Source organism: Motacilla alba, chromosome 1 (assembly GCF_015832195.1).
Source record: "Motacilla alba alba isolate MOTALB_02 chromosome 1, Motacilla_alba_V1.0_pri, whole genome shotgun sequence".
Taxonomy (NCBI): domain Eukaryota; kingdom Metazoa; phylum Chordata; class Aves; order Passeriformes; family Motacillidae; genus Motacilla; species Motacilla alba.
Window position 1 is genome coordinate 43183963 of NC_052016.1, and position 288358 is coordinate 43472320.

The 288358-nt window shown below is 42.9% G+C and overlaps 5 protein-coding genes across 9 annotated transcripts in view; 3 read left to right on the forward strand and 2 right to left on the reverse strand.

Annotated features, from left to right (window-relative positions):
• RAB30 (RAB30, member RAS oncogene family) overlaps positions 1 to 626 on the forward strand; it is a 52496-nt gene extending 51870 nt beyond the window's left edge. The window contains exon 5 of the mRNA XM_038131177.1: positions 1 to 626. This exon is cut by the window's left edge and continues 518 nt beyond it. The gene's annotated coding sequence lies outside the window, so the exon portion shown is untranslated.
• An 11297-nt stretch (positions 627 to 11923) lies between these two features.
• DDIAS (DNA damage induced apoptosis suppressor) lies at positions 11924 to 21505 on the reverse strand. Of its 3 annotated transcripts, none has more exons than XM_038153058.1 (6): positions 21375 to 21505; positions 21157 to 21268; positions 19091 to 19219; positions 18175 to 18336; positions 16475 to 16592; positions 11924 to 14692 (listed from the first exon to the last, which is right to left on the reverse strand). In XM_038153058.1, the coding sequence occupies exons 3-6, from the start codon at positions 19201 to 19203 to the stop codon at positions 12203 to 12205; spliced, it is 2883 nt and encodes a 960-aa protein (XP_038008986.1). In that variant the 5' UTR covers positions 19204 to 19219; positions 21157 to 21268; positions 21375 to 21505; the 3' UTR covers positions 11924 to 12202. The 3 variants fall into 3 exon arrangements, with proteins under 3 accessions (XP_038008986.1, XP_038009002.1, XP_038008992.1); XM_038153074.1 differs by having other exon boundaries at positions 19091 to 19233; XM_038153064.1 differs by having other exon boundaries at positions 21078 to 21268.
• A 294-nt stretch (positions 21506 to 21799) lies between these two features.
• LOC119706134 (prolylcarboxypeptidase) lies at positions 21800 to 51637 on the forward strand. Its single transcript, XM_038149366.1, has 9 exons — positions 21800 to 22048; positions 37615 to 37755; positions 38863 to 38964; positions 39295 to 39476; positions 40153 to 40310; positions 40912 to 41084; positions 42588 to 42752; positions 43906 to 44093; positions 48444 to 51637. Exons 1-9 carry the CDS (start codon positions 21923 to 21925, stop codon positions 48646 to 48648), a joined length of 1440 nt encoding a protein of 479 aa, XP_038005294.1. The 5' UTR covers positions 21800 to 21922; the 3' UTR covers positions 48649 to 51637.
• Positions 51638 to 84567: 32930 nt separating this feature from the next.
• ME3 (malic enzyme 3) lies at positions 84568 to 203655 on the reverse strand. Its single transcript, XM_038132538.1, has 14 exons — positions 203251 to 203655; positions 138204 to 138337; positions 136727 to 136876; positions 119678 to 119753; positions 115815 to 115976; positions 112803 to 112906; positions 101324 to 101433; positions 90085 to 90182; positions 88751 to 88864; positions 87985 to 88090; positions 87273 to 87415; positions 86182 to 86355; positions 85649 to 85747; positions 84568 to 84839 (listed from the first exon to the last, which is right to left on the reverse strand). Exons 1-14 carry the CDS (start codon positions 203443 to 203445, stop codon positions 84678 to 84680), a joined length of 1827 nt encoding a protein of 608 aa, XP_037988466.1. The 5' UTR covers positions 203446 to 203655; the 3' UTR covers positions 84568 to 84677.
• A 45429-nt stretch (positions 203656 to 249084) lies between these two features.
• PRSS23 (serine protease 23) lies at positions 249085 to 257344 on the forward strand. Of its 3 annotated transcripts, none has more exons than XM_038150882.1 (2): positions 249085 to 249286; positions 254170 to 257344. In XM_038150882.1, exon 2 carries the CDS (start codon positions 254183 to 254185, stop codon positions 255299 to 255301), a length of 1119 nt encoding a protein of 372 aa, XP_038006810.1. In that variant the 5' UTR covers positions 249085 to 249286; positions 254170 to 254182; the 3' UTR covers positions 255302 to 257344. The 3 variants fall into 3 exon arrangements, with proteins under 3 accessions (XP_038006810.1, XP_038006819.1, XP_038006828.1); XM_038150891.1 differs by lacking the exon at positions 249085 to 249286 and adding an exon at positions 249522 to 249724; XM_038150900.1 differs by lacking the exon at positions 249085 to 249286 and adding an exon at positions 253905 to 254037.
• Positions 257345 to 288358: the final 31014 nt, after the last annotated feature.

Below are 288358 nucleotides of genomic sequence, written 5' to 3' on the forward strand. Positions count from 1 at the left end.
AACATGAGCTGTTTTGTTTCCTTCTGTTGGAGAGTAGACCAGCCTTTCTTGAAGATACTGAAGAGATCAAAATCTCTCTTACAGATCAATGTGTTTGATCCTTTTTAAAGTAAAACAAAGTAAGGAGAAACGCAACAATGAACACTGACTTTGGACTACCCTGGCAATCTTCTGGGCTGTCAGCGGGCGAGCTTGTAGGATGTGTACATAACATCTGCCCCTGTGTCTTCTTGGAGGACTCTGGTGTTTGAAATAGTGTTGTGTCTCTCATCTACAGGCACTTTCATGAACGTGGAATAAACAAAAATGTTACAAATAGCAGCGTTTTCAAGATTGAAGAAGACATGGATACGGCTCAGTCGCTCCCTTTGGTGCTAGCAGTTCAGCAAATATTCCATAGGCCAAATGTAGTCTTATCACATTACTGTCTTCTGAATGTGTAACTTAGACTGGTTAGGAAAAAACACTAATAAGCACTGTTCATAAAAATAAAAAAATCTCATTACCTCTTTTTCTAGGCCTGAACATAGTATGAGAGGACTGTGTGCTTCTTTGATATCCAACAAAGGATGAAAAGACTTTCCAAAAATAAAAATAAATAAATAAATTAACCATTCCTCCTCTAATTAGTCATGTCCTGATGTAAAAAATTAGCCTTGGGAAAGATGATTGGTGGACTTGGTGGAAGGGCACCAGACACGACCAAAGTCTTGTGCGTGCATGGATGGCGTACAAGGGTTCAAAGGAAGCACAGTCTGAAGTGGCAGTCTGCAATGTGTGCAGCTGGAAAACAAAGCCTGTAGGTACAGCTCTCATTGGAAGGCAGGAGTACAGATTTGTGGAGGGTTTGTTTGATGGTTAAGTGGAAGTAGCAATGGGTTGCAAATGGTGTCCTTCCATGCTGCTCCATCCCAGCTCTCACCTTGTGGAACTGCTCTCAAAGGTGCTCTTGAAGGTCTCTTCTTGGTATCTGGTCTCTCTGTAAGGGTAGCTTTTAGGTTCAGGGCTGTAGAGTCATTTTATTTACCTGATGCTTTGCACCCTTAACCCTTAATCCCAAACTCTGGTACACGTAACTGTTTAGGCAACTTCTTCCTACAGAAGCTCTGAAGTGGAAGCACCCTGGAGTTTGTGATGTTACTCCACCTCTAGTGCCATACAATGCATTGCAAATTTACATGTCGGCATGGAAGCGAAATCAGGAGATAGTGAATGCGCACATAAACAATTACATTTAGGAGTTTGAGTTCAGTTTAGCTAATCTGGATAAATCTCTCCTGGCGATTACCTGGCTGTGATATGCTGCAATTTAGAGTTAATCAATTTAATATTATTTGGCTTTTACTGAAGATTATAACAGAGCTTTTGTATTGATATAAAAAGCTGCCAGTAAGTACTTGTTAAAAAATAGCAATTTAAAAAATGAGGCATTTTGAAATGCTTTTTTTGTTTCTTGGAAAGATTTTTTTTTGGCTGTATCATGTTGTGCCTTTGATATGTAACAGTAAGTTGATTCTGTGTCAGAGAGGGGGGATTGGTTTGTCATATGGCCATTTTTAATATTTTCTTGCTATTTTTGGGTCATTTTTATGACTAGTGGTAAAAGGAAGATGTAGAAGTTGTGGTATGAAGCTTGTTTGTCATTTAGGTAACATTTAGCAAGGAGCTTCTGTAAGTGTGAGATGTTGGGGGACACGTCATCTACTGCTCTGCTCTGGTCCATTTCAGCCTCTGCTCATGTTGTAATCCGGAGGATTTGGAAATGTGTGGGACTTGGTGGCTTCTGCTGTAACTGGACCATGTGATCTGTGCTGAAGAGCAGTATCTTTTTTCTTGAGCATTCCCCAAATCACCGAATGCAGCTTCATTTGAGCTTGTGAAGAGCGGCCAACTCCAGGACAGCTGATTCTGCACAGCTCTTAGGTAGTTCTTTAGAGCTGGGCTCAGGGTATTCCATGGCAGGTAAAACTCAAGTTAAAAATCAATACCATGTGCATTTAATTTGTAGTAGGTCTTAGTCCCTGAAGCTGGACCTGTCAGCATATAATTGGTAACAAATAGGGCAGGGCTCTTTGATCAGCTTAATCAAGGAGGAAGGAGACTGCCCAATAAAATACCCATGGGTTACTCAGCCTGGTATCCAGAAAGATCAAAGCTGGGCAGGTACTCTTCATCCCTGCCGAGTAGCACTATAAATGCATTTTAAAGTGCTCCTTGCATCACTTCTGGAGCTGGAACACAACTGAACAAACTGAGCTGGTCAAATAGCAGAAACTGCTAACTTTGTTTTCTTGGATATTTACTTTGTGATTTCTAGAAGCCTGAATCTTCTCCCAGTGCTTTCCTAAGCTGTAGGTGACTATTTTGGAGGCTAGCTGTCTACTAGCAACCTCAAAGCACTGGTTCTTTTTATTGCTAGTGAATCTTTGTGTAAGGACTCCATCTCCAGACAGTGGTGTGCTTTTGTGGTGGGGTGGAATGCTGCGGTTGGGCTGATGTTCAAGTAAATGACCTGATTCTCCAGTCAAATTTGAACTGATTCCTTTCAGTGTTTATTCTATGTAGACTTAAAAAGTTGAAAGGAAACAATGGTGGTATGTGCAATGCTTTTTACGCAGTCATAAACCAAAGCTGTAGTTTGAGACTCGCCTCTCTCTCTGCTGTTTGCAGACACACCTCTTGTTGAAGAGGTGGTGTTTTACTGTAGTAACTCCTTTCCTGGAGTTACTTTTGTACACCTCTGAATATCTCTGTAGTGCATACAGCCAAACTTTCCTTGTAGCACTGAGGGCTTCTCTTCTCTTCTGCAGTCTGACCCACTGCTGGAGGCTTCCCAACCGGAAAAGGAACTTTATCAACTGCAGAATCTTGAAAAATAAAAAAATCCCAATTGTGTGATGATCAGCTCTCCAACTAAACACCTTGCTAGATTTTTGAGAGAACTGTCACTAAAAGCCTTATGATGCTTGCTGAATAAAGTATCCAAAACCCATGCAGAATTGATATAATGGGGCCAAATTCGACTGGGAACGTTCTCTACTATCACAAGAGCCAAGCTTTTAGTGTGGTTGCTGGATTTGAATGGGTTTTGAGGGTGATATATTCACAGCCATGGAGTAACCTTATTTCTGGCTGAATGTAAATTTTTGTAGTAGTCCTGTAATGAGACCCCTTTGTGACATTTTTAGCACAATGATTATGTCCAAGCAGAAGCCAATACTGTACAATCAACAGCTGTTTGCTTAATCTAGCAAGCCTGTTAGCAGAGATTAATAGAAGCATCTCTGAAAATGGGATGGTCTAAACTCTTGATTTCCAGTGGGAGCCACTGATTCAGTCAGACTGATCTTGAGTAAACCACCAAACATTCAGTGCTTCAGATGGCTGGGTATGAAGTACTTGCTGTGAAGTTTTGCATTGTGTGTAGACACAGAGTTTGCTGAGACAAGCCATGACTCCCTTCTATCCATATTTGCATTCCCCCATGAAAATGCTAGGGAACAAAAAACCCAAATTAAAAAAAACCCTTCAGGTTAAAGAAATAAGACGGAAAAAGTGAAATTATGATCTCTGTAAAGAAAGGGCATGCTGGGTGCCTCTTCCTACCTCGAACCCTGAAGTTTGACCTCCAGGTAAGCTGTTTGAACATGCAGTGAGATACGTGTTTGTGCTGAATTCTAAATGGCTCTATGATCATTGTTTAATGAAAACCACATGTGACAAATTTTCAGGCAAGATACTTTGTTCTTTGCTATAGAACACATGAAACAGCCCCTAAAATCTGTCAGCCTGCTGGTGCTGCTTGTGTTTTTTTTGAGATTGCTGTGTTAGTAACAGTTGGATCCCACTAGTCTAGGTTGAGCAGTTAATGGCTATCGAATTCCTTCAGCATCAGACTGGGGCTGACACAGGAGACAGTGATTTGAAAAGAGGAAAAGTCGAAGTTAGTGATGCAGAAGCACGGTGGGTGCACACAAGTGGGACAAGAGGCTTTCCAGAGTTTTTGCTGACAAGGGATGCAATTAGAGGCAAATCCACTGGGTTTTGCTTTGTTTGTTATCCCTAAGGACTGCTGTTTGTTCAGCTGCTTTTCCACTTGTCTTCTCTTTTCAGTATGAAGGACTGTCTGTAAATCAGTCTGAAATGTTGAGCTGGCATGATTCCTGCAGTCAGAAACTGAATTCAATTGGAAAATAGGTGAAATTCTCCAGCTATTGAAACAGGCTGAGCAAACATGTAGGATATGCTGCCCTTTGGGAACCTGTGGTGCCCTTGGGGTCAGATATGGCTGGGGACACCGTCACAGAAACCCTTTCCCAGCTGTGGGGCAGAAATAAATGCTACAATCATTTCTGCAATGGAAAGATGACTCTGGAGTAGAAAATGCGAGTAAAGAGATGGCTCCACATGCTCATTTCTCTATCCCATCCTCTTTTAAAATTGCATCTATAGATTCAGTTTTGATTGCTCTGGGCTTTCATAAAGGTTTGCTTTGAAATTTAGTCTGAGATTCTGCATTGCTCACTTTTAGTGTCAAAGCACCAAATATCCTTCTGTGATTGGCTCCTATGAACTCTACTAACAAAGTCCTTTTTTGAGTCAATTCAGTTAGAAAAAGGTGTTTCTAGAGGATATTTTGTGAATTCCTAGTGAGCAAGTATGGAAACTCTCCATCCTTTTCTAAATGTCTCTGTACATAAGGGCTCACCAGAAAACCCTCTGGAGCCAAAGGAAATACTCCAATCCATTCTGGTAGTGAAAATCCTGTCAAATCAACATATTTTCTTCCTCTTTTTATAAACTATGTCCTCTCAGCAAATTTTGGGTTTGACATCACCCAGTTCTATCCTCTTGTTGCTGTGGGTAATAATTGTTGTAGCTGCTGTTCGAGGATCAGCATTTTGAAGGACAGTCTTGTCTTATGATGATGATGAATGGTGGTGAAACAATAGCTTGATTTCTTATAAGCATGAAGAGCATCCTAAGCAGAGCAGCCTCAACTGGAACTGGTGATGTCTTTGAAATGCAATCATCCACTTGAGCTGTAGCTAAATGTACCATTAAATGTTACTGACCTCACATCTGCCTCAGTTTAGGATTTGTCTTGGCTGGGAAAGCAGACAGCAGGGTAATCATGCTGACCATGATGCAGGGCTCCCAAAGCAGCAGCTGCCTTGCTCTGACTTACCCTTCTAATCACCACCTCACTCACCTGACCCGAAGTTGCCTTTGCTGTACTGAACCATATCCAGCTGGGATAGATCACCAGCTGTTGTCACTCACAGATGCCATCACAACCTTTCCCCTCATGTCAAAGAGCTGTAACTTAAACCAGAAGTAAAAACTATGCCATGTGAGTTACAGGTGTGTGTTTCTTTCCCAGTGGGAGCCACATATCCAGAAAAAAATCCTCATCTATAAAGCTTGCTCCTTCAAATACAGTTAATGGGATAACTGGGGAAAGATAACTCAGAGCAGAAAATGAGGTGGCAATGAGTGTAATACAGGCTGTAAATGTTGTCTGTGAAAAATTAAACTGGTTTTAAGACCACAGCCAGGATCAACAGCTCAGCTTCTCTGTCTGGATGAACGGGAACTGAGTTTACAAGACTCAGAGATTGTCTCTGTCTTCACCTTAATAACTTGCAATTAGGACTTGGTGGATGTGACCACATTTTTTGAACAAGTTATCCTTTTCCAGTAAGCCCAGAAGATAATTTTACCTCTGGTTACTGCTACAATATTACTCAAAAACAGATGCCAGTTTTACATTTGCACCTTTGCTTTTTCCACTTATGCTTATCTTAGGATAACATTCTCAAGGACATGCATGCTTGTGAGTACACAGTGGTGGTGTCCCTGGTGAGCATTTTCTGTAGGCCTGGTCCTCAGGCAAAAAATGACATGGCCAAAACCTCTGTCAGTCATGGTTTTAGCTGTGCACGGTTCCCTGGGGCAGAGGGGATGTTAAAAGTATTCTTATGCTTTCATGGACAGCAGTCGAGGGCTCTGGAGTGTCTGGTGTCACACGAATGCAAACCTCGCCACTTCTCAAAGCTTGATTCCTCAAGCACCCCTCATTAATGAATCTGCTCTTCTCTAATTACTGCTCATGCCTCAAGCACTGTGGGAGGGATGGTCTGATTGCATGAAACACTAGATCTGACTCCTGCTTTAGTTAGAAAGAAGAGCAGCAGAGACTCATTTTCTGTGCCACCTCAAGCTTCTTACTACGGACATAAAGTTAATAATTCAATAAGCCCCTTCCAGCCAGAACACCCTGTAAGGAATACTTCCCATCTTACAGGACCAATAAAAGAGATTCAGACATTCAGAATTCATGGGAGTTTGGTGCAAATGAGTCGCTCTCTAGTGAGTAGGTGGGTGCTGCTCTCCATCCAGTGAGACTTGGGGAGGGGGGTGTGGAGGAGGAGCTGTCGCTGGGGAGGGAGGGTGCTGTGAATGTCTCCGGAGGGCTGGGGTTGCATAATTGCCAGAGAGCTTTAGTAAGTGCAGTCTCCCAACAGCTGAGCCTTTACAGAAGGGCAAGCAGAGGACAGGGAATGCCAGTTTTACATTTTAATAGAGGGGGAATAACATACTTGGTCTATGGTGGGGAGAGCTGCTGTGGTTTCAGGCACTGCCATTGCCTCAGCTCCTACAGGCTGTTGGGAAGAAAGGGTTACCACTCATCCCCACACACAGCCAGCACTGAAGGGGGGAAAACTAACTTCTGAAGCCAACATTTTAGTGGAGAAAAGGCCCTCTAATGAGAGTATGGAGCAAGCCCAGAGCTTGTTACTATGCTGATGGGGAGTGACAAGTATATCTCTGGATATTAGGGAAGTAGTTTAAAATATGCCATAGTTTTTAGCATAATAAGATGCACTGCAGATATGTCACATCCATTTTATTCTCCACAGCTGTTTACAAAAGGGAAAAAAACCCCAAAACCCTGAGATTGGAGCAGCTGTAGTCACTCAGCTGTCAATATAGGACAAGGCTCTTTTTGCTCTTTTATTTCCATTTCACTCTGTTCTGCTGCACATATTTGGCTGTTCTGTGAATTTGCAGATCATGAGATTTTTTTCAAACTGCTTTTGATCTATACAGAAAGACTCACCCCGTTCTCATTTGAATTCATTAATACTTTGAGTAGGCATTTTAATTTTATGTTTACTGGCTTGTTTCCCTTTGTAATGTTATCTAACTGACAAGTTTGTCATGCTCGGCATTACCTTTAGACTTTTGAATCTAAAACATTTCCTCTTTCCTGAAAGCTATGATAATTTTCAGAGATGCTACAAAGGCATCTTCATTTCCTCAGGAGAAAACCTGAATTACCCTCAGCTTTGATTACTATCAAATCAACATTGAAACACAATTTCTTTTACAGCATGCACAAAGTATATTTTACACCATCAACTATAGTTTGAATTGTAGTTTAAAAATCTGCTTAAGCACTAACAGCAGCATTTTGTTTGTGAGTTCCATGCCAGAGAAGTCCCAGCATTAAAGGAATTTTTTGTGTTGGAGTTTTTTCCCACAAAGGTCTGCTGTCTTTTCCCCAACAATTGTGAATTTAGCACAATGTACAGAATTTTAGCAAGACCCCTCATTCCTAAACATTTGGCCCAAAGGATGAGGAGAGGATGTGGTTTTTGTTGATCAAGCACAACCATTTCAGTGGAGAAAATGCACTACAGCTGGTCAGACAATTGATCTTGTTGGTGGGGTGCTGGTTTTGGGGAGGGTATAGGTGTTAGCAAATCACCAAATTGTGAATCATTCAGTGTCAGAAACATTTGGCTTGTCTCTTCTTTAAGTTCTTGTGGTCAAGTGTGGTACAGTGGGCTTGAGAAAGGAATGTGTTTTGGATGACCAGGATGATGAATGTATGATGCTTCACATTTATCTGTAATGTCCTTTTTATACTTAGAAATTGCTTACATGTGTATCTGTATGTAAATAAATGTTTAATCCTTTCCACTTGGGGTCTAAAGTGTTGGATTTGTTTGGTTTTTGATTTGGACTGCAAAGCAAAGTTGCCTTAAATACAAAACATTCAACTGACATGATTTGACATTAGACCAGCAAATGAACGGCTACTGAGGATTTTCTGCTTGTGCTGAGCATACTGAGGCTCTTGCAGCACTGAGACCTCACAAGAAGAGCAGATGTAGAGCTGCTGCCCATGGGAGCAAGGTCCCTCTGCAGCAGAAGAGAAAAAAAAAAACCTCAAAGTAGGAGAAATTATAGATTTGAAATGGCAAAGAAATGCCGGCATCAGGCACTAGAGGGTGGCCTTTGACAGAGGCACCATCCACCCACTGACCTTGTAAACCTGTGGCAGGTTAAACTCTTGTTCATGCAAGATGCTGGATTTGTGTAGGATACATGCCGGATGATGGTTGGATGCTTTGGTTGTCTTTTATTCTTTGACCTAGTCATTTTTTCGTTTTTTAATGCCATTCTTTCTGTTCAGCCTTCAACTTGTTTTCATCCTATTGAACTCCACTGGAGTTGCCCAGTGACCTGCCTTCCTCAAGGCCTAAAATCCTTTTGGACAAGATCTCCCATTTTAAGCCTTTTGTCTTTTGATAAATACATTTCAGTTCATACTCTGACTTCTTCTGGGGCTCAGGTTTCCTCCCCTGTGCTCTGCCCCACATCAAAGATGACTCCTGCTAACACACTGAGAAACAAGCTGTGAAGCTTGAAGACACCATGTGTCTTTTATTGCTGCTTCCGCTGACCTTGAAGCTCCTTCCTTGGTAAATGTCTGACATGAGGGCTGGACCATCTGCTCCTCCTTCCCCAGGAAGCTGGCAATTTGAGTCAGTGAGAACAGGGAGGTATTTGGATAGGGAAAAGTCCCTGTATGCTGCTAGGTAGGTACGAGGCAAAGGGAGGGGAAGGAAACATCCTTCAGATGCTCAGACGTCTTGGGAAGTGAATATTTATGAAAGAAAGGAGGGCTGGAGGGTAGGCTGGAGAAAACAGACCAAACTCTTCCTGGGGAAAGGTAAGTGGCATGGGAAGAGTGGCAGCTCTTCCTTCCAAGGAGCATGTAACCAGTGGGATGTGCAACCTTCTTTTTGTTCAGCAGGTGTAGCAGCAAGGGTACAGCCTGTGCCAGGCTTTGCTGAGGGTGAAAGGAATGGGAGCACACAAAGGCCCCCTGCAAAAAGGGAACAAGCTGCCCAGGGGAAGACATGCAAGGCTGACTGACTACAGGAGAGAAAGCAAGAGAGCTTTTTCTGCCTCTCTTCCGTCCTCTCATGGTCAAAGTCTCCCTGCCGAGCATGTGGGGAGCTCTGCCCAGAAGGTGTCATCTTGCTGACAGGGGCCTGTCACACAACAATACTTTTTGCTCTCACTCTGTGTGCCGTCCTCTTGCACAAAGCACAGGAGATCTGAGTGCCCTGCTTTAATTTCAATGGTATGGCACAGACAGTCCTGTCTAATTTAAAATCTAGTCTTGATTTATGGATTTCTATGCATAGGGAATCAATCACAAACCCAGTGTGCATTTTTGGGAGTTTTATTACCCTCAGAATTAAACATGCTGAGCTTTAGTCTTTTTGTACAAGCTTATAATTATAATCACATCAGCCTGCACCAAAGCTATCACTTACCCTAGTATGTCAATGAATTGTCTGCTGAAAAAAAAATCACTCATGCTGGACTAAACATTTCATGTCAAGATGCTGTCAGGTATATGAAGTAGAAGCTCTAGCAGTGTTTCATAGCCAGCTGCATCAAGTCTCTGGTGTCTCACTTGGATCAGCTCTAATTCCTGGTGACAGAGTGGGTATCTGTCCAGTTCATTACAAGGGAGCGCTTAAAAAGCCAATGATAACTGCAGTACCCTATTATGTGCTGTAGTAGAAAAAAATTGGGTTTCAAGTGTTATTATATCTTAAAACCTTTTCTGTACCTTTTCTGTATTGCCTTCCCTATGCTCAGTGATTTGGGTATGAGTAATGCTGTCTTTCACTTCAATTCTTCTACATAAGCTATACACGCAGATTTATTTCCAGGCAGGCAACATTTCTTACTCCTTTTCCACTTGCCCCAAGGGTTCATCAAGCTGGATTTTATTTGCAATACATAAAATCTTTTCAATAGGCACAGCACTTGGTAAATGCAGGCAAGAGTCCAGGCCTTTTCACTTGGCCTCACCTTGGAGCCCTGCCCTACCCTGACTGAAGCAGCCCTGGTGTGGTTTTGGAGCGCTGATTTGCTAGGCTAAAGCTCAGTTGGACAACTCAGCAGCAGCTTGCAAAGCCCTTGTAACTTCTGCTGGCTGTGCCAGGAGGCCTTGCATAGGCAGCTCTGCGTCCTTTAGAGCAGAGCCCGGCCATGTTCTGCTGTCACTGCTACCGCGCTTAGCAAGCAACTACACTCACAGGTTACCTTGGTCACAGAACCACAGAACGGTTTTGGGTTGGAAGGGATGCTAAAAATCCTGTTCCAATCCCCCTGCCATGGGCAGGGACACCTTCCACCAGACTGGGTTGCTCAGAGCCACATCCAACCTGGCCTTGAACACTTTCAGGGATGGGGCATCCACAACTTCTCTGGGCAACCTGTGCCAGTGCCTCACCACCCTCACGGTGAAGAATTTTTTCTTTGTGTCTAACCTAAATTTCCCCTTGGTCAGTTTAAAAACATTATCAGCTTATCAATTAAACATTGTTAGAAATTGTGATGTCTAATTCTGCTCTTTTTCTCTCTTTGCTGTAACAAGATGTTCCTTTTTCTTCTGTTTATGTCTAGGGTTCAGGGACTGCAGAGCTCTAGGCTTGGACCTGTCAGAAGAAATCTTGCACCTCTTTCCACTGCCATCTGCTGTTGCAGGATCCTTACATACCAGAGGAACTTCTGTGGTGTGCTTGAGATTCTTGCTGGGGACAGCAAGAAGAGATAAGGTCTTTCAGTGATCTTCAGAGCTGTGCTCCATGTCCTTTCAATGCCAGGCAAGTCTTTGAACCTGTGCCTAGATTTCAACTGTAAATAAGGAGGGAAAAAAATAACCAAACCAACAATGCTGACTTGAGAAAGCTTTGTAGAAGGAATTTACCTGTGCAGACCTGCTGCATAACCATGTGTAACTTTTTCTTGGGTCAGCCTACAGGAATGCCTGCAGCTTCAGCACATCTGCACCCTTGGCAGGAGAGGCTGTATCTCATTTAAAAAACTCCACTGAACAAAGATGGAGGCTTAAGTAGATGCTGTAGAAATTATATGAGGCCTCAAACATAGGAAGATAAAAACATCTGCCTTGCACCTGAGAAGGAACCAAGTAACCCCTCCCTGACACCAGTCACAATGTGAATGGTTCACATTCATTTTATACCTCAAAAGAAAAAGTCATAGCAAGTTCTTTTAGGTCTGTTTCTAGTTCTACAAGTGTGGTGCATCCCCTTCACCCCCTTGGGCCACAGTAGGAACTTAAAACACTCACTCAATCCAAAATGTCAGCATTTTCAGGCTGCTTAGATCCTGTGTCACCAGATTCCCACATCCTTCTACAGGACCTGACTTACAAGCAGCAGATCCAAGAATTGTCTGTTCAATGATCCTAAATGCAGCTGGTTTGGATGTGGGATACAGTAAACCTTAAAACAAGGAGAGGGAAGACGCTGTCAGGAATCTGCCACTAGCAGTTGTTAACTTGAAAAAGCCTGTAGGAAAACTGGGAGCTGCTACTAAGCTCTCAGGATGCCCCCCTCCACCCAACTCAAGGCTGTCACAGGATCCCAATGGGCTATACAAGATACAAGGCACCATCAAATCTTCGATGAAAACTTGGCCCTTCTCCCAAGAGTCACCAGGCAAGAATCTGGAGTGGATATGGATTCCAGTGCTGCTCATGTGATGAAAAGACAGCAGTGAACATTAAAACACTTCACCTACATGTACTTTATGAAGTGATATCTATTCAATACTCAACATTTACAAAAGTGTTTATTGCACATCCTCATTAATTTTCAAGAAAATATAGTAACTACAAATTCTGATTTCCCTCATCTCTATGGTACAAAGGTCTGAAAATAAACCTAACTCCTCTTTGCAAGACATATGCTGACAGGTGTAGAAACAATTTAACTTTAAAATAGCTCTTTTCTTCCACCAGATCCTTTCCAAAAGTTAAAAAAAAATAATTAAAAGAACACAGTATAGAAATGTATCCTTCCTAGTATTTTGGCTTCTTAGAAAAAGGGGTCCGTGCTTGGAAGAACAGCTCAGGGGACCAGACAGTTGGCCTTTCCAACACAACCCCTGAATAATTTCCACCTGATTGGTGATTCTCACCTTCTGAAGGGGAACAAGTTTTAAGGACAGGGTCATTTAAAAACAGGGTCTTGGTGACACTTGCGAATAAAGGAGTTGTTAGAATCCTGGCTCTGTCCCCAGGGCTTATTCTCTCATTTTGGATGAGATTTTCATCATTTTCATTGCTCCTTCTCCTTTCAGAAATAGGGTTCCTGCCAGTGTGCCCACAAGGAGATTGCAAGTCAGCAGCCCAGCTAACTGCTTTCAAATTTAAAGAGGCAGTTGGTTTCAGCCCTTTGCTTGAAGATGGAGGGATCCACTCCTCCAAGGTGGCAGGCAGTTGGCTGCTCAGGAACTTCTGGGAAGCAGAGCTACCACTTTCTTTGTCTTTCCTGTTCCTTGGTCTCTCACGTTTCAATAACTTGCCAGTAAGCTGCTGCAGCAGAGTGTTCTGAAAGGAAGACCTGGACCGCTTGCCTTTGGAATGGATTTTAGTGGGATTTTTAGGGGTGAAGAGGGTGACCATAGAGCTTCTTTCCCCAACAGGCCATAGTTTCTGCAGAGGTTTTGTCATAGGAGTTGACTGTGAATAAGGAACGAAGTCCTGAGCACAAACTGAACTGCATTCTGAATCCCAAAAGGAGTAAGTAACAGGTGTACTGTGCTTGCTAAAAGCACGAGGGGACCTGGGTAGGGATGAGCTCAGTTTTGAACTGTTACAAGGAACACCTCCAGGAGAAAGCACCGATTCAGCTGCGACCTCCTCTGTCAGAGTATCTTCCTGTATTAAAGAACTACATGATTTATTTAAGAATTCCACAGGTTTTGCTACATCTCTTACACTTGCATCAAAGAGATCAGCAGAAGCATTGTAGCTGCCTTCAGGGAAGATGTTGTTCCACTGCAGCTCTTTCCTACTAACACTTCTGAAGGTATTATCTGACAGTTCTGTCAATGGTTTTAATTCTCTTTTATATATACTTCTTGCATTGCTGGGAGTTGGTGGATCAGCGACCTGGGCCCCTGTGAGTGTAAGATCTGTCTTTTGGCTTGGTGTAGAATAGTTTTCTTTATTTTCACAAGCTAAACAGCTTTCACATGCAGAATGCACACAGGTGGCTGTCTTGCTCTTTTTCGAACAGGAGGTTTCTCCATGCAGCCTAATAAAAGACCAAGATGAATTTGCAGGGTCATTATTTGCTTCTTTGGACCGCACACATCTGCTCTGAGAAACAGAAGGCTCTGGTGTAACTGGCAGGGACACTCCACCTTCCTTGAGGGTTGAAGATAAATCACTAAGGGAAGACTCATATTGTGAGATATCACTCGGAGGGTTTGCATTTGACTGAAGACAAGCAAACACTGTGGTCTCCCAACTGTCATTCCCTGCTGGTGGCATGAGCCTCCCTGAGACACTGGCTGCAGGCAAATCACCTACAGATTGCCTGGAATATGATTTGTTAAGATTTACACCCAACTTGCTGCTCTCAAGATGGACAAGTTTGCCTGCATCAAAGCTGGGTGATGTTACAGCACTCCTGCCATCCTCTATTCTGGCTAACAATTCATTTAGGCTTTCTGAGAATGGGAGCTCTTCCCAAAGCATAGAGTCCATCTGAGACACTCCAGCTACATTTACGTGATTAGGAGCTGAGGCATCTCTCTTGCAAACAAGGGCCTTGTGGGATTTTTCTCTGTAACAATGATTTCTACTATTAGTTTTTGGGTAATTGTTTTTTACCTCAGATTCCAAGGGATGTTGTAACAACTTGGAACTGTTTCCATATGAACATTTGGTGTTTGAAGAGGAAACCCTCTCCGATTTATCAGTTGCAGAGATACCATCAGTCCGACTAAGCTGTGAACTCGATTCATTATGCTTCTCTTTATCCCCTTCCTTCACAGAAGGGATCAGAAACTGTGAGTCCCAAAGAGTTTGATTGTTTAGGCTTACACTGCCCAATTCTGCAGAGACAGGCTTCTCCTCTTGTTCATGCTGTTCACTCACCAGCTTTCCCACTTCCAGAGTGGGAAAGTCTTCCGCTGTTACCCAAGCAACAGATGAAGTCAGACTTAAGGATTGCTGCCAGCACCCTAAAAAACTTTCCCTGCCACTAGACTGAACAAAACAGGAGCTCCTGCTCAGGCTAGACAAGCTGCTGAGCTCACTGAGAGGTTCATCTATGGGAGCTGATGACGCATCAGGTAAATATGAGCTGTTCTTACAGCTCCTGAATTTTGCCAACTGCAGGAGACGATCTAAGTAGCTGATAACAGTAAAGCCAGGAACAGCAGCATTCGGCGGGAAGATCTGGCACGCCACAAGGTTTTTTGTACTTCTATTAATTCTGGAACACTTCTGCAAGATGCTGCTGGCAGCAGAATGCCCTCCATGTTCCCTTGCACAAACCTGGGTGGGGGGAAAGAAAACAAAAATCAATCAACTTAGAGAAAAAAATATTAACACATGTCTTTGAAGTCAGGCGTAAGTTTAGATCTCCCTTCTTGTCAGGATCTGCAGGAGACAGAATACAAAACAGTCTGTCACACAAGGTCCTCCCTGGGAAATAAACCCTGGCAAGGGCTGTAAAGGGCACCAGAGTGAGAGGTTCTTTGCTTGTTGCAATTACAGAGTTTTGGAGCTGGAAAAACAACCAAGAACTCTGAGAAAGGACTTCACAGAAAATTTCTTCCTCCCTTTAGGGCACTGAATGCTTCCGGGCCTCCTCTAGTGCAGTTCAGTGTGAATGGCTGGCAGCCTAAGGCCAGTGCTTTGCTTTTATCTAGGAGGCACTGGGCAGCACTTGAAACAAAGCACTCTGGTAGCAGACACTTGACTTGGCAGCTCAGCTGCCAAAGCCAGCGTGGTACTTTCTGTGCACTGCATCCATGAAAGGGAAATAAGCTTCGGCCTTTATCTGCTCAGATTTTTTTAGAGAGCAGTGTTTCAAAGGAGCTTCAACTGCAATTCTTTATAAAACCTGCTTCTCTCTACACTGAAATTACAGGCGAAAAAATTACATTAAACAGAGAGGGAATTTGCTCACATTTTAAGAAGTGGATAAACCCTTTCTCATCTACCCCTCAAGGTCTGGCAAAGCTAAGAGAGGCCAAAAAGCAGAAATAGTTATCTCCCACAACGCTCCTCCTCCCTGAGTCTGTGCACGGTTTGAGGCTGAAGGCTGTTAGCCAAGGACAACGCCCTCATAGGTAAGCCTTTAAAAAGTATGTTATGCTAATTCTGAGTAATATCTGGGACATATACACAGCTGAACACAACTACACAGAAATGTCTAAAGCCAAGGGCTGAACAAAGTCTTTGACTGTGTGTTCAGCTCTTGCGTGTGCAGGAGCAGCCCCAAGGCTGGTGATATCTAGGATTAGTTATATTTGTCAAGGCATCAGGCCCAGAGACCTGGTCAAGGGTTCCAGGTAAGTAAAGTTAATCCATTAAGTCCTCCAACTTCCATTACTTAAGATGCTGTCCACCAGGAAAAATCTCAGTTCAGATACAACCTGTGGGAGAGGCAAAACACCTGCCAGGTAGGATTTAGTTCAGAGATTTCATAATATAAATGACTCACATAAGCACCACTTGGAAAGAACCTTGAAGACTGTTTGTATAGAAATCTTGCTAAGAACTAATATTTCAAAGTGTGTTAAACACACAAAAGAGCCACCAATGCAGATGTTGAACAGCTGTACTTTAACAACATTTTGAAAATGCTCTTAAATCCAGAAATATTAAAATGCTACAAGGGGATGTGCTTCTCCTTACATTTTAGACTGGAAAGGAGAATACACGGGCATGGGAAAGGTAGGACAGTGCTTGGAAAGAGAGTCTGTTTCTTGCTCCAACTGTACATGATTTTTACAGGCTCCAAGCTGTTACTGATATGCACAGGAGCTGGCATTGCTCAGGCTCTCCAAAAAGCACCCTGACAAGCTGTTAAGCTGACTGCTGCCATTCAACATGATTTTTGGATGTGACTCATTCAAAAAAAAAAAAAAAAAACCCACCAAAAAAAACCCCAAACCATAGAAGTCTTGGGGAACAGAAGCAGAATCCTTCTCATGTCCTAGCCTTACATTTTCTCAAAAAGAAGTTGTACATGAAGCTTTGATAAGTCTGTCTATACCCCTAACTGGCTACAGAAACTCACTGAAAGGCCATAATGTGGATTAAATTTACCTTTACTCCAAATATAAACCTTTTTCCAATGAAACAGGTTTCCACTGCTTGAACTAACACTCTTGCAGTTGACTCTGTGCTTGTTTCTCCTGACAGCTGATTGAAGTCTTGAATATACCTGGAATAAAAACACACAAAAGTATTGGACTAACAGAGGAAGAAGCCTGACACAGCATTTTAGCTGTAGTATAGTGCTAATGAGGACACATGTTACTAAAAAGATTTTGTGCTAGCTTCAACTAAACTTAGAATGAAAACAGGAAAACCATGAACCTATAAATTAAATTCTTTAGTTCACTTAACTTGTTAGTGAGATAAAATAAACAAAACAACCACTGTGAACAAGTTCAATACACACACAACTTTCAGGCGTTCCCCACGTGGTCATGATTTCTCTGCCAACACAGTGACCCTGGGCCCCTCAGTTTAGGAGAGATGTTGAGATGCTTGAGCGTGTCCAAAGGAGAGCAACGAGGCTGGAGAAGGGCTTGGAACACAAGCCGTATGAAGAATGACTGAGGGAGCTGGGAGTGTTTAGCCTGGAGAAAAGGAGACTCAGAGGTGACCTTATCACTCTCTTCAACTTCCTGAAGGGTGGCTGTGGTGAGCTGGGGGTCAGTCTCTTTCTCTGGGCAACAACAGACAGAACAAGAGGACACAGTCTCAAGCTGCACCAAGGGAGGTACAGGCTAGAATTAAGGAGGAAGTTTTTCACAGAAAGAGTGGTCAAATACTGGAATCATCTGCCCAGGGAGGTGGTGGAGTCACCATCCCTGGATATGTTTAAAAAAAGACTGGATGTGGCACTTGGTGCCATGATCTAGTTGAGGTGTTAGAACATGGGCTGGACTCAATGATCTTAAAGGTCTCTTCCAACCTAGAAATTCTGTGATTCTGTGATTTTGTGACTGTACAATGCTGGTCAAGATGCTGCTACTCCTTACATATCCTTCCTGCCCAGCCTTCACAGCACGGCAGTATCCATGTAAGACATGGAGATAACTGCTTTTCACAGCTGACTGCAGCACAGCATTGTAGGGCAGCATGCCTGTCACAAGCATGTTATTAATGCTGCCAATATGCCATTAACAAACAATTCATCTTTGAGCCAAGGCATTGAGAAAATAACAGACTAGAGAAAGAAGCAGGGAATCTATCTGAATATCCCATCCTGGCTGTTCCACACTTCAGAAAATCTGAAGCCTATAATGCGGGTGGTCAGGCTCTGAGGACTAACAGACTTTCTTAGAAATCCCTTATTTCTTCAGGAAAATTTGGTCATACTGCCAAATAGCCACAAGGTACATTCAAACTGTTAGAAAAGAAAACCCACAGGCTCCACCTGGAAAAGCCAACTTACTTGAACAAAGGAAATTCAATCATCTCAAAAAAAGGAGAAAGGACGTAAGGAAGAAGCCAAACCAACCAAGGAGTGAGGCTCACTTAACAGGTAGTAGCAGCCTTCAATAGACAACTGGAGGATTTCTTCTACTACCTAGAAGTAATCCATCTCAAACCATCAAGATTTCAGGAAGAAACAAACTTCCACACTTTCTCAAGGTGATGGGTACCAAGGAAATATTGGAAGGGAGCACTTTAGCAGTTACTTCCCACTCATCTTCCCACCATTTAGGCTCACTGCAGTTTTTTTAGGCTGAATAAATAGCAGCAGCTATATGGTCAGACAATCTATTCCTTACCTCTGCAGATTCTCTGCGGTGACCCCAAAGAATGGATCTAAGCAACTTCCAAAAACAGTGATGTCAAACAAATCATTAGTGTCAGCAATCTTTAAGGACAATCTATATCTGTAGCTTGCATCTTTAGCTTCACCTGTGCAGCCACATTTTAGACAGTTGAACCTAACAAGAGACAGTAAAAGGATAAAAAAGATTTAATAGATGAACTTCTGTAAATCACTGCTGAGGTAAGCATTTATCTGCAGCTGTAAACATTACTACTATAATGTATCAAATATTCCATTAAAAATGGTAAGATTTTTTTTTCTTATTCTTTACTTCTTGGGGCATTAATCTTAACCAAAGGCTCAGAGCAAGATGTGTGTACTATGAGAGAGTGCCTCTGATTTCTTTTACTGATTTATTAAATGCTAGCCTGTTGTGAAATTGAAGGGACAGTGGGTTTTTACTGTTGGGGTGCAATTTTGAATTCCCTGTGCTCATTTTTTTCACATTTCATTCGGGTTTGGGATTTTTCTTCCTACAGCTTGAATATAAATACATAGGTTTAAAAAAATAATCAAGAAACAGCACTGTTATTTTGTACTTCAGCATTTGAAACAACAGATATCCTTGTTTTATAAAGTCAGCTCCTTCCATTTAGCGCTGACATTCATTGATTTACTGTTCTTCTGTGTGTCAGAGATTTCACCCACCACTGCAATTAAAAAAGAAAGCTCATCCCTTTCTGGACATGCACTCAGTGAAGAGTCACACAGGACTACCAGGTGCACCACACATGCAGAATGAGACAAAAAAACATAAAATCAGGATTTGATCTGGAGGGGCTGGATTTTCACCACTTTGTTTAGTGTTCAGCTAACAGACACCCTCAAGTTAATGGAAATCAGTACATGATCCCCAAAACAGGACATACCTCCTGGAATCCAGTATCAGCCTAGAAAAGCAGTTTTGACAGGCAGGATAGATGAAGCAGGAATTCTGGATGGAAATCACAGAGGCAGCCAAGAGTCCCTGCACACTATTCATGTGCTCACAGCATCACCTGAAACGAGTAAGCTGAAATGGTTAAAAAAGTTCTCATGAGGTGTCAATTTTAACTGCTTTCAGTTGGGTTATTTTAACATTTTGAACAGCAGCCTTCAGGAAAGATGATCTCTCTTTGAAAACAGAAATTCTAATAATTAACTCTTAAAAAATAAAATTAGAAAAAGGATAAAGTTAAGCAATATGAAGGAACAGTTCATGGCATTTGCACGCCATTGCACACAGATTCTGCAAATTCTCACTTGCATTTAGGGATCTTTATCATAATTATCCTTGGGCACAGCCCTGCAGTAAATAGCTTTCTAATTATTTCTCTTAATTTAGACTGAGGTCACAACACGGGGTTAAAAAGTGAAATGATTCTGCACTTGTAATTCCACAAATGTTTCAACACCAATGACTTTGAGAGATTACTCAGAAAATCTTGAAAAAGGCTACAACAGCAAATATCGTTCCTATATCATGCTCTTTGAGCTTAAAGGGCAGCTCCTAGTCAACAGAGGCTGTACAGATTTGACAAATAAATGATGAACTAAACATTTAAATAAACAGGAATTAATTTATTTTTATTCAGTATTATTTTCCTGCAGATTTCTTTTGGCTTTATTATACTACACTGCCCAAACCATCAGGTTTTAGGAAACTTCCTCTATTTTAGACGGGTAACTTTTTTTCTCAGCAGATGTTAGAAAAATGTAGACAACAATCACAGAATCCTGGAATGGTTTGGGTTGGAAGGGACCTTAAACATCACCTAGTTCCAGCCCCATTGCCATGGGCAGGGACACCTTCCACTGGACCAAGTCACTTGGAGCCTCATCCAATACCTCAAATCACAGAGCTCCAACTTAAATGGCCAAAACGTTCTCTACTGCTGAATCAAGTAACTCCTTAAAAGTCTGTATGTGCAAAAGCTCTTTTATCACAGCTGTAGCTAAATATAAATCTCTCTTTGATATAAACTGCAGAATAGGAAGGGAATTCCACATCTTCATCCCAAAACTCTCTTGAGAGGCAAAATACCAAAAAGATAGAAGAGACTCAAGAATGGCTTTTACAGAATAGAAAAAAAATCCCACATTCTCTAATCAACAATTATGTTTTGTTCATGTTTTGCCACCAAAAAGTTAAACTTACAGGCTGTTCCTTTGCCCTTTGGAACACCTTTCTCAGCATGCTGGTAAGAACAAGTTCTGCAACACTGAGTACTAGAAAAATGGGAGTGACTAAACTCATGGCCTCTGAGTAGTTCAGATGCAAAAAAAACCAAACAAACCAAGAATCCCAATATTCCCTACATCTGTAAAACAGAGGTAGGGAAAGGGAAAAGCTGTAATAGGAGGCCAAAAAATCATCTCTTCAGAACATGCATATTAACAGAACTAATTTGACTCAGTATATTGAATGGTGAATGCCTCCAACTCTTACCAAAAGGGAACTATTTTGTTTTAGTAACACAGACTTTGCTTTAGTACAAGATAACAGTAAAAAGTACATGGAAAATACATCAATATATAGAAAAGGAGAAATAAAGTTAAGTCTGATTTTTTTATTGCCCAAAGAGGTGGGCTTGGAGAAACTAGCAGGTGCTTCATTCCCACCTGTTTTCAACTCAGAACTTCAGAAACAAAGTTTACATAGCGATTGTTGCCCGCACTTTTACAAGACATTAAAAAACACACAACAAAACAAAAAAAAACCACAAACGCACACCCCAGAAAAGAGAGAACACGGCAAGTATTAAACTGAAACACGGGAGATAAAGCACAGCGGGGAAGCGCTCACACAGGTTCTGCCAAGAGCAAACAGATCAAGATCCCCACTTCCATTTCCCTTCGGAATACAGAACTCACTACCTGGACGCAGACCGAAAGAGGTCGGCACGAATAAATCTGTCTTACTTGAACTTTTTGTAACAAACCGAATAACCCAAACCTCAGCGCCCGGCCGGGGAATCACAGAGCACTCCTGCTCTCTCCGCCTTCCAGCGGCGCGGCTGCCAGCGCGGTTCCTGGTGCCCTCTGGCGATCCCGCTGCCTCGCTCTCCCTAAGGAAAATCAAAGCACGGGTCGTTAACACATCTCGCTCCCGTTTGCACCCCTGAGCACCCCACCCCGAGGCCGACAGCAAGCGCCGGGTCGGGTTGGACTCACGCTGGGGCGGGCTGCGCTCGGAGCCGCCGGGCCGGGCCGGTTCGCGGCAGCAGCAGCGGGGTCCCGGCCGCGCGGGCGGCCCCGCGCCTGAGGGCAGAGCGGAAGGGCGGAAGTGCGGCTGCCGAGGGCCGCCACGGGGGCGGGACGAGGCGGCGCTCAGCCAATCGCGACGCGCTCCGAGGGGACGGCGGCCCCTCTCGCCCAATCACAAAGCGAGAACGTCGGCCGCGCCCCCGCACGGCGCGGAGCGGCGAGACGGGAGGGTCACGTGCTTCGGGGCAGCCAATCGCTGCCTCCCCGCTGGAGGCCGCGCGGCCGAAACGCCTATGGAAGCCGCCTCGGCCAACCGCGAAGGCGCGCGCGAGCTAACGGCCGGCCGGCAGCCAATCGGAAGGCGACGCTGGTTTGGGCCCCGCCCCTGCACGTGTAGGTTGGCCCCGCCCCCAGGGCGCGCGGGGCAGCCCCGGGCGGGGGAGCCGGTCCCGTATAAAGCGGCGGGGCCGAGCCCGCTGCTGCTTCTCCTGCTGCCGCCCCTGCCGCCCCCCGCGATGCTGCGGCTCCTCCTGCTCCTGCCGCTCCTCGCCGCCGCCGGCGCCCTGCCCACCCCGCTCCGCCGCCGCCGGAGCGCCTCGCTGCCCGTCGGCCCCTACGTGAGGCGCTACCTGAGCCAGCAGGTGGGAGCCGGCTGAGGTGGGGGGGAGCTTCCTTGTGGAGCTGGGGGGAGCGTTCCCTGCCATTAGCCGCACTCGAGCCGCAGGCGGGACGCGAATGTTCGCAGGCTTTTAAAAAAGCACGGCATGCCGGTTCTCCTCGGTCAGACGGTCCGAGCCGGGAGTGTTGCGGTTAAGCGCAGCGCTGGAAGTGCCGGGAGGGGGGTTCTGCTCCCTTCTGTCTCCCTGTTCCCGCACACGCCGCGCCCGTGTCAGCAGCGAGGGGCTGCGCTCCGCGGCTGCACACAGATCGTGCCTGCTAGCAGCAGTTGCGTGGGGATCTTTTTTTTGGTTTGTTTAATCACAAAATGGTTTGGGTTGGGAGGGACCGTAAAGGTCCGTCTAATTCCGCTTTCCCCTCAGCCATGGGCAGGGACGCTTTCCCCTGGATGGTGATATCAATTTAGTTTTTACTTTTTTTTTTCTTTTATACGTTCTCTGTATTTTTCGGACATGTATTTGTAGCTCTGTAGCCTGTTGTATTAGTGGCTAGTTTTCCCGGTAATTTTCCATGGTCTTTCCCTAGGCAAAAAGACAAAACAAATTCCAGAGCTCCCAGCCCCAGGGGGCACAAGGCCCCTCTCCTATCTTGGTTCTCTCTGGGAACCAAGGCTGAGAATAGCTCTTGGAGATAGGTTTCATGGACAAAGTACAGCTAGTACCAAAGGGGAGGCCTGCAGAGAAGGGGCTTGACCGAGGGGGAATTGTGTTGCCGCTTGTCCTCCTAACTGGTGCTTTTTATCAATTATACTGATTTCTGAAACCCTATAAAAATGTACTCACCCCTGTGGGGCTGGGCTTTTGCAGACATCTTTCCATAACTGCCTCTGAAAGCCTTCAATAAAGATCCACTGTTATGTTACCTCCTTAGTAAAATTGTCTCGAGTTTCATTTCCAAAAATGGAACATGGATTTAGATTTCTGATTCAGATTTTCATGGATTCAGATTTCTGTTACTAACTTGAGCTTTGCCATCCTGTCTTCTCCAGCAACTCCTTGGTGAAATCCATGGCATGTGGATAGAATAGAGGGCTCTGCAGTGTCTTTAAGTGCTGGTGTTGTTTTGTTGAATCAGGCTTGAAACTCGCCTTGTTCATAGGTTTTCATAAAAACACTCAACAGTTCCTTGGGTGTGTTGAGCAGTGTCTGCCGTGTCCCCTGTTCTGTACCTAGGTTTTGCAGGGGAGGCAATGGTTCTTTTTACTGGGAGGCATAGTAAGGGAGAAGGACGTTTTCCTAGTCCTAGTACTCTCTTGGTTTGTTCAGAATCAGGCTTGTAGCATGCATCTGAATTTCATGCCCCAGTCTGCATAGGGAGTGGTGGTAAGAAGAAGGTGTTTTATTTAGAATAGAAAAATAAGAATAGAATAGTTTAGGTTGAATAGAATTATGAGGGTTGTTGATTTGACTGCTTTTCTGGGAAGCCTGTTCCAATGCTTGATAACTGTGTCAGTGAAATTTTTTTTTTTAATATCCTATCTAAATGTCTCTTGGTGCAACTTACAGCTGGGCATCTTTGATGATATGTGGATTGAATATCTCCCGTTTCAGCTTTGTACGGGTGAAGTTATGGTGAAGTGAGCAAAATGGGAAGATTACACTGACAGAGAGAGTAGATGTAAAAAGACAAATAACCTTTTTAAGATTATACTGAATAGCTATGGAATAATTTTAGGATCAAGGTCCCTGTCATTTGAGGTGGAAGATAGATTTGGAATTATTTTAGTGAGAAATCCATCCACTGAGATTACAATCTTCTGCAGATAGTGTTAATGGTTTGGGAATGCTCCTGTTCCAGGGATCTCCCTGCATAAATAATGGAATTCCCATGTCTTGACAGCATCTCTGCCTCATGTTCGCTCAGGTAATGATTTGAGATTTGTGTCCCTGCATTAACTCCTCTAACAGCCCTGGAGCTTGTATTGTGAGCATACTGCAGATAGCTTCTGCAGTGTGTGGCCAGTGTTGGCCAGGATATCACTCGTGCAGCAGTGGTGTAATTAACCCTAATTGTTGTGGCACGCCGGTTGTTGCACATTGCTATCATAGTATCAGTGATACTAATTCTGTGCTGTGCTCTGAGCCACCCTTTGTCACCATCTGTTACACTTCTGTCCTCATCTCCTCCCAGGGCCGTGGTGTCACCTGGCTGTTCTCCTCAGCTCTGGCACTGACAGCCCGGCTGCCAGCAGAGCAGCAGAGCTGCAGCCTGGTTGAGACCTGTGGATTTTGGGACGTAGATAGGTATTGAGAGATGGGAGGGAAGAGTCACAGTAACAACCTGTTGTAAATGTCAATGCCACATCTTGTTCACCCTTCTGTCTCTTCCTCTCACGCTTCAATCAAGCACGAATGTTGGCTGAGAGTGGCTGCTGCAGGAAAGAGGGAGCCCATTCACCAGCCTGGAAATCCTTCCTTTCCTTGTCCTAATATTGTTGAACAGAGTGTGAGAGGTGTGTTCATCAAAGATTTGAATTCTGCTGCATGGCCCCTGAAAGATACAAGGGTAGCATGAGAGATCTAATCACACGGAGAGCACAGTGCTATTGGTCGCACAGTGTGTAGAACTGATAGCATGCAGCCCTGATAAAACATGCATTCAGTGCTGTTGTCTGGGAGTTTGTAATTGCAATATTATTCTGAAGTGCAACATAAAAGCTATGACTAACATGTTAAATAAATAAGGTGCGGTGATAGTTTGCCACCTCTCAGGATTGTTGAAGTTTAATTATTTACATTCTATTTCTTATGACATGAATTACCTGCTTGTGTTCCTTGCTGCCATGTCTTTCTTCTTAGTTAAGGTTCCTGTTTTGATTATTTTTTCTCTCTTTGGTGATTTTCATCACAAATTGAAATAATTTATCTGAAAGCATTCAATATAAAAAAATATTTCATAATATGGCAAAATACTGTGCTGTCACAAAGGAAATGGTTTTGTACCTATTAATATTAAAAATACCTTCAAATAGAGTCTTTAAATACTTAATACTTCTGCAGAAGAAAACATTGATAGTATAAATAGATTCCTTGCATGATTTGTTGCCTAAAAAGTTACTTCTTGATTACTGTGAATAATTTATTACTGCTGCACATTGGAACCTCTGGGCATGACAGTCTATAGATGTGTAACATTGTTTGAGGGTCTAGTGTCAACTTTTACTGTAAATCAATGACATTTAAGTCTGTTTTCATAAAAATGGGGAAATAACAGGGTCAGAGTTAAGCTCAATGCTCATTGCATTAAACTTCCTCCTGTTTACCAGTTTAAGTGTCAGACATCTGTGATGACGGGGCTAAAGTCTAGAATATTGAGAAATCAGTCAAGCAGTGCCTGTGTCAGTGTGACTAGCATCTTATCTTATTTGCTGACCTGTGTGTGTATTTAATAACTTTTATTATTTTGTCTTGGAGGTGTGATATTCTTTTCTTTTCCTCTCCCTTCAAAAGTAACTGATGTCTTCCAGCCCTCTACTCCTATGTATGAGTGAAATTACCCCAGTAAAAAGGTACCTCATGCAGACCTAGAAGAGGAGATGGCCCTTGAAGGAGAAACTCTGTCATCAGCCACATCTTTAACAAATTTTGTGTGTTTAGGGGATGATTATCTCCTTTATAGCTTTTCTGATGTATTAATGTGACTTTTATAGGCAAGTCTGTGGTAATTTGTTTGGCCTGCTAAGTAGTTGGTTGTGATTTGTGTCTTAAATTAATCCATCCAAAATGGAACTTTACAGAGAGAATGATGTGTAGAATGTACAGAGCTCTATCAGGATCACCACTGTTGGGATGGCTTCTGTGTAAGCAGCTGTCTGTGACCAGAGTTCAAATTCATTGGAATGACTTGGTGAGGCATCCAAGATCCATCTAGTTCTCTTTACCCAAGCAGAAATAACCTTACAGCATATTGAGGAGGGTCTGGAGTCAGTCAGTTCTGACCCTTGGGGAGCCTTGTCTTGTACCTTTGTGTCTCTGTCTTTCGCACACATGCCAGTGTTACAAAAACCACAGCCAGAGGACTTGTGGTGCTTTATATGCAGCACTGCTGAGGGCATGATGCCTTAAAATTGCTGATATTTGAAGGCTTCTCAGTAATAAACTTATCTTAGGAAGGAGAGTATACGTGGTGTCTCTTCACTCAATTTGATAATTGATGGCTATGTGAGACTGTGCTGAGGAACCCTTCACCTCAATCACAGTTTGTGAACTGCTATGAATTTGTCTCAGAACTAATGTAACAAGTACAGATTAATTTTTGTTCAGCAACTTACTGAGCCTGGCCCTTCAATCAGATTGTATTTTGAACTAATACATGTGAGTTGTGTCACCTCTTCTGAAAGGAGGATTCTGATTACATTTCATAACTTCCTAGGTTTCACACCGATGTCAGTATCTCGTAATAAATTCACATGCAAGTAAGCCTTTGTGCTCTGAAATGCATCCACACTTCATATTGTGTGTCCATAAAAGGAAGATGTGTTGGAGTTTCAAAGTGATGAAGTTTAAAAAGTAATGCAATTTGATCCTTTCTGCCTTTATCAGGGGTCTTTAATACCTTGTTTTTTTATTACAGACAGAAATTCTGAAGTATAGCAAATAAAAGCCCTGATTAAAAATGTGACTATTAGAATGGATATAAATGTTTTTTAAACCTAATGAAGTAGTTTTCAATCATAGGCCTAAAACTTGCTTAGGAAGACACTGAGATGGGTTGAGGTTATAATTTTTAATTGTGGTTAGCATCTTATTGTGACTCAGGTTGGTGTCTCAGAATAGTAACAGATGTCGGGAATGGTTAAGATGGGTTTGTTTTTCATGCCTGGCACCATAATACAATAGCACTTTTGGCTTCTGGTGAAGGAAAAAACAAAGTGCTTTTTACAGAGCCCCTTGGTACCAATTAAAAGTTATGCCGGTGTTTAGAGAAGAAGTGATGCTGATGTTTGTCTCTGAGGTGAATTACTTGGACTATGTGTTTTACTCATCAAGTAGTACAGGAGTACTTGGCAGCTCTTACTCTGTGATTTCATAGCATGATTTAAAATGGGAACTGTAAGCTATAAACCAGGAACAATAGCTCTTACTCAGTGGACAGGAAAACGGGGAAGTACTTGTTAAAGCTTGTCAGTGAAATTTTATTTTTATGCACTACTTATCTGTGGGGTCACAATGCAGACATCAGCTTCTCAAATTAATCAGGAAACAATTTCCTCACAACCTGCAGCCTCTTCCTTCAAGTGAGCAGTTAATACTAGTGACTCAAAAAACATCAAGGATCACTACTCCCTCACTGAAAATGAGCATATCTCACTAGCTTTAATCGTTAAAAGCTGTAATAGGCCACGGAATGATTTCTGATAGACTGTCTAGATTAAAGAAGGTCAAAAGAACAAAACAGTAAGCAGAACTGCATATGGCTGAAGTAGCAAGCCGTTCCCAAGCCAGATGTGCATGAGAACTCCTGTTACTTCCATTGAATTTGGCTTGTACCATGAGATTCTACAAGTTGAAGCAGAGTCTTAGAGCAGATTTTTTTTTTTTTGTGGGGAGATATGGAGGAAAATGAAGTTCAAAATGAAATTTTATGCTAATGAGTTCTGTATCTATTTCTTCCTCTGACTTTGAGGAGATCAAGACCAGCATAAGAAGTTGTTATACATCATGCAGATAATTTGTAGCATTTTGCCAAGTTGGTGAGAGACTAGAAGTCAAACTTGATTATTTGATTTTAAGCTTTCAAAAACCAAATACCTTAATTTATTTCATACATCCTGTAATATTTAGATTTTATATCTAAAGCAGTGAGGCTTATAAGAAGTTTAGTGGGGGTAAACCAGGATGTACTGGGCCATCTTACTAATATTCACAAAATGGTTAATTTTTTTGTTTTCCAAGCATGTCAATTCAGAGACTTTACATACACAGAAGAGTGGGAATTGCATTTCTTTTAAGCACAGTCAGTAGATACCTGTTGCCTGTGGTGTAATGGGATAATTTTCTTTTTTTATTTTAAATTTCTAGTGTCTGTCTCATGCTTTTGTTCTGCTCTAGCATGCATGTTGTATGTTCTGATATTTGGTGTTGTTACAGTGCTGCTGTCAGGTGTGCTGTGTGTGGCTGTTGTTCTCCAAACACACACAGTGAGCAAAGAACAAAACTTCTGATCCTTGTGGGCTGTTGTTTCTAACTTTAAATTGACGTAACAGCTTTTTCCATTATTCACATCTACGGCCAAGATACAGAGCTTATGTGCAAGTTCACCCTTGCACAAAGTGGTTATGTGAAGCTGGAAAAATTGCTTGTAGAGTGAAATTTGAGATGTGTCTCTTTCCTGTAGAGGAGATGGCTCACTGAAAAGCCTACCTGCATGGGATACCATGAAGCCATGATACTGTGTGATGTCTTTTCCCTCTGATTACCAGTATGGACGCATTTGGTGGTGCAGGGAGCCACAGATGGTATTTCCCTGAATGCTGCTGGCTTCCCCATCATTCTGTCTACCAACATCTTGCAGCCCTGCAAGCAGAAGTTGTTCCTTGGTGTCGCAAGCTTGCCAAAGTATCAGTTGCTGCGTGGTATTTTTGCTATTGCATCAGGGCTGTAGAAATAATTGCTGCTTTCCTGCTTTGTTTTGTGAAATCTTCTCTCCCCCCACCTCAGTGCTGATCAGAATTGGTGGCTACTAAATGTGTGATCCACAGTGGCACGTGTGAAACGCTTAGCCTTTTAATGCTGATAAATTGCCATCCCTATGCTGAGCTTTTGTCATTTAGTCTGTGCTCTGCCTAATTAGAAGATTATCTGGATAGATGACAGAACAGTTTTCCTGTATGCTGTCATTGTTTATCTCTACTTCCTTGGATCCTCTTTTCTAGGATTAGCAATAGAAAATATAATACAAATAATAGTGGTTGAACTACGTTTGGGAGAATGATAAAGCAAATTTATTTGTAGTTGTGAAAACCTGGGAAATAAAACAATTGCAACCTGGATTAAACCTTTTAAAAATGTTTAGCAAAGTAGACAGTTCTAGATCTTTTTGAGATAGAAGAAAGCTTTTGAGATTTAAAACAGCTCTTTGGGTAGAGCTGTTTTAAATATTTAATTTGACTAAATAAAAATATTATCTTGGATCTGAAATGCTTTTATTCCCTGTGTCTTTATACAGAAAAAGAAAAATTGAGGAAGTCTTTCAAATGAGAACCATGTTCATCAGAAAAGATGAAACTTTACAAATTCTTTTGCCTGAACAATCAGTCCTACACAGAACTTTAGGTCACTTCTAAAAAACCTGGAATGCTTTTATGCTGCTTAATCTGTGACATATTGACATTTCACATCCAATTTTTTCCTCTCCTCTGAAGTTAATCCTCTAAATGTGATGGATTTATAATTCAATCTAGAAGGCACATGGAAAAAATTAGTGGCCTTTGCCTGTTAGGGGTCTGAGAGACCTTGCACAAGGGTAACTTCGCTCTTGCTGTAGTGTTCTTGGTGTATTGCCTCTTTGTGCTTTTTTCAGCCTTGAGAAATCACACCTTGTGAAGTAGGGCTCTGAGCTGGTTGTTCCCCATGCTTTGCCCCATCCCTTGTCCTGTGGAAGAATTTCACCAGGAAAATAATACCCTGAATGAAAGTATCACGTTTGGGGTGTTTACTGCCATAGTAGTTAGTTGCTGAGTTATGTAGCTGGTGGAGTCTGAGTAGCACAAGCTTCCTCATTGCTCTGAAAAGAAGCAGGTGGCAAGGGAATGGAGACTGGTTAAGGAATGACAGCAGTAAAGCTCACTGAAAAGATTCCTGCCTTGGTCACCCATTCTCCCCCTTGTGCTGGAGCTTTGTGGCTCTCAAGTCTGAGACAGAAAATTTTGAGAGTGCCTGTGGCACTTCTCCTTCCAAATGGAGGCGTTTTAACAGAGAATAGCGTCTTCACTGTGTCTGCTGGAGGATTTTAAAGCCTAAATGTGTTTATGGACTTCATTTTTACATGGTAAGCAGAATCTGGAGGTTCAATTGCAGCACAAAACTATTAATGGTTTGTGGAAGTTGAAATCAATTTGTTTGTGTTCTCATTAGCTGGTTGGGCTTCCGACATAAAAATAACCTTTCATCATGTACTGTTTGTTTCTAACAAGGGCTGACCTGAGTACCCTGGTGCCTTCCTACAGCATATCCTGTAGCTGTTTAAATTTTCTTTGGTCTTTTCAAGTGCCTGTCCAAACTGTGTGACTCAGGGCAGGGGTAGAGTTCCTGTCTGAAGTTTTCCTTTTTCATGTCTTTTAATCACTGAAGAGATAAATCAATGCTAAAAATCAGACTTCCTTAAACAGCATCACAAGAGCAGGTGCTGTGATTTCTGCATCATAAGAGAAGCTTCAGAAAGATACATGAAGTGTAGAATCATAAACACATTTAGGCTGGAAAAGACGTTTAAGATCATCAAGTCCATTTGTAATGTAACACTGGCAGGTTTATCACTAACCCATGTGCATTATAAAAGGCCAGTGTATTCTCAAGGACACAGTTGCAGTGATAGATTCTTTCTATTACAAGGATTTGATCCTAACCCTACATTTGCTCTGGGGGCATGCTTGGCTGGAAGCTCTTTATAGTCAAGGAAAACTTGGTACAGTTGCCCTAAACTATCTCAGTAGTTGAATAGAAATTGAAAACTATAAATAGTCGAAAAGCATGTCTATAGTTATCCGCATGATTTGGTAAATGTGATGGATTAACAAATAAAATTAAATCTGGTGAGAAAAACCTCTGAATTATGGAACTTGTGGAAAATAACAGTGACAGTCTTGGCTTGGATGAGCATACTCTTTCCTGGGTGGAAAACTGGCTGGATGGCTAAGCCCAGAGAGTGGTGGTGAGTGGGGTTAAATCCGGCTGCTGGTCTTTTCGAGGGCAGGAAGGCCCAGCAGAGGGATCTGGACAGGCTGAATCCATTGTCTGAAGCCATTTGTATGAGGTTCAACAAGGCAAAGTGCTCAGTCCTGCCCTTGGGTCACAACAACCCCAGGCAGTGCTACTGGCTTAGGGAAGAATGGCTGGAAAGCTGCCCAGGGTAAAAGGATCTGGCAGTGCTGGTCAGCAGCAGCTGAACATGAACCAGCAGTGCCCAGGTGGCCAAGAAGGCCAGTAGCATCCTGGCCTGGATCAGCAATGGTGTGGTAGCAGGACCAGGGCAGTGATTGTCCCCTGTACTCAGCACTGGTGAGGCCTTTCTTCAAATCCTGTGCTCAGTTCTGGGCCCCTCACTGCAAGAAGGACATTGAGGGGCTGGAGGGTGTGCAGAGAAGGGCAGCGGAGCTGGGGAAGGGTCTGGAGCACAAGTCTGATGAGGAGTGGCCAAGGGAGCTGGGGGTGTTTAGTCTGGAGAGAGGGAGGCTGAGGGGAGACCTTAATGTTCTCTACACTTTGTGAAGGAAGATTGTAGGGAGGTGGGTTTCTGTCTCTTAAGTAACAAGTAATAGAATGAGAAGAAATTGCCTCAAGTTACAACAGGGGAGGTTTAGACTGGATAGCAGGAAATCTTCACTGAAAGGCTTGTCAGGCACTGCAACAGGCCCAAGGAAGTGGTGGAATTGCCATCTGTGGACGTGTTCAAAAGATGTGTGGTTGTGGTTCTTGGGGATGTGGTTTTGGGGTCAGCTTGTCAGTGCTGGGTTAATGCTTGGACTCAGTCTTAAAGGTGTTGTTCCAGCCTAAGCAGTTCTGTTACTCTAACCTATGATCTCTTATATTTTTGATATTATTTATGTGTGAGACTTTCCAGTTAGTGGGTTACACAGCCTGATGTAAAAAGGTGCAGTTAACATCTCCCTGCTCTTCCACAAAGCACCAAATGATTATGCATTTCAACAGAGGGGTGCAAGTTCTTCAGTCTCTGCTGTTCCTTGCACAACTATCAGCCTCGAAAGCAAGGAAACACCTCGTTCCTTGCATTTAAAATTAAAAATATGAAACAAAGCTAAGCTTGATTTTTTTTTTTTTGTCTTTTTTTCCCCTCCCTTTCCTGCACTGAGCAGGGACAGATAGAGAATCTTAGCAGGTATTGGTGGGATGAAACTTCAGTCCTGGCCGGCTCAACAAAATCTGCCCCCCCCCCCCCCCCTCCTCCTTTGTTATACAGACATGACAAGAAAGTCCCTGCCCTCATGAACTTCAAATTTGAATAGAGGAAGCAAAGGTTATAAGAGGAAATAAAACTAATAGGGCCAGCTGACTGAACTGGAGTCCCCCACAGCCCATCAGGAGTAAAAGCAGGAATAGAAATACATCAGTGAAATCCCAAGGAGGCTAAGGTCTACACTGCTGTTCACACAGGAGGATATCCTCAGGCTATCCTGTATCTTCCTGTCCTCAGGAAATAATTCAGACAGGATGAGCCCTCAAAACAGCTCCATGGACATGTGGAGAGTAAAGCACAACTTAAAATCCCCTGGCTTCTCACCAGTAAAACAACTGGCTTGATTTCACATGGAATATCTAATTTGTGAAAACAAAGCTATCACATAGAGGATTGAAATTCAAGACATCACAGAAAACCTTTCAGACACTCACAACCTTGCCAGAAACCCAAAAGCATAAAATCAAGAGGTGCTGATTTACCACGTCAAATGGTATTAGATGTTTTTGGTTAAAAACTGCCCTGTGAATTATAGTCTTTTTTGGTAAAGGCTTGGCTTTGCTGCTCTGTCTCTGTAGTCACTGATGACCTTAAGGTGCTGCTGAGAAGGAAGTGGGTTTTAGCCCACATGTCCTGTTTTGTCTTTGTCCTCTACTCATTGCCTGAGTTCCTGAATACTTCCAGAAGTACATTAAGCAGACTAACATCTGTACAATAACTAACATCTGTTGAGCCTTTTTTGTCTCCTCCCCAGGGGACATGTGTGGCAGAGTGGCTTGTTTTATTTTAAATTGACTTTTAAAATAGCATAAAAGCACATTGCAAAAACCACCTTGAGAGTAAATACTCTCAAGTAATCTTTGAGAGGTTAACAAAAGCACATGGTACATGTGCACTTAGAAGATGAAGATACAGGAAGGTGCTATATAGTTCAAACAGAAGGCACCAGGGTGGGGTTTGGCCATTCCTCCCAGTGTGAGTTTGTTCAGTGAACCAGCCTGGGGAAGGTGCCTCACCCTGAGCTGATCAGCTGCACTTCTCTGTAGAAAGTATCTCTGAGCTGAAGGATTAAAGTTGCTGACTTGAGCCTTCAGTCTGGTGCTCTCATCATCCTCATGGGCTCAATGCCTTGTGCTGCCCACTGACATTTGTCCTCAGCTCAGGGAGTGCAGTTCTCAGCAGCCCTTCCTTGGGTAGTGCCTACGGTCTTCCATCAGAGCTGCCTGCCTTGCAAGCCATCTGCTGTATGTTTGCTTTTATTTTCCCCAAATGCTCTGTGAGTCTTTGGACTCGAAGGTGTGCAGGAAAATACGAGGCTTTCTTAATCGAGCAGTGTTCACAAAGATTTTTGTATGTGGAACTGAAATGTTAGCGTTCACTTTGCCATTCTGCCTGCCTCAGCTCACAAGAATTTCTCTTAAAAACTTATTAATAACTTGTGAGTTTCAGTGCTGCTTTTTCTAATTTGATTCTTCCTCTTATTAGTATCAGAATGACTGTTCTTGTTCATACTTTCATCTGTAAAACATTTCTGTTGCATCACTGATGATGACTGCATTGTTATTTTTTTATCGAACTTGCCAGATAGTCCTGTTTACAGAAGTTTAGAACTTTGGGCTGAGTAACTGGTTTGCATTAATTCTAGAGTAGTTTAGTTTTAGAAGTGAACTATGCCATCATCTCTTCGAACCTCCCACACAAAGCAGGGCCAATTCAAAAATTGTTTAGGATTGCTCAGGACCTTGTACTTACTACTGACATCCTGGACTGAGTTGCAATTATGAAAATTTTAATTGGAAAAACCCCAGAGGATATCTGCTGGTATACCATTACCATTGTTTTAACCAACAGTTAAGGTATTTTAAATGTGTACTAAAAATCTGTATTTTTTTTCCTTTTTTGCTGTTGTGGTCTGTTTGTAAAAGTCATTGCTTTTATCTTACTTCATTTGTGTAAGAGTGGGGAAAAAACCTTTCTGGTTCAACTTTTTAATGACATCTGCTTAAGGAAAAAAAGCTATACAAACGCCTGGTTAATTTGAGTACTACAGTAGGCATTGCACAGTTGCTGGGGTTTATTACCCATTTGCATGCCTGTTCTATAAAGAATGGTGAGTGAGATAAAGCAGTTGTTTGAGACCCAGCAGCCCCCGTGCACACTCCTGCTGCACACTTTGGCTACACACCAGCTCCATCTGCTGTTCCTCAACTGCAGCTTTCCCTGTGTGTCCAAACCTTTCACCCACAATTTTATATTGATCCTTGGGCTTCTTCCCTCTGGCTTGAAAAATTTTAACAAAGTTTTTACTCTTGTGAGAAGATACTCCTTGGGATACCTCCACACCGTGTTTTGATGTTCTGGATTTAGAATTTCTTTGAATTTCTTGGCAATAGCCAGCATTCATGGTACTTTCTTTTCTGACTGCCTTACAAACATTAGGTTTTGTTTTGGACTTTTTTTTTTTTACTCATGTTGTATGTCTTACCCTGCAGAGACAAGCTACTACAAGATATGAAGCCCCATCATTTAGAAGTAAAGGAGTTTCTCCTCTTCAGCTGAGTAATAGCTACTTGTGGTTTTTTGGTTTTGTTTTTTTTTGGTGTTTTTTTTTTCTTTTTTTTTTTTTTTTTCTGGGGAAGTGTGGATTTGTGTTTGTTCTGTCTGGGATCTTACATGTGTCCATGGTTGGATGTGCTGTGGGTATGATGAACAGAGGCAATCTAGCTGTTGTGGGAATATCAAATTTCTACAGATTGAGGAAGGAATAGGAAAGAATAACATGGCTGATGGCAGTGAGGGAGTGTACAGCATGTCAGAGTCAAAACAGAGGATCATGACTCTTTGATCAACATGGTTACTAAAACCACCAAAAGAAAACTTAAATTCTTGTATTTTTCTCCCTCTTGGTTTTGAAAGACAGACTCACTAGAACATTGTGATTTTGCGGTTTGTTTTGGGGAAGTAGATTTGCAGATCACATCAGAGGAAAACTCCAGTAAATCACATCTCTAAAGAAGACTAGCCATAATTTGGGAAAAGATGTGCATGTTGGAGTATCACTCTGCTAATTTTCTAGCTCTTGTGAAATAGGAACAGTAATATGGGCTTTAGAATCTGTTCTGCACAATACCCCATTGGATAAGCTCTGCCTGGTATCAAAAAATTTTCTCTCTTTACTGTTGTTTTTTTTTTTTTTAATTTGCTTGGGGGTCTTTTGGTTTTTGCTTTGTTTTTCCCTCTGCATTCTTTTTTGTCTGTTGTATGTCAAGTTGCCTGCACTGGTATATATCTTTGTAGTTAGGAAAGTTGAATACTTTTTGGGTCCTCTAGCTGGCTCTCTGGCTTCAGGCAGGAAGGATGCAGAATCAAGTTCTAAATCGAAATATTTAATTTTAGATTATTCCATAAAAGGTAAGCAGGACACATGGGCCTGTTTTTCCTATCTCTGGCAAGCAGCCTAACAAGAAATTTTAAATAGAGAAAAGAATTTCTCCCATTTACAAACAAACATGGAACAAAAGTTAGTTGTAACTTTCTAACAGTGTTGGAGTTTATCAAACTATACAGTGACTTTTTAGATGTGCCTTAGCTGATTGTTCTCTTTAATTGTCCCAAGGTCTTATGACCAGAGACTTTTTCAGTTGCTGACCTTGTTCTGCCTTTCTGCATTTAATCACTTTTAATAGGTGAAACTAAAATTAATAGCTGTGCAGGTGAGTTGTCAGTGTGAAACAAGCCCAGCGTGTGTTGTCAGTACTGAAGTTCAGTGGAAGAGCCCTTAAACATGCACATGATATTGCATCACCATGTACCTGTGAGTAAGGAGCAAATGGCCTCCTTGAGGAAAACAGTGAAAACATATAAAATAGTTTTATTTGGGTCTGGCAGCAGTCACTGAAGTCACTTACTGAAGGCCAAGACTTTGTCTCTCATCTGTCCACACTGTGCACAGACCTCCATCTGCTCCTGCTGTTGTAGCAGTGAGCTGCAGCACACACATCATCCCACTTGAGTCCAAGAGTGAGTAACCTTCGAGGGAGTTCAGAAAAAACATTTTGCAGGAGACTACATCTGAAATAAGTTCCTGTGCTCTGTTTGACCCAAAGCAAATATAAGTACCTGGTGTGGAGTAGTTGGATCCTGCAGGTCAAGTGTTAGGCTTTTCTGAGCTGCCTAAAGGAATCTGCCTAGTGGGTATGTTACTGTGATAACAGCAAGTGCTTGGATTTGGGTGCAATCTGCTGCTCTTCAACTTTAACTTGCTGGTGTTGCCAAAACAGGGAATGTGAAAGTTTGTTTCCTGTAGCAGCTGAGAGGTGTGGCAGAGTTTGGGTGTGAAGGCAGACGGATGGGTGAGCAGAGATCCTCAAGCCAGCAGATGTCAGGCTGTTACCACCAGCAGGAACCATGACAGGAAAAGGTGGATTGATGCGCTGATAAAAGTCAAAATTGGAAAGCTACAGGTCATCTTCAGCTGATGAATAAAAATAGTGAAGAATTGTGAATACATGGTAATTAAGTATGATAGGTCTTCTGGAGTAATTCTGTGGTGTGGTTTGGTTAGATTTTTTTTTTTTTTTATTTCATAGTAAAAGCCTGTATGGGTATTCCAGAATAAGGTTATGCCTATGCAGAGAGTTACTTGTAAAAGCAATTTACTTGTAAAAGCACAGCTTTCCAGTGTGGATGAATTCTAGGGGAAGGGTCAAGGTGGATGGTGAATACAAAGCAGTATTTTTCCAGTAAAAGCTGGAAAAAATGACCTTAGGAATTGAATTTCTAATGAGAGAATAAATGTAACACTGTGGAGTTTGAGTTAAAGGGTATGATGTATATAGGCTGGCAATATGTAGAACAGTGGTGAACAATAAAAACCCATTTTCTAACAAGACTCTGTTTAAATTTAATTCTTATACCAGAAGGAGGAGAGAAAGAAGAGGTGAGATTTTTGTTTGGTTTAGTTTTGGAGTTCTTTTTTGTTTAATTTGCTGGATTTTTTTAATAACTAGGCTAGTAAGGTTTGCCTGAGACTCAAAACATCCTGTGATGACTCTTTTTACTTATTGATAAGTTTTATTGCATGAGGTACTTTGTGACTTCTCTGCAGATTTGTCTGACTTCCTAAATATATTTAGAGTATCTGTTAAGTAGGATGCTATAAAAGGGGCATCGATTTTTTTTTCTTAATGCCTGAAGATAGCATTTCTCCTTCAGTACATACATCTGTAATTTTGACTATATTTTTTCACAAAGCAGAAATAATTAGATTAATTAGGAATATAAATTAATTTAATTACATTTTTTAAAAAATCTGTTAAGTAACTGTCAGCACTCCCAATAGGCTCCAGGATCAGTTCCAGCTTTCTGAACATGTTGCTGGTGCTTGTTCTTACAGATTGATCACTTTGGATTTGATGAAAATCGTACATTCCAGCAGCGGTACCTTGTAGCAGATCAGTACTGGAAGAAGGACAATGGACCAATACTGTTTTATACAGGCAATGAAGGAGACATCGAGTGGTTCTGCAACAACACGGTAGGTGGGAAACAGTAGGATTACTGTCCTGCCTGCCAGTAATGGCATCCTGAAAAAGGGATGAGGAGCAAGAAGACAGGTCGAAGGTCATTGAAGGATAAGTTTGTAATGATTGCTGTGATTGTTTTAGGGGGAAGAGGAAGCTGAACAAAAGCACAGAAAAAGTTTAAGGCGGTCTTATTTGAAGCCCAAACAAATAAAGGAATACACTTCTATTAAATTCCTGGAGCAGTGAAGAAAATTTCTAGAGGAAACACCATAGTTGCCCTCAGCTAACAGTTCAGAATTTTGGACCAAATGATACTTGTCCTAGTATTTTAGATTCCCCAAGTAAAATGGAAGGTTTTCATGTTTGCATTTTTGTTTCTCTATTAAGAAAAATATGAAGGGAGCTGGAAATCAGAGCCAGATAATTTTTGTTCTCTGCAGTACCTGTGGAAGTTCTTACATCCCTGACTGATACAAATGCAGAATGGAGTGTGTGGGTATTTTTCAGCCATTTCAAAACAAGGTCCAGTAACACGACAGGACATGGCATGTGCTGAGCTTAAAGCTACCAAGGACTGCTTGCATGCTTTGTTCTGCTAGCCAATGATCTCTGTCTGCTTCTTCTCATAGCTGGTGGTAACAAACTCTTACCAACAAGTAATGACAAGGTGTACTTATTTACTAGTTGAAAATGACTGTAATTGCAATGCTCTAGATTATTGTTTATTGCCAAACAAGTTTTGTGTTTTCTGTAATGTAGTCCTAGGTCAAATGCATGCTTTTCTCCTGTAGCCTTTTTTATTTCCTGTGTGTTAAGCTTGTGCCATAGGAATTCTTAAAAGTTAAACTTCCTGTGTGTAGTCACAAAACAAGGATACTTAATATTTCACAGCATTGAACTATACGTGCTGTCTTTGTATATATCAGCTTCCCTGGGTTGGTATCTGTTTTGTGTGTTTTCTTACTTAAAACCTTAAAACCAAATTGTAGTCTGTCTTCTTAGTGGCATTTTGATAGTGATGTCTTTCTAGTCAAAGAGTTGGAATACACTAGACTGAAGCGAGAGACTTATAAACAAGTTGAATCAATTATTTTCAGTGTCTGTTTTCCTCCCACCAGGGTTTTATGTGGGATGTGGCTGAGGATCTCAATGCCATGTTGGTATTTGCTGAACATAGATATTATGGAGAATCTTTGCCCTTTGGGAATGAGTCTTTCAGCGTAAGTGTCATCTTTTATCCTAATTAATGTATTCCATACAAACATAATTCTGCATATTTTAATTCTTGCCAGGGCATTGAGTGTTAACTTCAGTAATATATAACTCTTTTGTAACTATCAATTCTAGAGTTAAGAAATAAAACCAAACTAGAAGGGTTTTTTTAGTGCTTCATGTGTCACCTGCAAAGAATATTTCATTTGTTCTCAGGTACAGATTTAGATTTGTGAGTTTAGCTGTAGACCTGATTTTAACTCTAGCTGCTGTGGGGAATAGAAAGGCTGTTGCCTGAAATCACTCAAGCTGTCCATAACCTGCCTTCTTTCTCTCAGGATTCCAAGCATCTCAATTACCTGACATCAGAACAAGCTCTGGCAGACTTTGCAGTACTTGTTGAGTACTTAAAGACGACCATTGCAGGAGCCAAGCACAGTCCAGTCATAGCTATTGGAGGGTCTTATGGAGGAATGCTTGCAGCCTGGTTTAGGATGAAGTATCCCCATGTGGTGGTTGGGTGAGTGTGTTCCTCCTGCTTAAAGAGTGCAGGCATTTGTTCCTTCTCTGCTATAAATATTACTGCTCTGGGAGAAATACCATAATTCAAGCTGGCGTGAATTTTTCAGTGCTGGGAGAAGGATTCAAGTTACTTGAATTTGGGAGGAGGTGCTGTTTGCTTGACAGAGGCAACTGTTGGTCAGCAGGTACTGGATGGTGTATTTTGTCAGAGTTATCTGTTAGATTTGTGAAAACAACATGTGAACACTGACTTGGCACCTACTTTTTTAGGGTCTCCAGACTTTAGGCAGGTCTTTAATCTCTTCAATACCCTAGTTACCCTCTTGGAAACAATCTAGAGAGTATATTTTCATGGACTGGGCCTCTCTTCATTTGAGTTCACACAATGCCTAGTGAGAAAGACCTAATTGATAGATGAGAATGAAAAACAATAAAGTAACTAAGTCTGAATTTCTACCTTTTGTTTGATGATATTGTTGTACCAGTGTCCAAGACTTACATCCCTCAGCAGCCTTTTGCATACAGACCTGTGGAATAATTTTGCAGCGTTATGGTTAGTTCACCTAGAGCTCAGTGTCCAAGCTGAATTTTAAATGCTGCCTAGATAGTGGCTGTTGGGAGGGTATGGAATTCCATTTTGCAGGGGTTCAGGATCTTTTTCTGTCCCTTTGCAGAGCTCTGGCAGCCTCTGCCCCAATCTGGCAGTTTGGTGATTTGGTTCCATGTGGCACATTTTTCAGCATAGTGACCGATGATTTCAAAAAGAGTGGCAAGGGCTGCTCAGAGAGCATCCGGAATTCCTGGAATGCTATTAACCACCTTTCCTCAACAGGTAAGACCTCACCAGTGCTTTTTCAAAGAATAGTAAAGATCAGGAGTGAGTTACGACTTTCACATGTGTATATATTGGGTTTTTGAAACTCTGCTGCTAGTATTGAAAACTTCAATCTAGCACTACTTTTAAATGCCTGTGTTGTTGTGTCACAAACTTCTTTCAGGCCTGGTGGGGATGTAGAATCCAGGTCCAAACATTCCTAAGGTCAGATAAGGACAGACTTAAAATCAGAACCTCAAGGTTAATATTCCTTCTGACAAAATAGGCCAGATAGTCATTACTATAAAAAAAGTACTTTGCCAGCTGAGGTATTGAGGAAAAGAAAATTACTGCAGTCACTGTGAACTCAGTGACAGGGATTCAGCTGGGCTTGAGGATCTTTTCTAACCTAAGTGATTCTGTGGTTATACAACTACCTGAAAAGAGGTTATAGTGAGGTGCTGACTAAAATTTGATGTGCTGTGCTTGTATATGTATGGAATAATTTCACTAAATTAGTTAGGCTAAGTGAAAATTTTTTTTAGTAGCAGCACAACTGACATATGTGTTAATGGTACAATACATTAAATATTGTTTTATTCATTTATTTTTATTAAAGATGCAGGTTTGCAGTGGCTTTCCAACGCATTTCATTTGTGCAGCCCCTTAAAAACTCCTCAGGATGCTGCTGTATTGAAAAATTGGCTGAGTGAAACATGGGTAAACTTGGCTATGGTGAATTATCCCTATAAGGCTGACTTCTTGCAGCCTCTGCCAGCTTGGCCTATACAGGTAATTTAGGATAAATATCTTGTAGAATTGACTATTTGATTTAATTAATTCTCTCCTCCTCTCCTAACTTGCACCTTTTCCTTTGTTTTCTTGGCTCCATAGAAGCAATGTGCTGAGAAAAGACAACCAAGATAGTATCTTGTGCATATCTCAGTTTGTTGCCTAACTGCCCCTTGTAGGTCTAACAGGTTCTATCAACAGCCCAGGAGAAAAAAAAAAGTGCCAGGGGTGACTGAGAAGCCTCAGCTGTCCTGCAGAGCTGTTCTTGAGTAGCAGAAATGCTGTACAAAAAGCACATGCAGATAGAGTTCCTGACGTGAGACTTAGCTGACAGAGCTTGCAACTGAACAAGTTTTGAGCCTATGACCTTTTTGATGTGGGAAAACTAGTGAGAGAGAAAATGTGGATCTCCACAAATATGTTCACCTTGAAAATTATTTCTGCTTATAAGCCTAACCCAGAAAAGGCCACTACCCATCTGGACAATACTAATGTATGAAATCTGATTTATATAAGCTGTTAAGTGTAGTTATGATATTTTATGAAAATCCTTTTGCCAGGATTTTCTTCTCCTGAGAAGCTGAGGGGCCTCAGGAATAAAATGTAAACAATGACTATCTGCTGTTGTGGAATGTTATAGGTGCTTCCTTGTTTGGTCTATGTTAAATGTTTCTACTTAATAACCAATCAAGGATGCAGCTAACTCAGACTCTCTGGTCAGTCACAAGACTTTGTTATAGATTCTATTTTATTCCTGTCTTGCTTTCTGATAATTCCTTTCTCTGCTCTTTTAGTGTAATTTTAGTTTAACATTTTTAATATAATATATATCATAATATAATAAACCAACCTTCTGAAACATGGAGTCAGGATTTCTCATCTCACATCCTTATCCTGGCTACCCTGAATGCCTCAGTTTAAGATACTGAATTTTCTGAAACAGTAGCTCTATTAGGACTCTTAAGAGCAAGAAAGGGGGAGGGAAATGTGGAATAGATGATCTTGGAGGTCTTTTCCAATGTTAATGAGTGGCTGGATATATACATATGTATGTCTGTATGTGTGTTGTTTAATCTGTTCTCTCTTGTGGGCTACCTACATCAAATTGCAAAGAACCCTAATCGATACCTGGAGCTTCTCTGTTAGATATGTGTAGGTCCTGTCTTTAATTACAGAAGTACTAAATACTATTTATTAAATATAATCTATTTAAAATTATGGGAAATGGATGGAAAAATTTGGCAAATGAAACATTAAAGCGGCGCTGTTGGGTTTTTAAAATTTTTTTTTTAGTCAGGAAATACAAAGTTACAGGTTCCTCATAGTAGCATGCTCTGCACATATATGATACTGCATTTTGTGATAATCAGGATATATAACTTCATAGACACTTCCTGGAAGTGGTCTGATTGTACTTGGAAAATAAATTAATATCCTACCAGGTGCCATGTATAAATATTTAATTCCTATAGATTGAGATGACTTCTTATCTCTTCATTGCAGGAAGTCTGCAAGTTCTTGAAGGATCCCAGTCTCTCTGACAAATTGTTGCTGCAGAATGTTTTCCAGGCAGTAAATTTATATTACAATTATACAGGAGAGGCCTCATGCTTAGATGTGTCGCAGACTGCAACGAAGAGTCTGGGTGAAATGGGTTGGTACTACCAGGTATGCTCACTAATCTTTATAAATTGCAAGTCAGTGGTGGTTTTTTGACCTAGAGCTGATGAGAATTGTCGTTTAGCTGTCAATATATTGTGCCAGAAGTATTGATGTGTACTGATGACAAGCATAGTCACAAACCAAGTGTGTTTGTAGTGGAGAAGGCAAGGCAGAAAAGAGAAGCAGCTTTCCCAGGAGGTTTAGATTGTATCTTCATTATCTAGCTACTTGTTGAGTTTCAGGTGTTCATATAGACTGGAAAATGATGTACAGCAGACTATTGTAAGTTGTGTAGGGCAGTCAGTTGTATGAGGTCTAACAAGGCAAAGTGGTGGGTCCTGCACTTGGGTCACAACAACCCAGGCAGGGCTAGAGGCTGAGGGCAGAGTGGCTGTGAAGCTGCCTGGTGGAAAAGGACCTGGGGGTTCTGGTCAACAGCAGCTGAGCATGAGCCAGCATGTGCCAAGAAGGCCAATGGCATCCTGGCCTGGATCAGCAACGGTGCGGCCAGCTGGACCAGGGCAGTGACTGTCCCCTGTACTCAGCACTGGTGAGGCCTCTCCTCAAATCCTGTGCTCAGTTATGGGCCCCTCACTGCAAGAAGGACATTGAGGGGCTGGAGCGTGCCCAGAGAAGGGCAGTGGAGCTGGGGAAGGGTCTGGAGCACAAGTCTGGTGAGGAGTGCCTGAGGGAACTGAGGTGTTTAGCCTGGAGAAAAGGAGGAGGCTGAGGGGAGACCTTAATGTTCTCTACAACTTTGTGAAAGAAGATTGTAGGGAGGTAGGTTTCTGTCTCTTAAGTAACAAGCAATAGAATGGGAAGAAGTGGACTGAAGCTGTACCAGGGGAGATGTAGATTGAGTATTAGGAAAAATGTCAAGCCCTGAAACAGGCTACAAAAGGAAACGGTGGAGTCACCATCCTGGTGTTTTTTAAAAGATACTGTGCACTTAGGTACATGGTTTAGAGGTGGACTCAGCACTTCTGGTTTATGGTTGAATTCAGTCTTACAAGGTATTTTCCAACCTAAATGATTGTGTAGTAGTTATGTAGTAATTACTGATCAAATGGTCTTTGAGCCTGCTTTTTTTAAATACTGCATTAACAGCTATTGGATGTTCTCCTCAGAATATATTTTATTGACCTGCCCTTTCTTTCAGGCTTGCACTGAGATGGTGATGCCCTTGTGCACAGATGGTGTCCATGACATGTTTGAGCCTCAGAAGTGGGACTTTGATGCACTTTCAGAAGAGTGTTTCAGGATGTGGGGAGTGAGGCCTCGCCTCTCTTGGATTCTTTCTATGTTTGGAGGAAAAAACATCAGTTCACACAGCAACATCATCTTCAGGTAAGCCTTGTTTCAACTGATGGTGTAGAGTCTTCCACCAGTTTGGGTTTCCAGTGTAGAGAATCTGCTCCAAATAGCAAAGGGATCTGTCTCCAGCTGAATAAATGATGGGTATGCTTTGTGTTGCTGTTGAGAGTAAAATGGTCAGTCTGCAGTGGCCAAAGAAGCCAACTGTTCTGTTACCGCTTGTGCGACTCTAAAAGAAGAATCTGGGCTAGGATTTTGCCAAACATCATCTTTCCATGTGGATTCCTTCTTACCTTGTGGCCAAATTCCAGGTTTCCTATACCAGTAAATTCCTATTTTTGTGAACCCAAAGCACTGTCGCTTACAGACAAAAGGGAAATCTAAATGAGTTCTAGCTATAACACAATCTTGATCACCAAAATTACTGCTCTGAGTGATAGCCTTGTGAAGGGGCTGGCATGGCATTCCTTTTTCCCTTTGGTACAGAAAAGAGAGGGAAGTAACTTTGGGGGTTTTTCTATTACTGCCAACAGCTTTTTCTTTTAGTGGCATTTAGGCAAGTTTCAACAAACTTGTGTAAGATCCAAATACAAAGATGTTTCTGTTTTAGGAAGGAATACTGGTAATACAACAAAAGTTTGTCTGAAACACCTTTGTATATGGACAAAAAGTGAAAGAAATGTTTGTCTGGCACAAAAAACTAGTCCATGCTGCTTGCTCTCTATTCAGCCTTCACTTCCCTGACTTTTAAGATGAAACTCTGCTGTCTTTAAAGGGAGGTTCATGTGGTTTTATTTATGCTGTCAGGTGATCCAGGTGAGTATTGTCTATCCATCAGGTTCTGGTGCAGGAGGGAGGTGTTCCACAAACCCTTTGAGACCTCAAGAGTCCTGACTTGCTGTACCCATTGCCCACTGTGGGAAGCTCCCGGATATGTATTCCTCTGGTTAAAATTTTGCAAGGCCTTTTTATGAAACACCTTGACACTTCTACAAACCAAGCTCAGAATTAGTCTTTTGGATGTGGTAGATAGGGATGCATTTTAAAAGTAGAAAGTTCTCACTTGAATTGAGGGTTATTTTCTGGATCACAGCTGTTACTGTCGGTCTGTTTGGCTGCAAAGGCCTTTTGCTTTCCTCTTGCTTGCCTCTTGCTGTTTCTGTCCCAGCAGGATATCTACTCTGGAGGGAGAAATCCCACCCTGTTTTGGAAAACTTTTTAATAAAAAAAATTTGTTGGTTTTACTTAGTTTCTGCATAGTGTTGCTTATTTCCAAGGCTGCACAGCCCTGTACAGTAGAAATCTGCTTTGTAAGCAATAGACAAGCAAACAAATCTAAGTAAGTGTTTAAGAATTTATGCCAGCTGAAGGAGCTGGAAATGAGAAAAGCCTGAAAGCAACCAAATGAATGTTAAAGTAGTGCTGTACACACAAAGCTTTTGGATCTCAAGCTGGGATGTTTCTCTTCAAACAAATACATTGTCAACACTGTACATTTTATATAAGAGCCTTTTATCCTCCAACACTGCAGAGTGCTTTACAAAAAACATCTCAGTGTTTACCAGGGGATGTGGCTCCCTGTGGGGTGAAAGGGACTGTGTTTCAAGTGACAGGCAACTTGCACAACAGTGTAGAGCAGGAAGGGAAAAGTACTCCATCTAAAAAGACCCGCTGTAGGGTGGATTTATCCAGACGCAGTGGGATTTGGCCAGGATGCTTAAACTGGTGCTGCTGCTTCTCCCTCTGTGGGCAGTACATCACTCTGCACAGTCATACTGTTGTTAGTACTGCGTGGGATTAATGCAGGGAATTCCACTGCCATTCTGGTACCTTCCTGGAGTAACACAGTGTGCAAGTGGTTACTTAGGCTGTGGGCAGATGGTACTTGCCTGTTCTAGGCAGGACACCTTTATTAAGACTAGTCTGAGGAAATTGGGGGTTTCAGAACACTGTTTCCTCTTTCCCTTCTAGCAATTTCCCCTCCTCTTGTGGGAACATGCTGTGTACTTGGTGTGGAAATGTTGCACAGCGGTAGGAAGTGACATTTTAACACTGTTTATACATGTGGTGGCAGAGAGCTTGTAGCAGTTGTGGTGTCTCATCATCTGTGTACTGTGGTAGTCAAAATCAGCCTAGGTTATATCAGACAGTGTGAAATTGGGTGTGCACAGTCTAAAAATGGGATTTTTCAGTCTCAGTGAATCACACCTAAGTTGTAGGCTTTTGAGTCAGGGCACCCACATACTCAGTCCTGCACTGGCACGGGAGAGGCAGAAAGTGAAGGCTCTGTTTTAAGAGATTCTGGTGCTCTGTGCAGAAGGGAGAATTGCTAGCACTCAAGGAAGGAATGGAGGCAGACAAGAGAAGGCAGAACAATGTGTTCTGAAGGCATTGTTCTTGAAAACAATGTGTTCAGAACAATGTGTGATGAAGAGAAAAGGTTAGAGAAAAAAGTTAACAGGAAACATGACAATTGTGGAGGGTGGTGGTTATATTAAAAAAGAATGCACAGACAGTGCTGCTACAATTGTGTAAAACTTCTGGGCAGGACAGGAGAGCTGAAGAGAATATAGGAAAGGGAACTGTGCTGTGGGATAGGCAGAACCTTATGGATGCTGTCAAGGAAGTATATTAATTGAAAACAGGACTAGCATGCTGATTTTTGCGCTGTTTTTTTTCCTGAAGTCCTGCTTGCCTGGCCACTGCTAGAAAGAAACGGCTGACTTCTTCTTTATCTTCTTTTGCTTCTTTGGTTTATACTGGGAAATTCCTGTCTTGTGAGATGGGCAAATGAGTACTTACATGCATGCTTAGTTTTAACACCTAAATAATTGATTCCAGTTGGAATGATCTTAATCTGCAACAACTGAAAAGATTTATGATTTTGTGGTGAGCCCTTCATCCCCCTCCTTTCAAGTTTCACTTCCCAAGCTGCGTCAGTGCCTCTGGTGCCATCCTTTGGAAGGAGATGCAGAGGATGCAGCCAGAAGCTCACAGAAAAGCCTGTGGCATGCTTAGCTTCCACATGACTGGGACCAAAAGATCCAAGTTCATGTGCATCATGAGTCTCTCAGCAACTCATTCCCCTGTTGCCAAGGTGCTCTGCTGATTCAGGTGACCTTTTAAATCCAATGCTTTTGGCTTATTGGGCAGCTCTCAGTGCTTTTTGTTTTGCAGATACAAAGTGTTTCTCTTGTCCTAAGTCATATTTAGAATAACTGGAAGAAAGAACTACAGAGACTCAAGAGACTTAGTTGTTTTGGGTTTTTTTCAGTGGTGAAACAAGTAAAATATTAGTTTAGACCCCAGGTTTTTTACTTCTAGTTATTTATAAAAAAGCTTTTTAAAAAAGTATTTATTTTACTGTTATTTTCTGGTGCTACCATTGTGGTATTTTTCTAGCTGCATATCTCTGTGTCAAGGATGCTTTAATTTCTTAGCTTCTTCTAGAAATTCACCCTCTCATACCACAGCCCATCTCTGAAATTTCCTTTTGTGGGCAGGTCCAGTGTTTTAAGTGAGAAACAGATCTAGGTTTGTGTAGCTCCACAAGTATATGGATGTTGCTTTCTTTGTGCAGAAAGATGGGCCATGTGTGGGAAGGTTATTACAGTAAAGGAAAATAAGATATAGTAGGGGTTATTGGTTCAAGTCCAAAGCTAGGAATGAGAGATGGAAAGCTGTCTCCCAGCTGAGCCATTGGCCTGCTCTATGGACTATTATTTGGAGCCATATCTATAGAGTAAGGAATTTTTAAAATTGATCTAGGATGAGGGAGGAGGAGGAGTAAATGGTATTAAGTTGTCCTGTCACAGAGGAAGAGTCAGTTTAGACAGTTTTTTAAGGGATATAATCTTCATTTTCATATGGTTGTTATTAAAGTCAGTGCACTAACAAACCATCCAAGCATTTCTTTGCAAAACCAGGTTGGCACTCAGCTGAGACAGCAAAAGGTAGAACTTCCTAAAAATTCAGCTCTAAAGGGTCCAGTGAGTAATTTGTTTATGGCAGACGGTGAAGAAGGAAAATGAAGTGCTTTAGTTTAGGAGTTTGGGCATGTTTTGGTAGAGGGAAACTTGAGACTTTAATGGCAATTACAGGTGGCAGCAGATTTCTCTTCAGAGGCTTTTGCACTTTTATAGGTTATTATCTGAATTAGCAGATAATTAATGAAAGGTGTTGCCTTGCTTAAGCTGCTGATAGCTCCATACCTTTGTCAAAAAGTTGCTTCTTAGCAGAGGGGTGGGCACAAAACATTGAGATAGGGCTGACCTCTGTTTCTGTTGCTGCACATGCAAAATTAGTAGAACGGTTGATGTGAGTTGCAGCCTTGCTGCTGACTGCTGTGCACATGTACCCTAATGAAATAGTCTTTCCTTACAGCAATGGTGGCCTGGATCCGTGGTCTGCAGGTGGGGTGACCCAGAACATCACCAATTCCCTCGTGGCAGTTGTGATCCCGGATGGGGCCCATCACCTGGACCTACGCAGCCGGAACCCTTTGGACCCCAAGTCTGTGCAGCAAGCTCGAGCCATGGAGATCTGCCTCATGAAGGAGTGGATTGAAAAGGCCAGGCACAGCCACTGAAGTGGTACTGCAACAACTGTGGCCATTTCATCTCTCTTGGCTTTGCTGGGAGTAGGGCCAGGCCTTGCGATACGGTCATTGGAGCATTTCCCTCCTGCTTCCTCACCTGCACCGCAGTGGTCACCATGGCTCGTGTCCATGAGAGAGGCAGGCAGCAGATGGATGGAGAGCATTCTCAGATGATAAACTCCAGTCAGAGTGCATGGATTGAGCTACCTGCTCTGGTTTGCTTTCCTCTTCTGCTCTTCTGAAATGCTGTACTTTACTGCACAGTAATGGGTTCTTGTTCTAGGCTTGTTGCTCTTCTCCTCGCTGCGCTGAGTGATTGTTCCAACTGCTGGTGTATCCAACAGTGGATTACATGGGAGTGCTGTTGGTAGTGAAACTCTTGCTGCCTCCAGTGTGACTGAATTTCAGACATCCTCTGCTGGTGGACATAATGAGGGAACAGAAATCACATCTTACTGTAATGTTTGGTGGAGATGTAGGGAAGGCCTGGGGAAAGTGGCTGTGCTGTTTGTAGGGAAACTAAACCCTTACCCAGCCCTTACCCTTTGGATTCAGTGTTGGAAAAGAAGTAAATGTACAACTTTTTTTTTCTACCTAGTTTTCCAGCAGCTTATTCATCAGTGGATTTTTGTACTCTGTGCTGTACTGAATGGTCAGGGCTGGGCCCAGACTCACTCTGCTGATAACTGGCTGAGCATGCAGAATCTGCATCAAGATTTTACTTCTTCTTTTGCTGTGAGTTCTAATTCTGAGCTATGTCACTATCTGTGCTGATGGTTACCAAAGAAAACTGAGTATATTTTGTGTGTGTATCCCTCACAAATTCTTAGCTTTTTAAAATCAGGAAGCTTTTGAAGCTATTCTCTCGAAGAGAAAATGTGACACTTGTGCTGGCTACATCTTATGAAGTGATAAATAATTGGGGCTGTGCCTTGTGTGGGTTCTTCCCTCCCCTTCATTCTGTGTATTGTTCAAATTCTGCATGATCTGTTTGCTGATGGCTCTTCAATAAAAGCCTTTAAAAAAATTGTTTGCTGGACAAACTATTGAAAACACAGAATGCAGCTATTCCCTTGGATCAGCCTAAAGCCTGATGCTGAGCTCACCAAGCCAGGTGCACTGGGCTTTCTGTAAGGCTTCCAAAGCAGACAAACTGCCCTGATTCATGAGACAGCATATTTGACATTAATAAATGGCTGGGGCAGTCCCCTTGTTTTCCAGCTTTGGCTTCATTCACACTGCAGCCCTTCTTCAGAAAGGATTCTTTGCAGTTTAAAGGACAACTGCATTTTAGAATGACTCAGGCAAGTCTTCATGTCCCCAGACTCTTATAATTCCATCTCTGTTAAAAAGTTTTCTCAGCTTTGGTGGTATGCCTGACAGTTGAGTATATTCCTAAGATCCCAGGTGGCCCTTTCTGTTTCCAGTCTCCTCCAGTCCTCTGGGAACAAAGAGAGCCCAACACTGAATTTTTATCTTTTCAAACACTCCTGTGTATCTTCTTTCCAGTAGATTATCTTTTTCCTCATCTAGTGTTAAACATGGCATTTATGTTCAGACTCTGCAGTCTGAACATTCCTGTGCTTTTGAGCAAGGTAATTTAGAGACTCCAGAGAACAAGGCCAGGGCTTAAGGATGAGCTGTGTGGGATTTGCCTGAAACCTATTGACTAAAAGCTGTTGGTGTTCCCCTTTTCCAATAGTTCCAGTTTTTGCTGTAAATATATTCCAGACTCTCACTCATGGACTTTAGAATCCTTATTTAGAAACATAGAAACATTTAGAATCCTTGGATAGAAACATATCCTTGATTGTTTTGAAACAAAAGGTATTGGGTTTTGATCAGTTATGTTACAGGAAAGTTTTTAGAAATACTGTTGTATTTTCTTACACGTTAATTGATGTGTGGTAATGTCCTGGTTTACTGCGGGGTGAGGATTGAGACCTGTAAGACTTAGTATAAATTTGGGGATCAGAAATTATTTGCTTGAGCAAACAAGATCCTGGTCCAATTGCTCCCACTAGTCCTCTGATTGTCCAGGGTGCTACCCCAAGTGAAAATTTTGGGATAAGCATTTCCATGTTGTATGGATAAAGATGTGAACAGCCCAAATTAACAGCTACTCCATATTATTAGTCAGCTTGTGTCTCCTCTTTCTCTCCTGCTAGTGAACTTACTGTCTCAGGAAACAGCTGCTGCTTTGTTGTATGGAAAACACTTTTTAGTTTCAAGCAGCATAAGTAATTTAAAGTTTCATTCCTCTTTCTCTTTTCACTCCTTTCATAAGCAAAAAAAAGTTACCTTCAACAACATTTAGGACCATATGCATTTTTTCAGTTTTAAGTTTTGTGAAATGACACTTAAATTTTTTTTTCAGAGGTGTTTTGTTTGTGTTTTTTGTTTGTTGGGGGGGGATGTTAATACTCTTTAATGTTCCATACAGGTTCTGTCTGTGAGACCGATTCAAGTGCACTTTGGATCAGGTTCTTATTGGTTGGACCAGTTTATGAATTATGTGACTTGTTTTTATGGAATTTTTAATTGATTTTACTTTTTTCCCATCAAGCTGAGTAGGTCTTATTTATCTCAGACATTCATCTCAGATAGGTCTCATTATCTCAAACATTCAGACTTCATTTTAAAATCCATATACACATTTTGAATGCTACCAAGGGACAGCCCTGTGGTTTGGCTACCTTATCTAACTGTTAGCTCTCCTGTGTGCTTCATACAGGTGAGAATGAGTTGGGCCATAACAAATAAATGGTTGATGGATCTTTCCAGGCATATGATGATGGGCCATACTTCCTCTCAGGATTATGTAAGTCTTTGGCTTGTGTCAGAAATTACTGGAATTTAAGACTTTGTGTTTCCCACTCACTGGGAAAAATGCAGAAGGAAAAAGAATTAATGTTTTCCCCAAAGCATGAATCTTGGTGTTGAGCCTGCAGTTTGTATCAATAAAAATGCATTGGAATAATGATGAGTTTCTGGAACTGGATTTTGTTTTGCAGGGACATCAATTTTTATCCTTTGGCAGATTCCAAGTTCTGCAAGTGACATTGTCTGGTTTTTGCTTGACTCTTGAGAAGCTGGGGGAGGGCTGGTTACAGGAATCCTTGAGTCACGCACATGGCAGTCAGGCTGACAGATGGTGAGTCTGCACCCCTTTGGGAGTTTCTCATTTCGGAGCTTTGGCTGTGGTGAGGAGCAGGTGTATGAGCTGGTTGTTCTCTGTAGGTGACCACACTTAATGCAGTCAAGCTACCTATTATGGGAAAAGTCCTTTTTCCTTTTGAAAGCTTTCCCAGGCAAACACACACTTCTCACCTGTCCATACTGAGGAAGGTTGTGAGGACAGATCTATAATGTCCCCTGACCTGACTAGAGGAGGTTTTAACCAAATAGTTAACAGGGCAGAGCTAAGGCTGCAGGCTCTTGGGAAGGAGCTAAATAGGTTCTGCAACTCATTTTGTTTGTAGGATAATTTTAATTTTGAAGATGATCAAATATTTCATCATCAAAAGAGTATATAGAAACTCCCTCCTGGAGCATGGATTCTAAATCACAGGAAAAGTGAGAAGTTTTGTCTCCCATGCTGTCTGCCCACCAAGGATGTTGCAAAAATGTCATTATGCTTTAAATAAAGGGTTTTCTTTTTCTACCTCTGCTCTTAAAGGGGGTATTTAGCTGTTGTGAATTGAATCTCTAAGGAATAATGAGTGACCTTAAGAGCTTTATGTAGGTTAAAGACAGCACATAGACTCTTAGATATTTTAGCTCCTTGCAGGACTAATGGAATCATTATGCCTTTCTGGCAGTCAGGAGGACACTATGAAACCTCTAAACATGGGATGAAAGAATACAGAGGCGATTGTATCCTCCAAGCCTTCATTTCTAGCTGTCCCCTGTTGATTCAGAACATCATTGTTATGCCATAACTGGCATCCTACTCAGTGTTTCTACTGTAGCCTCTAGGTTTTGGGGTTTTTTTTTTAATAATCTAACCTCTCTGTGTGGTTTTAAACCAAAGCCTTGGTCTCACAAAGACTACTCCAAATCTGTCTTTTTTTAAGACTGTCCCTGTCAAGAAACCTAAAATGGTTTGTTTTGGCACTGCAGAAAATGTGCAGTGAAGCAATGGCAAAAAATATGAACTGAAGATATCTGCAGTAAATTAACAGTGCTTAAGTACTTTTAAATTTCCCTTCTATTGTTAAAAAAAAAAATCCAGATTTATCTATAAAGATGCTGGCATTGGAGTTTCCACTGGTATGAGTAAACTTGTGCTCCTGTGTTGTTTGCATTCTTTGATTTCCCAGTACAGCCCCCAGCAGGAACATAAGCCTTTCTTGTTTTACTCCCCAGCCCAGCTTTATTTTACCAGCAAATCTGAAACCATTTCATGCACATGCCTTAAGGCAGTGTCCATCTCTGTATCTGTTCAATACAAGCCAATGAAGAAATTGCTTTACGGCAGAGTTAGACTGCTGACAGCTGATTGTGCTCCTACCCTGAACCCTGCTGAGGTGGGAACTGCTCTGTCCTTGCTGCACCCCCTGTGGGGATCCCTGGGGTGTGATGCAGAGACAGCAATGCCCTCGGCACCCACACCAGGGAAGAGTGAGGATGTGCTCCTTCAGCACGGAGCACCCCACAGCTGTGCTCTGCAAGGCAGGAATCCGCTCAGCCTCAGCTGTCTCTGGGCTTGCAGTTGGGTTTTGGGTGCCGGATATTCAGCAGAGGGAAATCAGCTGTGGGGGTGCTTTGGGTGTAACCTGTGGGCTCTCCCTGTGTAACAATGTTCTCTCCAAAGTCCTCAGTGCTGTACCCAAGTGCTTCCTGCCTGTGGAACCAGGGCTCCCCAGGGCGGGTGGGGGCTGCCCAGCTCTCAGGGGCTTTTCCCTCCGCTGGTGATTTGAAAAATCTTTTGGTTCCATCCCCCAGTTCAGAAAGTAGGGGCAGTGAAACACTGAGACCAGGAATAGCAAATCCCTTCCGTTTGTCTTGTTGTTTTCTAATGTATGCGACCTCTCTGGGTGGTTTAAGCGGTTTAGGTACTTTCTATAAAAGGGATCTTTTAATGACAAAACTAATGTGATTATCTTACCAAGTGTGAGAGGCGTATTCAAGGTTTAAAGAAAATCTGTTAGAATAGCTGAATGTATCTGCTTAATCCTTTCTCTAATGTGGGTGGACAATGCTCTGGGAAGCAATTGGTCTTTCTTTCTTAGAGTAAATGCCTGGTCTCCAGAGGTAGGAACTTGTTTGCAGCTTTTTATACCCTTATGCTTCACCTTCTAGAGAATACAAAGGCACAGGAGAGAGGCAGAGAGCTTTGAGAGGCCAAGTTTTACCTCAAATAGCTGGGGGTGTAACCAATACAGGGCCAATTCCGGCAGGCAGCTGAGCACTCTTTGACTGCCACCTGAATGGAGGGTCCTCCTTTTATGCCCTCCTGCAAAACCACACTCCCTGCAACATGGAATACAAGAATGCATTCTCCTTTCTGAGTGTGTGGTGAAGTCATCTGCACTTACTTGGATGATAAGTAACAGTGTGGGTTTGTGCCTTGGATGAGCAGCCCTACCCATGCAGATCCAGGGCTTTAGACCCTAAGGTCCAATTTTCCATATGAACCCCTTGGAAAGGTTTGCACCTTCTGACAAGTTTTTGCGGAGTGGTGCCTGAGCAGGGGAGGGAGGACAGCACCAAAGGGTGATGCTGTGGGATGCAGCTACAGCTGGACCTTGTCTGGCACCAGCCTGGAGGTGTTCAGCTTCTCTGCTGTTCAAAGGCCTGTGCTTGTGATTCTTTGGTTTCCCCATGTCCGTCTGAAGGCACAGGTTTTAGAAACATTAGGAAATCTTGTTGGGAATAGTTAGCAACATAGGTAGAACCCTCCATGTTGCTGAAGCATTTAACAAAGCAAGTAGTGGCTCTGGGACTCTTTAGCAAATGGATTTGGCTTTACAGCAGAGACAAACACGTTGCATTTTCTAATTTGTTTTCTGAGCATCCTCAAAACAGCACATCAGGAGGAAAAGGATGTTGAGCTATTGCCTCTCCCAGTTGGAATGAACCATAATCTCCTCTCACTACCCAGTAGAGCAACACAGGGAAAGGAGGTACACATCAGTGTGTCTTCCTCATGAAGACAGACACTCAGCTGTACTTCTGTATCTCATCTACCTGCCTTGACTGTGGACTTGGTGCTGCGTTCTCTGTTGTGGAGGGAGAGACAGTGTTCAAGAACTTAGTGCACCACATAAAAAGCCATACAGTCCCAGATTGTATCAAACTGAATATTCTGAAGGAGGGAAAAGCATTCTGCACCACTGCTATGAGTCCTTCCTTCCCAAAGGGACAGGATTTTGTGCTCGGTCTCACTGAATGCCGTGAAGTTCTTGTCTCCTTCTTTCAGCACATGTATGAATGGCCACCCTTCCTTCAATTCTTCCCTCTGACTTGGTGTCATCTGCAAGGCTAAGACATTCCAAAGAACTTGAAATCTGAGAACAGCATAGCTTCTTCATTGTCTTTCTTGTAGAAGATATGCTTGAACTAGTTTTGAGAACACTTTTTCTCTAAAACTTCAGCAGCACTGAAAGGCTGACCACCTTCCTGCTGTCTGCATCCCTACATCAATCCTGTATGGATTCTCAGCTGAGATCTGACCAGCTGCCAGGACTAGGGAGGAAAAGCTTTGGCTGCTCTGAGCCTTAGAAGTGATGTTCAGTCCTCACAGCCTCCGTGCTGCAATGAAACGGGGCCCAGTCATTTCTGAGAGGGACTGTGAGACAGCTTTGACAGTTTATTGCTGTCCACACAACTGGGATGAGGAAGAGGAGCAGTCTGGGCTGCCTCCATACAAGGGTAAGAAATTTCTTTTGGAGAGTGGTTCATAGGGTCAAACAAGTCTGAGAGGGCTGTGTATGGGATCACCAGTGTTTCATCACAGGTGTTATGTAACTATTTTGTAAGTAGGAAATCTGCACTAGAATAAGATCAGTCAGGTCCAGACTGTTTTTCTTCAGAAGGAATTATAAACGTTTTAATGTGTATCTCTGTCCAAATCTGCTCAGCATTCCCTGGGAATCTATCCAGTACATCTGGGCAGATGCTGAGGAGTCATCAGGAGTGATGGTAGGCATAGCTCAGTGTGTCACTATTTCCAGGACTGGCTTCCCAGAGCTCTGCTTCCACACCTGCATACCTGCATCAGTCTGATACAAAGCAACCCCACTTTCTGCAGTGTCTAATGTCTCTTGGTGTTCCTCCAAGCACCTCACAGATCCACCAGCTGTGCTCAACTCCTTGGCTGAGGCAGGCTCTGGTGATGTGAGCCCCATTCCTTCGGTCTAAGGGGAGGACAGCATGCTCCCCCCACATATGGGACACGTATCCATGTGTGAGCACACAGATGAGGCCAGTGCTTGCTAGGAAAAAGAGACTAATAAATGTCAGGGCAGCAGGAGGTGAGTGCAATCAACTGTGAGAGCCTGAGTTATAGCGGTAACCTGCTGAATTCCTGGGTCACAAGTAATTTACAGAACAACCCCAATGTCATTCAATAATTACTCCGACAGCCCGGGCCCCGGGGGGGCGCAGCCTCCCGCTGCGGGTGTTATTAATACCATCAACAAGCAGCAGGATGTTGGTGTGAAGAAAAGAGCCACAACACAAGCGTGTGAACCTAAGGAACAAATGGAAAATGGTATTAGTAGGATATTGTACCAGACTCTAGAAACTGATCTGTCTTGTCCTAGCAAGTCATTCAGCAAAATATGAATGTGTCCCCTGTGGCAGTGGAAAGGGCTGATGGCAGTTTGCAACAGAAGGGGAGGAAGATCGGTGTGTCCGTGCTGCTCGTTTCTATCGTCCAGCCTCTGCGATAGTCCCCATGGAGACTGAACAGGAGCGGGGGGAGGAGGTGGTTTCCAAGCGCCCCAGAATAATTTAAATTAATATCCAGTGAACAATGTAAACCTTCCCTTTGACGTGGCGTGGGAATAGGCAGTCACAGCACTCGGACTGGGTCAGCCGAAAGGGAAGGTAATGCCACAGCCCGGGATTTGATCAGCAGAGTAAGCATGGGTCTCGACCTCTGCTGCCTAAGTTCCTCCCTTCCCTTCCTACCCCCCATCCTCCAGAACGTCGAGAAATGGCAGCAGAAATACCTTTTGGTGAACGGAGAATTTCTGGATAGAAAGGATGTATAGGAAACCTGCAAGTGGGTGTAGAGGGCAGTGCCTTCTGCAATGTGTGTGGACCCTGGCATGTGGGTGCCAGGAGATGCAAGTGCCAGCAGGGTGGTGTTGGCACAGCTGTGCTTTTAAATAATTTCACAGCACCACTTTGGGTTTTCTGAACTTTTCTGTCCCACTCAAAGTTCTGTGTGCTCTAAAGGTGACTGCAAATGCACAATAAGGAATTATGTGGGCAAAGCCTGAAGGGAATCAAGGCTGAGGTAACCCTGAGTTGTTTCTCGGCTGGGAAATGACAGCAGAGGGCTACTTGCTACTTTGCTTTGATCTGGTACACATGGCAAATAAACAGAGCCCTCCTGGTTCTGATCTTTCCTCATGCAGAGGAGCAAACAGTTTGTTTAAACATGAGGGCAAGTGATTCTCCAGGGCTTTTAGAGCATCCGAGCTGTTCCTGGCTGTTATGTCAGGGATAAAACAGCAGACATTGGCCTACAGCAGAAAATCCTTAGCCCTGGGGCTGTTCCTGTAACTCAGTGATGGAGCTGGGCTGTTACCTCACACCCTGCCTGAGGTGGTGGATCCATGTCCTTGCTTGATCCACCCACCACGTGTGTGTGGAATAGGCCACCACCACTGACCAGAAGTGACCATCATGCCTGAGGTGCCCTGCTCTGCACAGAGCCCTCCTGGAGCATCTCCAGCCACAGGGTCAGGCTGTTGCAGGAGCAGTAGCATCAGCTCTTAGAGTTGCGGTATGAGATGAACTCAGCGGTCCTTTTTGCCACTTAAAAGTGCAAAATTAGTAAATCTCCACAAAATTTTGTGGCAAGCAGAAGCTGGCTATGTGGAGCTGCTCAGTGGTAGGCGGTATCATGGACTAGTGCACTGGTAAGTGCACTAGAAACTGATCTGTCTTTCTTGTCTACGACCACTGGGCAACTCCACATGAACTAGGGCAAGTTCATCCTCCACTGGGCACGCCTGGCATGTGAGGAGTGAACACGGCCAATTCACTGCTTTTTCATAGGTTGGATGGAATCCAGATGTCTGTGTAACTAAATCAAAATTAAGCAGAGGTCTAGCAGCTGATAAATGTTCATGTGGCAAGGAGAAGTGCTCAGGAGCCTGCAAAACCACCAGGCTTGGAGAGAATCCCGGCAGGTAGGCATTTTATGACTTGGGCAATGCAGGAAGGGACAACCCTCTAACTGTGTGGATGCTTCATTCCTAGAAATGTTCAAGGTTGGGCTGGGTGGGGCTTTGAGCCATCTAGAGAAAGATGCCCCTATCCATGGCAAGGGGAATGGCCTAGATGATCTTTAAATCTAAGGAAATGTGGTGATGGGATTTCTGGTGGGGAACTGGGGGAAAGTAGGATAGATGAGTGTGTCCTACACCCATGGTGAGCAGTCACAACCTGAGGTTTAAGAAGCAGCTCAGCCATACAAATTGTTCCACTGGCCACAAATGACTTCTTTCTGTGATCTTTTTCAATTCTACAATATTTCAGTAGAGATCAGCACTCTTTTTCAGTTCTCAGTTCTGCTTTGCTTTTGTGCTGCCAGTGCCTATCAGGCAGACAGGAGGTCTGCAGAGCACTGCAGGCATTGATGACAGGAGGTATGGGGGCATTCTGATATTAATTTTAGACTCTGGGCCCTTTCTTTTGTTCACAGTTCAGCAATACATTGCTGGTGACCTCCCCTCCATCTAACCTCTCTCCTTGACTTTTCCTACACAGCACTGCCAGAAGTGACTGCAATTTTGTGCCTGTGCTGCTTCTTTTGATGAGACCCAGGAAAAAGGGGTGAGAGATATGTTACTGTGATGTTATCACTGCTACTGCCTAAGAACAGGATTACCAAAATTCTTCTATTTCCTCTGTTTCCCCTTTTGTGCTCATGCACGGATGTTGCTACTGATATTCCCTGAATTCCCCTGAAAAATAAAGAGTGTTTTATCCGTATTCCCCAAGTGCCCAATACAAATGCAAATCAGCTCTGGGCCACTGGTTTGTTGTTAGGTTTTTTTTTTTGGTTGGTTTTTTTTTTCTCTGTCTGGCCAGCACTGCTTGGCAGGTCTTTTCTCACTTTTTTCTTTTCCTCCCTTTCCTTTAGCTGGTGTGTCCGAAGCGAGGTCCCCAGGAGGGTCAGAGACTTGCTTCATTCCCACACCTCTGCCCTCCTCTTCCTCCTCCTCCTGTTGCCCAACTTGTGTCTTCATTAACCCTTTGTGCAGAAAGATCTGAAGGGCTAAAAATAAACAAGAACTCACTCAAATTACCTAAAATAATAGTCAGATGGGCCACACTGCTTCCAGATGAGAACAGCTGTTATGTTCCTGGTTTGTTGCTGCTCTGCACAGCTCATCCCTTGGACAAAACTGAGTAGGAAATCACAGCTCTGGGGACCCAAGATCAGAGGGAGGAAGGACTCTGAACTTTCCCATCACGTTAAATAAGTCAGGATTTTTAGGTAATAAACTACCTAAATGAGTGACTGCTATATCCCACAAGTGGGATTTGAAAAGGGGAGATTTAAACTAGCAAGGCTGGTGAGAGTAACCAGTGCTCTAAACACCTTGGGCCAAAGCAAGTGCCTACTCACTTAGAAAATGCATGTACAATTTTTTAAAAAGGACAAATAGTAGACTAGGCTGCCAGGTTAAAGCTATGCCTGCCCTTTCTTCTTCTGCAGTTGGCACATTTCATTATGTGCCCAATTTCAGTCTGATGCTGACTCTCTGTGTCCTCAGCATCTCTTGCCTATTTTAAAATAAATTGCTTTTAATTGTATTTAAAGCTACAGCTGAACATACTTACAGGTTATGTTTGATATGTACAGGATTACTACTGGGAGAAATGAAAAATGAGACACCAGCATCAAAATTCAGCTCTAACAATCCAGCCAAAGGCAGCCTGTAGGTACCGTGATCCTGAGCTGAGCATCACTACCAGGAGCAGCCATAGACTTGGTCAGGATCCTTGCCTTCCCCCCATGGGTTTCAGATCAACCAAGCACTTAAATACACACTGACTAGTGGTGCATGAGCAGCTCCTGCCTACCAAAATGTTCTTGCAATAGACCTAGCATTTGGGACACCCTTAAACCCCAGCAAAGGGCTGGTGAAGCCTGGGTGAGGCTGAGGGATGCGGCTTCCTTCTGTGCTTGAGTCCACAAAGGGGCTCAAGATCCCACAAATCTGCTCAGCCTGTGGCTTCATGTTCTAATGTTGGGGCCCATGGAGACCAGGAGCTATCTGCTGGGGGTGAAAAAATTTGTGTTGGAAACATGTGGGAACCAATATGGCCCCCTGCATCCCTTCATTGCTATTTCCCATTTCCCAGGTGCTGACACCAAGCAGTTTGTTCTGCCCTCAATGCTGCAGCTGAGCTTGTTCCTAAAAAAAAAAAAACCCTCAGAGGGAAAAAAATAATTTGTGTGGGTTTCCTTCTTCCCTTTTCATCTCTTTCCTGCTGCTATTCATTTAGCATGAAATAACCCTCCAAATCAATCCGGAAGAGATAATTTGCAACTGTTGCTGTTTTCCCATTGCTAATTGCTGGTTTGAAATCCCATTCAAATCGCCCTGAATACACAGTCCAATGTTCCTAAGCTAAGTGCCTACCAGGTATTTTTCCCGATGGGCTTTTATTTCCTTGCAAAAACCCCCACAAACAAGCAGTCCTGGATCACTGGTTGGATTTAATGGGACAATAGCATCTCCATAGTACATCTTGTTTCCGAAGCAGAGCAGTGTTTTGGCAGGAACCGACCTCTGCTGAGTTTCACAGGCCTGGCGGCATGTTTTGGTACTGGCAGAGCCAGAAATGAAGCAGTTAATTGCCCTACTGGGAAGGAGGAAATTTCTTGTAAAAATCCAGAATCTGGTTGAACAATGTGGCCTTTTATTTTTCAGCCTTGGAATCAAGCCTGGCTGCCCTTGTAAACAAAGAAAGGAAAGAATCACTGAACCAACCCAACACATAAAAACTGACCACGTCTGTCTTTGAAGTTCCCTTTATGTTGTTTGGAAAACTTGGGATTATAGAGATTTTTTCTTTCTTTTTTTCTCTTCCTTTTCCTTCTTCTTCTTTTTTCTTTTTTTTCCCTTAGAAAAAGAGGGATGGAAGTTAAGGGAAACTTTTTCTTAAACAGAGCAGAAGTCATTAATTAAGTATCCCATTCATCCCCGAGGCACCGGCTCATCAATCAGATTTCTTATTAGCATTCTGATGACCCGCCTGACCCCCTGTCTCTGCACTGTCTGCATGACGACACCGAGGAGCAGACCACACACCGAACGGAGGAGAAGGATTATTCCACACTTTTCCTTGCTCTGGGACGGGGGCACCGGGCTGGGAAGAGGAACGATGATGGGCGTTGTTGTTTTGGGTTGAGGCGAGTCAGTAAGTGGCTCCTGGAGAAACAGCCTTGAGAGCCTGGGAGGGTGACTCAGGAGTGTCTGCTGTGTGTACCGGGCTGCTTCGGGGCTGGGACCTATGGCTTGGTGCTATTACGGGGTGTCTCTGCTCCCACCATAGTCACAGGGGGCTTAAATCCAGCAGGAAAAACAGGATTTTAGCACAGTAACCACTGTGGTCTTACTCTCAGGTAACCCCTGTCAGGAAATGATTGGGTCTTGAAAATGGGCTGGTGGCTTTGGGTTCCATCAGTATGCTGTGTCCTCAAGGTCGGTAAGGGTCCCACATTACCAGTCCTCCAGCCTTTCTCCTTCCAAGTTATCCTAATTACAAGCACTTATCTGATTAAATCTTTACACAGCTGCTTTTGGTCAAGGTTTTATGTTAAAAAAAAAGAGGGCAGTGACAGCAGCAAGCTGGGAGGTGGGGACATCTTGAGAGAAACTGCAACTGCAGCAGCCCCTTGCTTAGAATGGGAATTTACACGTGCACACACATGCTGAGAGCATGCAGCCAAGGGTTGAAAGAGTGTTCGTTCAGATTAGGTATAAGAAAAAATTCTTTGCAATGAGGGTATAGAGACACAGGTTGCCCAGAGAGGAGGGCAACTTGTTACCAAGAGTTGGCTGAGATTGCTAAATGAGATTTGTTTTGCCAAGTGTTCGTAAAATAAAGCATTTTGACTCTTTAAGCTGGGGTTGCTGTTTTCCTATTTCTTTATTATTTTCTCTTTTTAAAAAGCAAAAGTAAAGTGATGTGTGTGGTGGATGGACAAAAGGAAAACAGGGAAATGTGAATAAAATTCCAAACTTTCTATAGTTGTCTTGAACCTGACCAAGTGTCACATATTCTCCTTCAAGTCTCACAACCCTGGAGAGTTAGCACCACCGATCATCTCTGGCCTTAGGCAATATTCCCTGAGTCATGCTAAAACTGGTAGGGATTAGACACCTTTAGGAATCTGAGCCTCAAGATTTAGCCTAACAAGAAAAGTTCCTGTGGGCAGCAAATTGCATCTTCTCTCCAGCTAAAACCCCCGTGTATGAAACATCCTTGTCTTTGGGGCTCATCCTCAAGGCAGAGGGTTGCTGTGACAGCTAAAGGGAACACGAAGGTCCTTCCTGGAGATACAAAGATGTACATCAGTCTTTGCTGGTCGAGGAGGAAATGGAGAGCATGGAAGTGAGAGTGGGCAGCAGTTTCATCTGTCATCTTAAGCACTAAAGCAGCACTGGGAGCCAATACCTGAACCCAGGGCTTCACAACCCATGCAGGAGTCTTTGGCACAAAGCTACAGGAACTCTTCACTTTGCTGTCACAAGGGATCCTCAATTATTGGACACCAGTGTGAGGGGTCAAGTCAAATTCTTCTGCACTGTGTTCTGAAATTAGCATTTTGTTGTGGTTTAACTCCAGCCAGCAGCTCAGCCCCACACAGCCACGCAGTCATTCCCCCCACCCCCGCAGCAGCACAGGGAAGAGAATGGGAAGGGTAGACGTGAGAAATGATGACAGTTTAATAGGTGAAGATAAAGCTGTACACACAAGTAGAGCAAAATAAGGAATTTATTCCCCACGTCCTATGGGCAGGCAGGTATTCAACCATCCCCAGAGGAAAGCAAGTAATGGTGACTTTGAAATGTCTTCTTAGACATCAGTCTGAACAACCCAGGCAGCCTCTGTGGCCTCAACTTTGACAAATATTATAGAGGTATAACCATCCCCTCCTTGGCAAGCAGCTGTAAACCAGGGCCAGCAGGATCAGCTGGGGCAAGGATAAGGGCAAGTCAGATATCAGACTATCAGTCAAAGTAGCTGGAAACTGGTTCCCTGGGCTAGCAACACAGACGTATCTTCCGTGTGCTCAGAAAGGGATCTGTGTATCCCAGACTCTTTAGAAAAGGCTATATTTTTTTCTTGGTGGTGGGAAGAGTGCCTTGACAGACAGCTCTTAATGATGGTGCCTGACCCAGGGCATCCTCCCAAAGCTGCTTCTGCTCTCAGAGCCCTAAAGACTGATACCCCATTGGGTTATTGCTGGACTTCTCTACACAGCCCTTCATGTCATGGAGAAAATCATGGATGGTGGGCATCATTTTGAGGCTCATCTCCACACCTCCATCAAGTGATTGAGTGTACTGGTGTGTATTCTGCAAATGGGAAACACAAAAAGGAATTAAACCCATCACTTCCTGAAATGTTAAGGGGGTGGTTTAGATATTGACAATTAAGTCTAGCTTTCATAGCCCTTGTTAACCTAAGCAGTGCTTGATCTAATTCCTCCCTGAAGTGTCAGGTGGGGAGAGACATCTATGTGGAAGATCAAAGAATACACAGAATTGTGAGGAAGAAGGCTCAAACCTCTCTCTGGTGCAGCAAACAAGGAGATGAATTCAGCTGGGTACCAGTTTGGTGGCTGCTGTTCTCCTGCTGGACCATCTCACACAGCAGTCAGGTATTGTTTGCAAAGATGGCATACATTAAATTCCATGAAAAGAAAATTAAACTGGATCTCTAGTGCCAGCAGCTCCTCTTATCATTCTGTAGCCTGTTCACATTCCCTGGCAGATAATTGCCATGACTAACATTTATCTGACACAGCCAATTTTGCCCCTAAAATCTGTTTTCTGACCTTAGCTGACTATTCACAAACATGACAGCTCCCCTCACAATAGCATAAATGCTAACAAAGCTCTCCTAGAAAATATATCAGTTTTGTGGACACTACAAAATCAAAATAATATGTAATGAATGCCAGAGAGCTGGATGGAGGGGCTGAGTGCCAGTTACTTCTCTGTCTCAGTGGTAGTTTCCTTCATCTGATTTGTTTATTCTGCTGTTGTCTGTTGTATCTTCAGACACAGGGAGACTTTGTGCAGTTAGATGGCCATGGTGGAGAATGAGCTGCCTGCCTTACTCTTCATGCCAACTTGACTTCTGGGCTTCCTTCCTCTGTGATTGTCTGTATTTCCAAGAGGTCTATAAAGTAGGAAAAGCTGGTACAAGGGTTTGGCAATGCAGTGACGGGCTCTGGGGGTTCAATCACGGTTCAGGTGTACCTGTCATGATTGAAAAAGGACAGGATTATCTTTTAGCAGCAATTTGGGCTGTTCACCATGGGGATGTGTGTGATGCTGGCCACAGATAGTGGTGGGAGCTGGGGTTGACACAGATAAAAAGGAAGGACCACAAGAGATGTGCACAGGTCTGTCTGTGGCTTATTAGCAGACTTCTAATCTAACAAGATTCTGCTGCTGTGACCCATTCCCTCTGAAACTGGCCCAAGTTTCCATAGATCTCCACTCAAGTCATGTGCATTATAAACCCCCAGTTTGTCCTCTGGGACACAGACTGGGCAGGATCTCAAGGAGCCCTTGCTGGATAGATATGGGAACATTTCATCCACAATGATTTTTTTAACCACCTGATAGTTAAGTTGTTTTTCTCAAGAACAAAATTCTTCAAGTGAATCCGCCCACCCCTTCCAAAATTCTGTTAACAGTCCATCTGCCCTCTTTCTCCTTCTGATTCTTCTTCCATGAAGCCCATACCATCCCATGAACCAAAATCATGCTTCTAAGGAAAACCACCTTTAAACAGGGCATCTAGGCCATGAGTTAATTCTGCAGTGGTCCACACATAGTCCCCAGCTGAAGATCAGAGATGAAGGCTCCAGACTGCAGAGATGGCTCAAAGATGGTATCTTGCACAAAAAATATCACCAGATGTATTCAAAACAGATATACATAACTTCCTCGGGTGAAATTGAGTGCACTGTGCTTGTATTTCCATATCTCCATGTCTGGTTGTTTGTGAGGATGATGGGCTCAGAACTGGCTTGGCAAAAGTGCCATTGGCAAAAGTGCCCACCCTGTCTGTGTCTGAGGATGTAGTCTGAATCCTCTCATCCCTCAGGGTTTCCCAGTGGATTCTATTCTTCCTCCTTGTGATGCCACTAGAAGACTAAATTTTGTCGATATTGGTGAGTCTGCCCATCCAAGCTGAATGACAGCTCCATATTCCCTTTCAGATCCTTCTTAAAAGTCCTTTTCATAGGCCCACAAGAAATAATTAAAAGTTGTTTGGAAGATAATGCCTTTCCTCACTTTCATTTTCCTGAGCATCCAGTCATATGAACAAGGCTTACTATATCTAGCAACTATTTGTTGTAGTGTCTGTACATTCTTGGCATTATGGCTAATTATGGTTTATTTTATTTATATTATGGATATTTATTTATATTATGGATATTTTTGTATATTAGTAAACTTTTTAAACCTAAAAATGGGAGTAGGAGGGATTAGATGACTTGGAGATTTTGGAGAGAGATGCTCTGTGTTTTTCCCCTTTCCAGCTTTGTTCCCAGTCCAGTTTAAACCTGCAATGAACAAAAGTAGTTACTGGATGGCAGTGTCCCCCTCAAAAAAGGAGAGTGGTGGCCTCTGAATTTCTAAAAACTATTTTTAGGACATTTTGGGCAACTGCCCGCACTGGTTTGACGCTTGTAGCTCCAATGGATGTTTGGACAAGTTGGCAGGTGCCCTGAGTTCTTCAGATCTGGCTGAGATTAGTTTGATTAGGTTGATAATGGGGCCCTTGTCATGGTCAGCAGGAAAACAGGGTCAGCAGCATCACTGAGATATGGCAGGGAAGTTACTCTGGAGCTGCCTGCTTCTCCCCATGAATAAGAGATTAGGGGTGAGATCATGGAGGGTCCTCTTTTACAGCCACAATCAATGGCTTCTGAGTATGCCTTGTTTGGTTGTCATTTGGCAATCTGGTGGGCAGGGTCTTGTGGTCCTTCTCCAGGTCCTTGCTGAGCTGGAGGATGGCTGTGGTGATGGCTGTGCCCATTCAGCCTGGCACAGCTGGGCTCCTCTTGTGGCTCCACACAGAGGGGATGACAAGAAACCCTTGTGCAGCTCACCCGAGGGAGGGTGTGAAGCAAAGAAACCCTCCATCCTCCAGCTGGGAACCCCTGAGACTGCAGGAAAGGAGACGAGAGCATGGGCAAAGCTTGAATCTGGTGATGGAGGCCCAAGCCATGGAGGATGGTGCTGCCAGGCCCCACCGCACACGGACCCCACAGCCCCCATCACGCCTGGCGGTCGGGACACGCTAAGCAGGAGCAGCACGTTCCCACCGCCGGGCGCGCCGCGATATGACAGCGTGCCAAAGGATCTTTAGGAGCTGAAGGGGGGGAATATCCTGGCATAGAATTTAAAATGTGCTCTAACCTTTTCTGCAAACTGAAAGCAAGAAAAATGCTCATAAAACTAGTCTTTGTGCACAGAAAGAAGTCCGTTTTTATACTGTTGCTAAGTTCCTTATTGTTTTCTGGCTGTTTTTTGTGTTTCTGTGGCAGCCTTTTCTGTGGGCCTCTTTCAGTGACTTAGCTATATTGGCCTGCAGATAATTAGATCAGTGCTATCATTTTCACTGTCCTTTTTCCTCTGGAGCTATTTGCATGATAATGGCAGTTTGTGCGACTCTCTCCCTCCGTCTCCCTCTCTCTTTTAACCAGACACCATTTCTAAACATGAAATAATTCAGGGAACAATCTGTGAGCGGCTCTGTTAAGAAAAGACTGAAACATCTGGTTAAGAAAACATTTCTGGTAACCAAGAATCCAATATTTATGTCAGCTATAGCTTTAAAAAAGAGGCCTTTTCTTAACAGCATTTTTAGTCTATATTTTAGTCTATATACACTACTGGCTGTATGCAAAGCTTCTAACCACAGTATACTCCCACTCCGGGCATATATGTCTTTATTATATGTTAATCTAGACAATTTATAGGCGAATAAAATATTAGAATCTAAACTCCTAATGAAACCGAAGACAGGTACCATTTGAAAAGCAGCTTTGCCCCACAAACTGGTTCTGACTCCTCTTGCTGTGAGCAAAGCCTTTCATCCCGCAAGATATGCCCAAATCCAGGCAGGAGAGCAAACCCATTGAAACCCAGAGCTTGGCCTGGCTGACTGACACTGGTGTTGTGGTGATTTAGGGTCTGGGGCTTCCCATGGGAGAACATATTGTGGCCACATACCGTGGGCCAAGGAAGCCCTTTGTGCAGGAGCAGAATCTCCTGCCGTGCCCAGGTCCTGCAAACCAGTGGCCATCTCAGCCTCCAGGCTGTGCTGCACCACTGAGAAGATTATCTTTGCTGTAAGAAAGGGATCTTGGGACCAATTCCTGCTCCTGATGAGATTAAACTCCCTGCAGACATACCTCGGCAAGGGAGAAAAATAAATAGTGAAAAAAAAAATAGAAAGTTAATAAAATTGATCCTGGTATCTGAAGACCATGAAATTAATTTGGGATTTTGATCTCCCTGTGGCAGCTCAGACAAGGAACATCAGCTGTCCTACACCTGCTAATTTTTCACATGGATCTTCATGTCACCCTGGCAAAAGTGTATTTCTGGTCTGGCTTCAGATCTTGGAGGGCCCCTCAGAGCAGCTCAGTGCTGCAGTGGATGGGTGGCAAGGCTGGGAATAGAAAATCATATTTGCCTGCTGAGCTAAGCTTATTAAAGATGATTTGAAATTTCCTAATAGGCAACTTTTCATAGGCAAAACTGGACGCAGTTTCGATAGCTTTCTAAGTTAAAAGTAAAACAAATAAAATCTCCACCGTTGATTTTCTTTTTATGAGAAAAATATTCTTGCAGAGAAATGGGGTTTAACCAGTTTTCATTTATGTGAATTAATTAACTAATTATTTTCATTTAAATACTGGAACATGTTGCTGAGCAGTATTTTTACAGATGAACTTGTGCTGCAAATATCTCATAACAATTGTAATACACCAGAAAAAGCTTCCCTGTGGGTAAATATCTGTAAGGATTAGGCTCTCTCGTTGTCTGCCATGGGGTCACACAGAATCACAGAATGGTTTGGGTTGGAAAGGACCTTAAAAGTCTAATTCCAAACCCCTCCCATGGGAAGGGACACCTTCCACTAGACCAGATTGCTCAGAGCCTCATACAACCTGGTTTGGAACACTTCCAGGGTTGGGACACCCACAGCCTCTCTGGGCAATCTATTCCAGAGCCTCACAGTACTTCTTCCTTACATCTAATCTAAACCTATCTTCTTTCAGTCTAAAGCCATTCCCTCTCGTCCATGCACTTGTGAAAAGCCCCTGTCTGTCTCTCTTGTCACCTCTTTAGGTACTGGAAGGTACTTGAAGATTTCCCCAGAGCCTTCTCCTCTCCCAGCTGATCCATCAGCTGAGCTGCACCACGTTTGTCTGAGAGACATCAAGGAGTAGGAAAAGTTGTGATAACACTGCTGTGGTCAGAGGTACCTGAAAATCACCTTCAGCTCAGAGAGAAGTCACCTCCAAGTCAGCCTGGCTGAAGCATCATTTGAGAGCTGCCCAGGGTGGCAGAGAGTGCTGATCCCAGGCCACGGGAGAGCTGGAAGGACAAGCAGAGTTGAGCTCTCAGCTACATGGAGCAAATCATACGAAGGTTTTGACATGGGGTTTCCTGGCTCAAGAAAATTGATTATTTACAAACAGAGGGCAGGGACAGGGAGTGGCTTAACCAGAGTCATGAGAATGGCAGACGCCCAGCAATTGTGAATGTTACATCCACCGAGCAGAGTTATTAATCACCTAATGAAATTCAGTGGAAATGGCTTCACTGGGAGTGGGACCGGGTCCTTACTTCACAAAAATCTTGAAAGAGAAGGCTTCTTTTGAAACAGTGTTGCCAAGCAGTGTGTGACCATGATCACACCCCAGAGAGCACCTGGCCCTCCCGTGCTCTCCCCTGTGCTGTGGATGGTGCATGGCCAGGCCTCTGAGGGACACCGAACACCCGTGGCATCAGTGGCCACTCGGAGATACGTGAAGACTCTTTTGCAGCATTTTAAGATCCTCATTCGTTGCATCAGGTAAAGTTTGAGGAGCTCCTGTCCTCCCCAAAGCCACACAGCCCCTTCTCAAGGCCATGTAGCACCTCCTCAAAGCCTGTCAGGGACCAGGAGATCAAACAAGCTGGCTCCTGCCAAGCAAAAAAAAAACATTAGAGGTTAGGTAGTCTGCAGCAAACAGGACAGTGCTTGGCATTACTTGCTGCCTGATAGCATTTCACATTTCTTCCAAGCAGTGACCTGCACTACTAGAGAAATAAAGGAAGGAATTCGATCTTAGCTCCTGCACATTTACCTTCAGAAATGTCTCTGAGTGAAGATAAAACCCTGAAAATTTAAAGGAATACACAAGAACTGAGGACAAAGAGAAAAGAAAAAAAATTCTCAATAGTATGAAAACTGGTTTATTTTCTAATTAATTTTATGTATTTGTAAATGTTTCCTCATAGAATATTTCCACCAGTAGCCAAGTGCCAGATTATGAGCAGGACTTAATGAAAAACAAAATTACAATTTCAACCCCCAAAACTCTTTCCTGAAGATGCCAGTAGTGTTTTTTGCATAGCTCTTGCAGTGGTGAGTCATCAGCACAAGAGGTGGCTTATCAACTTATTAAATGCACTATTTTTTTGACAGACAAGTTCATGATTTTGCAATTCTTGTGGGATTTTGATCTACTCCAGGTAATTTAAAATCTGACTTTGAATATTTATAGACAATTTAGGTGGAAGATTGACATATTTCAGGTAATTTCAGCATTCTTCCTGAATGCTCCATGTTTTCAGAGTATGAAAAATATTAAACCCACTGAAGGTAGCTTCAGTGAAGAGCTCAAAGCCTGCTGCCATCACCTTATATATTATATACAAGATTTGAATAAAAACCACAACAGTATGAAGAAGATGAGGTTTTCTTCAATCAGCAAGTTTACGTAATGAAAAAATAGCTACAATGTGAAATGTGAAAGCAACACTAAGTTTCTTAAGCTGCTGCTGAGGTTTCTTTTCAGATGAGCTGCCCCAGGAATTAGATTTGGACATGGTCCCTTGCCCATTGCATGGTTCTTCTGATCTTCTTGTCCTTAAGCTTCCAGTCTACCTTCACACAGATAGATTCTCTTCCCAATATTTCATATATAAAGTACAGAACACAGGTGAGGAAAAGGATTTAAAACTGTCCAGATGAAGGAGAGTGAGATGGCTGTGATGAAGAGCTGATTCACTGCTCCAGGTTTACACTGGAGTAACCTCACTGAAATAAGGGATTTCACTCCTCCAAAACCAAGAGTTGGGTCACGCTCAGCTGAATGACAGACTTCTGTATTCATTCAGAAGATTAAATGGAGTCTCCCATGTGTGCTTGTTTTTCAGCTGAGTCCTGCACACCTGACATGGGCAAAACAACCACTGCACTATGAGCAACGTGATGACAGAACTGGGCACTAAAGGACTGGACTGCATAGCACCGCAGAATTTCAGAAAATACTGACAAACTGGAAATAAAGTGTCTCCCTCATGACTTTATGAACTGTCTTCTAGTGGAAACTTTGCCTATATAAAGTTGATGGGATGAGTGATCTACATATAAATATTAAATTCACGTTAAGGGGACTAAATTTGGCTTAAGTGGAATATGCCTTTCATCCCTCCTGATTTTATTGAGTATTTTATTGCAATTCTTTCTTTATTAGTGGGAAAGCAAATCAGTGTGTTTTAAAATTGTTCCCACTGTTGTGAGTATAAACTTCCTGAAGATTTTAGCCTGTTTGCAAGAGATTGAGTAAAATAAAGATTTTTTTTTTTTAGGTCAACATTTTCTTCTGGCAGACTGAGCCTGAAGTGCACTTTATTTCCCTTTAATTTAACAGCTCCAGCAGCTTTTCCAGTTAAATCGACTGTTCATTATTGAGCCCATTTATGAAGGGCTGTGCAGTGCAGTTTAATGAATCCCTGGCACAAAGCTCCCTTTCAGTGTAGGGAAAGAATAGCAGCCTATTTAGGTCCTGTAGGGCTGTATGTCAAAGGCTGCCTATAATACTTGTCAGGGGAGGGCAGAAATTCCCACTGATATAAGAATGTGCAAGAAATCAACTTTCACAACCAACTCGCCGATTAAGACGCGATCAGGAAATGAGTCTGTAGGTTGGGAGCGGTGGCACCTGTTTGGGCAGCCAGATTTTCCCATAACTCGATAACCATATGGGCCATACAACCAGGAAGGGGAAAAAAAAAAAAAAAGAGCCCTCCCTCTCCTGTTGCAGAGAGTTTCTTACTTTCACGCTGCCTCCCTGATGCCATGATGAAAGGAAAATGGGTGTTGTGAATTGTGAGAGCTGGGCTCAGGGCTGGATTTGGTTTGCCTTCCCTAGGAGAGGGTTTTGCTAGTGATTATAAAATCACGGAACAGTTTGGGTTGGAAGGGAGTGCAAAGATCACCTGGTTCCAACCTCCCTGCAGTGAGCAGGGACATCTCCAACAAGACCAGCTTGCTCAAAGCCTCATCCAGCCTGGCCTTGAACATTTCCAGGGATGGGCAATCACCCACCTCTCTGGGCAACTCACACCAGTGTTTCACAACTCTCATCATAAGACATTTCTTCCTTATATCAGCCTGAATGTATTTCCTTTTAGTGATGAGGCACAGCGTGAGATGTTTCCTTCAGGCTGAATCCCAGTGAGATCCTGCCCTGGCATGGCAGAGGATTTGCCCTGGGACACTTGGACACTGAGGTGGGCTGCTCCATGAGCTTCAGGAGGGCAGACAGAGCTTCTGCAACTGGCTCCAGTGAGGAGCTGCTCCACAGAAGTGCTGGCACTGTAATGCAGCCCTCGACTGTGCAAGGCTTCCTCGCTTGTGGAAACTGCTCCTTCTGTCCAGCCTGGTCTGCAAGGATAACAAACTGTTCTTGTGAAGGGCTCAATCGTGTGGCCATGAGCTCAATCTGTGGCCAGAGCAAAGCATCAGTGATTGGGGCATGCTCCTACTCCCTTTGATTCTCAGCGTGACTGTGCCCTGGTTTTCTAAAAAAGCCAAGCTGGATGCCAAGGGCATTACTCTCAGAAGCCTTGGTTCAACCCCCAGAGGTGGTTGAGATGCCGCTCCCTATAACAAGCAAGAAAATGAACAAAACCAGATGAATTTCGTACACAAAAGTGGGCAAAAAAATAGCAGTATAACCCCTGGAGCCCATCAGTAAGCACTGAGTGCTCTCCTGTGGGATGAAGGTTTGGGGTGGTGGAAGCAATTCTGCAGCCACTTCACACACCCCAGTCTGTTAGGGCTAAAGTGCAGGGGAAAGGACATCTGGCCCAAAATTTTGCCTGGGATTGGGACTATTTTGTGGGTCTAAACCCAGCATTTCCTGGACATTAGACCCTGCTAGTGAGCTGAGGCAGATAGCTGGGCCTGAGAGTCACCATGAGTGGGCTGAGCATCAGCATCCTGAAAGAGCACAGGCAGAAGACAAGCAGTTTCATACAGCTGCTGAAATTTTTTCAGAAATAACCCAACTGTTATTTCCTTGAAAAAAAAATCAAGTTTCTTTACAAGTTGTTGACATCATGTGGCTTAGCAAATTTCCCTCCAGGCATTGCCCAACTCGGGGTAATCAGCTCTGCCTGAGAGAACACGGAGAATAAGCATGTTTAATGCAATTATGAAGGCTTTCTAAATCTCCAGATCTGGTTGAGAATATGTAAATTCAGCTGCTTAGCACAACTGAATGCAAACTTTCCTTTGCATGCCTGACAATTGTTTTAATACTCTCCAAGTTTTAGGAGGTAATAAAGTCTCCCGCTAAACCGTAGCTGAGCTCTCAAAGCTGTTTAATTGAATGAATTCAGCCTTACAGAAGAGAAGCTGGGGCTTTCAGCTCTTTTTTATCTGAGCCACCGGATATTTATCCACTCTGCATATAATGCCACCCAGACTCATTAACAAACCCTTTAGACAAGCTAGGGAATATTGCTGCTGCGATGCTGAAGCGGATGCTAATTTGAGGACAACTTCATTGCTGCTCTGTTTGAATAATTTTGTGTTGCTCACATAAGAAACAGTCCCAGACTGTCTGCACATCCCAGGAAGGATAGTGCCCCCCGTTTTCTGGGCCCATGTGCAGTTCAAAGCGGCCTCACAGGGGATGCAAAACTATCTAGTGGAGCACATGGGGGATGTATATGTTGTTCTGTACATTTTCCCATCAATAAGGGAGCTTGGAGCAGGCTGCAAAGCTTGACAGGGCTTGACAGGGCCTGAGGGTAACAGCTCGGATCGTTAATCCCTGTCAGTTGTACTCGAGCTAAGTAGTTTAAATCCACCTTTATGTAGACATACTCATTCTGACATGGAGAGATACATAAACTTCCCATAGCCCTCTGCCTACCAGGGTTTTTTTTTGCTTCAATTACACAGTTACGCTCAGAGCAAGTCCCAAAATAAGAGAGACTCTGGGAGCCTCCAGCTGAGCAAGTTTTGCAAAGGGGACTTGGTCCAGATGGGCTGGCACCAGAACCCAGGCTGTGCCTGGGACTGTGAGGTTCTGCCTGCTGCTGGGATCCTGCTGAGATGCTGGTGAGAGATCAAGAAAATCAGCAATCTTGTTTTGTAGAGGATTTTGAGACTTCTTTTCCTCTCACGAAATACATGCTTTCTCCTCTGTTCTCTTAGCAATACTCGCTTTGCATTCAACAAGTGTTTCAAACCACAGTGAGGTGAATTTGGCTGGTTTTTCCATTTTACCACTAATTACAGTCCTAGGAGCCTGTCTCACTTTCCTTCTGCAGTTTTGCTTTCTGGTTTTTCCTTCCAATACAAATCTGCTGCATTTCCAAAGAACTGATGCAGACCATGAAAACTCACTTTATTTAATTCCAAATCGGATATGGATCTTCATTCAATTTTGGACATATAAAAGCATTGAATATAAATCTGGAGCTGGGTTGAGGGTTGTTCTGCATCAGTGTAAGAGTTTTCTGAAGGCAAACTGAGATACCTTTTCCCCATAAAAAAAGACAAGATAGTTCCTTCAGGGGTTGTTAACAGTACTTTAAGTGGTCACCTCACTAACTTTTTTACCTTCTACGAGGAAGATTTATACTGCTGCTTCACTAGATCCATGCAACACCACAAGCAAGGTGGTCTAGTGGAAGGTGTCTGTGCTCACTGTAGGGGAGTTGAACTAGGTGATCTTTAAAGTCCCTACCGATCCAAAGCATTACATAATTCTGTGACTTTAACTCCCTGCACCACAGTAATTTGAAATCTCTACTGGATCACAGCTCTGAATTTTCTTAGGACTTGACTAGACAGAGAATACGCTACGTAATGTGCATATCAATGAGCTTGGAAAAAAGCACCCTTTACAAATCAGTTTAAGTGTGTGTATCCTGGCGGCTGTCAGAGCGAGAGCGTCTCCCTGAGCCCTCGCACCCAGAGCCGTGCAAGCGCCGGCCGTGACCCCAGACGGAGGAACATGTTTCCCGCCAGCTGAGCAGCTGCAGGAGGGGGAACGAGACTGATGGGGTCTGAAGGATGCTGAGCACCCGCTCTGGAGTGCCTGCGTGTGTCTGGTCAGGTGATGCCCGTGCACTTGTCCCGGTGTGTGTGTGCGTACACCTGTCTCGCGGGGCTCCGCATCTGTCCCAGGGCGGGTGTGCCCCGTTCCCGGGACTGATGCTCGTCCCGCCCCGCCGATGCCGGTGTTCCCGCCCGGGTCGGTGGGTTGGTGGGTGCAGCCGGCCCGGCCCCCGGGCTCCCGGCAGAGAGGCGGGGAGGGTCGGGGCCAGCCCCGCTCTGATCCCTCCTCCTCCTCCCTCCTTCCCCGCCCGCCGCCTTTTCCCCGCTGCCGCCGCCGCCGCCCGCCGGGCGCATCCCAGCGGACTCTGTCGGGACTCGGGGCGGCGGCGTTTGCCGCCGGCCATGGCCGTGCCCGCCGCGCTGCTCAGCCCCCACCACCTCCTCTCCTTCTGCTTCCCCGCCGCCGGCGGGCTCCTGGGCTATGCCGACCTGGAGAAGGGCTACGAGGGCGGCGGCGGCGACGCGGGGGACTTTAAAGAAACCACCCGGGACCTGCTGAGCTTCATCGACTCGGCTTCCAGCAACATCAAGCTGGCGCTGGACCGGCCGGTGAAGTCCCGGCGGAAGGTGAACCATCGGAAGTACCTGCAGAAGCAGATCAAGCGCTGCACCGGCATCATCGCCGCCGCCGCCGCCCCGCCGCCGGCCGCCTGCCCGCCCGCCGCCTGCCCCGCCCGGCCCCCGCCGCGCCGGGAGCCCGCGCAGGCGGCGGGCAGCAGCCTCCAGAGCAAGAGCCTGGCCGCGCTCTTCGGCTCCCTGCAGCGGGGCCGGGGCGCGGCGGGCGGCGCCGAGGCCAAGGCGGGCGGCGGCGGCGCGGAGAAGGCGGCGGGCGGCCCGCGGAAGGTGCCGCTGCGGGACCGCAACCTGCCGCCCTCCTTCTTCACGGAGCCGGCGCTGCCCGGCCCCGCCGCCCGCGGGCCGCCCGCCAAGGAGCCGGAGAAGGGCGGCGGGGGCGGCGGCGCGGAGGCCACCGAGTTCTTCGAGCTGCTGTGCCCCGAGTACGGCGCGCTGCTGCCCGAGCACGCCGCCCCGACCGACGCCTTCGGCGGCCGCCTGCCCGCCGAGCTGGGGCTGGAGCACGGCCTGTACGAGCTGCCGCTGCCCGCCGGGCCGCACCCGCTGCTGGGCGGGCTGCTGTACCCCGAGCCGCCCTGGAGCCCGGCCGCGCCCTGCAGCCCGCCCAGGAAGGCGCCGGCCGAGCCGCTGCGCCCCCTCTACCCCGGCGGCGCCGAGCCCGTGCCCGCCGGCGGCGGCAGCGAGGAGCCCGGCGGGCACCTGCCCGCGGGGTTCGCCCCCTTCTTCCCCGAGTGCCCGCTGCCCCCGCCGCAGCCGCCCTACGACTACGGCGGCGGGTACCACCGCGGGGGCTACCCCGGGCTCTAGGGCGGCCGGGGCTCGGCGGCCGCCGGGACGGCGAGGCGGGGAGCGGAGCCCGGAGCCCCCGCGGGCGCGGGCGGACGCTGGGGCAGCGCGGAGGTCGCACTGGGCTCCGCACGCTCCGCTGCGTGTGAGATCCCCGCAGCCGAAACCGCGGCCACGGCCCCCGCAGGATTCACCCTTGTGCACTGCCAGTCTCCTCCTCCTGCGGTTTGGGCGACGCTGCAAATAAAATGTGAAACTTTGGGTTTCTTCAGGTCTGTTTGTAGCGGCCGGTGCCCCCCTTTCATCTTCCTTCCTTCGGGGCCAGGGCTTGGCTGGCTGTAGGCAGACGCGTTGCTGTACCTGTAGGCGACGTGGGGACAGGGGCTGCGCTCCTCAGAGGTCGCGGGGACCACTCGTCAATGATTTCAGTCTAAATCTAAAGCTCGTGTCCACACTTGAGGGGCGTTTAACATTTTTCCCAGGCTCACGTTCGTCACAAGTGCTGGCGGGTGTTCAGCTGAGGACACAAAGGCAGGAAAGTGAAGCAAAATTAAAAATGCTGCTACCAAAACACAGTGTCCTGAAATGTTAACAGCGTCTTGCAGGATCTTGCAAAACGGCAATTTACAGCGATTCGTAAGTTAATTGGGGGTGTAAGTTCGGGACAAAAATGTACTGTAGCCACTGCGGCCATGTGATTCCTACAGACTGTTGGATTTCTTCCAGGAATGTGTCAAAGCTCAGAAAGCGTTGCGGCTCCGTCTCATTGTGTACAGGAGATTATTTGATAATCATTTAAGTTATGTAAAAGAGTCTATGATAGGTCCTATAAAAATAAAGCTACACCATAGATCCGAGATGCGTGGTTGTTACTGCTGTTGAGACGCGGCGTTCAGGGGGCTTTCACCGTGCCTCCATCCCCTGTAATGGTTTCTTGGCAGGAGTTAAGACAGGCAGCGGGTTTTGTCCTTTCTAAATCTTTTGAAATGCTGTATTTTATCCACAGCGACCCGTGCTTGTTTGGCCTTCATTTGTACCGTCTGTTTCTGTAACTTAGCAGAAAGAAAGGAGCGATAATACGCTACCAAGTCAAAGGATGAAAATTGTTACAGTTATGAAAACAGATCAAAATACTCGGAGGTTTCCTATTGAGATGCAAGTTTTCAAAGGCAATCCTGCAGTCTGGCTCCCTGCCAGCCCCAAGTGGATTGTTTGTTTTTTAAACGGGATCCACATAGGGATCAGCCTGGGGTTTTACCCTCGGTGGTGGTGACAAATCCTTGTGCCTTCTGTGTTTTAAAAAACAGTGTGGAAGGTAAAGCAATTTTTTTTCATTCTTCTACCCAGATTTAACTTTTCAGAGATTTGGGTTCAGCATGCTGGGAAGTGTGGAGAGGTGAAGCAAAATCTTTTGGAGATAAACTGAGATAATTTGTTTTGGCAAATGTTTTAATTTTACTTTTATAAGCAAGAGCTGTAGCTGCTGCCTCCTCTTTCATCCCCACAAGCTGTACGGAAAGAAACCACCATGGATGAATGTCCACAACACTCCAGCGTTTGGTAGCTGGGTGCTGTTGAGGAAATGCACTTTTCAAGAACAATTTTGCAGCGTTTTATTTCACTCAGCTTCTCGAGAGCGTGTATGAGGATCAATGGGTAGCCTGTCCAGCCAAGGTAGCTACAAATTAGGTTAATCCTGCCCTGCTGCTGGTTTTGATGTTGAGACAATGTTCTGCTCTGTAAGCTCTGTCCTGCCTTCTTCACTTTGGCAAACCTCCCAGCTTGTATTAGTGAGTTGCACGCTGCCAGCTCCCGGCAGAGCTTGCATCTAACTGTGTCTCAGACTACCGGGGCAAGACCAGCTGGGGGGTTATTTCAGGTGGAGATGTGTTGGGTTATTTTTTTGTTTGTTTAGCTCCTACTTCAAGCATGGGAATTTGCAGCATGTCTTGACAGCTGCTCAGAATTATTTCAGCTTGATGATGCTGTGCTAATAATCTCAGTGCCTGTTTTTCTCCCCTGAGCTGTGCACCTAAGATTTGTGCTTTCAGCCGGCCAGGCAAATGATGGGAGAGGTGATAATGCAGTGGTCCCAGGTAAGGAACAAACTCACCTGTTTTAGGATTTATTTATCTCATAAGCTCAGTAGGCAAATGAGTATTAACTGGGAATCTAATCCTGAAGACTTTATAGCCTACCCTACCAGCTGACTCACTGGTGTCAGTGAGATTTTGCTCAGAAAAAGTCAAAAAGAGATTTTCAGTAATTGGTTCTGCGACAGACATTGCAAACCTGAATAGTCTGATTGCCCACAGATCTCGTCTTCTTATTCCAACTAGCCCTGAAGGGCCACAAATCTGAGCAGCTGTGGTTTTTGCTCATTTGGTGCTCTGCTGCCTTGTACATGGTGACCTGTGGTGCTCAGAAGCTGAGCATCAATCAGCCTTCTTGGGTTAGACCTTGTCTAAAACCAGCAAGAGAAGCAGCTCTGTGGGTGCCAGCAGAGCTGGGCTGATCCAAGGCTGGGGTGGCAGCTCATTCCCAATGCTGCCAGCTTGGGAGGGTTCTTTGTGGGCTTGCAAGAACTTTGGGTCAGGCTCTGGGAATCAGGCTGACTGAGCAGCAGCTGCACAACTCTCTTCAGTTTAGCCTCTATCCTGCTATAGTTCCTTAAGGGGGATGTTCAGATTATAGGAGCATGCAATGAAAGAAAAAAAAAAAACCAAGAAATCTAGAAATCAGTGTTCTTCAAAGTATGGCTACATTGCTGCCAGAGGATGTATTTGTGTCTGAGGAGTACCTGGCATGGGAAGTCTGATGAGCCTGGAAAGGAGCTAACAACAGCTTTTCCCAACACAGACCAAACAAAAACTTGTGTGTAACTCCTGAGGAGCACTGGAGCCCCTCTCCACGCTGTGGAGGTGGTGAGGGCACCTGAACAGTCCAGGGGTTGCCATCTAGTGAGGCTGCATCTTTGATCTCCTTTGTGCATGTGTGGGCTCTTTTTGTTGGGTTGTTTCCCCCAGCTGGAATAGTGCAGGCACTGAAAATATCACCTCACAGTCTCGTTCAGAAACACCCTTGGGAAATTGTTTTCTCCCCTGAAACACTGAAGATCATCATCTTAAGCATCTGCAAGAATAAAAGCTTTTGTAATTGCACAAGATATTTTGGTTTTTTTGATGCACTTTTATAAGGAGCCTGTCCCTAAGGACTAAAGCTGATTCTTTTAAGCTTTTCTGTCTCAAAAGAAGTGTCTCCCTTTGAAAGGAAATGGGTTCTCTTTGGTTAGATCGAGGTCAGACTACCAAACTATTTCATTTTACAAAGCCTGCACTGAGTTCCTCAGATACACTTAACTCCATTTTATTGCTGGTGTATTTTACACATATTGCCTGATGTTACTGGAGATTTTGATGGGAAAGCATACATGTGTTAATGATTTTTCATATATACCATCTTTTTCGAAGATGCTAAAGTGGGATGACAAGAACCCTTCCCGATTTAAAATATTAGGGAATCTGAACCTTTCCTTAATGGTGACTTACTGACAAGTAAGTAAGGGTTCACCATGAATAATTACTACTGTGTCTCAGTATTTAGTGACTTAAATAGTCTAGGTCTATTCCAAAGCCACTTTCAGAAAGCAGAAAGATTCCTTTTTTTAAAGTGTTTTGAAACAGGCTCATTAACTATTTCATGGCCTGAGCTTGGGAATGCTCTAGTACAGCCCAGCCATTGATGAGTCATCTTCGCTGAGCTTACATAGTTGATCAAAGTGTTAGTGAAAAAGATTCAGAAGTTTATTCTAAACTCTTTTTGTTTTCTGACTTTCTAAATAAACTGCTTTTGGCAACAGTGCAAAAACTGAAGGTCATCCTGCACTTATTGGCAACAGGAGGAAAAAGGTGGCGGAGCAATTCTATAGAGATGTGCAAGAAATTCAGATGAGACTGTGAGAGTTCAGGCCTACAAGCCTGACTATATGAAGTGAGAGCTGGGAATGCTTTTAGGATAGCTTTGTGTCAGCCAAAGAGGCTGATGAACACTTCCTTAAAATCCAGTGGTGTTTGTAACACATCCACAAAACCAGCCAAAAATAGTGTGTTATAACGAGTGCTCTCTCCCCAGTTCTGTGTGGGTAAATACTGGCAGGAGATTGCTGACAGGCGATGTTATGAATGATGAAGGTGTTTTATAATATATTTTTCAATACCTCACTGTAACCCTGATTATCCCCTCCCTTGCTGGCAAAGAACTACTTCACCAGCCTGCAGGTTTTTAGGCTTTTATGCTTTTTGGACCCCCTCCATATGAAATGTAAATGTGCTGTCAAAGCCTTGTCTTTAGGGTTCTTATGATTGTAGTCCACAGACCTACGGTTGTCCAGAGGTCACGGACTCAATGTCACTGCATTGCTGTCAGTGGAATATATTTTTAATTACTTGAATTGGCCAGTGTGGGGTTTGAGGAATAGGCAGCATTTCCCAAATGATCCTTCACCTTTCCTTCTCTGAAATGGGGGAATCACATCTTATATACACAATCTGTGTCACCCTCTCAGAGGCAGCTAAAACTGCACTATTTACCCTGTGCTCCCTCCAGGTATTCCCCAACAATGCTGGGCATATAAGAAAATGTGGACTGGTCTGCACTGAAGGAGGAGAGGATTCAGGATTTGTAGTAACGGGTTCTAGTGCGCCTGTCAGTGCGTGTTTTGTGTGCTAGGATGTCTCCTGGTGGGCATTTTAGACTGCTTCAGCCTCAGCAGCTAATCATAATTCATTCTGTGGGCTCTGCTGAACAAATTACAAATTCTGGCAAATCCTACTGTGCCAGATGAAGAGGTGACTGTCTCCGTTTCCTGCCCTCCTTGCCACAGGTGCCATCCCTTAGCTACGTGCTGAAGGGAACTGCACCTGTGCCTCTGTTGTTACAACTTGTGATCAGTGCCCAAGTGCAGCCTCCAGGAGGGTTTGGAGTGAAGTGGGGGCATTTTGGTTTAGCTCAGGAATGGCTGGAGCTCAGCTCAGCCATTTCAGCCACAGCTAAGTGAAGCAAATCTCATGTCAGACTGGGAGCTAAACCTAAACCACTGTGTGACAAATCACTTTACTGGTGCCTGTAGAATACACACTGCTCTCTCTTGGAGAAGCTGGCCATAATTGTTACTAATTTTATTTTTGTTCAGCTTCATAAAAGATAGAGGCCCACAGCTTCAACCCTTTGTACCTTCACTGCGGTGAAAGCTCAGTGAATGATTTTTAATTTGATGTTGCCACAATACTCTTCAATCAGAAGAATCATGTCTGAGAAGTTGCTGGACCAAGGATGCTGTCACAGGAGAGGTGGTGGCCCCAATTTTGTCCCTTTTTTTAATTGCAGAATGTGATACAGGCTTTTCTGTACCACAGGGTAAAGGAGAAATTTATAGGGATTGATGCCCATGGCTCATTTCAATGATGTAGCAGACATGACCCCTTTTGTTTTCCAAACCTCATACTGAAGAGCTTGAGCTTGTGCCGAGTGTGCTCAGGACTCTGGGTTCAGGTGGACACAACACTCCAGGGTGGCACTGAGAGCTGTCCTGGACCCTCCCTTAGCATGGCATTCTTATTTCCCTCTCTTCCCATCTCTCTTTGATGTGTTCAGCTCCCAAGCTCACCAGAATGTTTCTCTGGGTATTGAGGCTGAGCACCCTGAAAGGTGATGGAGGTTCATAGTCAGTCTGTGAGGTCTCTGGACATCTCAGTGACTTTCCAGACCAATCTGCAGGAGTTACAGATTAAATAACGTTTAGTGCTCTGACTGCTGACTGTGAGTTGAGCTGGACTCTGGCAGGTCTTGTTTCAGTAATACCAGCAGTGTTACAGTTCTGTGATCAAATCCCCATCCCATGCCAGCAGTCTCTTCTCTGCCAGTGGTTTGTCAGCTAGATTTGTTAGGTCTGGAGTAAACAGCCCTGCTGTTCTCAAGATACAGAAAGCAGAGATCAGAGGGGTAAAACTGGGTATGAAGTTTAAATGAGGAGAAATTCCATCCTTCTACCACCATTTTTCATCAGCGGGTAACTAATAATTTTTTGCATAGAAACACCACACAGTAGAACTGGGCTTCAAATAACAGCTGTAATTGCTTCTGTGCACTCCAATAATTGCATATAAATCAATTACCACCATTTTAGGTATTTGAACAGCTCGCTCTATGAAGAAAAACCTTTCTTTCCTGTTTAATAGCCAGACCTTTAGCTTCTTTGTTTATCCACATATCTGGGACAAACGATTCAAGCTCAGTCATTAATTAGTGATTTTATCAAGATCTTCCTTTCAGGATGGAAAGGTCATCACACCCTTGAAGTGCCAGCAGAACAAATGTCTCCCATTTGCACATGAAGTCAGGGCTTGTGAAGAAGAAGCCTCAGAACATGCCTTAAAGAATAGAGGCTTAATTTGGGGTTGCTACTTGTAAAAACATGGTTGGTGTTCCTAATACAAATGTGATGGCCAGACATCCTGACTTTTTTCCTGAAGTATGTGATTAATTCTTTTTATGGCTTAGATGACCCTTCCTAGAGCCCGCTGACAGAACACCAGGCACAGGGGCTGAAGTAAAACGTCAGGCCAGAGGAGGATGGCCCTGACTTCAATATAATTTATTTTTATCGTATTGTCCAGAGCCCCTTGGGTTGTCAGAGCCACACACTGGTTCCTGGATGCTCCTGGAGAAAAGCCAGTGCTACAGCCTGTGGCAACTCCAAGCAATGTGCTGTCTTGGCCAATAGATGGGCCCTGCCAGGGGAGGAACAACATATTTTACTACAGGACAAATGCTACCTGGCTAATCCAGACCAACTGGAATTATAAATAAGATGAAATTTTGTTAAAAGGGAGGAGAGACATGAATGATGAGACAAAGAGAAGTGAGGGTTTTTTCCTGACCATCACGTATGGATGACACAATAATAATTTCTGAGCTTGAAATAGGTATTAATATTGCCAAATTATTATGTGTATTGATATGTTTTTCTTGTGTTTATGCTAGTTATATCACTGTTTCAAATTACCTCGTTTCTCAAAGGAAGGAAAAAAGAACAATTAAAGAATAGAGACTTTTCCTGCTGCTGAGAGAAAAACCAGGAACAGAGAAATCCAAAATGAGCTGCTAGAAATATCCTTGCTTTAAATTAGAAAACAAAACGCATCAGCTAAAAGTCCCACGCTCTTCAACTTGAGTTTTCCCTACACCAATTTAGTCTCTTTTACTAGTTGATGTTCCTTGTAGGGCAGGCACCCAGCAACTCCAACTCCAGTAAGTATTCCCTCTGCAGGAGACTTTTCCTGTACAAGACTGGACAAGAAAAGAATATTCACTGCCACTGCTTAAGTACCTGGTAAAATGTGAGGTACTGCCGAGAGGACCCTCTCTCCTGGAGAAAAGCTGCACACAGAAGTCCTCTGCAGCCCTCCAGTGGTTCCCTTTGAATCCTACATGGTAGGGACACCGGGCAGGGCAGGCACAGCCTTGCTCCCATAAAAGGCTCCCACCCAACTTGCTGTGCTTCCCCGAGCACACCTTCCCTTCAGCTTCCCCTTCCCTTCAGCCCCACCAGCACAGGGAGTGTGTGCTGCAAGAGTTGCCAGCAATCCCTGTGTTCTTTCCCAGTTATGCTCAGGAGCACCCATCCTGCTGGGATAATATTTGGTGAGGCATGACAATGTCACTGGGGGACATTGGCTGGGGGAGACCTCCCTGGAACTCTGTGACACAGAGAGACTCCCAGGGGAGCCCTTAGCTGGTGGCAGTGCTTCCTTAGCAGTGTCTATCAGGAGCTGCACGAATGTGATGCCTGTATGTGGTTTTGGGGGTGTTCTGGTCTCTGGCTTGGCCATCCCCTATGCGTCCTTTCACTCTTGTTTTCTTGAAGGGCCACCTGAAGGGAGGAGGGGTTCTGTTTTCCTCACAGGGCTGTGGGAGGCTTTGGGATTCATTTCTATGGGGTGTGGCACATGACAGGGCCAGGCTGTGTGACACATGCACCAGTTTGGGCTGGTTGAGATTCCCCAACATCAGGGACTTCAGAAGCAGAAATGTGTAGTGCTTCCCAAGTGTGCAACTCTCCCAGGGCAATGCACACACTTCCCATTACATCCAGAGAGCCACAGGCAAAGCGTGGCTCTCATGTGTGAGGGATGGCCACGTGGATTCGAGCTTCCTATGGGCACTCCCAGCAGCAATGGGATTCTGTGCTTCTGAGGTGGCCCAGGCAGCTTAGCCCAAGGCAGCTGAGAGCAGGCAGTATGTTAAGCAATCAGCAATAAGCTGTGCTGACTGACTGGGATGGGCTGCAGCCAGTCTGTCTCTCTCCTTGGAGTACCCACTGCCCACCCTGGACTCCATTTTATTCCCTACTGACATGCTCCCCCAGACAAAAATCAGTGGCAAGTAAAAAACAACTTGGATTAATTTACTTTTATCATTCTGCAAGCCTGGAGGTGCGTTATGTCAGCAATGACATGGGCCACAGGAACTGATGGCAAAAATGAGAGAACAATTCTCACAAAACATTATATACTTTGTGTTTGCATGGCTGCGGGGGGCCACCTGTAATCATCAAAAGCAAATGAATCGTAGTCAGAGCTGTACATGAGCTGTTTCACAAAGGTCTCCTTGTCTGCTGGCTCGGGGTACAAAGAAGCGAGGCCATGCTTGTAGGCCCAGTCAACAATCTGCAAAAAGATAAGCAAAATGAGCTGCTGAAACAATGCTGGCACATTATGAAGTTGAAACCAACTGCAGTTTGGCTCTGTCTGTGTTTTCCCTCTTTCCTCCTCTCAGAATTGTGCAGTTTTTTGCTTTTTTCTCTTTCTGAGTCAGCAGCACTTCACCCTCAGTTGGGTGAGGGAATGTAAGCTGCCTGCAAGCAGTGGCTGGTAAGAAAAGCACCCCCTGCTCTGACAGAATGGTTGGGGTGTGCAGGTGAAGGAGGAGAGCAGCCCTTTGGCCAGCTCTGCTCACACCTGTAAGCTCCTCAGCCATCTCTGCATCCATCAGTAGCCCTGAGCAGGCCAAGGAGATTCTCAGTGGGTGTCTCTGAATCACAGATCTGATGTATACAGGGCACCAAACCCATAATTAGACAAGTCCAGATCTGGAATAGTATTTATGTAGGTCCCTACCAAACACATGAGGAAAGGTTCCAAAATAGCAATTTGGAACCTAAAATCTTTTGGCAGTTTGAGTCATGTTTGAATTTGACTCTAAACCTCATTTTCTGAGGTGCTGAAGACTCACATCTTCAAGCAACAAAGCAGAGCTTTATGAGCTGTGAGGCACCCATAATCAGAATGTATTTTTCACATCTGTGTTTTAATGATGGAAGAAATCAAAGCAGCAATTATGGCCAGAAGAATTCCTGAGAATGACTGCTTTAGACTTTAGAATAAATTGAATTAAAAAAGCACAAATAAGAAATGATGCCAGGGCAATTCCTTCCCTTCCTACCACAAAAAGTGGAAATAAGAAAGGAAATACTCACTTTCACAGCAATTTTGAGAGACACTTCTCTGATGCTGTCCAAGGGGGGATAGAGTCTTCCTTCTGCAAGATGCTGCTCTGTCACCTCGGCAGCAATAGTCTAGAAAGAGGAGGATGGTAGTTTTTTAGGGATGATCTCAAGCACATACCACATTCCCTCACACTACATGGTATGTGGCTGAAACCTCAGCAGCATTAGGGCTGGGACTAGTCCTGAGTGAGAACTCGTGACCTCTTCAAACACATGTGTGTACACGTTTCATCACAGACTTCAGACTGGAGCCAGAGTGGGGCAGTGCTGTGTTAGGGCAGCAGGTATGGAGAAGGAGAACCCTGTCATGGCTCCTGCACCTCTGAAGGTGTAATGGAAGCATGAGCTTTCCCTGAGCCAGGAGAAGGCTGCAGCATTTTGTTGAGGCTGAGCTATTCCCCTTCCACACATTGTCCTGGGCCAGGTTTTGTAAAACACCTGAAGTAGATACATGTGCCTCTTAGCATCTTTTCTACAGTATCAGTTAAATGTCAGCTGGAAACCTCTGCTGTGATGAGGAAGATTTCATCAGAGATGTGCCGGACCCCGCTGGCAATGACTCCCAGAGCCACTCCGGGGAAGACGTAGGCGTTGTTTCCTTGGCCAGGGAAGAAGGTCTGTCCACTGGGCAGGGTTACCTTTGGGAATGGACTCCCACTTGCAAATATTCCCCGGCCCTGATCAAAGAGAGAGAAAAAAGCATTCAGGTTCAGAAGAGAAGTCTTAGATTTCTGCTGCTCATCATCACCTGTGCTCGGGGACACTGGTGACAAAGTAGCCAAAACTCGTCAGCAGAGGCATCTCCAACAGAGCCACCTCCAGCTGACACTTTGGGAGGACCCACACCCCCCGAGCCAGGATCAGGGCCATGGAAAGGGCTACCAAGCACTGAGCATGTGTTTGTACTGCAAGTGCTCTGATCTTGCTGAGGAGTCTTTCTACCTCTCTATCAACCATCTATGGAGTATGAAGAGAGACTCGTGGGATGAAGGTCTGGGGCTGTGTGATTGCTCTGGCCACAGGCAGGTGGTAGGGAAGGCAAAGGAAAGAGTGAGACAAGCGCTCCTCTCTCAAGCCAAGTCAATCCACATGACTGTAATTCTTCAGTGACATTGGGTCTAAGCTGGGTGATGAAATAGTTACATAAACAACTAGGTTGGCATAACACAGGGGACAGAAACCAGAGAGGATGGGACACCTCAGACAGCTGTGAAGGAGGGTGAAGGAGGCGAGCACTTTCTTTAGAGGATCACAAAGTAATTCAGGCTGGTAGGGACCGAAATTCTTGCTCACAGCAAGCTCAGCTGTGAAACCAGACCAGGTTGCTCAGGGCTTTACCCGGTCTGCTCTTGGAAAACTTGCAAGGACAGAGACTGCATGAGCAACCTTGGCCCTGCCGCCTGCTCCACCTCCTCACCCTCCTCACAGCATCAAAGTCTTTCTTTACACCCAGCTCGAATGTCTCTTATTTCAATTTATGCAGGCTGTCACTTGTTTGCCAGCACGCCCTGCTGTGGTGTCCTGGGTCCAGCCAGGCCCTGAGCTCCCCGTGCCGAGCCGTGGTACCTGGGTGAGGTACAGAGTGAAGCAGTACCTGGGTGACGCGGTAGCACTGCTCTGCTGTGCACTCCGCTTTGCTCGTGGGGTTGCTCAGGGCAAACACGATGGGCCTCTCATTGAAGGCTGCCATGTCCTTCAGCAGCTTCTCAGTGAAAGCACCGGCCACGGCTGCCACACCTGGAACAGCAACAGCAGAGTGAGGCGGTGTCTTCCTGCTGTGTGACTTCAGAGCATCGGGCTGCTCCCTCTGGGACTGGTAAACGAACTGTGGGAGGGAACCACCTTCATCTCTGGAGATGCAGGTGACATCTTTCTTACATGGCAGTGAGATTTAAAGCCTGTCTCAAAATAAAGCCCTCTGCTCCTCCAGGCAGAGTGGGCACCAGTCTTTTGGCCAGCCTGACGGCAGTGCTCTGACTCGCAAAGACCTTCCTGAGGTGCCTGTTGTCATCCTCATCCTGCCCAGCCTGACAGGGCCAAGTTTGTTGCTTGAGAGCCCCAGATCCTGCCTCCCCCAGCACCTCCCTCTACAGCCCTGTCTGAGAGAATTCCTACAGCTCCAAAAGTGAGGAAGCCTGTGCCCCATTGTTAACACAAAAAGGATATGGAGAACTCAACCGACAAAATGGGGGTGAAAAAAGCTCATTTTGTTTTGACTAGGAGAACAAAAGGAGACTCTGGAGGAAAGACAGAAACTTTCCAAAGAATTGAATTGACATGAAAAGGTCATATTAAGTGAACTCGACCTATAACTGCTGTAGGCTTCACTTTCTGCACAACCTCTTCCAGTGTGTCCACACTGGGGTGGTCCTGGGCAAACATTTCTTTCTCATGGTTCAGGTGGCTCCTGCCCTGTGAGGAAAAAGGGATCAAACTTCAGTCCCTTGGCAAAAGGTGGGTATGTAACATAGTAACTCATCTTCAGCTCATTTTGTCTCTCAGCCCTCTACCTAAAGCAGATTCCACATAGCAGGACCTCAGCATCAGCCAGCCAGGCATCGAGCAGTGGGTGTAATGTCACACTGGGCTGGCCTCTCTCCTCTCACCCACCAAAGTACATTGACTGTGTGGAGGAAGGACCTGGCTCCCATTCACTTGTACATAAAGCACAAGTCTCCTCCAGTCTGAGGAGGACAAGGGCAGAGGCCCTGGGAACACAGGGAGTGCAGAATGGAGCTGGGCCAGGCTGGGTCACCGAGCAGGGCAGAATTTTTCTGTGATAATGCCCCATATGATGTGCAAGACTTCCAGCACTGCTTGAGGCCATGGCCAGCAGGGTATCCTTCCACTTTACACGCCCAGCCTGAAGCGTTGCCTTTAGGGCAGCCACTGCTGCTGGCACACTTGTCACCATGAGACCTCTTCTGAAAGCAGGAGCAGCAATGGTGACACCAATAAAACTGCAGCCTTTACTTCAGGGCTGAGCAGGGGTCCAAGGTATCTGCCTGCTCTGGCTTCTCTAGCTGGCAATGGATGGCAGGTGAGTGGAGTCAGCTCTGGAGACAAATTTACCTTCACAATCAGTCCCTTGGAGTCCACCATCCAAATTTTTTTGATGGCATCCTCTCGTGAAACTCCTTCCTTTTCCATGGCCATGAGGATGAGGTGAGCTATGCCCATTGCAGCCTGGAACACAGGATATAAACACTTCATTGGGATACTGTTATCTTTTGGGGGAAGATTTTAAATGAGAGGAGGGTCATCCCCCAGCACTGCACAAAGCAGGGAGACTTCTTGTTGTACAGTGCCAAGGCATGGAGCTGATTTTAGCATTGTAGGTGCTGCCATAAATAAAAACACTGACAATCATTCAGCAGAGCAGGTTGCAGGTAAGGCTGAAGAAGCAGAGGTGGTACCTTGACAAGCAGGGGCTGTCTCCATAATTTAAACTAGCTGCTGCAGGGGAGGAAGAGAGGCAGACACTCAAAAAATGCTGGTGGCAATGCCAGTACAGAGGAACTCAAACCCAAGAGGGACTGCTGCATCTGAAATACAGCCATGAGGAAAGTCTTCTCCCACTCCTGCCTGGGAAAGCAGCCCTGGACATTCTGTGTGTTTGTGGTCCTATAGCCATGCCTGGCCCTTCCGCCCAGATGGGGACTAACAAGGCAGGAGGGGCTCCGTGCCACAGAGATGGGGACCAGCACAGACATATCTGGCAGCAGGGGTGGAGAGACAGGGAGCCATCTTTTTTTCTCAGTGAGGGATAACAAGTAATAACAGACCTTCCCAAAGTCTCACAGGTGGGTAAGAGCTGAAACAGGTCCTGGACCAACACCTTTAGTTCACAGACCAGGCTTTGGAGGCTTCTTCTTTTTTCTCTCTCTTTGAGCAAGGTGCCATACAGGTGACCTGGCTTCTGCCATGAAGCACTGTGACTGACTCCAGATAGGAAGGCTGTGTTCCAACAGTTCTTTGAGTCTGAGTCCTTTGGACTCTGCTACTAAAGAAATTCTGCTACAGAGTCCTTTGGACTCTGCTACTAAAGAAATTCTGGTTTACCCTAGACATCAACCCTGAGGACTCAAACCAGCCTCCTTAACATTCCTGCCTCATAAGGAATTTCCCTAAAGGTACTTAAAGCCCCACTGACACATGGGCAGCCTCATAGTATCCTCAGAGTCTGCCCAGGACTCGTGGGCTAAGAAATCACTGACAGATTGTTGGTAACTTCCACACAGCAGCAAGATCCACCTGTAGGGCCCAATCCTGCCCAGTGAAAAGGAACCTGCTTCTGTGCTTCAGCCTCATGAAGCCAAGCCTTGCAGGAAGTTTCACAGTTGACTTTTCTCTCTCTAAATTTGAAGATGAAGCATATTAAGGTACAAGCTCAGGAACATTCCTACCTCTCCAGCTCCCTGGAAAACAAACATCTGGTCAGAGAGCTTGTTCTTTGTGATCCTTAAGGCTGCAATGAGGCCAGCGACTGCAACAGATGCTGTGCCTGAAAGAGACAAACACCATGAGATGGACATCCTGGCAAATGCACTGTCTACCCTGCAGATATACTGTCAGAAACCTTGTGGTAGGAATCATTCTCTTAGATTCTGTCACTGAAGGATCCGAGTGCCTTCCCTATGCTGAAATATTAACATTCAAATGACAACACAAGTTTTCCTCCATGGAGAGTCAAAAGGACACAAAATCCTAGAATTTCAGAAGAAGTTAATACCAAACTTGCAAGGGTTTAAGATGCATCTGACTTCTGCAAGGTCACATAAGACTCCTGTAGCAGAGCAGTGGTTTGAACTTGGGTCCCCTTGTCAAAAAATCCTCTGTGATTATGGAATTACCATCCTCTTCTCCAATTTACCTTCACAGCCCAGCATCACCATTTTTTTACTCCTTTAACACCCTGATACCCTGACTCACAGCGTTCACATCCTGCTGCTAAACGTTAAGGAGTCATTGAGAACAGGAGTTGGTCCCAGATTAGTGAGAAACAATGCAGTAAATGGAGCAGAGTCCTGCTGTTACAGCCACTGTGATATCTACAGCTTGCCATGCATGAAGGGGGGGCAAATGTCCAGACTGAATAACCTGCCTTTACCCCACATAACTCACACATAAATCACATGCAACATTCATCTAATGTGCTGTCCCAGGTGAAGAAATATGGTGGAAATAAATAAGGCACAAGCTAATAAGGATTCAGGCACCGGCAGTATCTCAGCTCACCTGGGCAAGCTGGATGCAATGTTAAAGGGGACCTGGGAGTGAAGGTGGAAGTTTGATCACAGAATATGGAAAGTTGGAAGGGACCCATAAGGATCATAAAGTCAATTAGTATTCTTCCTTAGCATTTGAAAGAATATCAGTTTGGATATGCCCTAGGTTTGATCTGTTCCCACCTCTAGTGCTGGTCTCTCCATTCTCATCTTTAGAAGCTTTGTGAGGAATCAGGGAGACTTGAAAGTAATGAGTAACGAGCCCAGTGGGGGTGGTCATGGCTGGGGCAGGCTCTGACCACTTTTAGGCTAATACACTTGATTTCAGCAAATTTCCAGCATTTCCTATTTTGCTGCCCATGTAATCAGCCAGTGGTTCAGGGTTTTAAGTAGCCAGTGCTTCACTGAGGTTCCCTGCAGGGTCTTTAGGGCCTGGGGTGCTGCAAAGCATCAGGAACAGTCTGGCTGAGAAAAGCAGCTCCCGAGCAGACATGAGCACGAGCAGTGACACCAGCAGATGGAGCTGCCTCATCTCTGAAGGACCCAGAAAACAAATTCAGCTTTACCTGCTCCGTTTCTTTAGTGCAAAAGCTGCAGACAAGCTAGGAATCTGCTGGTATATAATTGGGGAATGATTCATACTCTTATCATTTCCTAGCAAGCAGGAAATATAGTGGAAGCACAGGTACTCTGTCAAAGAAGTACTTTTATTGACATGACTTATCTTGTTTAGGGAACCTATATACACTACTCTGACAAAGAAAATCTTTATAGGCCAGACCAGAAGTATTTGTCAGTACAATGTGAAACATTTTGTGATTATAACTCAGATGAATGTAGTTCTCTAAAAGCTAGTAAAAGCTAGTAATTAGCCTCTCTTAAGAGTGATTCTGGTTTAGCAGAGGTGTTAGCAGCCACACTTCTGCAACAGATGTGCTGTCCACACTGGCACAGTGGTACGGAATGGCAGCATCACTTCATAGAACCATGGAATGGTTTGGGTTGGAAGGGACCTCAAAAACCATCTAGTTCCTACTTCTCTGACACAAGCAGGGACATCTTCCACTAGATCAGGATGTTCCAAGCCCCATCCAACCTGTCCTTGAATCAACCTGTCCTTGAACTTCCAGGGATAAGGCATCCATCCATGCCTTCATGAGGGCACTGCAAGCATTCATGCCTTGAACACAAAACAGAGTAGACTGATGGTTGATAACTTTCTAAGCTTCTTTCTTGCACTGAATCACTAGAGACACTCGCTTCAGCACCAAGGATGAATTCCCTTGATCAGCTCAGAAAAGTTTTTACCATTACATACCTAGACCCAGACAATCTGAGTTCAGTCAGTTTAAAAGGGAATTGATGGAGAGGGAACCAGCCACTGCTCACCTTGTTGCTTCAGTATTAACATGTCACACAACTGAAGGAAGTGTACAAAGGATTTCCTCTTGCTCCTCCTGCACTACATCTCTGCCTTTTAATGCTCTCTTTGGAGTTGTGTATTTGCCTGGTGAAATTCCACTGGACTAGGAAAATTACAGAGGAAGATAATGAACGCCCAGGATATTTAAAAGAACACTGGATAATTGCCTAGTTTTTAGATTTTGTGTTTTATGGGTGTCACATAACCAGTCCATGCTCATTCTCTGTGTTAGGGTGAGTCTATAATCAGCAGGACTGCTTGGCATGCCATGACAGACGCTGAGGAAGGGACTCTAACCAAATGTGTGTGATCCTGCTTATGCTAAAGCAGCCACCTGAACTGGGTCAAATGAAATACACCCGAGAAGAGTCACTACCACCACATGTTTTTCAGAGAGACAAGGTAACTGGAATACATGTAGGTACTTCTGTTGCAGACATCTAATCTGTGCAGGAAGAGATTCCACTCTGTAAGTCTGAACTGCCAAGAAATAGGAAGAGACCAGGGTCCCCCAGCTGTCAGCAATGCCAAGTTTGTGACATGCAGTAGAGTATGAACATCTATGTGTACACTCACACATGTTCACACACCATCTCCAAGGCTTACTTTGCACAGAAATCCCCAAATCCCTGTGTGGGTGGGAGTGGGGAACTGATAAAAGTTAAAAAAACAGAAGTGAAACCATTACAGTGTGATGGTGTAAGTGTCAGGTCACAGCATTAGCAGTGATAGATGCCTGGAAAGTATTGAAAAGACTGAAATGTAACTGGAGAAATATCTTGTTTCTCTTGGTCCTGACCCAGGCAAAACTGCTTTATACCCTGTAATTGTAAAGAAGTCTGAGAGGACAAATGCTGGTATTTGCAAACCCATTTAAGTGGGAAATGCTCTCAAGAGATTTCAACAGAGGGAGGTACTGGAGGTACTTTTTTAAGGTGTCACTAGCAGGAATTTGACAAGTGGTGTGTATGAAAAGAAAGGGGGCAGACTCAGTCTGCAGAGCAGAGACCTGTGGGACTGGGTGTGCCATTACTCATCCCCTGCACTTGTACTGCAGCTTTGACTAACAGCAGGGTTCTGTTCAGCTCTGCCACTCCTAATCCTCCTCTCTTGTTCCAATGTGTTTCTAATCCCTCCATGTCTCCCAAATTCCATCTCACCCCCATTACTCAAGTAATAAAGTTACTGTACCTTGGCCTTAGCTCAATATTTTTCTTTGATAATTACAATTTCTGAGTACAGAACAACAGAGTATCTCTGTGGAGAAGGGTTCACAGATGGTTCATGTAAAGAACTGGCTAATCGTTGTGCTTCAGTTCTAAAAGAATCAGAAAGTCAGACTGGGGCAGGGAGCTCCTCAGCATGGCAAGAAAAAACCAGCCATCCTTCAACACGTTGGTCTATCTGTTTTCTGAAGAGAATGAGTGATACTATTGCAGATAACTCCTTCCCTAAGCAATTAGCAAGAGCCAGCTTGGCTGGTCTGTATCTGAGATGAGATATGGAGGGGTACAGAGAGAAGAAAGGAAAGTGCTTTCAAACCATCCTGTCTATCCAAGACTTTAAGTGAGTGCTGAAGATGATATCGCAAAACAGCAAGCAGACCTCAGGACCTCCCTGGAAAGTCCACAGCAGCAGAACCAGTACAAAAAAAGAGGCATTTAGAACTAAGGCACAGTCAGGAACATGGCCATCTCTGCAGGAATCAATTTCTGACACTCAGGCACATTCAGAATATTGTGAAACATTAAGGAAAACCCTGTGGGGTTGATCCACTTGTACTACTGCAAGTGAGAACAGCCCCAGTAGATGTCAGTGGAGGCACACTGGAGCATAACCTGAGAAAGGATCAGGTTTGACCCCAGCATTGTATGGGAAAGGCTGCAGCAGAGAGGCTCCCATTCCCTGGGACCTGACCCTACCTCAGAGTGGGGAGAGGGGGCAGAGGGGCGAGCAGCTGTGCACGTGGAATTACAGGAAGCACTACACGAGTCTCCGGGGAAAGCGCTGCCCAGTGCCGAGGTCAAGGCTGTGCTGTGGCTGCCAGCAGACAGTGGCTAAGCAGGGAACATGGGGGAAAGCATGGACCATGGCGTGCTTGGGGGCAGGAGTCCTCTCGTGCTGATGGGGGGCACTGCCCTATCACCTGTCCTGGAGGGCTGAGTGGGCTGAGCTGAGCATCACCACCATCCTTCCAATAGCAGCAGCAATGGGAACGTGCAGCCACACCACTGCTTGTTTCTTCACACAACACCTGTGTGAGTGATTCCCCCTTCTCCACAGTACATTGGTGGAAAAGATGACCAAATTCAGCCTGATATTTTATTTTTTACTCTTGACCTGCCTGCTTACACTTTGCCCTGTCAAAACCATGCCAATATGAGGGCCCAGGGAACAGCAAACTGTAGTTTAACAGCTCCAGCAAAGGGCAGCCAGGGAAATATATCTAAATTTATGGATGAGGAGGAAGCCTAGGGCTTTTCCAAATTCTGGTTCATATTAACTCCCTGCAGCAGTTCCGCCCATTACTGGAAAGCAGAGTGGAGCTTGTCCAGATCCACTCCAAATGCATACTCAAAAGTCAAACACACCAAAGCTGGAGCAAAAAACTGCCACAGTGTTTGCAGCTGAAGGTCTTCCCCTCCATGGCTGTGGGCTAGCATTACCCTTCCCCCAGAGGGCCTCTGTAAGACATTAAGAAAATAAACTTAGAAATGGTGCAGAGCTAGTCAACAAGAAGAGCAGTAAAATGCAAAGCATTGATGCACAGGGATGGAACTTGCTCTCTGAAGGGTGACACAGAATTGTTGGTAGTACAGAGAAGAGCTGCCTGACAATGGAGAAGCCTAATGAGACCATCTCTAGGCTCCTGCTTTTAATCCTTCCACTGTAAAGTGCTTGGACTATACTGTGCATAACCTTAACGATGGGTTCTGACCATGGCAGCAGTGCCCTCCCTCCTGCCTGTAGGGTGCCAGCCTGCACCTGCTGTGCCTTTGCAGGCCAAGCTCCCTCGTGCATCCACATGGGCAGAGGCTGTCCAGGCAGCTGCAGCACTCTGCAAGAAAGCATTCCCATCCCCATCACAGTACTGGGGACTCTGTGCATGCTGCTGCACACCAACAAGCTGAACCAGGTCAGAGCACAGCCCTTTCTTCTGTTCGTTTTGCCTCCTCAGCCTGGACTTAAAAGATGACAGACAGCTTAACACAGAGGTGACCTGTGCTGTTCTTCACTGCAGAGGAGGACTTGGCCGTGGCATCCAGTGAAAGACAAAACTGCAAACAAGAAAAACAGGAAAAGAAAGGGAAACAAATGCCACAATTCCCAAAAGTGACAGAAGAGTAGGGCCTGATCTTTAAAGTGCTGCATGGATAAGCCCAAGAAACCGAGGCCCATTTACAGCGTGGAGTCCACACTCTTCTGACCTGCCTTGTCCAGCAGTCAGTGTGTGAATTCAACACAAACCCAGGAGCTGGCCCTTACAGCCTCTTCTGCTGCAGAGCACAGCAGGTCCAGAGGGACTGTTAATAGTGAACATCTACAGGACTGAGAACACCTCCACATCTATCTCCAGGCTGGGTAAATCCCCAGGGAAAGCATGCTGCTCAGGAGCTGCCTGGCGAGACATTGCCTGCTTTGTTCCACAGTACAGTACCGTCCCGCACTCCCTTCCTATTGTGCTTCCCCCTCCTTAGCTTCCTGTGATAATTACCGATGCATTGGCCACGCCAGCTGAAACAACAAAGTAAGATACTGCACCATTTTAATCTGCTGAAATTAGTTACTGCTGAGCCAAGAACTCTCACTTCGCCTGCTTCTCACAGCACATGGAAACGTGCCTGTGAAACGGGCCTCGTTTGCACATGATTGATTTGCAACTTGCCCAAGTGTTTGAAGCTGCTCAGATTTGTGACACTGGAGTCAGCCTGTTCCTAGCCTCAGCTGAGATCTGGAGCACTGTTGCTTCAGGCCAGGCACTGCTTCCTGAAGTGTCTTGGGAAGGTTATGGAAAGGTTATCTGCTAGGATAATGAGAAAAGGTGGTTGGTGGGTCAAGAGATATTTTGAGGATCATCAGCAGTCACACACCCTACAACCAAGGGGAATCATTGCTGTAATGACTTGGAAAAGATTCAGAGGTGTTCTGTGAAAAGGGGGACCCTGAGCATTGCCCGCAGGCTACTTTAGATAACAGGCTTTATGCTTTGGTGCACTGTTCTCTTTGCCCTGCCTGTATGTGTGAAAAACTTTTGGATTACATGATCTGACAAAATTAATTTCTTCATTAAAGATTTCTTCATTTTTTCTGCAATTCTGACTAAACTTGCAGAACTACTTCTGCTGTTCAGTACTGAGCAAACATCTCAAGAGGCAGCTAAGTTGGTCAAGTGTGATTTGCCTTGGGAGATCCATACTGTTCTCATTCACCTTCATGTTCCTAGGTACACTTCCAGAATACTTAGTTTGTAATCCTCAGACACTGTGGTTAGGCTAGCTGGGCTAAATTCCCTGGATCTTTCTTTTTACCTTTCTTGAAGATAGGTGTGACATTTGTCTTTTTTTTCAGGAATTAGGATCTCCTCAATTACCATAACCTTTCAAAGAGTGACTTTGTAATGCTGTTGGCCACATATCACAGATGAACCCTTGGACGCATCTCATCAGGTTTCATGAACTTTGTCTCTTGAACAATCCCTGCTAAATAGGCAGTAGTCCATGGGGATGCTGTAATTTTGCATGCCAGAAGTTCTCACAATGGAAATGGAACTCTGGATGTTTTCCTTGATCTGCATGAGGCCTTTGACATAATCCCCCAAAACATCCTTGTAGCCAAACTGGAGAGATACAGACTGAACAAGTGTGTGCAAAAGTGGCTGGACTGGTAGGCTCAAAGGTTTGTGTTCAGTGGTACAAAGAGGCCAGTACTATTTAAGTTCTCATAACAATTTGGAATGTAAAACAGAGTACATGTCCATAAAGTCCATGGATGATTACAAATTGGGGATAGTGATTGACACAGTGGTGGTATGACAGTCATTCACAGGCATCTCAGCAGAATGGAGAAATGGGCTCAGGGAAACCTCGTGAAGGTCAGCAAAGGCAAATGCAATGTCCTGCAGCTTTGCAGAAGAAAACTTTGGGGTCATGGTGGTCAACAAGGGGAAGATGAGCCAGCAATAAGCCTTGTGACACAGAAGACCAACAGCCTGATAGACTGTGTAAACAGTAGGTCAAAAAAAGTGATAATTTTTTCTATTTCAGTGCTTTTGAGGTCATCCCTAGACAAACACATCCCATTTGGGGCTTTCAGCACAATGATAAACTGGAGCAACTCCAGAGGAGGGACACAAATATGACCAATACAAAAAAGAACTGAGGAGCCTGGGTTTGAAAGTGCCGGAGAAGACAAGGAGGGCATCTAATTTCTGTTTAAAACCACTGGTTGGAGTGTTTGTAAAGAGACCAAATTCTTCTCAGAGGTGTACAAAAAAACAATGAAGGGCAATGAACACAAATTGCATGTAACAAAATTCCAATTGGATATTAGGGGAAAAAATGCACAAGGAAGATGAGAAAACTTTGGAACAGGTAACGCAAAGAGATTGTGGATACCCATCCTTATATATACTGCAAAGTATTTGGCTGGACAAGGCTCTGAGGAGCCTGAAATGATATAAAACCTGATCTAAGTTTGAAATCACCCTTTATGTGAGTGAGGGCTGGCTGATGTCCAGAGGTCCCTTCCAAACTAATGCCTTCAATGGCTTTATGTCATTTCTTGTATGAAGCAGGAATTCAGAGATGCCTGCTTCAAGGATTCACCAGACTCGACAACTTCGCAAGACTTTTAAGTTGTCTACTTTCTGTTTAACGCTGTAAACAATTAAGTGGAGCAAACTTAGAGGAGGAAGAGAAAGAGCAGGAGCTAAAGCCTTCTCATGTACCTCTAATCTTGTGTGCTTCAGAGCCAGCCCTTGTACTTTACTGGGAAAAAGGAAGAAGTGACAATCAATTTTCTCCCTCAGAGCTGTAATTGAAGCTGTTGTCCCTTGCATGAACCCAGACAGAGCTGGGAAAGGACTGATGTCATCACCCCCTTAGAGGAAGGAGAAGCACTCCCTCAATGGTAGCTCCCACACACGGGCACTGTGAGCCAGCTCCTGCCTAGATCCCAGGCTGATGGCTCTCAGAATAAGCAATCACCTCATCCCAGTTGGTGGTACCTGGCAGGCATCCCACTCAGCATCAGCAGGCTGGCTCCAACTGGAAGGGGTCTGAGTCACCTTCATTCTCTGGGGTTAGGATGGATTTGGAAATACAGTAATTTGTAGGACAAAAAAAGAAAAAAAAAAGAAAAAAAAAGTAGGCATTAATATTTTAAACTGTTTTTCATTTTGTGTAGGCCCTGGGGCAGCAAAAGGGAGGCTTAAAGGATCTTAAGGGAAGCAATTTATACCTTTTTTCCTCATCTCATCTGGGTGTGTATGTCTAGGCACACTGAATCCAGAGTCCCACTAACCAATGGTCAATGAGTTTAATTAGTATAGCTCAGGCCTCATCTACCCTGCACTGCTTGTGCCTAAGATGTGTTTTTAATTCAACATACTTAAAACACTGCCAGTTCAGAAGCTGGAGTAATTCAGGCTTCAGAAGATCTCTTCCTGTCTCGCTTAAGTTAAATTAATCAGGCCTGCATTAAGAAGGCTTTGTATAATTCTCATTAATCATTTAAACACCACTTACATTGAACTCTAACACTTTTTAAAGTAGGTGAGCTATGAAAGATCATCACATTAGAAAAGAGAGAGTCTAAGGTAAACCCAAAGAACAGGAGGGTGTAAGTGACAAAATGCCACTTGCTACCTTTTTCATATCTGAGCATACAGATACCATATCTGAGGGATATATTAGAGTGGGTAAATCAGACTACTCATCCCAGATTCAACTCTTTCATCTCTGACATGACTCCAAGACAGAGTTAACTGAGTAGATCTACATTACTTAAGCATTCCAAAGGTCCTCAAAACTAATTTCTGAATAGTACCCTAGCTTGGATTTCCCTTTTCTTTCTGACAGCACCATAAAAAAGCCTAAACAGGTGCTTGCTTCCTTTGACTCATTGCTTGTTGTGCAAAAGCTCAGCAGGATTTATTTTATTATCTACTACTGAGAAACCAGTGCCAGAAAAATGCTTTATTTGAGAATATAACTATGTTTTACTACAAAGAGGTAAAACCCTACTCTTTCAAAAGGCAGGACTTAAAAGAATTTTCGGGGGACTTGACATCTCCTATGCACTGTGACATGCATCTAACTGGGCAGAATCAGATAAGATCCATTTTATGACAATACTGTTTTACAGCATCCTCCTGGATGTGGTTTGCTGCTCTGGGGCAGTCATTTCCAGGAACTGTCTGAGGCATGCAGCTATGACCTATGGCCAAAAGAAAACAATAAAAAATAGTCTGCTGCTTCCCACTCAGAATATGCAGTTTAGCTTTAATATTCTCTTTTTCTTCTTTTATTGAAGAAATCTTTCAAATTCACCAAGAAACCTTTCCCATTCACTCCAGTTCTGCCAAGAAAACCTATATCCAGGCCCTTGATATGTGATTTGCCACATCACCTGGCCTCTTTTTGACTGCTGAGTCCCCTCAGACTTTCAGAGAGAGCAACTAATCCAAAAGAAATCTGTACAACATCGGCTTCTTATTATGGCCTTCATTTGCCCATCTTCATAAAAGTCTGAGTGCCTTGGTTCCGCCATTCAATACTTCAATTCAAAAACGTGTCCCCTGGGTTTTCTTTTCCTGTGCTTCTCTCTCTACTGTAAGTTTTTGGGGATGGCAAGAACACCTGATGAGTCTTCTTGTACAAGAGTATCCATGTGCCCTTCCCTGAAATGCCTTTAGCTTGTGTGCTTCTAAACCCTCTTCATGAAAATGTCTTTGAGCAGGTCCATGCATGCCACTACACCAACCACATTTCCCCAAACCAGGATCTTACTCCTTTGTGTCAGATAGGAAGAAGCTGCTATACACATTGCCAAATATTGTTAGATAAGCAGCAGATGCAGAAACAGCACTGGAAAGTTTGCTCACAAAAGAACCAGCATTGTGTGAAAAATAACACTGATGTTTCTTTCAGTCTCTTTCAAGTACAAGTGAGGATGAGCCCAACCGACTGCAAATAATTAAATCAAACATTGGAAATTTCTGCATGTTTCAAGCAGGACTAGACAAAAGAAAAGATGAAGGGACTCAGAGGAGAACTGGTTGTTTGTAGACACTTGGGGAGATCCTGTCCCTGTCAAATGGGCAAACAGCCCTTCCAAAGGTTTAAAGCCAAGTCAGCATCAGACAGGGATGCAGAGTGCATCCCTGTGGACATTCAGCAATCCTGCTGACTGCTGAGCCTCTCAGGGCCTGGAAACTTGTTTGCTATAACCCCAGCTTTGCTGCTGTCACTTCTCTTTGATGCTGGAAGAGTTATGTTAACCACGCTAGGGGAGAACAGATCTGTTCTCAGATTACTGCCGAGTTAGCATCCACAGAGAGGACAGAAGCTAGTTTACCTTTATTTTTGTGCATGTAGTAAAGAGTATAACAATAGAGGGAAAATGCCAGGATCAGCTAATGACCACCTGGCTCATGAAAACGGAAAGCCTTGCATAACTGTTAAAACATCATCATTGTTTTATCTAAATTATAGAAAATTAATGGAACTCTCTAAGTTACCTACGTAATCTAAAGCATATGATCCATTTTCTCCCTTGAATGTTTCTTCAATGAACAGCTAAATTCCTAAAAACAATGGAGACTCACTCTTCAAGTCAGATGGCTGAGCTTTTGTTTATATGTTTAAATGCTTCTGTGTAAACTCTAAAATTTGTCAGACATCTGACTACTGTATAATAAACAGTCTTGTGATATTAACCACTGCTTCTCATGACAAGATGAAGGTTAAATTTGATTTTCCTAGCAGTACTTACCCTGAATATCATCATTGAATGTACAGTATCTGTTGCGGTATTTATCGAGGAGACGAAAAGCATTAGCATTGGCAAAATCTTCAAACTGGATCAGACAATTCATGCCATACCTGCAAGTTAAAGGGTTATTTAAAATGGATAAATATATTTATACAACATAGGACAAGATATACACCTTTTACCAAGGCAATGTAGCTAGACACTGTAGTGCAGAAATAAAAGTATCATGATAGAAATGCAGCACAGTAACAGCAAACAGGATCACACCCATCCCAAGGTCCACACACGGAACTGTGGAGTCACCAGGACACCAGGATTTAATTGCATTCATAATTCAAGTGGCTTCTTGATATGTATACTTATATATCTATATGTACATGCATCTTTGGACTTTTGGTATGAGAAATTATTAGTGGTGTATTTGCAGAGGAGCTTCTCAAAGCAAAGGAGACACTCTTTGTATTGCAGCTGCCACACTGCATCACAGCAAATCTGACTGCAAAGGGGACACCAGTTAAAGGGACACCACCAGGGTCCCACTTCAACTGTAAGTGGCCAAGAGATGAGAAAAAAATCTGCTTGTAGGATCCCGTGGAGTGAGTGTTTCACGGTGGGACTGAGTGGTTCATGGTGTGATTTCACAGCCACACTTCTGTGCTTTGGAAATGTTTTTCTCCATTGAGTTGTTTAGCAGGAAACCAGCAGGCAATGACAGCTAGTGACTTGTGGAGTGAAAAGGCAGGAAATAATTGCAAACTTTCCATAATTGTCCAGTAATTTACAGCAATTTCAAGGAGAAGTGTGCAGTTTATAAATTGGGTAGTATTCAGACTGGTCCATATGTATACACATTCAGCAGTTTGTATGACTCTTGGCTGCATTAAAGCTTTGCAAATGAAATCTAAAAGGGCCATAATTACTTGTTTCTCACACATAAATGTGATAGGGCAGTGAGAGAAACTCAGGGAATGAGTAATGCAACTATTAGCAACCTCTGGGCTGCAGGCAGGTGAAGGGGCTCTAAATAGCTGCACTTTGTTTGACGTGGCATCACCTTACATATCTTCTATTGAGACTTTCCTCCTTTGCCACTGAAATCTGAGGTAGAACACTCCTGATTTAGTGTAGAAACTGATACTGGATAAAACATACTCCATTTGAGAACTGAGGCTTCTGTCATGAAAAGGTCTTTTCATGACACTCACAGTGTGGGCAGTCAGGCTCTTGTAGGAGGGCCTTTAATTTTTTAATATTATTATTTTCCATTTCAATTACATCTGTCAGTAAGGAGACACGGATAAGCACATGCATTATGCTCCTTTATTTTTCCATTCTGAGAATCTCTCACTTGATAAACCCCCTGGTCTCAAAAAGGGACAAGGGTTGGCTCTAACACTTGCTTCCCATTCTCTGTGTTTGCTTTTAAAGGACCACAATGGGGACAGAGCTTTTAGTAGGGCCTGTAGCAACAGGACAAGGGGTAATGGTTTTAAACTAGAAGAGGGTAAATTCAAACTAGATGTAAGGAAAATACTTTTTAAAGTGAAGGTGGTTAAAGACTGACACAGGTTGCCCAGAGAGGCAGTGGATGACCCAGCCCTGGTAACATTCAGGGTAAGGGTAGATGGGGCTGTGAGTAACCTGGTCTGGTTGAAGATCAGCTTACTAATCAGTTCCTCTTACTCATCATTTGGATGTGTACATGGCTAAGAGGGAGATGAGACACATCCAGAACAACTGCTAATATCTCACAGCAAACAATTAGCAAATCTTTATGCAACTTCAGTTGCTATAGAAACTATTTATCTAACACCAGTCTTATTTATTGGTATCACTGAGGAAGTAACATTACTGACTTGCTTAACGAAATCAGTGATCTCAGCCAGCACTAATGTACATGTGACCAGCTCTGTGAATTCCTCCCTCACTTCACATTTGTGGTCTGCAGCATGGGACAGTGCAGAAGTTACTTCTATTTTCATCTTTGATCTCTGTTTATTAAGCAGAGCACAAAAGAAGTATGGTAGCCCATAAACACTTCATTTCTCTTTCTGCTCCTCAGAAGGACAGACAGAACAGCGCTGCAGCTCACTAAGGTAGAAGAGCTCACTGCTCTTCTCACTAAGGTATTTTTTGAAGATTGTTTTCTTTTTCACTGCAATACATCTACTGAGCTTTTTAAAGTATGAACTCCATTTTTGAGCTTATGTGAGCCTTTGAATAAGGTAAATACTAAAGTGTTCATTCATAAAGACCACGAATTGGTCATGGTAAGACCCAATGACCGGATGCTTTAAATGAAAGAACCAAGTATTTCGGATTCACAGCTAAAGATGGGAATCTCAGATCATGATCTTAGTCCTCAAGGGCTTCTCACCTTACTGAAGTTTTGAGAGAAATTTAAAGAACTTGTGCTACCCGAAGTCACTGAAATTAAACACAGCTAGGCAGCTGACTTACTGAGTTGTCTTAGAAATCTACCAGTTGATCTTGCTGCCCTTTTCTAGTACTTTGGTGGCTGCGTGCTGTGCTCCATCCAAGGGTGACCAGAGCAGGTTAAGGATGAACTTAGCAAGGAGTTTGAACAAACCAGCTGCTGGGGCCACGTGCAGTAAGATCTTTGTGAGCATCAACATGATGAGTCAGTCCTACTGTGCCCCACAGCCAGCATATCAATATTTGTGTAATTCTTTTCATCCCGAAGGAATTCAGTGCTTTCTACAAAGAATGTTTGGGTTGCACCCAAAAGTAAAATGTAGCCAACTTGGGACTGGAGCACAGAAGTCCTTTAATATGCAACAATGCTAAGAAAAGGTCCAGCTCAGGCAAGAAGGTAGAGAATAATTGGTACTGCAAAGGAAAAGGGTGTCCCAAGAGCTGCTACATGTATTGGAATCCAGCCAATAAAACGCAGCGCTGAATGGGATTTCTTTCACTACCTTTACATAACTAGAAGTTGGCTGTGTAAATCCCAGCTGGGTATTGCCCAGCTGGACAATTCTGACTGCCCTCTCAGACCATGGACAGAAAGGGCATATCCAGTAGCAAGTTCTTTCAACTAGTCTGAGTGAAAAATGGAAGTAAATAACATCTCTGGAGATGCCTCTTTCTTCAGAGTATCTATGAAGGCAGACTAAGATGACCAACCTAAATTTAGATATCTAACTTTAGACACCTAAATTAGGAGAGGTAATCTGATATTATCTAGTTATCACAGCTGGGAAGATCTGGTTGGGGGCATCTTAAATATATATCATGCACCTTAGGTCACAGGCTTATCACCCTTTCACTGGAATACCATGCTGCCCTTCAATGTCTGCAATTTCTTTGTGTCTGCAGAAACATCCCTGCTCTATCCCTTGTGTATAGTGACCAAGTGGTCTCCTGTCAGCGAGTACAGAAGTACTTGATTAAGTGAATTATACTGGCCAGTCTTCCCCCATCATCATGTTTTAAAATGAAAACTGATTTTGCAAAATTGTGTTTAATTAGAAACATTGTATCTCCCACTAAGTAACCAAAATTAATTAATTCCTTTGGAGGAATCATTTTTAATGAGGCTTTTGTTGAACCTTCTGTTCTGTTTAATATGAGACATCTCATACAAATGCAGTCCCAGTTAGTACTCACATACTTGCTGTCTACAGGCGCAGGATGCCTTTTAATAGAAAAAAATGTTCATAAAGTGAGTATTTGAACAAGGATTTCTGAAGATCCCTTCCAAGACATTTAAATATTCTTAAATTTGAAGCAAGAATTGATGCTGGCCCTACAAAGAGATCTTCAAAACTGCTGTGATAGGAAGAGACTCTTGAGGTCAGTCTGCTTGGCTTGTTGTCAGTTCTCATAGATTCTTCCACTGATCCATGTGACTCATCTCCTAACTTTCAGCTGAGAGCCCTGAAGGAGATTTGGAAGCAGATCAGCAGGTCACATCAGGACTGAATGTTTTCCAGTCCAGGAAAGGCATAGCCAGCTAAGGTTGGCTCTCTCCAGCAATCTCATCCTGACTGTCAATGATTCATCTTCTCTAGAGCATTCTATGATCTTCTTGGCATGGGACACGAGTAGTTAAACAGCCAGGATCTGACTGCCTTTATCTAAAAGGAAAGCTTAAATGTATGCCATCAGGATTTCAGACTGACAAGGTACATTGAAACTGAGCAAGTGCCATGGTCCAGTGTGGTTTCTCCCATTTCTGTTCTTTATCTCCCTTTCAGAAAAGGGAAAGTTGTATTTTTGAATGGTTTTGGGCTCAAAGTGTTGCCATTCCTCTTGAGCACACTGCAGTTTGCCTTTTGTGGGATCTCTGCAGTTCTATGTCTCCTTGTGGAACTGGAGCTTTCCCCTCAGCATGAGTCATTCTTACATCTGTAGGCTGTCAAGAAGGATCCTTGGACAGAGGTGTTTTTGAAAGAATTCAGACATGCTGAAACTTGTAACTGGTTACACTACAAGAGGCATTATTTAATACTGTCACCATGTCTCCTGTTGGCTGCCAGACCACCATCTGGGGGATCCTGTTCTCTGCCACTTCTGGAATTAATTTACCCATTTTATAGAATTGGAAACAAAAAGACACACTTTGTCAGTTCTTTCTCATCCAAAAAAATTCCCTGGTCTTTCAGGCAAAGATTATATTGCTGCTTCATTAGTTTGCTTATTTCATGGTTTTGTGCCACAAATAATTATGACCCAAATTCTGGCTCTCATACCTTGCAAAAATCTTCCTGTGAAAATAGCCTCACTGGGAAATGCTTTATAGAATGGTCCCATACACTCATTTTAGTCCAATCTCCAGCCTTTGCCTAGCAAATCTTGTACAAACAGTACTTCCAATGAAACAATACACTATTGATTAAAATAATAGTACAAACTGTCACCCTAATGAAGGATGACTCTAGGAGCTGAACACATATAATATTATAAGGTTATTGTAAAAATTATCACCTGTAAATCTTTATTAAGAATTGATCCCTTTTCCTGGGAAACACACAAACATAGGATTCATGCTTTGTTTGTTGCTGTATTGTTGTTCTGGTAGTGTTACTATCCACCTAGATCTACACAGAACCCCTGGGCTGTGTCAAGAGAAAAGATGCTCAGCAGAGTCTGTACCCCCTGAAGAGAATGATACACATTTCCCTTGGATGACTACCTGGAACAAGTGGTGGAACAAAAATGTGGAACAAAAGAGCATGAATCCCAGAAAAGGAGCAATGATTACATTGCTTTTAGATTCATTATTCAAGAGACTTCTCAGTTGCCTAAACAATCTCAATGTGCAATTTTTTCTTTCGTCCTCATTTGTATGTACCTCTTTGAGTTCATTCAGACTCATTATAAGCCATGAGGTCAGAGAGGAAAAAATTCATGAGGCAGCAGTTACCATTTGAGAAGCATCTGACCAAAACTAACTGCCCAACTCAGAACTTCAAGGGTGGCCCCAGGACCTGTGCAGTAACTTTGCTGGCCAGTATCAAAAGGGGTTTTTTTTGACAATGAGGAGGGAGTATAATACATTCTTACATGCATGCATGCAAAAAAAAAAAAAAAAGTATTTGCTAAAAGATCCTGTTCCTTTATGGAAAGTATCACAAGAAAGAAGTTCCAGTCATTGTCTGAATTTATAGCACTGCTTTCAGCCATTCATGATGCAAGGATGCAAGAAATCTGCTTTGAGGAGCTGCAACTCCTTTTCATAGTCTTAGATAAAACCAGGCAGAGAAGAAACAAATTGTCCTTGCCCATGTCATCTTATTGGTGCTTGAAACACCAGCAACCAAATTCTGATTTCCAAGGAAAACTAAATTATCTGAAGAAGCCCATCATCAGAAAAATATCATGCTTGACAAGTGCTCAGCATTTAAGATTGGAAAAATAAAGTCCACTCAAGCAAGTAAAACAAGACTAGAACCTGAGTCTCTCTAGTGCCCTGAAGCCAATCTTAGCATTAAATTGTTAGCATGATATTTGTCAGGCTTCTCATCAGACTAGCAGTACTCTGCCATACAATTCCTGGCCACAGGCTAGGGGTCAGTTTGGTCAGGCACCTCCTCAAGAGGCCAGTTGGGAGCAGCCCTGTGGAGAAGGACTTGGGGTATTGCTGGATGGAGAACTGAACATGAGCCAAAAGTGTGTGCTCCCAGCCCAGAGAGCCAATTGCGTCCTGGGCTGCATCCAAAGCAATGTGGGCAGCAGGGCAAGGGAGTGGATTATGTCCCTCCTGAGACCCCACCTGGATCCAGCATCCAGCTCTGGGAACTCCAACACAAGAAGAAAGTGGACCTGTTGGAGTGGGTCCAGAGGAGGCTATGAAGATGATCAAAGGGCTGGAGCATCTCTCCTACTGAAGACAGGCTGAGAGAGATGGGGTTGTTCAGCCTGGAAGAGAGGAGGCTCCAGGGAGACCTTGGAGCCAATACAAACTCCGGAACTCTGGGTACAGGGTTTAGAAATCCCATGCCAGGGAGCTGCATCACAAACCCAACAGGACCTGCTGCCTGCCTCACCATCATCTTAGGCTACAGACAATTTCTAACATTGGGCGAGAGTCTCACTGGGTGCCTGCCAACATAAACATAGCCACCATGCTCTGAGGCACAGAGCCTGCTGTGGATTCAGGGAGTGCTGCATCAATAAAAGCACCCCTTGAAGCACAAAGACATCAGGAAATCCCAGAATTGTACATTTTGAAAACTGGGGGATGTGCTAAGGATTGCTGTTCTTAGTGATATGCCAGGGCATCTGCTATGAGCTACTGTTAGAAACAGGGTAAGGGGCAAAATGAAGTTAAGATCGATAACAAAGTTCTTGGGAAATAAGAATCTTGCAAGTTCATAGTCAACTTTCATTATATTTTTTTAAAGGGTAAACCTCCAAACAACTATTTTGCACATCCAATCTCGTGACTTTGAAGCACTAAGACCATTACTAAGGCTGCTTTGACCATTCTAGTGCTTTTATGCAAAATGACATCATCCTGCTTGTAGTTGGTGAGAGGAAGGACTGCAGCTGGAGCTACAAGACTTCTCAGAAGCAGGCCAAAAGCAGGAGATGCAACCATATTAGTGCTGACCCTCAGGTGTAGCCTTGAGCTACCCTCTGGCACACACCAAGGAACAGAGCCTTACCCTGTACCTTCTGCACAAACAGCTTCTCCAGCTGCATCTTACTGAAACTGCTGTGGTTCATCTGGTGTAGGTGGAAAAGCCCAGACAAAAGCCTGGAGCAGAGGGCTTTGTGACATCTGTAACTGTGTTACCCAAAGGCTTTGAACTCATGGCAAGAAAAGCCACAGTGATCCCTAGCAGCACATCTGGAGCTCAGTCGTTCCTCAGTAGCAGAAAATCAAGCTAATGAAACCTAAATATTGTTCCTTGACTTAAAATATCATCCAGTGTCTTAAAGGAGATTACAGTTGCTGGCTGATGATCTTATCTCACATCAAGCCAGGACAATGGACAGCTGGGGTGGCTCTTCCCATCTCCATCATTTCTCCCTCATGAATGCTGTCAGAGTCCCTCTGGCCATGGTAACTGGGGTAGATGGGCAAGGAGAATATCCATGAGGGTTGGATCTGGTCTACACAATGCCCAGGGCATTAGTGATGGTGTGCAGGCCTCCTAACATACATACAGATGCTAGGGAGTGACTTTGAGTGTTAGCAGTACATGTGAGGGCTTTTTTGAAGCCCATCAGTGCCTAGAAACTGGTGCCTAGAAAATAAAGACTAATCTTTCAGGGTCATTAGCCAAGTTAATCAGAGCATGGGAAGAAATAACATGGGGGAAGTATCTGTACTGGTGATTTTGTTTCTGGAAAGTGATGGTGAATTTATGATCCATGACTCCGGAGAGCTGCTGAAACAGAGGTGGTTTCTTTTCAAGAAGGTTCTGATTGTTGAAGAACACATGTACCTGACTTGGTATGTTTGTGGATAAAAGTACTGGGAAGGCATTAGGCAAAGAGAAATCAGGTATGCAACATACACAAGGAAAAAGAAACTCAGCAGAAGTATCTTTCTTTTCTCATCTGAGAAACTGAACATGTGATCTCCTGATGCCTCCTGTGCTCTGCCTTATGGCACAGGCTGACAGAAAGCTTGTTCCCCTGGTCACTCTGTTAATAAGCACTGATGGGAAAGGAAAGGGGAGTGAAGTTATGACAGGTTAATGAGGCTTCTGTGACATGGTTTGCTGGCGTGGGGAACTGCATCTCGTAGAGTCTCAGGCTGCACATTCCACATCTGCCAGCCAGCGACTGAGGCAAGAGCTCTAAATGGAGGTTGGAGTTCTGGGACAGGTCTGGCCCCTTGGAGCATGATGAAAGCTACACAAGCATTAATTTGATCAGATATTCAAGCCCCAGAAGCTCTGGGGTTTATTCTGATTATAATCCTTGGAAACTTTAGGTGAATACTTATTTCAGCATAAAGAAATGTACCAGGTTAAGAGTGGACTGACTTTTTGCCACAGTAACTGAGCAGATGGAAAACTGAAGCGGTGCATTTCCCCATGTGAAGCATGCTGCTGCTCACTGTGAGAAAACACAGAAATTTGTCAGGCTGCTTCATTCAGACACAGGTAGGCTCAATGAGCCAAATTTTGCATGTAGTTGCTTCCCAAGAGGAGAGAAAGGCATAGCTTAGAGCTGTTGTTAAAGAGCTTAGTCATTTCACATATTTTACCTGTTTCAGGTGAAAGAGTAATGAATGGTGGTTTAGGCATCAGGAAAACACAAAAATTTATCCAAATGTTCCAGCAAGAGCTTTTCTTCCTACAATTGCCCAGGGTGCCCACACTTTATTTCAAAATATTGGAACTGCTAATTCTGAAGCCTCTGGCACATGGCTCGTTTCATTACTAGGTGGGTACTATGAGACCAAGAGTCCTTTCTACTGACTCTATGGGTCTCCAGCAACAGAAATTTGACATCTGTTTGATATTATTATTCCATTACGAGATTAAATCTTCACTCTCTTGGCTTTTTTGTGGGCTCCAACACATTCCACTTCAGTGACAAACGTCCCTTGAGCCAGCATTGCTTTGACAGGGTGGGAGGTACCTCTGCAGAGGAACTGACAAATGGTTTCCATGAGAAGTTAAAGTACCCTCAGTAAGTAGACAGAATTTCTGCATGAAAATCAAAATGAAAAGGAAACCCCTAATTTGCAAGGGATTTGTGGCAAAAAACCAATAGGTTCCTCCCCGAGTAACTGAATTTGCATGTGACATTACAGACTTGCATAAGAGACTGCAGCAGCTCATACTCAGAGGTTGCCTCAAAAGTGGAAGCAGGCTACAATAAAGCAGCATGTTCTTGACCTTCTGAACAATTTCTGCTTCCTTTTGTAACAGAAGCAAGAGCTCCTACTGGGCTGAATCCAATCATCCCAGTGGAAATTTGAGACCAAATGAACCTGCTTCATATGAGTTTGCCAAACCCAGGCTGATAGCAGGATTATTCACCAGCCCAGAGTGCATAAGGATCACACCCCAAAAATGCTTTCAAGTATGCTGGTGGTCAGGATGATAATACAGAGTAATGGCTCCTTCTGCTCTAGGATCTCCAAATACTTTACAGATGTGAATGGAGAAGTGCAGAATTTCCCAGCCCCACTTTGCTGAGAACTTTCAGGGGCCTTACTGTGTTCAAGGAATTCATCCTGGTTAAGGGAAATAGAAAGGCGGGGATAGGGGCCCCAGGAACTTGATTACCAATACTTGGATGAAAGCATTAGACATGACTTCACAGCCTCCAAAGATAAGAGTTCATTGTTTCATGGTCTTCTCCCTTCAGTGTGGAGATTAGCTCATGTAAACTAAACACAGGAAAATAACAGCCAATCCTTCCTCTCCAACAGCAAGCACAGAAAAGGCAGATTATCTTTAGTGGATGCAATGAGCTTTGCATTTAACACCACAAGCATAAATCTCAGAGTCAAATTTATGATGGCCGAGACCATCATCTGCTTTTTCATTCTATTGTTCCCATTCTATCATCAACACCAACACTGCAATACCCCCATGGTCTGGCCAGAAAAAAGCAGGATAGGGTTTCCCTGAAGGATTAATTAGTGACTACACTGAAAATAAACAAAACCCTCACAGATCAACCCTGATGATTCTTAAATTGTTTCTACTTGTCTCTTGTGATTTCCTAGTTGTGTTTTACCAGCTTTCTGGCCTCCAAGAATTTCTTCCCACTAGATAATGCACAAAGCATCTAACATAATACTACAATGTAATCAAATGACATTTCAGTCAAGATTCTTTATCAAATATAAAGAAGGTTCAGCTGTGACTGGATAGTCCTCTGCATTTCTGTCCCTATTTCCTCCACTCACAGCCAGCAGGACAGTCACACCATGTGTAAACCCACCCTTGTCAGTGGATGGGCAGGTGCTGTGTCAGACACTGCTCACGGTGCCTCCAGCCTCCAGGGAGACAGGGAACTGGGAGGTGATGACACATGTACCACCCACTCCCTTCCCTTGGTGCAGGAACACACACACTACAGCTGCCTGGAGACACAGAGGAGGATCAAACACAGCTCCTTCACTGGGAAGAAAAGACAGGCAGCAGTTTGCAATCAGGCAGAGACTGCAGCTCTCTGCTGCTCCTTATCAGTATCATCTGCAGCATTAGGAAAGAAAAAGCTGCTTAGGAGCTTGTAGTTTTCAAAATATGAGTCTTTTTTCCTTAACAAGTACCCTCACAATTATGAGTCTTTTTTCCTTAACAATTGTTCCTTCTTATGATAATCTCTTTGGATAGTCATGGAGATTTTAATACATTTTCTGTTATTTTTCAGAGAGGTGCACAGGGCTGAGGTGGTAGTTCTGCTCTTCCCATATTAAACTTCCTGGTACATCATAGAGCCTCTATGTTAGTGAGTTAGCATCCCAGTTAGTGAGTATGAATGGAAGTATGCAGCTGGTCTGCCCCACAGTGGGACAGTGTTTATAATCCTGGCCTTCTCACTCCACAGACTTGAATGCCAGCAGGAAAATTCCTACTTTTGACAAAGCCATAGAGAGGCAGTCTGCATACTCCACTCTGTGCGAAGGAACATGCCATTTCCATTTAGATGATTTCCTTCACAATGGCAAGAGCTAGAAACTTCCTTTCTAAAGTGTAAACAAGCCAAAGTTTAGGTTCTGACTATGCTGAATGAGGCTCATAAATACATGACAGAGGCCAGATCCAGCCCACAGGACATATGTTTGACACCTCTGGCCTATGTGGATAGGAAATGCTTATAAATAGTCAGTCCCATTTCAGTTCTCTGGAGACAAATATTTTTGACACAGGGCGCTCAAGCACAAAGAGTCATTTGCAGACCACCCAGGAGACTTGCATTGAAATGACATTCCTTTGCTTGGATGATCAATTATACTGATGTTTATTTCAGGAGTTGCAACATTTGTTCTTAAATGGAAGGAGCCCGGAGGAGCCATGTACATAACCCCACTTACTTGTTGGTAACTGCCTGCATAAACTCATCAATCAGTTCGTCGTACTGTTTCCCACGAACCCTCTTGTGTTTCAGTCCAATATACAGTGGATCATTCAGTAGAGCCTAGGACACAAAGCAATTCTGTTGACATCGTCTCTTCTGCGGATGGACAAAGATTTATGTCCCAGCCTACCAAAAGTTTTTGTCTGATGAAGTCATACTACTTTTACTCACTATGCCAGCTCACACGTCTCCTCCCAAGCAGGAAGTGTTTCTGTAGGAAGCTAGGGCCTGTCTTTTAGCATAAATAAAGTCAGAGGGATGCAACAGCTCTTGACTGCCATAGGAAATGGAACTCTGCATCCCTAGAACATCTCTACCAAAGGCTCTCTGCCAAAGTGCCTCACTCTTAGAGAATAAAACTGACCCTGTGTGGGAGTGTTCACTGTGCATTCAGTTCTTAATTTTGCACTGAGGGCAGGACAGCTGTTGACCACAAACAGTGCTTTGTGCAATGAAGACCACCTGACGTAACTTGAAATGATGTGTCATTTAGGTCTTTTAGGTGACAGCACAGAGTTGACCACAATCAATGATCAGATGGCAGAATGTTGCCAAGTCCTGCACCTGCCTAGCATTCACTTCAGTTATCTGGCAGGTATAAAGTCACGCTATTTTCATACAACAGATTAATTTATATTTTGGTTCCCAATAGGAACATAAAATCAGGCCATTCCTCCAAGGTGTTAAGTCAACATCCATAAGCCACCTAAAAATGGATTGGGTCAGCATGGAAATTACAGGACAAACACTGGCAGGAGACAGGTGGGCCAACACCTCTGACAGTCACTGCAAAGACACTCTGCTTCCCTTCCAGTTTCAGAGGCAAACTATCCACATGAGGGGAGGATGAACCACCTCAAACTTATTGTCCTGCAGCCATATAGCCCTAAATATTGGCAGGTATGCTAATATCAAATCTGTTTTTACAGCCACAGCTGTTTTCCCTTACAAGGAAAGATGAAAAAGGTTTTCCCGTGAGTTTGATACATTAGGGCTCTGCAGGGCCACGAAACAGAAAGGCGAACCATTTGTGTAACTTCCCTGATTGCTCCTACAGCACCGCATGCTCTGGGCCCTGTCCATGGAGTGCAAAATTCTGCCACAGACAAGTTGAGAAATGCCAAGCTCTGAAAAGAGACTGATTTGCTGAAAGTGTGTACAAAGTATTATGGACTGTCAGGAGGAGAAGCTGGCAACCGATGCTAAAAATATAATAGGACAGCTTTATTTACTGAGTTCTACCTGAGGTTCATGTGTTAGCAACACAGTCACCCTTGGCTCACCAGATGTTAATGGGCATGAACAGGATGAATGCCTGTAAGAGGTATCTTAATAATGCACTGATAAACAAGTTTACTTGTGGGGCAGAATGCTCCCAGGATGTGCTTAGGGTTCAGTTAATCTGGGTTTATGCACAAGAGAAAGCCATTAAATAAATAAGAAAACAAATTATTTATATGGTGAGGAAATACATTGTTCATATTGCTGGAAAACAGCGGCTTCTTTATCTTAACCCCAGATGTGGAAACTGCCATCACTGAGAAGTTCTTAAACACATAAATTACATCAGAAGAAAAAGGGTCCAAGACTGATTCTGTAAGTCCTTTCTTCTGATGCCATCTGACCCTCGCAGAGGCCTAAATATAATTGGTGCCACTTTGGATTTTAGTGTCCCCAGTCTGCTGAGACAGAAACAAAATGGACGTGCCCCATCAGTGCTTTTCATGGGAAGGGCACTTTTATCCAGGTCCCTCTGGGAGAAGCTCCAGCTGGGAGGATCAAAGCACTGGTGGCATACAGATCAGCACGGAGGATAAGGAAGAGATGAAGGATCCAAAATCAAGTACAATGTTCTATTGACTGGAGACTGCGGTAAGTGAGAGACTGAGACTTAATTCCTCCTTTGCCTCAGTGGGTCCAAACTCAGAGTTCTCCCTTTTCAGGAAAGAACATGAATCAGGCTGAGATTAGCACACCCTGTATCCCACAAGTCCATGACAGGTCGCTATGCTAAAGGGGTAACATAATCCTGGGGCCAGAGACCAAAGAGGTAATTGAGATTCTCAGATGTCAACTATGGGCACTGATTTTGCATTCTTTCATTCTTTTCAAGGGTTCAGTGTGAGAGGCTTGGGGCAGGACTGAAAGGGGTGCAGAAAATCTAGCTGTTCAGTGAGCATCAGCACATCTGAAAATGTCAGCATTAATTCATCTTTATACACAAACTCAAAGCTCTTATACCCCAGATTTTTTATGTCCCTCAAGAAATGTGTGTTTGGTTTACACGGGGTCATGTGAAGCACAAGAACATTTTACAAAAATGGACAAGCCTAGGCCATCGCAAATTGCTATAGGATATTAATTTTAAAAAGACATCCTCACAGATGTCCATTCTGGCATTGCTGAAATGTTTCACTTTGGCCTTTCTGAGCCAGAGTCATAAGGCAAGAATCTGCAAACAGATGGAGTCCTCTTGCTTGGTTATCGTGTGCAGTAACATGTGTAATCTAACAAAACAGTGACATTAATCATTCCCAAACCACTCACCAGGGATTCTCCATTTCTGGAATATAGTCATCTCTACACAGACATGAATATCTGCCTGTTCCCTCACAAATACCAGAGGAAGAATTATTCTAGGACTTCCTGTACAATGCCTGTCAACTCACCTTGCCATGCTGAAAGGTGGAGCTGAGCTTTCAGCCCCAGCTGGTAACTCTGAGACACTGAGTCTTCTCACCAGGGGACCATGAGCCTATTTAGTGTTTATTTCAGTTCCCCATAAGAAAAAAAGGTTCTCAAGCATCAAACAGGAATTAAACCTTCCCACTTTCCTGCAGTGCTGGTCTAGCCATCATCTCATTTTTGATGACTCCAGCTTTTTGTCCCCAAATTTAGGAAACTGGCCCTGGTAAAGCACTAATCTGATTCTTCTCCCCCATGTCAGATTTATGAAAAATTGTCTTACCTCGTTGTCTGTGCCAACATCCAGTAGGACAGGGAGACATTGTTGTGGGTCAATTCCACCACAAGCGGTGTACAAAGCAAGCTTTCCAACTGGGATACCCATACCATAACTTCCTAGGTCTCCTAAACCAAGAATCCTCTCTCCATCTGTCACCACGATAGCCTAGGAGGATCAAAAGAGACTGTTGTATGGGGCTGCCAAGGCTCTAGAAGCAAAACCAGCTCCACTGTTTCCACATTGATGCCACTTTGCAGATGCACTGTGCAATGGATATTTGCTCCTTGTTCACAACAGCATGTTAATTAGCTGTCAGCAACAGGGGGCTGCTCATTTTTCGGGGTAGAGAAAGTGTGGTTAACAGGCAGCAGCTCACAGTGTGGGACAACAGCAGCTCTGCTGGAGAGTACTTCAATTCACTGTAGCAGAGCCCAAGCAGCATGGCTTTTTGTACTACAAGAAGTACACATGTAGTACGTGGCTGTTCTACAAGAAGTATCACAAATGAGATCTGGCCTTGATTTTTTTCACCTTTTTTTTTCTAGAAGAATAAAGTGTGCTTAGGAACTGCATCTGTGGAAGAAACATATTTCAGCATCCTTTCTCATTCAGCATAAACTATACACATATTTGAACTTTTTGCTATTTGCTTTTCCTTTTGAGTCAATATGAAGTGTTAGCAATGAGAAAGTCTCTTTTTGGGTGGGCTCCATCTGGTTTTGGGTGTGCGCTCACTTCTTTACCACGCCCAGAGGATGCAGTTGGGATTGAAAGGCAGTAACGGGAATAGGGAAAGCAGCAAGCATATGCACTGCTGCAGGTTTATCCTGAAATTAAATGGAGTTAATATTCCAACTATGCAGAGAATGTTAAAACAAAATTAAGTTCTAATGAATCAAAATATTTCTCTGGAGCACTGATCCCCTTTCATCCAAATAAGTGTTCTCAGGCAAACCTAAAAACCTTTCAATAGCATTTAGATATCCATCAGAGAGAGAAAAATTCTTCAGCCTAGGATGTGCTGCAGCACTCTATAGTTACCAAAGCTCCTCAAGGCAACACTGACAAATGAATCAGAATAGAAAATACAGCATGGGAGAAATGCATTGCTATTTGTAAGAGAGGGGGAACTGGATTCACATTTGTTTGTGGCTCTTTGGATTTGAAAAAATGCCCCAAAAAATGAGCACAGTTTCTGTGAGCACCTGATAGGCAAGGACGTTAAAGTAATGTTTTTATCTGCTCATGTTCATATGATCAGAACTCAACAAACAGGACATTAATCTCTGGCTGAGCAGGGCAGACCCTTCTACCTGAAGGTAGGAGGTTACAGGTTTAACTGTTAGGAACCTGTTTTCTACTTCTATCTGTCATACAAATTGTCTTGATGACCCTAGTGAAGTCATTGAATAAAGGTTAGGTGTGCAGTTTATGACAGCCCTCTAAATGGTTTCTAAACTTATTTGACATCTGACGGGGAGAGACAGAAACCTCCAGAGGGCATCTCCCCTCTCCAGCAGCTGTTTTGGGAACAGATGAATGGGTTATTTCTCTTTGAAAAGCTCAGTTCCCTCTTCACTGGCACTGCAGAAGTACTTCCAATATGAGACTAGGCACTAAGTCCCCAGGCAGCCAATATTAACTGAGATTACTCTGGACCTCAGGCTGCACCCAGTTAACCAGTGCAGGTTTACAGTGCCTTAGCAGCAGGCATGTGGCCCAGCAGAGTGATCCACAGTGCTACACTGATCTTCAAGCTGCCAAGGCAATGCAGAGACGCAAGTGCTGCTATTGGAATTCCCAGTTCTCTGCACTGATTGCATGAGGTCAGCCTTTACAGGATGAACTGATACTCTACATTGAGTGAACCAACAGAAAACACTCCATGGGAAGTATTTTGAACAGCCCTGTACAGCAGTAATCCTGGTGGGGATTCAAGATCCTGAGTGCACTTCTAGGGCAGGCACCCCACAGAAAGAGGGAGGAATGAAGGGAGGCAAGGCAGACTGGAAGGCCAGTGCAATAGCTTGCACAGCAGCACACTTGTCTTGGAATAAAATAAATGTTTCTTTACCATCCTCACTTTGAGTGGCTTGAATTTGTAGCTGCCAGGATGACACCCATCTTGTATGATTCCCTACATTCTTTTTGCTTTAGCTGGGCCATTGTGAAGAAAAGAGTACAAGACTAAGGAACCAGAGAGAAAATTGGCAAGGGAAGGCAGTCCTGAGGACGGCCAGCTTTTCATCCAATATTTCTTCATGTCAGGATTCATTAGCCATCTTGGAAGAGACACAAAACCCCCACATTCCCAAGTAAGTATGATCAGAAATGGTTTCTTCTCACTTGTTCTGCTTCTAGTACTATAATTATTTCAAGGCAGCCCAGCTTTGACAGGAGGGTTGAAGGTGTGGCTCATTAGAGCTTGGCTGAAGATTTGCTAAGCTAAGCAGAGCACCAGCACCCTTCCAGCCCTTCCAGGCAGAGGATTCAGAGTTTGGCCCATATTTCACATTTCTACAGTAAGCACTGTTGCCATGAAGCCCTAATGAGCTAAATCTAATGAGCAAAATGTGGGCAACATCTCCAGGTATTTCTGCACTGTCTTTAGTGGGTGGTGTTCAGTGGTGGGGGGTGTTCAGCCTTTTAAAAAAACAACCTGGGTCCCTCCAGGGACTTAGGTGCAGTCCAGGTGCCTCCCTGCTTATCTCAAAATCTTGAGTGTTTCAGTGCCTACCAGTTCAGGCATGAAGAAGTCTGAGCACAAAGACACAGGGAACCTGTGCTGTTAAAATGAACTGCCTTTGTAGTTTGGCAAACCTGGAAAGTAGATAGTCTGAATCTCTTTCATGGACCATTGCCTTTCCTATGGTCTGTTTTGGGTGCCAGAGGGGCTGTTTCAACAACAGCCTCTAATCTTTCTGTGCCAGTTTCCCCATCTGCAAAAACATTTCTATTAGCCATAATGAATTCTGCTCACAGTTCTGAGTTGGAAACAAATGGAAATACTGAGTTTGTTGGACAGATCAAGGACAAAATACCTAGCCTGCCTCTCTTCTCCATGGTTCCAAACACAAGTTTGTATGACTGTGACCACTTTTTCTGAAAATATGTTAAATTTCTATTTTTTTCCCCTTAGAAATGGAAAATACTTGTAAGATTTTCTCAGCTGCCAAACCTTTGTTCTGGGAAGAAGCAAATGATTGACAGGGGACCAAAATTCTGTCAATAGCCATGGAAATTCCCAGGAATATGTACTTTCAGACTGACAGAATAAGGTGAGGTGACTGGCAAGACGTGTCTTAAGTGTTGACTTCATTTCACTCCAGGGACTTGCCCAGCCCCAAGCTCTAGTGAAAAACACTTCACAAGAACACTTTTTGGGTGGGGTGTCAGCAATATTTTCAGCTGCTGGATATCAAACATGATTTGCAGAGTTGCCAGTGTTCTTGATGCTGCATGACTCACTGGACTGGGGAAAGAGTCCTATGAGCATGTCAATTACAGAGATATTGTAAAGAGCTTTGGTACGAGTCAGCCACACAATTTTTCAATACACATATCTTACTTTATCTTACTTTTTCACTGGGACCCCTATTCTGTACAAATTTATTAACATGCACATTTTTTTTCATTCAAAACTTGTTTTTGACTGCATACATACATGACAGAATCTCTGAAGCCCCAACTTGACTGGAAATTGAAACTGAAGTTCAGCCTGAAAATTGTCTGAGGAAAAGAAGTACTCTTTGCTTGTCCTTTTAAACAGCCAGTTCTGTAAATGATGCCAAGCAGTTCCACTAAATATCCCATTTTTGCACCAAACTGCCTGTAATTTCCCAGTCCACAGAAGACATGCCACATACCTTAACATTTTCTTCAGGCCAAGAGTTTAGCACTGTTGCAATATGGCCTCTGTCATGGATGGTGATAAACAATCCCCTAAGAGAGGAAAAGAAAAGGAAAGAAAGAGAAGAAAAATAAGCCTTGTAATAAAACTAGTAACTCCAAGATAAAAGAAAACAGGTGAACTTGAAAATGGAGAGATGTAAGGTGCTGAGTACAAAACCAGGCAACTCAATGACATAAAAATGAGACCTCAAGCGACTGCTAATATCAAGGTAAATTCTCATTTTCAAACCAAAAGGCTCAACATCCTTAATGGCAACTTCATTCAGCAGCCACCAGTGTTGAACATTTTACACCTGTGAAACATCTTTGCTTCAGGGAGCAAACTCTACCTTAGTGCAGAAGAGTTTTCTAGTTAAAAAAATTTTGGTAATTGAAGTGGAGGCTGATGGTTTTACCATAAGCCTTGTTAGACATTCTTTCCTGAGGAGCTTATAGCTCCTGGCCACCCAGACAGTGAAAGCATGATCCTTCTCACCCAGCTACCGGGTCAATGATGGGGATGGCTACTGGCTACTGGATGGCTACTCTGGCTACTCCAGGGCTAGATGTTTTGGGTCACCTCTCTAGTCCACAGAACTCCAATCCAACTGGATCAATATCAGCCATGACATTTGCTTTGATCAAGCCAAACCTGCCTTTGTGACAGGGTTTCTTTCTTCCCCATGAATATCTGATCGCAGTTTTTGACATTCACCAAGTGAAAATAATGAAAAATTATGAGAAGTTAAACAGAAAATTAAATGTTTGGGTTTAACATTAATGTGAATTGTTTATATAGAAAATAACACAGCTGATTGCACTACGGTTAATCACTTCTCAATGCAAAGGTCTTTAGAGTTTAAACAAAAGTGCCCTCTTTTTAAATAAATTAAGATCTGGAAGAGACAGTTTTTGAAACATGTTTTAGATTTGTGGCTTATTTTTTTGCCTCTCTGCTGTTGTTATCAAAAAGAGTATCTGTGGCAGGGATTCTTTCTATACCCAGGACAATATTATTTACATTGATTGATCTCTGCTCTGATACTCTGGGATTTTGCTGAAGTTCCTTTTAAGCTGCACTAACCCCAAAAGAAGCAACCTGTCCTCTATACCTCTGTCAGGGAAAATTGCTTACATTGCTCACAGTGATGTTTAATCAGTACAAATCAAGGCTCTAACTCGAGGACTCCCCTTGGCAGAAGGATGCAGCCATTTTCCTTGCCTTGTTATCTGCTCACAAAAGCAGGAGTTGTGCCAGCAATTAGTAACAGTTGGAAAAACGGAGAGATGAATTTTTGTTGCTTACATCTCTCAACTATTGCTCTGCCCCAGAAAGTTCAGATCCGGTCACGGTTTGGGCTTCTAATATGAAACGTTAGGGAGAAGAAGCTTGAAAACAACTTCCATTGTAAGGCCATATGAGTGATGGATAATCAAACATAATTGGGCTACTCACTCTGGCAAGGGCTTATCTCACATGACTCTTCTAGAGGACAGATATCTTCCCACAGTCAACTGTGGGATTCCTAATGAAAATGCCCTTTACTTCGAAAAGAAGAAAAATAAAAGTGCTGACTTCAACACTGATCAAGTCACAATCACACAGACAGATCAGAAAGGCAAAAAAGGAAAATAACATTTCATTTATTCAGTGTAATTCTTTAACACTGTGCCAATAACCAATGAACTAATCACATACACATGGCTTGCCTCAAAGGCAGTATTCACAGATGTCAATCTTCATAAAAAGGGAGTACTGTACTGCTGCCATCTGTGTTTAGAAAGCTGTTATTAACTGGGAATTAAAAGTGAAAATTAGTAACATCCCTGCACATATTTCAGGTTGTGATATGTTGTTAGGAAGAATGCTATTGTTTGAAAGTAACATTTTCCATACATAATAAAGATACCTACTAAGTGTCTAGCCATGTGCCTCATACACTCACAGCTCTTCAGTACTGAAGGGAGTCCACCAGCTATTCAACCTTTGAAAAACATCCTGAGCTCACAACAGAAGCTGAACCCAACTGTCTACCCATTGCTCATCATGCAGCTCAATGGAACTGAGAGTTGTTTCATATGAAAGTGGAGAGGGCAGCTACCAAATGCCCCTTGATTCTGACCCTTGAATTGGGCAGCCTTGAAGCAGGCTGGTCTTCAACCCCTGCTCGGGATTTGCCAGCAGAGAGAGTTCAGCTTGGGTATTCCAAAATCTGATGACTACTCTTGTTATGCTCCTTGGCAGTAGGACTCTCACAGCTGTCACTGGATTGGCTTGGCTTAGATAGCCTGGTCGGTGACTGAGATCCAAGCATGGAGAGACAGCCCTCCAGAATTTGTGTTTCCTTCCTTAATATTATGTATTTGATGCTAATTGCTCCTTACTTTACTTCAGGCAAACTCAGATGGTTTGTTTTAGACTAACACCCTAATGGCACTACCAGCTTTGCAAGGGAAACCATCAGGAGGAGCAGAAATGATGAGCCATGGGGAAAAGTGGGAAAAGTGACCTCTCTCAGTGACACAACCACATCAGGCAGGGGGCACGTATCTAAGTAAGCCTCGTATTTCACTAATGCTGAATCTGAGAGCCAAGGGTCCAGGTTCAATAAAACACCTACGTTTCCAATGCCTTTAGGCAATCAGCTGAAGCAAGTCCCTGAATCTGGTTGAGGCTCTATGGCCCCCCATTAGGTGTTCAAGCATTCAGAAGGGGATCTTGGTAGTAGTGAGTTGGAAATCCCTTTGCAGATGGAATATGCAATGATGAATTCTGACAAGCAGTTGAGCAAATTCATGCTATTTTTGAGAGGGAAAGGGAAACAGACACATCAGACCTTAGAGTCAGGGGTCACAGGTAATGTCTTCATTTTGTATGATCCTCAGGAGAGTTGTGCTCTCCCTTCTGACACCACCTTACCCACAGAGATGAGCTGGCCAATTAGCTAAATAAACATGCTCCAAACTGGCAGAGGGTTTATCTGTCCAAAAATTCCTTCTGCAAGACAGGCAGAAGGAACAGACAAGATCCACAAACCAAACTCAGCAAAAGCTTTGCTGATGAGTGAACAGGGAGGAGTAGCAGCCAGGTTTGTCCCAAGGACACACAAACACTTTACTATGAGGGTGGTGAGGCACTTGAACAGGTCGCCCAGAGAAACTGTGGATGCACCTTCCCTGGAGGTATTCAAGGCCAGATTGGATAGCCTCAAGCAAGCTGGTCTAGTGGAACCTGTCCCTGTCCGTGGCAAGGGGGTGGGCTATATGATCTCTCATCATTTCCAACCCAAACTATTCTATGATTCCATGATTATAGGAGAGGTAACAGGAGCAAAAGCTATTTGTGCCTTTGAGAACAGCAAGGTAGAGCTCTGAATACTAAGAGGAACAGAATGGCCTACGTGGATCAGTAGTAAATAAGAAACATCCAAGTGGCAACAAAATAAATTAACCTGATTTTTCTATGGAAAAGATGCAGCCTAAGCCTTCTGAAGGAGAAATGAAATCTCAGCAACCTTAATCATCTTTATTCTGCCTTTATCATCATGTCTGCTCTAACTCACTTGAGATTACAGTTGATAAATTGCTTCAGAGAAACAAAAAGAAATGAAGCAGTTTTCCTTTAATCTCTTTGGCACTCAATAACAAGAATTCAATTAAAATGTAAAGCTAAAAATGTAAGTAATTTTGATCAAGTCACGTAACACAGGCATTGTGTGGGGCAGAGATACAATGTTTTTCCAGACCAGAAAACTCACCTGTGCCCAGGAACCTGCCATTCTTCATGGGCTTAGTCATGCATGGGGACAAAATTACAAGAACTAGAGCTTAGTAAAAATTAACTACCTCAGCAATTTCAATCCAGATTGTAGATGCTGTACCATTATTTCTGGTTAAATAGTAACCTTCAGAGAACTGTTATCTTCGTGGGGGTAATTAAAAGTGGGGAGTGCTTCAGCCTGTATTCATTAGGGTTTCAGAGCTGCAGTCTCATATTCAGTCCATTAACATCACAGGTTTCACTACAGCTGCCTTTGGTTAAGGTGGAAGTCAGACTAGATTTTATTGTGCCACTGAGCATGTCTGTAAAAGTCCAGGAAACTTCAAGGAGAGTTACAGCTTCTTAATTTGTCACTGAGGCAGTATTTCTGTCTGGATGTCAGCAAGTCCAGTCAAACTGCCTGAACTGGACTGAAGGATATAAAAAACTGCAGGTCACTGCAGAATCCATCAAGGGCCTTGAGTATATTCACCCACAAGACCTTTTCTTACCCCTAAGCCAGGGCCATTATCTTTTCTTTTCTGGTTTTATCCTGACTGAGTTCATGGCAGTATTCCAGGACTTATAAAGCTACACAGTGTACCATGTGAGCCATAAGAAGAATCCTGCTCTGAGCCCCAGTACTGGTTAGGTCTTCACCATCCTGAAGGCATTCTGGAAGTCCCACGATGACAACAATCCCTTAACTACAAAGCTCATTATAGAAAAAGTTCAGAGACAAAGAAAACATGGCACATTTGATACCTAGAGGAAGTGGTACTAGATACTGGTGATGGCTTTTTGGAATAACATTTATATTTTTTTACAAGGATATGTAGTGATAGGACAAGAGATAATATCTTTCAAACTGAAAGAGGGCAGGTTTAGATTAGATATTAGAAAGAAACTGTTTACTGTGAGGATAGAGGGGCACTGCAACATGTTGCCTAGAGAATGTGGGGACTTGCCATCCCTAGAAGTGTTCAAGTCCAGGCTGGACAGAGCTTTGAGCAATTTGACCTAGTGGACCATGTGCCTGCCCATGGCAGGGAGGTTGAAACTAGATAATCAATAAGGCCCTTTTTAACCCAAACCATTCCATGGTTCTATGATTCTTTTAGACATTTGGGAAGGAATTAGTTTTACAGGTCTCAGATATTAGAAAAAAGAAATATCCATTAATCATTTAATTCAGTAAGAAGTTACTTCTTTAAAAAGGCTAAGTAGTGTTCCCCTTTCTGACAGTCCTGGTTAGCAATGCTGACTTGTGAGCTATTTCCCATTAGAAACAACAGTGGAGCCAGCAGTGCTATCTCTAAAGCACTATTGTTTGTTTACAGAGAATGTTCATTCCCCAAAGCACAGAGGGGACTGAAAAACATTATGCAATCCATCCTCACAGTTCTAAATCTCTCCTCACTTCCCTCCTACCCAGAAGTCTCCCTTTCCTAATGGCTTTTCCTTGGCAATTACCAATGCTCCTGTGGCTATGTTGGCAACCCTCCTGGTGTAGTCTTGCCCCACTGCTGCCTCTGACATGAAATTAAACAGAAACCCACTGCAATCAAATGCAATCAATGCCTTTGCTTCATCAAGCTCCATGTAAAATCTCTTTGGCCATTGCTGTGCTCTTCTTCCAGTCTTGTCCTGTGCTGTGGGTTTGGGCAGCATTCCTATGACTTCAGTTACCCGTTTTCATTTATAAAATTAATGGCCTCTTTACACTTATCATATATGAGTAACATATATGTTACTCAGCAATTATATCCACCAGTATTCACATCACATTGGTCAAACCCACAAAAGAACAGAAAAAATGATGGCACTGATCACTGATATGTATACTAGCATGAAGCAAAAGGACATCACTCTTTGATTCACCTGAACTTCCCTTACTAGCTGAGATGGAAGATGATTGCATATTTATGATCTGTGGAGGAAAAGAGAAACCACCAGAAGGATGTCAAAAGCTCCTAAGTTGACAAGAGTTGAAAAACACATCCCCTCCCACTCAACTATTGCAGCTTCATCCTTCTTCTCCTTGCTCACTCCTCCAAAGAACTTCTCTCTGAAGAATAAGATACTCAGTATTTGCACAGTGTTATCCAATATTTACTGACACTGCAATGGTCAGGCTTGCTCAGGGTTTGGTATACAGCAGGAAGAACACAAAAATCCTCAGCTGCAAATTCCACATGCTTTCTGCACAGAGATCAGTCCATCACCCTTATTTATTCAGAAAAAAAGGTGTCTTCTTTAATGGGCTACCAGGCTTTGCCTTATATAATTACTTGTTCCTGAGAAGAAGAACTGATGGAGGGAAGTAGATTAAAATGGTAGCTAAAGTCCTAATTCTCCAGATAATTCTCATCCAGCCAAGGAAGGGTCCTTCCAAGGAGTCAGGCTCCCTGTGTGTATGCTGCCATACCAGTTCAGTGAACCGCAAGACTAAAGGTAACAAAAATCAAGCTTTGTTTGATTTTCTTTGCACTTATGACCTTCTAGTTCGGGTGCTATGAGGGGAACTTGCTCCACAAGTGACAAAATGATAAAAACTACCGTGTAATTTAATGTTAAGAAAATGCACATATTCCCAATACTTATATCAGACAAGCAGGCATCATAAGCAAGTGTTTTTATCTGGATAGGAATGGCTCATTCTCAGAATACTAATAAAGGTTAAGCGTCTCCACTTACAACCTGAAGATGATGAAATTCTACTCATATAAAAGTCCTTGAGTGTTATAACTTAATTTGGCTGGACTTCCTTTAGAAGACATAGGAAGTGCATGGGAAATAATTGCTTAAAAAAGCAACAAACAAAAGAGATGAGTCAGATCTTTGCCAGCATCCCAGCCTGCACCAGGCTGCCGTTAGACAGTCATGAGAAAGTTGTGAGACAGCAGCCAGAAACCTACAGTGAGTTATAAGTTGGACAGAAAACGGCTCTGACAGGCATGGCACAAGCTGACCTTCTGCAGTGATCACAGCCATTCCTTACACAAAGGCATGATGCTCTCAGAAAACCTGGAGAAGACCGTCTCAGAGTAACACTGAAATCCACATGTCAAAATTATGTTCACACTGACGAAACGAAAAACCAAGTTGGCTTGTCACGGTGGAAGGATGCTGACTGCCGCTGCACGCCTCTCTGTGCTCTTTGCAGTCTGGCTGAATCCTGCCCCAAGCCCAGCTGACTGGTAGGTATTTTGGCTGCCCAAGGCTGCAAAAGGGACACACGCAAGGGAGGGATCAGCTGATGGACTTGGCTTTTGCTGCGTACTAACCGCAGAAAACTCTCACTGCTGTGCCAGAGGAACAGGCTGGAGGAGCCACTCTGGATTTAAGGCTAGTCTGTGCTAGAGATGAAATCAAATGTGGTTACAGTAAGGGCCTACATTTGGCTTATTTTCACTTTCAAAACTCATATACAAAATTGACAGGTTGAGCAATATGAGCATTTAGGGACATTTCCACCAGCTGCACCCCCAGTGTTGACTTTTTTTGGTTCTGGTCTCTGCCAGAACAGGACAAAAGGCTTCAGAACAACAAAATAAACTTTGAAATTGCTTGGCTGTTTTAGGGAGCTTGAGATTACAAATGCCTGTGGGCTACAGACTTTGCAGAGAAACTTTGTGCTAGCATGCACTGACTTGTCTAAATACAGTACAATTAATCATCAGATTGGACAAAATCTCTGTGATCATTCATCAGCTATTTTTAAAAATATTTTTAATTAAGGCCAAGATATTTTCATTGTTTTAGGTAATTTTCTTTGTAAATTGTAGGCTGCTGACCAGTACCCTGAGGTAATAATGAAAAAATGATAGAAACCAAGCACAATCCACTATTAGTGAAATCTATACAGAGACTTATAAGGCAATATATCTATAATTTAAATACAGAGAGAGAGATTTAATTTAAGAGATTTAATTTCAAATGATCTGCAACACCAATAATTTCATTACTAATATAAATGTCCTGAACATTATCAGCATATATTTTAGATAGGAAACCCAAAATTCAGTGTGGAAGATGCAGGCTCCAAGGTACAGTAATGAAAGATTCACTATCCACACAACCCCCCCATAACCCACACTGGGAAATCTCCATGATCCCAAAGGACTGAAAGCTGCTAAGCTGTAGAAAACTGCTAAAGATCAGGAACAGGGAGATTTACGTGATCATATATGAGTGCAAGCTGTAGCTCTCCCCACGCTTTGGCATAGTCCACCCCCTGCCACAGCAGGAAGGTCCAGACCACAGCCTAAAGCAAAGCTTTTGGATCTATCTCCTATCTGCCAAATTATTAACACCCAGGACTATTTTTAGCAGGGCTTTTTTTTTCCAGGAAAAGGGCAATTATACTGTGTCCTCTCTCACCTGCTAGCTCATTTCAACAAATTTATCAGAAAGGCAAAGGTCTCAAAGATGTTTGTTCCCATACCCTTTTATGAAAATTACTGTTGAGATAAAGAGAAAAGATAAAGGGGTTCATGTCCTCACCACTCTGGGGAGGGGAACACAGACTTTACAATGACAATTATCCTGACAGCTGCACAAAACCACAGTTTGCAGCTGCATACAACATGTGCTGTTTCCCACCTGGTACCTACTCTAGTATCTACTCAGCCCTTGCTAACAAAGCCTTAGAGCTTTCCTGGGCTGCAGGAATAAGCAGAAGGCAGAGAAAAGGAGGAAAAAAGGTGTAGAGGGAACCAAATGAAAAAACCAGAATGGTTATGCGGCAGGATCAAAAAGGCACTGATAGGAAATCAGAGGGGACAGCAAGCAGAGAACTGAAAGCTGTGCTCACTGCTCCCTAAGGAAGAGGTGAGGGAAGGGGAGGAGCACAAGCTGCTGTGGGGGGCTATGGTGAAGCACAGGTGGATATGAAAAAAGGATGAAAGGGATGTGGAAAGGAACATAAGGTTTCACAGATATGAAATGTTAGGGGACAGTGGACAGAAACCAGGAGGAATCCCGGATTTATCAGTTCTGCTAGTCAGGCATCAGCCTAAAGAATAAATACTCTTTCTTCATCTCCAGGGGGAAGTTGATGGAGAAAGACCAGCTCAGTACTTGTTGTTATTGGTCATTATGCAGCAATGTGAAAAGGCAAGAGGGTTGGAAGCAGGTCCCCAGTGGATCTCTGTTGTCCACATTCTAGGATTAAGGCAAGAGGCAAGCAGACCCATGTTGTTTTTGGCTTGCCATGAGCTGCTTTTCCCTACTGTATCCTCAGGACTGGATTCTCTGGTTGAACCAGAGAACTGCCAAGTCATAGCATAATTTGGGGATTAAATCCTCCTTGTATTTTAAAACTTGACAATCCCAAATTTTCCAGTGTCCTTTCCAGAAGTGGTGTTTCAATACTATTTAGGAGGGCCTCTGAGAAGGTCTGTCTGTGTAAGATCAGGCTGCTGGAGCTAAGGACTGGGTAAGAGCCAAGCAGGTCTGTAATATGGGGTCTGTAATATGGGGTCTGACTATGGCTTACCCCAGATGTCCCTTCTTGCTAATGTGCAGGAGGGGGAAGGAAAGACTAGACTGCCTTCTGTAACCCACAGATAAATTTACAGATGCAGCTAGGTAAAAACCAGGCATTGAGGTGAGTTTCCACCATCCAGGAATTCCACCAACCAGCAAGAGTGGGTATTTCCCAAATTCAGTAACCTTTGCTGCATTTAAGCTCATCATGCTCAAGGGGCTTGATATTCTTTGTTCAAAAACAATTTCAAGTGTAGGAAAATTTGATTCAGCCCTGATTTTCCTCTGCACACCTAACTGTGTGCTGGATCCAGGAAGTAGCTCAGTAACTGGAAGATTATAGGATTATGAAGAGAAACACACTGAGATGGTCAATCGGTGCTGTTTCTCAGTTGATTTTGACCAAGGAACCCTTATCTGTTTCACTGCTAAGCACACAATGTATTCTGTTTTACTCGATAGTGCAGAGGTTAAGGTGGGATCAAAAACCCCTGGCAAGTTAAATTAAGTCCTACCCTGATTATATTTCCTTCCTGTGCTGTGCAAATTCTTCCAGGACCCACACCTTCCCTTTTAAAGTGCACCGCAGGGAGCCCCAAGACTGAACACACAATTAGAACAAAGTTTGACAAAGAAAAGAAACATTATTTTGACAATAATAGAGAAATTAGCTTCCAGATAAATGAAATATGATTTGGTATACTTTTAGTGAATCCATCTAATTAAAAAAAATCCAACTTTTGCCATAAATTGCAGCAAATACAGAAACTAACATCAGCTTTTATATTAATTCTTCCATAACCAGGTCATAGAATCTTAGGCTCCAAACGGAACTGTTTGGTCTGAAGAGGACCTTAAAGATAATCTAATCATGGCACACCATCTAATCATAGCAAACCTCTCACCATGGGCAGGGATACCTTCTCCTGCACCAGGTTGCTCAGAGACCCATGCAATCTGGCCTTGAACATTTCCAGGGATGGGGTATCCACACAGCTTCTCTCGGCAACCTATGCCAGTGCCTCATCACTCTCACAGTCAAAAACTTCTTGTATCTGACCTAAATCTGCCCTAAATCTGCCCAGGTTTAAAACCACTGCTCCTTATCCTATTACTACATGCCCTCATGCAAGTCCCTCTCCAGTTTTCCTGGTACTGCAGGTGCTGTAATGTTTCCCTGGAACCTTCCCTTCCCCAGGCTGAACAACCCCAGCTCTCTCAGCCTGTCTTCACAGGAGAGGATCTTCAGCCATCTGGGTGTCTCTGTGGCCTTCTCCGAACTCTCTACAATAGGCCCATGTCCTTCTTGTGTTGGGGGCCCCAGAGCTGGACACAGCACTCCAGGCGGGTCTCACCAGAGCAGATATCAGGGAGAATCACCTCTTTTGCCCTGCTGCCCACGCTGCTTTGGATGCAGCCCAGGACACGGTTGGATTTCTGAGCACAATCCATGCCTGTTCCACAGCCCAATGGATACTGCTGTGCAAGGTTTTCATGACAGCACCATTTCTCCTCAAATCGACATCCTGGTATTCATTATTCTAAATAATTCTTCTCCCTCCTCCCTGTCTTTGGCAATTTTTGTTTGAGGTGGGGTTGTTTCTTGTGGCAGCAGCATAGATTTATGCCAGATCAAAGGAGAACACGTTCTCTTGTATTTCCTTCACCAGGTCAAACTCTTTCTTTTGGGCAACTCCACCTCTTCCTTCGAGCTTCTCCTGGTAAATCAGGGAATTTCAGCAGACTTAAATCTAAATCACCTCTGACAGGAGCGGAAAGCCTGACCTTCATAAATTAACATGAGATCTGCTGTTAACTTCTGTGGGCCTGACATTTTCCCTTATGCCCATAAAGGTTTCTCATGGTTTTTAGAGCCAGTGCATACACATTTTTCTTAGGAAAAATGAGGAAGAGAGAGAGAAGACCGGAGATGTGGAACAAGGAGTACTAACTGTTTTTTCCAATGAAAAGATGGAGCTAAGTCATTTTTCACTCCCTTTTTCACTCATTGCAGTATAGAAACTGTGTTACAGCCTCACAACACCAAAAGTGTCCATCCATTCCCCAGCCTGCGTGGAACCTCAGATCAGGACCAATACACCAGCTCTTCTCTCTGTATGCCCACAAACCAATCTGTGCTTGTCTCCACATTTTGAAAAACACTTCAGTGAAGTGGAAACAGAGAAGTGACAAGGACAGTGGTACAGCCCACTGAAAAAGCTTGCCTAAAGAAAGTGGGGTGAGAGAGAGCAGTGGGAACCTTTGAATTACTTTGCCAGCTCTCTGAAGTTCCAAACAGGCTGAGCCATTTTCAGCAGCTTTGGGCTCCCTCTGCATGAACTACTTTCTCCTCATCTATTCCAACCACGGTCTTCACCCTTCATTCAATAATCATGCCCCTTACCAATGACTGTCTCCCACCTATGTGTCCTGACAGCCTCTTCAGAGCTTCCCGGATATACACGGTCGCTGTGAGACTTTCCACAGACACTCCCTCCCCTTCAGTCAGTCACAAAACCAGTCTTTGGGTGGCTGTGGCAATGTTACCTAAACACACTGTTGAACACATTCCTCTTCTCATGCACTGACTTCAGCTGCCTCTGGAAGAAGGCTGAACCAGGCTGGTGGCAACAAGAGAAGTTACGACAACTGGTGTTTTTACAAGAAGTAGGGATTGTCTAAAGGAGTTTCAAAACAAAGTTTCAGGACAATAATCCAAACCTCAGTCTTCCCTCTCACTTCTGGTCTCCAGTGTTATATAGAAGAGGGAAGGGAGACAATTCTGTGGTTAGGGACAAGTCTGGGATTACCACTTTACTTCTAATTCCATTTGATTTGGTCTTAAAGTGTCCAGAAATGGCAGGTAACTTTCCCTCTTTCCCTCCTTTCCTGTCTGCTGCTCAGACAGCACAACACCACAAAAATAAAGTCACTGATCAGAGCCAGACCTGCTGACAAGACAATTCTGCAGATTGACTGATGTTTCATTTACTCGTTTTTCTTCAGAGACACAGATCATTATTCTGTCAGACTTGATTTTCACACCATCTGCATCCTGTTAGCTTTCTCCAGGTTTAACTTATCCCAACATGTCTTGCATTGTTCTGCAAACAGTTCTCAAGGAACATTACATTTGTAGGGGAAAAAAGTGAACTTAGGCAAGTTTTTTCTGTCCCCATAACCATTCTCCAATGGTGATACAACCAACTTTTCCAGCTCTACTCTCAGGGGATGCCAAAAGCCATTGAGGAGCAGCTGAAAACTTTACACTTTCAAATACCACTATATTTATGAATTAACAAGTGTCTTGAGAGACTGTGGTCTCATGCCATGGTAATAAACTGCCCCTCACCATCACAGAAGGAATAAAACCCTTATTCCATGCCCTAAGTTTCCTCTTTACTACCTCTTTGTGAAGAAGTATAGTCCCTTTCAAAGAAATTAAAAGAGATCCTCAGGCTTAAAACATAACTTTTAAATAGTATTGCATGTGTGCTCCATAAGGACCCCATACTACTCATTAAGTGCATTTTACATTAAAAACAAAAGAACAGAAAAGGAAAAAAAAATCAAAGTACTACTATGCACTTTTTCTTTTGTAGAGGCTTTGTATCCTTACTGGAAAGCAAAAAGGACTCTCAAGCACAGTCTGAAAGCTTATAGGGGTGGTAGAAGCATTTCCCAAGGAAATGGTGGCTCTGCCTGTTAGCAGGATCAAAGAACCAAGATTCCTCCTTCCTTCCTTCATTTAGTGTCTCAGAGTTGCAAGCCCTGCTCTGTTACATTTCATTCTTTCTTTCTAACAAGCTTCTGATTTGTATAAGGGGTTCCTGGGCTTTGAAAAGCAAACACTTCAAGGTACATATTCCTTGGATACCCCACGATAGCCTGTCCTTTGCTTAAAGCCAGTTTTGTTATCACTGCTGCTGAACATAAGCAAACCTGCCCCCCCCACGCCTTGAGCAGCTTGCTTCTGCTTCAGCACAGCAGCACAGCTCTCGTCCAGGAGGCGTGAACTGGCTATTTGCATTACTGCCAGCCTGGCCCAAAAAGGACTTGGATCTGCCCAGATTTATCCTTGAACCATCATTACACAGCAGTAAGGACATCTGTAGAGGCACAGGGGTGATGGGAGGGAGGACTGAAGGGATGCCAGGGCTGGACTACAGGAGACAGTCTGCAAAGCTGCACGTGTGCAGACATAGGATCTGAAGATCTACAGCTCTGCAAGAAATCTCCCTTAAGTTTGAATCACCCTTGATCATCATACACTGCAACAGATATATTCTTTATTTGAAACAAGTCTTGTCACTTTGGGACTCTTATTTTCAGTCACATCCTTTGGCTTTGACAATGTGCATACATCTGGGTCCCCTCACCACCTTTGCAGAACTTGTGAGTCAAAGAGGGCAATGGATTTTCGTAACAAAACTGCAGCCACAAGACACAAAATGAGGAGGAGCATAACCTGAGAAGTCCCCAAGAAGTGAGCAGGTTTGCCTATCTAGTCCTGTATTCCTTCTGTTACTGGCCACAGCCGCAAACGGGGCCTGTGCTGAGGAAGACTTCTCTTTGGACATGTTACTCTTCTTTTGTGCTTATTTAACATGGTTTGATAATAGAAAAGAGATTTTGACAGGGTTTTTAATCATTCCTGCAGAAGAGGTGTTATTGCTTAGTACTTTAACCTTACTTACAAATTACATAGTAATTTATATTTCTTATTAAAAAAATTAAAATACAAAATGAAACTGTGCTTTAGCCTGAAGGCTGTAATGCTTATTACATGGCTTTAAATAAACAAATATTGTTAAATGACCAGGGAGCTGGCTAGAAAACAAGATAGGAAAAATGTATTCAATATAGACACCTTCCAGCAAAAACTTCATAGTTCTTAGGCAACGGTGCCTGAATGTAATTTTTATAAATGTTATGGTTCCACCTCTATTTCATCATTTTAAATCTCTGAGGCTTAATCATATTGGAAGAAGTCTGAAGTCAATGGAAAAGAAAAAGTCCTGCCTGAAGGATTTAAAGCAACCGGTAAAGAGAAAGGCAGTAGGAGTTTGGGGAAGGCAGAGAACCTGCTGGGGCATCAGGAGCTATGCCTGGCCCACCAGAAGAAGTGGAGAAACTGTGGGCATCACAGATAAGCATGAGAACAGTTGAATGCCTGCAAGTGTTTTTGTTCCTACTAGCTCTTTTTTACTGTTAAATATAGAAAACCTGTTCATTTAGACTCTGGTTGGATAGCCTTTTGAAAGAAAGGAACACCAGGTGTCTTAATCCATTTGGAGCAGATAAATCTGCTTGCAGGGAGTATGTGCTGGAGCCCTGACCTGGAAGGAGAACTCTGTCCACTGGCCCATAAAAGTGCAGGTTAGAGAGCTTACCCTTTAAGGGTTTGTATATCAAGACTAAGAAAGGGAAAAGAGGCATTGAGTCCTGCAATTACAACAACAAACAGTATCTGACAAACAAAACCTGCAGGCATGGAAACATAGACAAATGTGCTCTGATAAATGATTCTGAGAGAAGCCCTGCTGGACATCTTGGGACTGTTTTTAGATTCTGTTGTACAAGAGCTGCTTTGTAAGCAAGTTACGTGCACTGCACTCCTTCCAGGCTCAACCTTCAAGTATAAAGCCAAGCACTAATGGGGCTGAGAAAGATCCCAGCATGGGGAAGAAGCTAACTGTATCCAAAGGTTGCTGCTGCTGTGGTCACAGACAGACTGCACAATAAGTTCTGCTATGTGGGCACATCCATCCGTGTTGCAGCACAATGTGCAGTTTTAAAACGGAGATTTTAGCGGAAGTATTGGCACCCTACCTTGAACTATGTGTCTTGCAGGCCAACTCCCAATGTATATAATATGCTCCAGGACAGAAAATATATCCTCCAAGACAATAAGAGTCAGATTGAAAACCAGCACAAATACACACTTCCCATTTTAGTCTCATCACTTTACGTGATATAACAGCTCTTTTATTTTCACAATAAAAACATCTGTCTGCTAAAACAACTTTGATTACATCCAAATCTGAAGCTAGGCTGGAATTCATTCTGTATCTTCAGGGAAACAAACTCCCCACCACAGGAAATCCAGTGTACCAAGGACATTGCTCTTTCCTGAAGAAGCCATAGGCTGGAACCCAGAAAAGACCCAGTCCAAATTTAGTAGCAAAACTGTTGGACTATGAGAACAGACATTCCTATCACATTAGTAAAATAATGTGGATTTAAAACATGAGAAAGACAGGAGCTACAGGAAGGGGAATTCTCCAACAGAAACAACTGCAGAAAGAGTTAAGCATGTGGAACTTTCCTGAAGAAAACAATGGATGGAAAAGAAAAGAAGCAAAGCTCTCAAATATTGTTTTAACTCATTGCAAGGTAAAGGCAGCCAGGAGGCAAAGACACAGTGGTGTACAGCAGGAATTGCTGCATGAATATTGATTACCTGAGAATCAGCAGCTGCTGCATTAATATTGATTAGCTGAGAACCAGCAGTGTGCTCTTCTCTGCCTGACAGTGGCTCACAGCTCAACATCTGGAAACACAACTGGGCTGTCTTATCTCTGCTACCTTTTACTCATGCCCAGAAGAAGTTAGTGTCCTCCCCCTATTAAAAGTGCAGATCCTTCTCTGGCTTCCTCATACACACTGAGGAGGAGGAGGGGATAAGATTAAGGCTTGGATAGATGAATGGCTTTACCACAGCCCAGCAGATCCACAAGTTGCACATCAAGGCCCAGAACACAATTACCCAGGGCAGGCACAAGCCAAAAAGCAATCATGAGGAGCACCTCATATGAAGGAATACACTGGCTTTATTGGGAATTTTCATCACAAGCAGGAAGCAAGCATGTTTGCCAAGATAATCTTATACACAAAATGTTATTATTTATCTTATCTAAACAGCCCTTAAGTCTTTGAGGTGTGCCTCAGGGACCCCTCATGACCTAGACTCAGTAGAACCTGCCTCAGTTGCCCCATCTGTTGCACTACTCTCAGCTGAAACTGCAGTCAAACCTCATGCTTGTGAAATGCTTTGAAAATGGTATTCTTCCATTCCTTTACTTTGTAAATGTCTATTGCAAAATGTTCATCTGACTACTGGTACGGTGCAAGGACCAAAAAATTAAAAAGCCTGCAAAGAAAACTGAACCGTACCATTGAATTTTTGGGCTAGGTTAAAATGTACTTCAGAAAGCTAACAAGGGATTTATCTAAGCATTAATCATTAAAAAAAATTATGCAGAATGGGGTCTTCCAACATGGTACAGAGTGCTTAGTGTTGCATAAATTTATACAGTGACTGTTCTGAGCAGAGAGGGAGGCACTGATGCAGAGCATCATCTATGAAGATGATTCTAGTGGGATAGTTTGTGGAAGCGTATACAAAAGTTCAAAATCAGCACAATGTATCCAAAACCCAACAATTACTCAAACAGCATTGCAGAGGGCACTTGGTGCTCCTGAGACAGCAGATGGGGAGGGGTGCAGCCCTAAGTTCAGCAAGCTGTTTGGGGACTGTACAGCACTGTTTGAGAACAAAACCACTCTGTTCACTGTTTATAGGAAGAAGTCAGAGCTATTCTTGACTCCCCAACTCATCATCAAATGTACACACACAAAGCTGCTGGCTGGCTCACTTTTTGATGAGGGATTGAGTTTTAGATGTTTTGGGCCACCCACATAAAGATGGTGTCAATACAAAAGAAACATTCACATGAAATTAAAAAACTGCAAACACAGTCTCTTCACTCACCGTGGTCTCCTGAAAGCCAAACCATACTGCTGACAAGCCAGACCAACTGTTGGGGTATAAACTATGGGCATGAATTTCTCGATATCAGAAGTCAGCACTCGGTAAAAAAGCTTCTCATTCCTGTCTTGCAATGTCATAAGAATAATATACCTGTAAAGTAATAAAAACAAGTTATATATCAGTATTTATGGTAGTTCACAGTTTCACAAAAAGCAGTCACTGGCTCACTCAGTATGTACTCAGTTCTCCCAAGCCCTGACACTCCTTTGTGCAGGAGTGTCATGAGCACCATGTCACCATCATGAGCAGGTACTTGGAGCAAAATTTCCCAGAGGGCCTGATCAGCTCCACAACTCTCAGTGACAGCTCACAATGACTTAGCAGGGCTGGACGTCACACCCATGCACAACCTTAGAATTTTGAAATTTGCATCAAAAGGCATCATACACAGCTATCAATATAGAATTTTCAAGATCAACATGGATATTTGAGACACAGAAAAGCCAGTGTAATTGGTCTACAGGGTAAAAGTCCTACTGCCTCAGTCCTGAGATCAACGGCAGCTGAGAGAGATGGAGATGCAAACCCTACTGTCCTCACAGCAGGAATCAAACAGCATTTTCCATCAGTAACCCTGATGAACAATGAAAACTCAGAAAGATTAGCCAATACAGTATTGCTTCAGTTTTCTTTTTATTTTTTCCTAACACTGTCAGTTTTTTCTGTTCTTCCATCCAGTGTTTTAGTGAATGTATTGGGTAGCAAACAGATAGGTACATGAACTACATGTGTTCACTCTACCTTCAGTATCCTACTTCTTTCTTGTAGCCAAAGTTTACCAGAACTCTCCAGTAATGGAGTGGTAGAAAAAAGTAACATCAGTGGACCTGTTGGAACAGGTCCAGAGGAGGGTCATGAAGATAATCAGTGGGCTGAAGCACCTCTCCTATGAAGACAGGCTGAGAGAGCTGGCGTTGTTCAGCCTGGAGAAGGGACAATGCTGGGGACATCTAGCAACTTCCAGTATCTAAAGAGGGCCCAAATAAAAACTGGAGAAGGACTTTTTACAAGGGCATGTATTGATAGGACAACAGGGAATGGCTTCAAACTGAAAGAAGGTAGGTTTAGATTAGGTATTAGGAAGAAATTTTTGAGTGTCAGCATGGTGAGGCACTGGCACAAGTTGCCCAGAGATGCTGTGGATGTCCCAGCCTGTCCCAGCCCTGTCCAAGACCAGACTGAATTGGGTTTGAGCAACCTGGTCAAGTGGAAGGTGTCCCCATGGCAGGGGGTTTGGGAGTAGATCATCTTTAAGGTCCCTTAAAACATGAACTACTCTATGATTCTGCTGCTGGAGAGTATGGAAAGCTGGAAAAAAGTGACTCAGAGGGAAAGGTATCTACAATTTTTCCTCGAGGCTTTAAAGAACTGAAAAGTAAAGGGGGAAGGGAGAGGAAATAAGACACTTTTGACATACTTGTCTAGATCATTAGATTGCTTTTCAAAGTTTTTCATCACACGAAGGAGTTGAACATCTTGGCTCAGGAAGCAAGGAGGAAGGAGGCCATGAATTCCCAGCTGTAGCCTTTCTTTAAGGGTAAAAGCCATTCCCTGGGAAGAAAAAAGGAAGACACATTCAAATGGCATAATATGCACTACCAGCTAGGATACCCAAGAAGAAAGCAAGCAACAGCTTGCAGCCCCTGTGGGCCTGGAGGCAATCCTGCCCCACAGGGAGTGTGGGGTCCAGACCACCCAGACCTGCAGTTTCTGGATCAGCTGTCCAACAGCAGAAATGCTTTAATGACTCACACTCTTTTGCCATCTGAATTGGGTTTACTTCTATAGTGTTTTTACACATATTCCTAGTGTTTCTTTCACTTCATACTCTTTTTATATTACTTCACTAGCTCATGCCTACTAGTTTCCATGGCCTTCCTGGAAGCACAGCGATCATACTCCTCTACAAATCACATAACATGTGTAGAGTCATGGAATCATTTAGGTTGGAAAAGAACTCAAACTTCATTAAGTTCAACTGTTAACTCAGCACTGCCAAGTCCACCACTAAATTATGTCCATAAGCACATCTACACGGCTTTTAAATACCTTCAGGTATGGTGACGCCACCACTTCCTGGGGCAGCCTGTTCCAATGCTTGATGACACTTCACATGAAGAAATGAAGAAATGAAGAAATCTTTCTAATATCCAATACAAAACCTTCTTGGTGCAATTTGAGAACTGTCCCCTCTCATCCTATCTATCAGTTGTTACTTGGGAGAAGAGACTGACCCTCATCTGGCTACAACCACCTTTAGGAGGTTGTAGAGAGCAACAAGGCCCCTAAGCCTCCTTTTCTCTGGGATAAACAACCCCAGCTTCCTCAAATGCTCCTCATCAGTTTTGGGCTCCAGACGCATCTTCAGCTCCATTGCCCTTCTCTGGACACGCTCCAGCCTCTCAATGTCTTTTTGGTAGTAAGGGGCCCAGAACTGAACACAGGATTTGAGGTGTGGTGTCACCAGTGCCAAGCACAGGGGACAATCACTGCCCTGCTCTGGCTGGCCACACCAGTGCTGATCCAGGCCAGGATGCCATTGGCCTTGCAGGACCCAGCACTTCACTTTGTTGAACTTTTACAATTTGCCCTGGCCCATCAATCCAGCCAGTGCAGACCCCTCTGCAGAGCCTTCCTGCCTCCATCAGATCAACACTCCCACCCAACCTGCAAGTGGTGCAGATGCTGGCAAAAATGTCTGTAAAACTATCAGCAATGCCAAGGAACCCATGCCAGGACAGAGGGAAGGACTGAACTAATTTTCCTGTTTGCCAGATCCATGCTTTGTACATACATGCTGTGACACTCCTTTCATTAGTAAAATGTGCACTAGTGCAAATTAAAAGGAAAAAAAAAGGCTTTATATATTTTAGAAAAGTTATTCAGCCTCCAGCATAGCTGAAAACTATCTTTATCTCACAAGCATTCTCACTGGACTTTTCTTCTGCTCTGAAACAGGGTAGAGTCAAGTATTTTCAAAAACCTTTGCTGTAAGAGCATAAGAAACTGTTCCTCTTCCAGCCAGCAGATGAGGAGTCAGCAGTTGCCTGGGAGGCAGGAGTCCAGGATTTTGCTGCCAAGCCCAGAAACAGCATTGAGGCCTCCATGATCATTGTTGAATGTTGTACCCAGGACATTTCTGTTTCTGTTGAAATGCCTCCTGACATTTCTGACCCAAATTTCCTTTCTGGACAAGAGAAAGTTTCCCTCAAATGAGTTTCATAGCAGAACTGGTACATTCCCACAAGATAAAGTTTGAGTTTTTGTAAGTCATCATTTCTGAATTAAAAAAGAGGCAACAAGTTCTCATCAGAAAACCTGTAATCATCTGCATTCTCCAGGCTGGAGACTTGTCAAGTACTAGACCAAGATCAACACTGGACATCACCTTGGCATCAATATTTGGCTTCACATTGCCAATATTATATCCCAGCAGGATAAATACAGCTATTGTGAATGTCAAAGTTTATCTTATGTTAAACTTATGAACTCATGATCTTATGAATGGGTAAAAAAGAATACTATTTCAAACCATTTACTTCCTGCGACCTTTGCTTACAGAGGACTGATAATGGGAGACAGAAATATTTGTCAGTAAATACTCTACTTGCTTGTCTAGAGAAAGTCACATCAAAGATTGGCCAATCAGGGTTCAGACCTGCCCCCTGCTCATACCCTAGAACAGAAATGAAGCAAGCAAACACAGTAACCCAGCAGTGGTTACTCTTCTGAAAAGGGTAGAAAAGGCAGAAACACAGTATCCTAGCCATTTCTGCATCCAACCACTAAAAATCTTCTTGTGGTAATTCTTCAATAGGAAATAAAGTCCTTTCAGTGATTTTCCACACAATAAAACAGTGAGAAGTTTTAATATTTCATCAAATGATCACACATGCAATGCAAGAAAAACTTTCTGCATTTCAGCTCACTTCTATTCAAAATAATACCACGATGCCTTACAGAAATGATAGTCTGAATGGCCACTACAGTAACCCTTTCTTGTTTTCTGGCTTGGGCTCTAAGTGACATCTCCAACCTTTCCACTAGACCAGGAGCAGCTCAAACTGCTCCAACAGCCCAAGCTGTTTGAACACAACCACAACTGTGCTGTCAATAGTCCAAGGCTAAGCACGGCAATAGAGACACACAACATCTCTAACTCACTGCATTTACTGCAGCTCTGCATTTATCTGAACGAACTATACCAGGTAAGCATCTTCAGACTGGAGCAATTGCAAACATTGCTGCTTTCACCACCAGTTAAATCTCCAAAACACTTTTCAGTACAGAGCTGGTCCATCATCCAGTGCCTCTGTGGCAGGGTTGGGAGTGGTACAGAAATTGCCAGCTCTAACGTTAAGGTTGCTTTCTGAAGTTTCTGTGAAGGCCTAGGAGCAGGACCCCATGGTGAGGTGGTTATATTCACTGAAACAGCACAGCGTGAAATGAATCTGGAAACACATTCTGCCCCAGATCAAAAGCTCAAAGTCACTGAGGTATTGCTATGTTTAAGATTAAAGCTTTTAGACTTGTTTTTTTTTTTTTTTTTTTAAAGACTGCCTGAAAGCCATATTGTACCTCTCTTTTTCTGGTCTTGAAAGGTCTAATGATTAGATGATGAGCCACAACCTTGCAGAGCTAAAGCCAGGTGCTTCAATTCAATTTTAAATGTATTGGAAATGAGTTGGCATGGAGAAGGCAGATGCTATGTCACTAACCAAAAACAAAGGCAAAAATATCAGCTGCCCACAAGGCTTCATGCTACATAGAGGCTAAGTGAGGGGTTTTGTTCTGAAAAAGGCTCACTGCAAATAACCTCAAATGCTTCTGTTTTCTTACTGCTGACAGCACCAAGTCTGTTACGTGGCAGGTCCCTCTTTGCAATCCAATCCCATAGAAGCCGCTTATTTTGGAAACTGAAGGGTGAAGCCAATTCACAGATAATGATTAGTTTTAGCACTGCCTGCACTTTATAGCAGCGAGAAGGGGGTGTTTCACTCAGGGCTGGATACAAGCAGGGGGGATGCTGGCAAGGCTTGTGTTTATAATTTACTCATTATAGATCAGCCTTCTGTAGGTGGGAATAAAGACATAAATGATAGTTCCTATGGTATCAGAAAACTGCTTTTAATGTAATGGGTGCCTAATCAAGGGCTGAATTATTCTTTACCTAGTGTAGAACATCCAGAATCCAGTGTAACTCAGATAATCTCCAGCTCCTGAGCAGCTTTTTGGAGCAAAGCCTTGGCTTACTGCATCTCTCTGTATCCCCGTGCTCTAGAGAGCAATGCAGCCACAGCACAGGGAGGGCTGTGGGACTTCTTGGATGGCCAGACCAAGGGGTTCATGCAGTTTATACCGTCCCAGGCCATTGCCCTCTGTGATGCTGGGACTCCAGCTGCAGTTCTCAGGAAACCTTTGGGACCACATCCTTCATCCATGCAAGTGACAGCAGGCTTGGCAGTCTCTGAGCTGAGTAAACAAGTGAACATCTCTTGGCAACAGTCCCTGCAACTGGGAACTTCCTAGTCTGACTAGAGCAGAGTGCTGGAAGGGCACACTGGGGAAATACAGACACACAGGGATCACCACTGCAAGCTGCAAGAGCAGGTGCAGTTAATCTATTTCTCCTTTACAACTAGTATGTTAGCAGCCAGGCTGAGGAAGACCTAATAGTCAGGGAACTTAACAAGTTTATTCTATACAGATTTTTCCTGTAATGTGTTTTCCATGTATTTCCATAATGTGTTTTGCACCTGTCCAGTTTTATGGTAGGGATGTACTTTGACTATCTGCAAGCAAAAGTTCCTCCCATAAGGGGTCAGCATCAGAAGCTAAACTAATCCCCACTGAGACTGCATATGGGCTGGGAAGCAGAGAGCAACAGCAGAAAACATCCATTTTCTACATGGAGAAAGATTTTTTTACAGAGATCAGATCCTACAGTGACCTACTTGACTCCAACTGACATGATAAGCTTCTTCACAGTGTTCCTTTTCAAGCTTCTCCTCAAGCTTCTCCTCTGGTGTGGAGGGACTGACAGGCACTGAACTCCACCCTGGCAAATGCTGTATTGAGAACATTTGCAAAAAAAGAGTGAGGGAGGGGGCATCAGAGCTGCAATTCTTTCTTTTATCCTTTTAAAAGTCTTGTAGCTTCATATTATCTTTAATTTAGATGTGTTTGTGCTCTTAAGCTTAGGAAAAACCCAAACCTGTGATGCTTTGGGGTATGGGGAGAACGTCTTTGAAACCTGGAAAGAAGAATCCCCTCTGTGTCTTCTCAGCAGTCATTGCTGGGCAAACCTTTTGTTGACTGTGATTTACAAACTCCTCTCATAGTGCCTATTCCTCTTTCTGAGTTTGCAGTTACTGGTTGAAAATTACCTCACTCTCAGCCATCCCCTTTGTTACAAAATGATATAATAGTGGATTTCTAATCCTTTCATATTGTTCTCCTTCCTCTCCCACAGAGCCTGGGAACACTATTAAAAACTCCAAGACAAAGGTAATTAAGCAACTCAACTTTGTGTTTGTTTTAGTTCCTGGGGAACCATCTTTATTGAGGTCCTCTAATTCAATTACAATGTAAGTTATCCCTACTATTAATGAGGTTTTACCAGTAACTCTTTTGTTTTGTGCAAGTAACTTTTTTTTCACTGGATTACATTTCTGTTACTCTTCTCAGTGACTTTTGATTTACACCAATGTATGACTGAGCAGAACTGAAGATGACAATGCCCCTGTGCCAGAGGGACCTGATCCCGCACAGCTTAATCTCACAGAAGTAACCACTTTCCTGGTGAGGATATTCCTGCTGCAAGATGTGACAGGGTCCCAGGCAAAAAGCAGCAAAGCTGTGCTATTCCTATGTGTTGCAGGAGGTTTTCTTCAATAAATAAAACTCAGAAGACAAATGTCTTGAGGGATTTGCTCATTAATCCATAGGAAGAACTGCAGTGCTAAACACCTCAAGCCCTGCACTGTGATTTCAGACTGCAGTGGTACAGCTCTGTACCAAAGTTAGAAGAGAACTCATTATGACTTCTTGCAGTTTGTCTGCCTCCAGGGCAGCAATTTGTCTTCCACATAAAAAAAAATAAATGAATCTACTTGTTATAGACTTAATGTGTTTTGTCTGCAAATAAGTTTCTGTTGCATTGAGAAAAAAAAAGATTTTTAAAAGATGAATGACACAAAATTCCCCAAAGAACAGCTTGTTTGACACACTTACTTCTTCCCACAAAAGCAATGTTAAGATCCTCACAAAGTTCTAGCCAAGCTAATGGGAATCTTTCTTTGGCTCTGTGGAGGGATAGATAAGTCTTTTGATTTTGACTAGATTCACAAATGTGTTTATATGCATGATGCATCTACATACAAGCTTCAGTGTCTTTTGGTAAAGGAGAAAAGTAAAATCACTTCAGGGAGAACAAGACTGCCACATACAGAAAAATGTGATGGCACGGGGAAGAAAAACCCCAGTGAAATCCTGAGAAATTATGAGGAGCAATAGACCACTGCAGAATCCCAAATGGTGAGGGACACGTGGTGTATGCAAACAAGCAAGTAGAAGACCATTCCTGCCTGGATCAACCAAAATCATGAAGCACTTGCTGGTTTCCCTCTCATGTGTAGCAAAATATTGCAGACAAGGGTGGCCTGATGGAGTAAGCAGCGAGGACATAAGGTTTTGGACTACTGCCAAGCTGTTGGGCAGAACCCTGATGCAAAACCCAAATTCTCAATCCCTTACCAAAAGTATCCCATGTAATCCTGGCACACAGATTCAGGCGGATTGCCCCTCCTAAACCCAAACAAAGGAAGACTCCCTGGTGTCTCCCCTACTTTATTCCCTAAATAATTCCACATCAGGTTTACACCTACAACTGTCACAACTTTTCATGCCAATTAGTGAGTGAAACAAGCTAGTCCAGGAGAGAAATGTATCATAGCCCACATGTCTATGTCTCAGCTAAGGGGGAAACTATTATTCCTTCTCATGTGGAAAGGGGGTAGGGTAAAATCAGTTTCTGCAGGCAGTTTGCCAAGCACTAGCTCTAATATTTCAGTTAGTGTGATGTTGGAGACACACTTTTCTCCCAAATATAATACTGCCACTAGACAGGAAGAATGCAGCCCAAATGACAATTCTTGCTTTCCTAAGCCTGTGAAAACCAGCCATCATCATCAATTTGAAAGAGGAAGTATTTCTGAGAAGAAAGATCAAGGCAATTCTAAGGTTTAAATGTGACCCAAAACATTAAGAAAATACAGTTTTAAAAGCCAGTTTTACAATGTCTGGAAACTTCTCCCATTGTACACGCAGCTGATTATGTGAGTTGTGGTTGCATACAATTTGTGTCTGGTGCTACTGAGAGCACTAACTTCCTTTTGAAGTCCCTTTTGAGTAAATCACACAAAACGAAACTTGTGCACTTATTGCTTGCACACTGCACCATGCTGTAGGTCTGGAGGGTGGGAGCCTCTCTGCAATTTGTATCTCTTTTGCTACTGCCACCCCAGCAAATAGGGCTGCTCCAAACATAGGCTGCAGCTGGATTACAGTTCATGGATGATTGCTGATGCTGTATTCTGTTAAACAACACTGAAAAGCATTGCTTCAGCCATAAAATTAGCTGCTTCACAAGAAAACAGCTTGGATGAAAGCTGAATCTGAATGAAAGCAAGAGCAGTTTTGTTACTGACTGTACCAGAGATGTTTTCTCTGCTGTAGCATTCCTATGTCCTTGTCACTGTCCTCCTTCACATGCTACTTCTACCAAAGCTCTGTAGAAAGGAACCATAGCAGCAGCTTCTTGAGCATTACCAGATGTTCTTTGCATATCCTTGTCTAATCCAGGAGAAGCAAGCTTGGCTCCTGAACCACAACTTTGATAGCTGTGCAAGGAGATCTAACACATGTCAGCTTCAGAACATTTGAGATGTTTAGAAAACATTCAGATACCCTCTGAGATAAAGGACTCCAGAGAAAGGCAGTGTTGTCTTTTAAAAATCAGGAACAAGAGAAACAGACAAGGCACTAACTAAGAAATTTGCCATCTTAATAAAACAAACCCACTAGAAAAGACACCCTGAGCTCTCATTTAATGATACAACCACCACTCAAAGGCAACTAAACACGCAGGTAAACACAGAGCACCCCACAGCAAATCCGTGTGAGCCTCCATTTCCTATTTGAGTTGTGCATTTCCTACTTGCACAACTTTTGTTTTTCCCTCGCTGCTTCTGCAGTCCTGCATGGCAAGGTCACTGAGGGACCTCAACCCAGGCAGCTTGTACTGGGGCTCAACAGACAAAGCATCCCCCAGTGCAGTGCCCATTGACACTGGAACACACTGGAGGCATACAGCAATCAAGAATGTCCAGCTTCCCTTTGGAGATCTTTGTGCAGTCCTCATTTGGCAGCTCACGTTAGAATTTAGCTGTGCTCTGTGCCATGCTGATATTTTTCTTCCCACTTTTCAGCCTTCCAGAGATTCAACCCTCCAGTGGTTTTGTCTCTCAAGGCATTAAGCAAGTTGCTTTCCTCTCTTTACTCCAGCATTTCTACAGCTGCATTCCACAAAACCCCTTTCTAAGACTGATAGATAGCTAAAGGTTTATATGCTTATACACAAATATATGTGTGTGTGTGTGTATACATATATAAAACCACTTCACCCCAGTGTATGTTCTTTTCCAATTCAGCCTCCAGCCAGTCCCAAATGATCTACATGCTGACCTCAGGGGCCTGTCTCTTTGCCAAGCACATGTTTTTCCTAATCACACATGGGCCCTCTAACTGTCCAAACTACTTTTGGCACCACCAGGAGAGTAGCTGGCCTATTGTGACTACCCTCTGACCCATTCCCTCGTCCTCCTTGTCTGAACACTTTAATTCAAAATTTTTATTTCATTTTAATGCATAGAGGAAAAAGGAATATGCATGAAGTGCTCACATACATGGAGTCTGACCCTCTGTCTCCAGCTCTCATTACACTCTTTGTGCTTTTTTTACTGACAACTCGATGTGAGCTGTTGCTAAATCTATGCAGTTGAATGCTCAGCACTTGGCACACTTGGCCCTGACACCGAAGCATCTGGGCTGCACTTTCTACAGAAACACAATACAAAATGATACATCCTTTCTATCCAACTTCCCCTTCAGGACCTGTAAATATTCTTCTAATTATACAGTCCTTTTATTTTCCACTTTCTTTGCTCCTCAAAATTTCAGTTCTATTGTTTCCATATGGTGTGAGAACACTATGTCCAAATATTCCAGGTGACAAAATACCACTAATTTCATACCAGTGCTTTAATTTTTATCACTTTCTCAAGACTGAGCTTAACCACTTCAAGTTTCAAAAGCATACACTGCTCTATAAACTATAAATCAAATACCTAATAAAGTTCCTGAGATTTTTTTAAAAAAGAAAGTTCAAAAATGAAACTCCCATCCTCCTCTTCCAACTGTTTTAAATCAAGGACAGTATGAAATAAGTTATCCAAGTTCAGAATGAAAAAAAAAAAGAGAAGGCACAATTACTCGGAGATGAAATTTGAAGATTAAACCCCTTTTGATTCCTTGAGCTGTCTGACAAACATTTCTGTGGGACAGCAATTGCAGCAAGATGTTATGAAATATTTATGTCAGTTTGTAACATGCGTGACCACATGTTGGTCAAGACAGCTGAACTGTTCATTATTGCTAGGAAGCTGTAAATCACCCCTCTGGCAAACCTTCACATGAGTTTCGAAATAAATTGTTTCTGTTCTTGATCCCATTAGATGCTATAGCTTGAAATGCAAACAATATTATTGTTGGCATGGCTGCTGCCTGTCCACCTCAGCTCAATTACTCCAGGCTGTCCTAGCTTAAACAAGTATTGTCCGAGCCCAAAGCAGTGGCTTCCTTCCTCCCTCCAGCAGAACATCCATTCCTCTGTACCCAAAACAATTCGGCTAAATGACACAAAGATGAAGCGTGACTGCAGTAAGGGTAACAAACAGTCCAGGCTCTTTGAATAAACAAGTGTTATCCCAAAATAATTTGATATATGGGTGATCAGGTAAAGATTATGGTTAAAGCATTGATTTCACTCATGCACCTCAGTCAGGAGACACCAATCAAACCTCCAAACCTGCTAGTCACAGTGGGGTTTCAACTTAGTAACAGCTGCTTTGCTAAAAAGAGATGTTGCAGAGTGGGGAGCACTGGAGGCAGAGCCAGAGTCTGCAAATACTGGGAAGGCTGACATGATTTTTGCTCATGGCCTGTCATGAAAGACCTGTAAGGAGGGCATATCTCTGGGAATAGACCTCTCAAACTCAGGTTTGAGGCCAAGGTTTTGATTCTCCTCTGCCGGGCATCACAGTAATGCAGCAACATCAGAATAAAGCAAATGTAAAATGACTTTTAACTTCTCGGTGGTTGAAATAAAAGAAGGTCTGTATAGCCAGAGCTGAAAAGTGACCTTATTTTGACCTCTAAAAATAAAAAGGGCACTTATAGGAAGCATGGGGACAGACTTTTTAGTAGGGCCTGTTTAGTTGTGATAGGAAAATGGTTAGTGGTTTTAAACTGAAAGAAGGTAGGTTTAGATTGGACATAAGGAAGACTTATTTTAGAATAATATTAATATTTTTTATAAGGGCATGTAGTGATGGGACAAGGGAGTATGGCTTTAAACTGAAAGAGGTCAGGTTTAGATTAGATACTGGGAAGAAATTATTTCCTGTGAGGGCGGTAGACACTGTAAGAGGTTGCCCAGAGAAGCTGTGGATATCCCATCCCTGAAAATGTTCAAGGCCACTTTGGATGGGGATTTGAGCAACCTGGTCTAGTGGGTGACATCCTAACCCATGAGAGGGCGTTGGAACTAGATGATCTTGAAGATCCCCTCCAATCCAATCCAAGAGTCTGTGTTCTGGGGAAAACAAGGCTACAATTCACCATCAGTATGCTTTTGGCAGTTGTCAATGGCTATGTGGAGTTTTATCATATCCAGCATCTTCCTCCTGGTCCTGAAACAGATGTGAGAAGTTATCACACTGTCTATAAAATCTGAGTGAGGGAGCACTCCTGAAGTTGTAGGTTACCATTATGTTTAGCATTGAACAAAACCTATCAAGTCACACTCTGCTTCGTTACTCCTCACAATAAAAGCATGGTTGTCAGAGTATGTGTCCATATGGCATGTCTTTTGTGTGTTCACAAAAGCTTTGTCTTCTGTCCCATCAGTACACAGAAGTGCTGAATTTTCCATGTCAGTCATTAACCAACATCACTTACTTTCTGGCGGTGTGTCTGACTTGCTGCCACACAGCAGCATCCCTTCCAAACCCAGGAGAAGAGGTTGGCAGTTTTGAGTGACTGATCCATCACTGATTTTGATGGACTAAGGATTCTTTTGGAGGGAAGTCCTGAAGCTGAGCAGCACCCCAGGGAGTTACTGAATAGTTATTGAAAATGTGCACACAACGGCATCAGCAGCCTCTTCAGTAAATAAAAGCTGTAGGCTGGACAGAAGCCCATGAGCCAGAGAGATGGAATCCCAGTCCTGATACTGATGTGGGCAAACAGAGAAATCGATTTTTTGGTGCAGCTCTCTAATAGTATGCAATGGTGAGGAGAAAGCCAGTGGGATACTTCAGTCCCCACAACAGGTTCAGCACTGCCCCAGGAGCTGATTCTTTCCAGAGACGAAGGGGAGTTCCCAGTCACTTGGACATGAGCATTTCCAAGCTCAAGTGCATTTCCATTCGTAGAGCAATTTCTACTGTTTTGTTACAACACAGATGCAGAATGCTTCTTCTGTCCTCTCTCTTCAGATTTTCTTTCACAGAAAATGCAAAGAACTTACGTGGCAGAGGTGATAAGGAATGTCAGATTATCTCATGGCTGTTGCTATTTCCAGGATGTATCACTCAGAGCTTTCAGAAACGTCAGTGAACATTTTGTTTGGGCTGCAGTAGTGACACACTCATTGTATTTCCTCTGATGACTTCCTGAAGCAAGGTTTTTGTTTTTTCTAGCTGATAGCAGATGTATGTGTGCCAGAAGCTAAGGAAATGAACACCATTAGTGCCAAACCTGCAGGATGAACCTGACTGCTGCTTCAGCACACAATTTAAAAAAACTTGCACTAAAAGTTGATTATTTTCACAGTTATTAGTAACTTGTTATTAGTACTTTCATTATAACATTCTGTGTACAAATAATGTCAATAACAAAGATAATCCTACAGACAGTTCCTACACATTTATTGCTCTAGGCTGTGTTAGGCAACTTGGTATACACTGATTTAAAGATCACAAAATCACTCCTGCTGGCACACAATGGTGACTTGCTCCCTTCAGGACATTGGCTGTTGTGAATTCACAGCCTTCTGTTCAAGTGTGCACAATTAATTTCACCCAACAACATTAAATCTTGCTTTTTAAAGATATCAATCTCACAAGTTGCTTCCAACCCATACTAAGATTTAGTGGACCGGGCCCTTGGATACAGATTGAATTTTGACCTAAAACTTGGTCTCTGAACCACTACAATGTCTGGTGGGCTGAGACAGGGCACATACCACATCCCAAGGCGTGTGTGCAAGCTTCATAAATGTTGTCAAAGATATCTAGCTCTGGAAGAAGCTTTCAGAGAATGTCAAGAAGATCCTGGGTGTGACCTTCTGGAAATACCCAAAAGCCTTTCCCTTCAGCAACAACACCCCTAACAATTTGAAACAACTTTTCATTCCTAAAGCCCTATCAACTCAACTGAACTCTTCAAAAACACAAAGCACAACAGAGAGCTTAACCACAGTTGGAGTCTGGATTCCCCAAAGGAAAGAGGGTGGTGTCTCCATGTCTGAATCCCAGGATGACAGTCAGTGATATGAAGTCTAAAGATGAGCAGTTGCTTGTCTAAAGACAAAAGCATTGCGTTAAGCCTTCTGCTAGAACAAATTTAAAAAAATTAAAACTTTTAAACCAATTTAGAAATTTTTCTGAAAGCCATCTCTTCTGCCCAAAGCTTGCAGATTTTTTCTGAGACTAATGCAGGCCTTCACTCAGCAGCAGGCTAGCGTGGAAATTATGAAGCTGACATTTAGGCATGGCAAAATCAAACCCTGTACATACTGAAACAGAAAGCAAAGTGGAATAAGCTTCCTTTGTTCCTTAGCCTGAGAGTTTGGCTTAGCACTTAGCCTAGCTTTTCTTCCCACCTTAAGAGAAACGGGACTCCAGTGGCAAAACCCTGGCTCCACAGCAAAACTCATGCTGAATCCAGAGCAGATCAGATAAGTCAAGTCTTTGGAATTTATTTGCTAGAAAAAATGTAAATGCAAACAATGACAATTACTTCATTATTAAAAAATAAAGCCTCCTTTAAGTGGCAGTTGAAGCAATGGCAAGACATACCAAGGTTTAATCATACTAAATGTGCAAAGTCCTGTGAGGAGCAGGGAGCAGGACTCAGTGATCCTTATGGGTCACTTCCAGCCAGAGATATTATATGATTCTGTGACCTTACAGACTTAAGGTTTTTAAAATAAATGTAACTTTTGCAGCAAAAGAAATGTTGCATTATTAAGCTATATGTCTAGGAAGAAATTCTCATGCTTTTTAATTTATGCAGAATCAACAGAGCCAAATTCAGTATCAGGTACTGGATGTAACAAATGCCAGTGAAGCGCACTCTTTCAAATATAAATATTTTAATTTCTGCTATTCTGAAATGCCCTCAACTTAGTGTCTTTGGGATTTGAATTTAGCTAGCAGGTAAAATATTTTCTCTCCATTTGGGCTAGCCACAAAGTTGGAAAATCAACTCATATTTGATAGAGAATTGGTTTTTCCTTCACCATTCTTTTACCAAGAAAATGAATCTAAAATAAAATGCATTTAGTCAAAATGAAAATGAAATGGAAACAAAATTTCATTTTCTTCATGAAAACAGAGTTCTACTTTCCAGGTGCCTTTAGGTACTTGTAGATGCATAAATATACCTACTTGGATTATCAAAGATATGTTAATAAAATATGTCTCTAATCTGCACTGTCTTCAGATCCTAGATATTTAAAATAGCTCTGCCTAAATACTTCCACAAGTCTGACTGGAAAGATAGTAAGAAACAACATATTTTCTGTTGGCTGTGTTTTTTATTTTATAAACTAGGATTTCTCATAACATTATCCTGTGAGGCCAGGTATACACACAAACACACACACACACACACAAAAATAACAAAACAAAAAACAACAACAAAAAAACCCCATAAAAATTAAAATTTATTTAAAAGAGACCTCGCCAAATAGCCCTAATAAAAAATTAGAATTAAAGGCATCTGGGAAAGGAAAAGAGAATACATTTAAATGGATCTAGACAAGCTTATCTGGCTGCTCGACTAAAAACAATGTCTTGGGGCTGTCTTCTGATAACAAGAACTTGCATACACTATACATGTGCATAAACATTGCCAGCCAAGGAGAAAGAACATTAAAGAAAATAAAGACAAAATACAAAATTAGGTTTCCTTCTTGTTACAGGTCAGACCTCAGTGAGCCAGTACTTCCCTCCAGATCATTTACTCTAGCAGGATGCTGTTGTAACTTATGAGTTGCTTTTGCAACAGGGGTTCATTTTGTGGAGGGGACTACATGAGATTTTCTAGATGTGTAGTTTCTTGAACAACCAAGTTCCTCACCTTTGAATTTTGAGACCTTCTCTGCAATTTCTAAGGCTTAAAACATCCCAGTTTATTAAAGGATTTGCATATGCATGGTATTGATAATTTTTTTAATGAGTCCAGAATCAGTAGGAGGTTAGTATCCCTAACAAAAGCGCTAAAAGTAAAATGGCATTTTGGGAAAGCTTCTGCCATTTTGGGAAAGCTTCTGCCAATTGATTTCTTCTATTTCTTCTATTTGTTGAACAAACAAAAAGAAAAAAAAAGAAGTTAAAAATGAATACACAGCACATTTTTCACATGGAGCCATGTAAACTAATATTTTCTATTGATTTTTTTTTTGTTTTGTTTTGTTTTGTTTAGAAAAAGAGAAAACAATGACGTGCAGGTATTAAATTGTACCGAGGAGACAGACATACTCTGTTAGTGCGGTTTTGTCAGCAAACATTTGATTACTTGGAGCTTTCTTTAGAGCCTGGAGCAGAGCCAGGTGGTGACTAGTGGTGGCACTGAAAGAAGAGGAACACGGTGGAAGTCAGTCACCAGAAGAGACCTTTTTTGCTTGTGCTTTGCCAAGTTGCTTGACAACGTGGCTGATGGAAACAGCTTCTTTTCATCAGTTACAATGCGATTCTTTCAGGCTCTTTCTCAGCTCAGCCTTATTGTCAGCCCTGTACACAGCCCAGTGCCGAGTTTTGCAATGAAGTCACCATAGAAATGACAAGATGAGCATGTACTGACCTCCCAACTGTGTTTCCTGGTCCTGAAATAAATTTGAGCTCAGTTATTACGGCGCCTCTGATTTAATAATTGGCTTTTGGGAGACACTCAAATGCTTCAAATGGAATCTTTTCTTAGGGTCAAATCCTGTCTCTTATTGTAGCCTACGGGAATTCTGCCATTGGACTTTAATGAGACAACAATTTGGCCATTAATCCATGAAAATTTGCTACTCTGGTTCACACTGCCCTCCTATTTAGGACCCTGTTGTTCAATTCGCTCTGAACCAGCTTGTTTTCACTTTCAAGATAATTGTGCAGACTAAAGAGCAATTCAAACAACAAATTCAGCAAGAGCAGACATTAGCTGCATTAACTGTATGGCTGCTGGCTGGACACTGCTAAAGCCCACTGCAGATTCCTCCCGAACCTGGTAACAGTCACTAAGCCACTGAATAATAATTTCAACAAAAAGACAATAAAACCACCATAAACAAGGAGTTTGTATGGTGCACAGCCTGGGACCATGAATATCTTTCATCTCTGAGAGAGAGGACTCAATTCTTCGGGTCAGGAAACATCAAGGATCAAATTCTCTCTAGCTGTATATGAGGACTCACATTACTGGGAGTGTACCTTAGGGCACATCTTCCAAACTGCCTCTTGCACATTGGCTGACTTCTGTAAGTTTCTGTCTATCATAACATACTGCATTTTTGTAGTCTTGTTTGAGTCGTAGGTCTCTGATAATCTTCAAGCAAGATACAAATGTTCTTTTAGAAATGTCTGTACAGTGCTGTTCAGCAGGCTGCACACTTGTGCTCCTGACCACTCTTCACAGACTTGCTTAGAAGCAATTAATGGACTCCTGGGGCTCACAGATTAAACACCCGTGGTACAGAAAATACTGCAGCTTTTCAGAGGTGACCAAGATCATAGTAGCTACCACTAATTTCAAGTCTGTTAGATAACTTTTCCTACTTTGGCAATTGCTCATTGCTCTTGTTCACAGCTAATTTCAAGTTATAGTCCTGGACTCCATTCCTACAATATTTTGCAGTACCTAGAGAAATGCCTTTATAAATATAATGGCAGATTCTCTGTGTGGAAGAGGGATGAATAAAAGAATATCCATTTTTCCGTGACTCTGGTTAATAAAACATAGCACTTCTCTCCTGTTGCCTCTCATCGATCCTGTTTAAGTGGTCTGGCATGCTCTGAAAATGCACAAGGGCTCTATTATATCCAGGCAGTAGGTACAGCAGGTTTCACTGGACTGTAACTGATTTGTTTCAGATGAAGGGATGCTGTTAACCACCACTGTGAATATAATTGCTTAGTTGATTTCCACATTCTTGTCATTGTTGGCCTGGCTACTGCAAGAACAAGCTGGTGAGGAATTCCCTACTGCTGGTTAAAAAAAGAAAAGTAGAAAAAAGGAAGTCTTCAGGTCAAACCAGGGATTCATCCAGACATGCCCACACCAGAGGCAATACAAATATGCCTTTTCACCACTTCACTGCTTTTCCTTTGCTCCTTCTTTAGATCAGAACCAACTCCAGAAGGAGAGATCCTCCAGATGAAGAGGGAAAGGGACCTGTGCATATGGTCAGAATACAGAGGTGCTACCTCCAAGCTCTGGGATGAACAATATTTGATTCCTTCTGTGACACGTGGCAGAGGCTCAGAAGCCTTCAGTAGCCTTTCAGCGCTGGTTGTTGCCCACAGGCTGTCCTTACACAAAGCACAGCTCTGCTCCTGATGCGCTGTCTCTGCAGCATGTCCTGTGCTATGAAGTTTATGGGAAAGCCCCCAGATTTCAGCTGAAACCAGAGCTGGGTGCTTCCGCCAGAGCATAAAGAAAAGACACAGTTAATTTATCACACTGGGCCCTAGCGGTTCTGGATTTGGTTCTCTCCCCTCTCACAGGCTCAGACCAGAGTGTTTCCACTGTGGAGTCTGGCAGCACCTGCAGCCTCCAAGAATGACTGATGCCTGCCTGTGCCAGACATTATACATACATGGGGTCCCTAGGTTCTGATCTAAAGGTTGTTGAGCAGCATAGCACTAGGACTGGGACTATTACAGGGAAGTATTTGCAAAGGTCTAACTGGAGAAGTCTGGTCGTCCATGGGTCCTGGGTATTCAGGAGACCTTAACATCTCTCTACTGCCAAATCTCCCAAATTACATTTTTAATCTACATTCTTTTGATTTTTGTTACCCGTCTCTCCCATGGAGAACTCACCTGCACATCCTTCCTCCTCTGACTTACTCTTTTCAAAACACCAGAAATGAAGGCCTTCTGTTTTCACAGAGGCTTTTGGACATGCTTTTTCCTGCCATCTGATATGTAACATCAAGTGCACACATAATTCTTTATAGACTGGGACTCATATGCTTTCTTACCATTTAACTTATCACCTTCATCATTATTATCTAAATATGGGGTGTATCATATTATTCATGTCTCAGTAAAACTCCTTGGAAAATAAGATGGAGACAATATCATTTATAGACTTTTGAACATTTTACTTGGTTTAAGTAATTAATCAACATAAAATATCCTTATGAATAAAAACAAACTAAAAACCACTGTGGTGAGACACAGCCCTTCACAGAAACAGCCTGGCAGCATTAAGTATTGACAAATATGCTTGCAAGCTTTGCTTACCAGCAGCACAGACACATAAGCTCAATGCACTCCAGGTACCAGGAGAGGACTGTAACTTTCAGACCATCTGAAAGAAAAGCAGCCTATTTCTTTTAAATAAATGCAAAGGTGTTGCTCTGGACTATGAACAAAACCTCAAAAACATTCATATTAGAATAGCCCTTGTCATGCATCACAGCCTTAAGGTCCAAAGCACATTGTAAAAAAAGATACAGGAGATCAAAACAAAGCAATGAAGAAAGGTGGGCTCTGTCCCAAAGACATGCCTGGTACAGAGAGGCAGGAGACAGCAGAGGAGCAGCACTGATTAGCATTATCTTCATCCTCAGCATAAGCCTTGCAGTGCTCTCAGCACGCCGGCTGCCAAGTCAGTAAGTCAGCTCAAAAATATTTGTTATGTTAAAGTAATCCTCTGTGCAAGTCGTTTTAGTGTAGGATGACATTCGTCTCGGAGGTAAAACACAAAGGATCTTCGGCTGAATTCTTATTGTGAGTGACACGAAGAAAAACCCCTCGCCATAGGACACCGATTTATTGCCTTTGGCCCCATTGAAATGTCTGCATAGAAAATCAGGCTACTCCCATCGAGCTGCATGACACCCAGCTGGGCATGCTGTGCAAATGAGGAGTTCACAGTGCCAGCTTTGGCAGTCACCAGGCCTGCTGAGGACAGACATGGCTAAGCAGGACAATCACCCTATAGCATAACACAGTCAAGGGGTGCTTCCTTGTAAGGACAACATTGAACAGACCCTATGGATCTATACAGCAGAGAGGAAAAGAGAGCTGGTTGTTCTTTATAAAAGCAAAGAAGACTGAGGAAGAGATGCTCCAGATTTCTGTCTTGCTTCACATAATTGGGATGCATTACCAGCTGCAGGAGGTATGTAACCAGCATAGATTACTGCATCATTAGCTACCTAATAGCCAACTCTTGCTCTCAGATTAACTGGGTGAGCCAGGGAGGGCAGAATAAAAGCAGACAATGACACTGTATGAGATGTTTTCCTTCTAAAACCATTCAGAAGCAGCCTTAGACCGTCCCCATCTGAAGCTGTAAGGAAAAATTTTGGGATAGCACTACAGCAAAGAGTACAGATGGCTCTTAGTAATATTCCATCACCAGGGACCTTGTATTGAGTCCTACTACATTCTTTCACATATTTTGTGAACACATCACTGATCCTATAAATCTGACATGTAGTAAATAAGTAGTTAAAAGATGAACTAATTTTCTCAATAGTGCACTTCCCATATACATTTTACTGCAAACACAAAGGCATTTCAGCTTTCTGGCACTGCTGCCATGCAAAGTTCACAAGCTGAATTTCGTGGACTGTGTCTGACATGTGCAAAATGACTTTTTAGGTTTTCTGCATCAAAGGAAAGTTTCTCCAGACTGCAGAAGTGCAGTCAAACATGGATGTTTAGTTTCAGCCTCACAGGAAGGGCTGAGAAGCACTCGCAAAGCATGCTCCTGCCAGCACAACCCTTCAGGGAGGTCACAGGCTAAAGGTTTACAGCACTTGCCCTAAAACAGGAAAGGAATTAAGTCACTGCTTCTATACTAGACATAAAGTTAAAGTAGACTCAAAGGCCAGGCTCAGTGGTAAGCAGATGGAACCCACCAAATACTTTGTAAACTTCCTTCTCTCCTTGAACTACCATGGCACCTTTGGGGGTCATCTCTGCTAGTGAGACCCAGAGCAGTTGTCTTGGAGGTGGTACCAACAGAGCAAATCCTGCCCAAATAGACTAATAAAGCATAGGAAGTCTAGCTTCCAGGTCCTGGCACACAGCAGGGCACAAATGTGTACCTGCAAGATAAGCAATGATTTTGAGAGATGTGGTGCTTAGGGACATGGTTTAGTGATGGACTTGGCAGTGCCATGCTAACAGCTGGACTTGATCTTAAAGATCTTTTCCCACCTAAACAATTCTATGATTCTGATCAGTAGCTTAACTTGGTCAGGTAGTCATTTTTTGAAAAGTTGGTTGAGTGTTTCAGCTTTGGTGGTACTCAAAGGAAGTTCTTTCTAATGTGGAGAAAATGAGATAAAGCAGAAAATATTACAAAGGAATGACAGAGGCTCATGTTGCAGGCTGCTTTGAATCAGGAGTCAACATCTAATAATAAATAAAAGAAGCCATGCAATGAGAATCACCTGTGAACTGTTCTGACCACAAAGACTAGTTAGATTCATTACAGAAAAGCAGAGAAAGAACAGCAGCACACAGAAAAGCCAGAAACAAAGCAAAAATGCTTCAGGTCAACTCAGATACAGGATTCTAAAAGCCTAGATGAAATGACAGCTGTATGACATTTCAGCTTTAGAAAGACCATGCACTGGAGATGTTATGCAAAAAGACATTGAGAACATGCAAATATACTGAGTACAACCTTTAGAGAGACACAGAGTGCCTGCTTACATTGGGATGGAGGCTGCTGCAGCTTACAGTGATCCAAAAAGGTAGGGAATGAATTATCAAGTTCACCATCCTAGGTACACAAGGACGAGCGACTAGCCAGATAGCCTTAAGAAAGGTCAGATAAAATTGCATCTGAAATAGGCTAAACTGTAATTTGCAGAGAAAAGACCGCAGTTTGGAAAGATATTTGCATGTGGAGAAATACAAAATGTACATCACACACAGGTGACAGTAGTTGCACTTGTAGTTATGGTCAAGTTCAAGGGAAAAGAAAGGGTAAAACAGCAGGAGATCTTCCCCCAGGAAGTCTTCTAGTGAGCAGAAAATAAAAATGTGATGAGAGATGTATGAGTAGAGGCAAACAGCCAAAGATGGCAAATGATGATGGGACTTCAAGAACAGAGATGACATGGACTTTGTTGAAGCTGGCAGAGATTGGAATAGAAGGAAGGGTGTAAAATACTGTATTTGAGTAAGTTTTTTTCCTAAGACAAGGAGGTCTCGTCACTAGAAATGTTTCTCCCAGCAGAAATACACAGTTATGTACCACATTGTTATTTAGACCACAGAGAAATGCTGATTTGAACTTTTATTGAAGAAGAAGAAACTTCCACATCACTAGGATCTGGTCCTACCCCACTAATTTCTCATTCCTGGTGTCATACCTGTTTCCTCTGGGGGGGAAAAAAAAAAAAGTGAGGCAAAGGATTTATGACTTTCTTAAACTACAGCTTAGCTGTAAATAGAAGTCAGGGAGAAACTTGCAGGAAAAGACAGCAAAACCTCAGAAAGGGGTGAAGTAGAGACAATGGAATGACAATATCTCTGAGTGCACAACTCCTGTGCCATGAAAACAGGTTGAACATTTTGATGTGAAAAGCTTTTATCAGCCTTAAAACACTTATAAGGTATGAAGTCTTGGACTTCTTAGAAATTAATACCTAGCCTTCAAAAACCTTGCCAAGGAATCTGCCCTGTCCAAAAGCTCCAGGACTCTGCATCCACTTCTACATGGATCCTACCAAGGGGGCAATGCCACCAGCAGCAGTAGTACTGGGGATGGCCCTGTGGCATCTGGAGGAAGGTCTTAAACTAAGCCAGCAATTTCCTGTAACCAACATCAGAGTTGAAGGCAGTTGTCAAGAGGGAAGAATCCCCACAGCTTGGGTCCTTCTCTCTTTCTCTTTTGATTCCTTCTGAATCCTGAGCAGCTCATCAGGGCAATTCTCCGATCCCAAGCCAAAACAATTTGACGACTTACAACATGGTGGTTATTGAACATTTACCCCAATAGCGTGCATCTCTGTTTATAGGGGCCTTGACTAATGCAGGCCCTTCCCAATGCCGAACCCATAGGACTACGTATTTTAACAGGGTATTCACTTTGTATTAAAAAAGCATCCCTTAACTGTAGCCAGATGTCCACTGAACTCTGCAAAAAAAGCTTTTTCCACCAGTGCCACTTGGTTTACTCTTACATCTGTTGCGTAGCTCAGGAATTAGTAGAATGTAAAACGTTTTATGAATTCCCTCTGCTCTCATTCAGTGTTAATGTATTCAACATGTTTTTCTAAAACCACATGCACGTTTTTTCCATTTCTTCTAATTTACTTGCATAACTTAACTCCCAAAGCTAACCTGGAAAATTCACAGAAATTGGAGACAAACCCCATCCACCTATATAAAAGCTTGGTCCATTTCTCGTTCCAGAGAGGATCATTTCCAAAGGGTGAAATCTGACCTGACTGAAGTTAAGGGCAAAAATTTGAGGGCATCATTAAAAGCAAGTTTGTCTCAAAAGTACCCCCAGACTCTTCCCTTACCCCTGTTATTTATGGTTATGACACACCATCCACTTTATATGAACATGTCTGAATCAGTATTCAGAAGTTTAAAGCTCCTTGGATTGTACTTAAGCTTATACACACCATAATGGCATCATGGAATTATTAGCATCTCGGTTTGTTATGTTCCTAGACATTTCTTTTCTGCCTGAGACTGAACTTTCCGTCTTATTTTCCCCCCTTTAATGTCAAGAGGTAAGCATTGGTGTCAGATTTGCCAAATAAATCCCAATTCATGTTGGTCTTTTTGTTTGGAAATTAGTGAGGGAAAAATGACAAACTGTAATCACCATCTTACTCTCTACTGTGTGAAGCCCAAATTGCTTCATACTCAACATAAATAGTAATTTTGCTCCTTAAAGTAAATTTTGACCTGATTTCAATTTTCTTCTTAGTTAAAAAGGTGGTTGATTGTTGCACAGAAGGAGGGAGAAAGCAAGTACTCCCTATGTTGCCTATGTGGTACAGACATACCAAGAAAGGTTGTGAAAACCAATGAGCAGGAATTTGCTGGTTTGGATGCTGCATTTCCATCATTCTGACTTCAGGCTGTGCTCACAGTGCCAACACAAATCCACAGAGAGCAGCAGCCTCTGCACATCTTGTGCTTCCAGCTGAACTTGCTACTTTAATGAAAGTGAATTCCTGTGCATGCTGTTCCCCAGCTGACTGCTTCAATGGGCAAATCCAGCTCCTCTCCCCTTGCCAATGTCCTGCTGACATAGCCCACATAATGACACTGCATATTGGCACAGGGTAGGAAATACATCTGGATGAGGTTCTATGTCCAATTTTGTAGTCATGAACTAATGTTTTTTTCTGCCAAATGCTTCTTGCCCCTATTAGTTCTCCTAGGGTGGGGAAAGGAAACATACGAAACATACCATTAAAGATTTGCCAGAAGGGGTTACGTTCCCCATCAAGTGGCCTTGGGAGAGTATTAATTTCCTTTCCACTCAGTCAAGCTTCCATGAGAATGTCAAACAGCCAATACATCCTTTGGGTCTAAGATCTGCTCAGCTGCAAAGTTACTTTCTTTTAGTTACAGAGAAGAAAAGGGGTCGAAGGGGGCATGAAGAGGTCCTCTGTCTCATAAGACAAGACGAGCTACACCTAGATCTCTCTGGACAGACCTTCTCTTTAGTCTTAACAATGTCCTGTGTTAGAAGTTCCACATCACCCATTCAGTTCACTTCAGAAAACCATCCTGTTGTCCAGCCCTCACTTGCAGTGAAGCTCACTACTTCCCATCATGTCTCCCACAGATACAAAAAACAACTTATCCCTCTGTGTTACTGGCCCACTTCAGATATGGGAAGACCACTGTCCTTTATGAAACATACCTCCAGCTTCTGACCAAGGGGCCACCTCTCTTTGGAAGTGCTGTGTGCAGATGGGGTGTGGCACCCTGCTCAATTGCACAGGCCAAAGGGAGGAGAAGGTTCACTAAATACATCTTGCAAGGAACAACCCAATCTATACATACTCATATGAAGACTGGATTTTTTTTTTTTTTTCACAACAGTATGAGATTGCGGTCTTCTGTTTGGTTTGAGATCTGCCACAACTCCCCCAACCCCCCTTTGGATCCTTTCCTGCAGATGTGCTCCCTGGCTGGATTTCTCCCCTCAGCTTGTGTTTGCACTGTTGATTATTGCAAATCAACCTCACATATGTATGATTTTTCACGTAATTCCTGCAGTTTCTGCAAATCCTTTTGAGTTCTAGTTCTGCCATGGATGTGCCCAGATATTCCATAGCTTGTTGTCATCAACAAATGTAATGAATAAATACTGTAATTGCATTGCTTTAAAATCACTGCTAACTCAAACCCTACAATACACTGAAAGCAGTAAAAAGCACAGAAAAACTGTAAACTCAGGAAGGGGGAATCACTGCTCCCAGTGCCAACAGCATTCCCATGATCTCAAGTAGCAGCTGATAAATGCAGATTGCTCAGGCCTCCTGAGTCCTTGAGAACTTGGAGAGCACAGAGAGTACAGTGAACAAGCAGGTAACATTGCCATGGAGTCATTTTACAATATAGTTTCTTTATTGTTTACTGTATCATTTCTATCAATACCACACAAAGCACAAGCTGTTCAGGCAAATAGAAAATAAGTATTACAACTGCCACTACCAGAAATGTTTGCTGCACCTCACATTTCAGGAAAAAACTCCTACACTGGATGCTTCAAAGAGCAGCAGGTTCCCACCAGAATGAGTTACCTGGCAGCTACAGCCAAGAGAACTTCTGTACCACGCTTCTCAGGGGAACAAGGCAGGACTGGAAAAGTCAAAATGGAACAAGCCATTTGTTTAATTTATATACCATGGTTGTTATAAAAGTGTAACAATCAGGTGGAAAAATATCTCCAAAAGCATGAAATGAAGCAAAAAATGGTTAAAGGAAGTGCAGGTTACGTACATCTTTCACTGTTTTGGACATCTTTTGTTTCCCGCCTTTGTTCTCTCCTTCCTTTCCTTTAAGCTTAGGCATAGTTGTTACTACATCACAGTGATGAGCATTCTGAATGATCATTCCTTCACACTATCATGTCCTACATCACAGCCCTGTGCACAGCATCCAGGCAGTTCACTGCTGTCTGGCATGACTGTCCATCTCCAGACACAGCTCTCAGCTGTGGTTGTAATGAGCTGGGACAGCTCAGGGCTGCAGGCTGAAGCAGCTGCCAGCTCACATCTGGAGCCAGCTGATGGCTGCTTCAGTCAGCTGAAGGACTTGTTCCTCTCTGCACACTTCCAGCAATGCCACTCACAGCCCATGACTTTTACAGTTCCCTTGCAAATCCTCTGTGCTAAAATGGAAAGAGATGCAGAGGGCTTGGAACTGGAACTGGTGTCAGTTCCTCTCTGCACTGAAAAAACCTTTTATATCAGCTTTATTTGCCCAGTACACAGGCCTTTTATGATCCTGCATCAGCCGACCTACAGAACAAATGCTGGGCACAGTACCATTGCATTCACTGCATTCATTGCATTGAGAGAATGAAAACAAAAATTTCCCCATTCCCTAATGTACAGCCAGGAAGGATAAACAACATAATTCAGCCTCAGAAGATCTCCTCTTCCAGACTTGGACAATAATCTAGAGGCAGTCAAGGAAAACTGGCAATAACCAAGAAGGCGTCTCCTGCCTCCCCATGGGAGCAGAGTAAGTAAGAATGTTAAGCTGTGTTTTCCCATTTCTCCTAGACTCTCCAAAGGCCATAATCAAAAAGGGAGTAGGAAACAAACAACTTGGTGAAGTGATCCTGCTGCAGTACATCTGTCTTTTCAAAAGCTTGAGTCAGCAAGCTGTGGAGGTTGGAGCACTTGGCTTGGAAATACATTAACCCCATGGAAGAGCATGGCAGCAGCAGAGCCTCAGCATGTCACAGCAAGTTCCCCTCCACCACAGCACCTTGCTGCACTAGCAAAGTCCAGCCTCTGTGTTTCTGAAAAGCTGGACTCTGTAGTGTGGGAATGCATGGGATGGAGGGAAGGCAGGAGGTGCAGGCAGGATGCACAGCAGCCACAGCAGCACAACCAGAACAGCAATGGTGTCAGATCAGTGACCCAAGCAACCTGCTCAGGAGAGCAGGCTATGACAACAGCCAGCACCAGCTGCTTGAAAAAGTGGGAAATTATTTGAAAAGATGGCAAATGGGCATCTGCTTTGCATCCAGTGTGTTTCCTTTCGAAGGTCTGGGCTTTTGCTTGAACAGTGTATCTGCACCCACACATGTATTGGCTGTGGTGTTCATGCACTCAGTTTAAGAGGCTTTGGAAGTAGAAAACAAAGACTTGTATTTGTATTATGATTTTGCAATGCTTCAAACTTTCAAGTTCATTCAGTAAATAACAGGAAAATCCAGAGCACTACACCACCAAGACTCTGAAATCTCAACCTTTCTGTGAGTCTCACTTGAAAAAACAGGTGATTCTCACTTCACTGTTTTTTTCCACTTTTCCTCCATCTCATACGAGCTACTGCCACCTCTTCAGCATCCATCTCAAGCACAGCACAGATTCTTCACCCTGGTCTTACTGCCTCAGCTCCATCCCTCCAACATGCAAGCAGAGCTCTGCATTAGGCTATGGCTCAGGCAGGGAATACTCTACTTCTTCCTGGAGTCCAGATTTCCAACCCAGTACCTTTACAGTCTCATCTCGGGCAACTGTAAATACTATATCAAATGTTAGCTTCAACAGTGTCCAGAATTTGATGGGTTTTATAAGCAATTTTCTTCTTCTTGTAACTATACTATTGAAACTGTGGCATGCTGGAAAGAAAAAAAAAGATAAAAAGGGCAGCCCCAACAATGTTCAGAAATCTCATGTTATGATGAAGCACAAAATTATTTTTATTTCACCAAAGCAAGGGATATGGGTTAAAACAATTGAATACTTTAGATTTCTGTACACAGGAGAATAGGAAAAAATTAGCAAACAACTCAGGTATCTACTAAACAAAGGACAGAAACAGGTCATGGCAGGTCAAATAGCTAAACCCCTCTTTTCAGGCCAAACTGATCTGAATTCAAATCAATGATGTGCAATTCTGTAATTTACAGCTTAGTAGCATCTCCCTCTGGAATGTCAAAATAGCAACTCAATGCATAGTCCAGTGCTTTCACACTTCCTTAATGGAGTTATTCACATGCTGAACAAAGCCTGAAAGGAGCCAGGCTAGGAGGAAAAAAGTATGAATCTCACTAAATATTCAGTATTTAAAATGCAGGTCAGAGAACACAATTGAGTTTAATTAGAAAACTCAAACGGGACCCTGCATGTTAATGCACTTGCTCACTGCTTGGGTTCATTTCAAAGTGTTCCCACTTGATTGTCCTTGGAGACATTTGTGTTTGTATCTAACAAAGAAGATAAAAAATGACAGGAAATGTTTGTTCTGGGTGTATCTGTGTAAATCTGCTTGCAGTAAAGCTGTTATTGCAGCCCTCCACTACAACACTGAGTTCATGAGACAGGAATGGTTGGACACTCAGTGCTGCGTGAACTTTCTTCCCTGGAAAACCCCTTACTAAACTGCATCCGTAGCAAAATGTAGTTTCCAGGGCACTGGGGTTTGACTTTTAGAACTCTGGAAAATATTGTCAAGAATTAGAGCAGTGACACAGAACTGTACAGATCACAACCTGCCTGGAAATAATCAGGTTTTCAATTCCCAGCTGCAGTGCATAGGGATGCTGCTTAAATGCACAGATGCAATGATGATGTATTTATAAAACAAAACCTCACATGCTTTTATTTAGGGTTATAAATAAAAATGCTTCTTGAAATCCCTCAATGTAATAAAAAACCCTTAGTGTGTGAAGCACAGTCCCCACTGAAGCCCATGAGCTGCTCCTGTTGGTGCTACTCAAATATGATTATAATGAAAACAAATTGGGTAGCATTCCTCTAGAAAAATTTTTCAAACCCTGTGAAGTTTATCCCTTCACTATCTGTTTTTCAGAAGTTATCATATAATATAAATCAGCAATTTTTATTGCTAGATTTAATATATTTTATAGAACAAAAAATAAAGATGTGTTGTGCTTATGTTTTCTTCACTTTATGGCCTTTGTGGAAAAAAACAGAGCACAAGTCAGAGCTGAATTAAACATACAAAATATATTTAAGAAACAGTTTAGATTACTTCAGGCCAGGACTGTCCTGAAGAGAGTGACTACAGGGTTATTGCCAGTATCTATATGAAGGACTGACCTTCTTCTTTTTCCTTCCTAAATACATTATAAGAAGTACATATATAAGTATAAGAAAAAAAGAAAATTAAATACTTACTGGAGGCACACAATGTTTGCAACAGACCTGAACAAGTGGGAATGGTCTAAAAAGTCTGAATATTTTCAGACTACTCCTCTTTCTGTTGTGTTTGCAGTGCAAAAGTTTTCAATGCTAAACTAGTGCACTGGTTCTCAAATTTTCTCAACAGATCTCCTTTCCTCCAGAGAGACCTGTCCTGACTAGAAGATACCACTTCTGTTTGCAAGGTGCAGTAAAGGATGGAGAGCTGGAATCCCAGTGCTGGGGCACACAATGAAGTGAATTGGAATCAAACAGATTATGAACAGAAGATTCACCTGTGTAGATGCTTGTTATTTCAGCTGAATTAGATGCAACTAATAGCAAGTGGCAGCAGACACACACATGTAAACTAAGGTTGCTAACATCAAATATAGGATGTAAATCATACTTTTGAAGAAATATTGAAGCCCATTTTAAAGCATTATCCACAGGTATAGACATAAAAAAACCCAACAAAAAACAGGTCACAGTAATATAATGAGGTGAAGATCTGAAAGAATATCCTGTTCTGTTGTTTCGGACTGGCACAGGCTCAAGAACAATTGTAAAGCTGGAAACTCAACATGGGATTGTCCTGTGTTGTGTGACAGCCACCTATAAGGTGGCCACTGTGTTTACTGTGAAATGTCTTGTTTTGTGTTGCTTCAGCAGGGAAGTTGTGGTTGCTTATTGAAATAACTTAATATCCAGCTCACACACTTGGTCAGGAGTCAAGTGGATGTGGCTCCTTGGTGTGACCCATGTCCATGGGGCAGTGCCAAGGAGTCCATCCAAGGTTCAGTGCTCATCACTGTCCTTCCCACAATCTGCACATTATGGAACCAGCCATGGGGATCTTTCTGAGTTTTAATCTCAGAGGATCAATATCTTATCCTAGACAAGGACTGCTGCTGTTAAAAGTTGTTCCATGAGGGGCATTCCCCCTCCACACAGACTGAGTGCACTCAAGAACAGTCTCAATCTAAGACCCACTTCCAGCAGCTGCAGATGGGACTTGACAAAGGCACAACTCTCCATCCCATCTTCCTGCCCTTATTCTCTCTTGTGGTCATCAACCAATCCCATGCCCACTTGAGGAGTCAGTTTGGACACTGACATCCCAAACAGTTCTTCCCAGGAGGGACTAGCAGAGCTATGGCATCTCTCCAGCCACCCCTATGTGAAGAGCACACACTGCTCTTCAGAGAAGGAGACTGAAACATGGGACAACTGGTAATCACCTCATTTGAGTCAAACCAGACCCAAATAAACCAGAACCCGCTTTTAAATCCAGTAACTCCTAATTTGTGACTATTTGGCTTGCAGATGCCTTTATGCTTGTATTTGGTCTAATGAGAAATGCTCCCCTTCCTGCCCTCAGCAAAATACCCTGGATTTCACTCTCCAGCAGTGCAACAGGAATTTGAGGGATGCATTTTTCTTTCCCAAAGGGGAGACAAAAGCTAGCAAGCATCTCTACTCCTTTGAACCTTGCAGACAAACTGGAAAAAAAAATCTCATTACTTGGGACATATTTTACCTCCTGCAAAGGGTGAAACAGGCCAAGTGCAGAGATAGTTAAAAAAGCAAACCCAGACACCCTTCAAACTCCTTGCAAACTCACTGGAGCCTAAAGCATTTCCAGAGATCTCCCACTGTGGGGAGCTACAGACCACAGTGCCCTCGAATCACCAAGAAAGAAATAAAATTAAGGGGCTTTAATATAGCAGGTAGGAACTGGATGTCAGGGTTTCCTTCTGGAGAATGTGGAATAACTGCTGTGGTACACAGAGAGTCACAGAGATGAGTACCCAGATGCCAGAACCAAGCTGGTCCCCTGAGCAAAAGGCTGGCAGGTCCCCTTTGGCATGTCTAAGCTGCAGGTAGCTGATGCCCTGAAGGAATGTGAGCTCGTCCCTCCTTCAGAAATGCTTCCGGCTCTTTGTGTGTTGCTCTTGATAGAGGAAAACCCTTCCCAACCCCAAGTAGGAGATCACTTTAGGCATGTGCACAGCCAGCCAGCCTGCTATGCCAGACAAAATAGGCTTTCTAAAATCCTGCACATTGACATCAGGTCGTGAGCTGATGTTTAAGAAAATTAGTAGAAAAACTCATAGCTGTAAACAGATGGCCCCATTTCACCTAGCAGAGAGCAATGAGAAAAATCAAATAACTGTCAGATGAACACTTGAATGAAGAAAGGCAAAGTAGCGCAGAGATTTCAACATGAGCTAAACACAGAACCGAGAGCTTAAATCTGACAGGAGCTTTTGGGTCCCAGCAAAAAGCCTCACACAGAAAAGGGTGACAGTACAACTCAGAAAACCATGGCAAAGTGGCAGCCTGTCCATCATAGGCAGATGAGAAGATGCTTCTCCCTAAGATAGCTGCAGGGCTGACTTGTATTTGGAGATTTAGCTCAAATACCCACTCACCTACAAGACTCTTGAGTGCACCAAGACACTGACCTCCCAAAAGGTCAAATTCTTAATAAGCATCAGAGTGGAGAAAGCACAAGAAACAGCCTGTTTTTCAAATTCCAGGCAGGACAAATCCACCCCATCAGCCATGGAGCAGTGTCTGATAATGCCAAATTCAGCCCTGCTTGGGGCTGGACTTCAGCTGCCAGGCTGAGTCTGATCCAAGCAGTTAAAAGACAGTAGTTTTGTATCAGCCCCCACACACTCCGAAACTACTACTATTTTTCGACCTTTTAGAAAAATTAAGACCTGGTACAAAGAACACAGGCCAGACAAATGAAAGTTGCTCCATTTGAAATTGCTAAGGTGAGATGCATCCCTTCTGGCAAGGAGACTGAAATCAAGATCTCTTACAGGGCTGCTTAAGTTGGTTTGTTTGCATTCAGAGCCGAGACCACAAAAAGTATTCACAGATACAGCAATGAAGGCATTATGATCCCCATAGCTTATCAGGCTGAACAAGAAAGTACTTTTCTGCAGCAGGTTATAGAAGTATAAAATCCTTCTTTCCTGTATTTTCACCGTATTTGTTGTTTTCGCCCCCATAACAGGGGGAAGTTCTTAAAAGCACCTGATGATTCAGCAGAAGCATTGGCAATATACAACACACATAAAATGAGGCTAAATTTCTATCAGTTCCTCCTTTGCATCTGCCTTATGGTTCTTCTGTCTTTTGCCTACTCCCTGTGTTCATTTAGACTCTCTCATTTACCTCTCTCTCTGCATGTGATTTTGGTAAATTATCTGGAGGCATCAACCTTGTGAACTTTTAGGAACTTCAGTTTATACAAATGAAAGAAAAATAGCCTAACAGCAAAGCTGCATTTAAATGTTGCTTTTTGCTTCAGAGAAGTTGAGCACCTTAGACAAAAGAAGTTTATTTTAAATACCTGCAGAGTGTAGTGGACCACAGCATCAAAACACCAGTGCAAAGGCTCCCTCATGCTCTGTGGGCTTAGAGTTTCATTGAGTAGATATAGCCTAAAATAGGATAGCTGAATTCCTGGCAATAGATGAGGAGCTTTGAAGTAAACAGTCTCAGGGAAAAGTTGATGAAAAGGAGACAACAAATACCCATTTTATAACATGCTGCAGTAATTCCTTTCTTTGAACTCTTCCTCTTCTTTCACAGCTCTGTGTTGAGTTACCCTGCCTATATTAGACTCACAGAAGACGCAGTATTCTGATGCAGGATGGCCCCAAAGGCAGCAAACACTTGTGTAGAAGCACACACAATAATTTCCCATTAACTTCAGCAGAACTGAAATCATGCTGACATGAGACCACAGTTTATGTCTCATTCGGGTTCTAACTACTATAAGTAGTTTTCCTCCCAAAATTGTGTACAGGCATATGCAAAGCTGCTGAAGTGGATGCAGGTAGGAAACAAATTTACTGTGAAACTCTCATAGAGTTAGAAAAAATGGTTACCTAACAGTTATTTTTTTCTCTCAATGGCAACATTTTACCAATACAGATACATAACCTGTAAATGAAAACCAGAATAAGACATATTAGAGATACATCACCTTTAAAGCTTTTGGTGTGAAAGCAGTTAAATTTTCAATGCTTCACACATCAGAACCCTCCTATAATTTCATATCAAATGTACATGGCCAAAGTGGATGAAAAGCAAAGTGACCACAAATCACAGGCAAGATACACTACAGGCAGCAGAATTCTACATTTTAAGGTCCCTTCAGGAACTGCCTTTCTGGAGATTTTGAATGCAACTCTAATGTAAATTTAACACTCGCAGTACATGTTGAGCATCCGTATTTACAGCTTGAGAAGGAAACAAACCTTGGAACTGGCAGAACGTAATCTTCTTATGCCTTAAGGAGAGCATGCTCAGGTGCAACAAAGCGCCTGGAAGCACAGGATTCTGTAATAGCAAAATCCTCCAAATAACAAAAAGCAAGAGTGGGCAGGTGGGGGAGTAATTTAGGACAGGACTCTGTGCCAAATCTGGCATATATATTAGGTTATTGTGTATGAAGCATGAAATGCCTGCAGCGAGCTCCACATGGCAAATCCAATGCAATACACGTATGTTTAAGCATCCTGGGATTTCTGAATGCTGCAAACAGGGAAAGTCAGTTTGAAGTCAGGAAAGATATGGCATCTTTCCTAGAGGATCCCAGGATAGTGTAAGTCACACAAGGTTGGGAAAGCAGAGAGAAGTCCAGTCTAGAAGCAGCATGAGTGATCAGTGCTCTCCCAGGTGGGAAAGGAGGAAAAGAAACAAATTTTCAACATACATTTAATCAAGTCCTAAAACAGAATTACTACTGACAAGCCCAAGACAAGAAGCCTAAAATAACAGAGAAAGGAGGAAACAGCATCTCATCTACAGAAGGTGAAGTCTCACCCTGGGTGACCACAGAGTACCCACAAGGTCAAGTCAGCTCTTTGGCAGAGCAGCCTCAGTGGAAGAGGAGGCAGCTGCAGTGAGCCAAGATACTCTTACTAAAAAAGAAGGATATTGGCTAAATATCCCTTAGAAGGACATTTTTTTATAATTTCCTTTTTTAGATGTTCAAAGTAGTACAATGTAGCCTACAATCATGTTTATGAAGATAAAGGTCAAACATAACTATTTGAGTTATGGCTGGTACTAAATAACTTCCCAGTGATCTGATAGTTTTGTGGAACCTTTGAGAGCAGCAAAGTGAATTGACAAATTCTTTCAGAAACAAGCTAATAGGTTCTCTAAAGCTGGAGATACTCTTTACACCCTCCTGGAAGCAGCTGATTTAGGGAATGGTGGAACAACAGAGAGGTCTTCAGGTCTCTTCAGTGGGTGAGAATCCACTGCCGGAAGGCAAAGAGCAGGAGTGTAAATCAGTTGCTGACCCCGAAAACACTGTCTCATTCCATCATTCAGAAATTAATATGGTTAAACTAAATGCCCTGGGAATAAGTAAGTCATTTGAAGGACACAGTATAGAACAGATAGTTTGGGCATTCATGACTTTGGGTTGGTTTTTGAAATTATTAACTGGGCATCTTGCAAAAAAATGCATTTCTGTGACCCCATGTGCAACTCTAAAAGCTTGTACGTGCTTCAGAGACCTAAGTCTACCCAAGAGTCTTTACTTGTATGTTAATTACAGATGCATTGCCCTGGGATGAGACAAACATTTCTCTACCCAATGTGACCAACCTTCACAGTCTGATGATTACAAAATTTCACTTTTTAGCAATTTTCATGGTCTTCAGACAAGCATTTGCAATTATTGCATTATCTAGATCAACACCTTAATACATAAATTAAAATTACATAGTTAAGCTCACAATCTTGCCTAGCAGCATTTCCTGTTCAGTGATTCGGATCAGCGTGGGCTGATCCTTATTGGAATGCCTGAAACCTTTAATTGTATTGCACGTGAACACAACAGGATTTTATGCTCATAGCAGTGATTTAATGTCCACTCCTCTCTTTAATGAAGTCTTTTAAGTGAACCATAGAGAAAAAGTTAACAGTTTTAATACTTTGGGTTACAGAGTCCCTTTACTGATCAGCATAAACCCCAATACTTCTGCAACAACTCTCATAGAAAATAAATGTTAGCAGCAGTTGGTCTGATTTGGAAATGAGTGCTGCTCTTCTGGCAACAGTTTGAGGACACAGTTTTCCCTTGAAATAGTGAGCCCAGTTCTCATTAAAAATAGCACTTATCAGCAATACCTGGAGCAACTCTACTGATGTTAATAACATAACAATGGGGTAAAATCAGGCTAAGTGAAAATAAGGACTCGGGACCATAGGCAATAAAAGTTTTGAGTCTGTTTATACTGGACCCAAGCTTGGCCTGGCTGATCTAACTCTCATGCATTCATGAAAAAACAAGTATGTACAATGCAGCAGAAGTACCCAAGTAAAAACCACCCACTGGAATATTTTTGGCTGCTTCTAATCTTCTAATCTTTTATTTACTCAGTGAATGCTTTTCCCCCCCAGTACAGACCAACTCAAAAATCACTTTTCTCTTTCCTTTTCATTCTGGCAACATCCTTCAGAAGACTATGAACAATCTGGGGGTTTATCATACACCTACAGGAAAGAGCAGGAATTTTCTCTCCTCACATTCCAATCTAAATGAACCCAGAGCCACTCTGCTCTGGAAACAAAGCAGCAGGCTACTTTGGCAGTGACTAATGTGGCCACAGTCTTCTTAATAGGAACTATGGTTTTACTGGCCAGTTTTCTAGCAGAAGCAAGTAAAATCAAGTCTCTCTAGACCCATTTCCTTGGGTAAGACTTGCATCTTACAAAATATCCTCCAAGCGATACTCAGGAATTTGAGTATTGTGACTAATTTGGGGGTCTCATGCTGAAGCACTTCATGTCCGACTTTTAGATACCAAGAGAAAGCATAACTTTATCAATCTCTGGAGATGGCCAGGACTTCAGAAAGAAAATGAAACTGGAAAGGCTAAAACCAATCAAATTAAATTCATGTCTCAATTTTACACCTGAGAAGTTAAGGAAAGCACTAAGAAATGCAGATGGAACTTGTGACATTTCCAGCTCACTGTTTTAACTCCTGGGGATTTTCTTTCAAGAAATAACTCCTGAAAATTATATCCTACTTTTCATACATGCTTGGAAAAACTAAAGTCATCTTTGTCCATCCTTTCCATGCCACTCACAATTTTGGAACCCAAATAATTCAAATATGGTCAGCTGTTCCTTATATGAAGCCCTGCTGCCATTCTGGTGACCTCTGGCAGGAGATCCCCTTTTGCAGGGCATTTACAAATGAGATGAGCAGAACACATCTCAGCACAGATTCTTCTGGGATGTCATTGGTAACTCCATTCACCCCAAGCCTTTCTTTCTTATCTTTTAATTACAGATATAAGCATGCCAGGATCTTCCCTCTTCTATCACTATTGCTTCACCTTCTGGAAAGTCTTTGGCAAGGGCTGCATCAAAAACATATAGAATTCCATACTGACAATATCAATCAAACCATGTTATCTATATATTTGTTGATCCCTTCAGAGATGTACAAAACAAGGTGTTTAAAATAGTCCTTAAAGAAGCCTATAGATTCTTCCTCAGCAGACTTAGTTGTCCAAGCATCTACTCATTCCATCCCTTATTAGGCCTGTAGCTCTTCCCCACATTCCCTCAGAATGCTTTGAAGCTGGACACCCATCATCCACCTCGAGATCTTCAGCTACTGAGAAAGTTTTAAGCAATGATACATTTTTAGTACAAGCAACACAGCTACTTCATGGGTGAGTTTCCCTAGGCTCTCAGGTGAACACCATTATGTTTTATTATCTACTGCACCGTAACTTCCTCCACAGTGGCCTCAATATTGGATATGAATTTACCCCAAATTGCCCTGTCTGTCTCACCTGTTTCTTCAATAGTGAATAACAATGCAGATAATGAATTTTGCCTCTCTGCAATGGGATGTCCATCATGTCCAGCTGCTCAGTTTTAAACTACGATCATAAAGTGATGCTACAGTCTCTGGTCAGCTTTTTGCTTTTGAGGGTTTGAAGAATTATTACTGGGGTTTTTTTGAGTTCTTTAGCTAATTGCTCCTTCTTTTTGCTTTATATTTTTGTATCTTTATATCTCTTAATGGAGATTAGGATCCTTTTCCTTCTCATCCTTTGGATATGTTTTTAGCTTTTTAAAAACTGTCTTTCCATCTTTCATAATCTAATTTATTTTGCCGTTTAGCCTCTACCTGCTCCCTTTGACCATTTCCATTTTTTCACCCTTGTTAGAGGGTGATATGTATTAACAATTCTGACCGGGGATCGTTCAGCAGCCCCATATCTTCTCTAAGTGTTTAATTCTCTTAAAATCCCTTTTTAATGTGCTTTAATCAATTTTCTTCATACATACCCATACTTAATCTTACAGAGCTGAGCACAACTACAGCGGATGTCTGGCCTTTTTATTCTGCAGGGACAGAATCTAATGGATGCTGTAGTCACTGGTATGAGCTGCACTTAAAATGCAAAATTTTCAGGAAACAAACACTGACACTGTCTGCCCATTTCACCTCTGGGCAAACCTTAGACAAGATGTGAGGCAACAGCTATGGTGGTAACCGGATTTTCCACACACAAGAGTATTTTCTGCGCCTGTGATCTCTGCGTATGCAGTCAGAGTCATGGTTCTGGTAGAAGGGACAACAGTAAGGATCTAATGTGGTTCCATTCTTCATTCTCTAAAATCAAATTTCAGCCCAGGCTGCCCAAATTCCTAACAATTCCTGCTACCAAATGTGATCTTTTAAGTAGTCACAATTTTTTTAAACTGATGTCAAGTGGTACAAATTCATGTTCCAATTTGCACCTTACTGTGAATTAAGTCCTTCCAGATGGCAGGTGACACTCACACACACTCATTCATACAGTTCCACACACAGTTCCACACTCACACTCACACACAGGTGGTATCAAAACATTGGAAGTACAGTTGTTCTGGTCTCTCTTATTTCCGAAATAAACCTTTGACAGGGTTTTCTGATGGCCTTTAAAGAAAGAATGGTCTATGTACAAATCTTTTTTTTTTTATTAATAGCAAACAAGGGAAAGAGTATGAAAACTTGTTGCAAAGTATGGGTTAATTTTTGTGTGGAACTGCTATTTGTAAGGATTTTTTGTTGGTGCCTGTGAGAGATGAGATGGCAGCAGCTATCTGTCTGCCTGGCTTTCACATACACACTGCAGAAGCTATTCTCAGAATTATTCTCCACATCCCCATAGCACTATACTGAGCACATAAACTCTCATCTTGAGCAATGGCCCAGATATTTCTCATGGAAAAACAAGTCAAGCCCTGGCTTCAAGTTTTAAATGAGCCAGAGACTTTTGTGCATGAAAACAAGTTGTCCAAGTACTTCTTGCCATCCAAGAGTGCATTTAAGTAATTTGTTAAGACCTACCTGGCAAGAGCAATGTCCTTGCTCTTCTCTGCTTCAGAGATGCTGTATGGATGTGCATGGTTTTTTAAACTTTGAAAGCTCTATGCTGAGGAATAGAGAAGGGGAAATAAACAACAATTCTCTTGGCACACATTAAAAAAAATACACTTTCTGCCAAAAGTTGTAGTTTAATTTTGGTGTCACTTAAAAAATAATCCTTACAGAACATTAAAATTCTACATTTTGTGTCCCTTAGGCAGCAATAAAGTATCAATTAATGTCACGCTAAATAAAAAGAAACAAACCCATTTGTTTTTAATATCTAGAAATTAATAGCTAGAAATTAAAGTCTTCAACCCCTTAAGCTCTTGGCTTCAACCACAAGGACAGAGCTACTCTTCTTGCTGTCCAGGTCAGCAGTGGAGGCAAAACTCCAAGGACAAAATTTACTGAAGTACAGTCTCCCTCAGGAACATGAATGTCACACAGCCACCGATGAATTTAGGCAGAAAGGGACCTCTAGAGAGGATCTAGCCCTGCTCAGAGCACGTCAGCTTGTTCAGGATCATACCTTCTTAGTGGTTTGCAAAAACCAGGTGGGTTTGAAAGAGCAAAGAGAATAGTGTGACTGGAGCACAGCACTGACCTAATAATTTAGAATTTAGAAACTTTTCAGAATAAAAGAGGTGGAATCAGTAGAAAAATGAACATGTTTTAGATACCCGTAGTAAACCTAGTTTTGCAGTGTGGGGTTTTGTTTGTTTGTTTTAAACAAAATGACCAGGAACAGAGACAAAGTATTTCTTGTTGCCCAAACCTGGTATGCTGTGCAAGGTGACCTGAACCAGGCATGCCAGACTGTCTCATCCTCCTGGAGCTCTTCACTGACAGTCACTGACAGAGCATCTGCATCCTTGTTCATCTCCCTGAAGGAACCAAAGCCAAATGCCTCTTGATCTTTAATTGCTCCTCTCCCATTCCCTGCTTCTCTCACAGGGCAGAGAACAAGAGAACAGTGTTTCTCACTATTTGAATTAACCTAATTAGCAAGTGAGACCCCAGGCCACACATGCTGTACAGATCTAAACAATATCATTACATAAATATTTTTATTTTAAGAATGTTTTTGCATATTCCCCTTTTGCCTCAGTTTTCCCCTGATGAATTACTGGAAAACTTATCTGATTGTGTTCACTGAGTGCCTATAGGACCCTTGGAGAAGGTTGGCTTTTGTTACTTAAATCTTATTTCATCCTCTCCTGTTCTGTCTTTCTGAAAGAAAATAATTCAGTTCTTTCCTCCTTCCACATTTTTTCTTATTCTAGCTTTTTAAGTTTGAGCTATTAAAACAAAAACTCCTGCAATATGGTAACAGGAGGAAGAACAAAAAACAGTAGGTAGGCTTTCATTGTACTTAGTGACTTCTTTAAAAAGGCTAAGCTAAAAACAAGAGAGTTTTATTATTTCAGTTTTATTAGAAAATTGAAAACTTCTAACAAAAGCCTTCTGCAAAAAAATTTTGAAAGACACTTTTGTTAGGGAAAAGACTTTTAACAGCAAATAAATGAACCCCCAAAGTAAGCTCTCATCTTAGAACCTTGGGGACAGAGCTTTTAGTAGGGCCTGTAGGGACAGCACATGGGATAATGGTTTTTGACTAAAACAGGGTAAATTCAGGCTACTTATAAGAACCAATTCTTTTGCAATGAAAGTGGAACTGGAACAAGTTGCCCAGAGAGGTGGTAGATGACCCATCCCTGGAAACATTCAAGGCCAGGCTGGACAGAGCTCTGAGCAACCCCGATCATGGCAGGGGGGTTGGACTAGATGAACTTGAAGGGTCCCTTCCAACCCAAAATATTCTGTATTTCTGTTTGTTCCTATTCACAAGACATTGGGTTGACCCCTTGTCCAGCACTATCAGCCCTACTGGAAAAGCTGATTAACATTTTCAGCTGACCTCCAACTTTTTATTAGATGTCAGGACAAAACAGCTCAGTTCTCTGCACTCTACCACAAATCAACAGAGATCTGCTGAAAGAATTCCAGGTCAAATTCCCTGGATGCAAGTGAGGTGAATTATGACAACCATAACACAGGTTCCAACAACAGTCTGAAATAAAAAAAAAGCAAAACATGCCAACAGAAAACCCAACCACACTGCTGAACAAATAGCCAGGACAGATGAAACTGCACAGACCCACAGGGCTTCCCACAGTAGCAATGTGGAAGTAGATGCCAAGAGATCTGCTTAAGGTACCTGGGGTACAAAAGCTGACAAAGCTACAAACGATGTGATCAGGAAAGAATTTTAGAGGCAAAGTTGAGAGGAATGCTTTAGCAGAGCTGCACCTCTCCAGAGATGAGCATTCCTGGCCATGCCAGTCCTCACAGGCTTCTTTAAGGGCACAGTCATTCTGAGGACAATACAGAAGGCTGAGTCCGCAGCTGCCTTGACTTCCCTCAGGTTATCCAAGTGTCATCTCCAGCACTGTACTGGCAGAAATCTCCTCACAATTTTGAAGAAAGTGACAGAGCTTTTCATCTCCATATTTCTCCAATCAGCAACATTTTTCCTTGGTTCTAGGTTCCTGATTTACTTTCTTTCACATTCTCTGCAGAAATGAAACCCAGTGTGAGATCCTCAGAGAAATCTCTCAGTGAATGAGAAGAGCGCTCAGTAAGATAAAGCAGATGGGATTGAGAGTATAAATGAGTTTTGGGGTCTCCTCTTACAGCTTCACAGGGCATCCCTAGGGAGTTTCCACTGGGGCTGCAATGATGAACCTTCTGGTTCTGCATTCGTTCTCTTACAAGCTAATAATGAACCCTCAGAGCAGCAGATGACTTCAAAATATGTGGAAATTTCAAGGCCAGCCTGTGACAACACAGGTTGTCACATAGGTTTAATTTATTTTAAATTAAAGCCAGGCTCAGAGCAAATGATTACATAAAATGGGCAAGGACTGTTTCCTTAGGAAAAAGTGCATTTTACAGGGGGTTATTTTAAAGAAAATCAAGAAAACACAAAAAAACTGCTTTAAAGATCCTTATGGCTTATCTCTACAGCTTTACCACCACAATGGCGTTTACCCTTTCACAGAGGAATTTTTATTGAAATTCTATCTTATCGATTTATTAAATATGCTTTGAGGCTGTAAAATACATTCTTATGTGCTGCACTTGAAGTTATATTTTCAGATTAGGGTAGTAATTCTCATTTCAGAGCTGTACTTTAGATACTGCTTTAGAATTCTTATTTTCTTATGAAATGAGAAACATTACTTTCTATAAATGCACATTTCAAATTCATTCCCTAGCTCTACTCCAACACACTAGGGCTTGTAAAAATCAAATCTCCACCCTATTTTTGAATGTTTCACTCATTCATCATGAGAATTTTAGCAGCTGGCTGAGAACCAATCACTTTTTAAAAGATGTACTAATTTTTGGTAATAATCTTTTGTGGTGCTTATTATTATTTGTTGTTTGTTTTTTTTCACCTTAGTGAGACTTAAAATTAATCTGCTTCAAATGGAACTCACATTTCCTGACTCTTAGTATTATTCTCTTCCCTGCACACACTGGAAAAAAAACCAAACAAAAAACAGTGTTGGGACTGAGGAGGTCATAAATATCTGAGCATTATTAATGTAATATATTAACCAGAAAACTTGAAAGTAAAGAAGAGAGATCCACTCTGTCTAGTCAGCCTCAGTAACAGGTCCCCAAGGCTGAGAAATTGAATTAGACTGGTACATGTTGTCCTACTTCAGAGCCTTCATCCCACCACCTCAAGGCCTTCTTTAGTAATGCCTTTGTTCCACCAGCACCTCAGGCTCTGAGATTCTCTAGATGTCTCTCTTGAAAAGTTGCTGGAAATCATATTTCTCTGGGAGGGACAAAGAAATCTGTGATTATTCCCAGTCTCTTTTATGAGAAGGGCAAGAGGACATCAAACAATTCTACCAAACTGAAGGTTCAAAATAAATGAAGTATTTCTTTATACAACTCTCAGTCATCTTAATCAACTCATTACCTTGGATGTTACTTCTTTTAATATGGAGTTTAAAAGCATTTAACAAGCAGGAGGGGAAAAATATTTTGAAGGCTATTAAATGGAATTATTTAAGTTTGTAGGTCCCTGAGACAAGATACTGCTGGTGGCAGGAAACACTGCTGCTGCTTGCCTGCCTTCCCCTATTTTTCCCTAAGCATCTGCTGCTAGCCATCTAGGAAGAGGACACTGGCATAAACCATCTGGTCTAATTAAAGCCAAAGACACATACCCAAGGACTGAAATTGCTAACCTACTTGAAATCCAGGAAAGACAGGATATGAACAGCCATTTGCTTGGCAGAATACAAGGAGCTCTCACATAAGCTGAAATTGTTCATGGTTTTTTCCATACTATTTCTTGCTGTGGGGCTCTCCACACATATTTTTAGCATTGACTGTCCAAACCCAATTCATTGCAGAGTCAAGGCATGTGTCAGGGGATCTTACCACAGAGTTCGTGCAGAAACCAAAATTCTGCAACTACCAAGTAGTGGCTTGTAACAATATCCCTAAAAAAGGCAAAAGTATATCTAATAGTTTATAAAGCATTAAAAACAGCATTAAGAACAATTTGAGTAGCTGGACATTGTGGAACTGACACCAACACAAGATTGCACTTTCTGAACAGTAAACTTCACACTGGGGTGGTTATGATTCATAGTTGAACTGGATTTCCTAACAACAGAGAACTGGGAATGAAGTAGGAGAACCTCTGAGATTTCTTCACTTTTATATTTTTCCTTTCCAAACTGTGGAACAGGGGAAAACGAATCAGAGGGTGGGTGGAGGGAGGGCAGAAAAGAGTCAGCTTAACCCGCCTAACTCTGCTGACAGAGCCAAGTATCATCCAGCACGTTATTGGCCAAAAAGCCTTACACTGACAAACACTGGCTGTACAGCTTCTGCAATTGAGGTACATGTAGTTACAGCCACAACAGCATAAATGCTGAAATAAACACAAACAAGGTATAGGCAGCGCTACAGAAATAGCAACCCTGACAGAGAGAAACAGACATGAATGGCTTTAGATGAATAGGCTGTAAAGAAAAAAAAATGCAAGAGTGTTTTGCAATTTGAAACTCTTTGGATGTAACACTGCTGTTAATGCAAGCGTATTGAGAAGGAAATTTTACCCTATAAAGAGCAAGAGCAATTTTACTCTATATCAAGAGCAAGATTAGGAAACTATATCATCCAAAGTTGGGGTTTTTTCCTGTATGTACACACCAAAATGTAACAAGGTGATTCTCAAACTTCTGCTTATGTGGCAGCTGTCTGGCTGTGAAAGGCCTTCACAGAAAAGAAGCTATGATCTGTCACTGGAAAGATTAGCAAGGCACAAACATCCTTTGGACAACAGCATAAACCCCACCACATGCTCTCTACTACTAACATGTTCACAGGTACCCAGCTGGCAGTACTTTGAGGATTTATCCCACAGATAAGAAGTCAATACAAAATCCACGTCTCACAAGTTTGTGAAGTCAGAAAGTAAGATCTAGTGCTTCTTCAAAAACATTAAATATACTTAAAATCTGAATGCTTTTCTGAACCGCTGAAGCATGGCACAGAGAAAGTGTGTGCCATTCAGCTAGATCCCATCCCTATGCCAGATCTGTCTGAAATACCACACTGACACCTGACAGTGCTTCAGAACTGAGTCTTGTTCAGCACAATAACAGCAGGCTTTTCTTCATATTTAATAAAAACAAGACCTGCCTGCAAAAAACACCCCCAAATTTTTTTTGCCCTTTTATACAGAAACATGACCTTTATTTGTAGAAGGGAGACTTGACAACACTCTGCAAACGAGCAGAACCCTTTCAGGGCTCACAGATGCAGCAGATCCTTCCAAAAGCCAAACACCCACATAGAAGGGTTTGTACCAAAACAGTGACAAGGGTCCTTTGAGGGTCTGTGAACTGTTGTGCTGGTAAAGCTTTTTGTTCAAGGCATGAACACTGGCTTTTGGGTAGAATGTGTGCTACAAGGCCCTGAAGATAACTGCTGCAGTGATTTAAGGTCTTATAGTCTCTGATGGTCCAATTTGACTGTATAGCCTTGCTTAAGTTGACTGCTGCTGTAGTAAGGTAAGCAAGACTGTCCACATAAAGCATGAATCAACAAGTCTAAACCACGGATGAAAGGTCAACTGTGGAGCACAATAGATATAAATAAATTTTGAAGCTCCCTTTGACCTTGGCTCTTTAACTCCAGCTAATTACTTAACACCATTCATCCCTTGACAGGCATTGTTTTTGGAAGGATGATGAATTAAAAAACAAGTGTTGAACTAGTCTTGAAACACAAGTCACTACTTACTCTTGGCTTGATGAAGTACTACTTTTCAGAGGTCCATCAGACTACTTGCCTTGTATTTGGAACCTCTCCCACACAGGTATCTCTGTGAGAAGCCTTTAAAACATACCTTCCAATCCCTCCAACCTTACAGGTGTTGCAGGTAGGAGAGCATTTCCTTCAATGGCCAAAAAAACCCAAGAGTACTGGCAATCACCAGAAGTTGTGAGACTTTAAGCAACCCTCTATCAGAAAACAGACCTTATAAATGGGCTCTAGTTCTTCATTCCTCTCTAAAACAACTACCCAATTTAGGTGAGAAGCAACAAGAAAAATACCATAAACTCTTAGTGCAAACCAATTAAGAACCCAAGGTTTAAAAGACATTATTAGAAAACTAAATATTTTAAATAATGAAGTTTGAAAACTAAAAATATCAATTCTCCTATGTAAAATTATCTGTAATTGCTTTCTCAGCTTTCATATTAACTATCATAATGAAAAATTAGTACAAGAGAAAAATACCATCCTGGGGGAATAAAGAGCTTTCCAATTAGAAATGCCAGGCAAATGCATTAACCATTCTGCATTAACCATAAGCACTGCCATTCTCAGTCTCAGAATTATGAGCCCCTGGAATGTCTCCATCATTGCCATTTACCCTGGTGATGCAATACAGTTGTGGATAAAAAAGTAATGGATAAGCTTTCAGGGTCACAAATTCTTCTTCAAATACTGGAAATTTCTGTTTACTCTAGACCATTTAACCAAGCTATAATTTGTGGATTTAATGCCTCATGATTCACCAACACCGAGGAAGCCCACAAGAAATATAATTTTCAAGGAATTTTTTAAAAATGTGGGTGGAAAATCCCTGTTTGCTGCACACGAGGTCTTTTTGACTCTGCTGTGGAGAAGCATAAAAATCCACAAGCAGCTGTCATACAGACCATACTGGATTCACACTGAAAAGGTGCAGGCAGAAAGGTCTGGGCAAGCAGAGCTGCACTGACACTCTAAGGTGCCAGTGTCCTTTTTCATTGTCTAAGCTTTTAGCCACAACTTTGTAAGTCCTATTAAACCAAGATAACACCACACATACACAATATGCATAATTTTCATACCTTATTCCAAAGCTAATAAACAGAAATAATACCACGACTGAATTACATCATCAAGAACAGTAAGGCAATGTGAAGTGCTTTGCATATTTTGTATTTTAAGACTAAAATTAGAATTAGATTCTGCTTCCAAAATAAATTCTACTTCTATCCAGAAGTTCTTCACATGGGGACTCATGTCTCAAAGTAGAAAGAATGGAACAAAAGAAATTAAAACCTGGGATCATCACTGATGTGGAAAGAAAAAGAAACCAAACAAACCAAACCAAATAAACACAACACCTACCTCTCAAATTAAAACAACATCATCAATTAAAAGTCTCCCTAGCTAAAAAAATGAAAGACTGTAAACCCTGGTTTGTATTTTGAGATTTAAAGAAAACTGGTAACAAAACCTAAATTTTACTATTTCAAAAGTAGAATTGCACTTGAAAACAAGCATAGGAGAATAATGAAATACATGTATATTGAAAGCTGTCATTACCAATACTGCATTGTACCTACAAACCCATGATGTTCCCCAGTAATAGTAGATGCAAAACCTCTGTAGCAGTCATAGGACCAGTGATTCCTAGACTGGCCATTTGGGAGTTACCATGGGTCATAGAGCAGACCCAGTTATAAAGACTCGCTGTTACAAAGACTAAGGCTTTAGGAGTGTGCATGCAGACCCTGCAGCTGGCTTCGGTTGCTTATGATGTATAAACTGAAATTGTTAGTACAGAGACTGCCTACATCTGATGTATGTCATTTGAGGTTTCTAGAGTTTCTACATCAGCAGGAATCCAGTACTACACAAAACTGAAAGCAGACCAATTCACAGAAAGTGTTGACCAACATGTTCCCCTGAGACAGGGATGAACTTGAGCTATAAAGAAACTGTAATCAGATTATAAATGCAAACATTTAATTATGTCATTGAAACTAGTTCAGATGCCAGAGTAGCCCAAAGTGTTTTTGAGCATCAGGATGTCCTGATCAATTAGCAGTCCAAAGAAGTCTGGTAGTGATCATAACACTGTTGAGAGCTGGCAGATTACTGGAGGTTGAGAGGGATAATACATTACATTTGATTTTGATTGTAGAGGTAAAGCTACAACCTTTCTGGATATCACCCACACAAAAACCTCCAATCACTTTCAAAAAGCTTATGCCACCATTTCCTCAAGAGCCTATCTGCAATACCTGCCCTTTAAAATAGTACACTGTTGTGATGCACTATATAGGTATTTAGACATGAATGATTCCCCTTCCCCTCAGATGGTTTGTCCCTAAGGTGATCTGTCCCTTGTAGCCCCTCCCTTCGCCCCTCCTCACTGGTGTCCCCTTGGCTGCGGCCTTCCATCCCCGCCTCCCATTCCGCGGGTATAATTGTCCCTTGGGATTGGAATCCGTCCTCTTTCTTCACCTGGATGCTCTACGCTGCAGATGTCCCTTTCCCGCTAATAAAACAGGACATCAGAACCACGTGGAGAAAGAGCGCTTCTTGTCCTTTACTTCGTCCATGTAGGATCCGTGCGGGCTTAAATCCCAAACTAGCCTGGGGGATTTACAGCCCGAAACCCACGGTTCCTTCAGTACACCTCTTTCAACACCATCATATCACCAAAATCTGATGCCTGTTGAATCACAGTGAAGACAAAGAGGTATTTCTAAGGGAAATCTTAATTTTAATTTTAAATCAGATGTTTTCCTGAAGTCTTTCTAGATATATCAGACGGCTAAGTAAACTGTGGGCAATTATGCTTACATCCAGTAAATGAATTTGTAGCAAAAAGCATCCGGATTGAAAAAATGGTTCCTCTATTCTTTCCTTGGTAGCTGATCATGTTTCCAGAAGAAGATAAAATCTTGCAAACCTTAAACTTGACTGCAAATTCTGACCACATGTTAAGTCATCAAAGGCAAGAGAGAGGCACATGCATCCATTTTATCTTTGCTTTCCTGAGACATATTGATAAAGTTAAAAAAAAATAATTTCCTTGACTTCAGGGTGGCACAAGATACCTATCTCTGAGCTGATGTGGTGAAAACTCAGAGAGCTACTGACACAGAATGAGGAGGAAAAGTGCACTGTGCTGCAGCTATATGGTACTTTATACCTATAAACTGCATTATGCAGACTTCACTCCCTTCCCTCCCCACTGTACAGGAGCAGAATTTTGTTTTAGTCATTTTGAGAGGATTATTTTTGCTTAGAGATAAAGAAAAGTAAACTGACAGGAGATATATATATGTTATACAAGATTTCAGAAATAGGAACACCACTTACTTCTACTGTGTCTTTCAAAATGCCAGGCTCAAGGCCTGTTTCACTGCTTGCCCATCCTGTTCACCCTCAAATACCCACCACGGGACACTACCAGGATGATCAGGCTGCTACAACTAAGAAGAGGTCTCTAGTACAGTCTGTGCCTTACAGTTCACTCAAGCATATCTCCTGTGGGGCAGCAAATCACAGGGATGCTCAGATATGCCCTCTCTCATTCAGTTTTCAGCGACCTGATGCCAACAGATAGGACCACATATACTTCTTCCTGAAGAGGGCTGCACACGAGTTTCAATTTCATGAAAGATGAAGCTGAGCTGCTTACCAAGACAAATGGACAGACAGAACCAGGATCTGGGCCCCTCCAAAGTAGCCCAAATACAGTATAGACACAGGCAAAACATCAAATCACTTTTGTAATCCGTCTTGCTTTTATTAGAAGGCAGAGATTTTGTTTCTCATCTCCTTATCTCATATTCCTGATTATAGAATCCCCTTAGTTACATTAAAATTGTTTTCTGACATGCCATAATCAAAATAAGGTTGTATTAATAGCATGAAACATTTCACACTCTTCTCAGAAGTGTTATAGATTCTCCACAGAATGCAGCTTCAGATTTGAAGTTATGCCTGCATTTCCAAAGCATTTCTATTCACTATCAACATCCAACATTAATAAAAGAGCTCTAAAAGAGACAGCTTTTGCAAACATGTCTAGCAGATATTATTCAAATCTGTTACTGCTTCAGAAAAATGTTTTTTTAGTTGTAAAATACAAAATATGGATTAACACAAAGTAGATAAACACATCATTTGTAGACCACAGAACACACAAGCTGAAGCTGATGTTCACCTAACAAATTGGTTACATGACAAAACACATTCAGTCTCTTCATTTCCCTGTTTGACATAAGATAAGGATATGCCTTTGAACGTTCTTAAAAAGTCACCATATGCTAAGAGGTCAGTGTAGTTCCAGAGTGATGTAGATGCTGATGCACTGCAGATGGCAGTACCAATGCCTCTGCCTGCATAACAATAAAAGAGAATTTCAGACAACAGCAGGAGTGAATCAGAACTTAGAATAAAGAGGCCAAATTCTGCCAAAAACCATGGTCTAGGCACATGCATGTGATTGCCTATGGGGCAAAAAAAAGGGCAATTTCAGACAAATTTAATGTAAAATTCTACTTCGATAAGCATCCACACTATATTTAAGCTGTTCAAATCTTATACTGTTAGGAGTATTTTGAATCTATGACAATGTTACTGCTGACTAGAAGGTATATTAAATGCAAAGAGATTCCCCTGCAGTTGCACATTTTAAAGTCATTTCCTATTACATGCAAATATACAGAATCCATATTACATTATGCTGGCCTCAGTCAAACTTTCTGCATAATAGCTAACCTGATGCTTCTACAAGCCTTTTTCTCTCCAGACAATATAAAGAAATTCTGCAAAGCTTGAGGTTACCTGAATAACTCAGAGACATTAAAAAAAATAAAATTGTTTTTCCTAAAAGCCAACCATTTCTAAGCTATGTTTATGTTGGAACAACATTGCTGAGACTCAGCAAGAGGCAAATACTCTGGGTTTATTTTTGTCCTTACTGAAAATCTGTGCCTTGGAGTATTGTTTGCGCAGACCTAGGCATCCACACTCACATTATTCACCAATCTTTCTACCACTGAATGTTCTCATCAAATCTCAGAATCTGTGCATAATCCTGACCCTACTACTACCTGGTATAAGTCTTTCCATGTGGATCAAGGAGATAAGATTCCACTTCCTGACTGTAAGCAACTGTATCTAAGGATCTGTAGGATCAAATCCCAAACATTTACACAACGTTGCTGATCTGTTTTCTTTCCAAGAAATACATTGACTTTTGGCTTGCAAAGTGCCTGGCATATAGAAGAGGGCCCAAGTTTGCCATGACTGCGGGTTTTATTCCTTTTATCATATATTTATCATATGGTATTTTATCACTATGACCTTTGTTACTGCTACACTTTGCTTTGCTTTTGCTAGCTTTCCAAACGCAGGAACAAGAGAGCTGGGACATGGGATTTCTGAATCAGAATTGCAAATGTCTCAGAGTATGTTCTTTCACACCAAGACAAAGTGCACCAAAATTTAATGTCTGACTATTTGGGGAGAATGGTTTAGAAAGCTTTGCTCTCCATGGCTTGGAGGCAGATCCTGGCTCCAAGCACCCTTAATGTGTCTATTTTACCTATCATAGTACAATCTTACTGCTCAGTTACTGCATAGCACATGGGGAAGACAGGTCAAACTCCTACACTAGCATTGACCAGCAGGAGCAGGGAGGTCATTCTTCCCCTGTACTCGGCGCTGGTGAGGCCGCATCTTGAGTGCTGTGTCCAGTTCTGGCCCCTCAGTTTAGGAAGGACGTTGAGATGCTTCAGCGTGTCCAGAGGAGGGCAACAAGGCTGGTGAGGGGCTTGGGACACAAGTCCTATGAGGAACATTTGAAGGAGCTGGGGTTGTTTAGCCTTGAGAAGAGGAGGCTTAGAGGTGACCTTATTGTTCTCTACAACTTCCTGAAGGGAGGCTGTAGACAGGTGGGGGTCAGTCTCTTCCACCGGGCAGCAAGTGACAGAACATGAGGACACAGTCTCAAGCTACGTCAGGGAAGGTACAGATTGGATATAAGGAAAAAAAAATTCACCGAAAGAATAATAAAATACTGGAATTGTCTTCCCAGAGAGGTGGTAGAATCACCATCTCTGGATGTGTTTAAAAAAAGACTGGACATGGCACTTGGTTCTATAGTCTAGTTGAGGTGTTTGGGCATAGGTTGGACTTGATGATCTTAGAGGTCTCTTCCAACCTCATTATTCTATGATTCTGTGATTCTGTGATTAGAGAATCCAGGATCTAAACCCACTACAATATATGGGTCATACCACTTCAGGATTTCTTCTTCCATGCATCCACTCTACTTATACTCTTCTTTTTCCAAATTAAAGAAAGTGATACAGTGAAAAAATGCCATGTAATTGAAGGCAGATTATACATAGAAAGTGACTGTGTTTTACTTCTCATTTATTTAATACAGTAAATGACAACTGGAGACATCATAAACTGTCTGAAGCTCATCCTGCAAGTTCATTTCAGTTTTGCAGTTGGTTTTCTTTTGCCTGGTACTCAAAAATACAGATTATTGTCTTGCAGTTTTGCTTCTCCTCCCTCTGAATGCAGAGCAAAGTGCATCCCCATTTGTTTACAACCCAGCTGTGCTCCTATAAATCCACCCCTCAGATAGGCGTTAGCCAGAAGACACCCGGAGTCTTACAGCAGTGGGATACTAAATCAAAAACCTATGCCCTAGTTCAGCAAAGCACTTCCTTAAACAATACAAAGCCAGTAAGATTATAACTTCACTGCAAAGGGCTGTAAATACTCATTTGCTTCCCATAAAATTCAATCTGCTTTGGATCTAATCCTAGACATTTGCTGGAAGGTGTTATTAAATAAAATGAGAGGAAAGCCAGGCCAATAATCTTTTGATTTCTAAGAAATCACTGGTTGTTACATCTGTCTCATCAGATAGTTGAGCAGCTGTCACTGGGGGACCACACATCACACCCACTAGCCCACTTTCTGGCCCACTAGCTTTAAGTGTAAATATTTAGTCTCTTTTGGTTCTCTCTTTGAACTACTATTTTAATTATGCAGACAAGGTAATAACCTCAAGTTTACAGGTATTGGTATCTGTAACTTATACATACTCTGATTCAAAGTTTTGAACTGTTACGAAATAAAGCCAGAAATTTTAAGTGACTAAATAAAAAAAATTTTAAAAAGTGAGCTGTGGTAAACAGAATTAAAATAACCTCCTATAACAGCTGTCTATTACCACTCACTTCCTTTGTGCACAGCTTTTGGGAAATATTTCACAAAATATTTTTCATTTTATACAACAATGCATATTTGATAGCATGTATGGGATATAGCAGTTGATACATGACGTGTGTTTCTAACAGGCTGTGGTGGAGATTGGTTTTGGTACAGATAATAGATGCTACAATAAGACAACTGAGCAAACAGGTTTGCTGGCTGAATGGTGAGGGAATTTATTCTGAGACTCATGTTCACCTACAAATGTCCCGTATTACCCTGGGCAAGCTAAATTCAGCTCCCCACTGAACTACTCCAAAACCACATGTAAATTATGACAACATGATGCCCATGACTGCATGATCCTTTCTGGAATGCTTATCAGTGACTCAGAAACTCTACTCCATAACTGATAAGAAATGGGACAGGGTTCAAAAGTGTTTGATGTAATGCAGCAGTGTGTTAGGGCTCCAGTAGTCTGAATGAATCTCGTTAATGAAAAGCAGAAAGTGAATGATACATGCCTTGAAAGTCCCAAGAATTAGGAATAAGAAATAAGCCACAAATATTTCTCTCAGTTTTTGTTTTTTTTTTTTCCAGTCTTGATGTTCAAATTCAATAGTTTCTATATTTTGCTAAAATCTGGAAGCTACAGCTGGGGATCATATTTCTAACCACAGTCTCACTGGACTGAAAGTAATCTGCAACACCATTTTACGCTCAAGTTGGAGAAAATTCTACATTAACAATGCATTCTAGCTAATTAAGATGTTTCTTAATTTGCAGAGCAATTAAGTATAAAGTAAACTTCTAGTATACTTTCTCTTCACCTCTCATTTGTCAGGTGAATTAACAAACATGAATAGAGATGCTCTTCCTAAACAATGAGCTCTGAGATCTATTCTCTCCTGTACAGATATCTCAAGGCATTCCCTCTGTTTCTACCTAGATTTCCTGTTGGGGAAAAACATAAGGATTTTGGCTATTGCCCTGTGATTTCTGAAAGTCCAGGAGCTGGTCAGAGCTTCAGTCTCACATGATGAATTAGTCTGCAAGTGGACAGTAAATCCAATGCATCCCAAATATGATCAGCCCCTGCATATGCACAGACTATATGCTGGATGCCTAGAAGCCACAGATACCTGGCCCACCTCATCCAGAACAGAGATGAGGAACATCTACAATGCACAAAGTTTGTCCAGATGCTAGTAACCATGCCCACCACAGATCTGGAAACTCTCACATACTTGCAGCTCCTCAGCTCAAGCCTCAGCCTCACCTCTCTTAGCAGCCTTCTTCTGCCTGGATAGGAAAATACAGTGCTTCCCCAAAGTAAAGGCTGAAGCCTCTTTTCAAGAGACATAAAGTGCTTTCCATAGTATAAAATGACTACAAATCTGAAAGGAAGGAGGCTGACAGTACTTCAAGCCAATTTGGTTTGGGCCCTAAATCAGGGTTTGCTGCAATCAGCTCAGAGTTTGCAAAAAATTTTCCAACACTAGGAAAATGAACACCAGTTATGAACTGACCAGGTGACTCTTTTATCAACAAGTTTCTGCCTCCTACAAGCACCACACTTGATAAAGTGGTGCAGTTCAGAGAGTACATTATGATGGTGCCAATCAGACATTGAGAAAGAATTGAGAACAGTTCCAGCTGCTCACTGTGTCCTAGCAGATCTGTAGCCACGTTCACCACTGCTGTTCCCTGCTCCAACACTGTGCCTCATTTAAGCTCCTGTGAGATGTTATAGTTATTCTCTGACAAAAAAAAAAAAAAGAAAAAAACAACAAAACCTGAAAAGTTAAAAGCATCTACTTCACTGAATTTGCTATCTCTCAGGAAATACTAATTGAAAACTTCTTGCTCTGTGTTACAAATTGCAGCACAAATATTATGATTCTGTAAGTCAAACAAGATTAATATCCCTCTTTCCCTGCAGGAAATCCTAATAAATACTGCAAGGGTTTCCAGCTTTGCAGGAAGTGAAACTGCTGGACTCTCATACTCTTTTATATTTGACTTCAGTGGGAAACTCATTTTGCAACTCCATCAAATACCAGTTACATTCCTACAAGGAAAACAGTCCAGCTGCCAGTCAATAGGACATTCGACCTTGCAGAGAAACCTGAAAGGCACTTGTACAAAACAACAAGATCTGGTTACAGTTTCACTGTCACTGCCAATTCCATTAAAGCTTATCTTTAAATTGTAATGAGCTTTTTAAAAGTGGCCAGCACTAACCCATTTTACAGCAGCAGCCAGAGTCTTGCCACTGCTTTCCAGCACCTTCCCAAACTTCCTTTCTATTTATATGAGAAATCACTTTGTTGTCTTATAACTCCAAATACAATAAACATGCTAAATACAAAACAATGACTTGCCTCGAGGAAGAATGGCCCAGTTTCAGCAAGCATGACACATGTACTCATTCCTGCTTTCATAACCCCACCCCATTACCCTTGACCAGTGGACATTTGGAAGGTCACAGTTCAAAGGTACTTTTGTAAATTTTATTAAGCTACAAGAACTCTGCAGGACAGCTTCAAGTTCTCCAAGGTATCTCACTTAGTGCCCCTGTTTTTCCACCAGCAGGTCTTGTGAAGAAGTCCAGCTCTTCTTGCTTGCATGCCAGAGGACAGCTTCTGGCACTGGAAAGGCATCACTGAGCAGGTCACTCCAAAGTTCTTATGGAAGATAAATGAGTTTAGGCAGACCACACTAAAATAAAGAACACTAACATGCACTTTTGATTTTTAGGACACACAACTATGGCAGTAGCTGGAGCCTTCATGGGATTGTCTATCAGTAGAAATTGGTATTATTAATAAATTCCATTTTTGCTTTGAGACTTTGGCTAAAACAATAAGTAAGCACAATTTTTTACACATGCTTTCATTTTAATTACCATTTATTACCAGAGCAAGATGATGAAATTTGACAATCTACTACCTTTAACCTTCATCGTTTGTAATGAAAATGACCTTGTATCTTGAATGGTGCAGCTGCCTATTCCTAAATTCAAAAAAGGCTCAATGTAAAGTTGACCGAAGTCAACAGAAACCCTCCCAATGACTTAAGCCTACGCTGCCCCTTAGAAACCAAGGAGCAATGCTCAGGCAGGGCTCTGCTGTTGCAAGCATTTTTCCCCCCTAGACACAAGCCAGGAAAAGCTGCTGGCATCAGCACATGGAGTGAAAGGCATGTTCCACATCTCCTTCGAATAAATACTGCTTCACATCACATAACCTGGGCACATTACCAAACCTAAGAGGAATCTGCTGCACGTGTGCAATGAGCAACAAGTCACAGTGGTATGTGCTCTAAAAATCCTTACAACTTGAGACAAAAAAAATTCTTTTATTTTACCTTTACCTTTGAACATCTATTTCTGTGTTTGAATATAATTTACAAACTCGTGAGCCACCGATGGCAGCGAATTCACCAGTGAGTGTAAAGTAGCAGAAACTGCAGAATGAGCCTCTGTATTAAAACCAGCACTGAATTCCACTTGGAAAGTTTTCTGCAAAGCTGCCTAACTGGAGCACATGGTCACCTCTATCATTGCTTTTCATGGCTTTCATACATCAAGCCACTGTATCTGCCAGGCATCAGGGGAAAAGAGAAGCTTTCAATTCTTCTTCCCAATATCCTCATCACTTCAAGTATTTCGGGATCCTCTCCCAAAAACTGTGTGTCTCTTGCTCAGAAAACACCTGAACTGCTAAGCTGTTCTAGTACAAGTGTCTTTCACACTTTTGCAACCATTGTACAACACTGTTCCCTAAAAGAGTCTGAATTCTGCTGGAATTCAGACTTTATGCACGCTCCACTACTGCAAATTACTTTCTCTTGCTGCAGTTTTTTTGGTTTTTTTTTGCAAGATTTTAAAGAGGTTTTGTCAAAGAAAGTAAAATCCAAAACAATGGGAGATACAATTTTTAGATTTTTTTTCTTCCCCAGTAGTCAGATTTAGCACTTCAGCAAACAATTTTTGTTACTTTTCTAATTTAATGGCTAGATCTAGAAGCCTTTATACAGTATTGGGGGAAAGAAGGGACTTGACCCTCCAGTAATTGTGATCAAGGAACCTGATTTACAGAGGCAGTTGTTTCATCACAGAAATTAGCTACAGACACAAGTGACAACATGAAGACATCATGTCTGTGAGGTAAGAAATGGCTGAAAGGGAGAAGTTTTTTGGCTTGGGTTGTGGTAGGGTTGTTTGGGGTTTTTTTGTTGGATTTTTCTTTCTTTGTTTATTGGACCAAGTAATCTAGCTGGGGATATGAAAAACTAGAGTTGGTAGAAGAAGGGCTATGAACATGAAAATCCCTGGACATCCCTCCACCTCTAAATCATTAGGCACAATAAAACAGGTTATCTCTTGCTCCAGCCTCTGCCCTGCTTACCTGCTTAGACCATCTTGACAACAGAAACTCTTAATAATCTGGACACTTCAAAAATAGGATTTGGCAGTTTAATCCATTCTCTCTTTATAATAATCACAAATAATGCATATAATCATAGCTGAAATCACCTGTAGGTTTTACATCAAACCATTCAAACGAAGATTAAATAGAATTTAATAGTTTCCATAATGAATTTAACCATTAGGCAAAATGACAAATCCATTGGCCCAGCCAAAGAGAAAACATTCAAGACATCTTGTCCAGGAGAAAATAGCACTGTTGTTTTTGAAATAACCTACTTTTTCCAATATTTAGAAACACAATGAAGTCTTAACTACATGTTTTATGAGGCTGAACACAGCTAATCCATCTGGACCTATTATAAAACAGACTTAAAATTTTTAAAGCAATACATACAGAATAGAATTCTCTAAGGTATGGAGCTAATCTTTTTTTTTATATATATACAGTAGAGAAAGGTACTGAAAATCTGTTTCAGTTCTATGGGTCCACATGTTGAAAAAGGTTACATGTGCAACAGAGAGCTGCAAAGTAGAAAATGTTGATATGCAGAAAACTTTTGCATTGGCCTTATTTTCTTTGTCAGAACCATGGTCTGCTCAGTTACCCCGTCTTAGTTTTGTGTTTGGCAGCTGCAGAACTATAAAAAGCTTTGCCATTTGAAACATTTTTAGAAGAATGATATTGTATTAGGCTGACAATACAGAAGTCATTTATCAAAATGTCACATTGTCTGGGGAGACAGATAGCATCACCCCTGGGCCTCAAAGAGGAGGTTAAAAAATTAAAAACATGCTCATCATCTCCACTGGAGCACATTCTAAACTGAAAGTAGTCAAGTTTGCTGTTGTGCTAAGCCTTCTATTGAAAGAGAGGGAATTTCAGCAGTGTTTGTTCTCTCCCAAGCACCAAGGCCTGCCTGACCTGCTTATAACAGCTCTAAAGCTAAGTCTGTCCCAAAAGAATTTATTTGGGTGAGTGCTACAATAGGCTGTTCAAAGCTTGGTAGCAGGTCTGTATTTCAGTGAGAAAAAGATAAAAAAAAAATAAGTAAGAGAGGAAAAGAAAGAGACAAAGCAAAACCCAAACCAACAAAAAACCCTAAACCCCCTCCAGTAAAATAAGACTATCTATAGAACTGCATGTCATTTAATTAAGAGAGAGGTTAGAGGCAAGGCTCCTCCTGTGCAGGGCAGCATCCAACTTTCAGCTACAGCAGCCATGCACATTGGCATGGCTCGAGGCCCAACCTCTGCCAGGGGCTCAGTGCTAGAAATGCCAGAGTCCTGCCTGCATGGGGGTACGTGGTGGCAGAGGCTCTCTTTGAAGTGAAGAATGGGTAAAACACCTAAAGTACAGGAGAGCTGTCAAAAGGTGTGTTTTCACAGTATGTCCCATCAGCCGGGCAAGTGAGGTGAGGCAGGAAGGTAGATCAGCATCATTTACAGCAAGTCAGAAAACTATCCCAAAGCCCTGGAGTGGCATAAATACTATAAAAAAATTTAACTGTCCCACCTTCAGCAAGGGGTGACAAGAGAGCACAGTTGTTCATCAAAAAACAACTTTCCTTTCTCATCTCTGAACAAAGGTCAGTAACAGCAGCAAGTGTTCTTCTGGAGGTGGCTGCTGCAGAAGCTAAAGAGGAATTCAATTTACATTCTCTTAATCAGCACAACTTAATACAGTAAAAAAAGAGGAAGTCTAGGAAGGTTTTAAGGTGTGTGGAGGACAACTTTTTGTCGCAGCTGGTGAGTGAGCCCACCAGGAGAGAGACTATGGGAGGGACTAAACTGCTGTTTGCAAACAGAGATGGGCTGGTGGGAGACGCGGTGGTTGGAGGCCACTTAGGGCATAGTGATCATGAAATTATAGAGTTCTTGATATTTGGTGAAATCAGGGGGAACATCAATAAGACTTTTACACTGGACTCCCAGAGGGCAGACTTTGGCCTATTTTGGAGACTCATTCAGACAGTTCCTTGAGAAGCAGCCCTTAAAAACAAAGCAGTCCAGGAAAGGTGGGCATGCTTCAAAGCAGAGATCTTGAGGGCACAGGAACAGACTGTCCCTGTGTGCTGAAAGACAAGTCGATGAGGCAAATGTCCAGCCTGGATGGGCAAGGAGGTTTTGAAAGAACTTAGGAATAAAAAGATGATGTATCTTTGGAAGGAGGGTCAGGTCTCTCAGGAAGTATTTAAGGGGGTTGCTAGGGCATGTAGGAAAAAAATTAGGGAGGCCAAAGCTCAGTTCGAACTTAATTTGGCAACTTTCATAACGTAAAATAAAAAATGTTTTTACAAATACATTAATGGCAAAAGGAAGGGTAAGACCAACCTTTGTTCTCTATTGGATGAGGGAGGGAACTTAGCAACTGCAGATGAGGAGAAGGCAGAAGTGCTTAACGCCTTCATTGCCTCAGTCTTTAGTGGGAAGACAGGTTGTCCTTAGGACAAGTGTCCTCCTGGGTTGGTAGATGGTGTCAGGGAGCAGAATCGTCCCTGTGTTATCCAGGAGGAGGCAGACAGCGAATTGCTGAGACCCTTGGATGTTCATAAATCTATGGGCTCAGATGGGATCCATTCCATGGTTGATGAGAGAACTGGCAGATGAGCTTGTAAAGCCACTCTCCACCATTCAACAGTCCTGTCTCACTGGGAAAGTTCCAGATAATTGGAAGCTGGCCAATGTGACACCCATTCACGAAAAGGGTGGGAAGGAGGATCTTGGTGACTATAGGCCAGTTAGCCTGACCTCAATACCCGGTAAGGTGATGGAACAGTTTATATTGAGTGTCATCACACAGCACTTACAGGATGGCCAGGGTATCAGACCCAGCCAGCACAGGTTGAGGAGGGGGAGGTCATGTTTGACCAACCTGATCCCCTTTTATGACCAGGTGACCCGCCTGGTGGATGTAGGAGAGGCTGTTGGTGTTGTGTACCTGGACTTCAGCACGGCCTTTGACACTGTCTCCCACAGCACAATCCTGCAAAAGCTGGCAGCCCATGGCTTGGGCAGGAGCACTCTTTGCTGCGTTCAGAACTGGCTGGATGGCCAGGCCCAGAGAGTGATGGTGAACAGTGCTTGCATCCAGCTGGTGGCTGCTCACCAGTGGTGTCCCTCAAGGGTCTGTGCTGGGGCCAGTTCTGTTTAATATCTTTATTGATGACATGGATGAGGGGATTGAGTCTTTCATTAGTAAATTTCCAGACAACACTAAACTGGGAGCATGTTGATCTGCTGGAAGGTAGGAGGGCTCTGCAGAGACACCTGGAATGGCTGGATGGATAGGCAGAGTCCATTAAGATGAAGTTTAATAAATCCAAGTGCTGAGTCCTGCATTTTGGCCACAATGACCCCCTGCAGCATTATAGGCTGGGGACGGTGTGGCTGGACAGTGCCCAGGCAGAAAGGGACCTGGGGCTACTGACAGCAGCTGAACATGAGCCAGCAGTGTGCCCTGGTGGCCAAGAAGGCCAAGGGCATCCTGGCCTCTATCAGGAATAGCGTGGCCAGCAGGAGCAGGGAGGGCATTCTTTCCCCGTTCTTGGCACTGGTGAGGCCGCACCCTGAGTGCTGTGTCCAGTTCTGGCCCCTCAGTTTGGGAAGGACTTTGAGATGCTCGAGCGCGTCCAGAGGAGGCAACGAGGCTGGAGAGGGGCTTGGAACACAAGCCCTGTGAAGAACGACTGAGGGAGCTGGGGGTGTTTAGCCTGGAGAAAAGGAGACTCAGGGGTGACCTTATCACTCTCTACAACTCCCTGAAAGGTGGCTGTAGCCAGGTGGGGATTGGTCTCTTTCTCCAGGCAGCCACTGACAGAACCAGAGGACACAGCCTCAAGCTGCATCAAGGGAAATGGAGGTTGGATATTAGGAAAAAGTTTTTTACGGAAAGAGTGACCAGCACAGTCTCTAACATCAGTGACATCATCGTGCTACTTACGAGGGGCAAGGCTTGGAGTGTGCTGAGGTCAGTGGAGCACACACTGTTCACCCCACACATAATATGCTCAGTCTTCCTGGCAACATCTACAGTGTTTCCAAAGTAATCAACTAGTAGCTTACTCCATATTTCACTAGACGGAAGGAATAGGAATGTGAACAAGCTGCAATATTCAGCACTAAATCCATTCTAACTGCAACAATATCAATTTTCATATTCTTCACCAAGGAGTTTGTGTTACTTAAGTGCAAATTTTATTCAAGTGCCAGAAAAGCTTAGTCTGTCCTGTGAAACTAGAGCTATGTTCATTCTTGGCTCTGCCTTACCAAAACATGCCTGATGTAAAGATTAAGGCTTCTCCAAAAGAAAGGGTATGATAAAAAGAAAGCAACATAAGCAGCTGCCAAACTGATGAATTTCCTCAACTTTAAGGCAGTTTTAAAGGTATTTTTACAACATTTTCAGAAAACAGAAAGAAGCACATTGTTCCAAAACCAATTTATTTTTATTAAAATCTTATACTGAGTGCAAGCATAAACTCAGCACTTATAAAAGCTGCCCAACCAATGCTTCCAAGACCTCTCAATCTCATTTATAAGGGCTGAAGGGAAAACAAGGACCAACATATTACCGGATTAGTACAGCACAGAGGCAAGGTCTGCATCAGCACCCTTCTCACCCTCACAGCAACAGATATCCTACGCACTTCCAAGCTTTTCCATGGGAACGCCACTCCCAAAGCATTAGCAGCATCTCAAAGGGGAGAGTGACAGTGCTGGCAAGAGGTCATGCAGGCAGACAGGAAGGCAGATGGCTTCTTGGTTTGGCTATGATAAGGGAGACGAACTGGAATCCAAGCTGGGGGAGTAAAGGGACTTTTGTAGGCTGCTGCTAATACCAGAAGCACCAACAGATTTAGTTTGGGCTCAGTCTGCTGACCACACCATAACAACAAGTTCTTTGGCATCAAAACATTAGGCAATGTCCTTGCCAAAAGACAGTCTGGCCTCAGAAAAATATATGACTGACACTAACACCAAGCAAATAAAAATGAAAGTTCACATGCCAGGATGATGGCCAAAACAAATCTAACTGAGCAACCACATTTCCAGAACACCACCACATTTGCCAAAATATTTGGCGAAAGCTCATCTCCGTGGAGTTTGTTTCCAATTGAAGTCATGGGGATACAGGCACCTTAGCTTGACTAATGAAGCACAAACATATAAAGAGCCTCTCTGCTCCAGGCACCGTCAAGGCTCATCACAATGCACAGTGCTCCAGCTCCCTCACATTTCTACGCTAGAGTATTTAAAAGCTGATTTGACAAAACGTCATCTCTCACCTATAGTTTTGCTTGGGTCTAAACTTGCAGGGTTTGGCAACTTGCAAGTGTCTTGTTTGATATCCTTAGAAACTCAATAGTACCATCAGGTGAGTTCACATACGTGCATCCTGTCTCCCACAGCCACAAGCCTTAAGAAGAGTAAATAACACAGGTTAATAGGATACTCTTCCACTGCACTCTCCCATCTTTTCATCATTTTCAGTTTGAGGACTTTCTAAGGCAGGTGGTTTTTTTTAAGTATTTAGTACCCCCCAATGGATTTTTTTCCCCCTAAAATAACTAGTCCAGGCTAAAATTTGCCCCTCAAACCTTGCTCAAATAGTTTTGGGCTCCTGAAAAAATATGAGGGGAACCTCTAAACTCTGCCCACCTGATACTCTTCCTTTGCAAAACACGAACAGATGGCAAGTTAACAAACGCTGGAATGCACACACTTAAAGCCCCATGCATCACTCAGTTGTTATGTGTCTATCCAGACCTAAAGCTAGCCAACTGAAAACTCCAGCTTCAAGAGAAACTCCAGTTGTAAGAACTCAATCCTGTGGGTTTAGAGAGATTCACTACTTTCAAAACACAGTTCTGCCTCGATTTGATCTTGCCAACTCATTTCAGATGCACTGCTCTTGTGCTCAGTACTAATTTTTTTTAAATCAAATCATTTTACAAATCCGCCTAATTTTAGCTCTGTTTCACCACAGCTGCCAAGTGCAGCCGTGTGCAAGATCACACGATTTGTTTCTCTGCTGCAGTGGCAAATTACTGACACTGTTCAAAGAACCCTCGGTTAGCTCAATTTCAATCCCTGCAAAGCTGAAGGACAAACAACCTTGCTGCATTTTAATCATGTATACAGCAGTACATTCAAAAAATGCTGCAGAAACCTACAGCAGTTCTTTAAGGTTTGATTCTTACAGATCCAGACTAGTAATTTTGTTTTGTTGGGTTTTTGTTTTTTTTTTTTTTTTGGTAATTCATTATGACATTCCATGAAAAACAATGGAGAACATGCATGCACATCACAGAAGCAGAGAGTATTATCCAGATGTACTCAGAGACTACAAAGTCAGATCCCTGCACTGCACTTGCAGGAAAGTTTAATGGATTATCTTAACCCTTCAAATAGGGCAATATCCTGCCACTCTGAAAACAAACTGTGACCTCCAGTGCGACATCTGTTTGTGATGGCAGATCTCCAAGCAAGCATGACTTATCTCAAAATTAGAACTTCCAGAAAAATGCAAGAAGTGTCATCATCCTTCCAGTTCAGATGTCATCAGCAAAGTTACAGTCAATTTTGGCCACAAGAAGATTTTTGAGTCCCTGCAGGTGTGTGGTCAAATTGTCCCACTCAGCCTGTGTTTGTTCAAATACAGAAAAGTCATACGAATTTGACAGTGTCCCTGGAAAAATTGGGAATCATAAAAGGCACATCTGAGATGAATAGAACTGCACAAATCTTAAGAACTGACAGCAGTGTCAGAGAGAACACGACACTGATCACACGAAACACATGGCAGCTTTGATAAACAAGGTGGGTAAGGGAAGCCCCATCTTTCCTCCCAGGGTCTGAGGACTGAATCAGCTTTTCAAAAGGCTAATGCTCCACAGTAGAACAGACTTACTTCTCAGCAAGTCCAGTTTTCATTGGATCACCACAGAACACTCTTACCAGTGCTCTGTGGTTATCTGACATTGTTAAAATTTCTAGGTTTTCCAATTTTGTGGCATTCAAGGTCTAGAAAAGAACTTCTTCATGAGGCACTTCAGAAAAACACGTGACAAGTCCTTTTTCACCCTCTACTTATTTCTGAGACTCCTCAGACAAATAACATCAACTGCTATTGCCTTTTAAAGCTGCAAGTACCTCTCACAAGAATGCTGATGTTTCCCAAGTCCTGTCCTTGGATTAAACATGGATTGTCACATTTCACAACACAAGGAAGAACAGTATTTGAATACCACAGTAGTAGCAAATGTAGTACATGGTAAACAAAGACCAAAGGGAAGAAACAACTGCAAATTTATTAAATTCATAACTAGTATTTTGATTTTTCTTCTTCTTCTCAGGCAGCTTTGGAAACCAGGGAAACTTCTCAGAGGACAGCCTGCTATCACTTTTACTAATATTTAGGATATTACAGAGAACCTGCCAGCAGTAGATTTTGAGTCTGCTTCTTCTTCAAAGCACCTTCAACCTAGTAAGCAAAGACTTAGATCAATAACCTCAGACTGTAAATCTGTCTGCAATTCTGCTGAAGGGACAGTGTTCTTCATTGTATAAATACCACACACTTGACAGCTTCAGACTGACAGCTTAAACTTCATCCAAAAGCTATAAAACACCCATGGCATTGAATAAAGCAGTGAAACGCTGCATAAAGTCTCACTTCTGTACATTTTTAGAGGTTCTTGGAGAGATGTAAGGACTGTTCCCTGCAGAGCTGCTTGTAGTCAGTTGAAAATTTAGATTAAAGTGAGATCCATTGCAAAAAAACAGCAATAACCCTATGCCTGCATTTAGTTACCAAAGGGGTAAAGAGCAATTGCAATGTGAGGAGAGTACAACAGCTGAAAACCTACCTAAATTAGGGATCCCTAATTTTGACTCACACTGCTGCAGCACAGCAGACCAAAGGGCCACCAATCCCACGCTGACAACACATGAACTGCCTGAAAAACACCGTTTCAGCTGAACACAGGTAATTCTTCAGAGGCTACAATGAACTGCTAAGAGCCACAGAGAAATGGAAGCCTGTTTAGAAAAGTCTGGAAAGAGGTCTTGAGTGTTTAGTAAGGATGGGTTACCTAGGTGCATATACAGGCAGTCCTCATCTCTTACCATAGATGTAAGCCATCTCTTGACTTGGATGCTCTGCAGAGGATTTATCTCAGTGACTGAGAAACATAACAAACAGCAAACACACAGGCTGGAGACCAGCTGGGAGACTTCTCATGGCCAATTAAATACTGTACACTACAGTACATTTTCCTCTAACAGGAACAGTTTTCTACCCTTCCCTCCACATGGACCAAAAATCCATTTAAATGTCAAGAAAAACACTTTATTTCACTGGCAGGAGGGAAAACACTCAAGAAAAGCCTCAGTTCTGAAAATTATAAAACAGGACATTAAAAACCTACTCTTGCATCAGCCAGATTCAACTGTTTGTGTGTTATTATTGCATTACATAGAGGAAAGGTCAAAGTATTCGTTTTTCAGTTCAAATCCATATATGCAAGAAAACAAGCATCATTAGCTATATCACTCTTTGTAACTATCATGAAGCACTCATCAAAACCTCTTAATGCCAACAAATTACTGTTATTTATGACCTAGTTGGCAGTCCCTTACTCTTCAGCCTTACACACAGGCACTATATAATGATTCAAACCAGACTGCCTACAAAGCTGTCACATATTGAGTAATAGCCAGGGTCATCACATGCCTTGGTCCTTTGGGATTCATCTCTGTGGACGCTGAAATGGAACCAGAAGATGCAGGTCAATGTACAGCATCCTACACAAAGCAAAAGTGGTCATCTAAAGGGTCTCCAGTCTGGAAGACAACATAGGAGGCTCATGGACTGGATAACTGTGTACTAAGCATATGACAAATAGTCACAGCCCAATCAATCAATCAATTTTGATACCATGTTTAACACCTGCTCATTTTAGGTAAATAATACACTTGTAGTTATTTCTAGTAATATTAACACAAGAAAGTAGAACCCAACATTCTTGAGTCTGACATATTTGATCCCAAAATTTGCACCCAGATTATTTTTTTCCCTTCAAATTATGAAAAGCAGTGTAAAGTTATGGGGTCTCACTTCACATGCTTTGTAGACTTTGCTAAAAGCTTTCTCCAAAAGCATTTCTTAAAATTCTTCTTATTGCAACTGTATTGTTAATGTTTCCACAGTATTGAGGATAAACACATCTTCAGCTGGGCGAGATGTTGCTTTGGTAGTGGAGCACACAGAGCTATGGATACGCTACGAAAGGAAGAGTGAAAACAATAACAGCCACACATGCTTGTTTCATCATGAAGGTGTAAATGAGCAATTTCACTGCTACATGTGTAAAACAATACACATGCATACATACATACATATATATATATAAATATATACATAAATAACCCAGATTTTGGTATTGGACTTTAAAAAGAAGTTGTATTTGTATTTTTCTCCATCCCAATTGTTTGTGATTTCAGGCAAACAGCTTCAGTTCCCAGGCAAGGGCACTTCTGCCCTACCCAGGCTGTCAGTGAGTGCCACTGCGGCAGCAGGACAGCGGTCAGAGGGGAGGCAGGTGCCCGACTCCCCAGGAGGCCGCAGTACCGAGCCAGCAGCCGGGCACCCATCCCTTGTTCCGTTCAGGTCAGCCCACGGCCGCTCCCGCTCCCCAGCATTTCACCCCTTTGGGACCGTCCCCGCTCCCTAGGGACGGTCACGGGTGACGCTGACAGCCCCCACCAACCGGGACACCTGCGAGCCGGGCCTTCCCCACGTCCGCCGCCCCCCCCCCCCCGAGGCCGGGCCGCGCCCGCCCCCGCAACACCCCGCCAAAGGCACCCACCTTGTTGAGGTGGGGGTTCCTGGTGATGTCGTAGCCCCGCTTCTTGACGGCCAGGGCGCGGCCGGGGCCGGCCGGGGCGGTGCCCCCTGCCTGGCTGCTGCGGGCCCGGGTGACGGCGAGCAGGAGCGGCCCCCGGCCAGCGCCCGCCATCCGCAGCAGGCGGCGGGCGCAGCCCCCGGCGCAGACCGGCACCATCGCCGCGCTGCTCCTGCCGGAGGGAGCCCGGCGGGGCTGGGCGGGCGCGGCCCGGGCCGGCCCAGGCGTGCCCTGCCCAGGTGAGCCCGGCGCGGCGCACCCGCCGAAGCGAAAGAAAACCCGGGAAGGAGATCCCACCGCAACCCCGTGGCGGCCGCCCCTCCTCCGTTACCTGTTAAGGCTCAGCCGGCGGCGGCGGGGAGGGGGAGCCGGCCCGGGCCCGCCCCCGCCGGGGACAGCGGCACGCCCGCCCCGGGAGCCGGCGGTGGGAGCGGGGCTGCCCGGCCGCGGCGTTGCGGTGCTCGCCCCTCTGTGTCCGCACTGTCCCCGTGAGCCGCCATCAAGGCGTCTGGTGGGCGCTCCAGCGCCTGGGGACCCTGGACAAGGACGCGGGACCTTAGCGGGACACGGAGCAGGGCAGCAGAGCAAAGCCGCCGAGAGCAGTTGTTAGTGCTTAAGGAGCATCTTCAAAGAACTTTTCAGTCCAGGAGCATGAACAGCCGTGCTTGGTTAGGCATTTCAATCCACATGTAACCCATAAATTCCCTATCTGGAATTTATATGCACCGCATATTATACATATAATGTATTTACTGTGCATGTAGTTAGGTAATGCATATAACCTGTACTTCTTTATGTTGTAATTATATATTTGCTGAAGAAGGCAGGTCACTGCATCCCTCTTTTTTCTTTTTTTTTCTTTTTTTTTTAATGGGCTCTTTTATTCTTGAAATGGTGAAAACATCACCACCACTATCACTACCATCACTACAACCACTTCTGTGGAAAAACTAGTGCTCTGATTGCCCCCCAAAACAGTGGAAGAGTCATGTTCAATTTCATCTTACGATCAACACTGCTTCTGTACCTGCATCCCTCTCATGAAGTTCACGTCTGCTTTGCTAGACGAACGCTCTCCAGGTTATCTTTCTATTAGTGTTGCTGTCTGCATGTGTATTTTTAATATGCTTTAATATATTTGTGGATAAATTATATATGCAGTGCATGCAGAAAAGAGTAGACTGCAGAGCAAAAGATTACTAGATGGATATGGTTGTTTTTCCTTGCCTTGCCTCCAGGCACTCAATAGAATAGACTGTTGCACTTTGATTCCACAACCTTGTGATTTCTCCTTAAAGGGCACATGGCATTTTTCTAGGTGTGTTCAGGATATTTACACCCCTGCTGTAGGCAGTGATTATATTTAAACCTCATACTTGAGGACTGTGGCAACTTCGTAACTACTATGGGGGAAAAAAGACTCTTGGAAGTAGGGTTGTCTGTCTGGTCTTTGGGTCTCTCCCTAAAAAAATTGGTCATAAATGGAGACACACTCCTGGGGAGACTCAGATGGTGAAGAAAAGGAGTATGCACTGTGGCCTCAGTGCATCACTGAGGCCAGAATATTATCAGGGAGTTTGTTAGTGCATAGAAGACACAAGAAGAAACATACCACTATTCTTACTTTGTATCTATAAACTGGAAAAATCTAGAGATTTTGACCTCATCAGGAACAATCTGCATAAAAGCCAAGTCAATGTCATGCCAGCTTGTCAAAGCTTTCTTCCTCCCACCAGCCAGCTGGTACACCAGCTACCACGTCAGACCTCTGAGATCTTCATGGACTCCTCTGGACCTGCTCCAACAAGTCCACATCTTTCTTATGTTGGGGGTCTAGAACTGGATGCAGCACTCTGGGTAGGGTCTCATGGGAGTGGAATAAAGGGGGAGAATCCCTTCCCTGACCTGCTGATCACAGTGCTTCTGATGCAGCCCGGGAATGTAGGCAGGGGAGAAATCGTTTGCCTCGGGCTACATGACAGGTCAAATGGCAAAGGTGGGAATTCCTACACAGCCCTTCTACAGTGGGTTGGCAAAAAGTGAGAACTGGGGAGTAAGGGAAATGCTGTATCTGTAGTGTCTCATTTCTAAATGGGCTGCAGACATGGTTGCATATGACTGCTGAGGTTATTGGACAGGGCTATTTTTAACAAGTGCACAGGATTATAAGCATTTTTGGCTCATGCACACACTGCCACGAGAAGATATATATACATATGTATGCTTTTGACTTTATTGTTACTGTGTGGACTCTTTCACATGCTTTATTTCCTTAATTTTAAAATTCTAGCTTATGTGCTTTTCAGAGCAGGGATGTATTATAAATTTATAGGTGTAAAAATACTTTTTTCTCTGCAGCCACAAATTGTCTCCCTACTTTTGTGCAGCCACTGAATAGTGCCTTGCAGGGGCCATCTCATCTTTTATCTCCTATTGGCTGACAGTAGCCATCAAACTGACTTTTTCATCTTAGTGAGAAATAAATTACAAATGCTGGGCCTCTAAAATTTACCTGGCACTGCAAAATAAAGCCTGAATCTGATTTAGATTCATTATCTCCAAGCTGCCGAGTGCTTGCTGTCAGATGTGCATGAATGTACTTCGTCTAATGTGCAAACCTCTCTTGAATGCAAATTGAACAAAAGAGATGGTCACATTCTTGATTAAAAAACTAGAAAGAACATTACAAAAAAAAGCTATGAAAGCAATGAAATGCACACTTATATTAATCATTGAGGTCTTAGGATTTTTTTAAGCTATTTTTCAGCAGCAGGAAGGAAACAATGGTTTGTGGAGTGGGATTCCATATACACTTGGGGATTTGAGAGTTGCTGCAGAATGCAATTGAAATTACAAAGCATGTTACAAGACCAAATTTATTCCTCCAGTAATTTAAGAAACCTCTTTGTGCTGTGGCCTTGCATTTAACAGTTTGGCATCTAAAAGAATGCCAATGAAATACTCTTTAAGCTTAGAAAAGAATGCATCTCTGACATATAAAGCAGAATTGTATAGTGTCTATTCTTCTACGGCATTATCTTTCCTCTCACGAAATGAATTGAGCTGCAGTTATAAACTTTCATTGTAGTGATTTTCAAATCAGATACCTTGAGAATTCCTGGCATTGTGCAGCCATGTGTCCCCTGGTTTATTAGATTTTGCACAGACTATATACTATTCAGACTGTTAATTGAAATTCATTGTGACATGAGAAGCCTAACACAACTGGAGTAATGAGTTTTGGTTGGGACCCCTCTGTACAACAAATAGTGACTAGAAAAACTGTAAATGCTGTAGAAGAGTCTGGAGCCAACTGATTCACAGATAGAATCACAGAGTCATGTAGATTTGAAAAGACCTAAAGTCATCAGGTTCCAACTTTAACCTAACACTGCCAAGTCCACCAATAAACCATGTCCCTACACACTACATCTATATGACTTCAAATAGTTTCAGGGATGGTGAGTGAACCCACTTCCCTGAGCAGCCTATTCCAGTGCTTGGTCACCTTTCAGTGGGTAAGTTTTTCCTAGTTTCTAATCTGAACCTCTCCTGGTACAACTTGAGGCCATTTCCTCTGGTCTTGTCTCTTGTTGCTTGGTAGATGAGACTGAGCCCACCTCACTGCAGCCTCCTTACAGGCAGCTGAGGAGAGCAATAAGATCTCCTCTGAGCCTCCTTTTCTCCAGGCTAAACACCCCCAGCTCCCTCAGCCACTCCTCATCAGACTTGTGCTCCAGACCCTTTCCCAACTCAGTTGCCGTTCTCCAGCCAAGCCTCAGCCCCTCAATGTCTTTTTGGTACTGAAGGGCCCCAAACTGAACACAGGATTTGAGGTGCGGCATCACCAGCGCCAAGTACAGGGGTACAATCACTGCCCTGATCCTGCTGGGATTTGAAGACACCACAGGGATCATTGTGCCAACCTTCCCCATGTGCAAGAAATTATATACTTGATGTTTAATCCACAAGGATTCACAAAAGTCTGTTTTGGATGCAGCAGCCACAGAACCCTTCTGTTCACCTCTAGTGAACACAAGACCCAGTGTCACAGACAGAATGCCACAGATGCTGCCATAAAATAGCAGACCCTTGCAATGGGAGAAAAAGCCTCTCTGGTATTAAAAATCCTTATTACTGCAGCCTGTCCCATGAAATTCAAAGGTTTTTTAACATATAGGTAGGATTAATTCTACTGTGCTAACTCCATATTTTCTCATACACATTACAGATGGAGGTACATGCAGAGGATTCTTGTTCATGGTCACATAGTCAGACAGTGATGGAGCTGGGAACAGGATCCATACATCCTGGCTGTCAGTCCCTTGCTTACTCTGTCTTCTATCACTAGGCTGCCTTTGTCACAGTTTACTTCCTTGCTCTCATGGTGTTATTCTTCAGCAGTGAGAGACTTCACTGTCATCCAGACAAAAAAACTCTGCAGTGATGCCTTAATCAGACTCCTGGACCTCTTTCTTGGCTTTGGCTAATTTTAAGTGATAATGATGATGATTTAGACTTATGCCTCTTCAAATGAATAATGAGGCTGGAAATAAACATACTTCAGTCACTAATTCTCCCTTCCTCTCCAATACAAATGCTGTCTTTTGGTTGTTCTTTTGCTGTTTTTACTCCCATCTTACTACATACATCCTAAGCAGTGCAGTAACCCTATAGAGCACATGCATGATCCTCAGTGCCCAAAGTTTTGAAGAGGACAGAACAGCAAAGACAATGCACTGTTAAACGTCTCTATCAATTTATAGTGATATAAAAGCATTTAATGTTGATTTGTTTTAAAAATAAATTTTTAATATCCATAGGCTTCAAGCTTCCTGTCATAGAAGGTGGCATAGATTTTACAATTGGCTTCAGTAAGACTTAGTACTAGAGCTATAGTCGAGCTATAAATTTTAGCCATATTTTAAATTTAAAAATGGTTCCATATACAGTGCAAGAGTACATTTTTTCTTCTAGCATAGTAACACTATTTTTGAGTAACATCATACATATCTAAACAGAAGATTCTCAAGTCAAAAAAAGACGTAAAAAATCTTTTTTTTTTTTTAATTCTGCTTGTTATTTGAAGGAGCGTATCAGACTAACATCCAACTGGTAATACGGCACAAGTCTGACCTGGACCATTACTTTTGCTAGAAAACTTTGAGCAGTTGAGAGATTGAATTAACAATATGGATTCACTAAAATGATGCCGAGTGAGGCTTTGCAGCTTACAAAAAAAATTAAAAAAAGAAAAAAAAAGAAAAGAAAAAAAAGAGGTGTCTCAATAATGTCTTGTGATATAAAAGTAGTCAAGAGGGTAATCAAAGACTCAGACACATGAACAGGAGCCGTTATACAAGTTGCTGAGGGATAAAATTACTGTGTAAGCGGGTCCACCCATGCACATCCTCACTTACTGCTGCGGTGAAGGCAGTTCAGGGTGGGTTAACTACAAATGAAAGTGCACTACAGTGATCTGTGTTCCCTTCAGCCTGACTGAGGCAAACAGACAGACAGTTAAGGTGTTTCTAAATAGCTCACATTTGCCATGGCATGGAAACATGTACATGTATAGCTGATATGCAGCAAGTTTAACAATTCATGACCACTAAAGTTTTAACAGTCTTCTCTGGTTGTAAAGCAACAAAATATTTATCTTCATACTACAGTTTGGTCAGAGTAGCTTTAGCTTTTTAAACTTTTTTATAGTTTCAGACTAATACAAGGGAAACATTTTTTATGATGAGAGTGATGAAACACAGGAGCAGATTGCTGAGAAAGGTGGTGGATGCCCCATCTCTGTAAACATTCAAGGTCTGTTTGGACGTGGCTCTGAGCAGCCTGACCTGGTTGAAGATGTCCCTGATCACTGCAGGGCTGTTGCTACTAGATGGCTTTTAAACTGTTCTATCATTTTATAATTCTATTTATTTTAGGTCATGTTCTAACATTCATAAGTGTTCTAGGGCAATATGAGTCTATATGATGAAAAGACAAAACTGTCTGAGAAGCTTTTAATCAGAGAGGATAGTTTTACTTCGTAAGTGTATTCATTGGCATGTTTCACAATGAGATTTTTAAATGTTTTAATTGTATGTGTGAAAAGGCAAGGTTTAAAAATAGATATTTTCGAACATTGCAAAAATGAGAAAATAATACCAGGTTGTGCCTAAGTGAACATTCTGAAAATGGCTTCAGAGCCAAGTAAACCTGGATATCATAAAAAAAATATTGTTAAGAAATCTGCATGTCTACATGCAAAGCATTTCTTCACTCATCTTCAACAACCTTCATTTTTTGAATATCATTCCTAGGAGACAAGGCTTGCTGATGTTAGGTGGAGCACTCTCCAAGTGCTATATTTATATAATGCTCTTTATACTCATCCCTATGCCAAAGAATATCTTTCTTAGCAGGCACGTCTCAAATAAGAACTGTAGTAAGAGTAAGGACTGGAAGAATTCATCTGTTGAAGATTTCTCAGGCTCTTAGAGAAACTGGTGCTGGTGTGGTACAAGATCCCCTTAGAAATCTGCTTTAACTTGACTGGCTTCTGTATAATTGTATTAGCTCTGCCATTAACAATCAGGAGCCATCAAGTGAAACTGTAACCATGGCCTCCTGGTGAAATCTTCTCATTAGTGCTGTATCCAAAGGTGTGCCTCCTTTAAACTCTTTGGGAGAGGGAAAACTGGCACAAAATTTCCGAGTGATAACCAGTTCACAGAGGGCAGCAGCCTCTCACTGACCTTGCTGTGCATCCAGTTATGCATGACAGAGCTCTTCAGAGCTCTATTGATGAAATAGAGGGCTGATAAGCAAAGTAAACAGCTGAAAGTGAGAAGTAGCTTGAAAGGTCAGTTGCAGAACAGATACAGATGTACTCAGCTGCTGGCACACTATCCTACCTGGAGCAGAGCTCTCAGTCTTGCTGCCATTTAAAAAAATATATGTAAGGTCAGTTTTGCAGAGTCCTATGCGATTATAAAATAATCTTTTTAAAAAAGTGACAGGCTTCAGATCATGTGGCATAAAAACATGTTATTTACATAAGTAAAGCAGAAATGTTTGCTGGTTTTCATAATTAAGTGCTCTTCTTTGGCAGTACAAAGGTTTTCAAAATTTTTTATTTGTTCATCAAGCCTTCAGTTAATTCTCTAACCTCCAAAATAATCTTCCAAAAAGCCTTTAGGTCTGATTTTAGGAAACTTTGAGTCTCTTATGCATCTTAAAATAAACGAGGGCTAACATTTTTGAAGTCAATGGGCCTGTAGTTTTGACTGATATAAATCAGCATAGCTTTTTTTTTTTTTGACATTTCTCCTGTTTGCACACTAGCAGAAGCTTAGCAGCCTTGTATCACTGACCTTATCCCTTCATTCCAAACAAACAGCGTTACTCCTGAGTGCTTGTAGTCAACAAGTACCTATTTATTGCAGAGACAGGAAAACCAGAAAGTAGGAAATGAACACTAATAAAAGTACTTGCACTGCTAAAAGTAAATTATATTAGATGGTTCACTGAGAAAAATCTCTCAGACACTCTGCTGAGAAGATTTGTCAGTTTGGGTAATACACTTTATTTCATGGAACCTGCATGCATGAGACAGCTGCAGAATGGAATTTCAGTGTGTTCATCTTTTAATCAAAGCTGCTGCCCATCATTAAATAAAATGGCCTGCCAAGCTCCAGCTGCAGCCCAGCTTTGCAGTGAGGCTGCTGGGAGCTGGGCAGATGTGCTTCTGCTGACTCTGCTCTGAGAAATCAACTTCTGGCAAAGGAGGTGGACAGCAGCTGGCTCTGCTGATGTTGTAAACTTCTGCAGCACAAGTTGCCAGCCCTGTGTGTCAGAGAGGGGTATTGTTGCTTTTGGTTTTGTTGGTTTTTATTTGGGGTTTTTATTTGAAGAGGAGGGAGAAGACAGCAATTATAACATTGAACCAGGCAGCAATGAGTTTGGGTTGAGGTTTTTTTTTTGTTTTTTTTTTTTTTTTTGCAAATAGACATTCTTTAGGTCACAGTGGGGAATTGTGACATTGCAAAGGGGATGAATGAATTAGTAGGCAAAGTAAGAAGAGTCTATACTTGTAGCTGTTAAATGCAAATACTGCCAGCACATCCAGACAGGCTATTGGATCCATGCAGAAGTCTAGGAGGCTTCCAAAAGCTTTTTAACCCATGGAAAATGCCACATGTGAAAGTTAATGCTTTATGAATTGCCATTTAATACAAGAGGATAACATAGATCATTGTAATGGTGAACATAATTTATATTGTAATGAATCTTTAATGGTGAACTAATTTGTGTTGCTTCTAAATGAAGAGTGAAGGATATAGCAAGCCACAGGCCCATCCCTAGGGAGCTCAGACTAACTCTGCTAACACCTATTGGCATGTGCAATGCTGATGAATAAGCTCATTCTCTAGAGCTGAGTGGAGACAATCCATCACTGATACAGAGAAATCTGCAAGCAGCAAAGATTACAGCGAGCCATTTATTAGTGAGGAGACACTTCCCAGCAATCACAAAAGGCAATTTGATAACAAAATATCTTCATGTCCAAAACTCATATCAAAATCAACATAAAACTCTGTTTCCCAACAACAGTAGAGACAGCAACGGAAAGAATCACAGGGGAGAAAGGTAGAGACATTCCCTGTTCAAAGTGCACGCACAAATTATAGATAATCTCTAAAATCTGAAGAGCTGCTAAAACCCAAACATTTCCACAGGATACATCATGCACCTAGCAGCAGTGTGTGGGTGGACAGGCTATGCAGCAGTGCATATTTCACTGAAATGGAGCTGTGAATGTCAACATGGACAACTCCTAAGTACCACTCTCTTTTTCCACTACAGCAGAGTATGTGAGAGTTCAGTGCAGGGAGCAGCTGAGGGTTAGTGGGACAGATTCTCAAAACTGAACCACCAGAATAATAAAGGGGAAACAGATACCATCTTTTTATCAGAAGACAAACTATCACTTGCACAAGTGTCAAATTGCCAATGCAGTGTAATAAAAAACTGTGTAACACAACAAAAAGAATGAAAAACCTTTGAAGCCCAAAATTATACAAAATGTTCCTAAAACATTAGATGTTGCTTAACTGCTGAAAACAGGAGGGATGGTCTAAGATAGGTGAGCAGAGTCTAATCTTGAGCAAACAGAGAAAGATACCACCAGAGGCCACTTTCTCCCATCCTAAGATCAGCACCTAAGGGGCTGTGAATCACCAGCTGGGAAGTGCCTGACTCCTCTCATCCTAAAGAATGGAGGTGTATCTTCAAGCTGTTGTCTAATATTTAAACATGCAAAACCAACTAGGATTAACCCTTAGAATACACTTGTAATCAGCCCAGCTTGTATGCCTTGTTCAGTACAATTTGTAAACTGTTTATAAACAGTTCATAAGCAATTTTTTTTTTGTCTCACTGAAGCTGATTGCCTCTGTTACTGTGTATTCACATCAATTTCCCTGGCAAAAGCTAAACTTTTCCTGCAGCAAGAGAAGGGTCTCCACTGACAGCTAACTCCCAGTTGGGTGCTGTATCTGGAGCAGTGACATCTTGATAACTGAAGGATTAAATCTGAAAAAGAAGGTCTACGTGTGTGCTGGAAGCAGGGAGGAAGAGAAGATGAAAAACAGAAGCAAAATTGCTTTGAGTACTAAATGTGCTGGAGCGTCTGGTATGACAGTCTGTGTACCAACAGCCATAACTAAAGTGCAGACATATCCTTGCAGCCTGCCAGGCTTCTCCCCCGTCCCAGTACAGGCAGATACAAGAGACCTTCCCCTTCCCACTCGCATTCCCGAAAACCTGGATGCTTATTGACACTTGGCTGTATTTCAGTGCCTGTGTGAGTCACTGAGCAAGGGTTTATTACTCATTGCTGAGCAATAGCTCAGGAATTAGGAGCTCTGGGGTTCATGTGTCGGTGGTCACTTTGTATGTGATGTTAAATCGGGCAGGTTTGCCTGGGAACCCTCCGAGTCATCCCTGGGAACCCTCCGAGTCATCCCTGGGAACCCTCCGAGTCATCCCCCTTTTCCTTTTATTTATTTATTTATTTAGTTAGTTCGTTTTCAACAGGGTTCAGGGACAGGGTGTTCCTGCTTTCTGGGTTATTTTGTTACCCGAGCATGAGCAAGAAGACAAACTGTGCAAGAAAATGGATTTTATTCATTGTGGGAAAGTCGGTGTATACGGGGCAAAAAAATGTGTTCCACATTCTCTCCACATGATGAATCTAAGATTCATGTGGAGATAAACCAAAAATACCCATGACACAGCTTTGGTTTTTGCATTTCATTTCCACAGGAGATTCCCAGAGTTGTTTGTTTGAAATAAACAACATAAAAGGAGACCCTCTGCCCACTTTGATGTGCAGCAATTAATGGCTGGATCAGCATTTCCACTCTTAATTCTGCTTTTCATATGGTTTGTTTTAAAAATTTGCTCCAGTCATGAACTTACCATGTAATAATACTTTGCATTTAGAAAAGTCTTTCATCTGAACAGCACAATATGCTTTGAAAATGTTAGTCAATTAGTATTCACACTAGCATGAGAAATACAGGCTTTTTTTCCCAAGAGAAAGAGGCATTTGGGGTGAGACACCCTGATGATATTTTGTATGGTGATATAATAGAGTATCAGAAACCCAGATTTCTGTTCATTAATTCTGATAATCGCTTGAACCCATCACTCTTTCAATGTTCTACTTTAATACAATCTTTTTCATTTTCATACTGAGAAGGAATTTTAAACAGTTACTTCACTAATTTTTTTCTACATGGCTGGGTGTAGGTTTAGGATATGAGGTAATAATGAATAATAGATTGTAAAAAATATCTTGTATGTATAATCCTCATGAATGATTGTAAGACTTCATTGATGAAACAGAGGAAGTCACCTGCTGTTGATCTGCAGTCACCTTATGGGTGTTGAGAATCAAATATTTAACAGAACACTACATCTGCACTGCAGCAGAGCCTGCAACTGATAATGCAGATGGGAAGACAAACTGTAAATGATACTTACGTGGGACAGATTTTGCCCTTGGTCTCATGATCATTGAGAGTCTGGATGGGGTTAAGTCTAGGTAATTTAGGCAACTAATTTACACTCTAAATTTCCTAAACTGAGTATAACAGTTCTTGTCCATTACAGGCTGTGTGTCCTTTTCCAAAGGCACTGTAAACTTCCAAAGGCACTTCCCTCTTTTCATTGACCATACAGACCATATGAATTCTGAGGTGCTGACTTTTAAAATATTACTTCTTAGCTGGATACAATTCAGGGTACCACTCAGTTGCTTCCATTAGGCAGATTGGACGCACTGCTCCTTATGATGTTCTGCAAAAATTGCAGTGGGATCTACAATCCCTAAGTCTCCTACTGATTTCAGCACTTGCTGCAGCATTTGGGACTTGCTTAAGGATCTCTCAGCCCAGTTTTTGGAGCTGGTCTTCTCCATGAGAATATGTAAGTTCACAACACAATACAGCCAAACTACATGTCAAAATCTTATTTTTACAGCACAAGAAGCAACTCTAAAAGTATAATTTGTTTTCTTGCTCATTTTGCTTAGGCAGAACAGCTGCTAAGATGTTCTGCACTGTGGCAGACAAGATTACCCAACCATACCCTGCATGATGTGACACCCAGCCTAAGCCTGTGGGTGCTCTGTGTAGTATGGGAATGATCTATAAAGAAATAAGTCAGAAATTACCCTTGTCCTTTACAATCTTGCTCCCTGACTTATGGAAGAATGCAGAATGTGGTTGTATCATGCAATCAGGAGGAATGGAGGAAAGAAAAGAAATTTTATAGGATCCCACTGGATTACATAGCTCTATTGAATGCCAAAACAAGTAGTTTCAAGTCACGTAGTTACAAAAGAGTGAAGTATATGAAGGAGACGTAAAATCGATGAAAGGGAGATGAGATGCCTCTCCTGCCCACCTGCAAGCTTGGCACAAAACATAGTGGCAGGTGTAGGAAAAGCTGGCAGACAAACTGGAGGGACTGGAGCTGGAGCTGGGCTATTGAGTACCTAGTAATCCCCTGAGTCACAGATTTCACGAAATTAATGTGGACAGTGGCACTCTGATATCCTACTTGATTTGTGACATTCACTTTGACTTTGATATCCTATTTTGGAACAAGACAATGCCATTGCCTTAGCTGAGAAACAGGGGCCCTGGAAAGAAAACTATAGTAAGCTCCATTTAAGGTACTGCAGGTAGAAGCACGAAGGGAGGGGGTAAGTCCCTATTAGTCCTGTTAATTCTATTTCTCTTTCTGAACATGTTTTTTTCCACCATTAGTCCTGTTAACTCTATTTCTCTTTCTGAATATGTTTTTTCTACCAATTACAACAATTGATCAAACTTCAATAGTCAAGGACCAGCATATCTGCTCCTCTCACAGTCCAGTCTGCGATGCAGAGATTAATTACCCATGTTTTACACTTAATTGCATAAGTAAGAACAAAAACTATCAGTATATCAGTAAGTCTCCATCCAAACAAATAAATTTAAACTTTGTTTTAACCATGACATACGAGGTTGGCAGGGACCTCAAGGATCAACTGGTCCAGCCTGTTCAAATCCCCTGAAGACTGTAATATCAAAGTCTGTGCATAAAGTGGTTCCCTGACCTTTACCAGGAGAAAATGTATTTCAGCTTTAACTCTGGAGAGGCAAGGGTAAGGAACATGTGTGACTGCTAATAAGCTATGCAGCACATTCTGGGAGGATTGCAGAGTCATGCATTACCCTAATGACTCTTCAGAGGGAGTGACAGTCCTGCTCCACAGTGTATTGATCACCAGAGCAGCTGCCAAACAAAAACAGCAGTGACACATCAAACTTACATTGAACTTGGCGCTATTTCTCACAGTATCTTATTCCAGGGTTTGTAACTGAACAACTTGAGGCACAAAATGGTCCTGTTTGCATTAACTGTGTGTTCCTTCTGGGGAGCTCTCTGTAACTATGGTGTCATAGTTTCCCATCTTCTTACATGTAGTTCTTGTTCCAGTCTCCTGTGATTTCCATTTTTCAGAAGATGACCAGAACCTTAACTGAACAGGGTCTTTTTTAGGATCACATGGAAAGTGTGTGTCAAAACAGGGGAGTTTCACTTGACCATCATAGTGGCCTAAGAGCAAAGCCATCTTTCAGTAGGTTCTCAGGTATAATCCTTTTTTCCGCCAAACTGTTACAATGCTGAGTGCCATAGTGCCTTCTGATTGCAAGAGCAGTAAATGCGAATAGAAATAATTCTTGTGGCACTAAACAATAAACTGGGGAAGCTGCATGCAGTAACAAGAGGTGACTCTAAACTGGTGTATTGCACTGAGCATGGTGGCAGCAAAGGGACTGAGGTGGGGATTGTAACAAGAAGGTGCATCCCTGCTGCAGACAGGGCTTAGACTTTCGTTTTATGTGGCAGCTTGTTATGTTGCAGCTTCTCTTCTTTTTTCTTTTTGATTAATCTAGGGCCATTGTTGGTGGTATAAAATCCTTTTAACAGATTGCTTAGGGCATGGCCCACTGTGATTAAGGGCAGCACATTCTGTCCCTGTCATTAAAGAGTGCTGCCAGAGGTGAATGATGTTACATACTTTTACGATGTGGCAAATACATATGGGCAATGTTCAGATATGGGTTATGAGGGAGCGTTTTTTACAGGCACGAATGCAAACATATAAAACTGTTCTGAGCAAGGTTTGAATAATTCATGACACATATTTTGGCTCAACTTGAGGACCATCAGCAAAACCTGCATAGAGAAAATAGCAGGCAAGATTAATAAAAAATCTAACAGTTTGTTATGATTTGGTTGAAGAGCCCTTTTAGCTGCTCTTTTCTCATGCCAATAAACATTGGCAATTACCTGGCTATGTACCTTTGTTTAGCATGCCATGAACCACACCTCAGAAAAGACACTACAGGAAAACTGTAGAGGAACTTTCTACAAGGGCACGTAGTGATAGGACAAATGAGAATGGTTTTAAGCTGAGTAGGTTTAGATTAGATATTGGGAGGAAATTCTTTACTGTGAGGGTGGTGAGGCACTGGCACATGTAGTCCAGAGAATTGTGGATGTCCCACCCTGGAAGTGTTCAAGACCAGGATAGATGGGATTTTGAGCAATCCAGTGAAGTGAAAGGGTCCCTGCCTATGTGTAAAGACTTACAGACCAGAGTTGCCCATCTCAAACACTGTGAAGGCCACAGAAGGACTTTGCAATGAGATAAGTACAGAAGGGAGTGACAGGATAGCACTAACTCCAGTCCTGGTGGAGGTGAGATCTGGTTAGCACATCCTGGGTAACGCATCCAGACAAAAATTTACACTGCGGTAAATTGTGTAAAGAAGTGACTGCTTGTAGGGATATCACTGGTCAGACAAAGATCACTTCAAGTTATGGGACAGATGGCATCTGTGACCAACAATGACCACCAAAGCCCCCTGAATATACCTGGAACCTGGACTGTAAATTAAGCTGCCACAGAAGGAACCTGAGATAAGATAAATGTGGTACTATTGTCTTAGGTGTTGTCTCAGACCTAGGGGAAGGTTAGCAAAGCTGGGGGAGAAGAATGTATCACTGGTAATGGACACAAAAAATGTAGAATTTATGGCCCACTTGGAAAACCAACTCAGCTGAACTCAGCTCGGATGGGGTAAAAGGTAGGTCTGGCAGGGGGAGATCGTGACCCCCAACTCACAGACCAGCAACCCAAGAAACCGATTGAACTCAAAAAAAGAGAAAGACATAGCATGTGGACTAGCTAGCATTAGAAGTGAGGGAATAATTTAACCAATAGAATAAGAGAACTGTGTAGCCAATGAGCATTAATTCCTTTGTCTGCTAAGGTGTATAAAGAGTGAAAAGTTTTGAATGACCTCGGGACCTCCACCACCAAGAAATTCAGGGTGAAGAAGGATGAACATGACAGGTTGCTGCTGGATCCATGGGTTGAGACTATCTGCTGCTTGATCCCTCTCTCTCTCTTTCTTCTTGCTCTTCTATTTCTTTGTCTCTCTCTACCTCACATTTATTGTTAAAAAAAAAATTGTATTATTGACTTCCACATATGGTCTTGTTTGCACCTTAATTTGGGCAGAGGCACCTCTCAGTAGTTGGATCTTAATACCATGGCAAGGAGTTTGAAGCTAGATGATCTTTAACAGCACAATCTATATGGGAAGGATGTTTCTATAGATACTCAGTGGTCTGTAACAACCAAGCCAGACCTGGTATTTTATATCCACACCCAGAAGAATTACATTAGAGTACCTTCTCTGTGTCAAAAGTTAGTTTCACAACACAGCCTTGTTTATAAACTATTCCTTTTTAAGGCTAATTCCAGAATATTAGATGTCTCTGTGTCATTATAACTATTATTTTATTTGTCTGATAAGAGTCCTACTTGAATATTTGAGACTTATCCTGGTGAGCACACTAACAGGATATGGTCACATCAACATCTGATGGGAAGGTTCACTAGCTGTGAACTTACAAAACCTCAGCTATTTTGTGGAAACAGCCCTTTGCACGCCTGATTCCCCGGCGCCAGGGAACAAGCTCCCTGGATCAGACCACATTGACCATGGAGTATGCTCCAGCAGCTGCCGGGATGCTCCAGCAGTTACCGGAAGCTCTGTGAACCCACATCCCAATTAACCCCTCAATAACATGTTCACAGGCCAAAACACAAGACATTTGATCTGCAACATACAATAACAGAGACTCTTCAACATCAGGTAAAGAGTGTTCTTGTCATGTGAGAGATTTTGGATGTTAACAGAGGGTGGGAGCCATGGCTTTGCCAGTGAGTGGGTTTTGAGACAAGCTTTAAAGGAAGGGAAGATTCTTAGAGTGCTGAAAGCCTGAAAAGCAAGGATTTTTTTCTCATCCAAATAACAAACAAAGCTGAGACCACAGTCTGCCCATCCTGAGTCCCTGGGATACTGGAGGGAGATGGTGAGTGATTATAAACAGCTGAAATACTGTTTTAAACCCCTATTAATTAATCCTGTAGCAATCCTACTGTCTTCAAAACTTCCTTCGACAGGAAATTTTCCTTCCATTCTCTGAAGGCTGATGACCATTTTTTACTTATTATTATATGTCAAAAACTTGTTATGAAATGAATCTGTCAGACTGCCCTGAGTGATGCTCACATTATCCTGCAAGCATGAAGAACCACCACAGCGCCTTAAACAACTCACTCCACCTATAGGAAACAGCCAGTAGTGCATAAACATTGTCCGGGGCAGGATCACATCTGTGTTCCCACTGCCAGGTATCCAGCTTGGCAGGACACCAACATTCAGCTTCTAAAAACAAACCTGTGGCAGCAGCAGGAGGCTGCCACGGGCTCGCTCCCACAGCCAGTTTTAGTCGTCTTCGAAAGCTGGGGCTGGGAAGTTGGTGAGTCAGTTGGCACCTTTGAAGAGGTGCCAACAAGGAGAATTCTCCTAACTGTCCTACAGGGAGAGTCTGCACCTCAGGATGTGTGTGTATGGATTCCATCAGTTCTACTGCACAGCTAGGACACCCAGGAATTGTAGTGCTGAAAACCCCTCATCTGCAACAAAAAGAGACAGGAACGCACATGAAATAGGTGTTAATTGTGTTGTTCTTGCTCTGCATGACACTGACTCATTCCTTCCATTTTGACAGGCTATATCCAGAAAGACAACTCTCAGTGATGGCTGGTGCTGCCCACAATCCTGGCAGAGATACAGCAAGAGAGAGCACACCTGTTTTTATAGGTGTAAAAAGGCCAACATCAAGAAACAATCAAGATGGAAGAAGGCCTTTTTGTTTACTCTGCAAAGCTGTGTGGCACATGCTATTCTGTCCTTTCCGCCTTTTCTCCTGGATTACTTTGTCACTGGGACAGGTTCTAATTTCCCCAACATGAAGAGAAAAACATGGGGGCAGTGTAAGTAACCTGGCCTTGCATCTGTGAGTTCTGCTTGCACTGAGCTTGCCTGGCTCTTGAGTGCGTCAGCTACGTGTGTGTCATCTGGGAAAGCCAGAGGATTTCTCTGACACTCTTACACAAAACTCACATGGGAATAATTTCCTAAAGCTGAGCCAGCCACAACCTCATAAGGGATCTCTACACAAAGAGGGGAAGAGTGCTGGGAAGAAATGCTGGGATCAGGAATGGTAACTGGAAGATGCAGCTGATGACAAGAAAAGGGAAGAGAGTCCCAAGAAGCTTAAAAGAGTGAACCTCATGTATCAAAACAAAAGCATCCAGTTTACACCTGAAAGATGTCTGCTAACACCGGATCGTCTTGATGCCAAACTCCAGCCCAATCGACATGACCTGGAATGACAAAGCTACTTCCTACACCCACCTAAAGCATTTACTAGTCCCAGTATCGGCGATAGAAAAGACACCATTGGAGCAATAGAGACTACGTACCGTAAGGGACAGATGAAATAATAATGAATAAACTAAGCTATAAACAGCAAAGATCAACCGTTGTACCTTTTGCATCATGGTCTAGCAAGAAAAACCAAGCAAAATGAATCTAAGTTTGCCATCCCGAAACCCAAGCGAGCTACTTACGAGCAGCTATTATTAAGCGAACCCATCTCTGTGGCAAAAGAGTGGGATAACTTGTTAGTAGAGGTGAAAAGCCAATTGAGCTTGGTGGTAGCTGGTTGCCTGTGAAACGAGTCTAAGTTCACTCTTAATTCTCCTCCAAGGAAATCCAGGAACCCTAATGAAGGGAATTAAGGGCAATTTAAAGGGGGTACAGCTCCTTTAAAAAAGAATACAATCTCTATGAGCGGATAAGTACCAATTTTCCTATTCTACTGTGGGCCCTCAAGCAGCCATCAACAAAGAGTGTGTTAAAGCTCTATACTCTAAAAATATAAGAACTTTATGACTCCCTCCCCATTAACCTATAGTCAAATAGGAGAGGGTCCCAAGAAGCTTAAAAGAGTGAACCTCATGTATCAAAACACATTGCTGCTGTCCTGCTCTGAGGATAAGATAACTCAAATGCCTGAGATAAGACTGGCAGTTAAGTGTGGTGTGGTCCTCTGAAAGCTTATGGGGTATAAAGCAGCATGTGGGAGAAGGATGCTATCCCTTCCCATTACACAGCAGTTTTTCCATGACCATGTAGGAAACTGTGTCAGAGCTGGAACGTGGACGTGGTCTGAGGAGCCCCAGCAGCCACAGCCACCCCAATTTGCTGCTTGTAGATGCTGCACTTCTCTCATTGGCTGAACAAGGCCTGAACGTCACAAATGTCCAAAAGGCAGAAGCATGAAACTGGTATTATCGCACAGAGTGAAACAAAAAGAAGCACAAGCATAGAATCATGTAAATCCATGGTGTTATGAGTAATTTAGTAATTCATGCTGATTAAAACTCTATGTGTATGGAATATGTCCGAATTATAAAAATCTTAAGAAACACCATGGTTGGGACAGAGAGCAACCACACGGGATGGCAGAATCACAGCCGACAGGAAGGGAATTAACATACGAACAGAACCTAGCCCAGCACAGGAGACAACCATCATCGCTGGAATGACCAGGAGCCATCCAGCGATGATGGCCCATGAAGATGTCCAGTACAGATAATTAGAGCCATCGGGAACATACATCTGGATGCCCGATTCCGGAAAGGTAACCAAGAGATATCACTCATTGCTTCCCAGACAAGGTTTTGTGCAGCACAGGACACTGAAAGAAACCAACATGAATATGGAGGACACTGCAAGAAGACAATGAACTTAACCTTGGGCTAGAAAAAGAGTATAAAAACAAACTCTGCCATGCAGCATGTGTGAACCGTGAGGGCTTGATGCGATAGAGGTCAGGCCAGTGTTCACCCAGCTCCGATCCTGGGCTTGGCGCCGTCCCTCGATTGTTGGCTGTTGAGACTGTATAACGGTCATGAAATAAATTCTATTTTTTATTTTTTATTAAATTGGCTTGCTTGATTTTTACCTGTAACAATGGGATTGTTAACATTTATAAGAAAATAAAAATAACCCAAAAACCTGAACATACTCAGTCCCAGCTCCCACTGGAACGTGCTGCAGTGTGTTCACCTTTACCCGCAGGGAAGGGATGGGAGAACAAATTCCAAATGCCAGATGTTTTATTGCATAATGTGTTACTGGAAAATGGAATAAAGATTAATATATAGATCAGTGGTGAATAATACAAAATAAGTAATAACAAAATTCACTCTCATGCAAGAAGCACAATAATTATCCATAGGAACCAGAGGAAGCTCCATCCCTTGTCAGAGTTTCAGCAAGTCTTGACAGAGTAAACTCATCAGGAATATGCATGGGAAAATCATTTAAACTGGACCAGTTTACCATCTCTAAAAAAAATCACACTATAGAAAATTCTGGTTTAATACATTCAATTCACAAATGGGCTGTTTTTTAACTTAGTAAGATTAACTTGGCAGCAGCCGACTGCCTTATTAAGATTGCACTTGAAGATTTTCCTACGTTAGATGAGACTTAAGAAAATATCTTTTTTAGCTCATTGAAGAAAAAAAAACTTTTATTTTAATAGTGACTTCTCCTCTTCTTCCAAAGTCTAGAAGTCATTGTAAAACAGGCCTATGATTAACCTCTTGGTGTAAATCTACCCACATTTCCCCAGGCCACCAACTCCTACCAGATGGAACCTGAACTCTGAGTCACAGAGTTCCATGAAACCAACAGCTAACAGGGACTCTCCTGTGTTTCAGTGGCTGCTTTCTCTGAGACACATGTTCATTCATGCGGTGAAATTTTAAGTAACTGCAGCTTGAAGGCAACATCTGTTCTGAGAGACTTCAGGGTAAAAGGACCAGCAGGTACTGAGATTGCATTTTAACAGATGCTTTCCTGAGTTCCTATGCCACCTACTTCTAAAGAGCAAGGCCCATGGCACACTTTAAAACCCTAAGATATGATCTACACAGAGGGAAACAGCTTGGTGTAGCATAGGCTACCTTTTTTCAGAACTGCTGAAAGTCATTGGTTCTTTTCCTCACCTCTACTTTTCTCCATGCCTTGCTCCTTCTTACTGTTTCCTGACTCCAACATCACTATTTGAATACATCATGAAACCACACACTGAGCCTGAGACTATCTCTAGAGAAATGCTTGTGATACGTATTGAGAAAGGGTATGGCAACAACAGGATGGTGACACATGCCTGGAAGAAGGCATGGAGAGGGGAAAAAAAGACAGGTAAAGATATATAAAGTAAGTTTCTATATATTGTCTTGATGAATGCAGTAGAAACACCTTAAAGAGGAGTAAGGCATTGGAAGTGCTGATACAGAGAGCCAGTGCAAGCAAGTGGACAAAGACCAGTCAATTGAGATAGATCTAGCTAGGCAAAGAGAAGGAAAAGGGAAAGACAGACTTAGATAATGGTAGTACTAAGGGCTTTATCATCTGGGCATCCTTGCACAGATGCTAAGGTTCATGGTTTCATGCTGTAGAACAGCACTGAGGCATTGAACTTTGGGGTTTGGGAGGGAAAATGGGGTTGCCATTTCAGGCATCCAAACCAGAGTGCAGGAATGGAACAAGAGGGCTGTGGTACTACAGCTTGATGAACCACTGCCCATCAGCTGTACACACCAACATAAACAGCTCCACCTTTCATATCTGCCAGCCAAAATGTGTGAACTAATCCTGAGATGAAGGTGGATCCCTTCCAAGGCACTGTGAGAGGAGTTTCAGCAAATGCATGTTGATTGTTACCCAGACAGACTTTAAACAAAACTGAGGTGCATGTTATGGTACAGATGGCAAAGTCAGAGTATTCACATTGCTTTTGTTCAGATATTCATATAAACTACCATAGTTTTGGCACTGATAGTCTGCAGTCAGTGGTTTCCCTATATATTTGATGGACTTTTCCTTATAAGACACACTGAAAAACTGTTATTTTTCCTTTCTTGGACCCTTTACTAAAAAGAAGTATGAATAATATTAAACTGCCCTGGGAAAAAGACAGAGGGCTGAGTTTCATACCAATAGCTACAAGGTTTTTTTTAATCCAAGCTCAGATGACAAGGCACCCTTCATGTATTATAAAACACTCCATGTAAATAAATCATAAGCCTCTTATGTGGAGGAGGAGTTAGGGACTGCTAACCCTTCCCTTTAGTGTCTGTGCACTGAGTAGTTTAGGAACCTCCCTTTTTTTCTGTGCTGTAGGCAGATGTTTGAGTTCAGCTAAGCCATTCCAGCAGATATTTCCCAACATTCATGAACCTTATGGATACTTTCCATCCCAAGCAAGCAGTCATTGGCATTGCTGGTGTATGGTGAAATCACTCACCCACTCTGTTAGTAAGGGACTAGTAAAAGTGCAGGGGATAAAGCCAAGAAAGCAGCTAAGTGTCACTAGGCCTTTTTTTAACACGTTCATTCAGTTTATTATGCAGAGGTAGTTCTAAAAATCATCATTGCATTGTTCCTCAGTTTAGGGAAGCACCAAAGCTGCAGGATGCCCAGTAGTAATCTTTCTCATGGCTAAATAAAACTTTGTGTTTACATGGCACTTTCTGGTGTGGAAAAGGCTCTATCATTCTTCCATCTGTCTAAGGAGTTTGATCCTTACATATTCAAAAACCAGTGGGTTCCAGTTCAAACTGGGCTGCTGATAAAAAAAGTAAATGCAATAGAGGCCATGTAAACATTGCACACACAAGCACGCTCACAGATATGCAGGAGATGTACATGTAAGTACTGTATCTCAGGCATATGTATGCTTCAGATGTGTAGTGGCTCTGTGTGCTCTGAATATTGTACACTTGAACAAACTTTCCCTCAGAGCAAAAGTGTAGTTTTCCATCTTGTACTCATAATTTTTTCCCCATAAAAATATTTTAATGATTTAAGTCCCATAAGCCCAAGAGCTCCAGATGCATATTTTAGTTGTTTGTCATAAGAACTATCCAACATAAAAAATGACCACCCTTTTAGCCAGAATGAGTTTGCACAATGTTTAATGTTAAAATGAAGTAGAAGAGTTTTTCACTGTAATGAAATAAGTTCTTGTAAAAGTGTCATTTGTGAAACTTTAAAACCAGCAGTGTAAAAATAAGGTCTCTAGAAGATAAACTCTTGTTCCTATCAAAGACAGCAATAACCTTCCAATCCACTTTTCATCCCTATATAAGACAGTGCCATCCATTTCCAAATTCTTTTCCAAACTGTTTATTTTTCACTCTGGGTTAATGATTTTCCCATAAGCAATACTCTTTGTTTCTGGAATTACTTGGGTGATGCCCACTCAATTGCCCTCTGCCGTTTTCACCTTGGGATGGGCTCAGATATGGAGAGCGATTTACCTAAAAGGGAAAGTTCTTGCAGTCTTCAGTTAAATATTTACTTATGCCTTTTTTGGTGTGCCTCGTCCTTGGTACTCCCAACTCCTCTGAGACATCACTATCAATTCCCACTGACTCTGCAGACACTCCCCTCCTCAAGGAGGGTTACTCAATACTGCTTTGGACACATTTTCTGCTACTTAACTTGACTGCAAATATTTTTGTATTTGTGTTACTAAGGTCAACAGAGACCTTGTGGACAATTTCCTTCTGTTCTTAGAAAAGTATGTGCAAGTGTGGTTAGGATGCAGACATTTCAAACTGGGTTCAGAGTGGACTGTAGGACCAGGCTGAGGAGCCCTGTGACACTCCAAGAGGTGCTCCCTGCCTCTGTGAAAATTCCTGTGTGCTGCCAATTTGAAGAGTGCTGTTCAGGGTGGCAACTGGCCGAGGCAATCCCAACCCTCCCATTTGGAAACTTGTGTAAAAGCACCTCAGGTTAGAAGGTTTTTGTGTTTGTCTTGAAAATGACTGATCAGATTTAAGCCAAGCTGTTTTGAACAAGCCTTGAACATGCCCACAGGGATGGGAGGTATTTGGGAGGGACAGTGCTAAGCCTTCTTTGTACATGTTTAGGTTGCTGATAATGTTTGAAAAGTGTGACAAAACCCTCATTGCACAGCACGTACTTTGACACAGCACCAAGTCCTTGGTGGAAATGCTGTCTTCTTCCCCTGAAGGTGATCAGGCTCCTCCATATAATGAGATTTCTTCAAAAGCTACCCAGTGATGCTTTGCCCAGTGTGCTTAACTGGTCCATGGAACTTGTTGTTTGGAAGTCCCACTGGCTGCAGCTGTAGTACTAAATGCAACAGACCAGTGACTGCTGCCTGGCATGAAGCCAGAGGCATGTTATGATTCATACCCACCTGACTGAATTCTTTTACCCCTAAAAACAGGGTGGCCACACCCAGCCTACCTTCTGGGAATGGTCCCAAGAATGTCCTGTTCTCCACACTGTGCTAACAGGTATGTGTTTTCTGCTGGCTGATGCTAATCCATGTCAAGGAGCCATGAAACAACATAGACAAGCATGGAGCAGCGTCAGAAGTGGGGTTGTGGCCCTGTTTAATTTAGAGGTCTAGACACAGCCATTAATACCAAGAATTTAGTAGGATTCTTGGAAGGGCCAATGCATTTATATGGCCAGTGAGAATATCCAGAGGAATGGGAAAAATATTTCAAAAGCCAAAAAAAAACCCCAAAAAAACCAAAAAAACCAAACCAACAAAAATCAGATTTTTGGAACCAATAAAGTTTTAAGTTCTTCTGGGATCAGATTACACAGAGTTCCTGGTATCCTCCCTAGCAGCATCTGCTGCTGCAGGTTTTTGGGAAGAGGATGCTGGACATGACAGCCCTCTATCCACTCTGCTATGTCAATCCTGGTGCTAACTGCCACACCATGTTACATTTGTCATAAAATCTATGAGGAAAATGTGAAAATACCTCTCATGCCCTCTGATTTCCTTGGCTCACTCTCTGATATGAACAGGGAAAAGCCTGGAGCTGGAAGCTGACAGCTGGCTTCTGCCCAGGGCTCCACTGAGATTAGGGGGCCTGAGTGCACCGGCCCTGCTGAGTGAAGCTGTTCTGCCTCTCACCTGGGATGGTACATTGAAACAAATGTGCATTTAGTTTCTAAGGCAGTTTTACTGCCTAATATCTTTAGACTTGTGGGAAGTACACATCTTAGCTGTTCCTGTCACGATTTTTGCAGTCAGTTCTGCAACTGATCCCCCACTTAAGCTTTTTCTCTTGTTTTCTTATTTAAATCTATCTAAACAAAGACGTCTAATCTCCCCCATGCACATATACCATGGCTTGCCTCCTGTATCCCTTCTCTTACCTCCAGGTTTCAACTTGGTATCTTCTTCCAAACATGCCTGTGGTGTGATGAGCTGGGGAGTTTTAGCTTCCAGCTGAGCTTCCTTTTGTGAAGGTCCATGAGAAGCAGCAACTCCAGAGGAGGGGGCTGAAGCAGCTGTGTAGAAATGACACCATGGGCAAACCCAGTCACTCATTCTTAGAGCAGCCAACCCACATGATTGTCCTGGCTGGAAATACCAATAGATTATGGGAAGTTCAGAACACCCACAAACATCATCTGCACCCTCTTTCCTGAGGGCAGAATCTGGGACACAAACATAGCCATTATAGGAAAAAACAAAGTGATACCTGAGTGAAGAACCAGTGTTGGCAACTGAGCTGTAGTCCCAGCAGTGTCTGTAGCAAGATCCCAAGGGAATTGCATGCACAGATCATTTTGCATGGCCATGGTACAGGCACAATGCTTCCTAGTGTGGGAATGAAGACATGGATTGTGTAGTCCCTATGAGAGACCCTGAGCCAAAATTAGTCACGTCACTTCACCACTTCCTTCAGCTGAGTGGCACTGTCTTTGATGGGTGATAGTTGGTCTACAGATATTTTATGTGCAGTGTCCTATCACCAAAGGGGACAGACAAAGGTCAAACAGGACATCATCAGAAGGCATGAAAAGGCACTTTATTATTAGAAATCTACAGTTCTTATAGAAACAATGGTGCATCTAAGACCTGATTGGCCTTTAGGAATCTTCTCTCACCTATTGGTCAAGAAGGGACAACTCCTTCTTGTAAACATCTTTGCCAAACAGAGATTGCCTGCCAGGTGCAGAGATTGAGATAATAATTGTTTTAATTCTTTCTTTGAACTTTCTCACAGCTTCTCACAGCTTCCCAGGAAAATCCTGAGACAGTTATATCTCTCTCTGTTCAGAGGATATGTGATTACCACAGTGTCCATTAGCATTGAGGAAATATTATCCTGTATAATATATCTGTATGCCCCTTTCATTACAAAGGCAGGTGAAATGTATGTATGAGGTGAAATGTAAAGCCACATCCTATACCTCATGTTGACTACAAATTCCCACCTAAAAAGGGTTTGGAAATACAGAATCAGACCCAGGCAAAATCGAAACGCGGTTTGTCCCTGTTCTTTCTTGTGGGTGATATTCCATCCATTACTGAGGCTTAGCACAAAGCGTAGCCAACACTTAAACCCTCAGCAGGATGTTAAGTGGTGTCTAGGCTTTGTGCTGGGTCTCTGCACTAGATGAGTTTTTTACCAGTGAGGAGAAGGATTGCTTTGTCCATATTGAAAAGTACACAGCCAGCCTTCTCTGTAGTATGCCATTTAATTTAGTTTTGATTTAATCCTTTGCATAGAGGGGATGCTGATTGCCCCAAAAGAATAAAAGCTGCCACTCTGAGGCATGTGCCTTTGGCTGGCCATGTGATCCAAACAGTTGCATTCAAATCAAATCAAAGTACTTCAAGGGCCAAATGTAGTGCAGTTTTTCTTACTTGGATGTAAAGTTTTAGTAAATTTTTCAATATTTTAAGACAAATTAGAATCAGTATTCTAAATGCTGAGCATTAAGGACACTAGCCTCCTACATGCAAGTACTCCCACACTCTTACTTCATAAGATTTTCCACTAGCAGCTGCTTTTTGGATGCTAGGACATCAGATGTGGCCATGTTTCCTTTGCATCACAGGTTTCTAGTGAGCAACTCAAGGATTTGGGCTATGAAATAGCTATCAAGTAAAAAGAGGAGCTGAAAAGCTCTGAAAAACAAAATACAAAGATTTGGTTCAGTGGTTTGGTAAATATTCCAGGAACTACTCTTCTTTCTGTGGTATTAGGGAGGAAATCCTCCCTCCTTTTCTCTGTCTCCTTGTGGAAGCTGATGTATCTGGTCCTCATTAGGGGGTGGTTATAGCAGTGGGATCAAACGAGCTCAGACTATAGTTGTGAGGCACTGCAGTCTCCTGGGTCAGGCAGGGGGGTATGGCTCAGACATCCTGACTTGCATTCTTGGGTTTGACTCGCAGTCAGGCTATGGACAAGTCCCAGGTACCCAAAATCTTTTGAACCTGTGTATCAGGTACACGCAGCACACTCCAGCTGTGTGCAGAGCTTGGGAGGTGTATGAGCTTCTCTTGAGTTCCTTTGAAGTACGTAGCTCTATAGCTCTCTAGTATTTAGCTTTTTACTTACCTTGACAACTCAGAGGTTGTTCTGTCCCTATCTCCTAACAAGTAGGATTGTCATATGGCTACAGGATGGAAAGAGTTAGCCCATCCCTCACATAGAGGTATTGTCCTAGCACATCTCAGCTAACTTCAGAAACTTATCTCTTACATCTAAGGGTGCACCTCCACTAATAAATTAAACAAGCCGGGGAATGCTGCAGGGTGCAGGATTTGAAGCGCTGCTGTACTGTCAGAAGGCTCTTGACGCTGGTGTAGTGGAGGGCACTAGCCATGTTCAAACAGTGCCCTGTCACAACCTGGGAACGTGCCATGACCCAACACAGACACCTTGGTTAGGAGAGCAGGAAGATTTACTTCCTGCAGTTGGATGGTGCAGTCTGGCCTCAGCCTAGAACTTGGACACATTTAACTTCCTAATACAGACCAAGTCTAGGACCTGGAAAGATAAAGACACTTTCAGAGTCTGAGTCAGTCCAACCGGGATCTGAATCATTCCTGAAGGTGTCTGTCTGTCTCTCTGAAGTGGAAGACTTGGGTATTATCTTCCTCAGTAGCTGCCTCAGCTGTAGGTGCACAGCCAGGGCAGAGGAAGCCAAGATGTGTTGGTTTAGACCTGAGTAGTGTATTTTCCCTTGTACTCTGACAGATGATAAATTAAATAATTGATTGATATTGGTTTTATTACCCACATCCTGGTATCACTAATAAATAATGGCCACTAATTAAAACATTTAGAGCTTTGAAAGCTAATCTGGATGGTTTTGGATACCAGAATTTAATATCTGCATCCACCCAGCATCACAGACTGCTTTATAAATTGTAATTCATTTCCATAACATTCTAAGATGACTCTGAGTAGCAGTGTGTGTCCCTGCTCGATGAATGTGTAGACTGAGGTACAGATGCTTTGTCCTTCCTTTCCCCCATATATCTATTCATAGATGAAGCTGGGAGTGCAGCCCCTGGGACTTGGTTCCCACTCTTCCAAACCTGCCAGCCAAGGAAGTGTCTTGCTTTGTTTTAATGAAGCTCTGTTTGCCTTTCATTTTACAGACTGTTAGCCCAGAATAATGGGAAGTGGATATCCTGATGGACAACAGGAAGCCTTTATAATTTGTCAAACTACAATTAATAGCTGGCAAGCTCAAGACCAGCTCTCTGTCAGTAAATACCATTTGGGCCAGAGTCACTTAAAGATTTCTGTCCTTGTGCCTCCAAGTTGACAAGGTCAGCTGCAGCTCCGGCTAGAATCTGAATCCCCAAATGCAGAAGCAATCCTGATTCTGAAAAGCCCTCTTAGAAACTATATTCCAGGCCTCCAAGATCATGAGTCTTTTACATCTGGTCAGAATAAAAGCAGAGAGATAGTAAGAAAAGGCCAAGGTCTGATTTGTGTTTTTAATCGAGTTTTGTCCTCAAGCTCTTCTCTGAGGTGAATTTTCTTGCCAGAAATTATCAGCTTCAGTGGTTTGACTCAGATTTTTGCTCTAGATTCTTTTGTCCTGCTGACTTTTGGATCAACTTTGCACTGGCTCTATTTTGAAGATTGCTTTACCCATATTAATGTTTAACTTACACAAGTATTAAATCATAAGTTTAACATGGAAATGTTTTAGTCTCTGGGCAGTTCCTTTCCTTGTTGATTTCACACTGAACCTAAGTACAGCTTCACTTGGCAGGATCCCTTCTGTTTGGTGCTGGTCTCATGACACTCCGTTATTACTGTGGCCTTAATTCAGAGGAAAACAATAAAAAAAACCCCAAACCTCACAATGGTGTTGTAGGCATTACTGTGGGTTCCTGTGAGTCAGAGTGGCCCAAAGTAGGGGCCTTGGGTGAAGCCTGAAACTAATTTATTTCACATTACATTTATGAGTGTCCACAGTTAGGGCTGGGAACTTGGTGGTGAATCTAGAGGCTGTATGAGGAAGAAAAATGTCTCTTACTGTTGTCATATACCTTTACAACTCATCATGGAAATCATGGTTTGATTACTAGATACAATGAGCAATAGAAACAGGAGAGAAAAAGAGATGGAAGATGCATCAGGTCATAAAGTCTTAACTTTCCACGTTCACACTATTTTGGGCAGACTTTTCAGGGAACACAGTGACAAGAGTTGTTGTTGTGGCTCCCACTGCCCTGAGTTGCTTGCAAGATCTCACAGAATCACAGAATATGCTGAATTAGAAGGGAATCATCAGGATCATTGAGTCTCACTCTTAACCCTGCACAGGATATCCCCAAGAGTCACACCATGGGCCTGAGAGTATTGTCCAAACACTTCTTGAACTCTGTCAAGCTTGGTGCAGTGAGTACTTCCCTGGGGAGCTGTTCCAGTGCCCAACTACCCTCTGAGTGAAAAACCTTTTTCTAACACCCAACCTAAACCTTCCCTGACACAACTTCAGGACAATCCCTCAGTTTCTGTCAGTGGTCAACAGAGACAAGAGATCAGTGCCTGCCCCTCCTCTTCCCCTCACGAGGAAATTGCAGACCCCAATGAGGTCTCCCTTCAGTCTCTTCTTCTCCAGGCTGAACAGACCAAGTGTCCTCAGCTGCTTCTCATGTGGCTTCTCCTCAAGGCCCTTCACCATCCTTGTGGTCTTCCTTCGGACACTCTCTAATGGCTTGATGTCTTCCTCATATTGTGCTGCCCTAAACTGTACACAGGACTTGAGGTGAGGCTACACCAGTGCAGAGCAGAGGGGGACAATCACCTCCCTCAGTCTCAAAGAAAAGTTTCCAAAGGCTTAATATTCTGAACAGCAGACGCCTACAGCTTTCCTTTTGGGATGTTACTTTGTTCCTGTTTCTGTCTGTACCAGCCTTTGTAGAATATTAATATATCAAAAAACATCTTGTCAATGTTTGAGAGTCATGGCAGAACAGTGAAAAGAAGAGCTAAGACCTCTACAAATGACCTCAGTTCTCATTTCATCTATGTTTGCTTGGCTGGTTGGTTGGTTGGGAGTTATTTGTGGGAAAGGTTTTTAGAAAAATATTTACTTATTTCATCTCTAGGTCCAGCACACTCATCAACCAACTGTCTTTGCTCCTGCAGGTGAGGGTGTCACCAACTCACATTGCTTCAAATCCCTCTCCTGCTGTGTCTCCACTGGGACACATTTTGAAGGAAATGCTGTTTGGCTCAGTGACAGAAAGGCAAAGCAGCCTAGGAGTGAAAAGAGGAGCTCCACACGTTAATCTCAGGTTACCATCTTGCTTTTCTATCTCCTTCTAAAGCCCCAGCAGACAGCTCTGCCTTTGTAGAAAGCCATCCTCCCTAGCATGTGAGTGAGCTCTATAGACCCTTCTACTCCCTCTGCACAGCACATCCCACCTGCCCATTCACATCCACAGCAGTCTAATGTGCACACAAAGCACATCAAGACACAGATAACTCAGGCCACCTCCTGAGGCACAAACGCAGTGCAAGTGCCTAATGCCTACCTTGTTCAGGTGGACTAGGGGACAACCCAAGGGCCCAGAGCTGTGCTTCCCCCTCTTGGCTGCAAGAGTGAGCAAGCTGCCCATGGCCTGGTGGTGCTGGAGCTATCTGGGTTCACCAAGTCCCCTTCCTCGTGTTTCAGGTTCTGGGTGGATATGCTTGGGGTTTTCAAAAAGCTTGCAATTTATTGTGTGACGTTCTCAAAGCATTTTATAAGTCTAATACTGACAGCATGCTCTGCTTAGCACTGGAATACTCTCAGCTAGGTTGGTGCTGGGCAAAGCAGATGCTCAAACAGTGCTGGTATTGCTGCTGAGGTCAGAGGGTGGTGGATAAGTGTCCTCCTGCTGCTGGCAAAGCATTGTGCATAAGCACATTGTACTTAGACTGGAATTGAACTGAACTCAGAACTGAACAGCTTTGTCCTACAAAAAGATTTCAGGGTCTTCAGGGAACATGGGTGGTTTGGTCTTCAGATTTATGTCCCCTGTTCTCCTGGCAGTACGTGGGCCATAATACACAGCAGGATGTTCGCCTGCTGCTTAGTCCAATAAAAGTCACTCCCCGTGATGACTGGGAGGATCTTTTGGACCCTGTCTACTCCTTCCTGACTTCTGCTGCTGCTGCTTACCAGAGAGATCCCAGCCAAAGGGTAACTCTGGCATCTCTGCCCTATTTCATAAAGCAGATACCAACAGTATGAGTAAGGCAGGATCCCATGTGACTGTATAACTACTGCTTTCCATGGGAAGATATTTCTCACATTAGAAAGGCCAGTGAGTGGGAGGGGGGAAATCTATAGCAGTGGTTTGGCTTGTGAGTCTGGAAAAGATATGTGATGCAAGCTAAACTACTGGCCCCTCTCACCTTTCCTTGGTATGGGAAAATTTTTCTTTCCAACTCTCAACTACCAAAGACAGTGCAAATGGTTATCTACTAGAAGGTGTTGTAGTTCTGAGCTTCTCACTGTGTTTTGCATTTTATTAGATGCAAAAACTCAAAAACTTTGGCTTTGTTGTGGCTATAAATAAAAAAGCTGGTCAGAATCATTCCTCCAACAGGGTTTCCCAGAAAATGAGTAGGAAGTTCACTCAGTGAAGTGAAAGGGGTGGTAAGTGTAGCTGTGCACATTGTTCCTCACTCCAAACAGCTTATTGAGACAGCTTGCCAACCTCTCTCTTCAATGTTAATGTATTCCATTTTCCTCTCCATGACATGTGAAGTTCAAATTTATCCGAGCAGAAAGCAGAGACAGAATCTCTATTGACTGATTTTGGCTGGAAGTACATTTTCTGATTTCCAACCAAATTTTTCATGGAGGTTCAGATTATTTTATGAAACAATCATGTATTCCTGTTTTTATGAGAATACAGAACAGGTGTGAGCCCCTGTCCCTAATGTTTTAGTCTATATTAAAATAAGGGATTAATTAAAATGATTAGATCTATCTGAAACCTCAAGTTTCCATTCCACATGAAATGCCAATGTTTTAATGTCAGTTCTGTTATGGTGAGAACAAAGAATACTATTATGACTTTAGTTTTGGGGAGTATTAATATAATGTAATATAGAACAAAGTATGTTTGGAGACAACAAGCTGTTGTGAGATAAAAAATCAGTCAAAGAAGTCAATCCAAAATACCATCAAGTCATCACTGTTACAGAGGAAGTTTTGAATGTAGATGAAACAGGAAAAAATTGTGTCTGAATATTTTCAGGCAGTCGTAGATGCTTTAATTATAGTTGCATTACCAGGAGGTAGATTAAATAAATGTACAGCTCTTCTTCTGGAGAAATCCAGTCAAAATGTCCTTTCACTTGCTCCTATGCAGTGTCAGCAGTCTAGTGAGAGACACGGCTAATAGATATATACAGACACACAGACACAGACACACACACACATATATATATATATATATATATATACACACACACACATATATGCTTGGTACAATCCAGCAAATAGGTGGATAGTTCCACAGTGACACGTTTCCAGGGACAGTGCAAAATAAGACTTTCAATAGGAAAGTCTTCTGCTTTGAGGAGACCTCAGCACTGATATCTGTGCCAGAGGAATAAGCTGTCCTTTTGCAGTGAGGGTTTACCTGGGGGGTGCTCTGGAGGCAGCTGCTCTCCTCATTAGCACTGCCACGGCTCCTCCTCAGCTCTGGATGACACAAGCCGTGTATCTGTGTCTCCTCTTGCTGTTAGCCAAGTATGTAGGTCCAGCCTTATGTTGCAGCACGTCCACAGAAACATATACACAGGGCATGGGACTAGCTGAGTTGCCAGGTTTTGTATCACCTGTTTGCACCAGAGGATATTTTCAGGCTGCCTGACCCAGAAAAGATAATGTGTCCCTGAGCCATGGGGCACACGCAATGCTGACATTTTAGAATGGTTGGCACAAACCCCTGCCTGGCCACTGGCTTCTTGTCCTTGAGACATTCAAGTTCACATGTGATTTTGATTTGATTCCTGTATCCCAGTAACTCTTCTTTGCCTCCCAAGGTTCCAGCTGCTCACTGCTCTGCAGTGGACCCCTACAGACTCTGTCAAATTGCACCTCTCAGCTGCAGGTAACTTGGTCCAAATTCCCTTATGGCACTGTTGGGCATCCTTCCTATACAGCTTCTTTTCTCCATACAAAGATCTGGATCCTACAGTGGGAAGATCAGAGATGGAAAAATAAAGTATCAGCACAGTTACCCATACATAGCTTGCTTTATAATTTTCTTATTGCCATTGCCTTTCTTCTGCTGGCAGACAGGAGCAGTGTCCAGTTCCACAACTCCACAGAGTATTTGAAATTGTTTGTGTTCAGCTTCTTGGAGAAATCTCTCATGGAAAAATTGTCTTCTGACCACAAAGTAATCACTAAGTGAAAAATCCTTGGCCAATCTGCACTCATTCCCAGTTCAGCACCAAAGGAGCTCTTCCTTGGAAATCACTGGAAAACATAAGTGCAGAATTAAGGTGGCACCTATCTTCCATTCCAGTCTTCTAGCTTCCAAAAGGCTATTTGGGACAGGGTCTAGCAGGCTTGGCATCCAAATAATGAGGAGGCTGTAAGAACTATCCAGAGCAGTTAAGCATGAAACTATGTACTTCCTATCCACTGCATTGAAACCACAATTTAATAAAACAATTAACTGCTTTTATCCTTGAACATAAGTTTTCATCTGCTGTAAATTCTTATAATTGAATAGGACAAGTGACTGGTCTGAGTAGTTTCTTAAAGGCTTTAAGAACAAGGTTAAATACGAGCTTTCAAAATTTCACAAGGCATGTCTTTATGCTATGGGTCTGATTGTAGTGTTCCTTCAAATAATGGTTTGCAAAGCTGCTTTCAACATGAGTTATTATTCCAGGTTACAATTTGCTGTAGCAACAGAAAATGCTACTGCCTGCAGCTGGGCATGGGAATGATTGCAGGATTCTGGGCAGCAGGGGTAAAAGCTCCTTCTTCTGATGGCTCCAGAGCTGAGGCCAGAAGGCCAGAGGAGACATGAAGGAAGGACCGGGGGAGAAAAAATGCCATCAGGAATTTCAAGGGAAGTCAAGTTAAGGGTAAAGTAACTTGGAGATGTCAGTACAGGTGTAACTTCAGCCGTTTATCCCACTGCTCTCTCTCAGTACCTTCTATCCCAGTCCATCCCTTCATGAGATCCACAGCTTTAAATTCTTGTTGTGATTGCACCCCAACAGACTTTTGGGCTTCTAATATTTAGAAGTGGTAAAATGTCTACTTCTAGATCAGAAAACCCTTCCTACTTCTACTCTTAGCATTTATTGCCGTTTCTTAGGTTGCCCTGTTTTCCTCTAGAAACCCATTGCTTGCAAGAGACAACTGAATGTGAGATTACAAAATGAGAACTAAATCCTGATCAGTATTCCCAGACACAAGTGATTTTTCAAGAGAGGATGTCAAAAACTTGTCTTCTTGGCAGTGTCTTCATAATTCCAGTTTTATCACTAATTCTGGCAAGTGACCAAGAGGGAAAAATGTCTTCCAGCAAAATGCAGTGGGGATAAACTGTGATAAGGGAAAATGGGCAACACAGGCTGGGCTCCTGACAAGGGACCTGTGATGTTAAGGAATAATCCTCCAAGGAAAATGGGGAATTGTAGAGAAATTTACTTTTTAAGGGACCTCTGGAGAGCTCTCCTTGACAATGAGCACAGCCTTCTTCCCATCTTCTTTGTATTTCCTGAAGAGTGAGATGAATGCTATAGCTCCACCTGGGTACATCTCTGCACTGTAGCCATGCAAACATCCCACCACACCTCTGTAACTGCAGTGATGGCATAGCTCAGCACCTGCACAGTCCTCCAGTTCCTCCTATCTATTTCCCAGGTGGTGTATTAATGTTCAGGAATACCTCAGAATATCCTCTGCTTCTGGGGAACATAAGGGCCTCCCCAATGCTCTGCTTCCTCTGTGATTTCATCTCCATCCACAGATGAACCCACTTTGAAGTCTTCCTCAGTGGGTTAGAAAAGAGCCAGAGGACCTTTTTCACAGAGGCAGACAATGGCAAATGGAGCTTTCCCCTTTTGTCAGGCATTCCAATCAGGTCCAAGGCAGCAGCAGCCAGAGTTACTGCCAGCTGGCAATTTGGAGACACAGGCTTGTAATATAAATTAATCTCCCAACAGCACCACTTTTTACCATATTTATCAATCATCTCAGCAGAAAGGCCAGAAACTGGGTGAGTGAGGAAGGCCTGGGGGTCCCCTTGCCACAGCACAGGCACCACTGCACGCTAATGGAGCAGGGTGCTGATGCACAAGAGGTGCACCACTGATCTCAAGAGGAATCACAGAGCATATTTCCTAAACTGAGAGTCTGTCTTCAATTCCCACACTTCATGATCTCTGTCAAACTATGACATTAATTAACCACCATGAGGAAACAAGCAGCTCAGATAAATTTCCAAGAGAGAAACAGTTTAACCTCAAAAGCTGCTGTTTTCCAGCTCCACACTTCTTTTGCTTTCTGTTTCTCAAACACTTCCAAGAAATAAGAAAATCAGTTCCAAAAATTTATTCTTATCTCCTCAAGCACATTAGAGACAAATTAGAAGTTCTGTCCTTCACTGAATGACACAGGGGGTTGTACTACCGACTCTGAAAGTCTCCTGAAACTACTATAAGGAATGTGGAAAGTGGAAGAATATGAAATTCAAAAGCAAGTGAAGTCCTCATGTTAGGAATGTAGCTGAGAAGCCCAATTAAATTAGAGTAATATTACCTACTAAAAGGAAGTTCGGGGATGCTGACTCTATTCTAGGTTGTGCCAGTTACAGAGTATGCAAAGTTAGACAGACTAATTAGACTATCCAGACTATCTAGACTATAGTTATTTTTTCCTATCATTATTGCAAATAGGGTGAGAAAGCATCTTTTTTCATTAAGTTTTATAATAGCATAGCACAGTGCAGTTCCAAATAGAGTTAAAACTTGTGGATTCCAGAGAAATATAAATAATAAATGAACCAACATAATACAATATTGTTCCTAATCAGACAGAGCTCCCATTTATTTCAGTGAGAATATTGCCTGCAGGAGCAGGTTGACAGGTCCTAATCAGGGCTCAGTCAGCTGTCAGCTTTCCCCGACAAGTGGAGTACAGGGGATTCAACTTCATCTCACCCTCTTTCTGCCACTCCTCTGCCCTCACAACAGAAGCTCCATATTCACATTCAGAACAAGAGCACTCATGACACACTGGTTTCATTCTGGCCAGGCCTGGCATTTCCCGTCTTTGTCAGCGCCTGCGCCTGCCTTGGCGCTGTCCTTTATTGTGAGCCTAATAAGTACATAAAGGCTGAGGAATGGGGATCCTGTGAGCAGACTCACAGCAATGAGCCTCCAGGAGCTTGTTTGCCTGGGCAGACAGACTGGGTAAACAATTAGCTCCAGCTCCAACATTCAGGTCCTGTAGAAGAATTGGATGCTTGGCACTGGCCGCTCTCCATGACATTCAAAATCTGGCTTTTCTCCAATCAAATATTTAAACATTCGCAACCGTTTGTCCGGACCCAAAGCCTCGGTTAGGAATTTCTGCTCCATTCTAATTTTATAAATGGAGATTTGGCAATTATTTACTAGGAACTTTGGAAAAAAAATGTACTTAGCTTTACAGCAAGGGTAAAAGAGAGTTTGTTTGAAAGTCATATAATGGAACAGGTCAGCACTACCAGCATATACTACCAACACTATAAGCAGTGTACACTTAGACAAAGTATAACTTGAAGTGTTGCTGTCACAGACCCTTCTGTGTTCATTGCTGGTAGCAAACAGCTGGCTTTTAATGAAACATAATAGAGAATTTGTTATTTTAAAACTGCTGTTCCATTTATAATCATGCCTGTTACAGTACAATGGAGAATTGTATCCTTATTCCTTCATGCTGGCAATGCCGGAAATATTTAAACAAGTGCTTGTGAAGTATTTATTTTCAGATACATTAATGATGTGTCTCCAAATCAGTAAGGTTAGTGTAGAGTTATGCATGCAGGTAGTACCTTTTGTATTAGGACTCTATGCTTATTATAATCCATGCCTTTTCTAGTTTCAGATTGTTACAGCAAAAGATACACACTATTATTTAAGTCAACCTCCTGTACATCACAAACTCTTACATTTTACCCTAATTAATTTTATCCAACCCATCTCTTCAGTGCGAGTAAGGAACTTGAGTAAATTCTCAAGGAAATTAACATGCTGAATGGCACAGATCTGTCAAGCCAGCTCTGACATGGTAAATGAATAAATAAATAAAATACGGTAAACAACATACAAAAATTTGCAGGAAAATATTTTTGATTAGATGTTGAAAGAAAGTGAGAAACAAAGGTTGCTTGTTTTCCTGGCAGGCTGGACATGAGCTGGCAATGTGGTCTTGCTGCCTGGAAAGCCAAATGTACCCTGGGCTGCATCAGAAGCAGCGTAGCCAGCAGGTCAAGGTAGGTGATCCCACCCTTCTGCTTTGCCCTCATGGGACTCCACCTGCAGTGCTGCATCCAGCTCTAGGCTCCTCAGCACAAGAAAGACATGGACCTGTTAGAGAGACACAGAAATTATTAGGGGGAAGGAACACCTATGAGTAAAGGCTGACAGAGATGGGGTTGTTTAGCCTAGCGAAGAGAAGGCTCCAGGGTGACCTTATTGTGACCTTCCAGTGCCTGAAAGGGGCCTACAAGAAAGCTGAGGAGGGACTTTTACAAGGACATGTAGCGACAGGACAAGGGGGGAATGGCTTTAAAATGGAAGAAAGAAGGTTTAGATTAGATAGAAGGAAGAGATTCTTTACTGTGAGGGCGCAAGTCACTGGCACAGCTTGCCCGGAGAAATTGTGGATGCCCCATCCCTGGAAGTGTTCAAGGCCAGGTTGGATGTAGCAACCTGCTCTAGTGGAAGGTGTCCCTGCTTATGGTAGGGGGATTGGAACTAGGTGATTTTTAAGATCCCTTCCAGCTCAAACCATTTTGTGATTCTATTATTGTTTTTCACTTGTCTTTGAGAGCAGAATCAAGCCAGTCTTGCACATAATCACTGAATTTGGAATCAATTGTTTTCTTCAGCCATCTACACACAAAATTATTAGAAAAAACCCAGAGCATATAGGAAAGATCACTGTGGAAGTCTTAACCTGTGAGGCTGTACATGTTCTGTACAAGAAATCACAACCTGTTCAAATGCAGAGGATGGTACTTGCTGAATATTCTGCAAGAGAGGGTGATTACTGGATTTAAAAGGGAAATCTACGGCTCAGCTTCATTATATGGGCTCCAAATCAAGAGAGAGGCATACAGACTTCTCTGGGATCAAGCTGAGGCATTAAGCTGATGGAAAAAGAGCAGAAAGAAAGTAGAGCAAAAGCACTCATTAGCACAAATTTAAAACACCATGACAGCAATCAGCAAAGCAACCAAGAGACTTGCAAGGAAGAAAATATCGAATTTACTTAAGCTAATACTCAGTCTGGAAAATAAGCAAAAAGAATTTGCCTGGTCACTAATAAACATCAATTTGACCCAACAGATATTACCAAATTTAGTGGCAGGATTTCTGTGACCAGACAGTTTAAATCACTCGCTATAACTCAAACAGCAAGTAGTGACCTCAAAATAGCAAAAATTGTATGTCAATAAGGGACATCAGCTCTTTCTGTCACTGGTGAGGGAAACCATTGATCTCAAATGTTCTTGAACCACAGGATAAGCATCTACTTTAAACATCTCTCTGCACTGTATAGAGAAAGTGACTTTGGCTGAATGATCGATTATGAATTTCCCACAGTAACAGTGGGACTATCTAAAATTACCTATAGCAGTTTTCTAGACTGAAAATCAACACAAAAAATATATGTTAGCCTTGCCAGGTAACAAAGGGCATAGTTCCAAGAACTAAATATTGTTGTTCACAGCCATTTCTAAAATTAAAAATTTTAAAATCAGGAGTTCCCAGAACTCCTTTCAAGATCTTTTGACCATTACTGTCAATTTTCAATTAGTCCTAAACCAGAAGGAAAACTGTAAAAGTTTGGCAGAAAGTGAGGGTGATATGAGTATTTGAATATTTGAATAAGATATATGGAATGACCCAGAAAACTGTGGGCATTTTTTACTTGATTTCAATCTCAGATCACACAATTAGATTGACAATACATTTCACAAATGATCAAAATAATATGATATATGGAAACAGATTGTGTCAAAGTATAATTCAGCTTTTGATATAAGTGTAGGTTTTAGAATAACAGTGTGTATATATATATATATAGGTACATATATATGTACTTGTACAGTATGCTAGGACTTTTAGGGCCTTTGACCTTAACATATCTACATATCTTGCTAAACAGCTGAAATATAAATAGAAATAACTAGACAATGATGAACTAAATACTGTAATGTACACCTACACTGTGATAATTTTTAGCTCAAGACTGACTGTTCTTTAAAATATATTTCTAGCTCAAACAAGATTAGCAGCCAGGGGCAGAGAACTCCATGGGTAATGCAGGAAGTCAGGCTGGATCTCAGTGCCTCATCCCAGCTATAAAACCCTCTTTCTGTGGGTAAATTGACTATTCAGTGAAACACCAAAGTGTTTTGCATCACCTAAGGTACTGCCGTACAGGGTCTTTCCTCATTGCCCAGGTTCCACTACTCCAATCAGTAGCTATATGGGATCTTCCTACTAATAGACTAGGGTGAGGGCAGTTTAAGAACCTTTATTTCTCCTGAGAGCAGCTAAACTGCCATTCCAGGTGTATCTGTGTGGATGTCTTTGTTGGGTGTGCTGCTCACTCCTTTTCTGTCCCGGGAAATCTCCTGCCAGGGCGGCCATGCAACATTGCCATGGAGTTCTTCAGGATGCCTCTCAGACTTACTGTCTTGGGCTATTGATAAATGTAGGTAGATACCTATACTCTGCTTGTCTTAGTTTGCATTTTCAATGAAATTAGAAAGTAATGTGAAATTCTAAATGATATTTACAGGTTTGATGCATAACTCAGCTCCTGGTGCAAACCTGGTCCCAAGTCTCGGGTTTGCATTGTCTCTATCTTTATTTGATTTGACTTGTGTGAGGCTGTATACATGTAATTAAAAACTAAATATTTCCACTCAAATCTCTCTCCTTGGTTCCAAAGAGAACCCAGGCTAAATAGGCTGGGTGCATTTATTTGACATTTTGGAGACAAAGAGAAAATATTAACAGACCACCAGTAAGTACCTGGTTCATTGTATGGAACAGCACAGGGTTATTTTCATACATTCATCTTTGAGCTTTGAAATGCACTCAAAGGCAAACTGTGTCACAAATAAGTTGTAAGACTTGCTGTAAATATTTCTCATGGGATTTGTCTCTGCAAGACTTACATCAAATGTTTTGCCTATCATCTTCTAGGCTTTGATCTGTAGATTGTAGTAATTAGTTTTGGGAAAAATCTATTGGATTGCTTAAACTGCTACATGATATTCAGCATAGTTTCCCCTTCCTGATGTTTTGCCTCACACAGTTTATATATCCAGGGGGCAGGGGGCAGAAATCCCCTGGGATACTATTTCACAACCAATTTGCACAGTCAGCGATTTTTCTGGTGAGGTTCAGCCCAAATACATCTTTTCTAATCTCACTGCATTAAACTCTTGTCATTATGCTCCTTAGTGTCATGTGAAATAATTCCTCCTTAGGGTCCTATATACTCTGCACTGCAAGTGCAGACTGTTAGATTCATCCTATCATAAACTATGCAAGTTTTCTTTATTCAACTTAAATGTACTTTTTTTCTTTCTTATTTACCTCCAGACTGTCTATGTCTCACGTGGAGCTAGGTAGCCAGACCTAAATACAGTCCTGCACCTGCAGTCACAGCTGAGAAGGATAAAACTGCAGTTAGTACTTTGCAAATGAAAGATGTCATCTGTCCCATGGGAAAGAATAGGATCATAGGTTAGTGAAACAGGTTACCTCTTTGGGAGAAAAATCACCATTCTCTTTATAGTTGGATACAACAGATGTGGAAAACAACCCAAGTTCATCTTGACAAGATGTGAACAAGAGCCATCCAAGAGCAATTCTCTGGTGAGGAGCATGTCCACTCCACACAAGCTGTCTAGGCTGCCTCTATTGATGCCCAGGAGAAAATAATTCGAGACTGTAATTCCATAATAACATCAGCAAACATGGGTGGGCTGGATTGTATTCTCTCCTCTGCTTAAAGACAGCCTTCCCTAGGCTATTGACATAATTTTTAGATGGCTAAAACTAGCCAAGGCTGATCTTGCTTGCTTGTTCCCAAGCTAATAATAACTGACCTCTCCTGGTTCTGTGATTCCTCTTCATGTTTCACAACAGAAGCCCCTCACAGACGGCCCCATGCGCTGGCTCTGATGGCTAAACAGCCCTCCTGCCTGCCTTGGGCCCTCATGTTCATTTCCCCTAGAAGCACTGATCCATGGGACATTATGTTGACTCACAGTTATTCTACCAGCAAAAGCTTATTTGACCAAGAAATTGAGACAGAACCACTCAAAAAATAGTCCCAGTCCCTGGTTAGTTGTCCTTTTTCTTTGCCTCCCTAACATGGGGAGATAGACCTAATTTTGTTGTCCCCACAGGGCCTACATCCATTTCAGGATGATCTTCACAAGAACACCACCTTTAGCTAAAACATAGTCTGAAATATGATGAGGTCCTTCGGAGTCACACTGCCAACTTCAAGGTACCTTCATGCTGCTGCAAGATGACCAGGCATCAAAATTAGTATGAGCTCAAGCATCTCACTGGAAGTGCCACCAATTCTGGCTGTACAATGGGATAGGAAGGGTCTTTCCCTGCCCTGCAGGGTGGGCTCTCACTGTGGGGAAAACCTTCTGTTTTGCCAGGTATATTGAATATGAGATTCTCTTAAAAGAAGCTGGGCACAAGGGAAGTATTATCTCCAACAGGAGCTGAAAAAATTATCTACTAATATCCTCAATGACCTTGTGAATATACAGTAGCTTCATGGTCACATATAGCACTTAGAAAATGTTGCAGCTCACTATTCTTAAATGAGCACTTAGTGGATTCAAATCCACCAGACAGAGCAGTGACACCACTGGCAGAATCTAAACCCAGCAGATGGACACAGGCTGGCATGAAAACAAAAACAATAGTGATGAATTCAATCCAATTTTGTATAACACTGAAGATCCCGTTTTTCAGGAAATTCCTGAAGTTCTCAGAGAGAGCAGTTGCAGTGGATGTTTTATTTTTAAGGTGTCATTTTGGAATTACTTCACTGTAGTGATATGCTGTTTATTCAAATGGTGAAGATGCAGTGTCTTAAAAGAATCTCAGTCTTGCTGGAGCAAATCCAGATGCCTGTTTTGTTTCAACAAGTTTTCACTATCATGAAATTAAAGAGGTACTGTTAGTTTAAATATCACTCATCAGAAATGTTTTCAATAATAAGAATCGCAGGAATTCTCAATAGTTAAGAGCACATATAATAGCTGTGAATTTTGAAACAAGCTGAGTTCAAAATATTAATCCTCTTTTTCTTCTTTCTATGCACCTCATAGTTTGATCAAAACTATCAACATAATATAATCTACTTAGAGAATCCATGTCATGTCTGACAGATATGGATAATCCCATTAAGCCTTTAAGTTGAAAATTCTGGTGAGGAGGAAAACAGCTACAAAATAATTCCTAAACATACTGTATTTTCAGTCCAATGTTACCTCTTATGTCTCCCACATAGTAGCAGATTAGTTTTCCAACAGATTTAGAAACTTTTTGTAAAGCTTGGGTTTTCTCAGGCAAAGCCTTTTATTTGCAGTTGTATCTGCAGCTGCAGTAGAAACCTTCCCCTGTCTGAGTGAATTGCAACTAGATGCTCAAATATCCCAATCCATCCAGGAGAAAGACGGACACACTGAGTGGGCTTCGCTTCATGGAACTGTAGGCACCAAAAAGTTAGATTGAACGTTTCATGATAGACAGCAGAACAAAATGAGTGCCTTTAAGGAAGGACTGTCTGGCCTAACTTACATCCTATTTTAGCATGTGATTGTTTGCTCTCTGAGATAGCCCCTTAAGACCTGCAAAAGGAACCTAGAGTGGTCATGACTAGCTTTTAGTTGTCTTTATTCATCAGTGGAGTCCCCTGCAAGGCTAAGGCTTTCCTCCATGCTGCTCCACAGTGTCACTCGCTGATGACAAGATTTTTGCCAACACAGGAAGGATACTGTATACATTCAGCTGTCAGTTTTCCCACTTGGCAATCTTTTCCATAAACTAAGCAACTCAGATTCCCAGTCCTGACGTGCTTCCTTTCAGAGCTGACAGTAAAAGCATTTAGCTTCTGGGAACTAGGAATAAGTACCTTCCCTACCACCCTTGCATCCACAGTCTTGAAAAACCCGAGGAAGAATTCCTTCTCTCCTAGTGGTATCATCTTGTGGTGCAGCACATCTGAGGTGAATGTCTGTCCTTCCCCTTCCCATCAACACAGCACCCAGTCATGGGAGAGTCACCACCATAATTATCATCAAAACACTTCATTGAGATGGGATATGCTTTCACACTTGTTGCACTGATTTGGGAACTGTGGCAGCAAAACCTTCCTGAAATCCTAAACTGAAGTAGGGGTGGGGGTGAGAGAAGAACTTTCTTCTCTAGAGTCCAAGTCTGCATCATTCTTGCCTTCAAAATAGAGTGTTTTTAAAGAGATAGTGTCTTCACCTTTAACTTTCTCTGACAATTAAAAAGCATTTCAGGAAACAGGGCATCAGTGAGGAGGAGTCTGTGTCCCAGGGAAAGTAGAGGGAGCGGGCTGGAGAGCTGCCATTGCAGTGGGGAACTCCAAGGACTTTTCTTCTGCATTGCATCAGCAGTGAGCAATGGGGAGACTGATTTGAGCCAGCTGTGGGTTGTCATTCTTCCTTCCAGACTCAGTGGCCTCTGAAATCACTTCATTGTCTGCAGCGGAATCTGGCACAGGACTGTAATGCCAGGTTACTTCACTTCCCTGCAGAATAAAAGATTTCTTCAACCATGAGAAATTATCTCCTGACAGTGCCATTCATTAGGGCTCCCACCTGTAGACTGTTTCATTTTCGGCTTACTCACAGGGTGCTGAAAAGCCAGTGTGTGTGTTATCACTTGACAATATAGTACAGCTAATACCTCTTCACCCTTAAGTATTTGTCACTTACTGCTCTGTGCCTCAACAATGGCTCACAGAAACATTCAGATCTTGGACTTCACTCTCTTTAAAAAAAAAATTTGTGCAGCCCAATTTCACCAGAGCTCTTGTTTCTGAAGAGTTATACACATAGGGGAAAAAGAAATCTATATTTGGTATTTTTTTCCTCTTTTGAATTAGAAAGTTAAACCGGAAAATTTTGTCTATAGATGCGCAATAGAACAGGACAGTAGTTCATTATTTCTGAAGACAAGCCAGACAAACTGGCTTTTATGAGCTTATAGTTTAATGTATACACTAAAACTAATAGAAATCAGAAATTTTTATGACAACAAAATGTCTCCTAACTAAATTTCAAACTCAACATTCTTCTCCACTCCTTTTGTCACCACAGTCTCACCCAACACTTTCTTTAGGGTTTCATTCTCAGGAGGGGGCCTGTAGACACCAAGCCTTGTGGTTCTTATTCATTCACTTGTGTTGTACATAGAAACACACTTCATGGAATCACATCATCACAGGATGGTTTGGGTTGGAAGTGATCTCAGAGATCTCCTAGTTACAAACACCCTGCCACAGGCAAGAACAATGTCCACTGCTGCTGCTTCAGGCACAGAAGGTTTGCAGTCCTGTATTGTATCATGGATAGCCCATGGCATCCCAAACCCCTACAACTAAATGAGGTGAGTCCCACTGTACACATCTTAGCATCTCTGTATCTCTGTCCCCATGTCTGCTGTAAAAACTTCCATCAGCATCATATCATCTGGGATAGTGTCTATTTGAATTTGTGTCTGGAAGGCACTGGAGCATGTATGACAGCTGTGACACAAGAGACTGCATGTCCATGGGAAGCAAAAACCCACCTGGACCACTGCTGCAGCCCTGAGACCCACTCTAACCAAACCTCACAACGTTTTCACTCCTACAAGGCATGGGCCAGCCCTTCCATCCGTGCAAATCAGCAGATGTGTGTGTACAGGGCAAAGCTTCTGAGCCTGTACATCTTGTTGAGACATGATAGAGTCACATTAGGAAGGGATCTATGGTTAGTATGGCATTGCAGACAGAGCCTGACTTGTCTGCTGATACTCCAAGGATCTGCCTCACTGTTCCATGGTCATTCCCTTCTCCAACACCAGTTGTATTCTCTAGCTGGCTGAGTAGTTACTTTTTTTTTTTTTTAATTATTTAGTACATGCTTTCTCCACTCATTTGGTAAAATCTTTCAGTAGGCCCAGATGGGGATGGTGCTAGGGGCCAAGCAAATGCAAATTAGAAAAATCATGTCTGAGAATGTAAGATCCTGTCATATTTCAGCTCTTCACAGATTGTCCACGGGTGAGGCAAAGGTTTTCTTTTTCTTCAGGCTCTCCTCATCCTTTTTAAGGGCAGCAGTGGCTTGAAAAGGCCAGTAGAAGACTGCAAATAAATTGACTCCTAAGAAATTTGTATTTCTCTTCTGGAATAACGGTGATCAGCTGGGAATTTTGAAAAAAACCTTTTTTTTTTTTGGGTGACTTTTTCTTGTGGAGTTAAAACATTGCAGGATTTTTTTCCTTCTTGGCTATGCTTTCCTCTTTTCTTGCCAGATATCATTATAAGGCTTCAAGAAGGATGAGTAATTAAAACCCATGCAAACAATGCGTCGGACAATTAAATTTAAATGTCCGCTTGATGAGGCAACACGGGTGAGTGACCGCAGAGCTCCTGGAGCTGATGCCCTGCGGAGGCAGGAAGGGCCGGAGGGCTCAACCCGCTCCAGGGTCCCTCTGAACAGGGATCTTGGGGACCCAGACACTGGGGACAAAGAACCTGTTGCCCTCGGGGCTGCAGATGTGCCACGGGCTGCACCCCAAAATCTCGCACCGAGACGGCAGCCCCTGAGCCGCCCGTAGTGCCGGAACAAGGATGGGGAAAAACCCCCTATGTTTTTCCTCGGGAAATAAATGGAAACAGCAGTAAAGGATTAAAAGGGGGGGGGAGGTGTGTGACGCCGCGCAGGACGCTCCGGGACGGCGGCCCGAGGGGCAGCCTGCGCGGAGGGACGGCCCGGGCCCGGCAGGGGAGGGGCGGCGGTGCGGCGGGGCCCCGCGGGCGGGCGGCGATGCCGGCGGGAGCGCTGCGGGGCGGGGCGGGGCGGGCGGCGGCGGGATCCAGCGGCGGGATCCACCTGCGGGAGGCGCCGCTCCGCCCCGCCCCGCCCGCTCCGCTCCGAGCGCGCCGCCGAGGGCCGGCGCCCGGCGGCAGGGAGGGGAGGCGCTCCCGAGCCCCGCGGAGGCGGCGGGAGAGATGGGACCGGCACCGGCCCCGCCACCTGCCTGAGCCGCTCCCGGAGCCGCCGCCGCCGCCGCTGCCGCCGCTGCGGGGAGCCGGTAAGTAGCCGGCCGGGAGGGCGCCGCGGGGTGCGGGTCGCCCCGGGGGACAAAGGGGCGGCGGGAGGATGGCGAGCGCCGGGCTCGCCCTGCGCTGCCCCGGGCAGTGCCTCACCTGCCCGCGGGCGCGGCGCCCAGGGCGTGCGGGACAGCGGGCGGTGGCAGCGGCTGTCCCGGCCCGCGGCGAGCGCTCCCTCCGCGCGGGGCTTAATGTTTAACCCCGCTCGCATCCACCGGAGCGCACCGGGCGCCGCCTCCCCGGCGGCGCCGGCGACAAAAGGGCGAGCGCGGCTGCTGCCCGCCGGTCCCCGCTGCGGGTTCGCCGCTGCGGCGGCCGGCGCCGCTGCCGGTGACCAACTCTGAAAGGACAGCGGGTGGGGGAACAGCTGGGATAAAAGTCGCCTTTGCTGCTTTTTCGTGCTTTGGAGGCGTCCGAAGGTAGCGCTCCGCTGCGGTGCTGTACTTGGATTCGTCACTGTGTTTGAGTGCATTAGTGTTTTTGGGGTGGCCTTTTAAGACATACGTGACACGAGCTGTTCAGTGAAGCGGCCGCTGGAGCCTGGGGAAGTTGCTTTTTGCCTCTTGCCCCCCGAGCAAGGTCCGAGGGGTTGGTACGGTCCCGCTGGGACCCAGCTTGTGCAGCTGCCCCGTCACTCAGGTGGTTTGGAAGCCCCGGGGATGCAGGTCCTTCCTACAACTTACCCCCTTATTCAAACTGACCGTCACCGTGTGCTGGTAATGCAGTTTGCTCGTGTACCGTGATAGCGAAGCTGCTTGACATGCAGGGAAAGAGAAAGAAGAAAAAAAGGAGGGTGAAAGGAGGCAGTTCTAGGAATCAGACTAAATGGAAACACGTACTATGCTCCCTTTTCTCTGTATGTGCATGTCACTCATACACGTGCCAAAAGAGCTGCTGTGCCCGGTGTGTATGTTAATGGACACACCCGTGGCCTGACAGAATCAAAGTTAGCTTCAGGTTTGCAAAGGCATCTCTTCCTACAGCCCTCAGTCTAGCAGGTAAGGCAGCGTAACCTTCGTGCCACCCTCAGCATCTCAGGCAGGCTAATAAAGTTGTTAGATTTTAATGGCAGGAAGGCTTCTGTAGTTATTAAAGTGCAACTCCATTATTTTTGCTGTGTTTTAACAAGTTCTGTGACCAGGAAAAGCAGCAGAGGTATTTTGGCACAGCACTGACAGTGATTTAGTTCTCCTTTATGATTTGGTTTGAGGCAGATTTTTCTCTCTCACTGTCTTGGTTTTCTCTCTTGATTTTTTTTTTTTTTTTTTGGTATGTTAATCTTTCTGGCTTCCAGTGCTGTGGAAAAACTTTCTTCATTTCAAAATGTAATGGAGACTGGTTCATGGTCTTTCATACTAGATGATCCATGATTTATTGTTATTTAACCATCTGCTACAAGAACCACCCCTGAAGTAGTGAAGTCTTGCAGAAAAATTAATTGCTTATTAGAAAATTATTCATGTCCATCCTGAACAAGGCAGTTTTCTTTCAGCAGCATCTATCTTGGGGCGTGAATGCCCACAGCAAGCAGGAAAATGTGTCTGTAAAGTGTTTCAGCAGCACGGAGAGCCCCGGGGTAGCTGTCACTGTTTCCATTCTCTAAACAATTTTAATGCCATTAGCGAGTGTGATTATGTACAAACCGCTTCTAGGGGGTTCCTAGGCTGGATGTCAGAGCAGGGCTTTGTGCTGAGTCAAAGGGTGGATTGAGTTTATGACACAGTTTAAATAGAAACAGAAGAGCAGAGCTACAGTAGAGCAGCACATCGTAATTCATTCAGTACCGCTCTGTGATAGCCGTGCAGGGAAGTGCTCACTCCTTCCCAGCCTGCTCAATTTGGGAACATCTCTCAGGGTCGCCCATGAGTAAGTAGCTGAGGACAGAGAGTTTTAACCCTGGGGTATTTTGCAGCAGTTTGATTATGTTTCACATGAGAAGAGAAAGTAAAAGGAAAGAAGAGCCTTACTGGAAAGTTTCTGTTTAAATGTAAGCTGCTTTTTCAATTCCTTCATTTTTAAAAGGAAGGATCTACACAGACAGAGGTACTGTGGACTAATTTGCATCCTCCTATAAGTAAGACATATTTATTCTATTTATTGCTGCCCAGATCTGATTTAGGACCAGTTATGTCTCTAGATGGAATATAACTATGACAACCTCAATAAATGAGCACTTTTTAGCTTCTACAGGTATAAACTCACAACTGTATTTTATTGTCAGGTTTACATAACATTTAAATAATAGGAAAGTTCTGTAACTGATGAAAAGGCTTTTTTATCCCCTAGAGCTGCAATGTGATCACAGCACAGAAGCAGCAGTGGAGGGGGGGTGGGAAGCTTGCTCAGGGACGTAAAGTGGAGTAAGTACCTGTTTACACAGCACAGACACAAATACCGTCTCCTGAAGCCTTTTTTCTGGGACCAGCTCGAGTCCCATCTCCTGTCTTGCTGTCTTCGTAGGGCGGCTGCCCTCTGCTGTCTGAAGCTGCCCTTCCAGGTGCTGGCGGTGCTGTGGTGGTGATGGTGGGGAGATAAGGGAGAGCAGGTTGCAGGGCGAGGTAATCTCTCTTCTCAGCCCAGATGATAATCTCGGAGGAAGCAGAGGAGCTGTTTGGCACACAATCCCTTCATCGGGTCGCCGTGCTGACAGGCACGAGGGAATCTGGCTGCTTGTGCAAATAACAACTGACAGGATGCTTCTGTTTTTCCCTGCCAGCTAAATAAACCAGCCAAAGGCCAGCAGAGGCTCAGTTAGCATGGATGGGTTTTAGCTCCAAGAAGTGGCATGAATGGTGCAATTTAGAGAGATGCAATCCGTCAAGAAATCTGAGGGCAGTGAGGGCGAAGTGCCTAGAAATCTATGCTCTTAATGATGGGATCATACCTGATGCACAGCTTAACTGTGATTTAGCCTGCTATCAGCTTCTAACTGTGAAACCTGTAAGCACTGCTGCATGCAGCCCTCACTGACACAAGCAGGACAGCCAGCAGTTGACTTATGCCAGTGTATATTGTCTTTGTTGGGATGGAGTAGTGTCATTTGTTCCTGTTACCTTCTTTTTTTTTTCTGTCTTCCTAATCACTGTCCTGCAACAATAGATGTGATAATACAGCAGATGCTCCCTGTGCCATCCTTACAGCAATTTGGAAGTCTTTCATTTCATAGCTTGCAAAATGTGGCCACATCCAATACTAAAATTTGATGTGGAAGGAGTCAGAGGAGCGGTTGGTTTTCCTTGAATACCAAGTATTTTCTGATTTTTGAGACATCCAAAATGATGCAATTCTGATTAATGTTTAAAATGGCTTTTATTTGCTAACATCAGTCACCGGTTAGGTATAATGCATCACATTTGGTGGAGACTAACCTAGGAAAAAAGTATGTTCCTTTAAAGATGTCCTGTGTGCTAATGAAAAATATGCCAGCAGAATCTATGGTCATTTCTGAAAGAGTCAGTACCTGCCTCTGTGGGTTTCAGTAGTTCTGTTTATCTACATCTGTTTTTTGGACTTAAAGTGTTTTGATATCTTGCATGAGTCAATTGATATTTTAAACATCGTGTGCTTTAATGATAGCCTCTGTTCCCAAAGAGGATGGTACCAAAAATCTATGAATCTGGGCCCAATATTTGAGTTGAACACCACTGGACATCAGCAGCCTGTAGCTTTCAAAGTCTTTTTTGATTCAATTTAGGGATGGAGTATTCCTACACAAAGCACCGGAGAGAAGGATTTTTCTTTTTTATTCTTAGATAGCTGTGGTCATTTCCTGTGTGCTTTGGTTTACTCGTTTGAGGCATTTCAGGAATGATCCTGCAGTTGTGATCAGTGTAACCTCAGCAGGGTTTTAAATATGTGTAAGCTCAACATAATTGTGAACTTTCGTTTGAATAATCTTTGTGTGAGGGAGATCCTGCCTGCCTTCTTGCCCAGGGCACCGTGCCTCCTGCAGCGATACAGCTGTATGGCTAATTTTCAAATAAACTGAAGTTACGCATTTTTTTGACACGGTACTAGTGCATGCTGTTCTCTGCAGTCTCAGGCACTCTGCCTGCGGTTCATAAACACATTTACAGCCACATTTACCTCCCTGTGCTCAGAGGGGGTTGGTTTGCATTTCTAATTAATTGAGTTTATAAAGCAATAAGCCAGTGTGTTAACTGAAAATTCCCCTAAGAATTGTAATCTTCCTTCATTAGCTGCCTGTGTGTAATCATATCACCCTTTCTCATGTAAGCCTCGGGGAGAGCCGGTGCTGCTTGGTGCAGAGCCTTTGTGTGGTGTGAGTTGCAAGGGGAAGTGAGTCTCCTCTGCAGTCATGTTCTGCAGCCCAGCCCCTGTCAGGTCACCTTCTTTGTCCCTCCCCACCTGTCCCTACCATCAGCCTGATGTCTCTGGCTGAGACAGCAAATGGTGTGAAGAGATTTAAAGGACATCTTTCAGCAGAGAGTAGGGAAGAGCTTTCAGAGAGTGTTCTAATCTAGCTGAAGACAGACACATTTACTCTTTGCAGGAGCTCTGTTTACTGGATGAATGGATTTAAACAGAATCTGAATTTTCTTTAAACTGTGTGAAGACAAGTACTCTAACTTCCCACTGATGTCAGCTGGGAGTTGGTGGCTCAGCACACCTGAGAGTTAAATGTCCTGTATTTCAGTGTTAACCTGGGACACTTGTTTCAAGACTCAGGCTGAGGCATTAGTTTGGCACTGAGAAATCTGAGCTACTTGATGTAAGTTAACTCCCTTCAAATTGCTTGACCCTTATTACATTTATACTGGGTTAGCAAGCCACTACTTAGCAAGGTAGGATAATCTTGCAATGAGTTTGGGTGAATAACTATATTTGCTTTTGCTTTCCACAGACCGACATTCAGAATGGCAGCCTTGTCCACTTTAATCCTCCTTTTGTGTGCTGCTAAAGATGTGATGCCTTCCAGTCCTCACTGGAAGCCAACTTGGCCATCTTACAGAGTTCCCGTTATCCTGCCGCAGTCTACCCTGAACTTGGACAAACCACAGTTTGATGCCGAAGCCAGACTGGAAGTGGTATCTCCGTGTGGCCCAGCATGCCACAAAAGTTCTCCGCTGCCGACTTATGAAGAGGTGAAGAACTACCTGTCCTACGAAACCTTGTATGCTAATGGCAGCCTCACTGAAACGGAAGTGGGCATATACATCCTGAGCAATGGCGGTGATGGGTCTCGAGGCAGATCTCGAACTAAGAGGCAGATCTATGGCTATGACAGCAGGTTTAGCATTTTTGGGAAAGACTTCTTGTTGAATTACCCTTTCTCCACATCGGTGAAGCTCTCTACAGGTTGCACGGGGACCCTGGTGGCTGAAAAGCATGTTCTTACTGCCGCTCATTGTATCCATGACGGAAAGAGTTACGTCAAGGGAGCTCAGAAACTGCGGGTGGGGTTCCTAAAGCCCAAACACAAAGATGGCGGCAAAGGGTCCAATATCACCAACTCGGCAATGCCTGAGAAAATGAAATTCCAGTGGATCCGAGTGAAACGGACACATGTCCCCAAGGGATGGATCAAAGGCAATGCCAATGACATCGGTATGGATTATGACTATGCCCTGCTGGAGCTGAAGAAGCCACATAAAAGAAAGTTTATGAAGATAGGTGTGAGCCCACCAGCAAGACACTTACCTGGAGGGAGGATTCACTTCTCTGGCTACGACAATGACCGTCCTGGAAACCTGGTTTACCGTTTCTGTGATGTCAAAGATGAAACGTACGACCTGTTATACCAGCAGTGCGATGCCCAGCCAGGTGCCAGTGGATCTGGGGTATATGTGAGGATGTGGAAGAGGCAGAATCACAAATGGGAGCGTAAAATTATTGGTATATTTTCAGGCCATCAGTGGGTGGACATGAATGGCACCCCACAGGATTTCAATGTAGCTGTTCGCATTACACCCCTCAAATACGCACAGATCTGTTACTGGATCAAAGGCAACTACCTTGACTGCAGGGAAGGATAAAGACAATGAAACTCCATGAAAGCACTTAATGACTGGTTTTAGTTACTCATCTGAGGAGAGGCTAGACTTGTGCTGCAAATGCGTGTGATCATGTAACATCAAGAGGTGATATGTAGCTTTTCAAGCCAGCCACCTTGTTCTTAGGACAGGGACTGGGTGGTGCTATCATTACAGCCTGAAACTGGGGAGAAAGGAACGTCTGCTGGGTGGGGAAGGAGCAGGTGGACTTGCTGAATTTGCAGCTGAGCAACTGAAGATTAATTAGGGGCGGATCAGTAAACAGTATGAAAACAGGACCGTCTCCAAAGAATCTTGTAAAAGGGACGCTGTTGACTATCTCATGCCTACAATGTTTGTTTTAATAAATCCTAGGATTAGTAGAAATGCTTTGATCTGAACTTTTAAAAGAAAATATTTCTATGCTGTTGGGGGCTGAAGAGGGGCATTTAATGGTGTTTGCAACCCAAACATTACAGCTTTGTGTTCCTGCATGAGAAAAGGGAGTGTGAAAAGGGCAAGGCATGCGCCGTGGGAGATGAATGCCACACAAATAGCGTGAAGGGTAAATAACCACATAACACTTCTAACTTCCTTTCAGCCTGAGTGATTTGAGACTTTATTAGTAACATAGTTAAGAAAAATGCTTTTTGAGCAGACAGACCTTGATGTTGTAAGGATTTGACTGTGAAGATGATGTTGGTCATATGATCAGTGCCGTTACATCCTGCTTTGAGAAACACCGAATGGCACATGGGATTAAATCTATATAGGAGCTGGGAACTATGAAGGAGAAGGATCCCTGTGAATATACTAGAAAGTGTGCGGGGAAAGGGGCTTTTCTGTTTTTTGACCTACTTAGGCCTTTTAAGGAAAATCTCATGTCAGCAACTCAGATTTTCAGAGGGGAAGCCTGTCTTCAGTCTTGCTGTCTATCTGAATTGCTGCCTGCAGAGCAGGTAAAGGAGAGAGCAGGACAAGGGTGCTACTGAGTTTTCCCCCTGTTTGTTGAAGATCCTTGCTGTTCTACCTAATAATACACCATGTAGAGGGACCCTAGACTTAAAAGTGTCTCTCAGCCATATCCCATTTACACTGTAATTTGTGCATCTTGACTAATGTTTCTTGTGTTTTTGGAATAGGAATATTCCTCCCCACCTAGCTGTTGAGTTACAAATAATTCTTAGTAAATGCACAGTTCAGGATTTCTGCAGCTGGAATAGAACCACTTTATAGGATGCAGCCTGGGTTTGCTATGAAGTGATCCTTTGCTGTCTCTTACAGATAACAGTGATGTTTTTACTATATAAGAATTAGAGTTGAAAACAAGAACTGTCTTTTTGGGGTAAAACCAGTGCAGCCAAATACTGTAGCTCAGCAAACAGCATTTGGAAATCAACATGGTCTATACAAACAGCCTTTCTTAGATGGATTGTGCCACTGTATTTCAGTAACATGGCTGAGGACATGCTGCCATGCCGAGATGGCTTTTTAAAGGAGGAGGATAGACACCAGCTCTGGTTCCTCGTCCATCTATCACTCACTGACTCCTGAAGCTTCCCAAGTTGCCCATGGTGCTTGGTTTTGTGGGGCAAATGCACGTCCCTGGTGAGAAACATCAAAGCTGGGAAGGAGTGAATCCAAGCAGAGCTTCCCTGTGCTATACCAATACAAGGAAAATGTTAATTCAGCTAAGCCTTTTTTTACACTCTACTAATTACTACGGCATTTGTAAACATATGCCTTATGGTGCTTTATCTTTGTGGTGGCTTTGGCTCTAGTTCTGACAAACATTTTTGCTGGAGCTGCCTATGATTATTATTTTTATAGAAGCAGTGTACAAAAATGTGGACTCTCATGTGGGTTTTTGGTGCACTCAGATACAAGCAGTTACTAATGCTTTGAAATATGAATAATCACCATATGTATCTGATGGTCTTTTTCTGACTTTTTGTTTTAATTTCCTTTACTCTATGGATGTTATCTGGAGCACTTTTGTTTGAATGTATCACAGTGAATAAAGAAAAGTTATGGAATTTCAATGCAGACATTCTTGTATTTGTGCTGTATTTGGTTGCACTTTCAATCTCATTTCAGCTACTTATTTGTAAACACATTCAGATACAGATTTATTAAAATCCTTAGTGCTGTTTGTTTTCCTTCCATTTTCTTCTGCTCTCACCTGTTGGAAGTTTTTGTTTTGGTGTATTGTTTTTTGGGTTTTTTTGGTAGGCTTAATTACTTTATACTTTAGCATATTTGTATGCTAATAATCTATCTTAGCTTTTGTATGACTCTTACAGTTCCAAAGCCAGTCATGAGCTCTGATTAGTTAGTGCTGAAAATAATCTATTAGACTGAAAAGCCACATTGTTTTTATGAACTTCAGGGTAAATAAACTATGGAGGAATGTGAACCAGTCAGTATAAGGTCATGATTGAGGTCAGTCCATCTTCTTTTTCTTTTAGTTGATGCAGTATAAAAAAAGTTCCTTTGAGGCCAACAGTGAGACTCAGAGTTTTTAGAGAAACACTGGATGCAGAAAGTTTTTCATTTTGAAATTGCTGCTTGTACAACTTTCCTGATCTCTAACAGTGCACACTACGTCATGTGAGCGTGAGAACATCAGTCCTGATTTATTGACTGAATTTCCCATCCACTGATCCTGTGTTCTCAACTGCTTTCTCAGATTGTAGACTAAGAACTTTTCACAGAATCACAAAACCATTTAGGCAGGAAAAGATCTTTAAGGTCTTCAAGGCCAGCCATAAACCTAACACGGCCAGGTCCACCACTAAGCCAAGTTATGAAGTGCCACATTTATGTGTCTTTTAAAATCCTCGAGGGGTAGTGACTCCACCACTTCCCTAGGCAGCCTGTTCCAATGCTTGACAGCCCTTCTGGTGGAGAAAGTTTTCCTAATATTCAGTCTAAACCTCTGCTGGCACAACTTGAGGCCATTTCTTCTAGGATGACGTGAGCAAGGTGGGGTTCTTTTTCTTTCTTTTTTTTTTTTTCCCTAAGAATGTATGCAGCAAGTTCAGTGTAATCAGGAGTGGGAGAGTCGGGAGAGTCTCTTCCCACTGCACACCCTGTGCAAACATTCCAGTTTTAGAAAGAAAAGGAAATCTCAGATAACACAGGCAGGGTTGTGGTGCTGAAGTTCAGCACTGTTTCCCCTGTGCCCACCGGAGTTGGTAATTTTGCCAGTGTAATCATGTGCAGCAAGGCTGGGCATGCTAGACACGTTTGAAAATTACATCCTGAGGATATTTGCTTTGATGCTGGAAAGCAGGCTCTTTAAAAACCAGAACTTTAAAACTATGAGAAAGATAGCCATGCAGCCAAAACAAGGCTCATCAAGAAAACACAAGTAACTAAATTATATACAGGCATGGAACTTGAAATTTCGTTGTCCAGCCAATGACTGCCTGTGACCTGCAGAACTGAATGAAGTGCCTCATTATTCTTGTATATGAAGGCAAGACAGTAGATGGGTATAGAGGCACTGTTTTGACTGTGTTTGAAAACTATTAAAGTCTGCTCCTGCATCTGTAAGAGGCTGACATAGGAAAAATTTTACTTAATTTCCTATAAATCCCTCAGAGAAGAGTGCTGGAGATGGAAAGTGAGGTCTCGAGAAAACACAGACTCTGCCGAGCTCTTCCCCAGCACACCCTGAAATGAGCCTACTGAAGACTGCAGAATATCATCAAGTTTCCTTCTCAGAGAAAAAGTATTTTCCTTGCATCTGTAATTGTTTTGCAACTGAATTCCCAGGCCTGCCTGGTTAGAGGGCAGCCCTCATCTTAAAGTTGCAGGCTGAACCCCAAGCAAGTATAATACATGCTTGAAATTCTTTTCCGTGTTTCCACTTAATCTGCCATTTGTTAGCAGGTTTTGGTAGTGTGCCAATGCAATATGCACAAGCCTTGGGAAGAGGAGCTTTCAATGAGTGCATAAAGCGTGTTGGGTCAGTAAAAACTTTGTTTTTATGGAAGAAAAAGGAAGCATGAACGGAGAAGAGCAGCAGAGAGTGAAAAAAGAGAAGCAGAGAGGGCAGTATGATTGTATCACAGGAGGAGGATTCCTGGAGGATCAGTTTCGTGGATGTGCATGTGTGTAGGGTTTTTATAAATAATACTGTTACTTTCCATTCCTAGTTCTCCCAGGTGGAGAAGAAAAACTTAGGAGCTGAAGTAAATTAAGTCTCTTCAAAGGAACACATTAATGCCAGCTCAGAAGCCAGTGTGCAGCACAGATGAGAAGTTTAGGCTGTGACTTGTCTAATAGATACATAAGAGAAGAGTGACAGTGACATGAGCATTAGGAACCTGATCTCCTTCTCCCAGAAGATGTTTTTCCTGTCTTGCATGGTGACTATTAGGTTGCACGTGCTTTGTGCCTGCTAGCAAAGATAGTGAGGGCTTTTATAGGTAATTGGTTATACAAGAAAAGAGAAATACTTTAACACGCTCCAGACACTATTATCAACACTGATTATTCCCAGGATAAAATTATCAGTGATGCTTTGGGTGCGGATTGATTTTTAACTAAATGGGCATAGGCCATGAAGCAGGCTTATACTCTTTGTTTTTTATCTAAAGATCTCTAACAGTAATTAAGTGTTGTGGCTCAAGGAGGGTTTGGTGAATTTCCTCTGCAAACTTTTTATGGACAATGTTGGTTTTTCTCTTACAGTAAATTCCATTTAAAAGATTTGTGCATAAGCATATACAAGAAGTTAAACACTTCTATTAGTTCACCAAACAAATAATAGTGATTTAAATAGCACATGTAATATCCGAGATGTTTTTAAATAACATTTGCTTGTTTGCACTCATTTCAGTTTTGGAAATAGCCATTTATGCTGATTTGGTAAGGAGAATGTATTTTTCTAGTAAGCCTGACCAACCTGAATACAAAAAGCATGTACAAGAAATACTGCCTTGTGATAAAGAGTATGAAGATTATTTGTTCATAGTGGAGTCGCAGCAGTAATAAGGTGCAATAATTTTTTTCAACTTATCCTAAACAACTTCCTATGACAGATTTATGCCACGTTATCATAGATGTGGTGATTTTCCACAGGCTGCATTGGTGAAGAAGTTAATTTAATGATGATTAAGGTGCTGGTTGACATAAAATTGAACATGTGACAGCAGTGTCCTGGCAGTCAGAAAGGCCAAGTGTGTTTTGGGGGGCATCAGGCACAGCATGGCCAGCTGGGCAAGGGAGGGGATTGTCCTGCTCTGCTCTTCACTGGGGCAGCCTTGCCTCGAGTGCTGGGGGCAGTTCTGACAGTCACAATAGAAAAAAGAGACTATTAGAGAGTGTCCAAAGGAGGCCTTGAGGAGAAGCCACATGAGGAGTGGCTGAGGGCACTTGCTCAGTTCAGTTGGGAGGAGACTGAGGGGAAACCTCTTTGCAGTCTGCAACTTCCTCAGGGGAAGAGGAGGTGCAGGCACAGATCTCTTCTCTCTGGTGACCAGTGCCAGGACCAAAGGGAATGGCCTGAAGCTGTGTCAGGGAAGGTTTAGGCTGGGTCTTAGAAAAAGGTTCTTCACCCAGAGGGTTCTTGGGCACTAGAACAGCTCCCCAGGGATGTGCTCACAGCCCCAAGCCTGATAGCATTCAAGAAGTGTTTGGACAATGCTCTCAGGCACATGGTGTGACTCTTGGCATGTTCTGTGCAGGGCCAGGAGTTGATCTCGATGATCCTTGTGGGTCCCTTCCAACTCAGCACATATGCTATGATTCTGTGATTTTTTGCATCCTGTTGCCTTTGAAGCCAGATATATTTACTGCTATGGACAGGCCAGAAAAACAGAAAAATGTTGAAATTTGCAAAAGTTTGGTAAAGGGTTGTCTAACGTGAAGTCCTGCTTCTCAGCTGAAGTTGAGGAAGGGCAAAGTGAATTGGGATTGTTCAGCCTGGAAAAGAGAAGGCTTTCAGGTGACCTTATTGTGGCCTTCCAGTATCTGAAGCGAGCCTACAGGAAAGATGGAGAGAGACTACAAGACAGGGCAAGGGGGAATGGCTTCAAACTGAAAGAGAATGGGTTTAGATTAGGTATTAGGAAAATAATCTTTACTCTGGGGGTGGTGAGAAACTGGAACAAGTTGCCCAGAGAAGTTGTGGATGTCTCATCCCTAGAAGTGCTCAAGGCCAGGCTGGATGGGACTCTGAGCAACCTGGGCTAGTGGAAGGTGTTCCTGCCCATGGCAGAGGGTGAGCCATAAGGTCTTAAAAGTCCCTTTCAACCCAAACCATTCTATGATTCTGTATTTATCATCATACAGAGAGGGGTAGGTTTAAATGGGGTAGTTTAGATGAGTCTAAATCTGAGCTAGCTAGAAAATGGTTTCTTTTAGTTGTATTCCCAGATTTTCTACTTTTTTTTCTGTTCCTGCCCATCCTTGGTAAACAAATTTCCCATGATGGAAAAGAATGGACATCCTTAGAAATGAGGGGATCAAGTGCACTTAAGAGAGCCTATTGAACTGGCATGCTTGTGCTTTCCTGCTGCAAAGAGGGAGCCTACCCAACAGCTTGGCTGTTCTAACTTTTCTGGGACAGGCAGGTCACGCTTGCTTTGGTCTTGGCCAAAAATTTGCACCTGGATCAAAGAGTCCTTTCAAATAACAACTATTTTGAAATCAGGATGTTTCAAGAAAATCTTTTCTATTAATAGAAGTTCACAGAAACCAAACCTCTTTTCCTAATGAATTTCCAATCATACCCTGCTACAGGTAATTTTTCCTGCTGTGTTCTGGTCCCCATGGGAAGATGATATTACTTCTTATCAACAGCATTCAACAAAATTCTCCTGTCCAAAAGTTTTGTTTTTCCTGAATCAGTTGCAGGGTTTTTGTCACTCGGAATGGAGCATACAGGGGCTGGTTTCATTGTTGGTGGGGCAAGGAGGACATGAGAAGGTCACCACTGCAGCAAAGGGTCAGCCGGCCGTGGGACTGGAGCCCACAGAAACAGGTGGAGCCACAGGGGTTTTCTGGCCTCTGCCATCTCACAAAAGCTTCACTCAGCAAAGGAGCGTGGGGTGGAAGAAAATGTCACACTGGGCTTCATCCCGCACCCACCAAATCAGCTATTGTGTTGGGTGGGAGCAGGATTCGTGCACAGAGGGATCTGCCACAAGGCTTAAATGTCACCAGTCGTGTGGGAGCACTTCTCTACAGCCAGCCCTTCTGAGGGATCATTGTGGGCAATGAAAGGGCAGGAAAGACTTCTGCAGAAAGTGTGGGTGGCAGAAAAGCAACCCTTCATGCTGGGAACACATCAGATGTGTGAAAAAACTCTGAAATGTCTGTTCCCTGAAGTAAAGAGCTAGGCTGAGTGATCTCTGCAGGTGGAAGGAGGGCAGCTTTGCTCAGCAGGACCCCTCCCCATGCCCAGAGGTGTCCCTGGCAACAGCTGATTACCACACTCTCACCTTCATGGATGAGCTACTCAATACCTGCCATCTGCCTCCAGTGGGAAGTAATAATTTAACAGGAAAAACAATAAAAATTGAGAGAATAACCTGACAGAAGCTGTGTTAGGTACACCGTACCAGTTAAATAACTGTGTACAAACAGGTACCCAGAAATACTCTTATTTTTTCTAAGTAACTGTGGCCACTGCTGTTGTTGTCAGCACTAAAAACCTGAACTGCATGGGCTGGACTCAAGCTTGTGGGTACTGTGGAGACATCCGCTTTAGAAATTCCCATTTCCCAGGCTTCACCATAAAAACAGACTTTCAGTCTCCTTGTTTCCACCAGACCTCACTCAGGAAACACAATCCCCTTTTAAGTACATGATCTTAAGCTTTGTCTAATGAAATGTCTTTAGGGTATTTCTCAGTAATCGGCTCCCTGAGTTCTTCCTGTGAGACATTCTGCTGCTCTTCCCAGCTTTGTGTCATCAGCAAATTTCATTAGTGTGCTCCTCCTGCTTGTGCAAGTGTTCTTGCTGAATATATTTAGTTCAGACTGCCTAAGAGTGATGCTTGAGAAGCTGTGCTTGTAACTTCTCTCTACCCTGACACTTCCGCTTTCAGCACCTTTTGTCTCTGCTTCAGCCAGATTTTTTTGTTAATAATTCCCTATATGGCACCATTTTAATTGCTTTGCTGAAATCTAGTTAGATGAGGTCCACCAAAACCAATTATTATAAATTAAATTATTACTTGAACAATGCTAAGAATCTGCAATAAATTATGTGCAATATAGATGGCCTATTTCATCATGCTCATGTTAATTTTCATGAGAAAGAAATCACACGAACTAAGATTACAGTTTTGGGGCATAGATTTGGTGTAATGCTGTCAAAATAACTGGAGGTCATACAGGACAATATTTCAAAATTATCTAGGTTTCAAGCCCATGAAAAAGTTGTGCACATTCATTTTTCTTGAACTCTAATCCAGAACATGAACACTGTATTGGTTCTCTTTCTTCATAGAGCTGATTGTTTAAAAACATACAGCCTAAGGACAAAAGAGGGATTTTTTTATTCCATTGATGCCTTATTAGCATTGTTACTAATCTGAGCAGATGCAAGATCTTTAGCATCACGATGATGATAAAACAGTTCGTTCTTTTGATGCCAGATAAAATACAATTTTCAAGTGATTAAAAAGCCAAGAATCAAAAAATCTGTTGTCATGATATCTTCCCTTACAGTTGAAAGGGCTGTGAGACATCTGGAAATGGAAGAATCTTTTCCTTTGCTTCCATAAAAAAACAGTGTTGCCTTCTTTTTCCTCTCAGTTTTGATTCTTGCAATCTGGAAAGATTACAAAAGCAGCCTGTAAAGTCGGTTTATGGAAGGCTTTAGTAGAAATCCTCAGTTTGGGGTATGAAATATTTTGTTTATTTGAGTGGAAGAGCTGAATCAGGAATCAAAGTTAGGATTATGTTAGGCACTGTGTTACACAATCCCTTACTGTTTCAGAGCTGCTGCTGATGAGAGGGTCACAGTTCCCTGCATCACCACCTTGCCTCTGCCACAGCCTCAGAGGGTTCTCCAGCACACAGGGGTGACCCAGTATGAGCCAGAGACTGCCAGGATCCCTGTTTACCCCACAAAAGGGCCATGGGAGTAGCCTGGATAGTCCTGGCTTCTTGGCACTGAGCTGGGATTTGTGTTTTCCACACCATCATAAGTGCAAAAGTCAGAGTCTTCTGAAAAAAATCCTGTTTGATCACTCTTAGTTTTGCCTAAGGTACTTCCGTGTGAAATATTTGGTTTGGGATTTGTTTTGCTCATGTCTGTTTTCAGCTGCTCCCACATTCCCATAATAATGCTTTTTCTTGAGATGCATTAAGAATTGCAGCTTAGGACCTACATGCAGGGAGACTTCTTGTTACATTGATACCAAGCACTGGCACCTTCACTTAGTCACTTGCATTCAAGTGCATTATTTTTTCCAGGAATCCTGCTGCTGAGGAATAAGCCACAGGAAACCATGCAACACACACTTGCTTCTGTGAAAGATCTGTAATTTGAAGGTGAAATGGGAACAGGCTGCAGGATTTAATGAACTGTTTCACACAAACTCTCTGAATTAATACATATGGGTGCTTCAAGTCTCACAGCTTTTCACAGGAGACCAAGTACAATTGCTACTATAGTTTTTAATAAACATGGAATTCAAAGTCTGCAAATTCTGAGTTCTGCACATATTTTTGCTGCTTAGTGTGTGATGTGTGCCTGCTAAATATTCTTACCAAGGCAGGACATGGTATATTACAAGGCATGTCGAAGAGAAAGCATGGCTTGCTTTGATCTTGAAGGCTCTTGCATGACTTGCCCCTGAAGGTTTACATTTGCTCTTCATATGCTATATGGAGTTTGTTTGGCTCTCAGTAAAAATGACAAGCAGAATTAATAACAGGTCTAATATCTCATGGGGACATGCATTCCAAAAATTTCTATCTACACAGTGAGTGTTTGGAAGTCTATATGGGATCCTTGTCAATAAAATTCTTCTGTTTCACTCAAAGAGGAACTTTTCATTAGTCTGGGAAAATGCTTTCCTCATTACAAAGCCTTACTTTTATGAATCCAGAAGGATATTGAAGGTAACTGATAATTTCTGAAGAATAACCCTTTCACACTACTACAGCCCAAGCTTGTCTTTGGTTTCTTAAAAAAATATTTAAAAAATATTCTTTGTGACAAAGGATGAAGCTATGTTATAATGCTCTGGGACACACTGGAGAAAGCACATGGGAGTGCTTTCATGGGAGATTTATCAATGTATGTGAACCTTGACCTAAAGCTGCATGGCCCAAGAGAACACTCACATTTCTGAACTTTGTAAGAGTCCAGAGATTGCAAACTTGGACTCTTCTGCAGGGATCTATCTGGTGCTCACACTGTCAGCAGCACACATGGAGCATTGTTTTACACTGACACTCCAGCACTTGAGCAGAAACTTCGTCACTGGATGGTTGGGCATTTTGAGGAGGGGCCAGCTATGTGATCAGGGACAGGAGTTATCTTTGTCCTTATACTTCTCAGACACTTCCTGACAACAAAGGAATGGTAAAACTTAGGACTCTGAGATTCCAATCTCTGCCCTAATGAACAGAAATTCCTCTGCATATTTTCTGCCAAGTTTTATCTTGTCTGCTGCACTCCCCATTCTTCCTCATCACTACCATCTGGTGCTGGAGACATTCCACTTTGTGTTGTCTAAACTGGTTATCAGAGAGTTAATGAGTACCTGGATAATGCAGAAGGGAGACATGCTCTGTCCTTCCCGCACATCCTGTTACTCAGTGGGATTTCCCCCTCTCCTTGGCTTTATTTGTGATGCAGTAAAAATAGATCAGCAGAGTTCCATGCAGTATTGTGAGCAGGGTTTACTTTTAATCAGGCTATGTGGTCTTTTTACAAAATCAGTGACAAAGCTGCTATTAAATACCTTTGAAGTTCTTCATAGCCTCCAACCTCAAATGCTTCAGCAAAATAGATCCATTAAAGCTTTTAGCTAAAAGATAAAGAAGGTGAGTAATAGGAGCTTGGAAACAAAGGTGGCTCTGTTTCCTCTGGAGTGTTGAACAACTCTTTGAAATACCAATGGGCATGAGCAAGCCCAGCCTAGGAAGGAAGATAAGAACATGTTTGGATGCCATCCATTCTTAAGATGAGAGCAACATTCTCACAAACAAAATCATAGTTTTGTGTCAAAACACAGTGTCAAGGCCAAGACTGACTGTATATCAAAAATGGAATTATCTACCAGCTGCTGTGTGGTCTGAGCACCAGCAAGTTGAAAATGACCCTGATCTCTTAAACTGCATGGGATTTATGTCTTATGGGAACCAACTTCAGGAGCATGTCTATCCACAATATGATGGGTGCGATTCAACCCTTTCTCTTGACTGTCCAAACACCTAGAGCTTTTCCCAGTAAGGTTAAAATCAAGAGGTGTCTATAGAAGTGCTAGACCATGAGGCAGGTAAGAGCTGGCCTCTGCCTGGAGACAGCCTGTCCACCATGGGGAGGAGCTCTTCTATAAATCAGTAAAAGTCCATCCAGACAGAAAAAAAAGAAAGCATTAGAGATTAAAAACATGAGGTCATGGGTCGCAGGTTTGCTGTGGATGTGCCACACTAGAACCCTTCTCCACCCCAGCACTATTTCAGTGGGAAATACTCCTCCCCTTCCCATGTGAAACACTAACCAAAGTTACTGCTGGAAGCTCCTTGGAGAAGAGAGTGAATGCAAGGTCTTTGCCTCAGGCTCACTCACTGGGCTTCTCAGTCCAGGCCCCATCACCTACCACAGCCAGTTACCTGTTCACTGGCTTTTTCTCCTCTTTCTAAGCTCATCCCTTCACCTGGGCTGGTTCTTATCAGTGATCTGAGCTGTGTCCTCATTACTCCACAAAGATAGAAGAACAGGATATCCTGGCCACACATTCCCTTCTTCATTCGCTATGTCAGTATTGACTAAAAATCTGCATCCTTCACTATCTGCTCCAAACCAGATCCCCCAAGTCACAGGCTCATGTGGACATTTAGATCCTTCTCAACTTCTCTGTCACTTCTTCTTCCTAATCCAAAATTTCCAGCTGCTCTGTAATCATATCCCTTACCCTGCTCCTATCTTAAACACTTCCATGCTGAATTAAAATGCTTCTTTCTCAGTGCTCCTGGGAGCCTGGGTCACCCAGAGCAGGGCAGATCCCAGCCCTTGGTTCTAGCAGCAGCCACAGCTCTTCATCATTGGGAAAGTCAATGTTTCTCCCTAGTGTCCTCAACTGAGGCAGTCGTAGAGGTGTGGTGGGTTGGGAGCCTTTGCAGTCAGGTCAACAACAGGCCCTGGTTAGCATCACTCTCTTGTGGGTGTAAATGGTGTGAGCATGCAGGATAAAAATGAAAGGTTTGAGCATGTGCTGTAATCTCTTCATAATAATTTCTTCATCTCTTCAGAGATGGCACTTAATTGCTCAGGAGAAGCCTCTGTAGAGTAAACAGAGGGTTGGGTTTTCCTGAACATGTAGAGATTGCTCAGATTGGGGCCAACTTGTAGAAAACTGTTAAGAGACATATAACTGCTGCAAACGACTTTCTATACCCAAAATGTTGCCTTTTCTTTTTAACCTGTACAACAGCCTCTTTCATCTCCTCATTTCACTACAGGAATGAGTTTAGTTTCCAAGAATATGTCAGCAGGAGGCTGAACATCAGCAATATCACCGTCACCCTGAGCTTGAGTTTGCCAAGATCTTAGGACCTTTAACAGGATCTTCTAAAAGAAAGTAGCAGGAAATGTCAATAACAGGCAGAGTCGATGAGCTCTGAGACTTGCAGTGGGGGGCTGAAAGGAACCACAGAGCAGAAAATTTAAGACAGGAGCTCAAGTTCTAGAGCTGCTTAAAGTGTTCTGAAGGCAATGCCAAGACAAGCTGCATATGGAGTTAGAATAAAGAAGAAGGACTGTTAAGGCAGCAAAAAGGGTGTGAAAGATGGACTGGACATCTGTTTGCTCATGATGGGAATTGTGGTTCAGTTCCAGGTAGGAGTGGATGGAAAACCCTCTTCTACTTCCTTAGTGAAGACAAATTTCTCTACTACAAGAGGGCAAAAAATTGGCATGGAGGAAAAGAGACATACATGAAGAGAAGAGAAAGGCAAAATGGACTTTTTTTTTCCCCAGAGAATTATGATGCTTTAGTTGATTTTAAAGAGAAATTTACTGAACAAAATTAATAACTGAATCATATCACTACAAATAAATTCTATAGGCCATTTTCATCCCATTATACAACTTCATCTAACTTACAGTAAGTGATGACAACTCAAACAGCTGTAGAGTTTTCTGACAAGATTCAAATGTAAATATCTGAAGCAAAATAATCAGGACAGATGTGATTTTAGGCAGATTTGGTATGTTGCAAATTAGAGACAGAGTTAGGATTACGTTTTAAATGATAGACAATTTAGGTCTCCGCAAGAATTCTAACATAGGGGAAACAGTGAGATTCAGTCTTTGGGGGATATTTATGTTCTGTTGAAGAGAAGAACTCAAACCATATTGGCCTATTTGGAAAACTTAGTTGTAACTGAAATAGAAGCTAAAACCAAACCATTTCTCCTTTTATACCAGACCCAGAAGGAAGGTAATGCCTGGAATTCAGACCTAGGTTTACTTCCCCTGTCTGTGTAACCATGAACAGATTTAGAAGACATTTCAACATCAAACTCCAATGAAATAAAAAGAATTAGTCTGGGCTTTCATTTCTCTGGATGCAATTTGGGCTGAGTAAATGCAGATGTCTCTGATGTGATAAACACTTCTTCACAGTCAATAGAGAGGAGAAGTAATTTTGTAGGTCACGATTTGTTTCCATAAAGTTCATGTTTAAAATAGGTCAGATGAATCACTGAATAATGTTGTTTCTGTCTTTTGTCTCTAAAAGGAGCTGAGGGCTCTTAGCTCAGTTACAGGAGTGTGGACCCTTCCTGTTTTGGAAAAGTAGTTGACAGCTAAAACTGTTACATTTGGAAGGTGCTTAGACACTGGTCTAGCAACGTCAAAGTACTATAGATAGATTTGAAACGTCAGCCTGGAACACACTCTGTTTCCTCTTAAAATTCAAAGGGATTCCACTCAGATGTGATTTCCACAACACATTGTTAGGACTTCTTCCCATTTCTGAGAATTGTTTCGATTTGCTGGGATCCAGTGGAAGCCATTGATGTGAGAGAGGATTGGGAAGTCCTCAAAGGAAAGTGCAAGCTCTAGTAACCAAGCAGACCCTCGATGGGTCTGTGATGGGCCCCTGCACAGTCACTCCTTTTCTTTTGCCACTTGACTTACAGGCCAAAAACATTTCAAAAACTCTAGCTGAATGTGAATGAAAAAAGGCTCCTGCATCTCTGCTGGCCCTCATGGCATATCTGGAAGAAAGATGTTGGCTCACTCAGGGACTTTCTGAGCTGCAACAAACTACACAGAGTCCTTGGTTATGCATTCCTATTCCTTCCTGCTCCTGCCCCTCTCACCTCCCTCACAGTTTCTCTGCAGCCTCTTCTCTGGGCTGGGACACTGTCCTTGCCCCTGCCTACTCTCCTTACCATCTGGAGACACTCACTTCCCTTCACGCAGTGAATAATTATCCACACACCTGCTCTGGTCGCTGAAAATATGATGTGAACTGGAGTAAGCAGACCAGAGCTGCCTTCACAAGCACATTCAATGATTTTGTCCTCTAAGCAGGAGATTTGTTTGCCACTGCTTTGGTTGATCCTGGGTCCTTCCTCAACATGTGCTCTGATGGCAGGTCTCAAGCCTTTTCCCTCTTTGAAGACACTCACTTTTTGTGCTGTCCTTTATCCAGTGGTTTTGGGAATTCTAAAAGTTTGTAGAATTTCTATATTGGGTGAACTGCACAATGTGCCAGCAGGCCTGACAGTGTCTTTGACTCACACTGTTGGTGGATTTTTCTGGTGTTTTTTTTCTTCAACTTAAGTCTTACAGGAGTATTAAAAGTCTCTCCTGCTATCGTGTCCTTAGCAGCACTCTAACATCAGAGACAGTAATGGCAGAAAAGATTTATTTCACCATCTTGTTCATCCCTCTGCTATTGCACAATTATTCCCTGGGGAGCACTTCAGGCTCTCATCCAAGAAGTTTTTATGTTTAGCTTCAATCTCATAAGCGGCTCTGTGAGCATGATAGTGCAAGGCTCATTGTCAGCCTTTCAGCCATTTCAAAAATTAATTTGCCAAAAGTACAAATAAAAGGTTATTTTATTTCCCCTTCCAGGCAGCCAGACCCATAAACTCTTTGAAACATCAAAGCCAAACTGCATTTCTTCTGGCTCTAATTTCATTAGCCAGAAATCATCTGCAACTGGAAATGAATCTGCAGCTGTGTTGATGGTTTGCAATCCAGAATTAAAAATCACTTCACTTTCTCATTGCTCTGTTAGTACTCCATAGCAGGCAAGTGGGGAGGGGAAAATAGATTGTAATTAATATGGGTAATAATTTTAGAAGAGTGATCTTTATTGAGTAATGTTTGTATGTATCAATATTTCAAGGAACTCAATTTTTAAAAGGCTGCTTGACTCCAACAGTCACTTTAGGTAAGATATGAATCCTAGTTGATTCAGATCAAGTTTGATTATATGTACTGACTTCATTAGTGGTAAGAGAGAGCAGGGACAGGTGATTAGCACAAGTCAGTAATGCAGCAGACAGATTTCTTCTCTTGAGCTACCATGGGATAAGAAACTACTTTTTCTTGTCTGTGCCTCTGTGACACTTCTCTGAGGAAATACTGTTTACTGGTTTCTGGGTTTTGCCTTGTAAATGATGCAGGTGATATGAGGCACCTTTGGGGCATAGGCAGACCCCAAATCCTCATTTTGTTGCATACAGAGAAAATGCATAATGCAGAGACCCACCCTATCCTTGGAGTATAAGACATTCTATGGGATAGTCACTCACACTCAGTCACTGGGCTAGTATGAGGATTAGTTCATGCTTCTTGAATGTATTTTCAAGAGCTTCAGATGTGTAGTGACAAAGCTCACATGGCCAGAAATAGTAAAAACTACTGCAGATGCAATGTGTTTTTCAGACAGATTAACCCAGAGATAAATAAATGCCATGTGGAGGCTTTCCCATTGCTTTGATCAAAGACCAGGGTTTTTTATTGCTTAATTAAAACCCACAGGTCTCTTATTCGCCTCATCCACCCGTCATCACACACAGTTCAGCTGAAAGGGCACTGAGCTTGGAAGGCCAGATTTCCTACTTTCCCTTTTTCCATCACTTGCACCCAGAGCTTGCTGCTATGGGCTTGGCCTTGCTCAGAGGGATTTTAGCTGGGAAAGTCCCTTGTCAAGGCTCAGCTTCTGTAGCACGGTTGTCATGATGAAGAATGGCAGGGCTGAGCATTTGTACCAAGGTTGGAAGCATTAGCTTCTGTGGTGGGATTGTACAGGGAGGTTCACAATCCCACGGGCATGTTTGCTGTCAGACATAGGATGTAGGCAGTTTGGGGGGGCCTGTCTGGATCCTCGGGATACCTGTGTAGAATTTGGTGTTGATGGCTCAGGCTCTGCAGGGTGGCAGAGGGAGAGAAAGACCCAGATGGGGTGTGGGACTGCTCTCTCAAGGCTGGTGCTCAGGCTGTGGGCTGCAGACAGCTCCTGCCCACCTGCAAGCAGCGCTCAGTGCTGCTCAGGTCCTGATCAGGCACCAGAACACAGAAAAACAATTTTATTTTAAAAGAGTCTGTGCCCCTTGGAATGTACTCCCTCCTTCTGGGCTGAGCATTTGCAAAATGTTACTTAATAGAGCCATAATATAAAATCCCAGCTCCAGACGCATGCGGCTCTTGGTCCAAAAATAATCAAAATCTGAGGCTGGAACCACATGCCAGTTTTGCAACTGGCTCTGTGACAGCACTTGAACTATAACCACAGAATCAATCAGCTCAGCTCTTTGGGAGGTTGAAATGCAGGCCAGATTTTGAAGTCTGGGACCTCTCTTCAGTAATTTACAGCATACAAAAAGAAATTCCATAATAAGCCTGGTTTAGCTTCCCTAAAACCTTTGGGTCAACAAAGAAGCACTTGCACATGTTCAGGTCCATTGGGTCCCTCTGCTCTCTTTACGGTGAAATCTTTGCACAAGCATGAAGTGAGATAAGTCACTCTTTTTCAAACTTTTTGCATGGATTTTAAGCTAGCTCCCCTTCTTCTGCCTAAAGAGGGATGGGTCCACAGGAGGGGGATTTGGGTGGGCAAAGAGGCAGCTCTATACACCGGCTGCAGTGACAACCGTGGAGTGAGTGACATTTCTTTTCTGATCTCATTGACGAGCTGTTTCATTCTGGGTTTGTTTTTGCAGCAGTGGATCTCTCCCCTCGCCTGGGACTTCTGGGACCTTTGTCCTGCAAATATTTCAGAACCATAAAAAGCTTGAAAAACAAGAGTAACTGCAGGATATTAAATGCTTGTTGCTTTTAAATAAGCAGATGGTACTTTTACCAAATGCTATCACTTTGGCCATATTTTTCTTGTGCTGTCATTTTTTGATGGCTTGTTTTTACTGTAGAAAAGGTCTGTGAAGCAGCTGCCAGCAAAGCGATAGTAACTGGATAGCATCTGTACATTTGAAAACTTGTTAAATGATATGTGAGGGAAGTCTATTAAAGCATGTTTGTCTGGAGTTCAAAGTTATTTCACGCAGGGCATTGTTCTGTTCCAGCCTACATCTGCCTTTTTTATTAAAACACAAAGTTAAATTATTGTTAAAAGGAGCGCTGGAAATGTTATTGGAACAAATATCACGAGCTGTCACGGGTGATGTGGTGGCTGTGCAGTGAGTCACAGACCTGCCTGAGTGTACATCTCAGCTCTTGGGGAACAGGCTTCTTTGAAGCTGCATCTCAGCGTATCAGCTCATGAAGTGAAGCAGCAATGAACATTTATATCTGTGTGGGATAAAAGTGATGAGAAGGACCAGCTTTTAGAGGTCAAAAAGGCTCCATGTGGAAACACAAAGGATGCCATGTGAAATGTTTCATTAGAGATATTCTTAGCAACTACCAGTTTTCAGCACCACGTGTTTTGTTGCCTGGAGGTAAGAGCTGGAAAGTCCTTCTGCAGCTCTTTTAAGAGGTCATAAATCTTCCTGGTGGGAGGAACAACTACTAAGAGTTTCCCATCCATCTTTTGATTGCCACTAGCCCTTTCTGAAAGTTTTTACAGCTTATCAAAACATAAGTAATTTTAAATAATATTTTGCTATTTAGATACATTTTCAGGTGATGATCTACCTGCACATCATACCAAGAGACTATCAATTTGAGTTATAAATATATTTTGTAGATGATAGCATGCTAAGGCTGACAACATGCCCGAGAAATGGGCTGTTACACTCATGCCTAATTGCTGGATACCTTAGACCTTAAGTGATATATCCAGATTTCCCAAATCTGAACCTGAGATTGATAAGAATGTCCACGTCCTTTTGTCTGAGATGAGCTAAAAGAAACCACAGAAGTGTATGGATGTGTGTATATAAAGCTGGTTTTAGGGTTCTTTTAAATTTTATTTTATTTTTTAAAATTTGTCTTTACCATACAATTTATCATGACATAACACTCTGCTTTTAGCCTGATTATATCTATGTGTAAACCCACTCTTTCACTTAACTGCTTTCTTCAGAACTTAAAACTGGATGGAGTATTGAGTTGGTTGGCCTGGGAACTGAATCCCTCTTTGTCCAGAGAACACCAGATGCCTTTGAGGTGTGCTTGAAGATTGCCTGTATTAAACTGACTTGCAGGGAGGAGGCCTGTGCCTGCTGCCTTGCTCACAGGAAAGCTGCCCACTAGCCAAGGCTGGGAAGGCCAGTGAAGCCTTGGAAGCACTAAGTATGGAAAGCACTTTGGGATGACTGCAGGAGCCATCATTATCTACTCATGGGATCCTCATGTGTGAGCTATGAATGATACTGAAGTGACTGCTCAGTAGGAGTGGGGCTGCTCCACAAGGGAGGAAAGTTGGAAGTGGGGGGTGATCCCAGCACAGGAGCTGCCATCCCTGACCAGGTGCAGTCACCAGTGGGCCATAAGCAGTGACCACTCCTGTTGGCCACCAAGTGGCCATTAGACACGGCAAGATCCGGGTCCTGTCTGGGCAGCCTGCTCAGGAGCAACAGGACACAGAGCCAGAGACAGGACAGGAGACAAGGCTGCTTACAGCATGGGGGCAGAGGGGGCAGGTTGGTCAGGTCAGTTAGCCCAAGGCTGGGTAACTGGTCTCAGAGCCCTGGCCCTGCTTTGTACAAGCCCACCCATTAGTGAGAGGGGCTGCTGGAGGCAGACCCTGCTCTGCAGGAAGGCTCTGCACAGGGTGCTGTCATATAAATCTCCCTGTGACCTTCACACCTGCTCTGCTCCGGTGACTTCTAGCCCTGTCATCTTCGCCTGAAATCTCAAAAGCCCTGAGCCAGCGTCCTCGAAAGTCATTTGGATTCTTTCCACTGGCTTCAGTTTTGTTGGAGCCAGCCAGTTACTGGGATGGGCTTTTTCTGGTCTCCCAGCACTGCTGATGAGTGTGCTGCTTTTTTCACCCACAAGAAAGGCCACAAATCAGTGGAGAGATTCAGGTCAGGTGGCAGCCAGGAAAGTTTGCTTGCAAATGGCTGGAGGGACTTCAATTATTAGATATTAAAACCTCACCATAGAGGGATGGAAACAATTCTATCTGCAAGTGCAATCGGGTCTGTTAGCCAGAAGGTTCTGCTCTGGTTTTGATTAATTCTTGTTCTTTAATTAATCCCTTTGGTTTGTTATCCTTCTTGGAACTTTTCTGGAATAAAAAAGTGACAACTCTACGCAATCAAGGATGTTTTTGCCTGGCTCAACCTGCATATGTTTGCATTTGGCTTTCCTTGGCTGCAGGGAGAGCAGTGAAAGCCTGCCTCAAGTCATCCAAGTACTGCCTGCATGCCAGGGACTGCCCTGGGCTGGCCATGCCCCAAGGGAAATGCTCTGCCTTATGGGAATGATCCACACACTCCCCTTTGGTCTTCCCATGAGGAACAAGCTGACCCAAGGCTGGACTGGAGCTGCACCCCATATTCATAAACGAGAGGGTTTGGGTTTCTGGAGCACCAATTCCCTTTTCTGCTGGGGTCCTTGGCTCAGGAAAGTCCCCTCTCTATCCTTGAGCTCGATAAGTAGAAGGGATGGGTTTTCTTTAACAGGAAAAAGCCACTTGGCTTTATTTGTTATTCTTCATTAACCTTATCTCAGTCCTCTTTATCCTCCTTTCTCCTGTGTTGCCTGGTCAATGTAGTTCTTAATACTTCCTCTCTTGATAAAGATGTCTTGTTCAAAGTGTATTTATATCATTAGTTCCAACTGCCTTACATGGCAATGCGACCCTTTGTCATCGGCTTGGTTGCTGTTTTCTCAGGCTCAGTCCGGGGGGCAGGGTTATAAAAGTGCCCCATACACATGGTGAGGCCCATCCCTTCCCAGGAAACATCTCCAGGCTTCAGCCTGTGCCTCAGCAGATCATCCCTGTGGGATCACATGAGGTCGGGGAGGCTGGGCTGCATGAGGGGAAAGCAATGCCTAGTGCTCAGCTCTCCAGCCCTGGCTCCTCAGGAAGCTGGACCCCAGGAATGGTAATGCAAAAAGCAGAGATGAGATCTGACCACCAGTTGCTTCCCCCAATACTGTAATCTTCTTTCATTTTTCAGGACTTTGCCTGGTTGTGCTCTGTTGAACACACTTGTCATAGTGTTCGGTGTCCTTTGCAGTGATGGTGACACCGAGTGCTCTGGCTGTTTTCAATTACTGGGACAGCTTTGCTCAAGTGTCACACTTGCAACATCACTGCAGGCTCTTGCTGGGCTGCAGCAGGAGCCTCACCCTCTGTCAGCATTCTTCACCCTTTCAGACATTTAACTCTGAGAACTTTGGGGCTTATTTTCCTTCTCTTCCTGTCCTTTGTTATATAGATTAGATATGGCAAGGAGTTTTGTGAACATAAGCACTTGATTTCCAGTGTCACCCTGCAGAGATTTAAAGCACTATGCAACAAGAGCATGTGGCCAAACTTATGGTACAATTTTCTATGAAAAATAGATTGTGAAAATTGAGAAATAAAAATCAAGGAGACAGAAAAGAAAAAGAAACAAAACCTAAAGAATTCTTAAAAATATTTGGAAGCTCAGGTCAGTTCTAAAATGACTAGGAAAGTCATCTTGGCCATCTAAGATGGCCAGGGAAGTCTACAAGAAAGGTAGAACACAAGTTTTGTATATTTGGTTTCTGAGATTGGCTTTCATGGAAACAGCATGATACAAAATTGTTTTGGTCAAGAATCTCAACACCTATCTCACCAGCTCAGTGCAAGGTAGATAGTCCAGGCTGTCAGTGTTAGTCCTGACTCCATATTCCCCTGGCTGAAGTTCTCACTTGGGTTTCAAGCCTGTTACTTGCAGATACAAGGCAGAGTGAGGTAAATCTTGCAGCTTGAGGATATGTTGTGTGTTGTCCATGTGGGCAGAAACTTCTGTCATTTTGCTTTGGGCCAGGATGCTCATCTCAGGTTTGTTCAGGGGTACTTGGAGAACCTCAGCTTCCTTGCTGTGAAGAAACAGATGTGCAAGGGCAGGAGTGTGGTATGCATTGAGGAGCAACCTCTGTATGGAGTTGTGGCTGCTGAGCCACAACTGGTTTAGACATAGCTCGAGACATCCTGAGTCCAGTTACAAGGATGGCCCATATTTTGACATCTGGTGTGGGGTTCAGTTGCATGCTAAAACACATGAGTGCTGGTGTGTACATGAGGCCTAAGTGTCTATGCTCCTTTTATACTCAGTAGAAATCCAGGTAAAGCACACCGTGGAGCCTTCTGTATAATTTGGTGTACCCTGAGTCACCTGGTAGTTAGCTGAGTAATTTCCAGACTCTATTCACTATAACTTTACTAGAGTCACCATCCATATTTACTGTAATGAGAGCATAGTCCCTAGTTCACATACAGACATCTACAAGTGGTTCTTGAACCCCACTCCAGTTCTTTTGTAGTGCACACCTCAAATGCCAGTTAAATTTTAGGAAATTTTGTAGATGTCAAAATTGATTATTGAGATTATTTTTTACCAAAGCATCCAAGAATAAAATTATCTTCTAGGCACCTGAGTTCAAGAGGTGTTATTATTCTTGACCACTGTTGTTATTCTCAGATTTCACCCTCAGTTAGGTTTGTCTGGTTCTGGATATGGAATAGAAACCTAATACCAAGCTTTGCTGACTTCTCTATGAATACCGTAATATGTGACTCATGCTCTTTGGCAAGGATAAGAAGATGGATTTAAAATATGGTTTTGTATTTCTTTTGATTTCCAAATCAAACCTAATGGAAAAATAGTATTTATCCCTGCACTTTATGTGTTAACTGATACAGTGACTTAGTTGCAATAAAAAAACTGTCTCATTTGCTATATCCAAAAAAATCCTCAATATTTTTACCAAGCATTTTTGAGTCTGAAAAATCTGCCTAGGTTTCTCGTTACAGCAGCCTTTTCTGATTAGCCCTGGCAGGAGAATACTTCTCTGCTGTCCTGGTGTCCTAAAACCAGGTTTGTGCTACCTGAGAGGGTGTTTGGGATGCATCTCACCAGCGGCTGGCAGGAGCCATAAAGCTTCTGACCTTTTAAACACCAAAGCAAAATCCAAAATCTCTGCTTGTAAGTATTCACAACTTTAAATCTCAGGCTGTGTTTTTAACCTTGTCTTTAATTAGACACCCGGGTAATATCAGAGCAGAAATAACCCGGTGTGTCAGCGACGCCCGCAGCAGTAGACGCAGACGCTGTTTGGCAGCCTGGCTTCCTCCAGCACTCACATTCCTTCTGTGTGCACTCACCTTCCCTGCTGGTGTACAACACTTCACCCGGGGCTACAGGGTGGAATAGAGAAAATCTGAAAGAAATTCATGAAGAAAAGTGCAGCTTGGTAAAGCTGAAGCTGGCAGAGTCAGAAAGAAAAGGAGATGAATGTTTCATCTATACAAAATATTTTCTAAACCCATGTCAGACAATGTTGGGTTGCTCATACTCCAGAAAATGGGATTTGATTGTTGCTTTTCACTCCTGTGTCCTGTTGCCATGCAAGTCAGGGCCTGCAAGTCACCTCAGAGATAACACTCTCTCAATTCTTTCAAACTACAGAATTATCCTTCCTTCTGCTCTCTGCTTTTCCTTCTAGGTTACACCAACCAGGCAGAGGTTGGTGTAACCTCAGCACTACGGCAACCTGGTCACGCAGCTTTTGGCTCAAATCTGGCTTCCATCTCACCTGAGCCCTGGCAAGGGACTTCATGTCTGTCTGAGCTCTCCCAGGCAGATTTATCCTCAGTGACCTGGCCTGAAGACTGGAAGTCATTAGTCTGTCACACCATGCCGGCTAATTTGTCCTTCTTTGCTGGAGGAAAATGGAGTGTGAAAAGAAGGCTTTTTGTCCAGCTTTACTGAGCAGGACATTCACCTATGAAATACTTCACTCTTCAACATTAATCTCCTTGCTATTATGAGGATTGCCTCCTACTATAAGGACTTTGAACAGTGCTTATCTCAGGGGAATGCTAATCTGAATTACTCTCTGTAGGTGCTACTCTAAAAATGAGTAATTATAATACAAAGTTTTGCAAAGAACAGTAACTTAAAAGCCCCTGCTTTGCATATTTAATGTCATTTTTCATTCCCTAGTGTTTAGGGAAGTTCAGGGTTTTTTTCTAGTGGCTGGTTTTAGCTTTACTAGGATGTTCAGTATGTGGCATTGTCCCAGAGGAAGGCCTTTTTAAGTCTGTGCAAATGGTGAATATACTGAAGGGAAATAAAAAGCCTTTCTCATTTGCCTTCAGATGAGGAATATTTATCAAAAGTAAACTGAAAATATTTTCATCCAGACATGACCTTGCAGCTGAGACAAAAACAACAATTGTTTAAAGGGACAGGGGCTGAGTCACCTTTTGAGAGAACTGATCTGGACAGGAAGGGTTTGCCTAATTTCCTAAAGGTGCTCAGGGAGTCAATTAGTCCAAAAGCCTCTAATAGCCAGACTCCAGTCAAGAGAAAAAAAATGCTTCTTTTTTTGTCTTGAGCTTTATCCCAGCTTTTTTTTATCCCTTAAAGTAGCACCAATATCTCAGGAAACAAAAGTGGGCTTGACCACTGCTACGAGAAGCTCCCTGGGAGCCTCAAAGCTCATGGAGACTTGAAGCCTGGAGAAAACAAGTTGACTTGGACTTATATTGTCTTTACATTCAGATTCAAACAGGGAATCACAGTGAGTCAATGAGAGGTATGGAACACTGAGACCTCATCCATGGGGAAATAAGGGAATTTCTTAGCTTGCCAGAGAATATATAATCACAGAACCATAGAAAGATCATCTAGTCTCAACCCCCTGCCATGGGCAGGGACACCTTCTGCTAGACCAGGTTGCTCAAATCCCCATCCAGCCTTGAACTACCAGGACTAGGACATCCACTACTTCTCTGGGCTACACATTCCAGTGCCTCACCACCCTCTGAGTAAGGCATTTCTGACTAACATCTAATTTAAAGATGAAACAAGATGCTTTTAGACACCGTTGTCCTGGGAGTTCTGAGGACTCCAAGCTTTTCAGGATGGGAATAGCAGGATTGGTGCAAGGTCAGTGTCCAAGTGAGCGCTCTACAACTTTTCACCTTTTTGCTTGAAATCATCCAAGCCATTGTTGCCTGCAAAGTGATTTGCAGTGATGCTCAGAGGTGCTTGTTAAAGCGTGTTTATGCTCATTGGCTCTGGACTTGCTGTCTCAAACACTGTTACACTGATATGAAGGTGAGGTCCAACCAGGAATATTTCTCAGACAGGCTCCAGGCAGAAACCGTGGTTTCAGCTGTCACCTCCCTGCTGAAGAAAAACAATTGGAACACCCCAGTGCTGGGGCCCTGCTGCAGCACTGGTCCCTCATGGTGCCCTGAGGCACCCCAGAAGGCAGAGGAAACCCCTCAGAAATGGCATATTAGTCTTACAAGAGGCCACAGCCAACAAAGATTTATTTTTTATGCCAATAGAGAAGTCCTTATGTTCCTGATGAAGTATTAAATGTTTCGTGTTAGTTTTGCCTCTCTTACTCTCTGAGAAGTCAACTTCCACAGACAGCAAAAGAAGAAATAAAACTAAAAACTGTAGCCTGAAAAGTTTCTGAATATGTTTGAACAGGAAAGAAAAGAAGCATCAGCAAAAAACCACATCACAGTTCATAAATGAATTTATCACACACAGACCAAAGCAAGGCAAAGAAGAAACCACCACTTTGAAAATGGGAAAGGACAATGGAAATGGAAAGGAAGGAAAATGGGAAAAAATGGAAATAGAGAGCAAAATTGAAAATTCTCACAATATTTGGGAGAATTAGAGATACTGAGCCAGGTGAATATGCAGCCAGGACTGAGCAAATATTTACTGTTTCAAATCTGGGCAAATTGTCTGTAGCTGCTATTCTTTTGAGCCCAAAATGTCAGTTTAAGCTAGGAAGCCTAAATGAAAGCGGGATGAGGATTAGGATTGAGGTGGAGTTTTGTTCAACTGAAAGCATGCAAAGCTTGGGGATTTTGCATATGGTGGCTATTAAGTGACTTTGGAAGCATGTAAACGTGTCTGGCCCTTGCTTATACAACAGATTGAATTCCTGTGAGTACACAGGACCTCACCAACTGACTTGGTTGACTAAAATAGACTTGCCCTGCTTCTTCTCCTTGAGAGCACTGCAGGGAAAACATGGGCAGAAGTGGGTTTCTGGTTTATGCATTAGAAACACTTTTTTTTTTTTTTTTTAATGAGTACAAACATTACTGGTGATGGAAAAGCGAAAGAAAATTAAACACAACTTACAGATCCAAGTTCAGTTTCAAGACTGCAGGAGGAATGTTTGGGGTGAAATCCTGGACCCACTGAGTCATGCTGCTGGGTTCAGTGAAACCATCCTTGACTTTTTGTGAAAGTGATTGTCCTTCTTCAAAGACAACCAAGGCATAGATAACTCTGACTTATTCTTGCCAGTAGCTGTGCAAAGGACAGCTGATTTTTCAATTGGAAATTTGTGACTTACTCAGGTTTAAAACAATCAGAATTCATTGGGCAGAAAAAAAGATTCTCTTGGTCTCAGATGTTGAAATGTGTAGAGACCAGAATATAACAGATATACAGAGAAGGCAGGCTGGAAACCCTTCTCTTAGGGATCCCTTCCCCTTCCCCTTCCCCTTCCCCTTCCCCTTCCCCTTCCCCTTCCCCTTCCCCTTCCCCTTCCCCTTCCCCTTCCCCTTCCCCTTTCCCTTTTCTCATAGGGATCACCCATGGGAATAACCACATCCAGCGAGGCTGTCAGTACATCATTCCATAAGAAAGGCCCAAAGGGTTGGTTATGTTCTTCAGCATGCTGGCTTTCAGTTTTTTTAAAACTTTCTGTTATGATGCCATGTGGAACTAATAAATTTCCTTTTGTTTACAAAAATTTCATCTTGGACTGTATTTTCACTTTGATTATATTAGAAATGACTCTTTTCAAAGACTCATCTCCATGTGACTCTGGGCCCTGCTTCCATGGCAGCCTTCAGCAGTGTTGTGGCTGTCCTGGCTTCTACACAAGCTGCTTTGACTTGGCCCCAGTTTGCATGGCTTCAACTCAGCCCAGTGGTATCCCACACTGGTTTCACTGCTAAAAATTAAACATTCCTTATGTCATTTGTGGCTTTGTCAGGACTTTTGTTTTCCAGTGATAAAGGGGATAAGGGAATGGTGGGGGACATAGGGGAAGGGAGTGTTTACTGGCAGCTGAATGCCTTCCTGGCCTTGTCTTTGCTTTCCCTCACACACACTTTGATTTTGCTAGCATTGTCCCTCTAGAAACATGTTGCTTCTTGGAAACTGATTTGCCTGTATAGAGCAACACAGATCTCTATCATTCTCCACAGAATGTGGAGCTGAATGACATCTCTTTTTTGGGATGATTGTTTCACACTCTTGTACCATATGCAATTTACTGAGTGAGGGTTAGGTTGTGTAGAGCAAAAGTAACTGCTGTAAAAAATACAGTTATTGTCAGAGTCACACAGAACAACATGAAAGATACTCTAGACTGCATTTAATAGCATTATTTCCCAATACTGTTAATTGGACACTGGTCCAATCTCGCTCTTTTGCTTTGCTCTTTTCCACTGTTGCAGAGGGGCTGAACACTTGCCCTGAGAATGGGTGCATGCACTGGGAGGAGGAGGTAAAGGCTACGAAGGCAGCAGGGATGAAGCACTGTGTCACTCCAAGAAAGACTGGTCCCTGCCTTCACTCCAGTTTGAGTATCCAATTAATTGTAATACTTCATGCAAGAGGGCAGGAAAGAAGAAAAGTGGCTTGGATCCATATTCTCTCCCTACCTCTTTGTGTCCCAGACTCCTGCTGAATACAGAGTGGCTGGCATCAAGAACTACGACCTTCAAGGCTGCTAACAAAAAACCTGGTGTCTTATCTGATGGAGACATGGAGAGGAAGGGCTAATATTTAGATTTCTACTAACAGTAGTAGTCCTTCAAAAGACTCGCCTTTCACCCAGACTACAAGTAACAGCAGACTAAAGGTGACTGGCAGACAGCATAGAGAACCACTTGACATTTTCATTCTCAGTGTTTGTCTTTCTATTAAGAAAATATTTTTAAAATAAATACTTTAGATTTGAAAGAGACCCTTTTGATATGATTAAAACAAGTCTCATAGACCTGACATGCTCGTTTCCTGTCACAAGACTGAGGATACCTGCTGTCAGCCCAGATGTTTTCTCCAAGCCAACAGTGCAGGATGAACTTGTCAGCAGCCTCTTGTTGCACAGATCAGTGGAGCAGGGTGCCTGACAGCTGGGGCCCAGTTAGCTGGCTCCAAAACCGGGAGTGTGCTGGGCAGAGGACATTGCACAGAAGCTCATCGGCCTTGCTCATGGCAGGGTTTCTGAGTGAAGCAATTACGCTGATGCCAAGGTCATGTCTGCACTGCTCTGCACCCCATGGATGTACAGGCTCAGTGGGTGCTAAATCATGCTCTCCCTGCAGTAATTCATTGCACCAAAATCTGCACACTCAGGTAGGACTAACAGGACCTCCACGGTGAGGAAACCACCCCTGGGAATGGCCTGGCAGGAGACACCCCTGGGATATGCTTGAAATAAATGAAAAGAGGAATGGGGTGAAAGAACAATAGCTTAGATATCATAGAATCACAGAATGATTTGGGTTGGAAGGGTACCTTGGAGATCATCTCGTTCCAACCCCTGGCTGTGGCCAGCGTCACCTTCCACTAGACCAGGTTGCTCAGGGCCCCATCCAGCCTGGCCTCGAACACCTCCTGGGATATGAACAGATCAGAAGTACCCTATGAAAAAATTGTTTCTCAGATGGGCTTAAACCAGCAGTAACAGCACAGAAAGCCAAAACTTGCAAAGCAAATGTAGGTCGAAAGTAACTGTCCTGCTTTCACCCCTGCTAATGAACAGAGCAGCCATTTCCTGCAGTAGCTGAAGTGATTTCCAAGGATAACCTAGGCAGGGCATTTCATGCTAATCTAATCTGTGAGCAAGGGCTATCAGACACTGACACCCCCGTTTGCCAAATTCAGACTGACTAATGCTTCCCTGACCTTGGCTCCTGTTACCATATGAATCTACACAGCGCAGGAGAATTGGCAGCGTGACAGCAAGACAGGCACTTCATCTTCAAGGCATTTTATTTAGCATTCCTGTGAAAAGTGGGGGTATTAAGATGCCTAGTTTTCAGAGAGGGTAGAGGTGACAAAGGATTGTGCCCTGGGCTGGGGGCCTGCTTGCTTTCAGGGGTGGAATTCCAGCTCAGGAATGTCCTAAAATGAAACCCTCTCTGCATCTCCGTCTTGTGGTCACAGAAACGACAGCCTCGTCCTTTTCTAATATTGCAATGCTTTTTTTCCACCCTCTTATTGGAAAATAATCTCATCAAGGCAGGAATCACCTTCATTTAATGTCTTCTCACAGCTTCTGTGAGGCTTTAGTCAGGAATTGTGTCAAAGCACATAGCTGGGATTAACTCCTTGGGCTCCTTTATCCTAATATAAAGCAGAATTTGGATTGAGATCTCCAGCAGGGTGGAGAGCTTTTTCTTAAATTTCTTTTAGGAACTGTTCAAGACTCTAGAACACCCAGGAGAAGAAATTAAAAGAAAAATATCAGAAGGTCTAAAATGGTATTTTTAATCCAGGATATTTTCACAACGGCCTGTTAGCACTGTGATCCTTTGCCTGCTTTCTGGGGCAGAGGGAGGCAAGAATTTGATTTCTTTTTTTTGGTAAAGGAATAGTACACACTGTTTCCTTCTGCTGAAAATAGTTTTAACATGAATTAGACAAAAAGATCTCAGAAGCAGACTTCATGTTGAACCAGAGATTTATCCTGTGTTCCAGATAGAGAGGTGTCACCATGCTGCTGTTTTTCTCTTTGGCAGAGAGGCCAGGATCCATCCAGGGCAGCTGCTGTTGCTGCGTGTCAGAGGCAGCCTCATCAAAAACTCTTCCTGAGTGGAAGCAGTTGGGTTTGCTTCCAAGGCTTCCTCCCTGGGCCTCCCAGAAACCAGGCTGGCCCTGGCTTAGCTTTCTTTCTAACAAGTGAACCAGTGAGGGAAAAATAAAAGCCGAGGTGTAAACAGAGTCTTTTCTTTTCCTCATATGATCCTGCAAAGCACTGAGTATTTTGACCCCGCTCTAATAAAACACTCCCTTAATGCCATGCACAGAGCAATTCCTTAGAGTTCACTGAGTATTCACTTAAGATTATGCAGATTTGGGTCAGTACTTTGCTGAATTCAGCCCAGGCCCCTGACCAGCAGCTGCGGGGAGCAGCTTGTCTGTCCCGAGGAGCGCACAGGCGGCTCTTCCAGCCATGATACAACCATTTATAGCTCAGGCTGGGTTTGATGCATTCATGGAACTCCCTCTGGTGGATGCCTTCCTGGGATTTTTTTTGTTGATGGAGCTCCTTTGCTGAGGCCTTTTTCCTAAGGACAGATTGTTAGTGGGAAAGGAAGCTTTACAGTTTTTGTTTTACAAACTAGGATTAAGGGGTTAGATTTCCCTGTAAACCACTGAGACTCTTCAGCATTGAAGCCCAAGGTTTTTTTGTTAACTTCCTCTTAGTTTTCCTCCAACCTTTGTGATGCTCAACACTACTGTCACATCGGTATAAAAATACTAACCATTAATCAGGTCTATATTTTTCTGGCTGAACAGGCACAGGTCCTGGTCTGCTCCCAGCTACGGCTTCTTTTCTGAAGGTTAATGGCAAATATAGAAGCAAATCCCAGGGAAAGGGAGCAGTGCCCATGATTCTTGATGCCCAGGGTAGTACACTAACCACTAAGTTGTTTCTGTTCCTCCTCTGGTTTACTCCTGTTAAATTACTTGCCCAGTGGAGGAAAGAGTGGAAACTTCAGCCAGAGCTGCAGGCTGCTAGTGGTGGACTTGGTGGGATTTGCTGGTGTGGCTTCCCTCAAGCTGTGCTGATGGTGGGCAGATATGCAGAGGTCCTTGAAAGTGTTAGAGCTGCTCTGAGGTGTCCATATAGATCTTTGGCAGAGGAGGAAATGCAGGCTGATTATGTGCCAAAACAAATCCTTGCTTTCTGTAAAACCAGGATACCACAGGTGTCTAAAATGGAAGCAACCAACCCAAACAGGTTAATGATCAAGAAGAATCAGTTATGCATTTGCTGACTTTATTTAGTCACAAACAGTTAAGGTGGGAGAAAAGGGTTTAATGAAAACAAAATACAAACCACAAACCACAGAATATCTTCTGTATATCTCTTCAAAAGTGTTCTGTTGTTTTCACTGCTGCAGTAACTCATTTCATTGATCAGTGGTCTAACTTGAAGATGTACTATTTAGACACCAGACCTGAAAATTAATCCATATTGATTTAAGAGGTGTGTTATTCTATATCTCAGCAGCTTCAAAATCTTTCTTTTGGATGACTTGGTGAACTTGGAGATCCGTAGTTTCAAGTAGCAGACCTCTGAGGACCTACAGCAGATACATTTAACTGAGAATTCTTCTTTAATGTGTGAAGAATTGCCTTATATTTAACAAGAAAATATGGAAAACATTGTACAAATTCCATTTGAAGGTTTTTTTTTAATATGGTTATATAGTTTGTATTCCAATTCTATACCTACAACATTTAGGGAACAATCTTTTCTGTCAGACAGAATTGAACTAACCCAGAAGTGGCAACAGTAAAAAGAGTTATGCACTGGGTCATGAGTAATGGGAATGTCATGGAAAGTATGGAGTAGATGGGAGGAGGTGAAAAACAAAATTAAGGCAGGTGAATTATGAGAATGAATGGTCTACATTCTTAGTCTTGGCCATGATGGGGACTTAGGGCCATAGAAGAGATTGAGAACATCTTTCGCAATGGCTGGAGGACTCAAGGTCTGTGGGAGAGAGATGAGGAAATGGGAACACTGGGTAGGGAACAGCTGAGGTTACCTCTGCATTGCCTTGGAGTGAACAATAGTACACCATGAGCAGGATTTCTGATCCCCTATGTATTTTTATGACTTCCCATTCTTTTCTCCCTTATCCATTCTGCTATCACTAATATGGTTTCAGTTTATAACATTATCTCACTCTGTAGCTTTCATTGGTTTAAGAGCCAAAAATCACCTTATTACTGTAAAGAAAATATATCCAAGAAAAACAGTTGGGATGCACAGCTCTGTCAGAGCTAGCATGTGAGCTACTGGACTGGAACATAGTAAACCTGCTCAGTGAAATGCTAGGAGCTACAATTCAGATGAAAGTAATACAGTAAAAGAAATGTTGGCACGCATGAATGCAAGTGATCATTTCTCTCCTAATTTTGGTTTGAAGATTTTCTAGGTCGCTGAATTTTGATTGAGTACATTGCTATTTTATGTATTTTGTAACACAGTAGATTTGCCAATGACAGTCTTTCATCTGATGGAAATTGTCTCTTCAGTTGTCCTGTAACACAGATGCCCAAAAATACTGAAATACATACTTAAGAGGCAAAACACATCATACATCTTTGACTTGGCAAACAAACATATCAGCTCTAATCAAAAGTTGTGCTGATCCATTGCAGGTGAAATTTGGCTATGAATAATGGATTTAATTTCCACAGCGATATACAGGTCTGCATGCAGAGCTGCACTGCTTTCTGTTGGCCCTTTACCAGAATAAAAGTGGTCCTGGCTCTTTTCTTCCTTGCTGCTGGATTAAGAGCACTAGATGCCCAAGGGATGCAGATCAGATCCAAAACCTGCCTGGCATGCATTGCTGGCAACTCCACTCATCAAAAAAATGTGGATTGGCTCATGCTACATATGCAGATTTGCAAAAATAAGAGTTTCTCTTTCAAATTTTCCTCACAGGCATTTCAAGTACTCCACCTTCAAGTTTGGTTTGTTTTTTTTTTTTTTTGTAAAAACAAAGACCAGAATGGTTTGGGGTTTGTTTTAAAGATGAGAGAAGACATAAAAGAAATGTCTGCTGGAGGGGTAAGTTTGTAAGAGGGAAAATACAGCTGTTGTTTGCCTCAGTGAATGTGCCAGTGGTAAACAACACAGCTCTCAAAGACCTGATGCAGGCTGGTCTCAAACAGCCACCACTGGGATGTCTGTGCTTATTTATCCATACTTCTTTTGCATTGTGAGCTGCAGGAAAAGTCCACAATCAGCTGTTCCAAAAAAAAAAAAAAAGCTTTTCAGCTCTTCCTTGTCCATCTTAAACCAAGAGGACCCAAAAAGAGACATTGCACTGGCATTTTCTTCTGAACTTCGTTTTCCCATCTGGTTCTGGGAACAACAAAAATATCTGCTGTCAGAAAGCTTCAGATTAATTTTCTCTATTTTATTCAGATGTGGGTTTTTTCCCCCACAGTTAGCGTGGTTCAAACATGGTACACTCACTGATTA

What these genes read in the sequence shown, in the direction of transcription:
- ME3 (XM_038132538.1), bottom strand. Translation starts at nt 203,445, where the DNA reads ATGGTGCCGGTCTGCGCCGGGGGCTGCGCCCGCCGCCTGCTGCGGATG. An exon ending in ATTCAATGATGATATTCAGG is followed by an intron (nt 90,183 to 101,323) that starts GTAAGTACTGCT and finishes TGTCTCTTTCAG; the next exon opens with GCACAGCATCTGTTGCAGTC. An exon ending in CCAAGGGACTGATTGTGAAG is followed by an intron (nt 88,091 to 88,750) that starts GTAAATTTGTCT and finishes TTTTCCTCACAG; the next exon opens with GGCAGGAGCCACCTGAACCA.
- DDIAS (XM_038153058.1), bottom strand. Translation starts at nt 19,203, where the DNA reads ATGAATAGTGTGCAGGGACTCTTGGCTGCCTCTGTGATTTCCATCCAG. An exon ending in CTGATACTGGATTCCAGGAG is followed by an intron (nt 18,337 to 19,090) that starts GTATGTCCTGTT and finishes GTCTCTTGTTAG; the next exon opens with GTTCAACTGTCTAAAATGTG. An exon ending in GGTTTATATTTGGAGTAAAG is followed by an intron (nt 14,693 to 16,474) that starts GTAAATTTAATC and finishes CCCCCCACCCAG; the next exon opens with GTTTGTGCAAGGGAACATGG.
- PRSS23 (XM_038150882.1), top strand. Translation starts at nt 254,183, where the DNA reads ATGGCAGCCTTGTCCACTTTAATCCTCCTTTTGTGTGCTGCTAAAGAT.
- LOC119706134 (XM_038149366.1), top strand. Translation starts at nt 21,923, where the DNA reads ATGCTGCGGCTCCTCCTGCTCCTGCCGCTCCTCGCCGCCGCCGGCGCC. An exon ending in GGCGCTACCTGAGCCAGCAG is followed by an intron (nt 22,049 to 37,614) that starts GTGGGAGCCGGC and finishes TTGTTCTTACAG; the next exon opens with ATTGATCACTTTGGATTTGA. An exon ending in TATCCCCATGTGGTGGTTGG is followed by an intron (nt 39,477 to 40,152) that starts GTGAGTGTGTTC and finishes GTCCCTTTGCAG; the next exon opens with AGCTCTGGCAGCCTCTGCCC.